This window comes from Nelusetta ayraudi, unplaced genomic scaffold (assembly GCF_046127955.1).
Source record: "Nelusetta ayraudi isolate G7.1 ecotype Tasmania unplaced genomic scaffold, CSIRO-AGI_Nayr_v1 ptg000006l, whole genome shotgun sequence".
NCBI lineage: Eukaryota > Metazoa > Chordata > Actinopteri > Tetraodontiformes > Monacanthidae > Nelusetta > Nelusetta ayraudi.
This window is the reverse complement of record NW_027466056.1, coordinates 7,033,033-7,316,716: the sequence shown is the minus strand read 5'-3', so window position 1 is coordinate 7,316,716 and position 283,684 is coordinate 7,033,033. Positions and strand designations below refer to the sequence as shown.

General features: G+C 44.7%; 17 protein-coding genes and 2 long non-coding RNA genes across 26 annotated transcripts; 7 read left to right on the top strand and 12 right to left on the bottom strand.

Moving 5' to 3' along the window:
• The first annotated feature begins 51,669 nt into the window (after positions 1-51,669).
• runx1 (RUNX family transcription factor 1) lies at positions 51,670-88,612 on the top strand. 2 transcript variants are annotated; one of them, XM_076017540.1, is made up of 8 exons: positions 51,670-51,812; positions 75,214-75,365; positions 75,450-75,560; positions 76,146-76,302; positions 81,095-81,199; positions 83,574-83,807; positions 87,480-87,626; positions 87,703-88,612. In XM_076017540.1, exons 1-8 carry the CDS (start codon positions 51,806-51,808, stop codon positions 88,248-88,250), a joined length of 1,461 nt encoding a protein of 486 aa, XP_075873655.1. In that variant the 5' UTR covers positions 51,670-51,805; the 3' UTR covers positions 88,251-88,612. The 2 variants fall into 2 exon arrangements, with proteins under 2 accessions (XP_075873655.1, XP_075873654.1); XM_076017539.1 differs by lacking the exon at positions 51,670-51,812 and adding an exon at positions 73,064-73,278.
• LOC142879166 (uncharacterized) lies at positions 58,588-59,512 on the top strand. The gene is made up of 2 exons (XR_012925286.1): positions 58,588-58,975; positions 59,019-59,512. It is a non-coding gene; the product is annotated as an uncharacterized LOC142879166 (long non-coding RNA).
• LOC142882845 (uncharacterized) lies at positions 88,265-89,207 on the bottom strand. The gene is made up of 2 exons (XR_012925977.1): positions 89,039-89,207; positions 88,265-88,972 (listed from the first exon to the last, which is right to left on the bottom strand). It is a non-coding gene; the product is annotated as an uncharacterized LOC142882845 (long non-coding RNA).
• Positions 89,208-91,924: 2,717 nt separating this feature from the next.
• Positions 91,925-98,216, top strand: donson (DNA replication fork stabilization factor DONSON). Its single transcript, XM_076017535.1, has 12 exons — positions 91,925-92,511; positions 92,781-92,858; positions 92,947-93,147; positions 93,251-93,429; positions 93,537-93,612; positions 93,698-93,800; positions 93,918-94,029; positions 95,389-95,535; positions 96,080-96,278; positions 96,816-96,885; positions 97,014-97,144; positions 97,625-98,216. The coding sequence occupies exons 1-12, from the start codon at positions 92,059-92,061 to the stop codon at positions 97,763-97,765; spliced, it is 1,890 nt and encodes a 629-aa protein (XP_075873650.1). The 5' UTR covers positions 91,925-92,058; the 3' UTR covers positions 97,766-98,216.
• Positions 98,217-98,318: 102 nt separating this feature from the next.
• On the bottom strand, positions 98,319-103,476 carry hsf2bp (heat shock transcription factor 2 binding protein). Its single transcript, XM_076017538.1, has 10 exons — positions 103,336-103,476; positions 102,615-102,717; positions 102,010-102,145; positions 101,659-101,762; positions 101,419-101,568; positions 100,535-100,679; positions 100,198-100,315; positions 100,017-100,120; positions 98,954-99,159; positions 98,319-98,803 (listed from the first exon to the last, which is right to left on the bottom strand). Exons 2-10 carry the CDS (start codon positions 102,657-102,659, stop codon positions 98,774-98,776), a joined length of 1,038 nt encoding a protein of 345 aa, XP_075873653.1. The 5' UTR covers positions 102,660-102,717; positions 103,336-103,476; the 3' UTR covers positions 98,319-98,773.
• A 36-nt stretch (positions 103,477-103,512) lies between these two features.
• On the top strand, positions 103,513-108,320 carry LOC142882842 (ankyrin repeat domain-containing protein 10-like). The gene is made up of 6 exons (XM_076017536.1): positions 103,513-103,713; positions 104,474-104,626; positions 104,746-104,837; positions 106,048-106,268; positions 106,452-106,529; positions 107,407-108,320. The coding sequence occupies exons 1-6, from the start codon at positions 103,513-103,515 to the stop codon at positions 107,715-107,717; spliced, it is 1,056 nt and encodes a 351-aa protein (XP_075873651.1). The 3' UTR covers positions 107,718-108,320.
• A 679-nt stretch (positions 108,321-108,999) lies between these two features.
• Positions 109,000-183,370, bottom strand: ddx4 (DEAD (Asp-Glu-Ala-Asp) box polypeptide 4). 4 transcript variants are annotated; one of them, XM_076017532.1, is made up of 14 exons: positions 183,367-183,370; positions 122,036-122,070; positions 121,900-121,938; positions 121,619-121,761; positions 121,385-121,537; positions 121,163-121,317; positions 120,292-120,421; positions 119,192-119,358; positions 118,945-119,090; positions 118,543-118,642; positions 117,220-117,490; positions 116,769-116,873; positions 115,891-116,675; positions 114,904-114,965 (listed from the first exon to the last, which is right to left on the bottom strand). In XM_076017532.1, exons 4-13 carry the CDS (start codon positions 121,619-121,621, stop codon positions 116,595-116,597), a joined length of 1,311 nt encoding a protein of 436 aa, XP_075873647.1. In that variant the 5' UTR covers positions 121,622-121,761; positions 121,900-121,938; positions 122,036-122,070; positions 183,367-183,370; the 3' UTR covers positions 114,904-114,965; positions 115,891-116,594. The 4 variants fall into 4 exon arrangements, with proteins under 4 accessions (XP_075873645.1, XP_075873646.1, XP_075873644.1 ...); XM_076017530.1 differs by lacking the exons at positions 116,769-116,873; positions 117,220-117,490; positions 118,543-118,642; ... (7 more) ...; positions 122,036-122,070; positions 183,367-183,370 and adding exons at positions 109,000-109,601; positions 110,254-110,356; positions 110,955-111,098; ... (4 more) ...; positions 113,603-113,675; positions 114,742-114,817 and having other exon boundaries at positions 115,891-116,599; XM_076017531.1 differs by lacking the exons at positions 116,769-116,873; positions 117,220-117,490; positions 118,543-118,642; ... (7 more) ...; positions 122,036-122,070; positions 183,367-183,370 and adding exons at positions 109,000-109,601; positions 110,254-110,356; positions 110,955-111,098; ... (4 more) ...; positions 113,603-113,675; positions 114,742-114,817 and having other exon boundaries at positions 114,904-114,962; positions 115,891-116,599.
• Positions 126,764-134,795, top strand: LOC142882835 (ubiquitin-protein ligase E3A-like). Its single transcript, XM_076017523.1, has 11 exons — positions 126,764-127,077; positions 127,774-127,818; positions 128,665-128,972; positions 129,576-130,831; positions 131,338-131,482; positions 131,575-131,780; positions 131,884-132,048; positions 132,294-132,449; positions 132,575-132,648; positions 132,765-132,908; positions 133,524-134,795. The coding sequence occupies exons 1-11, from the start codon at positions 127,001-127,003 to the stop codon at positions 133,642-133,644; spliced, it is 2,697 nt and encodes an 898-aa protein (XP_075873638.1). The 5' UTR covers positions 126,764-127,000; the 3' UTR covers positions 133,645-134,795.
• Positions 136,340-139,802, bottom strand: LOC142882837 (cyclic nucleotide-gated channel alpha-3-like). The gene is made up of 6 exons (XM_076017524.1): positions 139,668-139,802; positions 139,520-139,576; positions 138,910-139,044; positions 138,569-138,670; positions 138,381-138,487; positions 136,340-138,292 (listed from the first exon to the last, which is right to left on the bottom strand). Exons 1-6 carry the CDS (start codon positions 139,745-139,747, stop codon positions 136,935-136,937), a joined length of 1,839 nt encoding a protein of 612 aa, XP_075873639.1. The 5' UTR covers positions 139,748-139,802; the 3' UTR covers positions 136,340-136,934.
• LOC142882834 (antiviral innate immune response effector IFIT1-like) lies at positions 143,448-145,873 on the bottom strand. The gene is made up of 2 exons (XM_076017522.1): positions 145,729-145,873; positions 143,448-144,936 (listed from the first exon to the last, which is right to left on the bottom strand). Exons 1-2 carry the CDS (start codon positions 145,731-145,733, stop codon positions 143,640-143,642), a joined length of 1,302 nt encoding a protein of 433 aa, XP_075873637.1. The 5' UTR covers positions 145,734-145,873; the 3' UTR covers positions 143,448-143,639.
• Positions 155,755-162,927, bottom strand: LOC142882833 (sodium/potassium-transporting ATPase subunit beta-233-like). Its single transcript, XM_076017521.1, has 6 exons — positions 162,733-162,927; positions 160,237-160,365; positions 158,620-158,775; positions 158,304-158,488; positions 157,536-157,619; positions 155,755-157,401 (listed from the first exon to the last, which is right to left on the bottom strand). The coding sequence occupies exons 1-6, from the start codon at positions 162,824-162,826 to the stop codon at positions 157,144-157,146; spliced, it is 906 nt and encodes a 301-aa protein (XP_075873636.1). The 5' UTR covers positions 162,827-162,927; the 3' UTR covers positions 155,755-157,143.
• Positions 176,049-180,626, top strand: ddrgk1 (DDRGK domain containing 1). 2 transcript variants are annotated; one of them, XM_076017534.1, is made up of 8 exons: positions 176,049-176,244; positions 177,692-177,850; positions 178,282-178,406; positions 178,505-178,606; positions 178,731-178,853; positions 178,987-179,025; positions 179,692-179,797; positions 179,888-180,626. In XM_076017534.1, exons 1-8 carry the CDS (start codon positions 176,157-176,159, stop codon positions 180,046-180,048), a joined length of 903 nt encoding a protein of 300 aa, XP_075873649.1. In that variant the 5' UTR covers positions 176,049-176,156; the 3' UTR covers positions 180,049-180,626. The 2 variants fall into 2 exon arrangements, with proteins under 2 accessions (XP_075873649.1, XP_075873648.1); XM_076017533.1 differs by having other exon boundaries at positions 177,692-177,856.
• Positions 180,442-188,611, bottom strand: cars2 (cysteinyl-tRNA synthetase 2, mitochondrial). Of its 3 annotated transcripts, none has more exons than XM_076017525.1 (15): positions 188,145-188,611; positions 187,579-187,629; positions 186,707-186,824; positions 186,547-186,618; positions 185,875-185,980; positions 185,691-185,771; positions 185,320-185,452; positions 184,074-184,207; positions 183,877-183,944; positions 183,727-183,793; positions 183,234-183,372; positions 182,321-182,444; positions 181,529-181,627; positions 181,196-181,408; positions 180,442-181,100 (listed from the first exon to the last, which is right to left on the bottom strand). In XM_076017525.1, exons 1-15 carry the CDS (start codon positions 188,375-188,377, stop codon positions 181,026-181,028), a joined length of 1,713 nt encoding a protein of 570 aa, XP_075873640.1. In that variant the 5' UTR covers positions 188,378-188,611; the 3' UTR covers positions 180,442-181,025. The 3 variants fall into 3 exon arrangements, with proteins under 3 accessions (XP_075873640.1, XP_075873641.1, XP_075873642.1); XM_076017526.1 differs by having other exon boundaries at positions 181,196-181,405; XM_076017527.1 differs by having other exon boundaries at positions 187,571-187,629; positions 188,145-188,220.
• A 4,978-nt stretch (positions 188,612-193,589) lies between these two features.
• arhgap1 (Rho GTPase activating protein 1) lies at positions 193,590-210,134 on the bottom strand. The gene is made up of 13 exons (XM_076017519.1): positions 209,993-210,134; positions 203,730-203,985; positions 203,441-203,539; positions 202,410-202,497; positions 201,632-201,763; positions 200,729-200,815; positions 199,779-199,877; positions 199,552-199,659; positions 198,882-198,958; positions 198,624-198,701; positions 198,206-198,334; positions 196,534-196,637; positions 193,590-196,434 (listed from the first exon to the last, which is right to left on the bottom strand). The coding sequence occupies exons 2-13, from the start codon at positions 203,851-203,853 to the stop codon at positions 196,267-196,269; spliced, it is 1,293 nt and encodes a 430-aa protein (XP_075873634.1). The 5' UTR covers positions 203,854-203,985; positions 209,993-210,134; the 3' UTR covers positions 193,590-196,266.
• A 1,130-nt stretch (positions 210,135-211,264) lies between these two features.
• Positions 211,265-212,693, top strand: arl6ip6 (ADP-ribosylation factor-like 6 interacting protein 6). The gene is made up of 4 exons (XM_076017520.1): positions 211,265-211,692; positions 211,796-211,849; positions 212,068-212,197; positions 212,501-212,693. The coding sequence occupies exons 1-4, from the start codon at positions 211,446-211,448 to the stop codon at positions 212,592-212,594; spliced, it is 525 nt and encodes a 174-aa protein (XP_075873635.1). The 5' UTR covers positions 211,265-211,445; the 3' UTR covers positions 212,595-212,693.
• A 956-nt stretch (positions 212,694-213,649) lies between these two features.
• On the bottom strand, positions 213,650-222,775 carry slc19a2 (solute carrier family 19 member 2). The gene is made up of 6 exons (XM_076017517.1): positions 222,574-222,775; positions 219,977-220,522; positions 218,589-218,838; positions 217,112-217,304; positions 215,289-215,430; positions 213,650-215,194 (listed from the first exon to the last, which is right to left on the bottom strand). The coding sequence occupies exons 1-6, from the start codon at positions 222,694-222,696 to the stop codon at positions 215,051-215,053; spliced, it is 1,398 nt and encodes a 465-aa protein (XP_075873632.1). The 5' UTR covers positions 222,697-222,775; the 3' UTR covers positions 213,650-215,050.
• Positions 222,776-224,896: 2,121 nt separating this feature from the next.
• atg3 (autophagy related 3) lies at positions 224,897-230,572 on the bottom strand. The gene is made up of 12 exons (XM_076017518.1): positions 230,366-230,572; positions 230,150-230,191; positions 230,013-230,062; positions 229,276-229,346; positions 228,697-228,804; positions 228,263-228,318; positions 228,075-228,159; positions 227,934-227,968; positions 227,669-227,821; positions 226,613-226,740; positions 225,980-226,048; positions 224,897-225,457 (listed from the first exon to the last, which is right to left on the bottom strand). Exons 1-12 carry the CDS (start codon positions 230,435-230,437, stop codon positions 225,376-225,378), a joined length of 951 nt encoding a protein of 316 aa, XP_075873633.1. The 5' UTR covers positions 230,438-230,572; the 3' UTR covers positions 224,897-225,375.
• Positions 230,573-231,360: 788 nt separating this feature from the next.
• gart (phosphoribosylglycinamide formyltransferase) lies at positions 231,361-248,126 on the bottom strand. Its single transcript, XM_076017515.1, has 22 exons — positions 247,866-248,126; positions 246,509-246,658; positions 245,881-245,976; positions 245,615-245,789; positions 244,701-244,812; positions 244,076-244,144; positions 242,324-242,449; positions 242,108-242,195; positions 241,094-241,179; positions 240,376-240,544; positions 239,590-239,821; positions 239,152-239,246; positions 238,828-238,937; positions 237,955-238,153; positions 236,882-237,133; positions 236,034-236,186; positions 235,267-235,470; positions 235,032-235,172; positions 234,145-234,275; positions 233,713-233,854; positions 233,505-233,620; positions 231,361-231,603 (listed from the first exon to the last, which is right to left on the bottom strand). The coding sequence occupies exons 2-22, from the start codon at positions 246,651-246,653 to the stop codon at positions 231,406-231,408; spliced, it is 3,039 nt and encodes a 1,012-aa protein (XP_075873630.1). The 5' UTR covers positions 246,654-246,658; positions 247,866-248,126; the 3' UTR covers positions 231,361-231,405.
• A 1,199-nt stretch (positions 248,127-249,325) lies between these two features.
• Positions 249,326-252,052, bottom strand: LOC142882827 (uncharacterized). Its single transcript, XM_076017514.1, has 5 exons — positions 251,889-252,052; positions 251,270-251,575; positions 250,230-250,496; positions 250,008-250,148; positions 249,326-249,934 (listed from the first exon to the last, which is right to left on the bottom strand). Exons 2-5 carry the CDS (start codon positions 251,565-251,567, stop codon positions 249,774-249,776), a joined length of 867 nt encoding a protein of 288 aa, XP_075873629.1. The 5' UTR covers positions 251,568-251,575; positions 251,889-252,052; the 3' UTR covers positions 249,326-249,773.
• Positions 252,053-283,684: the final 31,632 nt, after the last annotated feature.

Genomic DNA, 283,684 nt, shown 5'->3' with positions numbered 1-283,684 from the left:
CGGTTGAAATACCCGTTCCATCCCAGTCTGTCGATGTGGCCTTGGGCAAGACACTTAACCCTAAATTGCTCCCAATGGGGCTGGCAGCGCCTTGCATGGCAGCAGCCACCCATTGGTGTATGAGTGTGTGAGTGAATGGTGGAATGAGAGGCCTTTGTAAAGCGCTTTGGGGTACCGTGAAGGTGCTGGAAAGCGCTATATAATTGCCGTCCATTTACCAGTTCTCTTCTTTGTTGTATTTTCTACAAACAAACGAAGCAAACTAAACTAATAACAAGCTGTCGCCTCCGCAGAGACGTCTCTATAGGTACCTCTGCTTTATTTCTTTATTTCTTTATTTAAACTTTTGACTGGTAGTGTATCTATGTAAAGGAATACATCTCCCGAGTATTTGTCTGTGTTAATCTAAATGTTAAATGAAAAGAAAGTTCTACAAAAAAGAAAGTGCCTGATCTTTCATGGCGGCAAATGAAACTGAGTAAAAAAACTACACACACGGCATAGTGTCAGATGTAGATCTAGAAACGGTTGTCTTACGAACAAGGCGCATAAAGTTAAAAATGTTGTGCGTTGCAAACTCGACAGTTGAAGGAACAGCAAAGGTGGTGAAAAGCAAATGCAGGCTGGCGTCAGTCATTGTGGCCTGTGACACACTGGTACCAGGTCCAAGGTGGTTGTTGACCGACCCGGCTCGCACTCAAAGCTTGAGCTCCGAGCCCAAATTTAGAAGAGGGGAAGGAGGGGAATTTGGGAAACGTACCAGTGGCTCTGTTGGCTTTTCTCTCACTTTTCTTTCCATTCCTGGACACTGAGCTGGCAGGAGGCAGGTAAAAGGCCAGAGTTCCTTCGGTTCTTTGCTCGGCAGATCACTCTCTCTTTCACTTTGCCTCTGACACACATCATGAGGCATCTTTGAGGTGATCGGATAGAGGAGAAACCCCTTTATGATCGCTAAGTAACACACCAAAAACATCTGCCTGTCCAAAGGCGCGTGTGATTGAAAAAAGAAGGAAAAAAAAGAACGACCTGCAGGGGGCAGGCTTTCACTAAACATTGCCTCAAGGCAGCAGCGCAAGGAGATGCTGTGTCGGCATTGAAGGCTCCAGTGCAAAGATGCTTTGTAATTTAAAACACAATTTTGAATTAAAAAAAAACAAACGAAAAAAACTCCAAAACAATCTAAATTACCTTCTCCTCTTAAATATCCTTTTACATATTTATCATTTTCAAAATGTGCTTTCAGAAAAATTAATTCTTCATAAATATTCAGCTGGTTGCAGATACGCATGGATTTTAATTTAATAGGAGTACTCGTTTCACCCAGTCATTCACAACACAAAAATCACATTCAGTTCTATGAACTTACACGTACAAAAAATAAGTATGCATTGTCTAAATAACACAAAAAATGATGTCAAAGACTGAAAAAGGTCTTGGGTGAGACATAAAGCTGATATTTGCCTGTCCTACATAAAATCGTCAATCAAAATGAGTTGCCCACCAGAAAACGACAACAAAAGTAAACTGAAACCCAGTGAGACTTAAAATCCATATTTTCTTTGACATCACTTGCATTTTTGAGCGATGAAATAAATGCACACATTTTCCTTAAGTTGGCAAAAATCCAACTGTTTTTTTTTTTATTGTATTTTTTTTCAAAGAAGGGTTTTTAATTCTTTCAGTTTTTATTTTATTTAATTTAGGCATGTTTTACAGTCTTTAGATTCTGGATCTCTTAACAAGGCTTTAATGCCGTTGACAATTTAAAAATGTCTTAAACAACCTGAAGTTGCTCTTTTCCTCCAGTTCTCTGTCTGAATGAAACAAGGCTTCTGTTCAGTTTGAGCCAAAAAGTGAAACCATCACACAGGTGTTTTTTTCTTTTTCTTTATCATTTTTTTTTTTCCAGAACATATTGCAACCAAGTTCAACCAATACATTTCACATTAAGTTAATGGCTCGTCAAGAAAATGCATAAATGAAGGAAGAAACAAAACGAAATGAAATGAGTGTCTGTGACTTAAACAATAAAGAGAGTTTTTGAAGGGGAAGCAGTCAGAGCAATTTTGGTTTCTTTTTTGGATGAGACCGGGCCTAGAAGAGACCGATAAAGGAGGGAAAAGGGGAAGAAGGATAGAAATGAAAGGACGGAGGGATGAGTGACGGTGAGGAAGAGGAGAGCCCTCCTGGGAGGGCGAGCGAGAGAGAGAGAGAGAGGAGGAAGGTCAGGGGCGAGGGTGGGGAAGGAAGAGAGAGAGGAGAGGAGAGGAGTGTGTGTAAAGGTGGAGGAGCTGTGTGTGTGTGTGTGTGTGTGTGTGTGTGTGTGTGTGTGTGTGTGTGTGTGTGTTGGCGGGAGAGAAAGTGATTTGTTTTCAGTGAAAGGTGAGGCCACTTAGCCGAGGCGTAGAGCTACAGCGGAATCTATTACCGTGTGTCAAAGGAAACACGAGAAGGGCACGACCTGGCTGTGCGTGCGAGCGTGTTCACGTCTGCATGTGCGTGTGTGTCCAGCGTGCATGTGTGCGTGTGTGTGAGAGTGTGTGAGTCAGTGATGCGGGCAGAGAAGATGAAGCATGGGCTACTTTTGCGTTCACATGGGTGTGTTTGATATCAGATTTTTTTTTTTTTTCCCCACTCCCGCCGCATTGTGCGTGTTTTTCTGCTTCCTGTTGTGTGTGTGTGTGTGTGTGTGTGTGTGTGTGTGTGTGTGTGTGCGTGCGTGCATGTGTGAGAGTGTGCGGGACGCAGAGATGCGACGTGTGTGCTTTGCGTGAGAGGCCTAATGTGACTGAAAGCCGTGTTGCATTGTGTTAGATAAAAGCATTTGGATTGATGGAGAGTTAAGAGAGCCGGTGTGTGTGTGTGTGTGTGTGTGTGTGTGTGTGTGTGTGTGAGAGAGAGAGAGAGAGAGAGAGAGAGAGAGCTAGAGAGACACAGAGTAAATGTTTGGTTGGATCATAACACATTACAGCCTTGATCTCATTCTCTCGACCAAGAGCACAACACTTTTTTTGTTCTGCCACGGTTGGAATTGCTGCTTGCGTGTGTTGATTGCAACATCACACCCGATACACTGGAAGTTATGTGAGTTATTTTTTGGGCTATCTTCATCTTGAAGCTGAGGCTAATTTGGTCACTTGTCATTTATTTTTTTATATATTTTTTTTTGATGGATACACTGGTGACCTGGCTGCACTGATGATGAAGCTGAGCCAAATGGCCCACAAGATGTTCAATGACTCTCTCTTATATAATAATATAATAATGTCCAAAGCACTAATGTCCCTTATTTAAACATAAAAACACTTCTGAATGACCTTTATGATTAATGTTAGAAATGCAGATGATACTGATACTACTGCGACAACTTGTAATAAATCAATGATGATCAACTATTACAATTATGAAGGCTTCATCATTGTGCTACCATCAGAGAAAGGGACCTACAAAAGCCAGGCACCATATTTTGTTTTAGTTTGTTGGTTTCCATTCGTCTCTATTTTTTGTTTTAAAATGATTTTGGTTTTTTGGGTTTTAGCTATAGTGGGGTTTTTTTCTAATTACTCAAACCAAATTAAAATCACTTTCATTTTGACCACTGCCACATTATTCCATATTACACTCCTAATGATAATAATAATAATAATAATAATAATAATAATAATAATAATAATAATAAAATATTATTATTATTATTATTATTATTATTATTATTATTATTATTATTATTATGCTGGAATGAACTTGACTTCGTTAAGCACTTCGTGTGTGTGTGTGTGTGTGTGTGTGTGCGTGTGCGGCAGAGAGGGAGTCTGAGTGAGAGAGCTTGTCACTCTACACCTAATGGATCCTGTGGCTCACCAGAGGCCAGTGTGGTTCACTGGGGGCTGACACACACTGACCACACTGGTGCTCTGTGTGTGTGTGTGTGTGTGTGTGTGTGTGTGTGTGTGTGTGTGTGTGTGTGTGTGTGTGTGTTTCCGCCGCTGTGCCAAAGCCGCAGGCCGCTGCTGAGCGCAGAACTTTATTCTTACAGTCCTGCAGTCAAGTGGAGCCGGAAGTGATCACTCATCATCGTTCACAAACAGACACGCGCACGTGTGCGCGCACACACACACACAAAAAGAGGATAATGTATTGAAAAAAACGTGTTCAGGCTCTTCATTTCAAGGCTTTCACTTAAACTAGTTCACTTTGAAATTCAGCAGTTCATTTGACTTCTGTTAAATGTATGAAATCAGATTTTTTCTTCTTTTTTTTTTCTACCTCTCAATTTGTTTTTTCCTTGTGTTTTTTTGTAGCACAACGGGAAAGAGACCATGTGACCTAGTGGGCCAACCACTTGTCACTTCCTGTGTATAAATGAGATCCTCTTTTCCATCCAATTTCTGATGAACAGCAACTGGGCTGAAGACTTTGCATGCTGGATTGGTTAAATTCAAACAATGTGGATGAAATTCAGATTTTGAAAATCTCCAGTTTATGCGCTAAGCGCTGCCCCCGCGACACCGGACGTTCACTAATGGCGGAGATTTTTTTTTGCACACTAAGGAACGTTGGTTTTTCATGCTGTTCTTGTTGTTGCTGTAAATTATCACCATTATATCTCCATCGCCAAAATCTGTTAAATATTTTGGGGTCTCACGCCACGGAGGTGGTGACATGGATTCGAAAATATTTCACCAAGAGCCAAAACATCCACAAAGTGAGTGAGTGGCATCTGAATCCAAATGTTGTTGTTTTTTTGGTGAACTATTCCTTTTAAAACAGGCATGGGCAAACTGCAGCCTGGGGGCCACATGTGGCCCGTTAAACTCTCTAATCCGGCCCGCTGAACTTGAAGAAATGATCTTGATAGAGAGACAGATAGGTAGATAGATAGATAAATCAATCTATATATACAACAAATAAATCAATAGTAAGTCATAATATAGCAGTATTTTCAACATTTTTCAGTGTTTTAAGTCATTTCAATAAAGAGCTAAATACAAAGACGACGTTCATTTTCAATTGACATTAAAGCAACATGCTTTCTACATATCCCATGATAGATTTTTTTCCTCCTATGAGGTGGCTCAACAAAACACTCCATCCATCTGCTGCTGCTCCGTTACCCCCCCCCCCCCCCTCTGGCACATTTTACAACCCACTGTGGCCCCATCATTCAAAAAGTTTGCCCACCCCTGGTTTAAAACCTTTGGAGATCATTTTGAGTGTGTGTGTGTGTGTGTGTGTGTGTGTGTGTGTGTGGAGAGAAAGCTGCGTCAGCGCCGTGCCAGTCACTGTGCCACTGGCTCTGGCGGAGCAAAAAGCAAGCAAAGGGTGGAGAGCTAAAAAAAATAAATAAACCAGAGGAGAGGAGGAAGAAGAAGAGAGGAGGAAGAGGAGGCGATGGGTAGATGGATGTGAAAACGAGTGAGCGGACTGACAGTCGGGGGGGGGGGCATTGATCCAGCTCCTCCTCCCCTCCTCCGCTCCCCCTCCCCTCGTCCCATCCCCGCTCCTCCATCGGCAGAAGACAGATAGTGTTGAGGTGGCCTGTATTGGATTTATGAGTTAATGGCCTTGCCAGGACGAGACAGATGGAGAAATAAGGAAGAGGCGAACGAGGGAGGCAGAGGGAGGAGGGCGGTCGAGTGGGAGAGAGGGAGAGAGAGAAGGGGAAGGGGGAGATTATCGGCAAAGGGGATGGAAGGCGTGGGGGGGTGGGAGAGAGAGAGAGAGAGAGAGAGAGAGAGAGAGAGAAGAAGGTGGATGTGCGATGAAAAGTTAAAGAGGTCTCTTTACTTTATTCTCCTTTTCTGACAACTTTTACTTTTTACTCCCTACATTTGTACACACGTACCTGTACTGTTTGCAGTTGAAGTGGAGCTATTTGAACTATACTGTACTTCCCGTCTAGTTCAATATAACAGTTGTACATATTTTAGAGGGAGGTTATCTTAGAGTACTCTGGTCAATTCAATGTATTGTTTCATTGATGGCAAAAACAAAAATCATTTTTACTATTTACTTACGTATATTTCAAACCCTGATCTTTCTTACTTTTACTGACGCAAAGGGCTTGAATCCGTACTTTTACTTTTACCAGATTATTGGTTTTTACACATGTATCAGTACTTTTACTTAAGTACACAATACAAATACTTTTTCCACCTCTGGTTGCGGTAAATAGCGGCATTTGGATTTGGAGAGAAGGTAGTTGCCGAGATGTAAAAATGAAGTTTTTGCAGTTTGTAGTTTAGTAAATCTAAGAAAAATAATCGCTAGATTAATCGATAACAAAACAATCAATAAGAAAATAATCGATAGATTAATCGATAACAAAACAATCAATAAGAAAATAATCGATAGATTAATCGATAACAATAACAAACAATAACAGACTAATCAATTTAGTAAACTAACAACGGATTAGTCAAATACAAAAATTAGCATTAGTTGCACTCTAGTGGGCAATGGTCAAAAATCCAATTTTGTGAAAAACCTTATTATTATGTTAATAAATAATTACTGTGATTTACCGCTATGGGAAAATTATAAATCAAAAAAAAAATGAATGTACAATGTTTGCGATAAATCACAGTTATTTTGATGTGATTCGCGTGTGTGACGTGTGTTTGTGATATAACGTGGAAGCAGCAGCAGCACAATTTACGTCAAAGAAAAAAACGTTTTTTTTCTTTTTCTTCGCACTATACAAACAGTGCGGCAGTGTCTCTTCTTAACTCAGGTCACATGGGAATATCTTTTATCACCCTCTCAGAACTCTTTTCCAACTTTAATGTTAAGAGGAGAGAAAAAATAGAGATGAGACACTCATCATAATTACATAATTAATAAATCTGATTTCCTGTCGAAGCGACACAGCCTGTTACCAAGCGAGGCTGCGCTCTATTAGTTGTTTGTTCCAAATTACGGGCCACGGATGTAATCGCTGGGGCGAGAGGCAGTTAGAGCAACTGTTGGTCAGCTGGAAGTTCACACAGTCCCTCTGGCTGTGTTACGGTGTCCATAATTCCAAAATGAAAATTGTCAAGTGTCAAGTGGACAGAAGTTTGAGTTTCGCGACTCGTCTGTAGATTCAAGCGACCTTGAATCCCAAATTGTAGTGATGCCTTGAATTAAAAATTACGTATGCAGCATTCGGCCTTAAATTTACTTTGCCAATTGCGTCGCGATTGCATTTGATAATGTCCGGCAAACTTTACAAATCCAATCTAGAATTTGTTCTGGTATTTCTTTTATTACTAAAGGCCTTTGCACACCTCGGTGCGTTCTTTCGTGTGCTAAATTGGGACACAGTTGAAGAAAAGAAAAATTCCAATTGCATTTTTTCGTACAACTTTTCCGTTGCAAAGAAGGCGGCACATTTTTTTTTTAAAATTTGCTTTGAGTTTGAGTACTTTCCTCGCATTTGCGGCGCTAAAAGCTTTGATGACACAATTTCGAACGGGGGCCCATGTCTGTAGTTTTAATAGAAATTGAATCTTATCTTGAGTCAAAATCTAAAATTGAATCAAAATTTATGTGCAATTTTGTGACGTTTATTCGTGATGCAATCGGTGTGTAACGGCAGCCGGCAAATTGTTTTAATTTGTAAAATTGGGCTGTACAAATAGAATCTGATTGATGGGCATCAAAGTGTGTGCTTTCAACCATATCCATTAAACAGACTTCCTCTTTGAATTCTATTCTGCCTTAACTTTAAGCAACCGGGGCCATAAAACAGGCTTGGAGGTGGGAAACGCAACACTAAAAGAAAGAGCGACGACAACTCGTCCCGACTTCTGCCGTGAGTCCACAGTGTCGTAATCTGTATCTGAGACTGTTCAGTGTTTGTGTTTATCAGTCCAGGACTAGTAGCAGGGATGGGTGGCAGGCGGGGGGGGAATTGGAGTGGCCAGAGACTGTAATGATAAAAAATATGATTATCAATAACATTAAAGTGAGGTATGTTTGGCTCTGGAGAGATGACGCACTGTCGATGGGTGACCTCTGCAGGTCAGCCTGCTGCCATCTGTCTGAGCTACTCTGGTAAAAAGCACTTCGGGCTCCCAGTGACCCACTTCCCCCTAGTGGATTCAACACTAAACTGCAGGTGGTGTGGTGTAGTCTAGTTTAATCTTGTGGCTATACTGCTATACAGCTGCTTTAAAACAACACAAAACATGTACAAAAAATGAACACACATATGTATAAAATAAAGTTTCAGCAATCATATGAAAGAAGGGGTGCAAACACGAATACATTCTTGAAACAGATCTGAACATAAAACATCCTTTTAATCACATTTTCAAACGGTAAAGTGGACGTTGTGGCTAAAACACATAGTCATACGTATCTTTCTGCATTTTGTAGTGGTTATACGACGTGCACCAGCGTATCACGTAGACCAGTGGTTGCCAACCACCGGGCCATTTGGGTCATTTGGTACCGGGCCGGACAGAAAGAATAATTAACTTCTGTTAAATGAATCTGAGTGAACAATTTTATTTGGAAAAATTACTGGATTCTCTCCGTTAGGTCCACCTAACGCTCAACTCTTGACGCATGTCAAGGCGCTTGTCTCGGTCATCTGATACGTGACCGCGAGATTAAACCCACAAGCTAGCAAGCTAGCGAGCAACATGCGTGTCGATCGCCCATCTCCTCCTGAAACTCTGTTTTGTCAATGTTTTAACGGTAATGCTACGCAGGGATAAGCTAACCGTCAGAGCTGGCGCACACAACCTCTCAATCATTAGCTACGGCTGCCAACTGGAATGGTTGATAAGTTAGCCCTAGAATTGCATAAAACCTCAATATCGCAATAAAAAAACTGGTCATGGAAACACCTGAACTTGAAAAAAAACCTCTTAAATATCACTAATAGGTTTTGACGCTCTCATGAGGTGGTTTTTCAGATGTACCGTAATAGAGGTACATCACAAAGGTGTTCATGGAAACACTTTTTTTGCATTTACACGTCACTGGACGTGACGTACGGGGTCACGTGACCAGTTCACTTCAAGTGAAAATACAACAACCATTCTTGACAGCAAACAAACGTAAACAATCAAAAGCAAAGCTTATGCGCTTCACACCATTTAATGGAAACACCTGCAAATCACATTTGTACTTTGTTGAAATTTTTTAGAAATATCGCTTTTATTTTGCAAAAAACTGTCATGGAAATGCCGCTAGTAATACATTTCTTTTATGTATTTTTGTCCTGCGTTAAAGGGACACACACGTTCACCACAAACATTCAGCAAGCAAAGTACGTGGAGGTACCCCGGGGCCGGGCGCCTGCCGTCATCTGTGGCGACCCCTGCTGACCCTGACACATCCATCCTCATCTCCGGCCTGTCCCTTCACTCCTCCATCCCTCCATCCCTCGCTCCCGTCTTTTTGTCATCTGTAGAGGAAAATTAAAAATGGAGATCCGAATGGGGGGGGTCGCGGGGGCTGTAATGTGATCAGGGTGACAGGGGATCAATGAAGACTGTCCCACACACACACACACACACACACACACACACACACACACACACACACACACTGCAGCAGTTCTTTCCTTCATCCTCTTTTTCTTTGTTCTTCCCCTTTTTTGGTCCATCTTCACTCTCCGTTTTTTTGTCTTCCCTTCCTTCCGTCCCCTCTCTTATCGTTCACTTTTCGCGTCCACTTCCTTTTCTTCTCACTTCCTCTTGGTCCTCCTTCCCCTTTTGTTTCTTTTCCCCTCTCTTCCAATTTCTTTCTCAACTTTGTTCATTCCCTTCCCTTTCTTGTCATGTCTTTCTCTATGATTTCTCTCCCTCACTTTTGAAGACACTTGAGCAGATTACAACCATTTAAACTGAAGATGAGATGAAAAAGGGGGGACTGATCATTCTCTCTCACATCTCCTTTCTCACAATTCCATACCTAAATTTAAACGGACGGTTCAATGTTTTAGTGAACTGGCTTATGGCCACAGTCCCTGCAGTAACGAGTGGGTACATGTCGTTGAATCATCAGCACCTGTTGGTTCGAGTTGTTTCAGGTCTCACCAAACACACAATCCAACAACACCAAAACGCTCACAGGGACAAGTTGTGGCTGGCACAATCGCCACGCTTTCCAATGAAATACCAATAATGTATAATTATTTACATCACGACACATGAGGCACTGGCAACAGCATTCTTGAGTAAAGAGCGACAGAGTGACACGTCAGACACTGGCGTAGCTTCTCAAATAAATCAGGCTGTGCGTCTTGGTTTCGGTTTTAATGTGACGTTATAGTTTGACAGTGTGGTGAATGTGCACAATGTGTCCTCGAGAGCGTTTCGCTGTTGTTGGATTGTGTATTTGATGAGTTTTGGGGGAGGGAGACCTGCAACCTTGACCTCCAGTTAGGATCCCCGGATCTCAAAACAACAGGCACTGATAGTTAAAGGGAAACGTACCCTCTCGTGTGACTGGGGGGGGGGATTATGACGATAGGCAAATTGAGATAAAGCAGGGGTCAGCAACCTGCGGCTCTTCTGCGCATCTGCAGTGGTTCCCTTAAGCCTTGAACAGAAACAACAACAACAACCTAATAACATGAAAATACATTTTAGCCATTTTTTACAAGGGGAGGACATTTTTTGGAAACTGAGTGAAAAAGAGATAACACAAAGCCGTCTCCAAAAATATATGCATGTACATGGAAACGCTGGAGAGTACTTATGCCAGGCCTTATGGTGGCGCTGTGGTTTTACTCCCTGAAGGCGGAAGAAGAAGAAGAAGAAGACCTGGAGCCTGGTGTATTCACAGAAGTAGCAGCTCACTAACACAGCCCGGCGAAGACGGCAAAGAACGCACGCAAAAAGATGGTGTGGATAGAAGACAAAGTTGAACCTCTGCCTCGAGGTGAGGTACTTACTTACCATCTACTACTTACTATAAAAAAAAGAAAAACTCCCAGAAAGGCGGCACCCGATGGGTCAGAAGCGCAAACTACGCTCTGGTAACCCTGGCGAGGTTTTGCGACCTACATTGTCAGATATTGGAACGTTGGTGCCAACGTCAATCACCGGACTTTCTCCCCGAACTCACGGCAAGAAACAGACAGTTGCAAAAATCCCCACTGCCCCGGGTCTCTGTCACCCTCTTTAAGGGGCAGTACAATGCCCCCCAGCTCCAGGTGAATGTTATTTGATGGCAGATGGGGCAAGATGGCTCTTTTGGTAGTGAAGGTTGCCGACTATGGGATAAAGGCTCCACAGCTCCTTTAGCCAATTGTGAAAAACTAAAAAGAAAAGTTATTTGGGTTAAAAGTAAGTTTATAAGATTAGCTTAATGTTCTGGCTGTAACGATGACAATACGCAAATTAAACTGAGTCAGAAAGATGAAACCTCACCTCTCTACCTTTACATTTTAAATCTAGAATCACTGAAATTAATTCTGCGTGGATCGGGACTTTCACAAGTGGCGGGTTACCACAACGGGAGCCTCAGTGGTATTAGCCTGCGGTTAGCCCGGTTATGATTTATGGCACCGATCATTTAGATATTGCTGCTGAAGCTGTTTGAGACTTTAAGCTTTGAACTCCAACCCAAAGCAAAAAGAGCACATCCAACAGAGCTCCTGATCGGAATCTAATCGCCCTTCAATCATTAACCGGCGCTCTTATCGCACGCACACACTGCACACCTGACCGTGCAGACGGAGGATAAATGAAATATTGACCCCGAGGATTCATGCATAGTCAACACTTTATGTGAGCGATGTATGAATTAGATTATATGCTAATGGGGGGGCTCACCGACTGCCAATAAGAGATATGATGATGGTGATGCAGGGGAACTTGTTGAGGAGTCGAGCGGCCGTCCCATCAGCCCCTTCACCTCTCCTGGTGAAGGGCTTTGAAGAGAATAAAATGCTCGCTCGCGCTCATGTTCTTGAATGTACTTTTTCTGTAAAAGTCGTCTCATTGTTAACATTAGAGTGAAATGCAGCGCAGTGCTCGCTTTTGTTACATATTCTGTCTTTCTGTCAGTTCTTCAAAGCTAAAAAAAAAAAAAAAACATGTTAGTTTGGGAATTAGTGACTTCCACTGATGAAATTGGGAGAAGGACAGATCCGATGCTGCATCGGTATTGGGGACTAGCTATCGGAAAAGAAGGCTCGAACCGGGCTACCAATCTTTTCCAACATTTATGCTGGTCGCGAACGCACCACACGAGTACAAAGAGTGTGTGCAGCCGGCATCTCAAGGGGTGAAAAGTAACCTTGCATTGTACAAGACATCAAATTCTATAAAGCACCCAAAGTTTAACATGAAAGAACGGCCTGTGTCCCTGCTGCAACGAAATACACGAGGCAGTTGACCTCCCGCACAATACAATACAATACAAACAAGAAGAATGATATAAATGACAAATTCCATCGGATCAGTATTGATACATGTGCATCGGAATTGGATCGGAACTGAACATAACTAATTTATTGTTGACATGCGATGATGATGATGATGATGATGATGAGTGTTTGGAAGAGTTAAAACAAGTAACCGTTGACTAAGCCCTTCCCTCAAACGTCCAAACCTCTGTTAGCTGTCAGTTAGCATTTGCGGCGCAGTGCTACAGCTAAATCCAAACACACGCTGTATGCTGTGCACTGTGAACTATATATGTAGGCAGAATTTTGCTGTGACTGACTTTGCATCAAGGTATCAAGGTAGAGCTAGAATTAAGTTCATTTCCAGTTCCCTCAGTTCCCTCCTTCACTTTATTAGACCCAGTTTTACTAAGTTCCACCTACTTTTACAATAGCAATGCTCAAGTGCTCAGTACCTCGCAAACAAGTAAACAGGTCACGCTGGATCTTGTCAGGAAAATCTAGCAAGTGCTAGCTGCAATGCAAGCATTTCTAAAAAAAAAAAAAGGAAAAAAAAAGGGGAAAAAAAGAAAATTGCACCACAATGTGTTATGTCATTATGTCACGTCATTACAACATTACGATTGTGCGACAAACATATCGTTGTTTGTTGTCTTGCTGTTCCAGTTTCGATGCAGTTGCCCTGGTTTGGACTACAGGTGCCTTCGGTGCCCTTGAACCCTGGAATGACAACTCAGACATGCCTCTGTGTGTGTGTGTGTGTGTGTGTGTGTGTGTGTGTGTGTGTGTGTACGCGTGCGTGCGTCAGCGGCAAATTTTTGCGGGTTTCATAAATCGTCCACTGACTGACCACTGCGGTCAGTTGCAATGGTCAGCCTAAGGACCCCCCCCCAACTACTCCTCATGCCCCACACAAGAAAAAGAAAAAAAAATCCAACAAAAACACACATCTTCATTAACGAAGAAACATTTCTATTGATCTGGTGTACGGCTCGTGTTACGGCAAAAGAAATATGTATGGGGAGGGAGCACTAAATGGGTTATGCGCACGCACACGCACACGCACACACGCACACGCACACGCACGCACACACACTTACTTAGGTTGAGGAGGAAAAACATGTACTCCTTCCTCTCTTTCCTCGCACACACAAACCCACAAACACACACACACACATGAATGATACATGCATGTAGAGTGACTGGTCAGTGCTAAACAGGTTAGGGTTAACGGATTAGTATTGACCAGCTTCTTACGGCATAATCTGCGGCCACAGAACGCCGCTGGTGTCAGAACCGCTAAAATGTGTGCGTGTGTGTGTGTGTGTGTGTGTGTGTGCGAATGTGTGTCTGTGTGTGTGTGTGTGTGTGTGTGAGGGAGAGAGATCCTTTAGCATCATAACTGTCATAGAGCAGCTTCTCCACAGGCCTAATGCAGCGATCACTCATAGGAGGGAGTCTTATCTTGTGCGAGAGTGTGAGTGCGAGTGCGTCCCCCATCTCTCAGAGGTTTCATCGGGGCGGATTAATCTCAGTTTGCCGTTAGCACCGTGACAGACGGCGGCCGCACTCCGGGGTTACGGTTTGACATCAAGGGTGCCCTCTCAAGGACGCTGCAGGAACAGCGGGCTACATTGCTAGCCAAGATCGTCCTCCGAAAGGGAAGCAAAGGATGCACGTGTTTGTACCGAAGTGTTTGCATCGTACGCACGCCTCCTAGTGGTGGCCCGCTAGCCCTGGGGGAAAATGAAGAGAATTAAAAACGCTAGTTTTTGTCGTATAGGCTACACTATACGACACTGGCATGCCTCAAGTTCATTGCCAACAAGCGAACAGGTCATGCTGTATCTACCGAGTGCTAGCAAGCGTTTCAAAAATTGCATTGCACCGCAATGTCAGCAAACTAGGGATGTTAACAATTCATCGATTATCGATGAATTGTCAATTAACAATTTAATCGATTAAATTAAATTAGTCACAATTAAGTGAACATTTTTTTACACGGGTGGTTGATATCATTATAACAGTGTGCTCGCAGGAAAGAGCAGTTCACCTATAGATAATGTGATGGTCATAATATACCTAGAACAAGTTACTTTTAAACACCTATTTAAAAAAAAAAAAAAGTTGAAATGTGTACGTGATGTTGAAGTCAGAGGATAAATGTTAGGCTGTTTTTACTGTTCTCTAATGTGAAAATGGGTCACGTTGCACCCTCGACATTATTTAAGAGCTAAATAATGTGTTCTCAGCGTATGTCTGCTTATCAATTAATCATTAATCGATCGATAAGGTCAATCAACTAGTGATTAATGAATGAATTGATCATTTGCATCCCGACAGCAAACATTGCGATTGCGCGACAATCCTATCATTGTTTGTCGTCTTGCTGTAACAGTTTCAATTTTCAGTTGGTGCATTTGTATAAAACCCCATGCCGACGCGGGGGGAACGCTGCAGACTGCACAGTGGAAGTCATCGGACCAAAGAGGTGAACCCACAACCACAACATTAGAATTTCTTTTCGTTCTGGTGCAGCCGCCGCTGTTGTTGTTGTTAGCTTCAGTTTCGGTGAATCGCTTGAGATGAAGAAATCACCACTGCAATGTAACCATATGGCGATATACGGTGATACAATATTACTGTTGCCATTTTTGAAAAAGCAAAAACAAAAAAAAAAGGGGGGGGGGGGTGCGGGGGGGGCAGCTCATCCTGCGGTTGCAGTCCTCCTCGGTCAAATTAGCGTAATGACTTTGACTGCGAAACGTAACGCGAGACGCGGTTGCATGTCTGTATGACGGATAGACAGCGGTGGAGCTCCGCAGACATCACTCACAGCTGGCACGGCTTCAAAACCTCAAACTGTGACACATGTCAACCGCAATCGCACACTTGCTCGCGCACGCGCACAGACACGCACACGCACACACACACACACGCAGACAGAAGACCGCATGCTGCCCAGTTCCTCCCGTCCCTTTACGTCTGCAGCAATAACACATCAGATCTACCTTCATTGGAGCGGAGCTAAAAATCAAACCCCACCCCCCCCCCCTCCCCGGCGCCCTCCGCCCCCCCACAACCGTCCCGCGGCCAAATCCAATCACGGCTCGATACTCGTCGTGATTGATCGGCTTCCAATCCAATTGAGTTTCTCTCAGACGGGCGACGGGGAGGAGGTCGCGCTGCCTTGCTCAAAGCCATTAGGACGTCGGTGTTGGCAGGGAGGGCTGGCTTGGTGGAGGGCGGCAGGGGTTGGGAGGGGGAGAGAAGTGATTGAGGAAGATTAAGGGGGCGTGCGAGATGTAAGAAGAGAAAGAGAGAGAGAGAGTGTGTGTGTGTGTGTGTGTGTTGTGTGTGTGCGCACGTCAGCAAGCTCCCTACCAACTATTTCAAGTTGACTGCGAAAGGCCGAGCAAGCAAGCGCGTCCGTAGACTCCCTGGCCACTTTATTTGGTACACCTGCTCAACAAAGCAGCCAATCATGTGGCAGGAGCCCCAGCGCGTTTGCGACTTGCTGAGGTTTAAATTGAGCGTCAGAAATTGGGGGAGGAGAGGGAATGGAAGTGATTTTGAGCCACTGGTTGTATGTAGACGTTCCCCAACGCTAAATGGTAGCCACGGCAACAATTTATAGTCTCTTTTTTTTTGTTGACGAAATTAGACAAAATGGAGATTTAAGTTTTTTTTCACGAATTTAGTGCTTCCTTCCGCTTTGACAATCAAGTCATTTTTAGTCTTTTTGCAACCATTTTTGGGCGGTCCCTGCTGGACAAACGACAGAATGCAGCTTTGTTTTGGGTAATTTCTTGTTAGGGTAGGGTTAGGGTTAGGGTTAGGGTTGGGTTAGGATTGGGTTAGGGTTAGGGTAGGGTTAGGGTTAGGGTTAGGGTTAGGGTAGGGTTAGGGTTAGGGTTAACCTTAACCCTAACCCTATTGTTTTGGGAAATTTCTTGTTTGCCTCCTTTGAAAACTAGACCTCTGCCCACCTTAATATTCAGGTCAATGCTAAGAATACACAGTGAGTGTCACTGGCCACTTCATCAGGTACCCGGTGTTGGCTGGCAAAACCGTTGGAAGAAAACTTCAGCAAAGTAAATTCGGCATGACAATACAGTGAAGCAACTGAAACATTGCTGCTCATCAAATACCATCTTGCAATATGTATATACACACGCACCACTATTCAACATTTGGGGTCCCTGACTTGTTTCTGCCTTGAACTCTTTTATAACCAGTTTTAGAGTTCAAGGCAGAAACAAGCCTTGAAACAGTTCTCTTATACATTATATACAAGAATAGACATAGAACACATAATGATCTTGAATGCTCTGTGATCATTATGAGTGCACGGAAATCCGTCAAGTACTTAACAAGTATGGCTACATTTTATTGCTTAAAGGAAAACCATTCCCACAGTCAAATTAAAAGTGATGGAGAGAATTTCAAGTGTGCAAAATTCTGTGTGAACACACTAAAAGCACGTTGTTTGCAAGAGCCTAATTGTGATTACAATACAAAGCTTTGTTTTTTTTTTTTTAGAAATGAAAGAAAGTATTGAACTTCTGTTATGACGGTTGCATTGTGTACACTTGATATTGACATGCTCTAATTTTCAATACATACATATATATATAAATACATCTATGCCATGACAGATGAGGCAAAGAAGTCAAAGTTCAATTCTGTTTATTCAACACATTCCATAACTCACGATGGGAGTGTTTTGGTTTACGTACTTGCCTACTTCTGCTCTATGTAATCACAACGTGTCATGTCATCGGTTGTCGTGAGGTTTACGAAAAACCAAACATTAATGCGTTGAGGTAAAACAAAAAAAAAAAAAAAAAAAAAGGAAGTCTTCTGTACGCCTGATGCAAATGAGTCGAGCGGCAGTCGGGATGAGACAGTAAAGCACACCAATCAGCGGGGGAAGGGAGGGGGCGTTGGGGGTTGTTTTTATTTGTATTTTTTCTTTTCGGCTGATAACGAGGTCGATTTGACGTTCGGCCCTCTCCCCCGTCGCCCGTGTGGTGTTTATTCCTCCGCCTCTTCCTCCCACACTCCCTCCCTCCCTGACCGCAACTCCCTGTGCCCCGGCGATTCCAGGCGGGGGAGACGTAGGCGAGCGGCGGGGGAAGACTGAGAGGTGAAGAAAGAGGGGAGCAGCCCGCAGACCACATAATGGCTGCGGCATCAGTTTATATAGCCGACAAAGGAAGAGACGGCCCGGGCGCTCAGCGGCACCGCCGCTGTTCACCGTCTGTTAGAAAACTTCTCTTTCAGCTCCAGTATGTAAAATATGGCCTGATTTATTATTGTTTTTGTGTTGGTAAAAGCTTAATGTACTGCCCATTAATAAATTGACAAGAGTGTGTAATCGCAGGATAATAAAAGTAATTTGGTTTTCCTACCCTCAGAACGGTTCTCTTATAGATACAAGAATATACACAGAACAATGGTTTTGCTCCCAATTAGCTGCCATCTTGCACCGCCACATTTCTAAGGAAGCCCGGTGTGGACAGTCCGAATCGCCTGAGAGCGCGTTTTGCATTTAAACCAACGTAGAAGAAGGTGGATGAGGTCTCCAGGTTTGGGTGCGCAGGCCACCGTAGCTCACAGGCAAGCTCAAGAGGGGTAGAGAGAGTTGAGGACGCTGCAATCTAAAATGTAACCACTTGATATCGCTGTTTCTTCTTCTAAATCTCCAAATATTACACACTTAACCTTTGAGCCACGTAATACACATCAAATAAAACAGTCAAATATTTGATGTAAACACAGCGAAAATGTGTGATTTTGGTGCTGTATGTCACTGTATAGTTTATTGATGTATGAACTTTAGGTATTTTCTGCGCAATGATATAATTACAATTGTTGTTATTCATTTTTTTGTTAAAGATTTTATTAAAGTAAGCAAGGTAACATGATAATAATTATGGAAGATGTCAAATACTTGTACTTGTACTTATATCTTTGTGTGTGCTCGCGTTCCAAATTAACCAAATTATGCAAAAAAAATGAAAATGTTTTAGCAGTTTAATGTTACGCTTGATTTGTTTCTGACTTCTCAGAGGAGCGGAGCAAATTTTAGTTCCAAAAAAGGTGACTCCAAAGGATTATTTACTTCCGTCTGAGTTTGTTATTTAACTCCATGACATTTTCAGTTGAACCTTTTTTTGGGGAGACTTACAAAAACATCGAAAACTTCCATCAAGGGTTGTCGGCCTCGTTAATATGGTAAGCGCCCCACATACAGTGTTGGTCATTAAAACAATCGCTCAGTCTAATCAGTCTAATTGTTATTGTTGCACACCAAGACCGGCCATTAAGGTCCGTCCTGTCAGGATGAGTCAGCCAACGCTAACAAACGGCTGTAACTGAACAAACCGGTCTCCATATCTTTGGCTTTGACCTGTGCGCGGCTTTCAGATTAGCATTAGCACGGATGGAAAAACAAAATAAGGTCGCCTCGTCAGTGGACTCTTGCGACACCTCCTCACATCTCTTCGCTCCCCCTTCTTATCTCGACGTGGCGTCTCCCTGCCGGCTAATCTTTACGAGCGTCGGCCGCGATCCTCAAAGTCCACAGCGTTGGACTGAAGTCCACGTCCTGCGCCTGGTTAACAGGACGCGGCCGTGGCGTCCACACGGGACATTTCTTCCGCAACGCCTCAATGGCTCCACAAGTTAAAGGTGAGCAACCTACGATGCTGGTAGTTTGCTTGTAGCTTTGCTTTGCTTGTTTTTTTCTTCAGGGCTTCTGTAAAGTAGAAAGATAATATAATGTATTTGTGTGGCCGTTTGGTTGTTCGTCACATTATGAATAGCAACTTTGGAGTCATTGACTGTGTTTTCTTGAGTGAACGACTTTCATTTGTTATGTCCATTTTTTTTTTTTTTTTTTTTTCAAGGTTGACCTTGATTTTGAACCACTGGCTGTATGTAAATGTGGCAAGGCGCAGAGGGCCCGGGCGGGCTTCGAACCCCAGACTCCCGGGTAATTAACCATAACCGCTTAACCATTCGGCCAAAGGGACATCGCCTTGGCCAAGCGGCCAGGGCGCATGATCAATTGGAGGCATAGTGACAGGACCGCCACTGTCACATAAAGACATTACCCAATGCTGAACAGTAGCCACACCAACAATTTAAAGCCCTTTCTTTTAACGAAATTAGACAAAATTAGACAAGATTTAGTGCGTCTTTCCGCTTTGACGATCAAGTCATTTTTAATCTTTTTGCAACCGTTTTGGTGGTCCCTGCTGGTCAAATGACAGAATGCAGCTTTTTTTTGGTCGCTCACGTCTCGTCACCCTGGTATATTTTTCCTGTCGCGGTTTGTTCAAGTCTGTCATGTGCTGAATGTTTTTCTTGACTTTTCTGTTTTATTTTGTACTTTCCTTCTTCCTCTTGTTTCCTACCCCGACTTCCTTCCGCTTCTGTGATTTTCACCTTCTTGAAGCCCCCTGCCAACCCGCTCCTGATTGCTCGGGTGTCATTGCCTTCAATGGTCCGTGCGTGTCTCCCGGGATTTTTCCGCGTCATGCAATTTTCCCGCATGACTTGTATTTCGTCAATTGTGTTTATTCTTGTTCGTTAAAATCAAGTTTTAAGTTAGGAAGAAACGGCTCTCTGTTGTCTTGGTTTGGGATTACAGGGTCTTTCCACTTCCACGGCAGAAACAACCAAATAAACACAAAAAGTCTTAACCTCGCTGTTAATGATGCCATTTAAGCTCACAATTACCGACCAGAACAAAGTCAGAAGCAGAATTTTCGAACCATTTACCGGCTGATTTTTATGATAAAAAAAGAACTAAAAAGAAGACTAAAACACAGAAAAGAACTCTTATGAGCTGCCCTGCTTGTCTGTCGTGGACACACGGTGAACTGTGTTTTCCCATGCCGAGATGTTACTAGGTGTTAATGCAGTCAACTTGATCTTAATCCAATAGCGTCTGGATGCTGCTAAAAGGCCCGACGCTATCACGCGCGTGTGCACACACTTTCGCCGCAGCCTGCCTGCAATTAACAGGCCGCCGTCTGGGCAACTCGATACACATTAAAGTAGCAGAGAGGAGGAAGAGGAAGAAGGGAGGGAAGAAGGATGACTGGTCGCTTTGTTCTCCCCTTCCATTCCCCCCGATACTTCTTAATTTATCCTCAATGTTAGCCGCCACTTCCTTCAAATGTTGAAAATCCATTGTCGCATTTTTGAAGAAATTACAAAGCATGAAGTTGTTCTAAACCCTTTTGTTTTTGACAATGTATCAATTTGGAACACAGGGTCCGTCTCCGAGAGAAATTAGCCTAGCCTAGCCTAGCCTAGCATGAAAGATGTCTTCAAAGTCAGTCTAATTCTGACTTTGAAGACAACTCATTTCAACTACTCCCCGTCTTTTGGCCGTGTGACATTAACCTTGACCTGCAGCAAACTACGGTAAACTACGGTAAAAAAAAAAAAAAAATTTGGTCAGGGAAAGTGTTGAATGGGGAAATATGAGCGAGGTACGCAATATGACAAGTGCTGCCGTTGGTTTTTGTTCACCCACAACACAAAATCCTTTTCTCAAACCCGGATCCCTCTTTCCTCTCTCGTCCTCTTTCCTCCCCTTTCTTCCGTCATTTTTGCCGTCCTCGCATCTCCCGCTCTTAACCCCCTCCCTTCGTGCGCACCTCCACTCTATCCGTCCACCTTCAGGTGTTATCTGTCCACTTTAGGCGGAGGGCAATTAGGCCGTCAGCCTCATTAATAATACATCGTCAGGCTGGTTAATTATTTACTTTAATTGCTGATTTAAGTTTCCCTTCCCTTTGACTCAAACAGCCACCAGGGGACCCGCGCATACGCACACACACACACACACACACACACACACACACACACACACACACACACACACACAGAGGTCACCCACTCTCAAAGGTGACAGTTGGATTGAGTTTCAACTCTTTGATTCTGGTCTGGTCTTTTCGCTCTTCCTCATCCCTGTTTTGTGTGTGTGTGTGTGTGTGTGTGTGTGTGTGTGTGTGTGTGTGTGTGTGTGTGTGTGTGTGTGTGTGTGTGTGCACACAGCCACCTTCCTGCGTTTGACAATATGCATACACGGCAATCCGGAATTCACAGTACCCGGATCAATACGGCTGATTGAGTGTGAATGAAAAGAGTGCAGCAGCAACTAAAACCAAAGCGTCGCCGTGTTTCCGTGTTTCCTTAATGAGGCTGAAGGCAACAGGGAATACAGACGTTTTTTTTTTTTATCAGAGGAGGAGGAAGAAGTCCCGGGCCGACTCATTTGAAAGAAGTCGCGGGCCGATCGTTCGATTGACAGGGCCGATGGCTGACTGGGAATTTGGAATTTAAAAATAAAATCCTGGGGTGAGGAGCTCAGTTTCTCGGGAGGAGTTTGGAGTAGATCCGCTGCTCCTCCGCATTGAGAGGAGCCAGTTGAGGTGGCTCGAGCATCTGTTTCGCTAAAACCCCTAACCTTGACACGGAGGAAGACCCAGGACACGCTGGAAGGGCTACGTCTCTCGGCTGGCCTGGGAACACCTTGGGGTCCCGCCGGATGAGCTAGAGTGGGAGACTGGGGCCAGGGAAGTCTGGACATCTCCGCTGAGACTGTTGCCCCCGTGACCTGAGTCCAGATTCAGCGGTAGAAGATGGGAAAATCCTCATATGGGGCTTTGAACGCATCTGCCATCTGGCTCTGGTTCATCTTGATTCTGTTCAAGAGATAAATGCAATGCTAGGCTAAGCTAAGCTCCAAAAGAGTAGATTTCATGAACCAGGTAGCTACATACACACCGCGCTAACAAACTAACAAAGTCAGCTGTTAGCTGTTGAAACAGCTGAGAGCAGTTTTGAAGACTGAACACGTCAAGGGAGTTCTCGGCAAAGGAGGGGCAATGTGTTTGGGGTCCACTGCGCTCACGTGTGCCAATAAAACTGGGGAACAAACGCGAGCGAGGAGATTATCTCAGTTCTAGATTGCTGCTGACGCTAAAAGAGAAGTCACTGTTTTTCCTTGAGTTTGCCCGCTGACTTATCAGGTTTTCCTCTTTGTTGAGAGGAGCAATCTGCTCCTCTCAACAATCTCCTCACCTTTGTGACTCCGCGCGCGCTTATCTGGTATCTTTGGACCTAACCTCAACACTCGAGGCGAGTCTTTGCGCGTAAAAAAAATAATAATTTAATTCATTTAAATTATTTTTTTTCTCGTTTAGCTCTTTTGCCCGTTGCTCCTCTTTGACTCTGTATCCAAATCCCATTTTTTTCTGGTTGTGTTTCTGCACAGATCCGTGTCTTCCTCCGTGTGTGTTCTTCTGGTTGGAGTGGGACTGAAAGACAGACGGATGGACGGACGGACGGACGAATGGATGGATGGTTCCCGTAAACGATAGTGGCGCGGCGCTGTCAGTAACAAGGATTCATCCTGTTGTGATGCTGGAGGCTGACAGGAAATCTCTGTTACTGTGGGCGAGCTTCACACACATACACACACGCACACACACACACACACACACGCACAGCTACATTAGTTGCCGTTGTGTTTTTGGTGCATTCAGTCTTCAGTGCCGGTTGCGCGATTTGAGTATTGAAAAGCTGCTGTTATTTATTTATTTACTATCAGTGTAGTAAATTGAGAAATAAAAACAATAAACTTCTTGTTTGCAAAGAGGAACTGGTACCATCATGAAATCCTTTGGAAATGTGACCTGTGTTGGAGTTTTACATGTGTGTTCACCAGCAGAAACATTCCTCAAAGCAGCGTTAACTTTAACTTTCACAGTAAACAAAGCTCTACTTCGTCAACGCTGCCTAAGTGTGTCAAGGTGGACGAGTGAGACTTTTTTTCACAAGAGAAGAAAAACAGTGGGTTCAGAATGTTAAGCTCAAGCCATCTTTTCATACGACAGTGTTAAGTTAACACCCCCCCGCCCCCCCCCCAAAAAAAATTGAGCAGTCGTCTGTTAGTGCTGCAGCTTGTGTTTACATTTCCAGTGTGTTTGAGTTCTACAAATGAACGCAGTATTGAATAAATCAACAAAACCCCTCAGAATTTGGGATCCACCGCCGCGCACGCAACACAGCCGAAAATGCCACCCGGCAAAATGGGGAAGGATTTCCTGAATTACTCTTCAGACAAACGGATTCGTTGAATAACTCAAGCCAAACAATAAATTGTCCAAACTTGGAACATACAACGTTCAAGAACTGTGGGCGACGCCTCCTATTTAGCGTCATCACGGTAGCGTCTTTTACAAACCTCAAACCTTTCTTTCTGAAAATGGGGTTTCTGAGATTTTACAGGGAAGGCGGGGGATTTTACAGGGGACAGGGGCTTATTTTGCAAATGCTTATCATCTTAAGCTGCGTTTCCGTTGCAGTTCTTCGCAAAATTAAAGCAATATTTCTAAAACTTCTACAAAGTACAATTGTGATTTGCAAGTATTTCCATTGAATGATGTGAAGCGCATAAGCCTCATGTTTGTAGTTTGCTGAAGTTTGTTTGCTGTCAGTTATGGTTGTTATATTTTTCTCTTTCATTACTTGTGAAAAATATTCCGTCTCCTCCTCCACCGTCCAAACGTAACTCACCATTTTCACTTGAAGTGAACTGGTCATGTGACCCCGTACGTCACGTCCGCTGATGTGTAAATGCGGAAGAAAAAAAAAAAAAAAAAGTTTTGCGATAAACCTCTATATCGATAAGTCTGAAACCACCTCATGAGAGCGTCAAAAGCTTTTGGTGATATTTGAGACATTAGAGATTTAGATGTTTCCATCAACAGTTTTTTTTATTGTGATATTTAGGTTTTGCGCAATTCTAGGGGTCATGGAAACGCAGCCACTGAGGTACGTGTACGGCTGCTTTGGGGAGTTTGGACGCCGGTGCGACTGGCAAAACTTTTTTATCTTTTGATCCGGGGTGCGATGCAAAAGACTGGATGGACTCTAATTAACGTTCAATTACACTGTACGGTCTCCTTTCAGAGTGGGAGGGTGTGTTTTGGTCTGGCGAGACAAAAAAAAATCCACCAATAAGCATGTATGCATGCCCGCGCGGACACACACACACACACACACACACACACACACACACACACACACACACACACACACTACCTCCCTTCTCAGCCCACACTACACTGGTTTCACACGGCTAGTTTGTCGACAGGGCCTTGTGTTTTGTTTGGTGTTTGTATGCCTCCGTGTGTGTGTGTATGTGTGTGTGTGTGTGTGTGTGTGTGTGTGTGTGTGTGTGTGCGCGAGCGCCTTAATTTACCTGCCACACACACACTACTTTAACAACGCGCTCAGGGGCTCAGGGGAACCTGGGCTTCAGCACACACAACACACAAACACACACAACGCACACGCGCGCACGCAAAGACTAAATACTGACAAACATACGCTCTCAATTTAGTTTTCATATAAGAATCTCGTGCGGCTCGCACTCGCCCGTGCACGTACGTACACATGCTTGCAAACGGGCACGGGGCGAGCCCGGCGCCGTGAGACCCCCCGCGAGGCCTCGTGTTAGCGCCCGCTCCGACGTTTGGTCGTGACACGTCGGAGGAAGGAGGCGGCCCAGCGGAACCGACTCCGGGCAAAACACAAACAAATAACGGCAGCCAGATGCCAAAACAGGCGGCGGGAGGTTAAAATAAATAAATAGATGAATAATAAATAAATAAATAAATAAATAAATAAATTGGGTGGAAACGGCGAAGGAGCGAACGCACCTGAGCAACGGACGTTGCAGGTGGAAAAATTCAAAATGAAAGAGTTAAGATGGATAAAGTCATAGAAATGAATTGAGAAATAAAACTATTTGATAATCAGAGGGTGAAATAAATCATAATTCATATGCTAAAATTGTGCAATCCGACACGGCCACTAGGCCGAGGAGACTCTAAGCCAAAGTCTAAGACAGTGCACTTTCAATTGGTCCTTGCGTTAGCCAATCGGATTCCTTTGACTGCACGTTGCTGGTGGCTGCATTTAAAAACCTCAGCAGAAGTGGACTGTAAATTGTGCACACTGTGTAAAATCAGAATCTTTTATTCATGACGCACCCGTCGTCATTGGAACCCGTTTGCCCCGTTTCTGGATGCGTGAGATGAAACGCAAAGATTTAGATGTGGCAGACTGTGTCTGTTACATCACAGCTGCCCCGATCTGGCAAATCTGATATAAAACGTATTTGTGTAGTCCAGGCATGGGAAAACTACGGCCCGGGGGCCACAGGTGGCCTGTTCAGCTCTGTAATTCAGCCCGCCGAACATGAAGAACTGCTATTAATAGTGAGTAAGTCATGAAATAGCTGTATTGCAAAGACACTGATTTAGTTGTAACTTTGCTTTGGTTCATTTTCAATTGACATTAAAGCAACATGTTATCTACATATCCCATGAGATATTTTTTCCTCCTATGAAGTGGCTCACCGAAACACTCCATCCATCTGCTGCTGCTGCTCCGGCTCCCCCCTCTGTCAAATTTTAGAACCCATTGTGGCCCCACCAGTCAAAATGTTCGCCCAACACTGGTGTTTGTAATAATTAGACACACGAGACATTGAAAAAAGTACTGTGTAACATGCGAAAGACTATTTGCTAGTTAAATTCGTATCCGTTTCAAGTTTTCAGGATGGAGCGGTGTCAATTAATTACGGCTGTGAATCTTCTGCTAAATCTAAGTATCTTCGCCCCCGGACGAGCCATCGCACAGTGGGGCTTTGATACTCACCGGGGAGTGGTACTCGCTTGGATAAACGAGCGAACGCAGAGTATGCGTGTCGTCGCAGACCTTCCAGAAATGGGCCGAGAAGTGGCCCTGGAGATCTATGTGGACCCTCTCTGTCTCTTAAAGATTTCTGCTCGTGTTTCCCCCGAGCTGAAAACTGATATGATCATACAACATGCCGCTCCCCGAGGAGCCCTTTCCCTTAAACAACCCCCCAATAACTGTAAACTCACAAGTCGGGGCGGGGGTAAAAAAAAAAAATTATAAGGTACCACTGCCCAACCCGCCCCCCCCCCCCCCCCTCATATGTATATAATAATATACATATTGCAAGGTTTTTGCTCCCAGTTAGCTGCCATCCAAGAACATTTATAAGGAAGCCTGTGTGGACAATCCAGCCCGCGGAAATACATGTTTTTTATTTAGGGTGAACGCTCGCGTCCTCAAATAAACCAGCGAGGAAGAAGTTGGGCGAGGTAGCCAGGTTTGTGTGCGCAGGCCACCGTAGTTCACCGACAAGCTTGGGAGAGGGAGGGTACGAAGTCCCTTAAGAGGAAGAAATTCTTCAAACAAATTCAGTCTCACAGGAAGGTCCGTTTCTGATCGTAGTCCCCTTGGAAACATGATATATATTAACAATTCAGAAGGGGATCCTCCATATTTAGGCTAGGTGCATAAATTTAACTGACGTTAGCATTGTCCGCTTGTTCACGCGGTGGAGGACTGTCGAAAAACGACAAATCTCTGCCATGCCACAGATCTGAAGGCTAGAATTTTCACATTTGTTTTGCATTCTTGCGCACGATCCTGTTATTTGACTTTGGCTTTAACCTTAAGTGTATGCGCTTGTATCGACGGCACTCCTATTACAGTAATGACGCAGAATAAAGAAAAGCAGGGGAGAAAAACACAGAATTTCCACTGCATCAAGAGACAATAATAGACAGTCGGAATAATAGATGGGCGCTTCTCTGGGAATTGTTTTTCAGGAAACTCCATGAGTAATTGGGGGGAAAAGTATAGAAATAGGATTTCCAGTATTCCTTTGATCAAGGCTGACTGTAAGTTCTAATTGTGTAAGAGATATTAGGAGAGTGAATCCCTCTCTCTCTCTCTCTCTCTCTCTCTCTCTCTGTCTTTCTCTCTCACTGTCATTCGTGCCCTGACTGCCCTTCCTTTTTTCATCCCCTCATGCTCGCACAACACACACACACACACACACACACACAAACACACACACATACGAGCGCCCTCCGTCTCGACGGTGACGCTAACTCGAAGCAGCGTCTCCCTGCTCTCCTTGAACCGACTGGACCTTAAAGTGTATTGTTGTGTCACAGGGAGGCGACCGCTCGGATGGAACCCAGCAGTAATCGGAGAGTCTGCGGAGCGCGATAGCACTCGCATGACTTCACGGAACTGGAGCTGATCGCAATCACTTAGCAAGCGAATGATATTTATACAGAATACAGTTGGACGGGGAAAATATGAAGTGCCATTGTGGAGGAAAATTGAAATTGGTATGTAGAGGAAATAGAGGAAATTGGTGAAAGGCATATTTCAAATTTCAGATTGTTTTCAAATTGCTTGGTTTATTTTTTTAGATACTAGCAATTAAACATTCTACATTAGACTCGCTTATAAAACACGTGAATCCATCACTTTGTAGATAAAGTCAAGTTTTTTGTCATCTTTTTTAAGATTCAAGCAAGGGCGTACTTTTACTAGCGCAAGTCGACATCCCTTTGTAAAAAACAAATGACAAATAGTAATAATAAGTAATGACAAATAATATTTGAAAGTGAAATATCCATTTTAATCATAATCCAAGATTAGAGCCACTTTTTTAAAAAAAAATATTATAAAACATTAAAGGATAGAAATTAAAATTTTGAGCAGCATGTGAAACATAAGTCAAGTTCTAAGTTATTCACAAAAAAAAACAGCACATAATCAAATTAACCCCATCAACTTGCCATAAATTGTGCATAACATGAAATCTATTGATCGTACAATCACAAATTCTAAACTCCTTCGCCGAGCGTAATTAGAACCAGTTCTTCCATTTGTCCCCTTCAGGTGAAACCAGACCATGTGATTGGCTCGGTGGGCCGGGTCGATACTTCCTGGCTATCAAATCGCTGTGGCGACCCACTATAATTAGACGCGGCGATCAGAAGAAGACTTTGCACGAGCAGATCTATAAAACCCGACGGTGCAGATTTGTCATTTTAAGGGGGAGGGAATCAGCGGAGACACAACGAGGGTTCACGTCTTCTCTTGTTCAGGATGCTCCACTTATGATTTTCCAAGATTTCCGCCTCAAACTGAACTCATTTCCCCAAAGTGCACCCTTAAAAAAAAATGCTTCATCATCTAATGTTCTTAATCTAATAAAATATTATATATTGTAATTCGAAACATGTTTTTTTTTTTTTTCTTAAATCCCTTTCTTGCTGCAACAGGTAAACAATGAAGTCCCAATGAGCAACATTTAAAGGGATGTTTCAGCAAGAAATTTTAATTTGAATAAAGAAAATGTGTGCATATTAGGTAAAAGCCTCGTCAGCTTAGCACAAATAGTAAGGAATTTTAGTGATGGGCAGAGAAGATTTAGCTAATTGTGCAGCAACTCTTACCCAACCGCTGGTTAGATGACTACACTTGCAGAACTGTTACTTTTACCTGATTTTCAACCCGACTGGACAAAATGGACATTAGAGTCTATTTAAGGAATTTATTTACCGTAAAAGCATGAATTTATTGCTTCTTTCTGTATTAACAACCAGTGAATTTCAGTCTTTTCGCAACCATTTTTGCCGGTCCCTGCTGGCTAAACGATAGAATGCGTTTTTGTTTTTTTTTCGTTGTTGCGCTTCAGCCTTGGCCTCCTTTTTGAAACTGGAAACTGTGCCCATCTTTACATCGAGGCCGTGGTTACAACAAAGGAATAATCTGACAAGCACACGGTCCCTCATGTTTTCTGATTCTTCCAATGGCATTGTTACCAAACTAAATGTAGAAAAACGAAGCTACATGATATGTGTAATTAATTTACATATATATATATATATATATATATATATATATATATATATATATATATATATATTTATATATATATATACATACATATATCTATGTAAATACATAATTCCATGTGTGTTCATACGTAGTTTTGATGCAGTGAGAAATTGCAATGTCAATAGTCATGAATGAATGAAAGAAAAGACATTAAATTCATAGGAATCAAACATGTATCCAAACTTTTGACTGGTGTGTGTGTGCGTGTGTGTATGTGTGTGTGTGTGTGTGTGTGTGTGTGTGTGTGTGTGTGAGCTTTTGTAAATCTCCTTCTCAGCTCAAGTGAGAGTGTATTTGTCTCTACATAAACTGTTCTGAGGAAAATAAATACTGGTTCAACAGTGGAGAAGAAGATTGGGGAGGATTTTCTCTTTTAAAGTGGGAGGGAACACTACACTAAAAGGGAGAGGATGAGCACTGCAGTGCACTGGACTTTAATTACAGCAGAAGAAATGACACTTGATCCATTGAGATCGGATCACATCTGAGAGGGGGGGAGGTGGGGGAGGAGGAGGAGGAGGAAAAGAAGGAGGAGGAGGAGAGGAATGGCAACAGAGGGAGTGAAACAAAGGAGGGGAGTGATGCAAGAGAGGTGACAAAATGACGGATGAGAGAAAGAGGTGGAGGAGAGACCGGGAGGGAGTGGGAAGGAAAAGTGAGAGGCAAAGTAGAGAAGAAGAACAAGAAGACAAAGAAGAAGAAGGGATGATGGGACAAGACGGCCGAGAGGAAGTGAGTCCCAGCCAGAGAGAGGAGAAAGGAGAGGAGGAGAAAAAGTAAGAAAGTGGGAGAGGAAGAAGCTAATTACCCGCAGCTGAGCGCCACTGAAAAGCAGCTCCCATATCACACGCTTGCCAAAGTGAGGCGCTGACAAAAGTTTTGTAATTTCACGTAATTTCGCACCCTTAAAAATACCCACAATGCACTGCAAATTTGAGTGAGCTTTTACCCCCCCGTAAAGGCCTTTTGGTCACTCCCGATGCTGTGCACGATGTGCACGATGTTCCGTTCCGTTCCAAGGGTGCATGCACTCACCAAAACTTGAAAATACAGAAGTCAGTTTCCCCCTGCGAGCGGCTGAGCGGCGGAATCCGATCAAACGGCACAATTGTGCGCGCTTGCGTGCGAGCGCACCAGTGATTGATGCGCCAGCAGAGTGCAGCGCTCAGCACTAAAGCTCAGCCTCCAGGCTTCACACAATGTCGATAGCACGGCTGCCCCACCGTGTCACTCCACCTGCTCCACCTCGTCACGACGGATCCGGTATCGCTGATACCAATACCAGTCCCGATACCTTTTTTTTTTTATCATCTGCATCCCCTGATAATTTTTTACTATCAACTGCATCTTGACTGAAGTTCTCCTCTTGGCCTCAGAGTACCTCAGCATCCTTCTACTGTTTGCATTTCTACGTGGCTGGGTGTCGGCTCTCGCAAAACCCACAGCGACCCTGAGTTGCAGGAGGAGCGGTGATGGGAAATGAACAAGACATTTAAGGATTGTCTTGTCTTGTCTTTTGCGTTTTGTTTCTAAAAACCACTTTGTGAAATCAGTTTGTTTTTGAAATGTGTGGGAAATATTTGGTGGTCTGATAAACGATGGTAGCGATAATGGAGGCAAATTGTTTAAAAGGAACAAGCGGCAGCAGAGTGAGACAAAAAAAAAATGAAAGAGTCTAGTGTGGGTGGCAAAAAGATGCATCGATAAACGTGGTAACCACAATAACCATGATAATCATGATAACCACAATGGCCTTGATATTCATGATAACTGCAAAAACCGTGATAATTGCTAATTAGCCAAGTAGAATCATGAGGTGCCTTCAATGGCGCTGGTGCTGACTGGGCGCGACTTTGACTCTTGAACGAAAATAGCTCCAAAGTTCAACGGCTTCACACCTCCGGAGTCTCAACCCCACGAAACCCCCGGTGAGGCAAAATGTGCACGTGGCAATCTCACTTTGGCAGCAGTGGACAAAATCTCAGCTTCTGTTTCACACCATCCCACCCTCTTTCTTTCTCTCTCTCTCTCTCTCTCTCTCTTATCATCCCTTTCTATCTCTATCGCCCTCCCCCCCCCCCCCCCCCACCCCCCCTCCCTCTGTTTGTGTCCTTTGCCCACTGCGGTGGTCTCTGGTTTCCATAATGGTTCCCAAGATGCGTTGTGGCTTTGTGGGAGCGGCAGGGCGCAAGGGAATGTGTGAGAGCGTGTGATGGGCCGTGTGTGCGCGCATGTGCATTTGTGTGTGTGTGTGTGTGTGTGTGCGTGTGTGCGTGCCCCCTCTCATCCGCGCGTGTGCGAGCAGCGAGAGATGATGCGGTCATTTCGACACATGAGAGGTTTTCCATCAGCAGCTCAAGGCTGAGCGAGCCGATTCAAAGGCACTTACACACACAAACAAAAACACACATGCACGAGCGGGCGCGCGCGCGCTCACACACAAACCACTCAAAGAGAGGAAATTCACACATTATGTACATTAGAGTTGGAAAGTGCTCCACTTGTGATATTACATCTGAGAGCCATCAAAGTAGACTAGCAAACTTGCCCCGCCCCCCCCCATCGGGTCTTTGCAGTTGAAATTTTGTCAATTTTCTGATAGTTTTCACATCAAAAAACTATTAATCATTTGCTAAAAATGTTTGAAAGCTTGCTTTCTTTTACTTCTTAAAATACAAAGAGAAAAAAAAAAATCATGCTTGCCATTTGTCTGAAAATCTTAGTATGACGGACATTTCAAACAAAACAAAGTTTGGTCGTCCACTGCATCCAAAGAAAAGGTGCGCCGCTTCTGCCAAACAGCATTCAATTCCACTTATACGGGAAAATATACCGTGCGTCATGTTTTAATTGAATGCCCCTAATTGGAGAAGAGCAACATGGTTCTGAAACTGAGCAAAAAACGTTTGCAGCAGAAGCCCCGCCCAGTTTGGTTGCACATTAAAATGAAACGAAATTGATCGATGAACAAATATTGACATAGTTTGTGTTTTTTGTGTGTTTTCACGACACTTTTTTTTAAACAAAATCGCAAGAAATATCAACTACAGCAAATAAAAGTTTTTGTAATATATATATATATATATATATATATATATGTGTGTGTGTGTGTGTGTGTGTGTGAGTTGTTTGTTTAACGACCTGCTTAGGCGTATTTTTTAAATCACAATTTCAACTGCTACCAAATTGACGACGCTGACAGAAAACACTTTTGTGTTCGGCATCATCGGAAAGCCGCCATCCCCACCGCTCTGCATTTCTCCCGCGTGTGTGTGCGTGACGCAGCTCAATAAGTTTGCTCAAACTAATTAATGGGAAGTGGGTGGCGGCGGTGATGGATGCGTTTTTAATGATGTGAGCGGAGGTGAATATGCAAAGCGGCAGCGGCTGGCCAATCTCGCAGTGACAACTTGATTACCCCGATTGATTTTTTTATCCGAGGCGGCATCAAGTATGAATAAATATTTTGTGTGTGTGTGTGTGTGTGTGTGTGTTTGTGTGTGTGTGACGTTCAATGGTAGTCCAAGATATGGAAGCACTCGTGAATTCTCCCGTTGTTCTCAACTTGGAAGGACTTGCGAGGACTTGCGAGTTTCCACTTAGCCGAAACTCTTTCAAGTCACTTATTACATTTCGCCGCTTGTCATAATCTCATCACTTCGCATTTGGAGGCATTACATATAATTTCCACGTGACGGGGAGGGAAACTCTTCCGTACAAAGAGAGACAAATTTGTTGCATTATGGAAAGTGTCAGATCGTCATTTTGGGGGCTATATTGGATTTGGACTTTTGGCACCTGATGACATAAATCCAACAAAAAAAGAAAATCAGAGTCTTACAAGGACAGACACTTGCTCGCAGATGTGTGTGTTAAAGGGATTGTTGCACATTTTGGCGTAACATGAGTAGGTACATTCCCTTTAATGATCAGCGGTAGTTGTTTTGAAATCCGGGGGATCCTAAACGGAGGTCAAGGTTGCAGGTCTCCCTCCCTTAAAAATCATCAGATCTTTTTAGACTTGGATTTTTTCCTCATTTGGGAATTTGTCACTTAATGTCAAGTGTTGTCACAAATGACTGATGTCACAAAAGGTGGCGTTTTAATTGTCCACTTGAGCCAATATTGATTTTTATTGTAATTTTTTTGGAAAAGAATTCCCATCAAAATAAAATTAAAAAAAAATCCCCCCCTTGTGTTCCCTTCTCTCTCTATCTCCCTCTCTCTAACTCTTCCACCACCACCACCACCCCACCACCCTTGCCTGGTAATTTGACGCTGAAATATGTATCTAAGGATATTTAATAAATTATGTATCCGTTATTTACTAATGGCCGTATCGACTGCGGAGCCTAGCCGGCTGATAGGGTGACACGGGGACGGGGGAGAGGAAGGAGGGATTGGTGGGGGGTACGGTGACGGGGGGGGGGGGCATTCTGTGACACTGAGCAGCCTGGGAGGCTGCTCAGTGTCACGTTCAAAAGTGTCGGCAAGTGTACGCAAAGACGGGTGTCCGCGTCACCCATTGGCTCGTGAAAAACCGAAGATTAGAGGTTGATTTCATGGTTAGCGCCATCTGAAAAACATGGGAACATTACACATTTGGATGCGTCTGCAGTGCCATAGGTGCGCAATGACTGAGCGGGCACACTACCCACTTCGCTAATTTAAGGTCAGGTGTCTTTCTTCTTCTTTTTCCATACCCGCTTCTTCCCGAGCTCAGGGTCCTGGGGGTCAGCTGGAGAATATCCCAGCTGTCATAGGGCGAAGGCAGGGTGACACCCTGGACAAGTGGCCACTTCATCACAGGGGGAAATTTGGCCTGATTTATGATTTTTAGATCAGTCAAAGATTGACATACTGCCCATAAATATGTCTGTGAAGGCTCTCAGACATCCTGGTCATCTTAGTAGAAAGGATTAAGTTAGGGCTACATTTCTTTTGGCCATAAATGCATGAATAAAAGTGTATACTCACAGTACGTTGGTTTTCCTACCTTATCTGACCTTTAGGTGGCAGAATTTTACACACTTTACCTTTAACTACAGCCACAGCCACTCTTCAGACTCATGGACCTTTTATTTACCTGAAATTTGATGAAACTGGGTAAAACATTTTTTTCCATCCACAAGCTATATAGACCAACAACAACAACAACAAAAAACAGTTTGTAACGGGGTGAATTTGTGGCTCTGTTCCCGCAACCACACTTGGTGGTCCCTGCTGGCCATGAGACGACGCAGGTTTTTACACCCAGCGGTTCAAAAGGCAGGCAGGTTGTGATGCGTTGAGGAAAGTGCCTTTCGATTGCACATGTGGAACAAACACTGACAGGCGGGCACCTTTTGCTCACAAAGACTTACAAGCTGGGAAACATTTCCAAAGACTCTCAAAAAGCAGGGAAGCTCAGACTGTGTGGCAGATGAGGTGACAGTTTGGATAAAAACTCCTGCAATAGAAAAAAAGAGAGAAGAAGAAAAGCCTTCGCAGCCGTTCGCAGCGTGATTTTGATCAGGCTTTGGAGCGTCGCGGAACTCCGATTACGCGAAAATTGCATTTGAAACTATTGATTTCGTGGAAAAAAGAAAAATGAAGAAACTTTATCACTTTATCTCAAATCCAATTATGTGCCTTTGCATGCTTCCATTAGCAGGGACAGCTGGGTGCAATATGGCTGAACATACTGAGTGATAAGCCAGAAGAGAGCTTGCAGAGTGCGCCGAGCTGTTAGCGCTCAGCGCGCTCGTGGCTAAGACGCCGCATTAGCTCAAAACAATTGGAGTTCCTCAGGTTTGTTATTGGGGCCCACTGAAAACTGGAGATTTATTCTACCACGTATTGTTGGAGCGCTCGAGATTGGTCCCGGTCTAAAGACCGCTTTTTAAGGGTCTCGGTCTCGTCTCGGGTTCTGAGGCATTTTCACTCGGTGTGGTCTCACTCTCGGACTGGGCCTACTCAGGATTTTTGATCAAGACCAGTCAAACTCAGCCAACACTGCAATGACAGAGAATAACAGAAAAGAATCCAGCTCCTGCTGTTCCTAGTTAATTTGTTTTTTAATTATATGAAGCAAAGTTGTTGTTTTTTTATAAAAAAAAATAAATAAATAGTTCAAAATAGTCGGCAAAGCAGAAATATGCTGAAGAAAATTATTAAAAGACACCTTGATGAAAATAAATGAAAATAAATGTTGCCATTCAATTTAGAAATAAACTTTTAAAAATTTAAAAAAAGATACTGGTCATATTTTTCAGTTTTGTTGTTATTTTGTGTGTGTGTGTGTGTGTGTACATATATATATATACACACACATTTTTTTTTCTTTCATATTTAAAGTCTTGTTCTTGGTCTCGAACCCCAAATGTCTTGGTCTTGTCTCGGTCTCAATACTCTCGAGTCTTGATAATGTCTTGGTCTCGGTTGGTGCGGTCTTGACGACAACACTAACACCACTCATCCATTGGTAGAATAAAACAGGCTGTGTGTAGAGTTTCCTCTCGCCACAGTAATCAGCAGTTTGCCCTGATCAATATGAAAATGTCTAAATAAATACTACTAGTATTTATCAAAATACTCATGATACCCGTTGTAAGTGACGTTACAACATTTGACTGACTGGCCCTTGAAATGTGCAACAGGCAAATAGAAATAAACAAGAAAAGGCAATCACAGTGCTGACTGGAGACTAAGGGTCTGTCACATGCATTGTGTGTGTGTGTGTGTGTGTGTGTGTGTGTGTGTGTGTGTGTGTGTGTGTGTGAGAGAGAGAGAGAGAGAGAGAGAGAGAGAGAGAGAGAGTGAACCTGTGCATTTGTCAGTGTATCTTATCAGCAACGGATTCGATGCACTGTGGCACCAAACTCGGGATCAATGGGGCCCAGACCGGCAGACGCACTGGTTGTGAGGTTCTGTGTGCATGTGTGTGTGTGTGTGTTGGTGTGTGTGTTTTTTTTTTGCCTCTATCCAAGTGTGTGTTTTGCACGTGCTTTAAAGTGAATGTGCGAGTGTGTGTGAGTGTGTTCTGGAGCCAGTACCTGATCAGATAATGTTGCATATCGGACCTGCTGCCGAGACCAGGGCGCATCTCCAGTGCATGACAGGACGTATTGTTGCTGGCTGTGTGTGTGTGTGCGTGTGTGTTGGTGGTCAATATATTTGATTGTTCCAGTGGCTGTATTAGTGGGGGGGGGGGAAACAAAGATGCAGAATTTATTTGAGGGGAAGAAAACAAGGAGACGTGCTGTCTGTGGCTGCGAGCGCACACACACACACATGCACACACAAACACACATACACACACACACACACACACACACACACACACACACACACACACACCCATCTTTCAAATGCGAAACCTAGCGTCCCGGGCCTTGCTTTGCCTCCTAAAGTGAAGTTTTATTGAAATTTTAAGACATCATTTTTCAGTTTCTCAGTAATATTGGTGAAAAATATCCCACTAAACATGAGCAGAAACTCACTTCCTGCCCTTACGGTTGCATTTCCTGCAGCTGCACTGGAAGGGAGCGGCATCGCCTGCAAACTACCAATACCAAATTACCATCAGGACAGACAAGTGCATCAATTAAACACAGAATGTTTTCTTTTTAATTAATTTTACCATTTTGGAGACGATGGGGAACATTTTCTATTTTCTAAATCAAACAGGGGCAAAGAAAAAGTTGGTTTGTCAATTATATGGGTGAAAAACACGGCATGATGTTAGCAGGGACGTCATTTCCCTGGGGGGAAGTGACGTCGCATGCAAAAAAAACAACAACAACAACAAACAAACACTGAGTTCGTAGCGTTGCAGCTTGCACTGAGGTGATGTCACAAAGTTTGACTGACTGGCCCTTTAAAGAGCCCGGGCCACGGGACGTTCACGGCAGCCACAGCGTTGCTGGCAGCGAGAGATCTCGCTCGCCAGAGGCAAACGGGTGGATAAACCGCACACACAAATTAGAAAATTAGAAGCTTGCTGTTCTTTTGTTTGAAAAAAAAAAATGTTTTTTCTGAATGGATCAAAAGGAAGAAAATCTCTGAAGTGGCACATCAAAAACCTACCCACAGGCATTTTAATTTTTATGTATTTATTTCTATTTATTTATTTGTTCATGTTTTTTGGCCGTCACAGTTCAAGTCATGGGATCCGTTCATCGGATGTTCGGGTGAATAATCAGATGGGAGTGACGTCGCTCACATTGGGGCTAATTTGTTTGTTGTGTGAATAGAATTCCCTGTATTCATCCCACGGATGGAGAAATTATATGAATCAAAAATGAATAAAAAATAAATAAATAAAACAAAAATACAAATTATTGCCACAATTAAATATTCAAAAATAAGTGTTTATAAATGGGTGTTTTGTTTCAGTGAAAGAAAAAATGGATTGTTTTAATTCACTGCAATAGAACACAGTGAACTAAAACAGTAAGTTAGCTTTAGCCCTTAGCCCTTCGGCTTCACCTGGCTGCTACGCCTTCACTCACCTGTAGGAGTCACTGGAAAGCCGAGCGCATGCTTGTCGGAAGCTGAGGCTCTCAGAGGGTTAGGGTTGGGCGACAAGAGGATGTGCGACGATGACGCGCACACACGCGAAAAGGTGAACTGCATGTCGGGTCCATAAACAAAAGGAATTTCACCTGAAGGAAATGAAGGAAATGGGATGAGAAAATTCGCAGATGAGCAGCGGGGCCATAAACTCTCGACTGCTTCGTTAAAATGAGTCGTAACGTTTTTGTTTGCGCGAATGCTGTGTTTACGTGCTAGTGTGTGTGTCTGTGTGTGTGTCTCAGTCGGTGCCCGACGACAATTAGCCAGTAGCGGCTCTCCTTCTATGGAAAGCAGATGTTTGTAAATTGCTAACGACTGGATGTTCCAGTAAGACGCGAGCTCTGTGCCAGGCCCCCGCGGTCACGTCAGGAAATGCAAAACAGCTTCGGCATCCCAACACACCCTGACCGGATTTATCGGGGTGGGGGTCGAGTTGTACACGTAAACAAGGAGTATTTCGCGACACTGGAGAACCGTGTTGAGCTGCTGGACAGCAACCGAGAAACAGTGGGACGAGAAATACGGACGACGGTGTAGTACGTATGCCAGGCATCTCGGTGGCGCTGTAGCACCAGAAAAAAAAACAACAAAGTGACTAAGGGCCCCTACGCACTGAACGCAGCTCGTGGCAGGTGGCGGCAGGAGAGACCAGGCTGCAGCTGGAGCTTTCAGAACCGGCTTCTCTCCTATTGGACTTCAGTGTGTAGGGGCCCTGAGTGCGTCAGTATAGAGCTCTTGCCAAGGAAGAACTTATACGTGTAGGCATGTGTAGGCATGTGTATGTGCATTGTGTGTGAAAATATGCATGAATGTGTATGTCAATGTGAATGTATATGTATATATTTATGGATAATGATGTATGTGTGTGTGTGTGCGTGTGTGTGTGTGTGTGTGTATGTATATATATACACACATATGTATGTATATATATATATGTACTGTATATGTGTATAATTACTCTATAGGTGTGCAATACAGCTTATTTTGACTATAAGTATCTACACAAGTGTCTCGACAGGTTTACAAGGACAAGGACGTTGTTATAAGTTATTGAAGGAGAAGGGGTGCAAGTTTATCAGTATTACTTCTTCTCACTCCTTTTTCGAATATATATTTTATGTTAATGGTTTTGTCTTATTTACTTTTGCATATTCTAAATAAACACAATCAATCAGTCAAAAGAAGTTGATGTTAGCAGCGCCACCATTAGCGAGTCAGTGGGCTCAGAAGGAGCAACGAGAGCATGCTTCAGAAAGAAGATCCGCATGGTTTCATAAACGCACCGAACGTATTCGATCACTCTGCAGTGGTTTCCAATGCAAATGCATCTTCAGAAATTCTGATTTTGTGCGGATGAAAAAATAAACTTAACCGGTAACACAGAACTCGTCTTGGTGTGTACGGCCTCTGAGTGTGTTCAAAATTGCGTACTTCTACTCTCAGTTCCCTTGTATAATACGCCCATATTAAGTACAAGCACGAAGTACTACTTTCACCCTCGGACAAAAAGACTCTTCCCAGTCGCATTCAACGTCACATTGGCGTCAAGGCCAAAGCAGCTTAACACATTAGCACGCTAGCTGTCATTTCACCGTTTTCACCAGCGAGCCCACAAGTTTCAAAGGAACAAAGAAGATTGCTTAATAAAAATGTGCACATTCATTTGTTTGGAAAACCTTGAATCTAAATTTGTCTTGTTGGAAACCTGCTCTTCAGTTTCTGAGAAAAACACAAAACCTTCCGTAGAAATACGACTTCTATTTTTTTTAAATCGGGAAGGCGAGTTGGGTCGTCTTCCTCTTTCAGACACGCTTTCACTTTGTGCTGTCATGAGGGGAAAAGCTCTGCAGATGCATTCTTCAGAAATGTGGCAAATTATTCTCTGGTGAAGAAGCAAACTGATTAGCTCCAAAAAAGGAACCGACATTTTATTATTATTTATTATTCATTTTGCCTAATAATAAAAATGGCTGTTTTAAGTGTTTGACTCAAAGAAAAACTTTTCTCCCCCCTCCCCGACTATTCTGCGGCACCACATTGTTTGTGTGTGTGTGTGTGTGTGTGTGTGTGTGTGTGTGTGTGTCCGGGTCACTCCGACGCTGCGGCGAGCCGAACCACAGACCTCTTGGCAGTCGCATCATACCCTCAAAACCTCTTTCACCACTGTGGTCTGTGCTCCTGTGTGTGTGTGTGTGTGTGTGTGTGTGTGTGTGTGTGCGTGTGTGTGTACATGGTAGCATAGCATTAAAACATCCCAATTCTCTGGGTGTGGAAATAAACAAGGAAGAAAACATGGGGGGGAAATATATACAAATATATATATATTTATTTATGTATATTTATTTATATATTTATTTATGTATATTTATTTATATATATATGTATATATATATATATATATATACATATATATATGTATATATATATATATATATATATATATATATATATATAAAAGTTTGGGAGAGGGAGGTTGAGAGAAAGAGTGCTGCGATGTAAAATCTGACCACTAGATGGCAGAATGTTATACAATGTGCCTTTTAGAGCCCCGCCTCCTCACACTCCGCTTGTCCCCATAGCTTCGCCCCTCCTGGTCTTGACAGCAACATAAAACTTGCTGAGCAAGCGGGGGAAAATGTTTGCTAATTTTTAACACGAATGCGTCATTTTTCTCAAGGATATCGTCAAAGATTTGAACAAGCTAAAACTTTGAGGCGATGAAAACATTCGCTAACAACAAAATAAACCATCAGAGGCCTGCACGCTTGGCCTTAAAACAAACTACGAGATGTTTAACGCCCCCCATTTGCGTCCGCGCGGTGCGTTCAAGTGACGGCTGTTTGACAACACTGCACATCAGCCACCTGCTGTTCCTTCTTTTACCTGTAATTACACACAGTGCAAGTCTTTGTGTCGGCGCCATAATTACAGCGACGGCGTGGCGTGGCGTTCGTAGGTTGCAATTAAGAGCGAGATCGGGAGCGACACACACACACACACACACACACACGTGTCTGCCAGCAACAGACAGATGCAGGAGGCGTGTTTGAGCGCACAGCCACGCCCATTTGCGCGTGTGTTGGCGTTCCCATCTGATTGCTGATTGCCGCCTCTGCAGTTGATTGTTCATTTGTGTGCAAACAATAAAGTTCGTCACCGCTCTCCTCCGGTGACAAAATCTGCCATAACGCCGACACTTCCGGCTTCACATTTTCCCCACATTTTCTTTCTGTTTTTTTGCCACGATTCATTGATTTGCATACATAACCGCAAATAAAGATTCGGAACCATTTGGAGGAATTAATCGAAAAGTTTAAACAGCGGGCAGTCTGGAAGAGTGGTGGGCAACTTTTTGACTGGCGGGGCCACAATGGGTTCTAAAACTTGACAGAGGGGCCGGAGCAGCAGCAGATGGATGGAGTGTTTTGGTGAGCCACCTCGTAGGAGAAAAAAATCTATCATGAGATGTGTAGAAAACCTGTACTTTAATTCATTCATCCATCCATTTATCTTCTATACCCGCTTATTCCTATTCAGGGTCACAGGGGTCTGCTGGAGCCCCTCCCAGCTGTCATAGGGCGAAGGCAGGGGGACACCCTGGACAAGTCGCCAGTTCATCACAGGGCCACATAGAGACAGACAACCATTCACACTCACATGCACACCTACGGACAATTTAGAGTCTTCAATTGACCTCACATGCATGTTTGTGGAGTGTGGGAGGAAGCCGGAGAACCCGGAGAGAACCCACGCAGACACGGGGAGAACATGCAAACTCCACACTGAAAGGTTCCAGGCCTGGGCCCCGGAATCGAACCCACAACCTTCTTGCTGTGAGGCGGCAGCCAAATCAGTGTCTTTGAAGCCCCGCGGTATTTAGCTCTTTATTGAAACAACTCTTAAAACACTGAAAAAATGGATGAAATACAGCAAATACATTTTTATTACTCACTGAATATTAACATAAGCTTTTCTTCAACTGTCAGAAAAGTGAAAGAAAGTACAGAACATTTTTGCATGACATGTCAATTGTTTTATAATTTGAATAGCGCTAATGTCAAATAAGTGAACACCAGTAAAATCACTGATTAAATTAAGAGTCACAAAGTTGTGTGTGTGTGTGTGTGTGTGTGTGTGTGTGTGTGTGTGTGTGTGCGTGCGTGCGCGCGTGTCCATTATCCCGTCAGCGGCGTCGTCCTGCAAGCTTTAAATGAGTCAAACGATGGGCTCATTATACTATTAGCGCGTTTAAGACATCGAGTCGTAATGCGGTGAAAGCTTTCGGGGGTGCGCGGGCACACTCACACACACGCAAACACATTAACAGCACACAGTTTACAGTCGGTGTGCCGTCGTTGCCTCTAAATCGCGTCATAAACGGACATAAAGCGGCTCGTCAAGACGTCGTCCAAGCGCCTCTAAAGTTCGCGCTGTAAAGCTCAAACGGCGGCCGGCCGTTAGGCCCTCGTCACCGGAGGAGGAGCACCACATGTGTCGGCTCCGCCCCCGACCGTATACCCATCAGGCCGCGGGGCTCCTCGGGGAGCTGTTGATTAGGCGGAAGGACACGAAGAGGAAAACCTGTCACTTGTCACAAAGCTGCATTTCCATGACTGTTTTTTTTTTGTTTGTTTTTTTTTGTCTCGCAAAATCAAAGCGATATTTTCTAAAATTCCGACAAAGTACAATTGCGATCTGCAGGTGTTCCCGTTAAATGGTCGCGAAGCGTAAACGGAGGTGCAAAACACTTCACACTTTGGAGCAGCAATTTCAGTTCAGTTGTCACTGCTGCTGTTGCCGCCGTTGTCATCGGGAGACCAAGGCGGCGGGTGACGGTTCAAAGTCCGTGAGAATATCGGTACCGGGGAATTCACAGATGAATTGCAAACGGTGACAGCCGTGAATTCGAAGAAGTGTTTCCATTACACTGTTGTGATATGCCTCTGCTGTATATCGATACATCTGGAAAAGCACCGCCTTTGAAAGGTTCTTTGAAATTCAGGTGGTTCCATCGCCAGTTCTTTATCGCAACGGTTTAGGTTTCGCACAATTCCAGGGGTCGTGGAAACGCAGGTGGTACTGAGGGAGAGCCCACCCACTGCCCCTCTCTCTCTGAGAAAACTATTTGTGCGAAGAGAAAAACGGTGCAGATTTTTAAAAGAACCTCTTCTACATTTTTTTTTTTTTCCGTCGGAATCCAGGGAGGCAGGAAGCGGTGACTCACGGTGACTAAAAAAGAAAACGACAACTACTTAGAAAAATTCCAAGACGGTCGCTTGTGTTTAGAAGAGACGCACACGTTTACACGTGGTGGAGGTTTGCATTTGTCAGCTTGGACTTTATTGTCACCTTCCGACGCGCGAGGATTTTTGCCTTTTCAACACCGCGGGGCTGCAAAGACACTGATTGTGTTGAAACGCCTCGGTTCATTTTCAATTGACACTAAAGCAACACGTTTTCCACATATCCTATTACGTATTTTTTTTTCCTCCTATGAGGTGGCTCACCAAAACACTCCATTCATCTGCTGCTGCTGCTGCTGCTCCGGCTCCCCCCCTCTGTCACATTTTAGAACCCATTGTGGCCCCACCAGTCAAAAAGGTTTGCTCACCCCCTGACTTTTCACACTCGTTGCCCTTGGTGGCAAGAAGAAGAAGAATTTGCCTTCACTCAAGTCTGTGCAAACGTTGTTGTTGTTGTTGTTGTTGTTGTTGTTGTTGTTGTTGTTGTTGTTTTGTTGTCTTGCCGGGGCAAAAAACAAAAACTCTCCTCGCTACAAAAAAAAAATAATATTAATAATTAATTAAATAAATAAATAAATAAATGAAGCCAACAACAAGTAAACAAACAAAAGAAAACCTTCGGCGCAGGACACAAAGACACTCGTGCGCTCGCAGAGAGAGAGAGAGAGAGAGAGAGAGAGAGAGACACTCCTGGGAGCCTCGTGGGACCAATTACCACGTTTACTGCACTCTCTTTGCCAACCCCCGAGCTCCGCGCTGACAGAGGAACGCAGCAAACGGCCAGACAGTCAACGCCTCATTAGCCCGCGATAGCATTATGCTCCAGCGTGTGTCTGTGTGTGTGCGTGTGCGTGTGCGTGTGCGTGTGTGAGTGTGCGTGGCTAAAATGACTGCGTTTCTTAAATTGTACTGCGTCCGTTGGCTTTCTGTTGACTTCTCGGATGTCAAGCTCAAAGCTGCGGCAAAAGTTCTCTTTTGATGCACTTATTCCCCCCCCGCCCCATCTGGGTTTTTTTTGGGGGGGAGGGGGGGTTTTGTTATTCATTTTCACTATAATTGCTTTTTCTCCTCATGCTACACGCACAAAAATGAGCAGTTTTGGACCGTTAAAGTGAAATCTATGGAAATTGTATCTATTAATTTCCCGGAAGCCGTGAAATAAAACAAATTCACTGAAACAATCAACAACAATGAAACCACAGAAACAACAGTAGCGGCTCTGCGGCGACATAAAGTGCTAGCGACTCGATAGCTTGTCGTGTGACCTTTGCATGATGTCACTGTTTTAACGTTCGCCGGACGAAAAACGTATCCCCGAAGAACAAACGGCGGCAAAACATTAAACAGTTTAAAAAGTTTAGAGGTCAAATTAAGTTCACCTAAAAAAGGCACCAATATACTTTACTCACGTTTGAATTTTTGTTATAAAGCTTTTTGTAAGTGGACTTTACAGACCCCTCCACAGGTGGGCCCATAACACTCCCACAACAGTTTCAGGGCTAATTTCATAATTAGCAGGCTCTTCGGCCAGGTTATTATAATTATTATAGGCTCAATTTTCGAGGGGTTCCTACCAGCAGTGAATTTCCCTTTGGGATGAATAAAGTATTTACCTATCTATCTATCGATCAGCAAGATAAGGTGCATGTGGTTGCCAAAACGTATCAACATTGTGAGAGTTTTCCCTCTAAAATGCATCTTATTCTTCCCAGGTGTAATTTACTGGTTCGCTCACCCATGCACCTTTTCTGGAAGCTGGAACCATTGCTCCTTTCCATGACGTAATTTCATAATTTAATGCCCAAACTTGACCTTTGCGCTCCTGCGCCATAACATAAGATCCAAAAGGGGAACAAAAATAAATAAATAATAAAACACATAAACAACACCAGCAACACAGACGGCGCTACTGCCGAGCGACAGCACCAGGTGTGAGTGACTCAGGAGAGTGTGTCTGTGTTTGAACGGGAGGAGGTGCTTTACTGGAAGAATCCCCCCATCCTGCCGCTGACTCACCAAAAGACAGGCGATGGAATCTCCCTCGCATCCATGTGTTACACACACACACACACACACACACACACACACACACATACACACACAGACTCAGGGTGCAGTTGGATGTGTCCCATCAGCGAGACAAAAGGAGTCTTTTTGGGTCCGTGGAGGAGCCGCATCGTTCGGATGATGCCTCATAGCTGACATCTGTTTGACATGCACGGAAACACACACACACACACACACACACACACACACACTTGATGGCTGGGTGATTGGTGATGACATCATCAAAGTTAACCCCCCTGCCTCCTCCCTTCTCTTGCAGCCAGCCAGCCAGCCAGCGGTGCTTGTGTGTCCCTTGGCAGTGGTGCCCCAACGCCGATTCCAGACAGTCCAGTTCACACGTTCCAGACACACTCATCGCGGCGAAACGCTGCCCCTGGGAGATGAGCGTCAGGGGTGGGGGGTGGGGGGGGGGGGGGATTACGGGGAAGAAAGCCTGACGAGCCGTGACCAGGAGCTTCCAGGCTGGTTGAGGGAAGTCCTGCAGCTCCGTCCATCAGGGGAGATTCTCCCTGAAGACTGCAAGGGAAGTTCAGCTTCCCCTAAAATGTCAACAAAAAAAAAAAAAAGGGTTCAAATATATCCTGTTGTGTTGACATTTTATAATGTAAAAATGCGTTAGAATGTGTGCAACTCCGAGACGAGTTCGCTCAGAATCAGAAACTTAGACAGGATTTCTCTCTCTGCGCTTCCGCAGCGTCCCTGTCCATTGAAGCCGATTGCCACTGAGCTTCATTTGCATTACCACAATGACAATGCAGTGAGGCCATTTAGGTGTTTTGCGGCTGCCGCTAATATAGCTGATGCAGCGCCCTCGTGTTTGAGGAAGGGGGAGGTGGTGAGTCACCATCCACTCACTACTTTCTCACACTGACCAGACATTTTTTTTTTCCCTCCCAGCGACTCACTCCACCCCTCCCCATACGTCCTCCAACATTTTTTCCTGCCAAGTCCCCGCTCCCCCCCACCGGCAGTTTTGCATTTTCCCATCATGTCCCCGTCCTCCCGGAACTTTGCTATACACGAGGACTAACGCTGAGTAACAGTTGAGCGAGGAGCCCAGGTTGTGCAACACGGCTAAACAGTGAAGGTTTAGCAAGACAGAGATTCTGTTGGAATGTCAGTTGACTGATGTTTTGATAATGGAAGAATTACTAGCCGTGGTAGTTTTGCAACTGCCCTTTTACTTATCTGCGCTTGAATATTTTCTCCCACTTCTCTGCTCTTAGGTTTAACAGGGTTTGCATTGCTACACATACTCACAAGATTCTTTGCAGTTTTTACATCTGCCATGCATCAAAAGTGTCGGAATGGCGTTAGAGACCAAAACTGCTGTGTGAGCTAGTTAGCTAGCAAATGCAACTGTCGCTAGTGCTGGCTAGCTAGCAAACGAGAGCATCGATGGCTGAAGCGACACATTTCCTTCAGGCATTAACTCGGCGGTGCGTGCATTTGGTGTGTCGGCGATTCATTCTCACCTTCGCCAACAGTTGAAATGCATCGCTGAAAATTAGAGCAGTCAGCGTAGAATAGAAGCGAAGAAATAAAACAGCTTGAAAGTTGAAGCTCAAAGTCATGCTGAACTCAATAAAGCTGCAAAATTGCGTTTAATTGGACTGGTCCAACCAGGAGACTGTGCGACCGGCTGCCCTCTGCCCACCATCATTATCGACGTTCTGTAATTGTCACTCGCAGTCGCAGCTGCTGCGGTCACGGCGTTACATAAGTTAGCTCGTCAGAGTCTCGTCAGAGTCTTCAGACGCCAACGTCGCCTTCCAAACGTTTTCGGCATTTCTGCCGGTTAAACCCATGGAAGTTTTTGCTTCTTTGGAGAGGCCGACGCTCGGGCCGACTGTCGTGTGAGACGTGCGCGAGGACCCGAGGGTCCAGCGCGATGACTCAGAGTCTGCTGATGCTGGTCGCTCAAAGCGCTTTGGTTTCAGCGGCCGGGGGGGGATGCTTGCCGCTGGACGGCGTCCAGACCTCAGAAGGGCTTTCTGTTTGTTGACAAATCCAAAGGCCACTTGGACTGTTGTATTTTACCAGCTGGTAGGAACACACACAGCGACATGCCCACACACAAACACACACAACGAGCCACGTATCCCCACGCGCACACTACGAGCATGATCCAGACATAACGGGGGCTCAAAGTCGTGGGAGCTCTGCAGGGTGTCGAGGGGAAAAAGAAGGTGGGAGAGGACGGAAGGGAACGAGTGGGAAGAAAGGAAGATAAAAAAAAGAACAAATGGAGGGAAGACAGCTGTCCGGGTGATTCAGAATCCTCCTAATGTCCTCGTCGCTTCTGCTGTCACTTGGCGTAAAACTCTGGTGACCTTGACGGGACTCCGGTAAACATTTGTTTCATTTATTTTTGACTCAGCGCGACAAAAAAGAAATCCACCCTAAAATTTTAGATTTTACATGAACTAGGATTGACGCAGAGCACATCATCCGTCTACCTCAGGGGTGGGCAAACTTTTTCACTGGTGGGGCCACAATGGGTTCTAAAATTTGACAGAGGATTCAGCAGATGGATGGAGTGTTTTTTTGTGAGCCACCTCATAGGAGGAAAAAATATATCATGGGATATGTGGTGGAAAACATGTTGCTTTAATGTCAGTTGAAAATGAACCAAAGCAGAGTTACAACAAAATCAGTGTCTTTGCAGCTCCATGGTATTTAGCTCTTTATTGAAACACTCATTGAAAACATGGATGAAATACAGCTTTTTTTTGTGACTGACTGACTATTAAAATAATTCCTTCAAGTTTGCCCATGCCTGGTCTACCTGCTGCCCTGGGCACGCCGTGTCTTTCAGAGGACACCTCCCCCAGGAGTTAGCTTGTGGCACCCTGGAGAGCAAGGAGGGCAAACTGTATGCAGGAATGTACTGACGAAACGACTGACGGCAGCCATAAAAAAAAAAACTCCTCATCTACTTCCCAAATATTGTAGCGTCGCAGTGATAACATTTCATATCATTGAAATGAACTGTCCCTTAGCCGGAAACACAGAGGTTTTCCTATGGCTGTCGTGCCGCGGCTAAATTGCTGTGCCGGGAACTTTACTGACACAATGCTGATTGGCGACTGCGCGGCACAAGGTCTTGTAAAGCTGAAACTCCAATGAAAACTGTGCAAAACTGACTTCAGATCGGAAAGGCTCCTACCCCCCCCACCCCCCACCCCTCCCGCCTCCAAAACAATTTCACATTCTTCTCTTCTTCCACTGCTGATTAAAGCTGCGTCAGTGTCTCACCCCATGTGACCCAGGAAGCTGCAGCTGGGGTCTGTGTTGTGTCTGGGGGAGGGGTCGGGGGTCTGGTGGGGGGGGGGGGTGAGGGGGGGGGCGGCTTCCGACAGAGTTCTCCCAGGACATACAGTAGGAGACGGAGTCATCTGTTTCCCCACTCGCTCTGTCCCGAGGACGCAAGCCCACGCCCACTTTGTTCAGTCAGTTTTTTTTTCTAAAAGAAAAATAAATAGAAATTATATTCAAGCCTTCAGGCCATTCCGACACAAAGGACTCCGCCTCCTCCCTTTCTTCAAGTCTTCGTGGCAGGTTACAAAGCAATGTTCAAGGCGCACGCCCCCACCTACAGTTCCAATGCACGTAGATGCCGTGATGTTAATGTAAACGCACATAAATGGCGTAATGTGGAATGGAGTGAATGAAAAGATTCACTGATGAAGTCGGACGGCAGATGTGGTCTGCTGGAGATGATTCCGTTCTGAACAGAAGACGCCTTATGGAAGCATGCAGGGTCTGGGTCTGGGTTTGGGGTTTGGGTTTGGGGTTCAGTGCCCCCCGTCCCACGACTTCTCAGATTCGGACCAAGCTGTAATAGCAGGTGTGAATGGGGGGATGGGGGGGGGCGTCCTAATGATGGGATTCAGTTTGGGGTCCGAGGGCGGGGCAGCAGATGCCCTCGGCGTCTGTGCTGGGCTGTGAAGGGGTTGGGAGGGGGCGGAGTCAGGGGAGTGGCAGGAGCGTGTCGGTGCAGGGGTGTGTAGTCGGGGGTCAAGTTGCCGCTGGGCGTGCGTGCGCGCTCGCTCGCTCGCTCGCACTGCAACGAGGCTCCGCCGATTAGAGCCACTTGAGCGGAAGGTGTCAGATGCCGGATTGCAACTCTGGCGGCGGCGTTTCATGTCCGTTGAGAACGTGAAGTCTGTCGGAAATGAACGTATGAAATCAATCGGCACCTCGTTGCAAATCTGACAGCTATGAAAAGAATTTAATTTACTTTAAAAAAAAAAAAAAAGGAAAAAAAAAAAGGGAAAGGTTTCCCTGTTGCCCTGAACCCAATTAAGAGAATCTTACCAACTCAACAACTGTTACTTTAAGCCCCTCCTTCCATTGTACTGCCACAGCTTCGTGCCCGTTCAAAGTCAGGACGATTCGATGGTTGTGGGTTGGGATCTTTCTAGCAATACAAGCTAATCAGGGAGCTCCAAATTGAACCGGGTCATCTGGAGTTCTCCTTCTTCCTTCGCCTCATCTGCCTCCTTGCATCCTCCTCTCCTTTTTGGACCCAAGTTGCACTCGAACCCTGCAGGGTAACAGCACTAGTGGAGCTCCTCGTCAAGTTGAACCCGGTCCAATCCGCTAACAAACCATAGTTTTGTGGTTTATGGTCTTAATGAGACCATCATCATCATCATCATCATCATCATCATCTTCTTCTTCTTCACCATCTTCATCATCACCACTCTCATAACGTATTCTACGGCCGCAGGACATCTTGGACAGCTTTCCCAGGTTTTGCAACGGCATCGTCAATGTTCCTTCAAAAGGCTCAGCGTCCTGCAACCTACAAATTTACAAATTTTGCAAATTCGCAAATTTGTACCAGAGATGTGCTACATTTTAGTTCCTCTCTTGTGCCTCTGACAACATTGAAATGGAGCAAATGAAAACATCGCACATAAATAAGGTGTCTTTTGGGTTTTTTTTGCTGGTTGTTGCAAACAGAGGGGTAAATGGGGAGGTTTTCCAAGGATCTGAAAGTTGGCACGAAAGGGGCCTTCGAAAAGCGGGAACAAGCCATTTAATACGCTGATTGAGTGGAGTAAAGGACAGGCCACACACACACACACACACACACACACACACACACACACGCTGGCGGTCACAGTGGTCTAACAGTCTGACCTGTAGTGAGGCTTGGCGAAGGTGACTCACTCACTTGCCCCCAGCCTCCTGCTGCACACAAACCACAAACGCACAATTGTGTGCTCAGTAAGCACACACACACACACACACACACAAATGCGCACGCAAACACACACACACACACACACACACACACACACCACAACAGCCTCTGCCTACGTTTGGCTGACTCTAACCACAGCCACTTCCGCGATGAAAAACTGTTGGCTTGGGTCGGCTGGGGGAGGGCAGGTGGTTAGTTTGATGACGCGCAAACCCAACCAACACACACACACACACACACACACAAGCTGAACAACACAGCCGCAACAGCGGATAACTAAATAACTTGGCAGTTTTTAGGTACCAACGGTAAGACGATCTCCCTTCGGCGAAGCCAAACGCCAGACGGGCGACTCGACCCCCAGAACAATAAGTGAGGTGACTTGTGGGGGAGAATTTGGAGGGCGGCTCTCAAGCGTAAGGTCGAGGAGAGAAAAGGTCTTGGGGACGAGAGAGGAAGAGCGGAAGCAGAAGGAGAAGGCGTGTGTGAAATAAAGCGAAAGAGAAAGAAGCGGGGCAGGACTGACAGCAAGGTACCGGCAGCGAGGAGGTTTCTGTGGCTTACTCTTCTGCACCCAAGTCATCGGGCGGGAAAGCAAAAAAAGCAAAACCACGGAGAGCTTCGCCACGACCGGGGTAAGAAGACCAAAACCACAGCCTTTTTTTTTTCTGGTAAAAAAACAAACAAAAAAAATAACAAACAAAACATTTAATCCGTGCTCCCCGCAAAGCGACCGAGGCGTTTGTTCATTATCTTGCAGTGATGCAGAGCTGCGTCTTAAAACCATGTATGTGGAGGCGGCGAAAGAGGACGTGGAGTTAGTCGGCGTGCGAGAAGAGACTGCAGAGGATGAGATGGAGGCAGGCGATTGGCCGTGGCCAACCCTGAAGGAAACGAGAGGGAAGAATTGTAGGAATCAGTTTGTCAGCCAAGACCAGTCGTCACTTATTTTGCTTCAAAATTTGTTTTTTTTTAAATGCCATATATGCTAAAAACGACAAAGTTGCTTGAGAAGAGTCAACCTGTTTGTCCCGTATGGCAAAATGAAGCTAAAGCTAAGGAGCTAAGCAGCTTTAAAAAAAAAAAAAAAACAGTTTAAAAAAAATGTTGCGGCTAGGATGGCGAGACGCACGGAGAGATTGTAAGAAATAACAGTCAAAAAGTAACGCCTCTGATTTGCCTACGTGTTCCCCGACAGTTGCAAACTTTTGAAATCCAAACATTTTGATCGGTTGCAGATTTGCAGGGTGATGTTTAAATACAAACCAAACTACCGTCCCTTCTCCTCATGGGCACAACGTGCATGCTCCCACCCCGCGCAGAGCTCGATGTGGTTTGTGGTTTAGCTATCGGCTATGATTGTTGATGTTTCGTTTTGCGCCAGGATTTATAATTGACCGCTGTGTGTTTTTCACTGTGTGTGTGTGTGTGTGTGTGTGTGTGTGTGTGTGTGTGTGTGTGTTTTCCTGGTCAGAAGAAGCGGTGGCAAAGATGACCGTTTGATCACACCCTCAAGTCTCTCAGTCGAGGTCTTTCATGCAAGGTCGGTCCATTTTCACTAACCTATTTTTTTAGCTTTTAGCTTTGGTCGTTTAGCTTTTCATTAAAGGCTGAGTAGTAATTTTCAAATGGGCGGTAAAGAGCCGACAGCCAGGTGTTGATGTCAGACTGAGCTCAAGCTTTTCTTTGAAATGTTTATGTGCGTTTGGATTGGATACTTGGTTAAAAAAAAAAAAAAACATAGCGTGGATATGTAACGTCAATATGATACTCTTCACTGTCTTGTTCATTGTTAATGGGGGAATACGCACTTGTCATCACTGTCAGATAGAAGGTAGTGAAAAAAAAAATTGGTTACGTCATGTTGGATAGAGGAACAACGTCGTGTTGCCAGCTTTCATTGAGAAAAATAAAGGAGGCCATGACCGTCACAGGCCAGTGGCTCGCCAGCAGTGGTAAATCGTAACTTAAAATAGGGTTTCAGAAAAGTATATGGTTCACATAGTTTGAACTGCTTTGTTCCCAATAGACATTAGAAATAAGGTGAATGTTTAAAAGGCACTGAAATCTTTTAATTGAATTAACTTATTTTTACACAACAATCCATAAAGTGCAGGATGGATGGCTTGTACAAAGGAAGTGAATGAATAAAGCTCAAAAGAACAAGCGATCCTGATTCATCGCCTACAACACTGCGCAGCCACTATGCAGTTGTTGTGAATGGGTTGCGCAATGGTATTGCCCGCAGCTATGTAGATGACGGTTTTGAATGCAAACTCTACGGAAGCGAACGTGAGATTGTGAGACAAACCTTGTCCTATTGTCAAATACAGGACAATTCTGTATTTCAAGGGACGGTTGGCAACTCTGGAACAACGGCCCCTACGGTGGGCAAACATGCCGCAACTTCAGGGAAAGTCGCATGAAATACGGTAAAAATGAATGCTAACGTTAGCTAAAATCAAGCTAAATCTTCAACCCAAAATCTGGGGGCTACTTTGGTGACCAGAGTTCTGTTACCAGTCGTGTTTCCAAGGGGGACCACTGTCAGTGACAGCCGTGCATCTGACACACAACTCTGTTAAAGTACATAGACAGGTTTTAGTTTTTATTTCACTGAATTTGAAAAGTCTTTTGTACGGGAACTGCACATCTCTTTTGATGGGAGGGTGGGTGAAGAAGTCATCGAGCAAGGCAGAAAGCGCGAGCATTCAACTTCCTGTTGCTTCTTGCAGAGCTGCAGGAACAAAGTGTCGAAGGGCGCATCAGCTAAACACATTCTGAACACATCGATAACTTACACCGCTACCGTCGTGGAAGCGACGTAGGAAAACAAACGACAGTTTTTGGCTCTTCCACAAGGAGGTGGAGGACACGACCAGTCGACTCAGAGTGTGTTGCCGTCTGAATATGCAAAGCCAATGACAAACTGCCGTTTGCATGGCAACCTCTGTGCTGGGAATTTCAGTTGGCTTTTTTTTTTTTATTATTCCTCTGGTAGATGATCTCACTGCCTCAATGAGGAGGTGCAGCACGAAAACTTGACAGGGCATTTGTGATAGAAGCTTCTCCCGGATATAGTCATGGGAAAGAAATTTAAATTTCAAGCGAAAAGGGTGAAATTGAGCGGAAAATTCTGTTAAAAAAAAAAATATACATATATATATATATATATATATATATATATATATATATATATATATATACACACACACATATATATACACATATATATGTGTGTGTGTATATATATATATATATATATATATATATATATATATATACATATATATATATATTCTTTCCGATGACCGGGAGAAGCTTATATGTATACACATACATATATAAACACACACACTTCAAGACTTCTTGTTGTTGTTTCAACTGCTTCCGGAATAACAAACAAGTCAATCTGCCCCAAATAATTGTTAGACAGAAAATAATAATAAAAAAAACAAAACATTTTGCTATCTTTAAAAAATAAATAAATAAATAAATAAATAAATAAATAAATAAATAAATGAAAAGATGCATCTTACAAACCTCAGGGTCAGGCCAATGAAACAAACCTCAAAAAGGGCGTCGCTGGCTTTGTACGTTCACACCGCTTCCATTGCAGAAAATCTACGCCACCGCCACATTATCTCTCCCGCCGACACGTGTGCAAAACCCCATAAGCGCAACAGTACTGACCCAGAACTTGAACGCAGGCAGAAGTCTGGTGAAAAATGTGCCGTGCGTGAAAGCGAGCGCTAACGCTGGAATAAATTCCATAAGAAGTTCGCTGAAATTCACGCTTGATCAAGCCGATCTTTTGGTCGCCGTCTTTCACGTTTTTTCTGCCAGTGAGAAGAAGAAGTCCGAATACGACTTTTGATTTACGTCTTTTTTTTTTTTTTACCGCAAGCAATCAAAGAAGGTGAACAAGCAAGATCTGTCGACGCAATAAGAACTTTCCAGGTCAGGGTGGATTATCAGATTGTGCCATTTCCGTTGACGTCAGTCATCCAGTGGGTCAAGAAAGGTCGACCGGGCGGACGGAATATCGGAGCGCGAATCGGACCCGAGTTCAGGAGACCACTTTTACTCCTTCATTCAACCACAAGAGGGCAGCTCGGCCTCCGCCACAAGTCTGTCGTTCTCCCGTTTTCACGTCGCGTTGACTGTGTGAGATGTTGCAAAACAGGGCCTCTCCCCTCGGAGAAAACAATTCCGTCCTGGGCCCGAACGTTGCCCTCTTCTTATTTACAACTTTTCCCCGACTTTTTCGCCAATCGTCGCTCTTAATTTACGCCTCTGTGACGACGTCGACGCTCTCGGACCGGCTCCTGCCGGCGGCCTGATTGCGGTTATCTGGAAGTCACACCTGCCCGCGCGAACACATGCGTGCGCGCCTCACAAAGACAGACTTGAGGACGTGTTATCAGGAGGGGGCAAAAGCGGAACAGAGGAAACTCCGGCGTGCCTGCTGGAGGCTGATTCTGGGAGCCCCGGGGGGGGGGCCACGTCGTTCCCGGCGAGAACTGATACTTTTCTCACGCCGCAGGTGCGCAAAAACGTTGTTCTCACATCCATAACTTATAAAAATGTCTGAGCGGCACAGAGGAGTAACAAGGGTGGGAGGCTCGAGGTCGCGCCGGGGTCACGCAGAGTCCCCAGCCATTTCTCAGCGGGGTCACGCTGAGAAATGTGGAAAAATGCAAATGAAAAAGTTGTGATCTTACTATTGTTACATTTTATTTTAAAATTATTCTTTCATTTTATTTGATTTTTGGGGGGGAAATAAATAACCTTAATCATTTCTTCTTTTTTTTCATTTTAGTATTCACGACCTCAAATTCTTTATTTAAATTATTTTCTTACTCTCTATGCATTTATTAAATATACATTTCAATATTCATTGAACTTTTTATTAACCGATTTGCTGATGAATGAGAGACTGATTTTTCTCTGAGTTAAATAAAGTGTTTATCTATCTATCTATCTATCCATCTATCTATCTATCCATCTATCCATCTTAAAAAAAAAAAACTTGTGGAATTGGCGGAATTATTTCACAGAGACAATTAAATCTGTGTTTAAGAATTCTCACTTAATTTTTGCTAAAATTCTTTTTCCACTCATTCAACCATTTCTTTATTTCAGCGTCTGATTCTGAGAAAGTCTTTCCAAGAGCTTCCTGTACGACAAAAATACGCACGTAGCTGACGTTCGCAATCATAACTTTTCTTTTGCGACAAATTTGTATTTTTTTTGGGACGTAACGTGCAGCACATGCGAGTGAAGGCAGACGGGCCGCGTTTTAGTCAATCCTGTCGACCCAACAGACGCTGTTTTGCAGTTTCAAAATGTGCGTGTGTGTGTGTGTGTGTGTGTGTGTGTGTGCGTGTGTGTGTGCGTTTGCTGTAACAGACAGCAGAGATAGCGAGGGCAGAAGGAAGCGGGGAGGATGTGTGCGACGGAGCGACCGTTACAAAGACAAGGCCTCGCACTCAGCAGCAACAGAGAAGCTGTGTGCTGTTGTTGCTGTTGTTGCATGGGTGCGTGTGCGTGCGTGTGTGTGTGTGTGTGTGTGTGTGTGTGTGTGTGTTGGGGGGGAGGTGCAGGACGCATGCAAACACAAAGATACACAGACTTTGTTACCGATGGACGGCGCTGTGTGTTTTTTTATGCAAATGTTTGCCTCTGGACAATTTGAATATGGCCATTCAAATAAATGAATGTTAAAAGCAGACAAAGAGAGGGCCAGTGTGTGTGTGTGTGTGTGTGTGTGTGTGTGTGTGTGTGTGTCAGAGAAAGGCAGAGTGAGAGAGAGAGAGATTGGGTGTGCCCTGTGTGGCATCCACTTTTTTGCATTTACTGTGTGTTGGTTAGCCATGCTGGTAAACCACACATACCACCTCTCCCTCTCACATACACACACACACACACTCTTAAACACATAAGCTTACAGAAGCCACAAAGCAGAGCAGAGTTTCACAATAACAAAAAAAAAAAACCCACAAAAGAGGCTTGAGTGGACCTCAGCTCCCCGTTCTCCGTATTGCGTCAGCGTGCGCGAGCGACAACGACGGAAATCGTTATTTTGCCGCGCTCAAGCAACAGGAAGGAGGGGCGATAAACAGAGAGGAGGGGGGCGGAGGCAAGGATGCGTCGGGGGGGGGGAGCAGCAGCAACCGTTTCCTGAAGAGAAGACGCGCTGCACTTTTTTCCCCGTCGGCGTCACATTTTTGTTTTTCTCGGGCCGAACTCGGAGCTTCCGCCTCTTCGATACGAAATTTGATTATTCATCCCCGATGTCTGATGTGAGGTGATTGAAAAAAAAAAAAAGAAGTTGTATGTGAAGCTCTGGCAGCACCACACCGCACGCCGTCGATTTAAGCCGAACAAACTGCATGTGCACGTTAGCATTAATCTAAACGAATGTAAACGAACGCTAACGCTAGCTGAAACTACACCCAGCTGATATAAAGGTCGATTCGGGGAGTCGCCTTCTGTTAGGAACCGTGACTCATGTCTTGTTTCTGGAGGAGAAGTAAGTCTCGTAAAATCAAGTCCCCCGATCATTATTCTAGTTAGCTTGTGTAAACTGGAGCATATTCCAGGAGGAGGTCGTTTGAGAGTACGACGACTTTAGAGTCACTGTTCAGTGAGTTTTCAGTACAAAGAGTGCACTACGTTATCGACAAAGTACATTTCTGACCCTGTACTTTCATACTTTTACTTACGTAAAGGACTTGAATCAGTACTTTTACTTTTAAAAGAATCGTTTTGTTTTTTTTTTACTCACATACTGAATCCATACTTCTTGAGGGGGGGGCGTGGAGGCGTGGAGGCCTTGCGGCGTCACCCTCTGACATGCGCGGAAAAGTTGGGGAATAAATCTGATTTATTGAACGTGGCAACAAACGGCGAATAAGAGGTGGAATTCTTTTTTTTCTTTTTCTTTTTTGTCATCCGCGCTCCAGGAAAAAAGCTTGCTAATAGAATCAGCGGGAAAATGTGTTAGTCACAAACCTTCCTGCGGGGGGAAAAAAAAAAAGACATTTCGCAATGACATAAAAAAAAAAAAGAAAAGTTCTCCCGAGCCAGAACGAGTGCACGTGCGCGGACTCACATGGGTTGGTATGTGTGCGTAGGTGTGTTACCTCCCGCTGTCCAACTATTACACCCGCTCAGGTTTTATACCTCGCTCACACTGAGCAGCTGTCTGCTGCAATCATTATGATGTGTAAGTCAGACACACGCACACACACCCACCCACACACACCCACCCACACACACACACGATGGTTGAGACCAATAAAATCTCTCTTTTGTAATTTTCCATTAGTTCCTTTTTCCCCAAAATTTCTGTGTGCAGTTCGTCATTGAGCCTTTGTTTGCATGTGCACGACAGCGTCACTTGTCCAGCTGTGATACCTGACTTTTATTCTGAAGCCTGGGACCACATATACACATATATATATATGTATATGTGGTCCCAGGTGCAAATTTTCAGCGTCTTTTTTTTTTTTTTTTTTTTAAACAGGGCACCGTCAGCTGCGGCAGGAAGTCGTGTCCCCAATAAAAAAAATTCTCTCACTTCCTCCCCATCGTTTTCATCTCTCCTCTCTCCTTCCCTCGCTCTGCTGTGTTCCTATACTTACTTCCTTCCTTCCGACCGCCCACACAATCGCTCTGGTCTTTCTTTCTTTTTTTGGCGGCGCAATCTGGTCGGCGTATGCAGCAGTTGTCTCGCACGCCGCTGCGTCTCTGGCAGGTGCTACGGATTTCTCTCGGGGAGTTCAGGTTTTTCCTTGATCTTGGCTTCAGCTGCTTTATGACAGACCAGCACAGTGCCCAGAGTACACAGATGAACAAAACTCTGCGACGGGCCTGTGTGCTAACTTTTAAATGTGCTTACGGTGAATAGAACAGGGCTACGACAAAGCTAACACAAAGCCATTATGGTGAAATACAATTCCGGCTACTTAAGCCTGCCCGCCTTTTGGGAACCTGGCTTTTCAGTCTCAATCTCAAACAAAAGCATTGCACGGCGAGATGCAAGTACATGGCAAGATAATTGGCCTTGGAAGCTAGTTTTAGGTGTAAGTCGTTCTAAGGTACCTGGATTTGGAACCTCGCTTTAGGGCTTAGTCGTTCTAAGGTACCTGGATTTGGAACCTCACTTTAGGGCAAAGTCGTTCTAAGGTACCTGGATTTGGAACCTCGCTTTAGGGCTAAGTCGTTCTAAGGTACCTGGATTTGGAACCTCGCTTTAGGGCTTAGTCGTTCTAAGGTACCTAGATTTGGAACCTCGCTTTAGGGCTAAGTCGTTCTAAGGTACCTGGATTTGGAACCTCGCTTTAGGGCTTAGTCGTTCTAAGGTACCTAGATTTGGAACCTCGCTTTAGGGCTAAGTCGTTCTAAGGTACCTAGATTTGGAACCTCGCTTTAGGGCTAAGTCGTTCTAAGGTACCTGGATTTGGAACCTCGCTTTAGGTGTAAGTCGTTCTAAGGTACCTGGATTTGGAACCTCGCTTTAGGGCTTAGTCGTTCTAAGGTACCTAGATTTGGAACCTCGCTTTAGGGCTAAGTCGTTCTAAGGTACCTGGATTTGGAACCTCGCTTTAGGGCTAAGTCGTTCTAAGGTACCTGGATTTGGAACCTCGCTTTAGGGCTAAGTCGTTCTAAGGTACCTGGATTTGGAAAAAAAAGCTTTTGGTTTAAGTCATTGAAGGTAATTAGATTTGGAAAAACTGTTTAGGTTTAAGTCATTGTGAGATACCTAGATTTGGAACCTAGCTTCAGGGGTAAGTCATCGAGCGATCCCAGGTGCAAGTTATCTAGAAATACTGGATTGCAGGCACAAGTCAGCCACACAAGAGCCACACATTCGCTACACACACTAAAGAGACAAATGCATTTATGGAGAGATGGTGCAAATTTCATTTGCGTAGTCTAACTGGCTATCCTTGTGCGGAGGCGGGGTCACAGTCTGGACAAGATACCAGCTCATCACAAGACACCTACTGACACTTCGGAGTTGTGTGCTTTGCCTGATGTTGATGTCTCGAGACGACTACACCACCAGAAACCCTGTAATACTGCCTTCCCGTTGATCATACCTGAACTTTGTACTCCGCCATCCACCCATTGACCTGTCCCCTACAGATGCTGCGAGCATCTCAGCAACCATTGGGTGAATGTGGTGACTTCAACAATCACTCCTACCAGAATAAAAGCCCGATAAGAATTTAAGCTGTCTCACGTGAGCACATCAGTCAGAGGTTTCAAAAAGATTCGGGGGCTGGAAAGCGTGAAACCCGATGATTATGTTGAACGCTCAATGTTTGTCCAATATTGATCCTTTTTTTTCTCATCCTGCGGTTTCCAATGATTTAGTAGGTATTGCGACACATAACAACTATGGTGGGGTGGAGAGAGCAGCGACTGACTGCGGAGCAGGGATGGTTTGAGGGGAACCACTAGGAAGGCCACAGAGCTACGCTATTGGTAAAGATGCAGCTTAACCACAGCGCACTCAATCTAAACTGTCAACAAAGCCAAACCCCTGTTTCTGTGTGTTTGAGCAGCGGTAAGGTAGTGGTTTGGTTTGGTTTAGCAGTCGATTAAAAAAAACAAAAAAAACAAACAGAAAAAGACAGAAATTTTACAGTCACGTCCAAATTTTGGACAGCAATTCAATTGTTACGTTTTGTTGTAATGGTTATGCCGTTAAACTACGACAATTTTGTGCCAAAGCGGCAGGATTTAGAATAGTGACCTCACTCGTTAGTTATTATTTTTAGTCGCCCTCTTTGTTGCGCTACGCTACCCCGCTGACCGTAAACTCTTTGGAAGTTTAGAAAAACCGCCAACAGCGAACAAGCATCTGGCAATCAATGGGCTCTCCGATCTTCCCGGGACTTTTTCGTTGTTCACGACATATTTTTTTTTTTCACAAGAAACCGCAACTGGTTCTCTCTCAGCTTTAATGGGTGAGAGATGGCGGGCGGGTTCCTGTAAAGTCTGGAGGGACAGGTGTCCCGTGTGAGGCAAAGCAGAATCCCATAAGTCCTGCGGTTAACGAAGAAGTCATGCAAAGACCAGACTCGCCCGCTCCTCACCCCTTCTCACCCATTTTCCTCCCATCATCCCCATTTGTCCCCACATTGTGGTTGACAAGTGAATAAAAAGTGTCGTGTGTGCGTGTGTGTGTGTGTGTGTGTGCGCGCGAGAGAGTGAGAGACGGCAGCCCACACCCATTAGCGCCTTTCTATTCTGTATCGTAAATTCCGCCCGACGACTGAACCTGCTGATTTATTTATTGGCTCGTTTGGGACTGTGCGTGTCCCATCCATGTGTGGTTGGGTTCGAGATCTCTGATTGGCTGTTAATGTCGGTTCTTTCCACTTTGATGGTCCATTTGTGTTTTTTTTCAGAATCTTCTGGTCTACTTTGCATGCAAAGGGGGCACACGCACACACACACAGACACACACAAACACACACACACACACCCCATAAAATGCACATAGTAACCAAAGCCTTGGGGGTGTGAATGGCTAATTACTTGATTGGAAGTCTGCTTCTCTAAATGTCAGAAATGATCTAGACCATGTAGAACGGCCATTGATTTTTGTGGCCATCTGTAATGACTGCTGGTGTATGTCGCTGCAGTCAGCCTGTTAATCAACCTTCATCAGCGTCGTCATATGACTGGAGACTCCAAAAGCCCTGGAACATACTGTGCCTTTGAGGCAAGGTTTAGAGCAAATCCGCCACCAAAAATGTGGTTTTGCGTCTTTCTATGTCCAACAATCGGGGACTATAGCCGCCGTTCTGTTCACACCGAATGATTGTTTTGCTCATTCATCCATCCAAGCCATTTACCTCCAAACCGAGACCCAGCAAACCTCTACTGTACCAATGTTTTAAAAAAAAACAACAACAACAACAACAAAAAATTGAATCTCTATACAAAACCACAATTAATTTTGCGACCGGTGCGTGACCCGAAGCAGATGTTGAGTTAGTGTCAAACCTTCTTATCAAAGAGTTGGGAAGAAAAGGCCCTTCCCTCCACTGCGACCATGGCAACATGGCTGGAAAGACATCGGCTGAATTCAGACACAATAATCTTCACTTAGGAATTTCACTTCAAGGAGCAGTTGAAAGAACGTTTTATGGTTTCTTATTCATTTTTATAACTAGTAATTACGTCCTATCAACCTTGCATTTTTGCAACAACAAAGCCACTAACATTAACATGACATTTTTGGCCTTTTATATTTCAATATTTGTTAACCAGAATTTATTATAGCCAAACATAGGCTTGGCTTCAACCTTAAAGTTGATATGGACAACGATTCTATGTTTAACATTCACCTGGTCATATGTATCGCACTCAGTCTTGGGTCATTATTCTATCCTGTTGGTTGCCAGGACCAACGTTACCACAACGCTAGTTAGTGGCTCTTTCTTGACAAGATTCGCCAGTGACAACACTTAACGCCATCAACCGGTGTGTTCAGCCGTTCCGAATAAAATCAAACAAAAGTAAACATTTACTTAACAATTCTAAAAGAAAAATTGCATAACTAAACATGTCAATGGCTAAGCAAGCTAGCTTAGCCATTGCCTAGCTTGTGACATTTGCTGATGCCAAAAAATAACGCTCAGTTGTTTTTAGTTTAGCTTGGGTTTATCTAAGCACTTCACGTAAGGCAAGAATTACCTCGGGCTGTAAAAATGCATTTTTGCGAAGTAGGTGATTTGTTTTGTGAGTTTTCAATTTGTTTCCATCACCCTGTACCCCAAAAAGCCAGCGACAGTGTGGCCGAAATAGAACCTTTTGTGCGCCTCTCCACCGCTACATCGCATTTTGACAAATGACGGTTCAGGTAACTTCAAAAAGGGAGAATTTTATTTATTTTATTTTATTTTATTTTATTTTATTTTATTTTATTTTAAAAAGTGCATCCTCATCCGTGCATCTGAGACTAGTCTCCAGCTGGGTCAAGCAAATTTTATGGCAGCTAAACAACATGTGGAATGTTGTTGGGTTTTTTTGTTTGTTTTTTTTTTTTTGGGGGGGGGGGGGGGGGGGTTTAGCTAAAGGATTTCGTGTGACGAGTTCGGGAGCTTCGCAGCCTTTGGGTCAATCGCAGACGTTCCAGACCCGTGGAGTGGACAGGCTGGACTCACTTCAGAAAAACCTCTCGAAATAGTCGTGACGTCCATGGTTAGCGCGGGCCGACTCTGTGTGTGTGTGTGTGTGTGTGTGTGTGTGTGTGTGTGTGTGTGTGTGTGTGTGTGTGTGTGCGAGTCCTCCCATTAAGTGTGTGTGAGTGTTGCGAGTTTCCGCTCCGACGCACCTGCTCAGCCATTCACACTGCACTAAACGCAGCCCGAGGCGCTTCTATCTCCCTCCCTACGTCCATCCATCCATCCGTCCCTCCCTCCGTCCGTCAGGTCTGCCCGTCTCCCTCCATCCCTTCCCGCCTCCCCGCCAGAGACGCCGTCTCCCGCGTCTCATCCCGTTTCCGTTCCTAAACCCAATGAAACAACACAGTTTTGCCAACTTTGGCCGCGTACACGGTCGTAAAGGTGTGCCTCCTCTTGTCTACCTCTCTCTCTCACACACACACACACACACACACACACACACACACACACACACACACACACACACACACACACATTTCTTCTCGATCTGGCTGTCCTTCATTTCTTGTGTCAGAAAATCAATTTTCAGTTTGGCAAGAATAAACCTATTTTTTTCCTCCCTCATCGCAGCAGCCGGCTGAATTATTCAAACACACACACACACACACACACACACGCACACACACACACACACACACACAGAGAGAGAGAGAGAGAGAGAGAGAGAGAGAGAGAGAAGATGGACAGACACATTAAAACGCTTCTTCCTGGGAAAGGTGATATCGTGCACAGGAATCCCCCCCCCCCCCCCCCCCGATGTAAAACTGTTTAATACAAACAAAATGAGCCAAGAGAAAACCAAAAATGTGTCGCCGTAACATTTTCTTTGTGGCTTTAAACGTCTACAAGTGCTGCGTCTCGCAAGGACTCAACCCTTGCGATTCAGCGGCTCAAATGCAACGTCGGTGCAGCAGCAGGTTAATAATCCTCCTTGTAGCTGCTGCTAAACACATTCAAATCAAACCTGTTTCCGATTATCGCAATGTGTCTCCTACGTTCGTACGAATCTGCTCTCCATCCATCCTCTGTGTGCGAGCGTGTGAGCGCGCGCGCGCGCGCGAGCGCAGGTGCGTGCGCACGTGCACGCGTGCGTGTGCGTCATTTGCTGCTGCTGCTAACTGATATGTCAGAAAATCAATTAATTACTTTTAAGCGGCAGTTAACTGCATCCGCACAATCCGCCCCATGAATTATAGAAGAGGTGTGTGTGCATATACTGTATGCGCGCGCGCGTGTGTGTGTGTGCGTGTCTGCGCTTGCTGTAAGTTTGTGCGCGAGCGTGTGTGTGTGTGTGTATGTGAGAGAGAGAGAGAGAGAGAGAGAGAGAGAGCAGAATTGACTGCTTTGTTAACTAGACACAATTGCCAACTCCTCCGTCGCTGATCAATTGATGAGAGTGCTTCGATACAAATCTACTGAGTGTCTGAACTGACTCATCCCATTCGTTCTGTGCGTGTGTTAGTGTGTATGCGTGTGTAGGTGTGGTGTTCCTTGTGCGATAACAACTACAAATTTCCGTGAACCGGCAATTTAAAGGGTTGGATTTCTTCACCTTGCTTCTTTTTCTTTTTTTTCTTTTTTTTTGGAGCAGCCGCACAAATCGGATTGGTGGATGTAAAAACAGAATTTGTGTTTGAAAAAGTTCCAATTTTCTAATGACTGCGTGAAAAGGGCCATGTTGGCAGCATGAATTCATAGAAAATGATATCAGACATTACACCGGTCCTCTTGTAGGTGGGTGAGGAACTGGCTCAGGGTCTGTTTGGGTTTTTTTTTAACGCCTATTAAACTGCAAACCATTCCCACAACTTTCTGGCCAATATTACTCAAAATTAAACCAAATCAAACAAAAGGGACATTGGAGGCAAATTTATTGCTTTTTCACTAGCAATTTGGATCAACAAAAAACATTTTCAAGCCATTTTGTAATGGTCTGAATTTAGTGCTCCTCTCCGCATTGACAGATGGTCAGTTTTAGTCTTTTTGCAACCATTTATGGCGGTCCCTGCTGGCCAAACGATAGAATGCACGTTTTGGACACTTTCGTGTTTTAGCTTCGTTTTTTTTAAACCGCAAGCTTCGTTCATCTTTGCACATGGTCAATGGGCCATACATACACATTCATTTGCTGTAAGTTTGCGGCTATTTGCATCTTGCAAATAAATTCAACTCGATGGGAACAAATCTTGCAAACCGAGACGCATTTCTCCTGAGTGAAATGTGGAGCTGAAGGTGCTGATGAGAAACCAAGAAAGGACGTCTCCTCCCCCGTCCAAACTCCCTCCGTCCCCTCATCGATCCCTCGCTCAGGGTGCCACCGTGTGTGTGTGTGTGTGTGTGTGTGTGTGTGTGTGTGTGTGTGTGTGTGTGTGTGTGTGCGATTGTTTCCCCGTGTGTGATATTGATCCTCGCCATGCCACCATCATTGGCCTCAGGGTGGCCTCAACTCAGCAGACGACGGGGACAGACAGCCGCTGGCACAGACAGGTGGAGCGGGACAGGGGGAGAGAGAGAGAGAGAGAGAGAGAGAGAGAGAGAGAGAGAGAGAGAGATGGCACAGGGGCATCGGTTCATTTTGGGGGATTTTCGTTTCCTCTAGCCACACAATGCACGTGAATGTCGCTACATTCTCTCCGAAATCGAAATATGGCTAAAAAGCGGAGACATCGAGTTGCCGTTCAGTTTCTTTTAATAGCTGACTAGAGCTTTTACCAAACAATGCTTGTTAGAAAGGGGAAAACAAGTATTTACAAGTTATTTAAAAATTCTAACTTATTATTTAAGTTAGAATTTTTAAATAACTTGTAATTTAAAATTAAGTTTAAATTTTGTACGCGGAAAAAAAGAGGTGCAAAATCTAGAGCCTGTTGTAAAATTGGGTTCTATTCACTTCATCTAAAAGCTACATTTGTATTTGGCTTTATTAAGTTTAGTTTAAAAAGCTAGAGGTTTCATTTAGGCATTAAAATTACACGTGTAATAAATTAGAAAATAAATAAACAAATAAAAAATGTGAGGAGACTCTCCCACCCCCTCACCCCCACACACGCAGAATAAGATGAAATTTCACTAGTCTGGTTTGGGGACACAGACCTCAGACGACCACTGTGGCTCACCATAACCCAGTGACACTCACACACACATCTGAGGTTGCCGTTGAGGGCTGTCACTGCTCTCACAGTCAGAGTCTGTCGACATACACAGATGCGCACTTTCCCTCTCGGAAACACGCAGACACTTTCGTGGTGATGTGACCAACCAAAGGGGCCTCCAGAGCCACTTTGCTGAGTTTCACCGTCCACTGATGTGTGTGTACGAGAGTGTTTGATTGTTCATCTTTAGACGATGTAGCTAAACTAGGAAAACATTACGGAAAGATTACTTAGCTTAGTGTCTCTAAACGATGAATATCCAGTTATTTGTCTCAACACAGGTCCGTGTACTTCATGTCTATCAACTATTTTATTATTTTACTAAGATCCACAAGGAGGCTTCAATAGTTAAAATTTGAAAAGTTTGTGAATTCAGAAAAATGAAGGGTGCTAAACAAGGCAACAAGAAGTCAAAAAGATTTGGGGGCCCTTTGTTGACTTTAAGGACTTTGAGGTTTCTGAAGACATGACTAATTTTTTTTTAATCCCTTGCAACCATGCACTGTATCTAGAGATGATTACCTCCTAAATTCCAAAAGAGAAGCTATGTTCTTGAAAGTCCCTGTTCCATGTGTTCAGGTTATTTTTTTTCCATTATTGCTAAACGTTCCGTCAGGCCAAGACTCGGGTTAAACATTCTTTTATTTACCACATGCAAATGTCCCCTAAACCCAGTGACAAAGCAAAGGGCTATGAAAGACCTCCAACTTCTAACCTGTCACTAAAAACCTAAACAAAAAAAGCACAGCAACTAGAAATCACTCCTAGGAGGAACCGGCACTCCAGAGGGGGAGACCGGGTTCGGGCTCATCAGCTGACAGACGAAGACTCTCTGAGCACAAGACAAGGGAGACGCAGACCATTTAAACACACGAGGTAATGAGACACAGGTGGAGACAGTAGGTAATTGGGTCAGACGCACAGGTGGTACATGAGGAAGGGAACGTGATCTGAAACGAGAGGAAGGTGAGTTGGGCCAAAATAAAACAGGAAGTGACGAGACCAAAACCCCACAACAGGACAAACCTCACCATGGTGTGACACTTTCCATATTAGTTTTCTATATTCATACAAAACATGTGATGCTGAACTGCTTGGTAAGTACGAGTATAATTGAAAATTGTATCACTTTGAAAATAAAACCCAAAAGCAGAAAACTTGTGGTCACGTTAAAACGCCGGTGTTGGTCAAGAATGGAAAGAAACGCATCCAGCAGTCGAATGAATCATCGGAGCGAAGTGACCTTGTTAGGTTTCCAATAGTGTTGTAGTCAAGACCGCACCAACCAAGACCAAGACATGATCAAGACTAAAGAGTATCGAGACAAGACCATGAATTGAATATCAAAGAAAAAAAATATATATATATATACATATATATATATACATATATAAAATAACAAGAAAACAGAAAAGGCAAGGTATCTTTGAATAATTTTCTTTAACATTTTGCTTTTACTGTGCTTCATAAAATTTAAAAAAATTAATTAACTAGGAATAAGGGGCAGTGTGTCACACAAACAAGTACGTAAAAAGGCAACAGCTGGATCCTTTTCTGTTATTGTTTGTTATTGCAGTGTTGGGCTGAGTCTTGATCAAAAACCCTGAGTCCGTCCACACCCTTAAAAAGTGGTCTGGAGACCAAGACCAATCTCGAGTGCGCCAACACTAGTTTCCAAGAGCAAACTTCCGACGGCGGGGAGGGGGCGAGCGAAAGAGATGGAACACGAGCGAGACAAGGAGAGCAGGAGAGCAGCGGGGGGAAAAAAATCATTTTGTGTCGCTAACTGAAATTAGCAGCTTTAAAAAGAGCCCTGAGGCAAAGTGGAGCCCCTGTCCCCCGTGGCTACGCTTTGGAGACGGAGGGGATGAATTCAGCTTGACTGGCTCCTTCCGCCATCACTAACCTCCTCCTCATCCCCACCCCTGCTCTCCCTCGTCTTGTTCTTCGCTAATACGGAGGGCGAGATGTGGGGGGTGGGAGGGATGCTTGGTGGTGAGGATGGTGGGGGGGGTGAATGAAGGGTATAAAAGCAGTTGATGAAGAAGGTGAGGAGTGTCTTTCGACTCTTGAACAAGCTCGTCAGTGTTGGTTTTTTTGGCGGGACGAACAAAAAGATCGATTTCGGGATCGATTTTTAAGGTGCTTTTATTTGTTTTTAAGTGTCTTTAACGGTCTTGGTTCATCTTATTCATCCGAGCTGCTTTTATCATATCAGCCCCTCGCGGATCCTGAGGTCCTCTGGCACCGACCGGCCTTTTGATTCTTCCAAGTGTTTGGACGAGAACCCACGCGGGAGGCTGCATTCAGCCACTGCGGTCCACAGGCTGCCAGAGGGCATCAGGACTGCACAGACTGTTGGTGTTTTTCAAAAGGAGGCTCGAGACTCACCTTTTCAGTTTGGCCTCTGATTTGTTTTATTTTTATTTTCCTTGTCTTGTCTTGTAGCTTTAAAGCCCATTGTCTTTGGGCTATTAGGTCATTTTACAATTTATCTTACTGGTTGTTCTACTTCGTATATGTCTTTTTACTCCACTGTCTTATAGCTTTGAGATTATTAATTCATTTATTATCATTACTTTCTCTCGCTTTATTGTGTAGATGAGTGGGGGGGGGTAACCTGTGTGTGTTTGGGAGGAGGGGGGTGGGTTTTAATTGACTGCAGCACTTCAGTTAAATACTGTTTGTAATCTTTATTTTTAATTTACTTTAAATTTATATCAAGCATCTTGGGTTGCATTTTATGTATGAAAGGTGCTATAACAAATAAACTTTGAATTGATTTGAAAAGTAGTGGAGAAAAATTTTGCATTTATATATATATACACATACTGTATACACTTGTCTTCTGCCAGCCTCTCTGCTTCCTTTTGCTAACACTCCCTTGCTTTCCTACTGCTTTCCGACTGGACGTTGTTGGCCCCTCCCCACAGGGATTTGGAAGGCATGAACCCCGGGGCGTTCTCCAGCTCCGGTCCCCTGTCCTGGGCCATGTACCTGATGCGGAAAGGTCGGACGGGCGGTGGACTCTTTGGTAACTCCACATTTTCTCTGGCTAAGCTAAGCGGGGTCACCATCGCCTCATCACCTCGTCGTCTTTTTCCACTTTTTCATCTAAACTGCTTCTGCTTCTTCACTTCTTATTTCCTCCTCCAAGCACCTTGCACTGCCCCCTCGCCTCCGATTCCCTACTTCCATCCACGCTTGTGTGACTTGGAAACTCCTTCATGCTTCACTTTCCATCAACCCCCCTGCATGATTCCAATTCCAATTCCAATTAAATTCGATTTAGAAACAAACTTAAATTTAAAAAACAGACACTGGTCATTTTTTTTTCATTGTTTTGTTGTTATTTCTCTTTGATATTTAACGTCTTGGTCTCCAATTCCAAATGTCTTGGTCTGGTCTCGATATCGATACTCTCTAGTCTTGATCATGTCTTGGTCTCAGTTGGTGCCGTCTTGACTACAACACTAACACGAGTACAGTCTCTCGAAATGGGCGAGCATCCCAGTTCTCAGAAAGCGCTCCGAAGGCGACCAGATGTTCCCTCGTCGCGAACTCTTTGTTATTCCAAACACGAGGTCGGAGGTCACGCCGGGGTTTTGATCGGGCTTGTCTGAGGTCTCCATTATCCACTTTGCACCCGAAGAAACGGAGACAAATCCCCGCAGACTCCTCGCAATTGCGGCGGTCTTCTTTGACCCCCTTTTAATGCGCGGTGGGTTCAAAGCCGTCCCGCAGACCCGGCAATTAGCTGCCGCTTCAGCTACCTGAACCCAACGCTAAACTTAACCAGGTGTCCCGCCGTCGCCCGAGTCGGCCGTACTGTAATAGCTGCCATGTGGAGGAGTTGCGAAGGGAGCGTCGCGAATTGGGAAGCAATAGGGTTGATCTCCTAAGTGCTTCCAGCAGTTTAGGAAGGATGAGGTGAGAGTTGCGGCCTCGAGGAAATTGAGGATGTTCCCCCGATACTCAACGGTTGTTGGTATTTTTCTTCTGTAAAAGACGCAAATATTTCATTTGGATGTTGTCTTCATACCTGTACGTGTTTCGACGTCAACTTCCATTTGTCTGTCATATTTTGCCTTACGGAAGAACAATGCGAAACAATCTGATCAGATTAGACTAGACTAGATTCAACTTTATTGCCATTGCACGTGTCACAAGTATAGAGCGATAAAATGCAGTTAGCCTTCAACCAGAAGTAACATACACACTCATATATATATATATATGTGTACAGATATTAGTGTTGTCACGATACTGGATTTCAGACTTCGATACGATAATTGGAAAGGTATTTTAATTTTGATACAGTTTTCAATACGGAAGTCTCTTCGCGATGCAATCTCCCTCCACTCATGACTCGCGGGGAGGTAGCGAGGGAGCGCTCGGAGTGTTTGTGTGTGTGTGTGTGTGTCGCCTCGATGTAGTACCGATATATAGATGCAACGGAGAAGTCATATCGTATCGTTTTTTTTCCTTTTCAGTATCGAAAAAAAATTGATATCACGATATTTTTGACAACACTAATAGATATAGATATAGATATAGATATAGATCTATAGATCTATGTGTGTTTACAGTGCAAAATAATAACTTAGCTTTATAAATTAATAACTGTTGCTATAAAGTGCAGGTATGAAATGAATAATATATATTGCCATGGTATGAGTGAATGCATGAATTTAGTAGTATACAATGATTTTGATGTATGTACATGAGTGCAGGGAGGGTTTTTTTTACAGTGATGCAAGGAGGTAGCGAGTAATGAGTCCAGTAAAACTATGTACAGTAGTGCAATTAACTATATCATATATTAATTGAAGACAGAATAAATGCTATTCAGTTACTCAGTGGTGGGAATTCGCTGTGGAATCTCCTTGCCCTCTTCAGTTTGACTGCTCGGACGGATCCCCCGTCGCGCAGTGACAAGGATATATCGATAACTTCGACAGGTGATTTTGACCGGCTATTGATTATGGATCGGCTTACACCGGTTACCGACCCACCGGTGGGATCTGCCAGCCCGAGCGTAATCCGACCACCCCGCCCTCGTCACCCCAAGTTCCCCCGGGATCTGTTTGTGCCTTGATACGTGCGCAAAAAGCAAATCTTTGCACAATTTTTTATTTGTGTCGTGTAATTTCACTCTCATGCCATTTGGCATCGAGATTTAAAAATCAACTCTGCTTTCAGGTGTATCTCTCGGGTTAGCGTGGCGATTTAAAATTGCTTGCACTTGGTTTCCGAGGCCCGAACCCCTCGCAGATACGTCGTTTAAAGCCTCCTTTGGTGTTTGAATTATTTATAAGGGTGTTTCTGTGAGGGATAAATGCCCTGCGTCAGATCTAATGACGGCAAAATTTGATGATGCCACAGACAGGTGGCAGATGTAAGTTCCACAGATAGCACTTTGAGGGGGAAAAAAAGGCATAAACGTCATCATTTGTTATCTCGCATCTGACTTAAAATGCAAAAAATAATAATGAAAAGTTGCTTTAGAGTATAGCGACAACTTTATGCCGTCCAGGCCTTGCTTTTTTTCCACCGTACATTAACAAAGATATACAGGGCCGAGGGAGCCGAGGGGGCCGAAGTGAAAAATAGATATTTCCGAGGGCAAATCACGCACGTCCATCTCAGGTCAGGATGAGAGTGGAGGCATTTACATTTTTCATCATCCCCCCTTTGGCTACGGAGGGCCGTCGGCGCAGGCAGATTGGCGTTTTCCCAAAACTAATCCGACAGCGTGCTGATTTAGGTCGAATCAAATCGACCGTCTCTCAAAACAGACTTTTTTGAAACACCGACTGCCGTTTAAAAGAGCCGGACGCCTGCACTTAGAAAACCACTTCTCTGTCTTTTCCCATGAATCGCCACCCACGCAAATATTATGTGAGTTCTGTGTATTTTCTAGACGCCAGAAGCAGTAAAGGTGAAAAAAAAGTCTTTGCTCGGGTCATTTGGAAATCTTGACTCTGTACTTTGGGAGGGATTTCATTTTTTAAATGACATTTTTTTTTAATTACTTTCACTACACAAAACTAGAGAACGATAACTAATAAATCATATTTCATATTTCTGTAAAGGCGAGTTTAGAAAATTAATGAAAATGTCTGTTGTCAAACAGACAAATTGGACATAATACATAACATATAGTAAATGTGTAACCCATTATTTCATATCCATATTTAAAAGCTGAGCAAAAGCTCGCAAATCTTAAATATTATCTAAATATCATGTCGACTTTGGATTTTTTTTATTTTTTCCCACCGCAAAACTGCACATTATTTTTATTACCGTCAAATTAAATAAATCCCAGCGACTGCAAAATTACAGCGTTACAAAATAAAACATTCAATAATGACACGACTCACAAGCAATTAGGAATGGAAAGAAACTTAATCGTCGTGAGGGTCGTGAGAAATTACACTCAAATTAAATCACGCAATTAAAATGTTGGTCTAAAATATTTCAACGACGGTTCTGGTGACAACAATCATCTTGAACAAATTAAATCGTCTGTTTGTGGCGCAAAAATAAGAAAGTCCCATGTCCAACGCTCGAGTGGATCGGCGTCTCAGCAGAAAACATGAGACTTTAGATCACCTGCTGCCCCCTATTGCCGGGAAACGGTACTGCTAGAGACGGCCTTCTTCAATTGCATGGGAAAACAGACAGCTGGCAACCAGCTGCTGCTGCTGCTGCTGCTGCTGCTGCTGCTGCTGGCTCATTTCCATGCGTTTTATTCATTTATAGAGAAGATTTAATATTTTTTTTTTATCCACATCGTTGATAAACTTCGCCTCGTTGCGTCATTTATTTCTTTTTGCTTTAATTTTTTTTTTTTTTTTTTAAATGTACGTCAACATTTAATGCAAATTTTCTATCCGACAACACTTTGAAGAAGAAGGAGGAGGAGAGGGAAGAAGAAGAAGAAGAAGAAGAAGAAGAAGAAGAAGAAGAAGAAGAAGAAGCGGCGGTTCCATCAAAGGAGGAAGTGGCGCTCGCTCGGCTCGCCTAAGCCCCGCCCCTCTCGGACGGACCGAGGGCTGATTGGTCAAACCCCTGAAGGCGGCGAGCCTGCCCATTGGCCGAGCGACCTCTAAACAGAGGGAGGGTGTGTGTGTGTCTGTGTGTTGGCTTGGGGGGGGGTCTACCGGTAAAAACCAGTGGCACTGACAGCGGAGACCCGCACACGCACACACCACTGGGCCGAGTCGCGCGGGCAGGGGGGGACCGCGTGAGACTCGAGTGCGGGCGCGAGGCGAACGGAGCGCGCGGCGGATTCTCGCGTATACGATTCATTGGCGAGTTTTTTTTTTTGTTTTGTGGGTTTGAAGGAAATCCGGTTGAAAAAGCGGCGAGAGCAACGAGGAGATCTTTAATTTTATTTATTTATTTTTATCATTATTACTATTATTATTTTTTTTTAATTTTATTATTTTTCATGCGCGTGGAAATATTTTTTGTTTTTGGTTTTTTTTTTGGACATCTTCTCGTTCCGGGACAATAACTAAGCGTTTGTCGGTTCGAAGGTGACTCGGGACTTGTTCTTCTTCTTTTCTTCTTCTTTTTTACAAGTGAAGATCGGGAAGTTGCGGCGCACAAATGGTGTTTCTGTGGGACGCAAAATACGGTAAAGAAAAAGTCGTGTCTGTCAATTTGCGGTTGTTGTCGTCGTTATTGTTTTAAATTGCAATGGTCGGTTCACCCGCCGGCGATGGTTTTTGCAGTAATAACAAACATTAGGGCTGATTGCGAAAGGAAAAAAAAGAAAATTACCTCATCGCTTGTATTGCGCATGTGACGACGAGAGCCCTGATATTTATTCCAATGAGCGACTACAAAACGGAGGTCGTGACGCACGGCGTGTAACTCGTCAAGAGATTTAATCCACAATGAAAATGGAAAACGTTCAACATAAAGAAAATAGTTGATGTTAGTCATGCCTGAGTTTAAAGTCATGCCAAACTATACAACTAATACAATGATCTCATGTGAGATTGAAGGTGTGTGATGATCGTCAAGTTGTAGGTTTTTACCAAAACATTTAAAAAATAAATAAATAAATAAATAAAAGGGCGGGTGGGGGGGTTAACATTACCTACATTTAATGTTCTTTTCAAATTATTTCTTGTGTTTTATTTCTTGATTGCTGTCTCCCTGCCTTAACTAACATTAACGCACACACTTGAAGTTAGCTCCACCTAGTTTACAGGAGGGGGTTCTGTTGTTTTGTTTTTTTGCCATATTTTCTTTTTTTTTTTTCTTTTTTTTTTGTCTAATAGAAGCAACACAACCTCATCAAAAAAAAACAAAAAAAAAAAACCTTCCATCCCCTCAGTTCAGTCAGCTGCTCTCGGTGCAGAGCGACGCAGTGGAGCTGCAGCCCCCTCTTGCAGGGCCGCCGCCGCTGCAACCTGGGAGATGAACCCAGACCCGGCCCTGACGCTTCCCTCCGACGGTCCGACGACCAACAGAACCAAAGTGAAATCGATAACGGAGACGTTTCCACCAGAAATTGAAGATGAATAAATTAAAGAAAGTGGGTCACTGCTGTTGATCCTTTTTCTGATCTCTGACCTTTGAGGACCCCGACCACTGAACGCTGTTAGCATCCCGGGACGGCGACAACAACAAAAAATTAGGGGTGTGGGGGTGGGGGGGGGTGAGACCCGCGGTGTGGTGGTAGCAGCGTGGGGGGAGGAGGTCCCCGAAACTGTAAACCGGCATGTGGCTCCAATTGTGTGGGGGTGGAGGAGGCGGGGGGGGTCTAGCTAGCGCCGCCGACGCCACTTCATTTATCAGATTGCCTCTGTCTGGAAGCGTTAACCACCAGAACCACCAGCGACACCCTCCTAATGTGTTCATTCAAAGGAAGAGTGGGTGGGAAAAGAGGAGGGGGAGGGAGGAGGGGGAGTGGGCAGGGGGGTGTGGCGGGGGGGGGGCTGCCATCTTTGGCACTCTGACTCGGCGCTCAGGCATCCCCTGGGTGACGTCGCCGGCTCCGCATGTCACTGCAAACCAAATTGTGTCACCGCTGCAAAGTCGGTTGTGCGTCAATTGTGGTGATTATTTTTGGCTGAATTGAATTGAAATTACTTGCTATATTTACAACAGCAAGTAACTTAGTTCTTGAAAAGCAAGTAATTATAGAACTATATGCGTGCGTGTGTGTGTGTGTGTGTGTGTGTGTCCATATATATGTGTACATGTATATATACAATATTTATATTTTCACATACATATAAACACACGTTTCTAAATGTGTGCCTATTTATATGTGTGTGTGTATATATATATATACACATACACGTATGTATATACAGTATATACATATATATATAAGCTATCTGTGTTTTTGACTATATTTACACACAGTATATATACACACATATATTTACAGAGATGTGCATTTACTAGATTATTTACCAATTACCAAAAATTTGAATAATCACACACATTCTTTTCCTGATTCTGACATATTGAAAATTCTAATTTACAAAACACCCCAACTCATCAACTCCTCCTCCTCCTCTTCTTCTTCTTCTTCCTCCTCCTCCACCTCCAGACCCAGCCCCTGGCCGGCGCTACACCCCGCCCTCCACCACGCTCTCCTCCGGCGGGAAGATGGCCGAGGCCCTGCCGCTGGGCGCCCAGGAGGCCGGAGGCGGCGCCGCCCTGGTGGGCAAGCTGCGCATGGCCGACCGCGGCATGGTGGAGGTAGGGCCACCGCCAAAAAGAAAAAAATGAGCTCTGGAAAGTCATGCTGTTTGTTTGTTTTCATTTCATTTCATAATTTTGCAGGTGATCTCAGATCATCCGGGGGAGCTCGTCAAGACGGACAGCCCCAACTTCCTGTGCTCCGTGCTGCCGACGCACTGGAGGTGCAACAAGACGCTGCCCATCGCTTTTAAGGTGTGCATGACGCTGACGGGCTACTTTGTACTTTTGTGTTATTATTATATGGATAAATAAGACAAACTTTAGAACGCTTGATTTACGTCTCTGACGCACAGCAAATCCTCACACACCAGTGAATCTTATGTTGCTTTGAATTTGTGTTTTTGATTTGTTTTTGACGAAAGGAGGGCGGATGTGGTGCATGAAAAAAACATTTTTTTTTCCCGATGTAAAAGAAAATGAACTTTAAAAAAAAATATATTATTCCTCATCTGTCATGGGCTTCAGCACTGCATTTCCTCATGCTGATGCGTCTGTGCCTGTGTTTCTTTCTGTGTGTGTGTGTGTGTGTGTGTGTGCGTGTGTGTGTGCATTGACGCGCTCACGCACTTGGAGACAAAGTGCACTTGTCCGAGGGGGTAAAAAAAACAGAGCTTTTAGCCGCAGAAAGACGCGAGCGATTGATTTGTTGAGTTTTGTGCATTAGCGCCGAGCGTTAATGCAGCTGCTGTTACGTAGCATCGGCGGCGCAAAATGTTGTAAACTAAAGTATCAAGGAGATGACCAACACCCCCCTCCTCCCGTGTATTGCGCCACCAGGTGGTGGTCCTGGGCGACGTTCCCGACGGCACCCTGGTGACGGTGATGGCGGGGAACGACGAGAACTACTCGGCCGAGCTGCGCAACGCCACCGCCGCCATCAAGAACCAGGTGGCGCGCTTCAACGACCTGCGCTTCGTGGGCCGCAGCGGCAGAGGTGACAGCCGTTTGCTTTCTGGCGCAGCTGACTTGATGAATCGATTCAAAAAAAAAAATCCAAGGATTCGGTTACAATAGTCCTGAATCAGGGATTCCATTCCTTCACTTGCCGCTGTAAATAGTTAAATAGTTAAATAGTCGTCTCTTTGGATCTCGCTTTTTTTTTTTTCCCAACCTCACGGTGAGTCGCTCAAAAGTGGATCTGATTTGATTGAGTCCGATTGATTCGATCGATTCACTCAGGATTTCCCCGAATCAATTCTTCCAAAATTTAAAACTTGGCCAAAGTTGCGGGCCAACATTGAAATTTAATCAAAACAAATAATTGAATTCTTCCTCGAGATATAACGGTGAACCTTTTTATATGGACCCCAACCACCTGAATATGGAACAGGCAAAGCTTAACACTACACAATAAATAACTTAATATTGCACACGTGCAAAATTGAATTTCAATGTTTTAAAAAAAAAAAATCATCAAAATAAATGTAATTATTTCCATTCTTATTTCAACAGTATCCTTTTTCCAACTGTCCTGTCCTGACTGACATGCCAAAATACCAGCAGAGCATTCTGGGATTTGTAGTATTAGTGGTACATGCGCTGTATAATAGCAATGGGCCAGCAGCTCTGGTAGCAAGTTTTGTATTGGCCAAATATAATGACACTACTGGCCAAATTTGAGCCCGTGGGCCAGAGTTTGACAGCTGTTCTCTACATCTTGGCAGTTGTTTCAGTTGCCGTTGAGTTGTTTGTCATTTTTCAGACAGAAAAAAAAAGGATTCATTGTTTAGATTAATAGATAGCTGCGGCTCTAATTTCCAGATTACGACCTCTGTCGAGCAGCCAGAATGAAAAAAAAAAAATGAAAAAAAGCCAACACAACGCAACGCTGGCAGGGATAAATTAGGGGAAGTACGTGTGAATGAAAACAGTGTTTGCCTCACTTCCTCCTCCGCGTGCGAGGCCCAATGCTCTGGCGTTAACGGACGTTGCAGGAGCCGCGGCTGCAGGCAAATGTCCCGACTTATCTATTTAAAACACCAGAGGCGAGCGCTGGGCCGCGCACGTGGCGAGAGCACCCAACACCACCTTTTACCGCCACATCGTTGACCCAACTCTTGCATTGTGCTTTATTTTGAATCACGTCCATGAAGCAAAGCCTCGCTTCAGCCTCGCTTCAGACTCCTTTGGCGCGACGCTAATGTTCACTCTGACACGACCAAAACGTCTGCCGGCGTCTTGACTTCACGCGTCAAATAGCTGCGTTTCCAAGACAGTTTTTCACGAAATAAAAGGGATATTTCTAAAATTTCAAAAAAGTACAATTGTGATTTGCAGGTGTTCCCATTGAACGGTGTGAAGCGCATACGTTTATAAATATAAGTTTATAAATAATTCTTGTAAAGTCTCGTCTCACAAGACCCCACTTTGAGGAGGATGGAGGCACAAAACATTTTGTAATAAATTAGCATTTAAGAACGCTTGTTATATTTCTCACTGATTACCCGTAAAAAATATTCTGTCTCTTCCTCCGTCCAAGCATAACGCGCCATTTTCATTTGAAGTGGACTGGTCACGTGACCCCGCAATTGTTGCGCTACAACTGTATGGATACATCTGAAAAACCACCTCATGAGAGCATCAAAACCTTTTAGCCACATTTGGAAGGTGTGTCCATGTTTAGGTGTTTCAATGACCAGTTTTTTATTGCGATATTTAGGTTTTTTGCAATTAGGGATCATGGAAACGCAGCTTATCATGTGAAAATCAGTAGCCAGCGACTTCAGATCTGGACACACCAATTATCACTGGCTTTGCAGAGGCTAAGATTTACTTTCTTGGACGTCGGAATTTGGCACCGAAAGAGGATGAATTTTTCATCATTCGGCAGGATCGGAGCATTTCGGTCGGCGCCACAAGTGCATGAAAGTTTGGTAAACCTCGAACCCTTGAAACCTCGAAAATGTCATTAACTGGCGCTTGTGGGAAGTGGTTTGGCCGGACGACTTGTGGTTTCTCGGCCCCTCGTGCGCGCTGCGACTGGGGTTTCGCTCATCGTCACTCGGGTTTGAAACACACGAGCGGAGTCGCACGGCGTTAATCCGCCGTCTTTGAAGGAATATAACTGATAGCACATTTTCTGCCATCTGTCTTTATGAAACTTCATTTTTTAAAAAAAACAAAAAACAGAGTGAGCGCAGTTGATTAATGGGCCGTTTTAATCTCCTGGATAGAAAAAAAAAAAACATGATTTCATCCTCGGCGTACATCCACGGTTTTGTTCCACGTTCCTACTATGTCAACGTTTTTTTGTGCTTTTTTTTTTTTTTTTTTTTAGGAGCGGCTCAGCTTCAAACAAAATCAAAAGGCCGACGTTGCAATTGAGTTTTGTTTCCAAGTTTTGTGCGTTAAGGAGCGAACGACAACATTGGACAACATGAAAGCGTCCAGCGCACCTCAGCGAGGAGTTCTGCCTTGCGAGCGCTAAAACTCTCAACACCTCTTTCACTTCCCCATTTTCGTGGACAACAGGCTCGTCTCTTTCACAACACCGGTCTGTGTGAACAAGCGTGAGCGTACTCCCACAAACGCACACACACACACAAAACTGCCATTTTGTATTGAGCAAATTTTCTTCTTTTTGCTTTCTTTGTTACCTTTATTTAAGAAACAAAACACAGACTAACGAACCGGACTGCAGGCCAGCGAGCCTCGACACACACACACACACACACACACACACACACACACACACACACACACACACACACACACACACACACACACACGCCTCGCTTCACGTGTGAAATCCACTCTTATCTGCAGGGAGCAAGAGAGACATGGGGGTGATTACAAAGAACATCCCGGAACACGCTGCTGTCGAGACACACACACACACACACACACACACACACACACACACACACACACACACACACACACACACACACCTCTTTCAACTGTCTGTAATGTCTGTGTGTGTGTGTGTGTGTGTGTGTGTGTGTGTGGGACACAGAGCGAGAGATGCCAGCGGACGGCCGATAGACACAACAGACATAAAGACTTCAGCTGTTCGTTCCCTCCTGCTTGGCTCCGCCCACTTGAGTAAACCGTCCCTCTGTAAACAGTTGACGCGCAACGTCCACGCAATTCCATCCCACAGCTTTCATTTACGTGCATTTTCATTCGACATTTATTTCACTTATATCATATTATACATACTGTTCACATCTAGTTTGTTTATATCTGGCCTCTTTGTACTATATACACTGTTCCTACTGTTTATACCTATACAGACCTGTACATACATACACTTACTTGCATGGATACTTACTTACTTTTTAACAATTTTTTTAGCATGTCATTGTTTTAACATTTTTGTTTATTTAGGCTTACATCGGGCCCTGAGTCCTAATTTCATACCACTAACGTGCAAATGTGAACTGGTCTGAAAATAGATTAGATTAGATTAGATTAGATTAGATCTTTATTGTCCCCGAGGGGAAAATCTTTTCCACGCTGCACAGACTTGACCAAACATACAGAACAAACATCATTACACTTACAAATACACACTTTAAACAGAACATATTGACAAAGACAGAGGCGCCATAGTGCGAGAAAGTTCCTTCAATCCTTAAATCCATCGGAAACAAAAAGGCAGACTGGGAATGTTGGTCTTGGTCTCCGGACCACTTTTTAAGGGTTTCAGTGTTGTCTCGCACTCGGAGGCATTTTAACTCGGTCTTGTCTTGGACTCAGATTGGACGGACTCGGGACTTTTGATCCAGACCAGTCGAGACTCAGCCAACACTGCAATGACACGATAATAACAGAAAAGAATCCAGCTGCTGCCGTTGTTTTTAGAAAATGATTCAAAATAGTTGGCAAAACGAGTGAAAGAAACTTATTCAAAGATAACTTGCTGAAAATAAATGGTGCTCTTTGATTTAGAAATAAAACTTGACTTTAAAAAAAAGATACTGGTCACATTTTTTTTCCGTTTTTGTTATTTTTCTTTGATCTCTAAAATCTTGGGGGCAGATCCTCAAAGGAGGGCGCGCAGCGGTAAAATGTGGCGCAGATTGCGGCGAGATTGCGGCCGCAATCTGCGCCACAGATGCGGGTATCCACAAAGGCTTTTGCGCCGATGACATGCGGGCGCAAACACGCCCACAAATGCGGCACCTGAAAACAGGTGCGAATGTTGGCGGTCTGGCAACCTGAGAGCCGTTTGGGCCAAGGGTTCTTCGTGAGTGCCTGTGTTTGACAGCGAAACTCTGCGAGGACAAACATTACGACGCCTCCTCAGCGTTAGTCACCAACACCTGAGTACCATTTGTATTTTCCATAGCCTATCTAAAATATTGGCATATATACTGCAGTCTATGCCGATCTATATATAAGATTTGGGGAGCCATATATATAGTTCAGGCTTTTCAGAGAGGAAAGTTTCTCTTAGAAGCCAGAAACACTCTGACAGACAGAAGCTGCGCCTGGTTTGGGCTGGCGGTGTCTCCGTCTGTCAAACTGCGACACTTCACGATGCGCTACTGCCAAAGTATTTTGTACGACCCCGACATTTTCCCTCACAAAAACACCCGCAATGCGTAGTTCAGAGCGAAAGAAGTAAGCATCACAACAACTGTGGCGCCACCAGAAACACGCAAACTTCTGCAACAGCTCTGCAGTTCGCAAGAAGAGCGCGAAAGCATGCCGGTCATATCCGTAGGCCACATTTGTTCTAATTCCAAGTTTCCCGCCCGGTCTTTTCCTTCTCTATGCAGGCAAGAGTTTCACACTGACCATCACCGTGTTCACCAACCCTCCCCAGGTGGCCACCTACCAGAGAGCCATCAAAATCACTGTGGACGGTCCAAGAGAGCCACGACGTGAGTGACGCACAAACCAGCGTGCGATTCATACCATTTTGTTCTGGTTGTTCTTTTGCTTGCGCCGTTTACATCCCTGATTTTTCAACCTCAAGTTCATTTACTCAGTTTGCGGCTGTTGTTTCAGCTGCTTCTGCTTTTGAGTCTAATTTCACGTTTTATACTTTTTTTTTGCCGAATGAGAGTTTGAATCTAAGAAAATAAACAATACATTCATCAATTGTTTTATCAACCACACGATGCAGCTTTGGGTATCCGAGTTGCGAGTCCTCCAAGCGCAAAGTCCTCTCACTAAAACGTGGTGCAATTGGCCCTAACCACAACCACAATCTTCCCCTTTTCACTCAATCATTATCTGGTCAAGACCAAGTATTGAAAGAGGGCAAAAATATTTTTTTTTGTTCGCCAAAGTCCTCAGAGCCGTGTCGGACGACAGGGCTGCACAATACAGGGGCAAAGCAATGACGTCATGACACAATCCATGACATATTTGTTCTTCAGTGACTAATTATTGATGGTTCCTATTCTTGAATTGTATTGTTGAATCAACGATACAAATGGAACAGGAGATCTAAAAATAAAAAAATCAATTTGCAGTTAGAATTGTTTAATTCCTTGAAGCCTGGCATTTAGAAGTCAGAATTAATCAGAGTTAATCTCCGGCGAGGGGCCTGCTCGCGGTTCAAACCGACAAACTACAAAACGGGTGACTCAATGTGGAACCGGAATCAACGCCGAGTTCCTCTGCCACGCCGATGTGACGAAACGCAGGGGGATTTCTACATTGCAGGCGAGTGCAGGGGGGCCCGACCGAGAGGCTTTGCGAGCTTTAGAAAAGTTCTCGTACGTGTTAGCGAAGGAGCCATCCGTGCGTTTGGAAACGACGTTCCGTGGCGCCGAGGGGGAAAGCGCGAATCGACGAGGTGAGAGCGAGCGAGCGGGCGAGACTCCCGCACGGGGGGGGGCGGGGCAGGGGGGGCGGGGGGGTCCGCTCAGCTGTGAAGAACCATCACTCGTCTCCTCCGACTTGGCCACACACACACACGCGCGCGGAGTAAAAATACACACATGCAAAACTTCCCCCATCGGGAGGAAGTGTCTGTAACTGGAGCTCGGCCTCAGCGCTTTGAAGTGAGGCCAGCGCCGCAGACGCCGTGACGGAGCGCCGCAACGCACGCCCACACGCACGCCCACACGCACACCCCAATGTGGCGCCCTGTCGGATCCTAGCGCCCCCCCCCCCTGCCAACCCCGCCCCTCCACCCCACCAGCACGAAAGCCAGACAGCGCCGGGGAGACGCTGTCGTACCCCGAGACTGGGCACGATCCCTGGATTATGTAATCGGATTTCAAACGCGAATCAAATCAAGAACAAACAGATGAAAAAACTGTTTCTATATCAACAGCATTAACGGCTCTCAGTGCCACACAACAAAAAAAAAGAATCTCTAACGCAATACGCAGCAAAGGGATCGTGCGATGACAATGACACGAGTGTATGGCTGTTTGTTCGTTGCACTTACGACTGTAGCGTTTGTGTTGCTTACGTCTTCATCGTTGTGGTTTTGAGGTTTCTTTTCGCGCAACGGCGACACACTTTTTACATTTTGTTGCGCATGATACGTGTTACAAACGACAATGAAGTCTATTCTATCCTTGAGACCCGACAGGTTGAGAAAGAATCTGTCAGAAGAAAAACAAAAAACAAAAAAACACACAGACGTCGCCACTGTCGTATCTCTGGACTTCTCAAATTTCAGACACATGGAGTTAATATTTCGACATCTCGCTCCGGAGCAGTGAACTGCACTGTTCAGACCACCCAGAGCAGCAAACTGTGTGAAAACTGTACTGTTGACTCTCAAGACAGCTCCTTATCGTTAGCACACACTAGCAGTCAAAAGTCTGGACACACCTGTTTCTTCTTTATCTTCTTTAGACATCAAATATATGAGCAAGGTATGTGGATTAAAGTGGGAAGTATTTAATGTTATATATATTTTATATGAAGGGTGGCTATTCTAGACTATCTAAAATATAAAACTTTTTTTTTTCACAGTTTTTTATTTGATACATTTTCCATATGTGTTCATTCATAGTTTTGATGCCTTGAGTGACAACCTACAATGTAAATATTCATGAAACTGAAAGAAAAACCGTTAAATCAGAAGTATGTGTCCAAACTATTGACTGGTAGTGTATGTTAGCTTCCCTAGATAACACGTTGAAAACCACTGCAATTATTTTTTTATTAGATTATATGTAATATATTCTAATTTTTAAAGGTTATGTTCAAGTAGGTATGTTTTTCATTTACACATCCTTGTAAATGAAATCCAACCCCCGTCAAAAGACGTCCTTTCCCTCCCTGCAGGTCATCGCCAGAAGATGGACGAGGTCAAACCAGGCACCCTGGCCTTCTCCGAAAGGCTGACGGAGCTGGAGCACCTGCGGCGAAGCTCCATGAGGTTGACGCCGCCGCACCCGCACCACCCGCACCACCACCACCACCACCACCACCACCACCAGACCGCTGCCAACGTGCGACAGTCGGCGACACTCAACTCGACGAGCTTCTCCAGCCCCACGCACAGCCAGATTGCGGCCGGTGAGAACGCCCGTGGAAACCGAACCGCTTAAAAAAACATCGAACTGAGGAAAACAAACATTTCCCTTGATGGATCCGTCATTGCGATAACAGGAAGTTCCCCTCTTAGAAATTAATTTTTCGAGGAAATTTGGATACGCTTCCTCATTCCCGTGTAAAGATTTTTGCCGTCTTATCAGAATCCGACTTCTTTTTGAGAATTTATGTATCTGTGCATGATGATGGAAGTAACTCACGGCTGTGCAAGCAGGTCATTTCACTTCGCGTACGATGTGCTTTTAACAGAGGTGGTCATCGCCACGAGGGCCTAGCCGAGCGCTAGGCGCATGCGGCTCTCGTCGGGGTAAAATCGTAATCGTAATGAGATGGTTTGTGTGAGCGTGACCGCACTTGTGTGCAGGAAAGGAAGGGTTCTTTTTTTTTTTGGTGGAGGGCAACAAACGTGTGTGTGTGTGTGTGTGTGTGTGTGTGTGTGTGTGTGTGTGTGTGTGTGTGTGTGTGTGTGTGTGTGTGTGTGTGTGCTTCACAAACGTGTGTCTTGCGTCAAACCTCATTGTTCCTCTTTGTGGTTTTGGTGCGATCCATTGCGGTCTGCGTGTGACGAGAGCGTCCGTTGCTTTTGGCTCTAAAAAGGCAGTATCTGTTCTCCTTTGCACTCGCTTGAAGTGGCACTCTGTTTGTGTGTGTGGCGCGCATGTCTGGGTGCCTCTTTATTTTATCCCCCACCACCACCACCGACGCCGCCGCCGCCTCCCCAACTTTCTTCTCAGATTTGTAGTGCGAATTTGGGCCGCCGTGCAATCGCTCTCGTCCGTTGTGGAGGGAAGCAGAGCGGCGTCTCGAAGGGGAAATGAGAGTCATCTGGCAGGAAGTTTCCACTGTCAAGCGAGAAAAAGAATTAGCGGCGTACATTAACTTTAAGAATTTGAAAAAGAAATTGGTGAAAACCGAGGCTTTTCCGCTTCACTCGTGCGTTCTGTTCACAAAAACGAGGCCTGGAGAGAATTAAAAGGGGCCCGGTGTGATATCACAAAGGGCGGATGATCAGGACCGACACAACAAGACACGTCATCGTACAATTTTGTATTCGTGAAGTGATTCCCCAATCCAGGGAGAACCCCGCCTTAAAATCCTAAAACCGTTGGCCTTTAGCTTTAAATCGCGTCCAGCCAAGCGCTGCATTAATGGGCCGAGTGAGGCGCAGTTGTTGCTCAGCGCCTCTCGCCGCCTCAGCTGTTGCAATGAAAAGCAGGAACTCGAGAGATGAAACACATGTAGATCAAAAGATCAAATGCGGAGGAGGGGAAAAATAGATAAATAAACGAGACACGAGGCAGCGAGAGTCGGGGGGGCGGGGGGGGGGAGGCTCCGAGCGCTCGGCTTCCTGTGCGTTTTCAATCCTGGCAAAATAAAAATAGAGAAAAAAGAAAGAAACAGGAAGCTGTTACCAGGCCACCGTCTCTCCCTTTTTCCCTTCTGTCCTTCCCTTCATCCATCACCACCTTCCCCGGCCCAGCTTTCATTTCTCACCTTCCCTTTTTGAGGCTCTCAGACCTCCCTGCAGAATATTTCTGCAACCGGTTAATCCGTCGATTGTTTCCTTCATTTAAAAAAAAAAAAATTGACAATGTGAAAAAGACGTACCAGAAAACGGACGAACAGAAAAATATCCATCCTGGCGTCCTGGCGTAACCACTAGTTGAGTTCCGAGATGAAACCGCCAGAGCTGGAACGATGAATCAACTCAAATCGATTATCTTTTTTTTTTCAATCTAAGCTTCATTTAATCGCTTTTGCTGCTGCCAAACATTGCTAACGTTTGACTATTTCCTTGGCCTATTTAAACTATAATTTAATTGAATTGTATCAAAGAGGAAAGTCAACAGATTCGCCGATTACAGAGGCAGACCTTTGTTTCCTTGGTTTGTGTTTTTCCGTAAGCTCCGTGCTCAGGTTGAGCTCCGGTAACGTCCAGATGACTTTTTAAAATCGGCCTTTTCGCGACGCGTTCCGTGTTACTGGGATCCGCGTTTGCCCGAACTGACATTCACAGAACATTAAAAAACGCGGCAGGGCCCGTCGGCCTGTGTGTTCCAGCTCCGCTTCCAAGCAGCCGGTGACACCACACTGCTGCTCGCTGCCAGGCGAAGGAGCCAGGGAAGGAGCCAGGGAAGGAGGGGGCTTGGCAGAGGGGCCTGCGCTCCACACACACACACACACACACACACACACACACACACACACACACACACACACACACACACACACACACATTCAAAAGACTCGAAGACTTCTATTCGTATTCCAATTTTTTCATACGCTCTTTTCAGCGGCGGGCAAACTTTTTGACCGGTGGGCCACAATGGCTTCGAAAAAGTGCCGTAGAAGAATGAAATATATCATGGGACACGTAGAAAACGTGCTTTCATGTCAATTGAAATTGAACAAAAGCATTACAGCAAAATCAGTGTCTTTGAAGCCCCGCGGCATTTAGCTCTTTATCGAAATGACTGTTAAAACACTGAAAGAATGGATGAAATCCAGCTATTTTACGACTTACTTACTATTAACACCATTTCATCGACTTTGCTTAAGCTGAACGGGCCGCATTTTTCGCCCCGGGCCATAGTTTGCCCACGTCTCCCTTCACTCTGCCGCTAATCGCAGTTTCTCCAAATACTCCGAAAAACCGTCCCACTCCAGCTCACCCAACACGACCTCGCACTAAAACTCAAAGGATAAATGCCACGCACAAGAGAAAAAAAGTATTCCGGCCCTCACAATGCCGCATTGAGAAGAACGCAAAGACAGACAGACAGACAGACAGACACGCTACACACACGCAGCAGCAGCGGCAGCAGCAGCAGCAGCAGCAGTGATGCTTGCGAGAGCTCTTGGCTGGACTTGAAAAGCCTTCATTGATGTCTTGGCCGCTGCGTACAATTTGCCTCCTCATCTGTCTGAGCGCACACACATGCAACACACACACACACACACATGCAACACACACATGCAACACACACACACACACACACACACACACACACACACACACACACACACACACACACACACACACACACACACACACAGCGTCGTGTGCGCGAGGCTGTGGGCGATCGGTGCCGGTTTTTACGAGGCCGCAGGAGGAAAAAAACAGCCTGGATTGAAAGAAGGAACGCTCCCCTCGCTGGGCCCACCCACCCACCCCCGCCAAAGTTAATCACTTCCTCTCCGTCACTCGCTCGCTTTCTTCTCTCCCGTCGGCCGTCTGCAGCTCTCGTCGGGTTCCGGCTGAGTTCACTTCCGTCCGCAGCTGTTTTGAAACGGGGACGTCGACTTGTGCAAAGATGAAGGGGAGCTGATTTTCTGTGCCGAAAAATAACTTTATGAACGCTGCTTTGTTCGTCGCATGTGGACCGCGTGATGAACACGCCTTGGATTGATGTCTGTGACACATTTGCACTTAATTATGCACATGAAAAAAAAATAATAATAATTTCACAACGGCTTGTGTTGTATTTGGGCCTCCAGAGGAGAATTTATCTAGAAAAATAGGTTTAAATAGGATAGGTACCATAGAAAATCTCTGAAATATTCTTCAGGTGAACACAAGATCATCAGAATTCTTTAGGAATACTCAACCACTGCTATTCTCCGTCTTTCTCTCAGACTCCAGGCAGATGCAGTCGTCTCCGTCGTGGTCCTATGACCAATCGTATCCCTACCTTGGCCAGATAACCACGCCCACAGTGCACACGGCCAACCCCCTTTCGCCGGGTCGATCTTCGCTCAGTGATCTGTCCTCGCGACTCACAGGTAAGACACACACACACACACACACACACACACACACACACACACACCTGGCTGATCGACCTCTGATCTCTCCTAGGTCCTGACCTCACGGCCTTCAGCGACCCTCGAATGACCCTCGAGCGACCTTTCACCTCCCTGCCGTCCTTGCCCGACAGCCGCTTCCCGGACCCGCGCGTCCACTACCCGCCGACGGCCACCGCCTTCACCTACACGCCCTCTCACAACCCCGTCTCCAACGGCGCGCTGGGCATCACCATGGCGACGGCCATGGCGAGCGCTCCGGCGGCCAGGTACCACACCTACCTGCCGCCGCCGTACCCGGCCAACACCCCCCACCAGGCCCAGAACGGCCCCTTCCAGTCCACCTCCTCGCCATACCACCTGTACTACTCCACCGCCACCGGCTCCTACCAGTTCTCCATGATGGGAGCGGGCGGCGGAGGCGGCGGGGCCGAGTCACGCTCGCCGTCGAGGATCCTGCCGCCGTGCACCAACGCGTCCACGGGCTCCTCCCTCCTGCACCCGACCCTGCCCGGTCAGAGCGAGGGCGTGGAGGTGGAGTCCAGCCACAGCGGCTCCCCGACAAACATGGCCACCGCCGAGGCTGTCTGGAGACCATACTGATCTGAGTTTTTGGGTTTGTTTTTTTTTTGCGGGACGCTTTCGAAATGGCACACCGGGTGGCGGATTCAGGTTCCGGGGCGACGTCGACGAGAACGCAGAGTCCCTCGGCGTACCATGAGAGAGGCGAGGGAGGCGTCAGAGCACGAGTGAGGTGCCGCCACGCCAACGTCTGTCGCTCCACGTCGCCGCTGGTCTCAAAGTTCAAACTGAGCACGTACACGTTTTTAATGTGTTGGCCGATGGAAAAACAGGAAAAGTGACCGAAGGGTGAAACAAGCGCTCCTGCGTTAGGCTACGTTCCATACATGTGCACATATTTTGGTAGAAGTATCGACTCGATGCACCTTTGCATCCAATTCAACCCCCCCCCAAAAAAAAAAAATTGGCCTTTCGATCCAATTAGAGGTGCAACGGATCGACTCCACTCCAGTACACACAAGAAGTTTTAATAGAATCTAAAAAGGTTTAGGAGGCTCGTGCACACTGCAGACGTTTTGCAGTTGCGCGTGTTGCAGAGAGCTCATGAATCTCAACGTAACGGAGCAGAATGACAGAAATGGTTGCGTACAACTTTTGCAATTCTGTAAACACTGTCGTGTATGCCTGCCCTGTCAAGAGATGTATTATTAAATGAGCTTACTTATGCAAGAGATGCATCAAGGTGGGACAGATAGTGACAGAGGTAAAAGGATCCGTGAGCAAAAACTGCAGCGAGATCCAAACTGGGAGTCCTTTGATCCGTTGCACCGATAGTTCAAATGCAAACGGCACCATTAAGGTCCAGAAACTTTTTACCCTGACACTCAACAGCGACTCGTCGCCTGCCCGTTACACTTTATTTGTATTGTCTTTTACTTTCAACTCACAGCTGACTGAGACATGCTGCATGCATGGTAGCTGCCTGTTATCTGGCATATCCCTCGTTTCAACCAACTGGACCGGTACACTTGTTTGAATGTTGCAGAATTATTTTTTGAAAAATGTTCTCATGTCGACGGAATGCAACAGCAAATAAAAATGCTTGCTGAATGTGTACAAAATGTGTACATGTGGACCTAGTCTCACACTCGGGACTCAAGGGAAGAGAATCTGGGATCGTTTTTTGGAATTACACTGACAGGTGCATGCAACAGCACTGGGGTTACATCAGTTGAGCCTCTTTTATGTAAAATATAGATTTTTTTTTTTTTTTTTTTTTTTTTTTAGTCATAGCTGTTTTCAATGCTGTTTTTCCTATTGCAAATATGGTGGATGGTCAATTTTTGTTCACTTTCATCTTCACATTTAATTATTTTATGAGATATAATTTATTTTGACAGAATAACAAAAACAATTTGGATGTGGTCTAGAGTTGTCTGAAATTTAAAAAGTGATTAGCTGGTCCTAATTTTGAGACGTTCAACATGAAATGTAGGTATTCATATTAAATTATATTTAAAACCCATCTGTATTTTCAGACAAAACATGGGCCCTGCATTTCAAAAATGCTAAAATTGCAGTTTTTCAGGCTTTCAAAGTGAAATCGGAACCTGGATCAGGTAACTTTGAGTTTTGAGTATTTGCCTGCATTTGCAACACTGACCCACAACTTCACTATGGATTTATACTGTATATTTGCATGTCTGTAAATAACACTGTTTTAATATTGCATATTGTTCACGTTTGGTTTCAATTCTATAAATCTTATTGTGAAAAATACTCTTGGACGTTTATTAACTCTTTACATACGTTGATAAAACTCACACACTTACAACTGCTGCTCCATGTTTCTGACTAAGCCAATACCAGCATTGGTTTCAGTTATTTCTGTTTTTAAGTTAAAAATAATAATAATAATAATAATAATAATAAAAATTCCACCAGCAGCATTAATAGGCTCTTTTTTGCACACACACAAACAATCAAAAAAGCAATGCAGCTGTAGTTCCACGGTTTTCATTCATGTAGCCGCTCTTTACCTTTGACGCTCAGGTGTCTTCAATGTCCGTCCGTCATACCAGCACCACTACATCATTCATAAATTGATGAGACGTGGGTTCCATTTAACTCGTTTATTTTCCTTCTTGAGTTTGGATTTGAGGCAACAAAGACAATAGGAGGTCAAAAGAATTTTTGGGCTTCCAACCACTCCGGCTTGACCCGCTTTCACTCAAACAAACATTTCGGACATTTTTTTTTTTTTTTTTTTTTCTCGACCTAAAATAGCTGCGGGTCGCCTTTCAAAATAAAATACTTCCTTTCCCGCTTAAAATAATTAAATACAATTAAAGATAAATCATGAAATGGTTCTCTAAAGCAAATTATTCATAAAATTATTTACATGCTGAAATAAAATGTACATTTAGGCACCTACAGCAGCTGTACTCTTGACCTTTTTCCTATGAGGTGACAGCACTAATCACTGTACCACCGTGTCACCCTCAACACAGATCACTCGACAAAAAAACGTATGCATACATATGAGGGCTTAATCAAACACTCAAAGGAAATAGGCATTTGTGGTAAATGCCTGTAGGGGACAGAATAGGGGGAGAAAATACAGCAGAGGCACCAACGAAAGTTGATTCACATACATAACTATTTGAAACTACAGCTCAGTACTCGTCAATTATCTCATTATGAGAGCTCAAAATAATAAATGCTCGGGCACACGTCACGCACACAATATGATAATTTCAAATAATCTCGATCTCACTAAATGACAGCCTGGAGAATAAGAAAAAATATAATCATATTAATAATAATCCATTTAGGTCCATTACACATGTTTCTCAAATGATGACAAAATTCTATTAAAATCACCAATTTCATACGCCTTTCAGTGAAACCGAGCCAAGACAGTCCACTGATCTATTGTTCAGTCAATAGCGACGACTGGCGGCCAAAACACATTATAGCACCGGGACAGAAGTAAACTTGCTTTAAAACTTATCAGTAAGGACTCGAAAATAACTTCATTTCTTTTTGAACTGACCTTAAAAGGTCAACTTGCTGTATTCGACCGGACGAGGTCCAACTGGTGGTGAAAATCGAGGGAGCGTCGCTGTGCCTTTTTTTGTGTGAGACGCCATGTAATGCAAACCTAATTTGACATACACTGAACAAAAAATATTAACGCAACACTTTTGTTTTAGCTCCCATTTTTCATGAGCTGAACTCAAAGATCTAAAACCTTTTCAATATACTCAAAAATACCATTTCTCTCAAATATTGTTCACAAATCTGAGATTATCTGATATAGTCCATCCCACCTCACAGGTGTGGAAATGAAAATAATTAATCGTAAAAGCGTACATTAGGGTTGCCAGCCGTCCCGTTTTTCCCAGAATTGTTCTCTTTTTTTCACCACCTGTCCCGGGAAAAATAAAATCTCTCTCGGGACACAATTTGTCCCGTTTCTTAGGGAAAATGACAAAAACTCATTTGATTTCCGTCTGTGGTCTAGATAGGGTTGCCAACCCTCCCGTAAAATCCGCGATTGTCCCATATTAGGCAACTTTTAAAAAAAAAAAAAAAAAAAAAAAAAAAAAAACTGCCTATTTATTGAAATATATGACCAGACAGCATTTAGTCATTTTCCTTTTAAACGGTGACGTGACCCTTTCGGAAAAAAAAATCTTACAGCGGATACTACGTTTCCCATGATGCAAAGCGCAACACATTGCAGAGTCACGTCCTTATACGTCATCACGTTGACATAACGCGCCAAGTTTTTAAACAGCGGAAGGCGCTACGACAGACGACAACAACCGGTGTTTTTCTCGTTTAAGTTTCTTTTTTTGTTCAACATTTTTTTGGATTCCCAAGTATGTCTGACGAGACGGGCTATTCGCCGAGCTTCAAGAGGCCGGCTGAAATCCTGCGAATGAGGAGGAAAAGAGCGCGCAGCGAGGCCTCCGCGTTCCCCGGCACGGTCGGCTCCGGCAGTCCGGCAAAAAAGGCCTCGTCCCCGGCATGCGTGCGACCCTTCTCCCCGGGGCCGCTCTTCAACATCCAGAGCCGCTCCGGCGGTGGGTTAAAACGCAGAAACCCGTTCGCCAACATTGAGAACACGTTCAGCCCGAAAAAGAAACTGGTGATTTACAACGACGACGGAAGTCACGAAGCGGTCGGCAGCGGGAAGGCGGCGAGAGCGACCCCGAAGGAGGGAGCCGACGGCGGGGAGGACGCGTCAACAAAGACGGGCTGGCACGGAGCTTTGCGGCTGAGCGACAGGCTGGCTGCGGCGGAGAAGCAGGAAAAACACCACAGTTCAAGCAAGGTTGTTTTTTTATTAATAACACATATATATTTGTGCATTTCTTATGAGCCGAATAAAGTTCGTTTCTCGGTCTCTGGAGAATAGAAGAGAGTAGAAGGCCTTCATTAATCCCACAGTGGGGAAACTTGCAGAATTACACATATTTGTAGGGTATAAAAGGAAAAAAACAAGATATTTACATCTTATAGACAGTTTTACAGCATTGTTTGATCATTTTATCACATTGCGTATTGCCATATATTAAAGCTGTCTTCTTGGTCCTGCCATAGAAGTGTCTCTCTTTCTCTGAAGATGACTCCCTGTTTGAGGAAGAGGAGGAGGGGGACGCCAAAGCTTTACTTCTAAAGGTTGAACTTATTTTATTATAATTTTTGTGTATCTGACGTCAACACACAAAGTGCAAAGTTATGTAAACAAACGCGTTTGTGCGTCCAGAGTCCCCAGACCATCTCCCCGGCCTCCATAGCCCCTCCGGTCTGCACCGAGTACCCTGCGGACTGGAGCCTGAAGACCCGGCTCCTCTTCACCTCCCCGCTGAGCCTCTCCTGGGCCGAACACCCCAAAGCCCAGGAGGAGGCGCTGGGCCTCAGCCAACACTGTCGGGCGCAGTTTGCCACCCTGCCGCACAGCCTGCAGGTGGGCCACGAAAAGATGTCGGCGTTCCGAAATGTTCCGCCGCTCTGTCAGAGGCCCTTCCTCACTTCCCACACCCACCTTGCGAATCCCTCCCGCCAAACAGGATCCCAGGTCCTGCTCGGAGCTGCGCAGCGCCTTCCAGCAGAGCCTGACCTACTGGCAGCACCCCTCCCTGCCGTGGATCTCCCTCTTCCCCAGGATCAACGCAGAGAGGAGCTTCGCCGGGAAGAGCAGCCCCTGGGCACATGAGCCCGCCGTGCAGCAGAGTCTCATGGGTGAATGGTGAGTGTTAAAGCGGAGAAACGAAACATGATGCACCTCAATCTGATTTAGAATCATCTCACAACGGTGTTCTCTTTCTCCACTTTTTTTTTTTTTTTTTTTTTAAGGTCCGTCAGTCTGTCATCGCTCTACAGCCTCCTGAAAGCCAAACTCTGCCCTTACTTCTATCTCTGCTCCTACCAGGTCTGCCTTCAATGCAAAATTCACTTTGGACCACGAACCTCAAACTTTTTTCTTCACCATAGTTTTTCTCCATCCATCCCAACAGTTTACGGTGCTGTTTAGAGCGGCGGGTCTCTCCGGCTCGGGCAGCATCTCCGCCTTCATGTCCCCGACCACGCGAGGCCTCAGGGAGGCCATGAAGGCCGAGGGTGAGTTGGCAAGATAAAGATGGTTGCGCTTGGCGTGAATTGCTGACCTCGCCGCCCGCCCCCCCAAGTATCACCGGCGGTTACGAGAGAATCAAATGCATTTTTGTTTTGGCCTAGGCATTGAGTTCAGCCTTCCACTCGTGGAGCAGAGGAGAAGGAGCAGGGAGCAGCCCCACCAGGGGGAGGAGGAGGAGGAGGAGGAGGAGGAGGAGCTGAAGAAAGCACAGGAGTGAGTGTTGCTTCGTGCTTCACCCGTGAACCTGCACTGTAAAATCTTTCATGCCAAACAACAGGGTGCCGACGTCAGCGGGCAATTGAGCAAGTAGAGTAGAGTTCCAGCTATGACTGGTAGATGACTCGGTTTCACAAAGCCTGATAGAAAATAAACTGATCAAGATTAAATGAGGTCCTAAAAGGTTCAACCCTTGTGTTGTCTTGCGGGTCTCAAGGGACCCATTACCATGTTTAGCTGTAGAAAAAATACCGTAAACTATCTTTTTCCAACTTGAAATTGTATGACTTTTCCTAAAGGGACCCCATCGTTAGAAAAAGTGATACTTTGTTTTTATTTATGTTTCTATGTGGGCTGTACACCACTCGGGTCCTGGGATTGTCTTATGGGTCATTTTTGAAAGCATTTAAACACTAGAAAAAAGTTCAAAGGCCACACACAAACTCTCTCTAATACACACACACACACACACACACACACACACACACACACACACACACACACACACACACATCAAAGAAACTGGATTGATGTACGAATTGAACTTGCATTTGACCTGCACGTGCTCTCTTGATTCCACAAGCTCCCAAACGAAACAAGAAACAATCTCAGACATACAAACTAATTCAGTATAGAGGATATAAAGCAGACCTGGGCAAAGTACGGCCCATGGGCCACGTGTCCCTGTCCGGCCCGCGTGAGACACCAGTTTGGGGGTTGATGGGATGAGATTCATATTTAGGGAGAATTACCGGTCGATTGCAAAGATAGTTTAGCTCGATCGCAGGTGTAATGTTCACTGGTGGATCGTCTTTTTGTATTGTGAAAAATACAAAAAAAATACATGATATAAAATGAATTAAATTGATAAATAATGTGTTGTTTCATCATGCAAAATAGATTTTGCATTTAAAATTCAATGGAATTGCTTTATTTTGGGGATTTGGTAGAGCGGGTGATTTTTGACCCGTAGGACAAGGGGAGTAAACAGAATGTTAAGATCGCACAAGGGTTAAGAAAATCGGTTTGGACACACAAAGGTTTGACTGGAGGTTCATATTATTTAGCAGAGCAGCTATGGATTATTTTGGATAATGGATAATTTTCTTTGATTTGAAAAAACAAAAATATCTAGTGAAGTTAAAAAAGACAAACTTTTCCTATACTCACAACCAGCTGAAACAACAACCTCAAAAAGGTGCTGTGTTAAAGTGAAGGGGTATAATAATATCTATTCCCGACAGAACCAGTTTTTAGTGTTGGCAAATGAAGGACAGAAATCGATTGGGGTCGATTAAATGCTTCAACTCGGTGGGTACTTGTGTCACTGTTCTAATTATTTGCTTGGACTGGCAGGTCTTGCGAGACTAAAGAGGAGGGCGACGACCCGGCGGGAGACCACGACTCGCACAGCGACGACGAGGAGGACGACAGCCTCTCATGGCTGAAGGAGATGGGGGTCCAGGACAAAATCAAGAGGCCGGACAGCATCAGCATCCAACTGTATCCTTCCTCCTCCACTCCCTCCCTCCCTCCATCCCTCCGTCAGCTCACTCCTTTCTCGCCTCCGTGAGGTTGAGAGGTCAAGTGTGTCATATTTGGAGAGTTTTGAAGACGAAACAGCGACATCAAGTGGTTATATTTTAGAGTGCAGTTTTCACTCTCCCTCCCCCTCACTGTGAACTACGGTGGCCTGCGCACCCAAAGCTGGATACCTCTGCCACCTTCTTCTTTGTTGGTTTATTTAAAGATGCGAGCGTTCACCCTAGATACAAAACGCGTTGTCAGGCAGGTTGGATTATGTGTGTGTGTGTGTGTGTGTGTATGCATATATATACACATGAGAACCGTTATAAGGGTAGGTAAACCAAATTACACTTATTGGTGCTGCGATTATACACTTTATTTCATGTATTTATGGCCACTATATGAAGCTTTTACCAAAATAAAACTCATAGATCAAGCTAAATGTTACTCGCTGGACTTTTAACAAGACAAAAAAAAAACTATACCTGAAAACGACACGCTCCTTAACGTGCCTCGGCAGTCGCAAGGAGGGCCAGGCGGTGTGCGTGGACCACCGGGCCGAGTCGGTGGTGTGCGTGGAGGGCTCGCACACCTTCGCCCTCGTCAACTTCCTCATCAACTGCAAGAGCTTGGTGGCGGCGGCGGGCTCCCAGGCGGGGCTGCCGCCCACGCTGCTGGCCCCCGTGGCCTTTCGGGGCGCCACCATGCACACGTTAAAGGTGAGGAGAAGGGTTGGGGTGGGCGGGTTTGGGGGAAAGTAGCAAAGATGGGCGGAGTCATCAGGGGCGTCGCCCACCGCTTCGCAAAAAACTACTGTTCGGAAGCCGAGAGATTTATTTCAACCATGGATGTATTATAAGAAGTGGGCACCAGACTGGCAATATGGCGGCGCAACGATTTCTTTCCTGGTGGCCACTCCAGGTACTGCAGCAAAAAAAATCCCATCGGCCCAAAAAAAAAGTTTTTTTCCACATAGGCGGCAATACAAAATTAAACACCTCTGAAACGCTGTTTGTAGCAAATCTTTTAAATTTCAGATTTTTCAGTCATGGTTTATTAGTGTTTCAAAAAAAATGATTTTGTTTTTTCAGTCTTAGCAAACATTCTTGGTGGTCCCTGCTGGCCAAACAACCAACTGCATGTTTTTTGTTCCTCCTTCCTGCCTTTTAACGCCATATCCATCCATCCACCATATTTCATCTTTCTATACAGCCACTAAATGTATTTTATTTTATTGATTTGTTTCCGTGCCGCAGGCCCGCAGTGGGAACGTGAAGAGCCAGGTCGGTTCCACGTACCAGAACATCAGCAGCCTGGAGGTCACAGGTGCGCAAACGCAGGGACATATTGAATAACCGGGGAATCCCTGGGAATTCCCTGGGGAACAGTGAACGTTCAGCACCGAGTTGGACGAATCAGACGGCTAATCGCTCCCCCTCTGCGCTTCCCCTCAGGACCCATCCTCCCCGCCACGCTGCACGCCATCACCACGCTGCTGCGCCCGGCGCAGAAGGGAAACTTTTCGGCCACGCTTTACACACACGCGCCCACCGCCGTCATGAACACACACGGCGCCAAGGATCAGGTACGTTATGGTATCACAAAAAAAAAATCATTGCGATTACACGTATAATAAGCAAAAATAACTTCTGTGATCATGTACAATTGTATAGCTGCGTTTCCATGACCCCTAGAATTGCGCAAAACCTAAATATAGCTAGCAAGATATAACTGGTCATGGAAACACCTAAACTTGGAAAAACCTCTCAAACATCACTAAAAGGTTTTGACGCTCTCATGAGGTGGTTTTTCAGACGGCTCAATACAGAGGTATATCACAATGTGTCATGGACGGGAAGAGAATACGAGAAGTATGGCTGATGCGCTTCACACCATTCAAGGGAAACACCTGCAAATCCCAATAGTATTTTGTCTAAATTTTAGAAATATCAATTTTATTTTGCAAAAAGAAAAAAACTGTCATGGAAACACAGCTCATGACAGTGCATGTCTTAGCTCTTTTTTTTTTTGGAAATTTGAATTCCGTGTGTGTTTGTGTTTGCAGGGCACTGTCGGCTCAGCAGACTTGTCGGCCTGCGGCCTCCATCCTGCCTCCATCAAACAGCTTCAACAGCCTTCGGGCCTGGGAAAGACGGCGCTGACGCACATCAGCATGAACAACTACAGCTACACCTGGAGGAACTGAACGGAATCGCCGCTGGGGTTTTCAACTTGCGCAGCTCTTTTTAATTCTGTTTTTTTTTTTTTTTTTTTGCTTTTCTTTTTATCCCAGCCGTTTTTAAATCTACGCTCTCTGCACGGATCGTTTGAAAATGTTTTCCTTTTTCATTTTTCCAGTTTGTGGCAAGTTTTGTTTTTTTTTAATCGCAAGTGTGCTGTGACGTTTTAAAGACGGCTATTTGTTTATAATTCGCGACCACGTCGTACGTGAGGTACATCGCGGAGATAAATACAATCCACATAGAATTTTCATCAGATTTGTGCAATTCTTGTCGAAATATACAGATTACATTTAATTTTTTTTTTTTTAGGAAATGCAAACTTTTAATGGGACTCAGACCTGATCGCTGGGCTCTAAAAAGATTTCTATTTGCCACCAGAGGCATCAGACAACTACGGTCCATTTCTAACGGAAAGTCGTACTTAACGGAAAAATAAATGAATCTGCTTCCAACGGCAGCGTCGGGTCTCATCATTTCAAACGACGCACGTTCATTAAGTTTTGAAGTTGACGTCTCATGAGCAGCCTGTTGTCCTCCAGTCATTTTGACAAATATATATCGGAGAGAGTTTGGCTTTAATAAGGAGGACAGATGTAGCATTGCCACTGAAGACATGCACAAACATATATATGTCAACGAACATTCAGCAATACAATTTCCAGTCAGGTTTTCAACATTTGCTACTTTCTTTAAAATCTTTGCATTTCAATGAACCGACTGAACTGGCTTTGAATGAAATACAGCAGTTACAAGTAAAGAACATGTGGCCACTTGGGTAAGGGGTGAAAACCTCAACTTTTCAAATTGAACTACGCACACAGACGCAAGCTGCACAAACACCGTGACCAATCAAAACTCAAATGAAATGAAAAATTGAACAATCGACAGCAAAAACTGCTATTAAGAACACAAGCAACATTATGACGCAAACCTGAATGAAAGACACAGGATGGTCCGCATACAGTGGCACGTCAGGGGTTCTTCTCTTTACACCCGCTGACCTGGAAAAAGTCAGAAATCAATACCATCAATAACTCATCTGTCAACACTTGATTTTTTTTTTTTTTTTTTTTTCAGATTGATACATTTGTGTTTCGAGCCCCTAAATCTTTAAATGTTGCCCGATTCAGCAGAAGTTATGGCCCCGGTACCTGTTCCAGGTCCCCTAGGGTCTGATGAGCAGCCAGTCTCAGGCTAGACTGCCCCCTATAGGTGAGCTGGCTCACACGGGCACGCAGCTCCGGGTCCAGCAGGGAGCTGCCGAGCGAGAGACGTCCCTCCTCCGCCCCCTCGTCCTCCACCGCCAGAACCGACTGCAGGAGACGCAGCGTGTGGAGGCACACCTCCCAGTCCTCGTCTGAAAGGAAACTCAGAAGAGGGAGTCAGAGGTCGAGCAAGGTCAGGCCGTCAGGGCACACAATACAGCCTGCGTTGTCGTTTCGTGTATGTGGTAAATCCCAAGATGAGAGTCAGCAGTCAAAATGTAAGACTGCACATCCAACCAGTCTGTTTAAAATCACCCAAGCGATGGCGAAGGAATAAGAACGCACATGAACTCGCTCAGTGTTTGACTGTTGCCTGTATATGAAGATTTAGTCCAAAATCGGACAAATCAGCAATTTAGACCAAGTAAAAAAACTTTTGTAATGTTATGAAGTTTCCGTGTTTAAAGGTCCAGTGTGTAATATTTGCCTTGATGTATGACTTTTATATTGATAAAAACTTAATATACTGGCCATAAATACATTAATAAAAGTGTATAATCGCAGTACAATAAAAACAATTTGGTTTTTCCGCCTTTAATATGGTTCTTATATGTATTCAAGAACATACATAGAGCAATAAGGGTCTTGCTCCTAGTTAGCTGCCATCTTGTGCTGCCATATTTCTAAGGAAGCCTGGTGTGGACAATGCGTCCCGCCTGAGAGTGTGTTTTGTCATTAAAGTGACGGCTCGTGTCCTTAACATAAACCAACAAAGACGAAGGTGGATGAATATCTAGGTTTGGGTGCTCAGGCCACCGTAGTTCACTGGCCAACTCAGGAGGAGGAGAGAGAGTGAAAAACGCTGCAATCTGAAATGTAACCACTTGATGTCGCTGTTTCTTCTTCAAAATCTCCAAATATTACACACTCAACCTTTAAATAAAACCTACATGCTGTAAAAGTGACCCGTTATGAGCAACACCAGTATGTTTCCTACTTGCCAACCTACCATCCAGCAGGGTCCAGATGAGATGCAGGAGTCCAGAGTTTTCGCTGATGTATTTCAGTCCTTGGACGCTGATGCTGACATTATACAGGGCCATCAGCATCAACCTGCAAGGAGACGGCTGTGTCACTACGGAAATGTCCATGACTGGGCAACGTACCCGTCGTGTGTTCCTGACACGTACACTTTCAGTTTAGGGAAAACGCCGGGCTTCATCCCTGGCGGGAGTCTCACCAGGGTGTCCAACAGGGGGTGAGCTGAGCTGGACAGCAAGTCCCGGCCGCAGGTGACTGCTGCTATGTCTGTGGCGTGACATTGGCGCAATTGTCTTAGTTGCAAGCAGGAGGAATCTATGCGCATTGAACTCATCAAATTGTTTCAGAGCTGTTTTCAATTTTGCGTTCAAAACACTGGGGCTTTGTGGGTAAGTCAACGGAATATAAGCCAGGGTAAGTCAACGTGGTATCTCACTGAGGGTACAACATTACATTGGAGCCGCTCTTCGTCTGCACAGAACTTACTGGTGATGGTTCCAGCCAGAGCCAGAATGAACTGATGTTCCAGGGAGTTGTGGTCCTCGGTTTGAGATTTCGCCTCTTCGTCCAGAGAGCCGACAAAGCTCTCCAGCGTCTGTGCACCAACAGCCAGGAAGGGCTGAAGCTTTCCCTGCGCCGACACAATTTAGTCAGTCACGCAGTAGGTCAAGGGAGGATGACGTTTCCATAGCCCATTTGCAGAAACAAATAGTTGCATATTTCAAAAAATGTTTGAAATATCAATTTCACAAAGTTGCCAAAAAAAACAGACTCCCTCCTATCCAATATGTTAGTACTATGCACTATAACAAAGTTTTTCAATTGGTGGGTCATGATCCAAAAGTGGGTCACAGGTGCTGCTTGGATTGGGTCATGGCTTTGTGGTCTATACATATATATATATATATATATATATATATATATATATATATTTATTTATTTTTTTAAATGCATATATACATATATATATATATATATATATATATATATATATATATATATATATATATATATATATATACATATATATATATATGTGGTCAGTTTCCCTTTTTTTTTTAAATATATATACATATATATATATGTATATATGCATTTAAAAAAAATAAATAAATATTATTATACACACACACACATATATATACATATACATATATATATATATCTACAGAAAAAATGCAGGGCAAGCAGGACACACAATTCGATTCAATAATTTCAATAAATGACTTAGTCGACAAGATAAAAATTGGGCTTGTGTTTTAATTTTTGTGGAATAAATGTAAGTGCCGTGCTGTGCACCAGTTGAACCCTATAATCATCGACCTTTCCACCACGTCACAGGCTTAAAAGTTAAAGAAAGGCTTCCTTACATCGGCCACCCAGTGTGTGACAACGTTCTCCCTGGCCGAGCTGCTCCACAGCAGGCCACACGCCGCGGACCCCAGACCGTAGCAGAAGTTCACCTGCTGCTGGAGCTCCACTCCCCTCCGCCAGAGTTGCTCACGCAACAGCAGCTTCTCCTGCACATGAACAGCAATGCTCAGCAATTTTGAGGGCGTCACGAACCTCAAAGTTCTAGCCGAGCGCTACGCTGTCCGCCTGTCCCTCACCTCTCTCTCCTTCTGACACTCGGCCTGAGACGCACAGAGTCGGGACTGCAGGTGCAGATACTCCTGACGCAGGCGCTCGTGCTCCAGCTCGAGTTGCTCCTTCACTAAATGGCCACACGCAAGACATACACACCTAGAAATCTTAACCACCGTCCAGTGACCTTAAATCATGAGCAACTATACATTTGATGAGATAACCAGTCTGACTAATAATAGAATGTAGCACACTAACCACATTTATAAATGAGCAAATTAAACGTGAAAATTCCACAACATGTGTCATCAACAATGAAATTTGTTAGGTGTTTTAACGTGAGACTGTGTAAGGCAACACGCTTCCGGGCGACTCACATGTTTCAGCAGTTAGAGCTCTGCGCAACGTTTCTGTCAGATCTCCGCTGAGAACTCGGGGAAGGAATTCCCGGAGCTGCATGACTTCGGTCGTCAGCCTCTCCAAATCTCTTTTCCTGACTTTTATGAAGCCATCCTGATGGAAGCAAATTGTGATATTCAGTTGGGGGGGGGGGGGGAGAAAGAAAGTCAACCAACCAGTTACATTTTGCAAACAAAGAGGTACATTTCTGGAAACGTAACCTAGGAATAAATTGTGAATTAAGCTACGTTCAAAAGTGGCACCCGGACCAAAATGTCTACATCAGCATGATTGCCTCACGTGGCATTTATAAAATAATACAATAATAATATATTTTTTTTTAAAATCGTACACATTCTAACTTTCAAAAAAAGTTAATAACTTAAGAGACATTAGTGCCATCACTGTCCTTTACATATTTTAACAGATGAGACCGCCAATCAGTATTACACATTAGAGAGAGTCTCAAGATAGAATATAGACAGTCTTTCATTTATTTATTTTTTTCTTTTTGAATAATTTGGGATTGTCATGCTGCAGAGTGTGTTTCTTTATGTCTGTTTGAGGTTCTTAAGGTTCTTACCTGTTTTCTCACCTTGACTCTTGTGTTGTCCATTGGTGCTGACATCCTATGTTTGCTTTTGCAGATACTGGTTGTAATTTACACGCAAAAAGGGTCAAATCAGCTGTAGGGTCAAAAAAAGAAAACTCCATCACACCAAACTTCACAACACAACAGTCACTGCTTCAGACGATTTGGATTAAAAATAAATAAATACATTAAAAAAAAAAAAAAAAAAAAAAAAAACTATATTTACTTGCCTAGAGTAATTTACAGCGTCACCATTGACATAAAAAAAAATTAACTTGTTGCAAACGAATGACGACGTAAGAAAGATAATTGTGCAGCTAGCATGTTAGCGTCAAAGCTACTGAGCCTCGTTCAGCTAATTTGACCTGACCTGACTTCTTTTCTATAAAACTACTTTAAAAAAATACATCGTAACATTCATATTTTGGTCAGAACGTGGAAGGCAAATTCAACGTGTTTTAAAGTTGAGGGAGGGACGGATACGTACGTATAGAAAGTGTATAATGAAGCGCATCCAATAATAATGTATGCAGTCTGTCTACTTATATTTTCGCTCAAACCCGGTTTCAGACATTTATTTGACATTGACTACGTTGGAGCATCGTTTAAAAAAAAAAAAAAAAATCTCTCTCTCACACACACACACACACACACACACACACACACACACACACACACACACACTTGACGCTTCAACCCAACAGACACTTACTGTAAATTCCGCTCCCTGTTATCCAGTCCGGGTCTTGCTGTTTCCCAGTGTGATGCAGGCAGACACGCTCGTCTCCTGTCTTCCTTTTGAACGCACTAATGCTCCGCGGTACTAAGCGAGTAAGTAGAGGGGAGGGAAATCACCTTTTGTCTGCCGCCTCCTCCCTGTACTTTACCCATGTCTTCTGGAGGGGAAGTCAACGACTTTTTCAGCGATGAATCGTTCGTTCACGGCTTCCCGGTCCATCGCGCCTGTCGGGACGGGGATGTCGGAGCTTTGGCGTCACTTTTGCAGCACTTCGCCAACCGGGTCCATTTGAATGTTGAGGACTCGTGTTATGGATGGACTCCGATACACTGGGCGACTCACTTCGGCCAGGTAGCAATACAGTTGCGGGCAATAACAATAATGAAAAGTACGGGTTAGGAATTCAAATTCAATAGGGTAAAACTTCTCCAGAGCAAACGTAGCGGTTCGATGTAAATTGACGTTAGTGGAATCGATAAATCATTTCCTACAGATACGGCTTATATGTTTTATTTTATATGTGTATGCATAATAGTTAACGTTTCTCACTGCAAAGGCGTTTGTGGGGTGTTGTATGCACATGCATAATACTGCACTTTGTGTTAATCCGGATATGAGGCTGTTTTTGTTCAATAAAGTTATTGCTCCAAAAAAAAGGCTGCCGTGCCGGTTTGGAGCGATTTCATTGGTTCTTTTAGAGCCAATGACTTCCCAGGCGCCAATAACGACTTTGGATAATGCGGAAATTCAGGAAACAATTATCATAATAGTAGTTTTGAAATAATGTGACTGGCTGTGGCAGTTACTGTAATACACATTTTATGCGTCATTCAAAATAGACATTATACCAAATATCAATTTAAATCTAGAATAAATATAAATCTTGAAATACCTTGAGCAGCTACAGGTGTCCCACAGGCATAGAGCCTGTATGTGGAAAATTTATTAAACTATTTATGTTAACAGTGCAGATCCAGATCACATTAATAATACATAACATGAATAATGCAACCCTCTCTTTTTTAAGATAATACTTATTTCTTTCCTGACCTACTACTGGTATTCCCAGTCATTTCCTTGATGTCAACCTGATGTCTTCCTGCGCTCGCAGCTGGAGTGCGTAGTGTGTTTGGTGCAGATGGGATGCGAGGTGAACAGAACAACCAGCCGCTTCAAACAAACACCAACGCACATTGCCGCCTTCGCCGGCCACTCTCACTGCGTGGAGTGGTTCACTCTAGCCGGAGCCGACATCAACAAACAGGTAGGACGCACAACATCGTAGAATATTCATTGCAACACTTCTTCGAAAATAACGACTTGCCCTAATGCCAACCAAATCTTGAAATTTCCATTCAGCCGACCTGTTTTGTGTTCTTGAAGGACCTTCTGGGTGAGGCCCCAATTCACAAGGCTGCTCGGTCAGGCAGCTTGGACTGTATGCAGGCGCTCCTGTTAGGGGGCGCTAAACCAAAGTAAGTAGCCGAACTGACCTTAGCGGAGCAACGCGGGGAGGCGTTTGTCGTCACAGAAGCCGCATTTTCACCACTACACATTGTGATCTTGCCTGGTTGAAAGTAGAAGACAGATTAACAGCCTGCAAACAAATATTGCTAGTGTAACGTGGTGGGTGGGGTTATTTGGATGGGTTGAGTGGGGGGCAGAATGGAGTGTGAGTGGAGTGCAATTGTTATGTATTCATGTATGTTAAGGTTCATGTATTATATGATGTATTTATATAATGTAACGTTTTATGTGTATGTACTTTAAATCTTTATGGCCCCCGGGAAGATGAGCTGGCGTTCTGCATCCACGAATGGGCATCCAAAGTAAAATTAAACTAAACTACGCCTGGAAATTGACATCTAAAAAAATGCTAAAATTTTCATCGGGGCAGTCGTTTTCATCTGCTCCTCTACATATTGTCTGCACACAGCGTACACAAGGTCATCATGTTCGCAATAGAGCAGACTTACACATTTTTAAACGCAGCAGAGAAAAAATGCTACTTGTCGAAATAACTAGGAATTTTATCTCGGCAAAAATTCAGCCGTTTCACATCCGTGAAAATTAAGTGAAAACAGGATAAAAGATTTCAAATTCTGACCCGGGGCAACACGGTGGCGCAGTGGTTAGCGCTGTCACCTCACAGCAAGAAGGTCGTGGGTTTGATTCCGGGGCCCGGGCCTGGGACCTTTCTGTGTGGAGTTTGCATGTTCTCCCTGTGTCTGCGTGGGTTCTCTCCGGGTTCTCCGGCTTCCTCCCACACTCCAAAAACATGCATGTGAGGTCAATTGAACATTCTAAATTGTCCGTAGGTGTGCATGTGAGTGTGAATGGTTGTCTGTCTCTATGTGGCCCTGCGATGAACTGGCGACTTGTCCAGGGTGTCACCCTGCCTTCACCCTAAGACAGCTGGGAGAGGCTCCAGCAGACCCCCGTTACCCTTAATAGGAATAAGTGGGTATAGAAGATGAATGAATGAATGAAATTCTGACCCCAGAATTTGAAAACTGACAATTCAGTTTGACGTAGTTCAGTCAAGTCTTCAAGGTCCCATATTATTATTTTATTATTATTATACCATTTTCAGATCTTTTCAGATTTTCGCAATCCAGTGAGAAGACCATGTCACTGTTGTATTTAAAGCAAAGCTTGTGGTCAGCGCAGTCTTGTCTTGACCAGTCTAAGGAACAACAGCGGGCAGACGCCGGCAGACGTGGCCCAGGCTCACGGCTTCGACAACTGCTTCGCTCTCATCGTCTCCAAAAGCCAGCTGCACGGACCTGAGAACGGAGTGGTGAACCGAGTGCACATTGGACACGACCAGCACCAGAACAATGGTCGAAAGAGGCTGCTCAACTCAATGGATGCCGAGGGGATGAAAAAAGCGAGGAGAGTCGAAAGTAAGAAACGTTTAGTCTCTTCCAGTGGAGCAAATTGAGGGAAACCCGCACATGCACTCCTGCGCCTCTACACTCATCTTGTAAATTGATCGTACAATAAATGTGAAACTGTTTCCATTCAATTGTTACGTTTGAACTGCATATAGATCGTTTACATTGGAATTGTGTTATTGCGCCCTGCAGGAGATGTGCCGGAGCAGGTGGTGTTCAGCAGAGATGAGGAAGTGGAGAGCATGTCCTGCGAGTCGACTCAGGACTCAGGTATTATACAGTTTGTGCATAGCTTTGTTTTACAAATGTGTTTATATGTTTACTACGGGCACTACATCACGCGTTTGTGTCATTGACTGTGTATCAAGATGAACGGCGCAGCTTCCCGTTTTAAAAACGAAGCCACCACGGAAGCGTCAATAACCTGCATTCTATCGTTTGTCCAGCAGGGACCGCCAAAGTGGGTTGGTAAAATACTCCAACTGACTGACGGGTATTTGACAGCGTTGCAAACTGGTTTAAATTTTGTCAGTAACGCCCACCCATTCAAATATGGAATCTTCCAGTTTCAAAACGGCCCAGAAAAGATGGCGCCGACCGTGAAAGAAATCTTTAGGCTTCCGAACGAGTGTTTGCAACCCGGTGGGTGACGTCATGATGACACGTTTCTCCACAAAACTACGGTCTGGGGGCCATGTGCAGCCCGTTAAGCTTTTTAATTGAGGAAATTATATGTAAGTTATAAAATAGCTGTCTGTCATCCAGTCATTTCAAGAAAGAGCAAAATATCGTGGGGCTTCAAAGACATTTTGTTGTAAGGCTTTTGTTCATTTTCAGTTGACATTAAACCACGCATCCCATGATATATTTTCTCCTCCTATGAGGTGGCTCACCCAAACACTCCATCCATCTGCTGCTGCTCCGGCCCCTTTGGCACATTTTAAAACCCATTGTGGCCCCACCAGTCAAAAAGTTGGCCCACCCCTGTTCTATACAGTCAAATGGCGTGTACAAACGTATAGAATTGCATACGTACATAAAGCTAATTTCTTTAGTAATTCGTGTAAGGCAGAAATGTAGAATCAATTGTGGGGAAACATGATCGGCGGTTAAAGTACGACACCTTGTATCCCAAAAAAAAAATCAGGTACGGCCAGAGGCATCGCAGACAGCCGCCTTCACCACACGCTGCCTTATGGGGACCAGCTCGCAGGAAGCCCCGCCTTCCCGGCAGCCAATCAGCACGCGACGGCTCCCCCGAGCCCTCGCCGGCCCACCGCCGACACCTGCGGCTCGCTGCACTGGACCGAGAGCCATGGGGGGTTCCACCGGCCGACCAACTGGGAGGCGGAGTGCGCCGACTTCCTGCTGTACGGACACTACCACGGCTTCGGGGACACGGCGGAGGAGCTGAGCTACAAACACACGCAGCACCTCGCCAGCAGCGTGCACCTGTAACCTCGGCTCCTGGTTCCGGCCCGATCACATCGAGGTGTCAGATATAATGAGGGCTCTTTGTCTGTTGAACAGTTTTATCTTCGGCTCACGTCCTGTTACATTTCGAAACTTGAAACCGCGAGAGTCTACAATTTCCCATGTTTTTAAGTCCAAATGTTTTATATTCGCGGAGCTCATCACAACGACCGGCTGGGTTTCTCTGCACTCCGAAAGGTCTGTTAGGTGGCATTTAACGGTGCTTTTGCGCGTACGCTCGTGTGTGTGTCTGTGTGTGTGTGTTCATTTGCTGTAGTTAAGATTTGTACAGGTTGCTGTTCATTAGCCTAGTTGGACACTTGCACTGACGTGTCAAAGGGAAAGAAAAGGGACCCATGTTGTGGTAGATAATTATGTTTGGTTTAAAGCTGTATTATAATATATATCATATAATGCATTATAAAGTTTTTTGGGAACCAATAACACACATGAATGTGCATAAACTGACCAGCGCAAACTCAACTTTTTGCACTTGATGACTAATTTCTTTGTTTTTTTTATACTTGTTTTTAGGTGCTGTCTTGTACTGTGTCTTTTTCACAATAAAACATGTTTTGCAGTTCGTTAGATGGCCTGAAAACTGACTTTTGAGTTACACACAAAGGCAAAGTGAAACATCCAATCATACAGCCTCTCTTTCCACTTCAAGTGACGATGCGCAATTTAAAAAATAAAACAGTCTCGTATGCGAAGCAACAAACTGCACGAGCAAGGAAAACGTCGAACGGTGACCTTAAATTTGTTTAATTTTATGAATGCAAAACCAGTTTAAATTAAATTACACCACTTACATATTTTGGCCAAAGTCTGCGCTGGATGCAGGTCCGTCACTGATACTGTGGTCCCTTTGGAAAACACAAGATCGTAACCTTCCTGACAACAAAAGGCAAATCTCCAGATTTAGGATCGTGCCCAGGATAATTCCAGCCAACGCTCGCTTTCACCTGGAGCGAGTTTCCTGCTGTTTGCATGTGTTTTGTGAGGCTGCGGTGCGATTGCTTCTCACTATTTGTAACCGTTTTAAGGGCAGACGTTCCGATGTGTGGAAGGAGACTGAGATCCACGTGCATGTCGTGGCCAGCCTTTGCAAATAAAAGGGTAGAAAGGGCTCGATAGCGACAGACAGCAGACCGCCAGAGGATGGAACTCCACCAGAGCTTCGCATACCAATTCTTTATGACCCTCCATCTGACTGTTGAAAATTGCGTTTTGCCCCTTTGAAGTCAGAAGCACTTGAGCGATCAAATATTTTTGTTAAAACTTTATTATTATCAAGTGAAAGAAGATGTAACATAATAAACAGTATAGTTTCTTATAGAGAGCTCTGATACATTTTTGCATTAACTTCTATTCTATTAACTATATCAACAAACCAGGAGGTTTTAGATTTAAAATATACAAAAGGAAGCCATAAATAAGTTTAGGTTGAGTTGAGTTAAATTCTGACAGCGCAACCTGCGTTTGTTGCCACTCCATCACTTGGCCAGATCCAGCTGGATGGTCTTCTGCAGGCTGGCGATGCTGGCGTCCAGGGCCGACAGGCCGTCCTTGAAAGCCGCCTCGTCCCTGGTGTTGAAGGTGGAGCTCAGGTCCGACATCACTGACTCCTCCTCCTCCGCTTCTTCGCACCCAAACAGCGTGGAGGTCAAAGGTCGCCAGCTAGACCCCACCGGCCTGTCCCTGCACGGCTCTGATCCCGAGAGTTTACTCGGGTTTTCTCCATCTGTAGGCCGAGCATTGACGGGTTCCAGGGACATCAGGTAGTTTGTCACGCAGTCGGAAGTCTGTCGCTCCACTCCAACTCCGTCTTTCGGAAAGTAGTTGGGCAAGTCACGAGCGTTTCGGAGCCTGGAGAGGGGGACATGACACGATTGGTATCGGTGTGAGCGGGACGAGACGGCTCTCCTTTGGACCAGTAACCCCCTCAGTTCACACCAAAAGCGTCTGCAGCTCGGTCGTGGCTCCGCAGCAGAGCGTGGCCATTAAAGTCAGTGTGCAGGTTCGCACCACCAGGGGGCAGCACGGGCACGTTTCAGAAGCGTGAAACCGCTGAAGCTGCTTCGGAAAAATATGATGCGGCGGTTCTATTTTTCACACGTGACGACCGAATCAATGGCAGCAGGTAGAAACGCTCAAACAGGAAGTCAGTGGTCGGAAAACACGGTGGATTTTCATCATAATGTAAAATGTGCTGAATCTAGTTTTTATATGTGCTGGATTTTACTGTGAAATGTCAACGTGATGTATCGGCTTCAAACGCAGTTCAGTTTGGCTGTCAAACGATAAATGAATAAAATCCATGTATACCTTAAAGACCTGCATTTTGCATGAGACCAGACACACAGCGATGCTTGAGACACAGTTCGGACAGGCAAAAGACTTCTGTTCCACCGCTGTTTTCTTTGAAGACACGCAAAGCTACCTTGGGTTGTCGCACGATCTTGCAACAGACGTTTACAGTGTGAATCAGCACCGTGATGCTGCCGCCACGCCAACCTACCGGTTCAGGCGCTCTCCGTCCTCGAGGCGCCGTTGGGCCAGAGAGGCCAAACGGCTCTTCTCTCTTTCGCTGTTCAGCAACTGGCTCCTCGCGGCCTCCAGTTCTGCACATGCACATAGGGGAGACATGGCGTGCACTTAAAGGGGCTTCCTTGTCAGAGCTGGGAGCACGAACTGACTTAAAGCGGTTGGGGGGAAAAAAAGCAACTGGACTTCGTTCCCTCAATTTGGCTGCCGTTAAACATTGGTTCCGCTCCAAGGTTTTATAACTATTACACTTTGTACAACTGTCTCATCGTACGTACTGACCGGTCTGTCATGCCAGAGCTATTGGTCTCAATTGCTTAAAATTTCAATACCTTTATAGTTTTTTTCGTTTTGAAAATGGAAGATGATTCCATAGTTGGGAATGTGGGTGGTCCAGACAAAGGCCAATGATTGGAACTTTAGTGCAGTGTGTGCACCCAGTTCCTGCCATCCTGCCGGTAAGCCAATTACATGTTGCGACTTCACTGTAGCCAACAAGTTAATGGTCCCTTTTACTCAAAATTAGACCAAATCGAACACCTTTGACTTACACCTCAGCCGATCCACTGCCGTGGCGAGCAAGAGGAAACACAGAGCTGAACCTTCCCACTTAAAGACCACACAATGGGTTAATGGGACAGGACCGGACGGGAGGATATATGGACAGACGTCAACCTGACAGGACGAGAGCGCTCGCTGCTTCTTTGTCCCTCAGCTGGCTCTGCGTCACCTCGAGGGCTCGCCTGACTTCCGCAACTTCGTTCCGGGCTTCCTGCAGCTGCAGCCGAGTGGCGGCGAGCTCCTCCTGGAGGGTTGACACTGTGGGGAGAAGCGGGGGTGATACAGGTGGATTAAACCGATTGACCAGTTTTGTCCAGATTATTTGGGACTGGTGTCTGCCGGGACGAGTCAAGCTTTACCTTCTGTGTTGGAGTGCCTGTCCTGGCGCAGTCTCTCCACCGTCTCCTTCTGCTTCAACTGCTCATCGCCAAGAGGCCTCTCGTGCCTGAGACCACACACACACACACACACACACACAGACATATATACATATACATATACATATATATATACACACACACACATATACAGTATATGTGCGTGCGTGTGTGTGTGTGTGTGTGTGTGTGTGTGTGTGTGTGTGTGTGTGTATAAACATATATGTCAGGTACAGTATATACACATACATACATACATACATAAACAATGTACATACATATTACACACACATTAACAACACATACACATACTGTATATGTGTTGTTAATGTCAATTTGGAAATGGTAGTTACAATTCAGTTGACAGTTAATCAAACACAGAGCTGTATGTTTACTACCTGCTTCACGCACCTACAATGTCATGTACTGTAATGTCATAATAGCACAAAGAACGCAAACCTGAGAAGGCCCACATTTTATTTCACGTTAACCCACACGCATACTGTTGACGATGTCGGTTTTGTGGTCTCACGTAGGCTGCCGGGACGGCCAGGTACAAACGTTACCTTTGGTGCTGTGCGCTCAGAGTCTGCAGAGACGTCCAGTTGGGTTTGGAGGCGGCGCTTCTCCCTGGCGTCAAGGGCAGCAGCATCATCCGCTCCAGCCGTCCGAGCAGGATTTCGGCCACGCTACCTAGAATAGAACAGAGGGGCGGAGATATGGATGAACGTCTACACAAGACAGGAAGAAGCGAAGGCCTGATATCATGGATGTATTATAAGAACTCGATACCGGACTGACATGTGACAATCAGTGGGACTTTAATATGCTAGCGCGCCAATTTTTCCCAGTGGCTACTCGAGGTACTGCAGCAAAAAAATACCGTGGGCCCAAAAAGCATTTTCTGCATTTCTTTTGTGCCTGATCTCAACGGGTTGTTTTCATGTGTCGTCACACGGCTCAGGTGGAGGGCGGCTTGCTGAGGATCTGTCGGATAGAAACTTCCTATCCTCTATCTGGATTTGCACCACGTGAGTGAACCGCAGCTATTTCACTAGGTTACCTTCTCCTGCGATGAGCGACCTGAGTTCCCCCAGCAGAGAGTGCACCGTCGGCACTCTCTCCCCTGCCTCCGGAGGGCGCTGCGCGTCCACGTCTCTCACGGGAGCGTCTCCGTCGCCGTCAAAGGCCCGCCGGACGCTTTGGGGCGGAGGCGCGGGCCGGGACAGAGGGCTGAGGGTGTAGGGCTCGGGCTGAGTCTGTTTCCGAGACAGATGCAGCTTGACGCCCTTGTGCAGCTGGACCGGAGTGACGCATTGTTGCTGTTGCTGCTGCTGCTGCTGCTTCTGCTGCTTTCCTCGAGCTGAGCTGCCTGCTCCGCGTCGGACTGTTGGACAGTTTTGAGAGATAGATTCACATTTTATGGCAAATTTTATTTTATCGCCACAATTAGAGGTGGGTGACGTTCAAACTTTTTTGATGCAATGCCAAGTTCGATACCTCAGTTTCAATTTCAATGTACTTAGGACAGCCGAAGACATCCCTTACAAAGAGACACAAAACACACTGCCCTCCAACGTCCACACTCCACCTCACCCCATCACGTCACAGACTCTCAAAATAATACTTTTACAGACACATATGCACACATGCCAATCATATATGCACACATAGCAATGCAAATATGCATTACAATTAAACATCAGGGGCAACAGAACGCAACTGCGGTTTTAGGAAAATAAAGTCAATGAAATGATGAAAAAAGCAAGACATTATATTAAAAACAAGAACAGCTTGTTCCTACGTGGGAAAATAAATGGGCTCTACAGGCAAAAAAGAGGTGATTAACTTTAAAGTGGATGGTAAATTGTTCCAGTCGGATGGGGCTTTGTACTTGAATCACGTGAACTATTTTGTTATGGATTTTTGGGACTGTGAAAAATAGACAGGCAATATGTCTAAGAGGACATGAAGAGGTATATTGTATGTGTAAAATCCATCCGAAGCCGAACACAGCTGCAAACAAAGGTTGATGCAAACGTACACCCACCGGTCTGCGTTGCTGCCTTCTTGACAGTCTTTCCCGGAGTGTTTCCCAGGTGTTTGACTCCTGGACCCCTGACTGTTGTGCGACCCTTCAATGCTGTGTGAGGGCCTGGGAAGTCTGTGACGCAACACAGTTCCAGGAGACACAAGTTAGTCATTTCTCATTGTTTTTGAAATTAATCTCAGTATTCTCACAAAGCTGCCAAGCACTGAATACCGAGCTTCTGCATCACGATGGCAAGAAATATCATGAGGCGAAAATTACGAAATTCAATTGTGAGTCTTTGAACAAATAACTCTCTGTTGTTTATGGCCGAGATGAAACTGAACAGATCTGACCTGACGTCTCGGACTGAAGGATGTCGTTGATCAAGGCGGCACACCGGTCCAGACCCACGTGAAGAGAAGCAACCTGAGGAGGAGGAGGCGGAAAAAAATCCCTTCTTTTAGCATGAATAGAATAATACTTTATTAATCCTAAGAAGTCGCTTTGTTACAGTAGCAGCAGCACAGACAACAACGCCACAGACTTAAATAGCAGCAAATATGACTGAAAAAAGATTCAAAAAGGATGTTGAGCCATAAATGAGGATTTCTTTTTTCTAATAAGTTGTAAATGGTAATTTGGTGTTTATGTTGGGTTAGTTTTGGTTGTTATATTGCGCTATTATTTTTGTTTTGGGTTTTTTTGCGATCACAGGAAGTAGGTCACCAGGGATTATTTAGTTACCTGTGCACAGGTGTGGAGTGAAGGAGAGAGGGTGAGCGCACGTTCCATAAGTTATTTTATTACTTTAAGAAACCTTAAAACATTTTTTTTTATCTCAGCGAAATTATTTTTGGATTCAGCGTGTCGGACAAGCCGCAAGTCCCGACCCACTTTTTTATTTTTTGGTCCCGAACTCGTCGCCACATTTTACTTGCATAGCATATGAGAACCTTCTATGTACAGTACATACAGGCAGGGGCAAACTACGGCCTTGGGGCCATATGCAGCCTTTTTAATCCGGCCCGCTGAACTTGAAACTAAATGAATAAACCTGATGAATGTTTTAGTTTCCCTGCGTTCTAGCATTTTCATGATGATGACGATGATATCCTTAAGAATAGCATAACTCTAAATTACTTTCAGAGAGCAGTAACTGTTAGTATTAGAAAAAAGATGAATTTCATTTGTTTAATTTTCAGTGTTTAAAAAGTCACTTCAACAAAGAGGACATCAAAGAGATTTTTTTTTTTTGTATTTTTGCTTTTGTTCATTTTCAATTGACATTAAAGAAACATGTTTTCTACATATCCTATGATCTCTTTTTTTTCTGTCAAATTTTAGACACCCAATGTGGCCCCAACAGCCAAAAGGTTGGCCCACACCTGTCCTGTCACGTCCAAAATATCAACTATTTGGGACACAAAGTCGATCCATGTGGCTGAGGATGTCATCAATATACACTTGGGTGTGACAAAGTGCAAATATTTACCTGGTCTTCTGATTCAGTCGAGTACAGAGAGACGGATGGGTCAGGGCAGGGTGAGAGTCCTGGATTTGGAATTTTTCTAAACAAATAAAATAATACAATAAATAAATATTAATTGTGTATTTATATTTTTCTTTTGAAATGTGTTATGGATGGCCCACTCACCGTCTTCGAGCTGACTGAGGAACTTTGCCTTTTCCTGTCAAACTCCCGGAGGTCGCCACCTGCTGGACAACAACCAAAATGTCACCGTTTTTGCGGGTCTCTCAACTCTCACGGACACCAAACTGTAGCGAAAAACACAAGTGCAATGAATAAGGAGCAAACCGTCTGTTGGAGCCATGAATGAGTTCATTCTTGTAAGTTGTAAACAGTCATTTTGTGTTTCTATTTTGTGTTGGTTTTGGTTGTGTTTTGTCATTGTTTTGGTTTATTTTTCGCGATCACAGTAAGTAGGTCAGGGATATGGGCGGTGACACCTGATTAATATAATCACCTGGGCACAGGCGTGGGCTGGCTACGAGGGAGAGAGGGTGACCGCACGGGACGCCGTATTTTTTGATGACCGCTGTGAATTATTTTTTGAGCACGTTCCATAAGTTGTTCTTGTTCTTTAATAAACCCGTAAAAAGCCTATTTTTTCCTTTTTCTTTTCCCCCCAGCGAATTTATTTTTGGTACAGCGTGTCGGACAAGCAGCAAATCCCTACCTTCAGCCTCTCTGCGACTTTTTGACTTTTTCTCTCCTGAACTAGTTGCTGCACCGTCCATTCATTCACCTCTTTAGAATCAATTTCAGCCTTTAACGCAAACATGCTAGAAATCCCGGACTGGCGTTTTAAGAAAGAAACCTTACTACGCACTTGCAAAGTCTTGTCATGTATTACTTTGAATTAATAATTATGATGATGATGATGACGTACAAGTAGGACTGCGGTGGAGTGATTTTGCTTGTGTTTCCGGATACAGCTCTGTGAACCAATCATGTTACTGCACAGTCCCAGCCCACCCGTTTGAATACGAGGTTTGTCAGCGGAAAACTTCACGCCAAACACATCGACCGTGTCACTTTCAAACGAGCCACTAGCAGCTACGACGCTTTGCGCACAACAGGAAGTCAACTTTAGCTTGGCTGCTTCTGAGCCGACCTCACCTTCATTCTCGCCGTCCCTTTCATGCTGCTCGGTTCGGTCGTTCGGAATCAGATTCGTCTCGACCACTCCAGAGCTGTCATCAGCTACTTCCGGTCAAAGCCTCCCCTGCCGGAATTCAAGTTTGACGACGTTAAGCTCGTTGACCAATCAGAGCGGAGCTGAACCGAAGTGGACGGAATTAAGTGTTTTGTGGGAGGACAACGTCAGAATAATTCGTTAATATCTAAACTCTGCGATAATACTTTCCCAAGAGCAAAGGAAATTGCGTTTTAGTTTGAAGTTAGTTTGTGCAAGTAGTTACTGTTAAGTCAGCAATAAAAATATACTTTGTGTGTACTTTTACCCTCAATATTATCAAACTATTAGTAGGTATGTTTTTCTTTACACACAATACATTTAGGTTTTGCTTCAACAAATTTATTTGTTTTGTTAACAGGGTGGTATTTATTTTTAACCTCTTTCTTTACTTTAAATTTTGAAAGCAGTGTTTAAATTAAAAGAAAAATAAACTTCAACACAACACTTCAAAAACACTACAAAACCATTTCAAAAAAAGCAACATTCCCACACAGTCACCTTAAACATGCCAAATCAAGCCACTGTATTAAAACTAAGGTGATAAAATGTCAAACTAAACAAATAAAAAAAAAAAAAAAAATTGAAATAAAGCACAATTGTGTTGTGACTGGTGCTTTTCTCGTCTTCACTCCCAGTTGTCGTCGTCGTCGTCTGCAGCCTGAGAAGCTGGCTGGCTCGGCCCGCAGTTGTCTTGAAGGGAAGAGCCCTGGTGGGGAGGATACGCTGACACATTAAAGACAGAACAACCACGTGTTGGTAACCGACAGTGAAAAATGAAAGTAACTATGTGGGTGGTCACCTTTCTGGGATTTGAAGGAGCAAAACTATTTCTCTGCTGCGCGAAGCCAGAACCGCCACTGCCGAGAGCGGAATCCTCCAACCACGAGGGCACTTCCTGTTGGGCCTGCCGCACACAAACAATGGAGGGTTAAACATCCTCAAAGAAGAACAAGGTGGACGGGGTATGCAGGTATGTGTGTGCAGGCTCCTGTAGCTCCCTGGCAAGCACAGGACGAGGGCAGAGAGTGAAAGACGCTGCAATCTAAAACATAACCACTTGCTATCACTGTTTCTTCTTCAAAACCTCCAAATGTTACACACTCAACCTTGAAGTAAATCTACATGCTGTGGAAGTGACCCGTTTGGAGCAAATATCTGTGTTTTCTATTGGCCAACCTACCATCCCAGCCTTCCTTCAATATCATTTTTAGGAGCAATGAGAAACATCCTGGGACTGATTGACCTCTGACCTTGGCAAGAATGGAGACCAGGGGCTGGGCCAGCTGAGAGTCGGTGTCAGGGTCGAAGAAGGACACGGCCCGGCCCGTGTTGCCACAGCGGCCGGTTCTCCCGATGCGGTGGACGTAATCGTCGATGTTGTTCGGCAGGTCAAAGTTCACCACGTGCTGCACGTCCGGGATGTCCAGGCCCCGCGCCGCCACCGAGGTGGCCACTAGGACGGGGCACTTGCCCGAGCGGAAGTCGGCCAGGGCGTTCTCCCGCTCCCGCTGCTCCCGGTCGCTGCCAGCAGGAGGGGACGGGGACGATAAAAAGCAGTTACTGTCTGGAGCTGCGTTTCCATGACAGTTTTTCACAAAATAAAAGGGATATGTCTAAATTTCGACGAAGTACAATTGCGATTTGCAGGTGTTTCCATTGAATGGTGTGAAACGGATAAGCCGTAATCCTCGTCAATTTATTTTCACTTGAAGTGAACTGGTCACATGACCCCATACGTCACGTCTGCTGACATGGATATGCGAGAAAAAAAAAGTGTTTCCATGACAAAGGCTGTGTCTCAATTCAGGGTCTGCATCCTTCGAACGGAGTGTCCTCCATTTGAAAGAAGCGTTCTCCAAGGACCCAGACGATAAGGACGAACCCAAACCCGCCTCCCCGGGAACCACACGGCAGGTCTTGTCTTCGGCGTATTTCCTGGTTGCGTCATCGCCGTTCCCCTCCTGCTGGCCAACCCCGGAAGTGACGTTTTCATAGCATCAAGCTAACCATTGGTTCGCCATCTAATGATGGCGTTGGATGTTCAAATAACTAAAAACCCTACGTTAAAAACTGGATACTTTATGTGAAATTTACACGCAGTGTCTTTGCCAATACATGCCACTAATTTCAGCTGACTTCCCAGGATCCCACGATGCTTTGCAGCAGCATGCAAAGCATCATGGGATACAGAAGTACGCGAAGGATAGTAGCGGTGTGGCCTTGGATTTGGAGCGTCCTTTGGATTTTCGGGAATTGGGACAAGGCTTCACGCAGTGCTATGACGTAACGTCATTTCAAATGCATGCTTCGAAGGGTGCAGACCCTGAATCGAGACACAGCCAATAGTGCGATACACATCTATAATGGTACATCTGAAAAACCACCTCATGAGAGCGTCAAAACCTTTTAGCCATATTGAGAGGGTTTTCCAAGTTTAGGTGTTTCCATTACTAGTTTTTTACTGCGATGTTTAGGTTTCGCGAAATTCTAGGGGCAACGGAAACGCAGCTTGTGTAAAAATTACTGTACAAAATACATTGGCGCTTTTCTCAACGAATGGACCCAACACTAACCCATGGATGCTCGTTGTGGGGACTTTCTCCTGACACAAGAACGTGGCGATGAAGTCAGCTTGCCGTTTGGTCTCCACGAACACCATGGTGCGCTCAGTCCCTGCAGCCAGACAGAGAAAAATTGATGTTTTTCTTCTTCATTAGCGCTAAAAAGCTAAAAGATGTGACAAAGCTAGAGCAAAGTGAGCTGCGATGGAACAGCAATTGCTTGGTGACTGCATTTATTGAAGGTCCATTGTTAAGCTTTTTCCAATATAAAAACCACAAATAAAGCCAAATTTTACACACTGCACGTTTAAATGGTATTTCCCAAGTGTGCAACACGTTCGAGAAGGATAGAAAACTTCAGTCAGCATCCGGTATCAGTTCTTGTGTTCACACTGGACAAACTGTGATAGTTACCAGTGGACCTGAGGAGATCCAAAAGCTGTTCCCTCTTGGAGAACTTGGTGACTTGCACAAACGTCTGCTCCACGTCGCTGCAGGCTCCGCCCACCACGCCCACGGCCAGGAACAGGTAGTCAGGCCTGAGAAAGTCCAGTGCTAATCTGAAGAGGGGGGAGGGGGGATCCAATGAAAAAACAGCCCATTTCACTTGGTTCCAAGTTATTTTACAGGAACGAATGCTGAGACGGGTGTGGCTGCAGACCGCTGGATGTCATCAGGGTAGGTGGCGCTGAACATCAGTGTCTGCCGATGCTCTTTGGGCGGCATCCCGGGGGAGGCCACGATGCGGCGCATGTCCGGCTCGAAACCCATATCCAGCATGCGGTCGGCCTCGTCCAGCACAAAGTAGCGCACCTTACTCAGCCCCACCTGGAGCAGGAGCAGTGTTTAGCCTTAGATCAGGGGTCGGCAACCATAAGAGCCATTCTGACCCGTTTTCCCCCAGAAAAGAACACACTGGGAGCCATAAAACCCTTTGACTTTTAAAATAAAAACACTGCATATAATATATATTTATTTATTTATTTTGCCTTTATGCTTTATGTATAAACCAGTGGTCGGCAACCCTCATGATCAAAATAGCCATCTTTCCCCATCTGCCATCAAATAACATTCACCTGGAGCTGCAGGGCGTTACTGCCCCTTTAAGAGGGTGACGGAGACCCGAGGTTGTGGGGATTTTAGCAACTGTCTCTTTCTTGGCGGGAGTTCGGGGAGAAAGTCAATGCGCATGTTATTTGTCAGCAACAAAAAAAAAAACCCAAAGCCTTCCGTTGGAAATGAAACGTCCGGTGAATGATGTTTGCACCAACGTTCCAATATCTGATGATCCAAGTCCGGGCTTTTTTTTGGCCCTGCATATCATTCGCGCAAAGACCTTTGTGGATACGACGCAAAGATGGCAGAGATAGTAAGTAACTCAAAGAAGAAGTGCAACTTTGTCGTCTATCCACATCATTCTTTTGAGTGCATTCTTTGCCGTCTTGGCAGGGCTATGTTAGCAAGCTGCTACTTCTGTAAATACACAAGGGTCCAGGTCTTCATCTTCATCTGCCTGCAGGGAGTAAAACCACAGCGCCACCATAAGGCCTGGCGAAAGTACTTTCCAGCTGTCCGTGTACATGCAGATAAGGGCAATAAAAATGGCTAAAATGTATTTCCATGGGATTAGTTGTTATTTTTTCTCCACCCAAACTCTAAAGGGAGCCACTGCCGAGGCACAGAAGAGCTGCGGGTTGCCGACCGCTGCTTTAGATACACACTCAAACTCTTATTGCGGGTGGCGGGGGAGGGGTCACATACCTTTCCTCGTCCAATCATGTCCAGCAGCCTCCCCGGAGAGCCACACAGCACGTTGCAACCCCTCGACAGCTCCCTCATTTGGTAGCCCGTGCTCACGCCGCCGTAAACCACCACCGGGCGCACGCAGGTCCTGCAAAATGTTTGCGGGTGACACCGAGGTTCCCAGCTGGGGCAGTGAGCCGCCAGGTTGAATCCCCCCCCCCGGGTTTCAGACTGTCTGGACTCCTCCTGTTTAACATCTTGGCGGCTACACAACTTCATTTGCGTTTGATATATTACATATTTGGTGAACAATCAAGTGAATTGGGTTTGTTTCCAAAAAACATTTTTTGTTAAAACTTTGCTTTGAATGACCTACTAGCTGATACTTGGGTGCATTTGTGAGGCTGACAGTAGCTCGACACTTGAGACGGTACCAAGCTTGCGCAACTTATTTTACTAAAGATTTTCAAACAGTTCTACTTCAGGTACTTACGCTGCAATGTTTGATTTCTGAGAAACTATTTTTTTTATTTCAAGGATATCATTTGCACACCTACAAATATCTTTATTTTATTTATTTTAAATCAATATAATCTCCATTCTTTTCTACTGCATTGTTGCTGTAACTATGCAAATTTCCCCAATGTGGGATTAACAAAGGCTTCTTTTAGTACGAGTTAAATGTTGATGCTGCTCTTGACTTAATGGGAGAAAAAAGTGCTTTGCTCATGATTTTGTGTCTACATTACGCTCAATAATTGTAATTTCATGTCATTTGATATGGTTTACATCTAATTTTGTGCATCGTGACAGAAATGTTATGATGGATGTTTTGTTGCGCATCATGCAGTCTTAGCAGGAACAGTGAGGGTTCCACAGGCGAGCGTACCCAAACGAGAACTTCCTGGCCTCCAGGTAGATCTGATTGATAAGCTCCCTTGTTGGCGCGACGATGAGGGCTTCGGGCTCCTGCAACTCGCTGAAGGAACTGGCGGCAGCGCCGTCTGCCATCAGCTGCTGCAGGATGGGGAGCAGGAAGGCGGCCTGCGAAAGCGAGAGGCTCGTCAGGGTCAGACGGCAACAGGTTTAGCGGCGGACTGCCCGCTCTCACCGTTTTGCCCGATCCCGTCTGGGCGCAGGCCATGAGGTCTCTGCCGGCCGAGACGATCGGCATGCCGTGTTTCTGCACGGGGGTCGGCTTCACGTAGCCCGACTTGCTGATGGCGTTCCTGAGAGACTCGCACAGTGTCGTCTCCTCAAACGTCTGAGAGGGATGAGAAAGCGTTTTGGCGCTTTTAAAAATGCGCGGCTCAAGAATAATGGAAAATTCTGAAAGCCTCGTTACCATAATGGCCGGCGGTGGGTTGTTCCCTTTGACGTCGACCGTGATGTTGTCGTACTTGTCAAAGTTAATGCCCGAGGCGTAGTGGGCAAAGACCGAGTCTTCGTCGTCAGGGAGTGTCGGTGGGATGTAAGTCACTCTCGGCCCTGCACGGCAAAAACATTACGTGTGTGTGTGTGTGTGTGTGTGTGTGTGTGTGTGTGTGTGTGTGTGTGTGTGTGTGTGTGTGCAGCAAGAGAAGAGGAGCTTGGATTGCAGTGAAGAACAGCAGCTTTTGGACTTACGATCACCATCATTTGTCTCCGTTGTCTCTTTATCATTCCCTGCAGGAGCGAGAAATGGACATGCAAATGCATATATTTTTTATTTTATATGTAAATAGTCACCCAGAATCAAGGTAAATGACAAACTTCTACTGACGTGAAAAGAAATCTTCATCCTTCCCACAGAAGCCTAAAAACAAACCAAGACGTGTCTTTTACAACATGAAACACGACTAAACAGACATGATGAATGATTGCTCCAAATCACCTCCGCGGTGGAAGAGGCGGCCCTCTTCCACCGCGATCACCACCTTCAACACACCATAAAGAGCAAAACATGACATGTGAAAGTTTTTAGTCTGCATTTTATGACAAGATTCTGTCAGTATTTTATTTAGGATAAAGAAATAATCTTAATAATGATCTTTTTCTGAAGCAACCACCTCCTCTTCTGCCGTCCCGACTTCCACCTCTGAACCCTGGTTGTGATTCAGGAGCAAAGAAAGTTTCACTGTCAATTTCAAATTTGTGAGTTGAAAAAAAAAAGAAGCAAAAAGGAGAAAATCCCCACATACCAAATTCACTTTCTCCATTTTCACTTCCTGGAAATCAAAAACATTTGATTGGAGATCAACTCATACAATACGGACATCACTTTGCAACGTACATACATCTACATCTTTTAATTACCATTGGATTTCGACGAGTCTGATCTGCCAAATCCTCTGCTGGATCCTAGAAAAAGCACGCACACACAAAAAACCATGGCAAATGGTGAAAGTGCAGTAGTGTCAGGGCCAAGGGCTACAATGGGATGGAGGCTCCACTTCCTACGGTCACGACAAGGAGAAATATCCCACATTCCCAACTCACCCCTGGCTCCTCGCCCTCTGAAGCCACAATCCTCCATCTCTGGAGAATTCCACGACTCCCCGTCTAAAAGGGCCAAGATGGAAAATTAGTCGATGACAATGCAAATTCTTGAAATGGTCTTTATTATGAGAGCCTACAAAATAAAATGACAAAATGTCAAAATGTATACTTTTGGTTTTAAATGAGCGACGTAAAACGATGTATATTCTGAAATGTATGAATATATAAAAAATGATTACTACATACTAGTGTTGTCAAAAATATCGATTCAATCTGACTTTTCCATAGTATTGATACTCGACCTGCCTCCATGGTTTAGACGTGCGCTGCCGCCTCCCCTCCCTGTAAGGCAGGAGGGGAGGGGCTGACACTTGCTCAGAGCGCTGGGCCTGGGGAGTAAGACAGCATGCAGCAGCCCCTCCCCTCCTGCCTCATAGAGGGAGAGACTCGCTCACACAAACACTGCTGGCTGTATTTCGCTCACAATTGTACGCGTGCGTGTAAGCTGCCTCTAGATCGCATTTGCAGGACCTTCGACACCAGTATTGCTGAATAAACAAAACAGCCGCAGTGCTGTTTTGGAGGTTCTTTGGATTTGAGTGGGATGAACCAGGAAAGCCGAAAGTCGATGTGCATGCTATGATGCGACAGAACTGTGCCGACAAAAGTAGCGAGCACGACAAATTTGTAAAAGCACCTCCAAGACAGACACCCGGACCTGTATAAACAATTCAAAGAGGTTGGTAACAGTACTTGAAGCATGTGTTGCATAGAGTTATAATATATACATATACACACATAACGTTTTGTACTTTTAGCGAGCGGTCGCTAAAGTTAATCAACGGTAGGTTCCATATCTGCTCCACAGAGCAGGATACGGAAATGATTTTCCCTTTCCCTTTCCCTTTATACATCCATGGTGTAGATATGACCAGAGAACTGGCTCTGATATTACATTACCGGATATATAGTTTGAGTAGGCTGGCCTTAGGACGGCTGCATTGGTTAATATCTGAATAGAAACCAAAGATTTTGGTGAAGAGAACAATTTTACTTTGATGAGTATTCCTGAGATATAAGGTTTCATTCTAAGATGACTAATTTAAGATCATAGTTATTTAAAGGACTGATTCAAAGGGAAAAAGAAAATAAAAAGAACGTAAGAAAACACGTTTCTTTCTCTTATATATTTCTCTATTAGCATCAGAGAGAACTTGAAGCTGAGAAGATTGAACCTGCAGTAAAACGTCGACATGACAGCAGTTTTTTTTCACTTGCTTTGAAAGGCCTTTTGTTTTGAATGTCTGACTATCTTAAACCTTTAAATAGGTGCATAAAAATGAGCGGGAAAAAAACTTAACACATACTGTTACTGTGAAAATAATTACTTGAAAAAGTGCTCTACCTCAGGAAAGAAGTTTCTTATTTTTCTTTAAATCAAAAACATTTTTTGCACTAAAATCTCTGGTTGCTAGTATCAAAAATAGTATTGAATATCAATATTTTTCAAAATATCGTATTAAAGTGTGAAATCCAGTATCGTGACAACACTACTACATACATACAAAACTTGATTTAAGGACGTTACCTGACGAGGCCATGGACTTGAATCCTCTTCCTCTGCCCCTCCCTCTGCCACCTGCTGAGGGATTTCAGGACACATAGAACCGGTTACATATACCCAATAACCAATGACTTGCATATATAAATGTGGCAGGGGGGGAAATATCCCAGACTTATAACAGACACCTTCAGGTGGTGAGTAGCTGCTCGGTACATGGGCCTCGGCAGTTGTCCCCTGCAAAAAATAAATCCATTGGAAGCACGTTAAAATCCACAATAACGCAATACGAGGGAGAAATCCGCGACTTACCTCCTCTATCCAATCATCCATGTTATCCAGACCTGGGGGAAGAAAAACATTCGTGACAACACCTTTGAATTAAGTTCCGAGTGAATGTATCTTTGACAGCCGTGTTCTATTAGAGAGCTGTTCTCGACAGCACGGAAAGACGAAGCCGGTCGACATGAAATAGTACTTGACAATTACTATTATTTATTCTACGCCAACATACGACCGTTTACCCAAAGGGGTGCCAGTTTCAAACCAGGTGCGCTCATTTCTTCCAGCGCCATGTGGTCTGGGGCTGGCTGGAGCTAACTTCCGCCCTCGTGTTTGCCTCAGCTAGCAGCGGAGGTTCAAAAATGCGCGAAAACTGCTATTTCAATAAGAAAAAGTTACTCTTGACTCGCATATGGGATTGCAACTTCGTCGAACTTTTATTTAAAAAAAAACAACAACTTTTTATTTTTTTAATTATACCGCAATTCTTAAAACTACGGTAATTTGACGGGGGGGGGGGAACTATTCCGCCAAAGCACACCATTAAACGTTAACGTAACAGTTATGGAGTAGTTATTGTCATTAAATGACAGTGCAAAAAATATATACATATATATTCGAAACGGTGTCAAAGTCCTGAAGGTGAAGGCCAAATCCAAAATGGAGTCACGGCGAACTTTGGGGCGGTGGTTGATTGTAAATGTGGTTCAATACGTGGCGTTTAAAGAAAATATACTGACCGTGGCTGTAAGGAAAAACATATATGTATTCTCAATAAACTTGAAACACTGTTATTTGAACTTACCAGGCACGCGTATTTCAGAGACTTTAGGTATCACGTCCACCACGAACGCTTCGGAGAGATGAAATGACCGTTCGTCCTTGCGGCAACGCCACCTGCTCTACGCGAAGGTTGCCAGTTGCGTTGATTTCCCGACACTACTTTCGCAATTCCAATTGCAGCCCCCCAATTTTTTTTATTTTATTTTTTAATTAAAAATAAATAAATAAATAAATAAATAAAAAATGTATATATACATATTAGTCAAGAAATGTTGACTTAGGTCGACATTCTTAGTTGTCATGTAGCTCTAGTTTGGTATTTGAAAATAAATTTGGGATAGCAGAAGAACTACAAGCGCAATTAAGTAGCGAGTAGATAGTACTTCCCTTTTGGAATGCGGGTCATTTCAATTCATGGTTTTCTTCGAAAATATACATTTTGATTTTTATGCTAGAAATGTTAGAAAGCTTTTGCGGAGGGTAGGGCAAGTCCTGCAAGCAATATTGGATGGGACTTTGCCCTCCACCGCCACTTATTAACCATGTAATAATAATACCGATAAATCATGTTTGTCTCAAATTTTGTGTCTGTGTGTGTAATATGTAATACTGTTTATAATACAACGTGAAAACCACAAATGTCTATAGATGTGGTTGAATGTTCTGTTTGTGGCAGTTCTGTACAGCCCTGCCACCAAATGTCAATGAGAATAAAGTCATAACGATGGCTAGGGGGGGTTAATTTATCAAATTGTTCACCAGTCTTAGACTATCTGCCAAATTTGGTGAGTTTTTGAAGCTTGTTTAGGGGTTCAAAATTTGAGTTTGAAGTCGCTAAATAAAGGGAGCAGCATTAACAACACACGTCATATTGATTCCTCGATTGACCGAGCAAAAATGTTACTAGTAAATGAGCGGCTTCTCTGCAGAGTTGAGTTGACACCTTTAAAAAGCAGAAACAACTATACTTCATTTAAAATGTGCGTTCAATTTTATAACACTTATCCTGCCCATTCTCGATCCTGGCAGCAATAATATCTTCAAACTTCAAATGGGTGCTTTTCCACAAAAGATAAGAAAGATTGTAAATATAAGAATAGTTACAGTGCATGAGTAAAAAAATCACATTCAGAAAAATAAATTGGAAAACACCAAAAATTGTTTTAAAGAACAATATAATCGTTTATTATCAGTCAATAACCGTATTATTCAACTTGTGCATCGTATTATCCTGCCTCCTTTACTATTTCGAAAGTGTTATTAGCCGATTTTGCTGTATTTTATGTCGTCCCGTCTTGCAAACTAAGGCACATTCAAATAAAACACTTCCCCCACCAGCGATGTGAGTCCGGTTCCTATTCAAACCGCGATCCATCCCCAACCGGGTCTTCCTGCGACGATGCAATGCATTGTGGGACGCGGGCTGACGGCGAAGCCAAGATGGAAGTGAACGTCAGGCGGAGGATAGACCCTGCGGTGGGAAGGCCCTGAAGAAGGAAGTTTTGGATACCGAGCGCAACCCCGCAAAGTTCGCCCGCTGTCGTCGCCGTCGAGGTCGTCTTATGGACTTAGCACGCTCGCAAACAGCCACAGGGTGACAAACAGTCGAATATAAAGTCTCGTATGAATTCCGACGAGAAGGAGGACTGTGAGTGTGCGCCACCACAGGCCGAGACGAGCGCCGCTGGAGGAGCATACAGGTAGGGGCGCGACGAGAGGAAAGAGCCGGGGATGCTAGCCTAACCTAGCCTAGCCTAGCTAGTTAGCCCTGCAGTTGCCGCTCTGCTGCTGCCGCTGCCAAGACAGTTTGACAAAATTGGGACATACTACTCGTGTGGCACAAATGTACGAATGTTATCGCAGTGCGCGTCTGCGTTTTTACACTCTCAAACAGTAAAGTTTTGCGGGCGCAAAAAATGTGCTCTGGATTAGCCGGTGCTAGCCATGCTAGCCCAGCGCGCTAAGTCTGCGCAAAGGGTGTCACGTCCCTGTCATGTTTGTTTCCGCTCCGGGTTTGAATATAATAACTTTATTTAAAAAAACGTGAACGGCGGCACCTCGTAGGCGGTTCCCACCGCCCGCGTGCGGTCACTCTGACCCTAAATCGATGTGACGTTATCACGGCTTACTTTCAACGAAAAAGGGAACAAAAATAAAGAGACAGACCGGGCTGCCTTCGAGCTGTAATTGCTATGTCACATCTCCTTCCTTCCTCACACACACACACACACACACACACACACACACACACACACACACACACAGATACACAGATAACCCCGTCTCGCTTGCTATTTTACCTTGATTGTGCCTTCACCATTGCACGTTAAACGCCGTTGTGCTTCACGTGCATATTGTGACCGCTGCGGTTTCTTGCTGTTTTATCTTGTTACCAGAGAATACGAGGAGCTTGAAATAGAAAACCCAGAAGCAAGCCGAATGTAAGTACCCTGTTTAGTTGAACTCGCACAAGGTGGGCTTGACAGCAAAATGCATAATTGAAGAGTGTTGGTGCTGACCACTTTACCCCCGTTGTGTGCTCTTGGCTTGTCACGTTGTGACGCTGTTGTAATGCGTTTTTGAACCTTCGCTGAGGACATGCCCAAAAGTCAAAGGTCATGTTGTTGTAGTGTTTTTTTTTCTTTTTCTTTTTTACCACATTGTCTCTGTTGCCGTTCAGAACCAATGGGAGTGTTAATTGATCATCCTTTAAGCGCTCTTTGCCTTCAAAAACGGAACACTCATTCTGATTTATTTAAATCTAATAACAATAAAAAAAAATCTTCCATCTTTCTTAACAATTTTTTGTCTGTAATACTGTTGCGGCATCTCCTGTGGGATTTCCCACAATTACATTCTCAGTCTCCACTCAAAGAAATTGGAAGGCCATAGAAGGACATGGGATAGATGCTCCCTTTATTGGCCTCCATTTGAACCCAACGGACCCAAATTGCACCGGCGCTCTGCGTGTGTTTATCGTTTTTCCTTTTCCATCTTAAGCCATCTATTGTACTGATACTCTTACATAATTACACTCTCGTGACCTGGCTTAATGAAGCCAATATTTAGCATAAAGCACAGAAACGACACTCATGACCTGCGACTGGACTTTTGCTGCTCGTCAGTGTCGGAAGCTTTTTCCAACTCTTTCACCATCTTTTACTTAAAAATGCACAGTGTTTTGACATTGTAATGCTAAAATGACGATGATGATAATAATAACAACAATCCTGATTCTGGCAGTTCATCTCACCAGTCGTGCTTTTCTGGCTCGCCTCTGAACGCAGGAAGCGAGCAGCCGCCAAACATCTAATAGAGCGCTACTACCACCAGTTGACGGAGGGCTGCGGGAATGAGTCGTGCCCCAACTCGTGGTGCGCCTCCTCGGTCGGCTTCAGCCGCATGGACAACAACGCGGCGGCGGTGAAGGCCCTGGAGCTCTACAAGGTCAATGCTAAGCTATGCGACCCGCACCCCTCGAAAAAAGGCACGGCCTCGGCCTACCTGGAGAGCGCCACGGCCCACGGCAACTCAGCCTGCAGCGACGCCAAGCTCAACCACAAAAACTTCAACCCTGTGAAGGACAATTTCAAAGGTGAGCTCGAAAGGAACGTGAGGCAGTAGTCAGAGCGATAAACTGTACATTTGGGGTAGGGATCGTTTTCAGTTGTTTCTGTGTAAATGGGATTTTTTTTTTTCCTTTTTCTTTTTTTTTTCTTTAAAAAAAAATTATTAAAAAATACGACTTCGTGTAAACGCATTTTTTTCGAGTGCGGTTTCAAAAAAATCCCAAAAGGAGTTGAATTGTTTTATGTTTTTATTGTCACTTTTATCGTTATCGCAATAAATGCCAGAAATTATCGTGATAACATTTTTAGTCCATATTGCCCATCCCTAATTTGGGGTTGTTTCTTTCATTACGAAATGGTGTGTTTAGAATGAAACCGATTAATCAGTTAATTGACTCAAATTGAATTTAAAAAAGAATTTTTAAAAAGAATTTTGCTTCCCGTTTGTTCCTTAAATTTTGTTGCTGTCCAACATTGCTTCGGCTATTGAGACGCTTTAGTGCTTTTGGTTGTTGTTTGACGGTTTAATTTAATCCATAGATTAATCGAGAATGAAAATCAGCTGCTGCAGCTGCAGAGTTCATGACAATGGTCATGCAGCAGATCAATCTGTTCTGTTGTTCACCCAGACATAAATTACCTGACGGAGGAAAAGGTGTACGAGATCTTGGACATCTGCGGCGAGAAGGAGGACTACTCGCCGCTGATCCGGGTGATCGGCCGGGTGTTCTCCAGCGCCGAGGGCCTGGTGCAGAGCTTCCGCAGGTCCAAGCCGCACACCAAGGAGGAGCTCAAGTCCCTCCAAGGTAAGGACGAAGACAAGGACGAGGACGAGAAGGAGACGGCGGCCTGCTCGGCCACGGCCATGGACGAGGACTCGCCCTCCTCGTCCTCCTCGTCCCTGCGGCTCGGCGAGGGCTCGTCGGGGGAGAGCGACGCCCAGAAGCTGGCCGCCGACGAGGTGTCGGTGGACATCGAGGCGGTGCGGCGCGTCTACGAGCGCCTGCTGTCCAACGAGAAGATCGAGGCCGCCTTCCTGAACGCACTGGTCTACCTCTCGCCCAACGTCGAGTGCGACCTCACGTACCACAACGTGTACTCGCGAGACCCCAACTACCTGAACCTGTTTGTCATAGTCATGGAGAACAGTAACCTCCACAGCCCGGAGTACCTGGAGATCGCCCTGCCGCAGTTCTGCAAGGCCATGAGCAAGCTGCCGCTGGCCGCCCAGGCCAAGCTGGCGCACCTGTGGTCGCGCTACAGCGCCAAGCAGATCCGCCGCATGGTGGAGACCTTCCAGCAGCTCATCACGTACAAGGTGATCAGCAACGAGTTCAGCAGCCGCAACCTGGTGAACGACGACGACGCCGTGGTGGCGGCCACCAAGTGCTTGAAGATCGTGTACTATGCAAACGTGCTGGGCGGCGACGTGGACCGGGAGCACAACGAGGAGGAGGACGAGGAGCCCATTCCCGAGTCCAGCGAGCTCACGCTGCAGGAGCTGCTGGGCGAGGAGCGGCGGAACAAGAAGGGCCCGCGCGTGGACCCCCTGGAGACGGAGATGGGCATCCGGACCAACGACTGCCGGCGGCCGCTCGTCCCCTTCGAGGAGTTCGTCAACGAGCCGCTCAACGAGGTGCTGGAGATGGACAAGGACTACACGTTTTTCAAGGTGGAGACGGAGAACAAGTTCTCCTTCATGACCTGCTCGTTCATCCTCAACGCCGTCACCAAGAACCTGGGCCTCTACTACGACAACCGCATCCGCATGTACAGCGAGCGGCGCATCACCGTGCTCTACAGCCTGGTGCAGGGCCAGCAGCTCAACCCGTACCTGAGGCTCAAAGTGCGGCGGGACCACATCATCGACGACGCGCTGGTCCGGGTACGTCCTCCAGCTTCTAACTAGAGCACCTCAGACTGCTCTGAAGTATTTGATCTGCTTATTGAATAATTTACATGTTTTCCCATTAACTCTGAATTAGTGCAATTTACTTTTTACTTTGCTGAAATGTGTGTGTGTGTGTGTGTGTGTGTGTGTGTGTGTGTGTGTGTGTGTGTGTGTGTGTGTGTGTGTGTGTGTGTGTGTGTGTATATATGTGTATATATATATATATATTATCTGATGATGGTACATTTGATGTGTCTAATATATTATCACAGCTATATATTTCTCTGCGTACACGGTATTGTTTTATCTGCTCATTTCATTGTTTCATCTCCTCTTCCTGTAATTTCTTGTAAAGCGCTTTGAACTGCATTTCGTGTATGAAAGCTGCCATATCAATAAAATTTTACTTCCGGGTACTTACATCCGCGCGACGGCGCCCCCTGCTTTAAGCAGCAAAGTGCGGCGCACTCACGCATCTCCTCCCCTCCTATGCCCCCCAGCTGGAGATGATCGCCATGGAGAACCCGGCCGACTTGAAAAAGCAACTGTACGTGGAGTTCGAAGGGGAGCAGGGCGTCGACGAAGGTGGGGTTTCCAAAGAGTTCTTCCAGCTGGTGGTGGAGGAGATCTTCAACCCAGACATCGGTAAGAGCAACGTGCCGGTCGGATCCCTTTCCGAACGTCCGCCAGTCAGCCACCCAGACTGATCCCTGCGACTCGGTCGCTCCCTGCCTCAGGTATGTTCACGTACGACGAGCGCACCAAGCTGTTCTGGTTCAACCCGTCGTCCTTCGAGAACGAGGGCCAGTACACGCTGATCGGCATCGTCCTGGGCCTGGCCATCTACAACAACTGCATCCTGGACGTCCACTTCCCCATGGTGGTCTACCGGAAGCTCATGGGCAAGAAAGGAACGTTCAGGGACTTGGCCGACGCCAATCCGGTAAGAATCCGTCTTCACCGGCGTGGATCTGGTGCTTGTGAGAGGCGGTTGGGTCGATGCTCAGCTGCTAATCCACGTCCTCCTTCTGATCTGTGTCGCGCAGGTTCTGTATCAGAGTTTAAAGGAGCTGCTGGAGTACGAAGGCAGCGTGGAGGAGGACATGATGATCACCTTCCAGATTTCCCAAACGGACCTGTTCGGAAACCCGCTCATGTACGACCTGCGGGAAAACGGCGACAAGATTCCTGTCACGAATGAAAACAGAAAGGTGAGTCGGTGCGTCGTAGCCAAACGGTTTTGAAACGCTATTCCAGACCTGACTGGTACTGCAGTCTCGATATCATTCTTTACATCAAATATCCGAGTCTTTCAGTGAGAAAAATAGAATTTGAAAATCCAACCGTACCATCCACGCCCCCGCCCATTTTAAGTCACACCGCAAACATTTTTGCAAACAAAGCCGTCCGTCAAACGCCACCCGTTGTGCTTTTTTTTTTTTTTTTTTTCGCGCAGGAGTTCGTGGCCCAGTATGCGGATTACATGCTGAACAAGAGCGTGGAGAAGCAGTTCAAAGCCTTCAGGAGAGGCTTCCACATGGTCACCAACGAGTCGCCGCTCAAGTACCTGTTCCGGCCCGAGGAGATCGAGCTGCTCATCTGCGGGAGCCGGGTGAGAACGCCGCGCCGAAAACGTTCAGTCCTCACCTCTCCTCTGTTTTCACCTCAAGCAACTGATTTGCCTGAGATCGCTTTTTTTTTCATTTTTACATTTTTTTTTTGTCTCTCCCGCGGCAGAAACTGGACTTCTTCGCACTCGAAGAAACAACGGAATACGACGGAGGATACAACAGAGATTCTCGAATCATCAGGTGAGAATTTGACAATGGAGTCCCTCAAGCGGACGCGCAAAAGCAGCAGCAGCAGCAGCCGCGGCAGCGGCGAAAAAAGTAACGGCCATTTTTGCCCTGTTCTTTCATATTTGAAGGGAATTCTGGGAAACGCTGCACTCGTTCGGCGAGGAACAAAAGCGCCTCTTTCTTCAATTCACCACCGGCACAGACAGAGCGCCCGTGGGCGGGCTGGGAAAGCTGAAGATGATAATTGCCAAGAATGGGCCCGACACAGACAGGTCAGTTGGATCCTACTACTACTACTACCACCAGTGTTGTAGTCTATGCGATACGCAGGCATACGCTGTATAATCACTTGAAAAGGTTCCGAATTACCGTACAACCACTAAAAAATGTGCAAAGATGTTTTTTTTGACACAACGTTCACATTTATTTATGTTTGCTCCACTTTTTGCATCTGGTTGCTGAAACTTTATTTCTTTCGAATAAGTGTGTGAATTACTCAGTATTTTTTTCTTTATTTTAACAAATTGGTTTTGTGACTGCCATTTGTCGGTTCATTAAAGCCCGGCTGTAAATGACTGCTATATATCTTGTGTTGCTTACAGTGCATTTACATTTAGACAATACATAATCAGTCTTTCATGATCTAACTTATACGTGGATGCTGGATACTTAAAGCATGACTGAGCATGGTGGATCTTGTTTTGCGTCGTATTGATGCAGCTTCCGCCGGACAGATGTGTACGAGTATACCCACTAGAATAAACTAGACTACACCACTTACTACTGCTACTACTGTTAAATAGTAGTTTAGTGGAACGGCATGGAAACCAAAGTTAGTAAAAGACGCTGATTGTCTTTCTGTTTCTTCTTCTCTCATCGCTCGGCAGGTTACCAACGTCTCACACTTGCTTTAACGTGCTGCTGCTGCCCGAGTACGGCAGCAAAGACAAGCTGAGGGAAAGACTGCTGAAAGCCATCACCTACGCCAAAGGTTTTGGCATGCTCTGAGGCGCCGCTCCCGGCAGGCACAAATGAGGAACAAAAAAAAAAAAAAATTAAGAAAGAAAAACCCACCACGCGGCGAACAGACTTCTTCTCGGAAAAGCCCACCAATTACTCCCTCCTCCTCCTCGCCCCCGACCCCTCCCGTTTCCTTTAACAGACATAATCATAACGGTGCAAGAACAGTGTATGCTCGTAAAATCAAGTTTGTTTGTTTTGTTTGTTTTTTTAGTGAGGGAAAAAAAAACCCCGACAAGTCACGAAGTAAAGAAACAAAAAGAAACTGGTTCCGATAGAACACTTTGAGCGGCTCTTCTACCGTGCCTGCGCCATCCTAAGTCAAGTCAGTACCAGCACAGAGACCTCCAGAACAAAGAGAAAAATAAAAAACGGCCCCCACGTCACCCGCGTCATGTGAATGTGCTGCAGCCAATCCATCTCTTTTTTTTCTTTCTTTCTCTTTTTCTATGTACAGAGAGGATCATGTCCTTGTTATTTATTTTTACGGTTAAAATGGGTGATTTTTTTTTTCTCACGACGCTCGTCTATCGTGCTAGCTTCTCCATTTTAGACACAAAAAACAAAATGCGGGAGGGTTCATCATATTTCCCCCCCACCCTCAATATAACCAGTGGATATTGGACACGATTATTATGTTTAGGTAGCCCCTTAACGCTCTCAATCTGAGGTTCTAGTTGGATAAGAGAAAATCTAGTGTTAGATTAGCCATCGCTACGAAATGTTGTCCCCCGAGTGAGGCATTTTTTTCCGCAGGCCATCTCACTTAGCCATCAGTTGTTGTGTTCCACAGGTCCATGTGTTTGGTCAAGGTAAGCTATGGAAAGTTCCCATATATATCTTTTTTTTTGGGTCCAAATTGACACATTTAGAAAACTTTTTTTTTTTGTTTTGTTTTCTTGGTCCTCTTGATTGGGTGGGATTTTGGACTGAAGGGGAGGAGCAGGTTGGACTAAAATCTTGTCAGAGCTGTGTAAGTGCACTTAGACATTCTCAGAATGTTTTTGTTTTGTTTTGTTTTGTTTTTTTTCTCTTGTGGGGGGGATGAGGAGGCACAGGTCGTCATGATTGTCGAAGCATTTTACTTCCATGTCTTCCTGTGTTGGCGATTCTAAATAAAAATGAAAAACTAAACGAAACGCTGGTTGTCTTTCGTCACTCGGGAGGAGGCGAAGATGCAGATCAATCCACTGCATGGGGCACTTGACTTCTCTGAGATTCGTCTCCACAGTGTGACGGTGCCACCTACTGGATGACTGTAAAACTTACCAAAATACCACCTTTTCTAATGGCACGTTCAGACCCCAAATTTTATTTTTTTAATGTTTTTATTTTTTGACAGTGCCAGCTGCTGGACACCTATAAAACTGCAACGACATCAGCGTTGGAACATGTTGCACCTTTAAACCTTAATTGATTATTACAATTTGGTTGGGGTTAGGGTTAAGGGTTGGGGAGGTGGCACTGTTTCCAAGAAAGACAAGATCTACCAATACAGGACCAGAAAAGCGAGTCTGAATCTGCAGTCTGGGTCTGACCCATGCTTCTCCCTTGCACTTTTAAAGCTGACAAATTACAGTCGGGGTATGGCTAAGATTAGAGATAGGGCACTGTGAAAATGGGGTCAAGTCATGCTGGACCAGAAAAGCGGGTCTGTATCTGCCAATTTGGCTGCTAAACATTAATAGTGCATCTTCAACTTGGCCTGATGTCCGAGCCCACTGGTAGAATTCTTCCAAGTCGTGCAAATACTGTGGGACCCGCTGTGGAACATCACGACCATCAAACAAGGTATATGTATGTATATCTACACACACATTCAAAAGTTTTGGGGGAAATGACTAATTTCTGCGTTGAACTCGATTGTAAGCAGCTTCATGATATAATCTATTTGAATGCTCTAAGAACATTATGAGTGCAGGAAAATATGTCTAATTGAATGTGATGTTAGAGAATGAATATCCAGTGTGCAATATGTGGCCATCATGACCGAAGGTGAAGGCTTTAAAATTGCAGGGGAAAAGTAAACATTTCTCAAAAAAACGAAGGTTTGTATTATAATCACACTTAGTTGTGTTGTTCTAAACAAAGCATTACGGTTTATATTTTGGGCTCTTTAAAGCAGCCTACTTTTACTGTGTTCGCACAGAATTTTGCACACTTGAAAATCTCTGTGATTGATTTCCGTGCACTGTTAATGATGGCAAACATACGCACATACATATATTAATTTATACATACTGTATGTATATGTGCATAGATATCATATTATATATTGACTTTAGTGCTTACACTGTCTGCTGTAATTGTACAATTGTAGTATGATTAATCTAACTAATGTTTCAAAATTATAGATTTCAGTTAATTCAAAGTTTAAAAACCTCATTTTGCATTTGAGCAAAAATCGAAATAAATCTGTTTACACTGACGTTAATGCACCGGATATCAGCATGACGACAGTTACATCGGAAAACTTTACATGTGACTTACACTGGGTTTCTCATCCAGGTCCTTCTGCATGCATGACAATTTAATTTTAAACAGCAATTTGTTACTGTGTATAACTTGAAGACAAGCGAATGGGGGAAGTTATTTGATTTTATGGAGCAGCAGCATAAACGATCATCAGGGCGTATTTTCTTTATGTGTCTCGCAAGACAAAAAAAACACACACGCAGTGAAAGTATACATTTACATTTTAATATAAACCTTCAAAATAACTGAAGCAGCCTAATGCTCACGTGAAGCGTTTCAGATCATAAGACCAGCATGTAAAAAAACACTTGTGGCCTTTGCTTTAAAATGACAAATATATTCCTTTAGTCAGCATGTATGTACTTTTTCCAAATTCTTTTTTATTTTATTTTATTGTTTATTCAATAAATCCCTTACACGCTACCATTTTTGATCAACAATAATTGAGCTATGCTTATTCTAATTAATATATTTCATATACACATTTGACACAAGTTTCCCATTTGAAATCAGGCGTGATACACTTAAATAAATAATAAAACGATATTCTTTGATTGCATAACTATAGTCCAGAGTGAATGATACTGAATATCAGAAAATAATTCCATTTAAGGGGAAATGATTGACAACCATTCCCATCAAGCACTTACATACAGAGCATCTGCTGTTTTATACATTTATTTATTTATTTTTATATGCATTTAGTCAAATAGGATAGCTGCTATTTTACAAGTTTTGGAAATTGTAAAATCAATGAGGAGCAGGATGTCCCAAAAGCGCCAGTGCTGTTACCATGTTGGGTCCTACTCTTCCTCTTTGAGGTACTGCACCTCACTCGAGAGGTTGGTGAGACGCTGCTTAATTTTTCGCTGCGAGGACTCGTACTGGGCCAAGAGCTTCTTGAATTTGGCCATCATGACGTCCAGGCTCCTTTCTATCAGATTGACCTTGTTCTCCAAGTCTTTGGCGTCGGTTGCGGCCACCAGCGACTCGTCTATGAGGTTGTCTTTCATCAGGATGGACTTCCCCTTCTCCTCCAGCAGCGTTTTTGCGTCGGGATACTCGACGAGCGCCTCCATCAGGTCGTCCTTGGACAGGGCGAACAGGTCTGAGTAGCCCACGCTCCGGATGTTGGCAGTTCTCCGGTTTCCCGCCTTACTGCCCTTGATGCCGAGGATGCTGATCTCCCCGAAGTACGCCCCGTCGCTCAGGACCACAAATTGGGTGACTCCGTCATCTGCCACGACGGCCAGTTTCCCCGCCTTGATGATGTACATCTCCCTTCCAATGTCCCCCTTCTTACAGATGAAGTCGCCAGGGCTGAACACCTGAGGCTGCAGCTTGAGGACCAACTCGATGAGCAACCCGGCTTCACAGTCTTGGAAAATGCGCACTTTTCTCAGCGTCTCCAAATGCACGTTGATGGCGATTTCAGCTTTCAGCTTGTCGGGCAGGTTCTTCAGCACCTGCTTCTCATCGCAGGTCTTTTCCTCCGTCCACAGGTAGTCAAACCACTTCACCACCCTCGCCTCCAGTTCCTTGCTGACCTTCCGAAACTGCATGTACTGCTTGATGGAGTCGATCTTGGCCTGGAACTCGACACGGGCGGCACCCATGTTGGAGATCATCGCGCCGACGTTGCCGACAATCGTAGCGAAGATCAGAACCCCCGTGAGGAAGTCGGCCACCACGAAAAAGTATTCGACGTCTCGGACCGGCGGCGGAGTTTCGCCAATAGTGGTGAGGGTGAGAGTGGACCAGTAAAAGCAGTAGACATACTGCCTGGCCAGACGGGCAAACTCCCGATTCTTGCTCATGTCTGGGTATACCCAGGTGTCGGAGCCGAAGCCCAGGACCTTCGAGACCGCAAAGTACAGGCAAGCGTTCCAGTGGATGATGATGATAATGTAAAGCACGAGATTGGCAATGCGGAATATATTGGGGAAGTTGGTTCGCGTTTCCGTGCGGTCAAAGAACTCAAAAAGTCTGCCGAGCCTGAGCAGGCGGTTGAACCTCCACTCTGGGTTGTCGAACCCCAGGTAGAAAAAAACAATGTCGGTGGGGAACATCGACATAACGTCTAGTTTGAATTGCCGCGTCTTCGAGTATCTCTCTTTCAGGGCCTTTTCGTCCCTGACGAGAAGCCCTTGCTCCAGAAAACCTGTTGAAACATCGAGAACACGATTTGAACGATGGAATACTCAAGCGTTCCCCTACAACTGTAAAACCGACATTGAGCAGTAACTGACCAGTTCTGGCTCTCACAAAGGTGTCCAAAAGATAGAGGCCATCCGAACTGTAGTCAAACACCATCCACCATGTTCTATTTGTATACTGCAGTTCGTTGAAACAAGACCTACAAGAAGACAAACGTTAATAATAACTATTTGATTCTAAAATAACAACTCCAATATCTTAGCATCATCAGACGTCAGACCTGGCCACCAGGAGTATCAGGTTGTAGAAGACTGGGATTGATATTGTGCACAGCCAGTAATAGTACATATCCGTTGCAGGGTCCATGATCCACACCTCCTTTCTGTGGGAGGAAAAAAACTGGCATCACTGAGAGAGATTTCAACAAAAAAATTTTCACACATGGAAACATTCCAACTAACAGTTTTCAAGCTTCTCTTCTCTATCTGCATAATCCTATCTATCCCATAACATTTAACTCTTTTGAACCATTGTTGCCTGAGTTTGAGGCTCAGTTTGGCTCTCGGAAGTTTCTGAATGTAAAACAAACTCAATGAATCAATTAAGACGTTTTTCACTCACGGCTCTGCTTTTTTGTCGTCCTTCTTGTCATCCTTTTTGGCATCCTTCTTTTCATCTTTCTTGTCGTCCTTCTTCTCATCTTTCTTGTCGTCCTTCTTCTCATCTTTCTTGTCGTCTTTCTTGTCGTCCTTTTTCCTGAGGAGAGCAACAACGTCATGCATGTAAAATCTTCCTATCATGTAGCTGCATTAAACGGCCTGGTGAGGGCGCTGTGACATAGTACATACAGTCAGTTTGTAGCATGGAAAAAATGCAAGCGCTTTCTTACTCGCCTTTGCACTACAACCTTTTAATAATGAAAAAATACAATAAATGTGTGATTGCTCATCTTAGCATTGGCCACATGGTGAATATATATATATATACATATATATATATATATAAATATATGCATAAATATGTATATATATGTGTATATACATATGTATATATGTATGTGTATATATATGTATATATATACATATATACTCACACATATATACACATATATACATATACATATATATGTATGTATGTATGTATGTATATACATATGTACATATACTTTTTGTGAAAATTGATTGCCATCATGTTTTGCTGTGACTCAAGATGTGTAAAAGAAGGCTCTTACCCATCGTTGTTGTTGGAATTGTTCATATTTGACGAGGCCTGGAGAAACTGACCGTCGCTGGATGGGAACAGATGGAGAAGTTGGTGAGAACAGAGTCACTCTTTCAGAGGTTCTCTGAGGCGTAGCACGCCGCGGGTCCATGCCTCACCTTTTCTTTCTCATCATGGTCTCCTGCGTGCACGGCGCAGGCACCGAGGGGCCGACGCTGCTCTTCCCAAAGTGCAACATGTTTGGAAATCTTCAAAACAAGGGGCATCAAGATGACGTCAACGCTGTTAGCGGGTTAAGCTATGATATTCAAGTCATTTTCATGCCGACTGAAAAGGAAAAAGTGGATCAAATTCAAAATTCTGTGAAACAAATTGTTCAACTGCATTGTCACTGTGCATGTCATCTTTCTGACTCTTAAAACCGATAATCAATAATGCGAAAGACAGTCAGGTATCACTCAAACTCAAAAAAGCCTTGAAAAGCTCAGAAGTCTGTCATGCAACTTTGACCAATCAAAAACATAGGGAAAACTAGTCACCTAAATACATAAAAAAAAAAATCCTATCGCGCCGCAGTGAATTGTCAGTCTCTAGTGAACTTGGCAAACAAGAGGAGTTTCACAATATTGTGAAAAATGAACACGCAACACATTTTCGTGCAAGTGATGAGGCCACTGTGAGGCTGTCTTTGCGCCGACAACAGAAAAATTTCTCAGGACAATCGTCGGTCTATAAAGTTCCAGATATGCATATGCTTTTTTGCTCTTATGCTTTATTACTCACAGTACCTATTGCTGCTAAATTTGGCTAAACACACATACCAGCTGAGCAACAAAGCTCCTCCCTCTTTCAATCAGCAAAGACTTACAAACCGGAACTACTCACACTTCCAACTCTTGCATGGAACTTTTAGTGTCTAGTATAACCAGGAACAATCCTAGACTTGGAAAAATGTGGCTAAAATGGGCCATTTTTTTTATACTGAGCATCAGTATTGCAAGAGCTTGCCAAAATATCTCTTCTTTCCCGCAAATTTTGGGAAAGATAGCCCATAAAACAGATGATGTTTAGAACTGTTTAAGTTGTTATCCCGAGGGCCACTCACTCATTTCCGTGATACTGATTTCCATCATATACAGTAAAATCAGAAATGTCTTCTCTCATGAATCACTTTCAATTTCGAAACTTGATTTACACAAGGAAAAATTCAGACTTCTTTCAAAAGAAAATTCTTTGTAACCTGTCCCATCCCTTTGTTGCGCCAAAACAACTCCAGCTTTTGGATACATATGTTTGTTAAGGAGTGTCACAATATTGTAGTCCACAATTTTATCCATGTCTGACTTCTCCTGATCAAGAAAAAAAGTGATGCAGGCCTATAAATGACACAGTGAAAAGCATGAAGCTTGCCTCTTTCCGCTGCAGGACGAAGGCCTATATGTTTTTACATGCACAAGGCCTTTCACAGCAGCATACAGTGCAAATGACTTTGAACACAAATGAATTAAACTAGTGTGTTAGGTTTCATTTCTATGTATGGTGCATTTTCAATTGAAAAGTATATACATTTCTTATCACCTTCTTTGACGAGACAGATGAGTCAATCTTGCTTTGAGTAACATTTGAAGCAGACTTTCAAACACCAGACCTCCACGACCAACTGCACCTGCTCTATGTTAAGTCCGATCGGTGCAGCGTGTTTCCTCTTTAGCACCGTCAACTTAAATCCCCTCTCCAAGATTATTTCAGCTAAATTTAGATTCTTCAGCCCGCTGCGACTCACTCGGAAGCTCAACACTTTAGTACACAAACATAGAAATATCCTTTAAATAAAAAAAAAATAAAAAATCACTGTAAACGATGATGCAAACAAACAAACAAACATAAAAGTCCACACCATTGCGTATTTTGCTCACCTGGAAGAAAATCGATGAAGGATGAGAGAGAGAGTCAGGAGCGGCTCTGAACCGTTCCCATTTCGTGTGTTTTCCTCTGCCTCGAGATGACGCCCGGCAGCCGACGACTCATGTCCCGGCGGTTTCGATCCCGCTGATGTCGCAACAGCAAGTGTCAGGAGCAATCAACAGTCAGGGCTCCCTGTGGGAAAAGATGCCGCTGGGCTGGAGAGGAGCACTCTCCGCTCATCCATCCATTACCTTGCTCCGCCTACCGACAGATAAAGTGTCAGGTGTCAGCTTGCTTAACTCGCCGGTGGGTTAGGCCAGCAATTGTCTCGTCATTTTGTGCAGATAATGTGGCAGTGTGAGTGGTTTATCAGCAAAGTATTTTAATCAAATTGCCAAAACAATCTCTATCATTCCAAGAGGGCAGCTATCTATATATGTATTTCACTATACTGCACTCCCAACTGTACATAGAATAGACCTTTGTTGAAATGGGGACAGTACAGTTAGAGCATCACTTGTGACACATCTACATCTAAAGATTAACATGTTAAAACAACACAATAAATTAACACCACACGACAAAAAACATTATATATGTACATTTACAACTCCAATCTTACCTTGTACCTTTAATTTAAAGTTTGTCATATGCTAAGTGGCACTGAAAAGATAAACAAGACTGATTGGGTTCTGAGCCTCATCCACGTTTGTATCCCTTCCAGTCTCCCTAAATCCTCTTAGCTGAGCGGCTGCGGCTAAAGTCAGCCATCAGACCCCACCTCCAGCTCGAGGAGAGCGACGCGACAATCCTCCCAGCAGCCTCTGCTAATCTCACGTCCTCCTCCGTTTGCTCCTCTCTGTGAAAGGAGCTAATCAGTGGCAGAAGAAAATACATTTAGAGGGGTTTATTTTGTGTCATTTGACAAGCAAACAGTATAAATATAAATACATTAGCACCTTAATCCTGCCATTTCCACAAGATGTCTGAGATCAACCGCCAAAGTATTTTTTTTTAATGCTGATGTATGGATTTTGTTTATTTTTTGTAACTTGAAAAAAAAAAAAGTTTAGTGAGAAAGTCAGAAAAGAAATCCCAAAACATAATAATTGTTGTACTAATCTTGGCTGCTGTCAGAATCAATTAACTCACCTTGTCAATCAAACTATGCTATCTATGACATTGTGCTCTCAAATCCAAAACTGAAAAATAAAATATCAGTTGACACTCACTTGTTTATCAGCACTGTCTGCTTTACAGGTTGATTGGAACAGGTTTTAACTGCGTATTGTTGTAGTTGTTGTTGTTGTTGTTTCTTTGACAGTTTATTTAGATTTCAAACAAAGAACTACTCCTTATAGCGCAAGTCATCGCAGTAGCACGGTTTCCGGTTTCAACGACGCTAAAAGTCAACGCTAAAAAAAGTCTTGCTAGCTAGCGTTGAAAACGCGCAGTGACATGAGTCACTCATAGACTGCCCAGGACTGCATTCTGGAAGATGAGGATTAACAAACACCCACTAAACTACCCTGATAAACAAACCTCCAGCTCGCTGACGAGTTAAACCAGCCAGCAAGTCGTTATTACAGGCTCCACGACTCCGACTACTACTCCAATTAAATTCATTAACGCCTCGGTGCTGCCCTCTCTTGGGAGAGAGACGCAGCTGTGCCGCGATGATCACCTGCCACCACCCACTTTTTGCCCTTTACTGCCTGAGCTGAAGTGGCTCGGGCATCTGTTTGGGATGCCTCCTGCACGCCTCTCTGGGGAGGTGTTCCTGGCATGTCCCACCGGGAGGAGACCTCGAGGAAGACCCAGCACATGCTGGAGGGACCAGGTCTCTTGGAACACCTTGGGGTTCCACTGGATGAGCTGGAGGAGGTGACTGGGGCCAGGGAAGTCTGGGGGTCGCAGCTGAGACGGTTGATCCGACTTCAGGTAAAGCGGGAAGATGGATGGATGTTTCTACTTTTCTGCCAATGCTTCTGAGTTTTGTGTGAAGTCACCAGTGAGGAAAAAGATAAGAAACATCAAGTCCAGTGTTTATTGATCCAGAGCAACAGGTGTGACATGGAGGCAGAAACAAGCAGAGCAGAGCATCTCACAGGTTAAATACTTGATTACAATGAAGCTGTATAAACATGTTTTATGTCATGTTGAATATAAATACGTCAAAGCGTTGTTGCGGACTGATGGTTTCGATCTTCTCCAGCTGTTCTCACTCAGTCACTCAGGTTGCTCAGAAGCTCCTTGATTTCCCCACACAGTCTGTTCATCCCTCGCTCGGTGATCTTCTGCAGAGTGTTGATGCTGTTGTTGCGGTAGAAAGACTTGCAGGGAATCCTTACCGCCTTCATGTGGTATTGAATTGACCCGTTGCGATCGCAACGACTAAAGTTAAGAAATTTGGCGTAGCGGTTGTAGAGCAACTGCTTATCTGCAGGCTCGAGATCAGTCTGCTGCAGCAGCTCCTGGTAGATCTCCTCGGCCTGGTCCAGGTACGTGGGAGACTTGGCCATCACGTCCGCCAGATCAATTCTCTTCCCCAGATCCTGAGAATAGAGATCAATCACCTCCTTATGCAGACTGATGGCTCGCTCCATCAGGCTTTGCTCAGGAAGACCCTCCTTGATAGACGTGATTTTCCATTTGTAGCAGAGAGCGGCACACGTCTTGAGGTACCGCTGGTCCGGGTGCCTTCTCAGGGCCTCATTAGCCAGACTGATGGCCTGGTCGTAGAGGTTGTAGTCCCTGTAAATCCTCAGGACACGTTTCCACCCGCTGTGGCTGCTGATCGGGTTCTCCAGAACCTTGTCAGCCAACTCCCGAACTTCATCCTTCACATTCTCTCCTCTCTTGGACCTGTCACACAGGTACTGGATGGCAAGGTACTGGTTCTCCGGATCCAGTCGGATGGCTTCCCTCAATGTGTCCAAGAGCTCGTCCTCCAGGGGTCTGGTTTTGAAAGCTGTCACCTTCAACAGCATGTAGCTGGTGTTCCACTCCACTATGTCAGGCCGCCTGTGGATGGCGCTCTGGAAACTCTCCTCAGCCTCCTGCTTGCGTGTTTCACCAAACTTCATCAGAGTCCAGGCCTTCTCTGCATTGACCTCTGGGTGGAGCTCGTCCTGGGACGGAGATGGATGCTGTTTCATCAGGGCAGACACCTTGGCCAGGTAAGCCCGGCTCTCCTCTGGCTCCCCCTGGTGGTGGTGCAGCCAGGCCAGGTTGCTGTAGTTGACCAGCAGCCAGGGGTCAGTGAATTGAGGGTCCTCCTTCAGGGCCTCTGCAGCCCTATTGAACAGTGTGCGGGCGTCGTGGGCCGAGCCCAACGCCCACTTGGTGAAGCCCTGCAGGTTGTAACTGTGGCCCAGCCAGGGGGTTCCTTCCTCGGTGCCAATGTCCTCCAGGTGGTTCAGGAGACGACGCAGTCCCGGCCTGCTGTCCTCCAGACTCCAGGTGAAGTGGCACTGCAGCGCCCCCAGCTGGGACTCCAGGCTTGATTGGCTCTGAGCGGCACTGTCAGGGAAATGTAAGTTTTAAGCAGTTAAATATAGGTTTCACAAAAACACAAAGTTAAAAAAAGATTTAAAAAGTGCAAAGTACAGATAAGGGGTTTTGAAGTGTTGTGCAATATAATATAATATAATATAATATATTATAATATATATAATTAGCGCTGCCGCCTCACAGCAAGAAGGTCGTGAGTTTGATTCCGGGCCTGGGGCCTTTCTGTGTGGAGTCTGCATGTTCTCCCTGTGTCTGCGTGGGTTCTCTCCGGGTTCTCCGGCTTCCTCCCACAGTCCAAAAACATGCATGTGAGGTCAACTGAACACTCTAAATTGTCCGTAGGTGTGCATGTGAGTGTGAATGGTTGTTTGTTTCTATGTGGCCCTGCAATGAACTGGCGACTTGTCCAGGGTGTCACCCTGCCTTCACCCTCAGACAGCTGGGATAGGCTCCAGCAGCTCGGGACTAAGCGTGTATGGAAAATGAATGAAGGATGAATGAATATTATAATATAATATAATATAATACAGTCTAATATACTAACTATATATGAATGTTTATATGATTATGATATGAAGATGTTATGATTGCAATCAATAATGTCCGTTCAGTAACTAACCCAAGAATGTCAGAATGAAACGTGTGAATTTGTGAAGCGGTGAAAGGAGAGAAATGAAGGAGGGAGAACTTGTTAATTCTCCAGATGTGCAGATGGGAAGTCGGACAGTGTGAGTGTGTAGCTGTGCATGACAACACCTGGTATTTGACGGTGAAGAGCTGAGACATGAAGAGCAGACTCACCTCATGGTTCCTCTGATGGGTTCAGGCTGTGGGTCAGGCTGTGGGTCTGCTTCTCTGCTGCTGCTGCTGCTTCTCTGCTGCTGCTGCTTCTCTGCTGCTGCTGCTTCTCTGCTGCTGCTTTTATTGCCCGTCCCATCAGTTTCTGTTTTCAACTTACCAGGAAACGAAACTTAAAGTAAATACCTGTATGACGCTGAAGTTGGCACCACATTCGCCGCGGTGCTTCTTAGGTTTGGATTTCACCTTAAACAAAAAATTCGCTATTTGACCACTAGATGGCTGTGCTTATCCAAACACTGTTCAACATATAACATTCAGCGACTCGTTGTATCTAGATTGAGGTAGATTTTTGACTAAATTAGACAGTACAAATTGACATGTGAGGTGTCATTGGAAAGCCTGAGAGCTCTATTATCACAGTCAGCTGAGACATTTCACGGGAAATTATTTTTGGCCCTTTGGGGGGGACTTCAAAGTAGGAAACTTTGTCATTCATTATCATTATTTTATTTCTCATCTTTGACAAGGATTATTTCAAAACTTGTACAGTAAAAGTTGACAGGTGTAAGGTGACTTTTCTTATAACGTATAAGATTCAATGTGTATACAACTTGAATTCTACCAGAAATAACGTGAATTTTGGGAGGGATTTTTTAGAATCTTGCTTTGTGTAAATGAAACTTTCCAATGTTTTAATAGCATAAGGTTGATTGCAAAATACAAACATTTATTGTGACATGTACAACTAATAATATAGTTTGGTGCGACAGTGACTGTATGTCTTTATTTTTGGAATTGTATTTTTTTTTATTTTTTTTTATTTTTTACAAAGTCTCTCCATAATTTAGATAAAATAGAGCGAGTACAAATATATGCAGAATTGTCTCCGACTCAGCAGGAAGTGGAATGTTTTGATTTTGGCACTCCTGTGATTCCATATTATGTGACCGAGGCATTGGCACCGAGGAAGGAACAGCCTGACTGGGCCACAATTACAAATTAAAATACAAATTACCAGAGATAAAACACAAAGAAGCACACAACAAAACACGCAACAATAAAAATACAGTAAGATGCATTAAACAACAGGACTGTATGTAAAGTCAGTGCAATTTCTCAAACAATATATCAGTAAACCAGGAAGTGTTTCGCTATTATGGGGTGGAGAGTTGTGTTTTGATTCTTGACAAACGAAAGCCAAAGTCCCACATCTCCCGTCCTGGTCCTACTTTGTGCTTTCTTAGGTTTCGATTCCACCTTAAAAAAACAAATCCGCTATTTGACCACTAGATGGCTGTGTTTATCCAAACACTGTTCAACATATAAAATTCAGCGAATCGTTGTATCTTGATTGAGGTAGATTTTTGACTAAATTAGACAGTACAAATTGACATGTGAGGTGTCATTGGAAAGCCTGAGAGCTCTATTATCACAGTCAGCTGAGACATTTCACGGGAAATTATTTTTGGCCCTTTGGGGGGGACTTCAAAGTAGGAAACTTTGTCATTCATTATCATTATTTTATTTCTCATCTTTGACAAGGATTATTTCAAAACTTGTACAGTAAAAGTTGACAGGTGTAAGGTGACTTTTCTTATAACGTATAAGATTCAATGTGTATACAACTTGAATTCTACCAGAAATAACGTGAATTTTGGGAGGGATTTTTTAGAATCTTGCTTTGTGTAAATGAAACTTTCCAATGTTTTAATAGCATAAGGTTGATTGCAAAATACAAACATTTATTGTGACATGTACAACTAATAATATAGTTTGGTGCGACAGTGACTGTATGTCTTTATTTTTGGAATTGTATTTTTTTTTATTTTTTTTTATTTTTTACAAAGTCTCTCCATAATTTAGATAAAATAGAGCGAGTACAAATATATGCAGAATTGTCTCCGACTCAGCAGGAAGTGGAATGTTTTGATTTTGGCACTCCTGTGATTCCATATTATGTGACCGAGGCATTGGCACCGAGGAAGGAACAGCCTGACTGGGCCACAATTACAAATTAAAATACAAATTACCAGAGATAAAACACAAAGAAGCACACAACAAAACACGCAACAATAAAAATACAGTAAGATGCATTAAACAACAGGACTGTATGTAAAGTCAGTGCAATTTCTCAAACAATATATCAGTAAACCAGGAAGTGTTTCGCTATTATGGGGTGGAGAGTTGTGTTTTGATTCTTGACAAACGAAAGCCAAAGTCCCACATCTCCCGTCCTGGTCCTACTTTGTGCTTTCTTAGGTTTCGATTCCACCTTAAAAAAACAAATCCGCTATTTGACCACTAGATGGCTGTGTTTATCCAAACACTGTTCAACATATAAAATTCAGCGAATCGTTGTATCTTGATTGAGGTAGATTTTTGACTAAATTAGACAGTACAAATTGACATGTGAGGTGTCATTGGAAAGCCTGAGAGCTCTATTATCACAGTCAGCTGAGACATTTCACGGGAAATTATTTTTGGCCCTTTGGGGGGGACTTCAAAGTAGGAAACTTTGTCATTCATTATCATTATTTTATTTCTCATCTTTGACAAGGATTATTTCAAAACTTGTACAGTAAAAGTTGACAGGTGTAAGGTGACTTTTCTTATAACGTATAAGATTCAATGTGTATACAACTTGAATTCTACCAGAAATAACGTGAATTTTGGGAGGGATTTTTTAGAATCTTGCTTTGTGTAAATGAAACTTTCCAATGTTTTAATAGCATAAGGTTGATTGCAAAATACAAACATTTATTGTGACATGTACAACTAATAATATAGTTTGGTGCGACAGTGACTGTATGTCTTTATTTTTGGAATTGTATTTTTTTTTATTTTTTTTTATTTTTTACAAAGTCTCTCCATAATTTAGATAAAATAGAGCGAGTACAAATATATGCAGAATTGTCTCCGACTCAGCAGGAAGTGGAATGTTTTGATTTTGGCACTCCTGTGATTCCATATTATGTGACCGAGGCATTGGCACCGAGGAAGGAACAGCCTGACTGGGCCACAATTACAAATTAAAATACAAATTACCAGAGATAAAACACAAAGAAGCACACAACAAAACACGCAACAATAAAAATACAGTAAGATGCATTAAACAACAGGACTGTATGTAAAGTCAGTGCAATTTCTCAAACAATATATCAGTAAACCAGGAAGTGTTTCGCTATTATGGGGTGGAGAGTTGTGTTTTGATTCTTGACAAACGAAAGCCAAAGTCCCACATCTCCCGTCCTGGTCCTACTTTGTGCTTTCTTAGGTTTCGATTCCACCTTAAAAAAACAAATCCGCTATTTGACCACTAGATGGCTGTGTTTATCCAAACACTGTTCAACATATAAAATTCAGCGAATCGTTGTATCTTGATTGAGGTAGATTTTTGACTAAATTAGACAGTACAAATTGACATGTGAGGTGTCATTGGAAAGCCTGAGAGCTCTATTATCACAGTCAGCTGAGACATTTCACGGGAAATTATTTTTGGCCCTTTGGGGGGGACTTCAAAGTAGGAAACTTTGTCATTCATTATCATTATTTTATTTCTCATCTTTGACAAGGATTATTTCAAAACTTGTACAGTAAAAGTTGACAGGTGTAAGGTGACTTTTCTTATAACGTATAAGATTCAATGTGTATACAACTTGAATTCTACCAGAAATAACGTGAATTTTGGGAGGGATTTTTTAGAATCTTGCTTTGTGTAAATGAAACTTTCCAATGTTTTAATAGCATAAGGTTGATTGCAAAATACAAACATTTATTGTGTCATGTACAACTAATAATATAGTTTGGTGCGACAGTGACTGTATGTCTTTATTTTTGGAATTGTATTTTTTTTTATTTTTTTTTATTTTTTACAAAGTCTCTCCATAATTTAGATAAAATAGAGCGAGTACAAATATATGCAGAATTGTCTCCGACTCAGCAGGAAGTGGAATGTTTTGATTTTGGCACTCCTGTGATTCCATATTATGTGACCGAGGCATTGGCACCGAGGAAGGAACAGCCTGACTGGGCCACAATTACAAATTAAAATACAAATTACCAGAGATAAAACACAAAGAAGCACACAACAAAACATGCAACAATAAAAATACAGTAAGATGCATTAAACAACAGGACTGTATGTAAAGTCAGTGCAATTTCTCAAACAATATATCAGTAAACCAGGAAGTGTTTCGCTATTATGGGGTGGAGAGTTGTGTTTTGATTCTTGACAAACGAAAGCCAAAGTCCCACATCTCCCGTCCTGGTCCTACTTTGTGCTTTCTTAGGTTTCGATTCCACCTTAAAAAAACAAATCCGCTATTTGACCACTAGATGGCTGTGTTTATCCAAACACTGTTCAACATATAAAATTCAGCGAATCGTTGTATCTTGATTGAGGTAGATTTTTGACTAAATTAGACAGTACAAATTGACATGTGAGGTGTCATTGGAAAGCCTGAGAGCTCTATTATCACAGTCAGCTGAGACATTTCACGGGAAATTATTTTTGGCCCTTTGGGGGGGACTTCAAAGTAGGAAACTTTGTCATTCATTATCATTATTTTATTTCTCATCTTTGACAAGGATTATTTCAAAACTTGTACAGTAAAAGTTGACAGGTGTAAGGTGACTTTTCTTATAACGTATAAGATTCAATGTGTATACAACTTGAATTCTACCAGAAATAACGTGAATTTTGGGAGGGATTTTTTAGAATCTTGCTTTGTGTAAATGAAACTTTCCAATGTTTTAATAGCATAAGGTTGATTGCAAAATACAAACATTTATTGTGACATGTACAACTAATAATATAGTTTGGTGCGACAGTGACTGTATGTCTTTATTTTTGGAATTGTATTTTTTTTTATTTTTTTTTATTTTTTACAAAGTCTCTCCATAATTTAGATAAAATAGAGCGAGTACAAATATATGCAGAATTGTCTCCGACTCAGCAGGAAGTGGAATGTTTTGATTTTGGCACTCCTGTGATTCCATATTATGTGACCGAGGCATTGGCACCGAGGAAGGAACAGCCTGACTGGGCCACAATTACAAATTAAAATACAAATTACCAGAGATAAAACACAAAGAAGCACACAACAAAACACGCAACAATAAAAATACAGTAAGATGCATTAAACAACAGGACTGTATGTAAAGTCAGTGCAATTTCTCAAACAATATATCAGTAAACCAGGAAGTGTTTCGCTATTATGGGGTGGAGAGTTGTGTTTTGATTCTTGACAAACGAAAGCCAAAGTCCCACATCTCCCGTCCTGGTCCTACTTTGTGCTTTCTTAGGTTTCGATTCCACCTTAAAAAAACAAATCCGCTATTTGACCACTAGATGGCTGTGTTTATCCAAACACTGTTCAACATATAAAATTCAGCGAATCGTTGTATCTTGATTGAGGTAGATTTTTGACTAAATTAGACAGTACAAATTGACATGTGAGGTGTCATTGGAAAGCCTGAGAGCTCTATTATCACAGTCAGCTGAGACATTTCACGTTTCACATTTTTGGCCCTTTGAGGGGACTTCAAAGTAGGAAACTTTGTCATTCACATTATTTTATTTCTCATCTTTGACAAGGATTATTTCAAAATTTATACAGTAAAATTTGACACGTGAGATGTCATTGGAAAGCCTGAGAGCGCTACTATCACAATCAGCTGAGACACTTGAAAAATGGAAAATATCATAATGTCAATGACAAAGTTTCCTACTTTGAAGTCCCCCCAAAGGGCCAAAAATGATTTCCCATGAAATGTCTCAGCTGATTGTGATAATAGAGCTCTCAGGCTTTCCAATGATACCAGAAAACTTTTGGCTGTAAATTTACATTAAATTACTGGTTGTCATTTGCATTATGTTTTACAGTAATTTTACTGTAAATGTTTCACAGTAAATAAACTACAACTGTGTCCTGTAATTTCACAGCTTTCATGAAATTGCTGCGATAGCAGCATTGCTGTTATTTACTGTACTAAACTGTAGAAAATTACAGTTGTGCTTGCACTTTTTCTGTGAACGTAATGCAACTCAGTAGCCAGAAACTTACGGTAAATTTACACTTTGAATGAAAGATACATCATGAGATGCTTACTGGGACACATCATCAGTTCCTTTCAACATCATACGTCCTCCCTCAGGTGACCCAGCCTAGGGTTGATCATTCCCTGGCTTGTGTCCCAGTAGCGATGGCCCACAGATCGCTCCTCCTGATCCACAGCCACCTGGAGGCTCTCCCTGCCGCCTCCATGGAGGACTTGATGGCTTTCCGTTTCTCAGCCCCGGTGATGCTAAGTTGTGTGAACACCTTGCACAATGAGCGGCCAGCAAAGCCCCTGCACCCCACCTCAATGGGCTTGCACCGTGCCTTCCACCCTCCTCGTTGGCATTGCTCAACCAGCTCCTGGTACTTTGACCGCTTCCGCTCGTTTGCCTCCTTTATGTGATCCTCCCAGGGAACTGTCAGTTCTAACATAAGCACCTGCCTTGAAGAGATGGACGATAGCACGATGTCTGGCCTAAGGGAAGTTGTTGTGGTCTGGTCCGGAAACTTGAGCTGCTTGCCAAGGTCAACCCGGAGATCCCAGTCCACCGCTGAACCTTGCCATGTGCCTTCTCGTAGCAAGGTTGAGGGAACGCTCCCAGCCCAGCTTGACCCGGGCTGGCAACCAGAGCACGGTGGCTCTGGTTGCCACGGTGCCCACCAGAGCCCTGTGTCTCAGCCGAGACTCAGCTACCTCCAAACCATCTTGGGCCCTCCACTTCCTACCAGTTCTCACACCAGTTTATTGGTCTTTCCATACAGGGCTGCACTGCATAGGCTACGTGGGAAGCCCATCCATCTACGGAGGTATCCGCTGATCTTCCTCTCCAGAGTCTCTACTGTCGACAAGGGCACCTCGTACACCAACAGAGGCCAGAGTACTCGGGGTAAGACGCCATGCTGGTAAATCCACGCCTTAAACTTGCTGGGTAAGCCAGACTTGTCTGCGAAACCTGTCAGCCACTTTTCCCTTCTTCAACACCATCGCCCTGGATTTAGCTGGTTTGAAGCTCATTCTTGCCCAGGATATGAACTTTTCCAGGCCCTGAAGTATCCATCTCCCACCCGGCACAGATGTCGTGGTGACGGTGAGATCGTCCATAAAGGCTCTGATGGGTGGCTGCCGAATGCCAGATCTGGACAGAGGACCTCTGCACTCCCTTTCAGCTGCCTTGACTACCATATTCATGCTTGTGGGGTATGGAGCCGAAGGCATTGGCCAGGTCAAGCCAAAGCACGACGAGATCTCCCTTGCCCTCCCACGCCTCCCTGATCAGCTGAGTGACTACTCCGGTGTGTTCTAGGCATCCTGACACACCGGGGATGCCACCTTTCTGGACAGAGGTGTCGATGTAGGCATTCTTAAGGAGAAAGTCTGTCAACCTTCTGGAAAGGATGCTGAAGAAAATCTTCCCCTCAACGCTAAGAAGCGAAATGGTTCTGAATTGCTCCAGCTTGGTGGACTTCTCTTCCTTGGGTATCCAGACACCCTCCACTGGTCCGCCACAGCTCCTCGGCGCCAAATCACACGCAGGATCTTCCAATAATACCGTTTGAAATCCTGGTAACATTCAACAGTTCTTACTGACCTGTTCTTAACAGACCGCTGTTGAAGGCTGTCTTATTTTTTTTTATTTTCATGATTTATTTATTTTTCTTGCTGCCTTTTTTCTGTTATTTTCGCTCTCCTTTGTTCTTTATGGACAATACTTGAAATATGTCATGTTTGTATCATGTGTTTTCTGTTGTCTCCTAGTTCAGCTAATGCAGTTTCCTCGCATTCAGTTTTGCGAGGTACACGCAGAGATTTCCGGTTGATTCTCCGAAATAAAAGTCAGTTTTGCACGGGAAGTAATTTAACCGTAACTGAACTATTTAAAAACCATTTCAAAATAAAAATATTTAACAAAAATGAAACGAATAATTACAATTATTTTTGATTAAATAATAAAAATGTAAAGAATTCATGACAAATGTGTCAAATAAAGTGGATTTTCATTGATAAAATGTGTCTCGCATTTTTGTCAATAATTTGCTTCTTCTTCAAGTCAACAGTCTCAACACCCCCAACCCCCACCTCCGAGCCAATGTCACGTGTCACATGATAAAAATGACCTCGTCACAGTTCACAGTTGTCGTGGTAAGATGTGTATGTGTGTATACTCTCACACTACTCTGAGATGATCTCATCAGACCATGAAAAAAGACCACAATTTCCAAAAAATGTGGTGCACATTTCCCATGAACAAGTTAAATTACTGCATACAAAATTAAATAAGAACTTACATAGCAAAGAGCAGGCAGCCCTAAAAGTAATTGATGAAAACTTTTGTTTTAAATAAACTCGCACCAACAGCAGAACTGAAGGGGGTTCAGGTTGCCTGCACAAGCTAATGTTTGCTATTCACATTATCAACTACACAAGAACCAGCTGAGCAAAAATGACGTGAACTTGACGTTTGCTTTCTCCATCTGGTCAGATGACTGTTTGACTACTTAAACATCGACTACAACATGGAGATAAAAGTAGAAGTGGGTGTGGCTGCAGCCCATAAAAACCTCTCTATTGCTGAGCAGAGCTCCAACATCCTGGTGACATTACTTTTGTGTTGACTATATCATTGTTAAAAACAATATTTTGCATTGATTACCAGAGGAAAACACAGAAGATGGCCTTTGTAAACAAGGACAGTGTAAATTCAGCAGAAGAGTAACTAAAACAATCAAGATAACATTTTCAATCTGCCACTGAACAAAGCCTCAGCCTGCGAGTCGTGGCGGCTAACAGGTTTTCTACAGGGCTCATGCTAAATGAGACGAGAGCAGCGGTGGGCAAACTATGGCCCGGGGGCCATATGCGGCCTGTTAAGCTTTTTAATCCGCCCAGCTGAACTTGAAGAAATTATATTAATAGCCAGTAAGTCATAAAATAATTGTATTTCATCCATTGTTTCAGTGTTTTAAGAATCATTCCAATAAAGAGCTAAATACCGTGGCGCTTTGTTGCAACGCTTCTGTTCATTTTCAATAGACATTAAAGCAACATGTTTTCTACATATCCCATGGTATATTTCTTTCCTCTTACGAGGTGGGTCACCACCAAAATTCCATCCATCTGCTCCTGCTCTTGCCCCTCAGTCACATTTCAGAACCCATCGTGGCCAGAGTCTGTATTTTCTAGCTGCTTTTTACCTCAATCCAGTTTGTAGCGCTGCGTTCCTGTTGGAATTGCAAGATTTGCCGGAGGCTTCAGGCCAATTGTGACATCTTTCATAACAACCCGTATTTTGGCATTTAAAAAAAAAAAAGTCACATTCCCTTTGTAATCTATAAGACATCAAAATAAAGTTATAATAATAATAATGAAAACCTAATTTGCTATTGTGTTCTTGAAAAGTGTGGAATTTCCTAAGGGTACAATTTACACACTACTTCGGTCACACTCAAAATAAAAAAACAATTGCGCGCCCATCCATCCATCCATCCATACATACATGTATACACACAAACACATACACACACGCACACATATACATAAATATGTATAAATACACACATGTATATGTACATACATGTATGGATACACACACCCGCACACACACAGCTTGAATTGACCATTTAAAGAGTCTGAGGAATGTAAAAGAAACCCCCCCCCCATGTAGAAACAGGGAGAGAAAGCTGAGGCCCCGGTTCACCTTGGAGTTGAACCCACATCACTTCCTTACTTCTTGCCGTGAGGTGAGATACACAGTGTAAAAGAAGAAGAGCAAGGAGGAAATAAAAAAACAAGAAGGATCCAATAGGTTTATGTGGTTTTTTTCTTTATTGGTTTCCATCTTTGACTGGATGACAAGTTGTTCAGGGGATCAAATATTCGGCCGTGTTGAAAATCGAATGTTGCACATCAACATGAGATCCTACGGAATATCAAAGCCAACATCATGAGTCATGGAAAGCCACTCAGCTCTACGAGAACTTGTATCTTATTTATTTTCTTGTATGTTTGAACGGCACATCATTAGGGGAAACTAACCAATCGCCTGTTCGTTTCTTTTATTTATTTATTTATTTTACGTCTAACTAACTACATTCATGAATTAAGATCGCAAAGGCAAGATGTTTATTTTAGCACTTAACACGGTGAGATACTAAAAACCCCCAAGTACTTGCGTTGCCTCTGGTCGACTCTCCTTAACTCATCACTTTGGTATTGCATTGATACATTTTCATACTCTGCAAAGACACTGCATAAATATAAAACTCTTTCACCAGGTTTAATGGTTAAGACATTCAGAGGTACACTACAGTGCTGCGATGAAACCAGCAAGCAAGAGCGAGGGAGAGGGAGAAGGTTAAAAAAAAAAGAAAGGAGAAAAAAAAAATGAAACGGTGTGAGCACCGACGGCGCTCCTGGCACGGCGGGTGTCCGGGGGCGCGCACCTGCGCCACATTTCAAAGACAGAAATCAGCAATGCCATCATAAAACCCATTCTCCACGATAAAGAGGCGATTTGACAAAATGAAAAGCGAAAGCAAAAGGGGGAAAAAAAAATAATAAGGCAAAGTATAAAGAGTCACCCGCGATCACAGGTTAAAAAGACAACAAAACAAAAATGTTCCCTGGAGTGCAGACTTTTCCTTACACGGAACGGAAGAGTGGATCGTATAATCGTTTCGGCAGCCGGAATGCAAGTGTGTGCGATCCTGTGTCCGATGCATGTGCACCGCACACGGAGCATGGCGGGGAAAAAAAAAAAGAAAGAAAGAAAAATCAGGGTTGGCGGAAGACTTAAGAGGAGCAATATGGCTTTGGAAGGACCGGATACTTGTGAGTTATTGCACACATCAAAATGAATAAAATAAGATAAAATAAAAACACATCAACGCAAACCCCGCAATGGCGGTGATGCGTGGAGGGTACAAAAAAAAAAAAAAAAAAAACTCAGCTTGCTACGCGGCAGGTGTGGGAGATTGACGCTTACGCTCAATGGGCGGCGCCCCGTGACTTAAGGGGAAGAAGTCTTGTTTTGCGGCGGGAATAAATATTTCAAAAATCGGGCCTATCGCTACGGTTCCTCTAAATTACGCTCTAACACTAAGACAAGAAGGATGGAAGCTAAAGATGAAAGCAGAGAGAGAGAGAGAGGGAGATTACATGTCGGTCCCCTATCAGTTTCTTTTTTATACGTTTTTTTTTAAGACTAATTGTGATTGACTTAATCGCTACAACCTAAAAGCCCCCCCTTTTTGCTTTAAAATCGCCTCGATGTTAATCGGACGGATGTTATTGAGTCGGGCGGGGGCTGGGGTGGGGTCGGAAACGGGAAAGGCGCTTCAGTGTCCTGGCGGCAGCTCATCAAGAGTTGATCAGGATCTTGAGGTCGAAGCGTCCCTGGTAGCGGTCCTTGTCGCTGTAGTGGATGTTCTCGCCGAACACCCGGCACTCGATGCGCAGCTCGGTGTCCCTGGTCAGGTTGACGAACTGCAGCGCCACCAGGGGCTGCTTGTAGTGCGGGTGCAGCAGCTTGCCGTAGTAGGGGTAGTACTGCAGTGGGAAGCCGCCGCCGATGCCGTAGTACTTGATCTCGCCGATTTTGCCGGCATCCTCTTCTTTCTGGAAGGGCACGGCAACGTTGGTTGGGTTGCACCAAAAAAAAAAAAAAAAAAGGGGGAAGGGGCTAGCAGCTGGCTGCTACTTACTTACTGCTGCGGTCGGAGGGGGAAAAGGAAAACACAGGATGTGCATACCTTGTTGGTGCAGTAGATCGGGATGACGTTGGGCTGCACCTTTGGCTGGGCCTCCTCTGGAATGCTTGTGTTCGATGAAGGAGGCTGAGCAAGAAGACATATTTACTGCTACTTGGATCGTATAGAAACCGACACCGATAGCAGTATTGGGTATCGATACCGACACCGATAGCAGTATTGGGTATCGGTACCGATAGCAGTATTGGGTATCGGTACCAATACCAATACCAGTATCAGTATTGGGAATCGTACCGATACTGAGGTTGAGTACTCTACTCTTACTCCTAAAACATGTGCCGACGCCATGACACCATACCAATTGTATATGTATGTATGTGAGAGTGTTTGGGTAAATTCGTGTTTGTATTTCACTAAAACTTGTTCTTTAACATCATGTTTGTTAAACGCAACATAAAAGTGCTGCTTCATTCAGGTGAAGCGTTGTTTACCCACTGGCACCTTCACTGTGGCCACATTCTGCTCAGTATTCAGCCAATGGCTGGGTATGGGTTTCGGGTATGGATTTTCTGCGGACGGTGCAACAGTTTGACTATGAGGAAATATAACTTCCAAGTCCAAAGTTCACAGACTATTAAGTTGCACTAAAAAGTGAAAAACCCAAGTCAACCCCAAGTTGGTCCAAAAATGGCACTGTGGTTAAATTTTGCTTCAAATAAAAAAAAAAAACTTAAGACTGCAATCATGAGTAGACAGAGGGCAATTTTTTTTTCTACCAACTGAGATGGATGAAAGAAAACCCTCCATTACCCTTGGGCGGAAGTTGACAATCCTGTTGAGCTTCACAATCAGGCAGGGTTTGCCTTCCTTGAAACCAAACTCTGCATCCTCAAGGCCTGAGCAAGGTCCCAGCCAGGACCTGGAGAATCGGCAGGCCCTCCTAGTGCCCATGTCGCTCTCCAAGTCCCCGCGGTTCTTGTACTCTGACGGCTCCTCTGAAGGAGGAAAGGGTTCATTGTGACATACCGGGCACACAAAAAAACATTGGGGCCCCATCTTTTGACGCTTCGTGCTCGCTGCCAACCATTTGTCTTGGGAGTTAAAGGAGCTTCCGCGCAAAGCCTACCTCCACAGTCCTCGAAGGTCATCTGGTCCGCCTGGTGTACGTCGTCATACTTGTCCAGGAACTCCTTCATGGCAGTGGTGTAGGGCAGGATCGTTGACAAGTCTTTGGAATTGAAGGTAATTTCAGATTTCTCTGATCGTGGAGTGTGCGTGAGACCTGGATGGGAGAACACAAGGGTTCCTTGTCATTCAAACCAAGACGGATGCTGCCTTCAGTTCCCTCCTTTGCAGCCTTTATAGCAAGAGGTCTCTCTGTTTGGCCTTCAAAGACCCCACACACCTTCCAGATTGTGTTGTTCTTGTGCTCCCAAGACATCCCTTTGCATTTAGGTTGATCCATTGCAAGTAAATTCTCACCTGTCACAAGTTGCTGACTTTGCTGGTTCATTTTTTCCCATAATTCTGAGCTCTCACTATTTTTTTTTTTATATATTATTTTTATTGCACAAAGTACTACTACTGAGCTCTCACTATTAACGAGCAACAAATAGGTGCGATGTGTCCACCATTGTTCACGCACAGCTTTAGATGTGCTGGCGGAGCTGCTAGTCCAAGGGCCCAGGAAGTGAAGGTGCAAAGCAAAGCAGCTAGCAAACTAGCCAGCAAACAATTTTGCAGTTTTGAACATTTTTCTGATTCATGTTGTCAAAATGATTTGAAATGAATTTGAAGCCATTATGTCTCACTTAACAAGGGGAAACGACAACAAGGGAATTTATGGATGTAGCTAGAAAAATTATCATTTAAAAAAAAGAAAAACTACTTGCTTCTTGTTAATCTTAAAGGGATAGTTCAACATTTTGGCAAATTCACCTCTTGCCATAATCCCTAGAGTCAAACAAGTGCGTACATTCCCGTTTATTATCAGTGCCTGTTTTGACATCTTAAGCAAAAATAGAGGCAAATGGTACAGGTCCCTCTCCCCCGGAGCTCACCGAATACGCAATTCAACAACTCCAAAACGCTCTCATGGACAAGTTGTTCACCGCTGTTACGATAACATCAATAGGGCAAATTTGCTAAAATGTTGAAAACTTCAAACAGCTCACTCCAGACCCAGTTTGAAAACAACTGATTTGAAGAAACCCGTTTTGCGTAGATGATAAATCTGTGGCATGTAAATACAAAACATGGGACGGCTCTTTTTACGTCATAAGCCTCAAAGTGTGAAGGCAGGCTTGACACTTACACGCCGTCATGAAATTTTTTTTTAACGTTCGCATGATTTTACACAAGGTGCAATTGACTGGCCAAATCCATTGTAAAATTTATGCACTAAATTCAGTGCATACTTTAGTAGATAGTAGATTATCCAGTACTCAATTTGACTGCAGCTCAACCCAAAATCTAATTTTTTTTCTCAAAGGTTCATCCACACAATACACAAAAATTAATTTGCAGCCTTTATTTTGGTCCAGCTTTGCCCGGACCAGATTTTCACCCATTTGTTATCACAACAAACAACCTTGTCGAGAGAGCAAAGTGGTCTGTGGTGACAAGACAGGCGTCACCCACCGAGCAGGCTTAGACTAAGAGCCGGTTCTTTCTCTGCATTGTCCAATGACCTTCGGGCCTGGATACGGCTGCGGCACAGGAAGTAGCCAGTAGCGCTGCTTACCAGGGGGCGCCACTCGGTCCTGCCAGGTGGGCTTGTAGTTGCTCAGCGTGAGCATCATAGCCTGGATGGTTCCGATGAAAATCCCGGCCAGGCATCCATAGAAGATGATGTAAAACAAAATGATTTTGACTGCAGGAGAGAACAGAAAAAATATTTATATAAAAAAAAAAAAAAAAAATCAGAGGTGAACTAACTACAAGGTACGAAGCAATGACACGTTTCATTCTGATCAACGGGAAAAATATTAGTCTTAGTCTTTCAGCAATTATTTTTTGTTCCGACAAACAATAAAAGAAGCAATTGACACAGCCAGAGTGTCCGAAAGAAGCCGTTGACATCAAAGTGAAAACAAACGCACAACATTAAAAAGACATTGACGCATTGCCCTCAACCTTTGCTCGGGCCACCGCTGGCAAGAATATAAAGTTGGAGATTGGCCACAGGTAGTTAAACTGTGACGAGGGAATTTTACAGTAGGCAATAAATGAGGTTTGAGAGAGAAAAAAACTTCCAGCCGATCCCAGGAAGCTCGCCTTCTACGATGGCTGCAAGGTTTCGTCAAACGGCAGCAAACCGAAAGCCACTAGAATGAAATCTGAAATCAAACAAACAAGCAAACTAACTGTCGAAGCCTCAATTTGCATTGGGCCTGAGGTCACGTAGGTGAAATCTAGGGAGACGGTTTCAACAAACAGCCGTAAGAATTGCCAGAATGGAGATTTCTCACCCGTGACCTCAGACTACGGCTACGAAAAGCATCGTGACAAAATTGTGCCTCTCGCTGCTTTAACAAGGGACGCCGGGAAAAATCGGGCGTTTCAAGGATTCCAGCAGCAACGCGAAAAAAAAAAAATAATAACACCGACTGTGTGGTTGTCCTCCCATCGACCACAACGGGCTCTCTCTCAATCCCCCACGAACCCTTTTATCAGGCTGCTTAAATTACGAGGACGCACGGCCGATCTGTCGCCCATGCTGAAGTCAGGCAAAACCACAATGCAGGCATTCACTGGAACAACAGAGTCGCTCATTGTGCGGAAATACAGGAAACTCAGTGCCGCAATTGCTTGGGGAACCTTAGCTCGCGTGTTCTGGACATGGTGGTTTGGAATTACGAGGCAGGTCTCCAAACGTACATGGTTCAGGTTCACCTTGTACGGTCACTGTCTTTTTTTTTTTTGCAGGGGGGTGGGGGTGGGTGGGTCGGCGGGGGGGAGGGTGTTGGTAGTTTTTGAAAAGGTCAAAGCAGAAATCAAATCATGCTCAGAGGACACATGAACTTCAGAGTCGTCCCGCATCGTGAGTTGCGCAACTTGGTAGAAGCATCGTCCCCCAAAAAACCCAATAACAAATCTGCAACGTCATCATGTTTTATTTTTTTTTTTTAGCAGAGTAGAAATAAAAGTTGTTCTCTCTGCAACACGTCCCCTAGTTTTCATCACAACGGTGCGGTGCGCACGGCACGGTTTCCCAATCGCATCAGCAGTATTCCTTTTTTAAAGCCATGACCTTAAAAAGGGGGGAGGACAGACAAACAGTCGCATCATTTGTTTCTGCCGCCTCAGCCGCTGCTCAGACGACATGTCACCGAAAAACAATATCACCATCATCATCATCATCATTATTATTATTATTATTATTATTGCCACCCTCTCGGCCAGGTGTTAGGTGTCTAGACTGCTGCTGCTAGAGAAGCAAGTGACATTGAGAGGAGGCGCAGAGGGCATGCGCAGTGGCGCCGCCAGCCGCTGCTCGGGAAGACACAGGGTGCAGAAGTAGGAAAGGTCGAACGCGTTAATCAGTGGCGTTCGCTCGTGAGATTACGCTGACATCTGATCAGAGGGTCGGAACCCGACACTGATCGATAGTCTCCTCGCGCTCCGTTTTTCTGCGCGCGGGCCGCTTTATCACCTTGACTCACCTTGGACCGTGATGCATTTTTAACCCTTCGGACAACCCGCAAATTCCCTCATTCCTGCTCGGCATAAACCGCAAGTTTTATTTTTTCAACCGGCACGAGGAGGGGGGAGACGAAGACGACTTCACGTTCGCGTCCACGCGCCCCCCCCCCCCCCCCCCCTCGCGCCTATCGAACAACACAACTGGCGACGCGTCTCGTTTTCTTCCCCTCACACTTTTGTCAACATTTACGCGTCGAGTTCGACGTGTCGCACCTGTCCTTGTCTAGTTAGTTTGTTTTATTTCGAAGGGGCAAAAAAAAATTTTTTTTTAAATCAAAGCCCCTCAAAACTACCCAGCGGTTGCCGTAGCGCGTGAGGGGACGGCTCGTGGCTGGATGCAGCAAAGTCAAATCAAACAGGTGGCAAAGGTGCACGAGGCGCACACCACCACCACCTCCTCCTCCTCCGCAGCCGCACGCGCTCCCTAGATCCCCGCCAACTACTCACGCGCCCCCTCAATTATTAACCGTCCCCCCCTCCCACAAATAAAAAAAAGGGGGGGGGGGGAATGAGAAAAAGAGCGCCAGGTACTCACACCAGCTGCTGCCGGTTCGACCGAGCAGCTCCCCCTTCTCCGAATTCCACAGGAACTGCTTCCATCCACCGTCGCTGTCTTTATTCGCAGGCATTTTGAATCGCGCCCCTCTCCTTTTCTTCTTCTTCTTCTTCTTTTTTTTCCCTCCCTCCGTCCGGTCAAGCTAACACCCCACAAGTCCCGACGACCCGCCGCAGGAAAGAAAGGCACCCACAGAGCGGAACCCCGGCCGTTCGGGCTCCTCGATATAAACCTTCGCCCTCCGTCCCGCTCCGCCCCAAAAAGTCTCAATAGGTTACCTAGTGGTTGGGCGGAGATGTGACGGCCAATTACCGTGGGCCGTGGTGCCGTGCGTAGCTCTGACGTGTGGGACGACAGGACGACATACCTATGGACGCGGCCGTATGGCTTTTTTACACACAACTTTGATACGTCTTGGAGCAGGCAGTAGTAAGTCATCCCGCACTCACTTAAGAGGAGGTTGGGGAGGTTGGGGGGGGGGTTGATGATGAAAAGTGCACCTGCCGCAAGCCTCGGATATATATGTGAAATTAGAGCATCCCAAGCATGAAACAAGCTGCTCTGTGGATCCCATTTTTTTTTTTTTTTTTGTCCTCTGAGGATGTACAGCTTCATGCCTCCTCCGCACGCAGCAGTTAAGAGAGTTATAGGAAGATGACAGAAAGCGATTCAGAAACCAAAACACGAGCGGGGGAACCTGTTTCAGCTGGATCCGTCCATTGATGCTTGACACACACACACACACACACACACACACACACACACACACACACACACACACACACACACATAGAGAGACACACACATGGAAGCAAGCAAAAAAAAAAAAAAAAAGGCACCACAGCTCTCGTGTGGTTAATATTTATCCAGCTCTGGGCCCCCAGAATCGTTTCAACTCTCCAATTCCCTTCCAATAAACCCACCACACCTCCTCCCCTGTTTGCAGCGAGTGTCCCCTGCCTGAAATGTTCCAAGTCATGCATCATGCATGCATGTACGGTAACAGGCAGTCTCCCAAGTTGTGCCCGAGTCCAAGTCCACTCCGGGGGTGAAAGACAGACAGAAAGAGGAACTTTTGAGTGCGTCCTCTTATCTTGTCAGCACACAAATGTGTGTAAAATGTGTCGTGCGACGCGGTTGGTTACTCAAGCCGCAATCCAAGTTCTTATTTAGTGGCCGGCGAACTGAGCTGAGCACTTGTAATTCAGTGTGACTGACCGTGTTTGACTCAGTGCATTGCCACTGTTTGAGTGCCAGATTATTACAGTGTGCGAAGCCTGCAATTCTGCTGTAAAACACTCATTAGAGCGCAGACAATGCAATCATTTTATCCCCCCTCAACAGGGTGGAATGTACGTAGCCGGGCCCGTCTTGCTTTTTTTTCCTCAAATCTCAGTGGGTGTCCCGAGTTTGTTGTGCTTGGCATCGCGTCAACACGTGAATAAAACTTGCAATGTACCCCCGTGTGCGTCAACAAAACCTTCAGTGTTGAAAGAAGTCGTGCGGTTTCCTAGTCGTACCTTAAAACAAAAACAAAACAGCCAAGGTACCTGGCAGAAAAGTGCACTGTCAGGCTTATTTTTTAAACGTATCACAGCAGCGACGACGTCCAACGATGGCTTACGCACGTTCACCATTTAGCTTCGCATTCTTGTTGATCTGTGCGAGAGAGCGTGAGTTCATGCATGCACGGATGCATGGATGCGTGAGCAAAATAAAAAAAAGCCCAGCAGCGCACTGACGGCCGAGTTCCTTGAGCTGCGTGCGTTTGTTTGAACGTAAACACACGTGTTAAATGCGATTCCTGGGGATAATAGATGCAGGTGGGGGGGGGGGGGGGGTTGAGTTTGACCTTGAGCCGGGCACAGCAATGGCAGAGGAGTCAAAAGGGCCTTTTGTCGGGTTTTAACTCGATTGAATGAAGTTCACTTAATTGAGTTTGCTTGTTCGTGCTGCCAGATTGTCAATAAAATAAAGAAATAAACACGGGAAGCAAGCAATGGCTAAAACAAATCAACAAAAAACACAGCTGAATTAATACTAAACCGTTGAAGATGAAAAAAAAAATAATCCAAAAAAAGTGCAATGATGAGAAACAGAGAATGAATCGATCGAGTCGATAGAGAACCAGAAAAGATCTGGGAGGCCTGTAAATTGCACATATGTTAATGATAAAGCATTTATTTAACTTAGTGGCAGTTTGAGCAACTTACATGGCATATGTCTTATTTTGTTCCTCATTATAAAGCCAATTTAGTTTCCTTTGACTGAAATTTTTCATGAGTTTCAGCTCCGATATTACTTTGAAGTGGCAATCTACCACATCGTCATAGAAAAGTGACGTCATGTAAACCAATGATGACGTGATGATGTGTGTGATGTTTTCAGAGCAGCCAGCTTCCCTTTTTTTCAGAAGACAGAATTCAAATGCCTTGAAGGCGTAATTATGAGCATGATAACGACTGCTTGGAAAACTGAAACAAAACAAAACAAAAACCTGAACCTAAAATCCTCTCTGAACCCACCGTTAAAATTAAATCCTTTCGGCTTGAGTGAACCACTTCATTTGTATTTAGAAACTTCTGGTTCGAAATCATGAAAATAATTACCAAAACTGAATCTTTTCACGGCGCATTCCGAACAATGAAACAAGTTACTGGGAAATAATGTGCACAGCAGTGATGTTCAGCAGAGTCTCGCGAAGAGAGGGAACCACACAAAGCCTGCAATTTTGTTAATGATACAGTCGGGTGTCCGAGGCTCACTGCACCTCGGCCGGCTATTGTCAACTTGTGTGTACAACAAACACGCAGAGTAGAAGAGAGAATGAGGAGGGAGTGGCCCCAAGGTGAAAGTGAGTCCCAACAACATTTACTCCACATCGCCCGCCCCTCAACATTTGCAATTGGGCTCTGCCATTTGCAGTATTTGTCAAAAGCACTGGGTACATGACACACATATCATCAGAAACACTCGTAAGTGTACCAGCAGCAGTTGTGAATGCAGTAATTTGACCAAGGGCACCTCTTCACTGTGAGCCGTTAACTCATTTTTATCCCCTGTTGTTGTCACTGTCGTGAAGTGCATTTGCAAAGATGCTTCACTGTCAAGGTTCATCCAACTTTCGGACCTACAAGTCCAACTTCAGCGTGGCATTTCAGATGGCAAAAAAATAGACTCCCAAATCATAGTGGAATGCAGCGTCATCATTTTTGGGAGATGAGGGGTCTAGTTCATTGGTCGCGAGAGAGCTTGGGGACTGGGGATAACAGACTTGGTGTAGAGTGAGGACCTCCCAAAAATAAATCGAGGAGGGGTTGTGAATAAGAGGGGTCTGGACTGCAATCAGCACCTTGATTAGCCTTCATGTGTATGCTAATGTGTCTCACAGCGACAATGCACACCCGCTGATACTGCAACAGATAAAAGCAGCGAGCGAGTCCTTTAGCCGGCTAGCTGGTGTCCTCTGGGAAGGGTGGCACAGCAGGGGAACATCCGACGAGGCGCAGAACGTGTGAGGATCACAATAGCAATTTAATTCATATGGTTGGACGTGTTCGTGTAGACGTGAGGGCAATGAGAGCCACACCAAAGCTGTGCTTCAGGTGTCAAGGAGGTTAATTGCTTATTAATTTAAGAGCTACGGGGTTATAGTATATCTCCCGTACGTGCAAATTTCAGTTACACAGGAAGAAAGGTACTTCAGGGGAAAAAGAAAAAAAAATTGAATGTCAAGACTTGATCAGGCTCATTCTATGGACATGCTGTACGACCTTGGACATATCTTTCACTACACATCGCGTACCGCGCAAAGTGTTTGTAGGCAAAACACCGAGCGGAACGCCGCGTTACGCTTTGTTTACGGATGTCGATGCTGCCTGGCATTTTCAAACGCGTGGACGGGGCTGCAGGTGACAGGGCTTGATTGAAGGTAGATGCCTTCTTTGTGGCCAACATTTAAAGAAAAAGGACGACGCTATGACGAAATTCCAACAACCAAACTGCCCAAAATCCAACCATGCTAGTCCAGTTCGGCCACATTAAAAACCTTCTTTTCCCAGTTGTGTGCAAGTACGCAGTAAGCAGGTACAAGTTTTAAACAAATCAAGGGTGGGCGATGGGTTCCATCGATGAGAACAATGTTAATAATTATTTCATGTCTTGAAATGACTCAAGATCAACTTTGAATCATGTTTCTTTTATTTTCTAGAGGTTTCTAGATGCCTTGTCGTTTGCACCACCAGGGAACACCACAGAGCCCACCGCCCCCAGGGTCAATAATTGACAGGGATCATTATGGAAAGTTTAAATCCTCTGTTCTTTAAAGCACTGGTTAATGTGTAAGAGTGGAATAAACCGTGGTTATGTCTTAACCTGGCACACAAGGGTCCAGCACCTCTGAATTCACCCATAAAAAGGGAGATTTTTTTTTTTATTATAGATCTTTAAAGTGACATTGTGACGGCTCTTTCAGGTTTCCTCCTGAGGATCACAAATTTGGCCCCAGATTGATTCTCATTCCACATGGGAAGAAAAATCCAATCACAATTTTTCCATTCAGGATCTGGGATTCTCTCAAGTTGTACCTGGAAAAAGGAAAGAATTCCTACAGTCCACTTCCAAGACTCCTGTCGTCTCCAATTATGGCTAAGGCTACTTTGCCTCCCACTTATCTAAAATCACAGATCAGCTCCTTGTTGATGCTTGACCATAGTCACTGACATACAACTGAGGTGCAGGCGCGTTAATAACGGTGCTGTCATTGGCAATCATAGGCCCATCGCTCTGATGCAGTTCGCCCAGGAGTCCCTATTGTGGAATTGGCTTAACTGCGGCGGTTTCATTGTTTGCTCTCCTGCCTCTACTGATGCGTCAAGCGGGCAAACAGAGCCGCGTCTCTATTTTTGAACTTGTTTTGAATCATGCGCACCGAAATTTGTCGAACGTCGGCATTCCACAGACTTGCTGCCAACGTTACCGTGCGAGCTATTTGCAGAAGGCAATTTTCTCTTCAACCGGTCTGCCTGGCTAAAACGGTTTGGTTAATGTTTGTCCCTCCGTGGCTCGCAGTGTTCTGTCACCCCATCCTACCTTGACGGCAGGTTATGATGTCACTAGAAGGTGTGAAGGGAGGAACCCGATACGGGCTGCTTGTATTTCGTCGGCTCCCTTTCCTGACATAAGACGACACGATTGAAAAGGAATTAAAAGGCTCAAGTTAAGGAGGCAGGAAAACGCGTAGAAAGGTGAAAAAGTTTGCTGGGTTTGGTCAAAAGACAAAAAAACACCTTTATTTATTTATTTTTTTTGGCTTAGCTTTTTGCTCTATTTAGTAGATCCTAAACTGGCAAGAGGTAACTAGAATGGTTCTGCCCCACACTTAAAGGTGGCAGCAAATATGAACAGCTGTGGCTGTTGACAGTGTAACAAACACCCGTCTTATTAAATTTTCATTGTTGTCCCGTCTTATCTGCACCGTCCCTGAGCAACATTTTCAGTGGCAGGCACACATCCTGACTAGCCACTCCTGACGCGGTGGCGAAATATATGTTCTTGCGAAACTTTTTCCCTAGTTACAAATTAATCCACCAGTGCAAAGTTTAGTGCTCATTCCTTCCAATAATTCATGTGATGGTTAATATTTGATTGAAGACAGAATAAGATGACGGCTCTTTGAACCAGGAGTGATTTACTGCCTCTTGGTCATTGAATCCCATTTCTATAGACTGGGGGACACTGTTGTTGGTTTATTTCCTTCAGGTAACAGCACTATTATTGCAGTTTTGGTCAGTCGCGTGACTTTTGCTTGGGTTGGGGTTTGTTTGGGGTTCTTTGGACTCAAAGAGTATCCAGAAAAAAATCTTGATTTCATGAAGTTGCTTCATAGTCGTTGTCAATGGTCTTCAGCAATCTATAATTTGTCAGGGAGCACTTTGGCAGAGAAGCAAAAACAAACTAATACTTAATGTTTTGCAGCAGAAAACAATTTTAGCGGAAGCTGCTACTTGTTGCTACTTGTTGCTCGATGTTGTGATAGACAGATGGATAGTTTTGTGAAAAATGTATCACTTTGATAAACGATCCCAAACAATAAACACTTTTTTTTCCAAACTTGTTGAACTGTGGAGTCACGCGGACGTGAGTTTTTCTTCTAATTTGTAGGAAAAGTAAAATTCTCCAGTGTTCCAGTGTTACGGACCCCATGTTGACATGTGACAATTGAAATAATACGCCCCTTTTATACGCTGCACATACACTTAAAATCAATTTGCTCGTCAGCTGACACTCACGCACCCCTCCACGCCTCACAGAGGCGACGGTGAGGCCACTTGGCCAGTGAGACTTGATGAAGATGACGGCGAAAGTCAAAAGCTGTCGGACAACGGAAAGTCGGCACAAAATGGATGACAATTTCTTTGTCGGACGAGATTTTTATTCCTTGTGGCGGACAAAATAATTTCCTTTAAATATTTCCACTGACCTGTGAATGCCACGGTTACAGGAGGTTTTCAGTCATGTAAAGCGAGGATAGCTCGGCAGAATCGTATTTGTCTCAGGTTGTGATGTCCCCTGAGGTAGATTCTATTTTTCAAGGAATTCATGGCTAAATTGCTTTTTTGCCTTTTTTTTTTTCTACAGCAAGAGGAAAAAAAAGGATTTGAAATTATGGTAAGAAATAAAAACAAACCATGGTACCACCAGAGTACGCTGGTACATCCATGTCTGCCCCTCTGTAAACAATGTGGCATCTGAACCCAGGACTCTTGCACGTTAGTCAGAGAGAACGCGAGAATGTAGGCAATGTGGTTTTGCAAGCTAATTTTTTCAGTAATTTTCTTTAAAAAAAAGAAAAAAGAAAAGAAAAGAAAAGCAGAGCAACATTTAGTGGTAATGCAAATTGCAAAACCTCCCAACGCGGAAGAGCAAAAAGATACAACTCTGTTTCAGCGACTGTTTGCATTACGCCAACATTGCCCATTTTGTGAATTGCTGCCTAACTCAAGGCATTAGTTACACAAATTATCCTTTAACTCAAATCACCGGGGCAGTTAAAACTCTGAAGGGTCAAAGAGGCACTGAGTCAATTCTTTCTCTCAAACATAGGAAAAGGCGAGGACAGAAATGAGTACAAAAGCATAAAACATTTCTTTCCTGCCTACTCCCAATGGCACAGAAAACAAACAAAAGAAACAACAGAGACTGTGAGGTCAAAGAAGCCCAAAGGCAAAACTATTAATTTGAGTGGAGTGTCTCATCTTAAATACGTTTCACAATCTTGAGTCTGTAGTGGTGTCTGACCTTAAATGAGCAACTGGTGAAAGCTGGAGAAAGCATTTGGCGAAATAAGGACAATGGGGACACTGTCATGCTAGCTCCAAGCTACATGCTACTGTATGTTGCCCTTGTTGCCCTTGAGGCACAAGGTGAAAGGACCACAACATGTGCTGTCATGGGTGATCCGATCAGCAGCCATATAAAACTCACAACCATTAACAGAGCCGGCGCATTGATAAGGAAATGTGAGCCGTTAATCAGCAGTTAAGTGTTGATTAACCATTACTTTGGTCCTCCGCTTTCAAGTTGTGTGCGACAAAGGCAAATTCAAATGTTTCATTCTGTGATCAAAATCTTTGGGGAGTGATCTCTTCCACTTGGCGAACTCTTTCCCCAGTTTTAAAGCAATCAGGCACAGAGCAAGTATTGTAAATTCTGCACACCCGGTGAGGTTTGATGTGGTCTTCACGTCATCAAGAGGTTTAGCCGAAACCCAATCAGATTCATGGAAACCTGCGCTTTCAAACAAGGAACCACTGCAGAAAAAGGGCGCCTCAAAAAATGTTGCTAGCTGCAGTGAAAGGTTAAATAAAGACGTTTGTGTTGCAGTAATCGGTACAACACATAGTGAGCTAACAGTCGTTCAGGTTAATATTATTAGGAAACAACTTGGGGGTGTATTTCAGCTGGACATATAGTCGATGATCATCTGCAGTTTAACTGAAACACAGATTTGAGCTTCTAGTTAAATTGGATTCTAATGTAGCACGTCACACTTTTTCTCCTCTTTGACGCGGCTATTATTACTTGTTTGCAATCGAGCTGCATGGCCGGCGTTCACGCAATTTGTTGCTGAGTGCAACGCCAAAATTTGGGGGGTAAGAAGTTTGGACCTGTAACTGAACCCTTTCCTATCATGTAGTGCATTCCAATTGAGAACACAGACGCTGGTAACGACTCAAGTATCAGAAACACATTGGACTGCTGGCCTACATCAGACGCAAGGCTGCGGCTCAACAAAGACCAGATTGTGTGCAACAGGAAGTGAGGCGCAGAGACAACACAATGGAGACGCCAAGCAGCTCACAGATATATCTCTGTCGTTATGGCATGCCGCACATACATCAACCAAAGGGGTGAAGCCAAGTTCGGTCCATTCCCACTGTGATGAGAATTGCAAAAACTAAATTATAATGAAAATATGAAACGAAAATAATTAACAGCAACTCTCATTTTAACCAGAGTGCGACAAAATTAGCCAGTCTTTCCTCTACTCTTCTTGATGGGAATCGTGACCTGTGATTGGGTTTTTTGGCTTCAATTCTACATTCTACGTGATGATTTATATGTATCATCATAGATAAACGTTATGCGTAGTAATTATGCGACAAGTTGTGCTCTGAAATCGCAGCCTGTGGGGGGTGCCACAAAGTGGTGCTATGGTTAGCACAGTGGTTGGCTCACGGCGACGAGGTCGTGGGTTAGGTTCCCGGGACGTGGAGCCGCTCTCGATACACGAGCGTTGGGCTAATTAGGCTAATTATCCGCTTCAAATTAAACACAATGATACACCCTCCTGGGTATCTTATAACAAGTCGATATCGGACTTTCAATATGGTAGCGGGCGGGTTTTTTTTCCCAGTGGCCACTTGAGGTACTGCAGCCCAAAATCCCATGCTGCCCAAAACGAGCATTATTGCCATAGACGCCATACATAAATAAACGTCTTAAAAAAATGGATGTATTTTTTAGTCGTAGACTTTTAATCTTTGCCGTTGTCTCGGCTCGCGCTGATTGGCTGGTACGTTTGGATGTGCGTCATGGGGGTTAGAGAGGCGTGACGGGAAGTGACACGGCTACGCCTTCTCTTCCCTTCTATAGGCCAAAGTAAACAGGAAGTTGTATTTTTTTGCCGCATGCGCCAGGTGAGCAACTCAGCTAAAATGACCTCTCCAGGTCTAATAAGACATTTTAAAGGAGGGGTGTGTGTGAGGGGGAGGTGTGTGTCTGTGTGTGTGTGTGTGTGTGTGTGTGGACGGGGGGGGGTGCCTGGAAGATACTGCTATCAAACATCCACGCTTAATATGTTGTGTATTGGAGAGTGGAGGGGACTGATGTTTAGTCATTAGTCATTAAAAATTGCTAGCGTAGCATATCTAAGGTTTCTCTCTACCTCTTTGTTTTCATGGCTTCTTTATTTGCCTGTTCTTCTACTCTCGCTTTTCTTTTCTTTTCTTTTCTTACTTTGATGATTGTGTATTGCCATTGTGCTGTATTGTAATATGACTGTCTTATTACTGTTGCTCTTTACTCTTGTTGTTGACCTCATTTGAAAGGTTCTGTGCCAATAACAACTGGCAGGGGGGGGCCACCAATGTAAACCAGCCCCTGGCTGAAATTGGGTACAATCACATCCCTGCAAAATGGGGTGCTGTACGCTGTACACTGTCCTCTTGAGAAATAAATAATTCATTCATTCATTCATTTTCCATACCCGCTTAGTCCCGAGCTCAGGGTCACGGGGGTCTGCTGGAGCCCCTCCCAGCTGTCATAGGGTGAAGGCAGGGTGACACCCTGGACAAGTCGCCAGTTCATCGCAGGGCCACATCGAGACAGACAACCATTCACACACACATGCACACCTACGGACAATTTAGAGCGTTCAATTGACCTCACATGCATGTTTTTGGAGTGTGGGAGGAAGCCGGAGAACCCGGAGAGAACCCACGCAGACACGGGGAGAACATGCAAACTCCACACAGAAAGGTCCCAGGTCCGGGCCCCGGAAGCGAACCCACGACCTTCTTGCTGTGAGGCTACAGCGCTAACCACTGCGCCACCGTGTCGGCCAGAAATAAATAAATTTAAATAAATTTACAACGTTGATGTTGTGGAAAGACTGCTGCAAAACGGTTTCGGTGCCTTTCATCTGACCTTGCCCACGCCTTGTGTTGCGTTGCCCTGGCCGGTTCAGGAAAAAGAAAAAAAATAATAACCTGGTCCTGACTTTGGGAGAGGCGGCTAATGTGTGTTACAAGCGGTTGTGCTCCTTGCTGACTCATGATAAGTGGGAACTTTGCTCAGGGGTCTCCTGCCTCGCCCGCCCCGCCATCAGATCAGATCAGACCAGGAGAGGAGAGGAGTCACCTTGTCCGTGTGGAAGCTCGCTACCACTTCCTGCCTCTCTACCCCTCCTCCTCCTCCCTTCTACTACTGCTACTGCTACTACTACTACTACTACTACTACTACTACTACGACTGCTACTACTTCCCCTGCGTCTAGCACGTGGCCACATCCCCCTTCTTTGCCATCCAGGCTCCGACGCCATTGGGGCTGAGGCCACAGTGACCTCTGGAGTCTAATCGGTCACATTCCCACAACTTCTCCAGATTCCAGTGAGCGAGTCCTCCCCCGCCGCCATTCAACCCCCCCCCGCCCCCACCCCTCACACACCCCCTCCCACAGCAGCAGTCCCCGCCTCTCTCACCACGTAGATCACCTGAGCGGTGAACCAGGAAATGAGGACTGCGGCAGGAAGAAGTGCGGCATCCGTCCTTCCGCTGGCTCAACCTTCAACTTTAGACCGTCTGCACTCCGCACGTACTGTGAAACGGGGGGAGGCAGGTAACATGAGAAGAGTCGGGATTCAATAAATAAATAAATAACTAAATAAAATTAAATAAAAAAATCCTATTTTGCGGTGAAACGTGACCAGAGGAGGAGGAGGAGCAGCTTCCCCTGTATCGCACTGACTGCTTACGCAGTGAGTCTCGATCTGCACTGTCATTGGAACCGGTGGAGGACACATCCTGCAGAGGCGGCCGTGCATGCTCGCGCACGCACACACACACACACACACACACACACACACACAAGAGCAAATTCTGCAGCCTCGCTTGAAGACTTTACCCTTTAAGTGAAAAGCTACCATCAAGCCGCAACCATGGACACACATTGGGGGGAAAAAAGCACCACAATGTGACTCCTGGAAAGAAAAAAAAAGAAAAAGGTCTGCACTACAGTGTGAGTAGTGCACACACAGACGCACACAAACACACGCATCTTTTCGCCAGCATGACGTGTTATTACTGGCAACAAAACATTTTCATGCACAAGGTGGAACACTGGGAGCGGGTGGTGGTGGTGGTGGTGGTGGGTGTGGGTGTGGGTGGGTGTTAAGAAAAGGGAGGGGGCTGCATATCGGATTGCGGTGGGAGCCGCGTCCTCCAGATGTCACCGGTGACGGAAAACTACTGTCACGACCAACGCCTCCTGTCCACGGCAGAGCGGATTAAATTATTAGCTCGCCTTCGCTCTCCGCTCCGGTCCGCTTGAGGCTCCTTCTGCCTGCCCCGTACATCGTGCTACTGTACGCCTGCTGATTAAAAGTGCTGACTGCACCGTTTTTTTTCTGCCCCTCCCGCCTCCCGCTGCCCGCTGCTGCAGGTGTAATGGGTTCACTGCAATTCATCGTCACACGCGTTCATGGAAGCACACGTTTTGGTGCAAAAATGAGGCGTTGGTGACGTGATTTATCATCACTTACTAAGAAAAAAAACAAACAAAAAACATTCCTCTGATTAACCTCAACGTCCGTAGAAAGCGTTTTTGCGACAGGGATTCGTGGGAAGCTGGTTAGTTCACAGGAGGCCAGGACTGATATCCTGAGCTGCAGCTAGCGATTAATTAGTCGGAGTCGATTAATCTAGCGATCTTTTTCATCGATTCAATTTGCTTAAGCAATAGTTTCAATGAGAAAATTGTAAAAATGGGGGGGGAAGACTCCAGTGGAAGCGGCAGGAACGACAACCTCAAAAAGCATCAAAATGAGAGGTTATGTAAGAGATGAACAAAGCCTTGTTCAGGAAAAGTGTACATTGAATATTTTTCTTTCGACTGATTGGAGTCGATTGATTGAGTAACCGTTTTAGCTCTCCTGATGTCAAAAGGTTTCCGAGGGAGGTTGGCAAGACGGACGAAGCAGGTTTTGGATGTTGAAATCTGAACAATCGCACTTGTACCTGCAGCTGGATCACGCAGCAGTAAGAAGTTAGTCTGTTTTTTCTCGATTATTGGAAACACTTATTAGACAGTCATACAATCGCTGTCTTACAGCTTTGTTTTTCAAAATTTGCTTCACTGACATATGACATATTGGTTGGTTGGGGACGTTGGTTCACCTGAGTGCTGTGATGCCTTCGTTGTCTTGACACTATCAGAGACCAGGGCTCCCACTGTTAAACAATTACAATCACAGCCAACAATGACACAAACTCATTGGGATTTCTGTCAAACGTAACGTTACAAAAGGCTTGGTTTTCACACAACTGAACAATGGTGATCTAAAACCTTTTTAGACTGGGTCTGCTTTCACAAAACCAGAGAGTAAAATCAGAGAGTAAGCGTGAAAACTGACTGCTGTGGAAGTGAGTGCTGCTTTAAGGTGCAATTCATGGACACGGTATGCTGCGCTTTTGACCTCCTTTCTGACTTGATGGATGATGCCAATGTCAGCATGCATTGTGTCCTAGAGACAGCGTGGGGGTCGATGAGCTGCGAGGGGAGGAGGGTATGGTGGAATTTTCCTTTAGTCTATTTCTGCCACCTAGAGGTGGCATAATTCCTGGTAGGTCGTAGTGCTCAGTGTCCTACACATATTAACTTAAAATCAAACGACAAATAGAAAAATTCAGCTTCACATCAAAGAGTCACTTGGAATTTTTGAACTCAGGGTTGGGGAGGGTTTAAATTGTTATATATACATATTTTAATATAACTTGCAAAGTCTCTTCTGGAAATTTCGGAGAAATTGTAAAACTGAGCTGATATTTCAAATACATAAAGGTAGAAGGACATTCACCCTAATTATCCTGATTCCATCTCAAAATTAAACGTTTTTTTTCTCATTAATAATAATAATTTAAAAAAAATTTTTTTTAAAAAAAATCCTCTGGTTACACTCGCACTCTACACCAGGCGGTGGCGGTAGCGCGTCTCAAAGCTATGTTGCGCAGTAGCAGAATAAGAAAAAGCGGTGACGTAAGTACCCGTCATGGTGAACAGCTGGCTGGAGAAACAGACCAGAAGTTGACATTTTTCTGAGTATAGCTGTATTTTAAGCAGCACTATGGACATAGTATTGTATCTGGCAGCAGCCGCTGTCCTCACCGTCCTTATCTTTTTGGCACTGAAGGTGCGTGGGTCAACACAGGAAGGTGAGTAGCTTCTAACGTCGGCGAGGTGGCTAATGCTAAATATTAGCACACAGGCTGCTGTTGTGTCAAATGCTCGCTTTAATGCAATACCCCCCTTTTTGACTTGATTTGATTTGATTAGATTAGTTCGCTGGCTACTAGTGGGAGTAGGCACGTGTAAGGTCACAATATTTACGTTTCAATGTAGACGTCACCAACGGTAATTGGCGCAGCGCAGTTCTTACACGTGTCAGAAGTTGTCAAAAACAAAAACAAATGTACGCAACAAGAAAGGTGCGCAAAAGTTCGAATACCAGTGATAAACAGTGGTTTTGTTTTGTAGTTTGTATTTAGGAAACCATTTTGTTTTGGCTTGTGTATTCAACGTCTTTAGGCTGGTGCGAAACTTAAGATGGTTTTAATTGACTGCTGCACTTCTGTTGAATGATGGTTTTTAAATCGTTACTTTTATTTTAATTTTAGTTTTTTTTTTTTGACAAGCACCTTGGGTTGCATTTGTTTTTTTGTTTTGTTTTGTTTTGTTTTTTAATGTATGAAAGGTGCTATACAAATAAAGTACGATGATTGACTCGGTCTCACATGATCAAAATAGTGTAACATAGTCAGGGTTGCGTTGGAACAGCAATCGATTTATTAATAACTTTTAAATGTAATTTCTAGATTTTTTTTTAATACATATTTTTTTATTGTTATTTTCTATACTACATGCAATCTCAGTAGATTGCATGTAGTATATTGCTAGTAGAGAAAGACTTTTGGCTCCCTCGTGTGGTGGTTTCATATAAGACAGGTGTCAAACAAATGACTGCTAGAGCTGCTGGCCCGCCGCTATTGTACAGCACATGTACTCCTCATACTACGAATCCCGGAATCCTCTGCTCAGTCAGGACAGGACGTTCATTGAAGGATATTATTGTGACTTAATTAGTTTAGTCTGTCTTCGCCCTAAGACAGCTGGGATAGGCTCCAGCAGACCCCTGTGACCCTGACCTGGAAAATGGATGGAATGGATGGATGGATGGATGGATGGGAAAAAGGTTACTGTTGAAATTTAAATCGGAAGGATGTAAAGAAAAAAAAAAGAGGCATACGATTTTTATTTACATTTTATTTATTTTGAGTATTTTTTTTATTTGAAATTTGATTTTGCATGTGCGCAACATTAAGTTTCTTATTCTATGGTATTAAGTTTTTCTTGTTCCATAAACTTCACTCGAGGAAATTTTTTTTTCAATAAATATCAATGTTGGCCTGCGACTTTGTTTACAAGTTTTAAATTTCAGCCCCACTGCGTATTTGACTTTGACACCCCTGGCAATCACCATCGCCTCTTGTTTGAGTAGAAAACCCGCAAAACCCTGAAATATAAATTGTTTAGCCATTTAGCCAATGTTAAGCACTGACACAATGGATGACGCGGTGGTTTCTCCCGCCTCTGATACCCCAGGTGAGCAGGCGCCGCCCAGGGATGGCTCGCGGCCGGCAGCCCCGGTGCAGCAGCCAGCGGCGGCGGAGGAGCGAGGGGCCGGAATGCCTCGCAGGAGGAGGCGGGACATGGCGGCCGGGATGGCCAATAGGAGACAACAGAGAGAAGTGGTGGACCTCGGTGAGCGTGCGCACTAGGGATGCCCCAGTACCACTTTTTGTTTTTACAGTAACCAGTACCAGCACTTGATACTTAATAATGCCATTACACAACATTCCTCAGCATGTTTTCCTACAACAATTTTCACTGCAGTACAAACACAAATTTAACAAAATTGTCATGTACATAGATGTGCAAATAGTCTTGGTGTCGCAGTATCTAGATGTATATTACAAGTATGAGTGGATTACTCAACCCAATACTGGTATCAGTGTATTTCTAATGCACGCTAGATAGTCTCATTTGTATTTTGTCCACTATCTAATTTGATAGAAAATCACGGAAACTGCGTATTAACAGTGCCAAGATGTCGAGGTCGACACTTGCGTGGCGGCAATTGTGCGCTGTTACTATTTCACTGCATTTGGACCGCTAACCACTGTGGATTTCAGAGGAGGAGCGCGAGGACGACGACGAGGAGGTAGAGCAGCCGAGCAGCTCCCAGCCGGCGGCGAAGGTCGGCGCCAAGAAGCAGAAGAAGTTGGAGGAGAAGCAGGCCAGGAAAGCCCAGCGAGAGGTGAGACGTGGAAGCGAGAGCCCCTCCATCACCCCCCGCCCCCGCAGGAGCGCTGGAGAAGCGCCGCACTAACGTATTTCCGAATACTCGCGCCGCAGATGGAGATGGAGGAGCGGGAGGAGAGGAAGCGGATGCAGGAGCAGCGAGAGCAGGAGAGGCGTCAGGAGGACGAGAAGGAACGGCTCCTGGAGCAGAGACAGGTCTGAGGCACGCCTCCTAAAAACCCAATAAAACCCAACAACACACACACACACACACACACACACACACACACACAAACAACGTTGCTCAGCGACTTCCTCTGCTGTGCTGTTGTTTATCCAGGAGGAAGACGAACGCCGCGCCAAAGAGGAGCAGGAGCGACGCGAGGAGGAGGAGTACCAGAAGCTCAAGGCCTCCTTCATCATTGAGGACCAGGGTGAAGAGGAGGAGCTGAGCGAGGACCAGGTCTCACACCAGTCTGAGCGCAACCCCCCCCCACCCCTCTCGCCCCCTTGCCCCCCATCACCGAAACCCCCACTGGTTTGCTCACTTCCTGTTGCTAAATGCTAACGCCCGCTTTCCATCTCTGCGTTGACAGTCGCGGAACCTGCTGCAAGAGTTCATCCAGCACATCGAGGTTGGTGTCCGGTCACGCATGCACACACACACACAATCCAACCTCGATATAATAAACCAGTGTTTTTCAACCTCTTAACCCACGGCACATTTTTTGCATTGAAAAAAAATGGCACATGATCAACCAAAAATATTATAAATCGGCACTTTTTCAAAGCCTAATGATGCCAATATGATTAATGAATTAATTTAATTCATTTATACTCACTCAGTGTGAAACCTGGGCCTGTTAACGTGCACACAAAGCTGACATCCTGGGAGGAAAATAGGTTCACGCTGCTTCACTCGAAAATGGAATTTTATAAAAAACAAAAAAAAAACAAACAAATTTAGACCAATTAAGTGAAATTGAATCATTTCTCATGGCACACCTGACAGTGTCCCACGGTACACCGGCGCGCCGTGGTATAGTGGTGGAAAAGCACTAATAAACAACAGCTATGTGCAAAAATAGTCAGTGTAATTCCAATTTGTTTCCGACAGTCTGAAATAAAACAATTCTGATTAAAGATCCCATTTCAAAAATGGATTTTTTTTTTTTTCCAAATTTAAATCCCATTAAGTCTGCTCCTGATTGGATGACAACATCCCCATTGCGGTGCGGCATATATATATGTACTCATTTGTCGTGGCCACGTTATTAAAGCTCTCCTCTCTGTGCCCGCAGACCTCCAAGGTGGTTCTGCTGGAGGACTTGGCGTCCCACTTCGGGATGAGGACGCAGGACGCCATCAGCAGACTGCAGGACCTCCTGGCGTCGGGCTCCCTCACAGGTCGGCCATCACCACTGCGCTAAGACCCCCCGCCCCGCCCCCAACCCATTCCCCCCCACCTCACGGTTTGTTTGTCCCCCCACCCCTCAGGTGTGATTGACGACAGGGGGAAGTTCATCTCCATCACGCCCCGGGAGCTGGACTCCGTGGCCCAGTTCATCCGGCAGAGGGGCCGCGTGTCCATCACTGAGCTGGCGCAGGCCAGCAACAACCTCATCAACCTGACGCCCGAGAGCCGCAGCGCCGCCTGAATCGGGGGGAGGGAGGAGCCCTAGGAGCGCCCCCTGCAGGCCCTTAACGAGAACTGGACTGGACTTTGGAACGCTCTCCGCTGTAATCACCGGTGGTTTTTTTGAGGGGCTGTTTTACTCGTTCGACAGATGAGATTTTCCTCTTATCGCGGAGCGCTGCAGTAAGGATTCCGTGGCAAAGCCGGCTGTGGAATTACAGTGGGAAAAGTGAAATGATGTTCATCTGTTTTCCATACTTGGAAGATTTGGCTCTTTGTTGTTCTGTCCTCGCAAAGACAAACACAGCGGTGAAATTGCAGCGTGTTTACTTGTGGTCAGAAAAATCGTATGGAAAACAGATAAAATTAAAATTTTGGCAGAAAAAAACTCAAAACAAATGAATTAAAAATGTAATGATTTTTCTTCATTTTTTGTTTTATTGAGCTTTCCGTAAAGGTGACAAAAACTGCTCACTGACGACACACATTTCCCTCGGTTGATATTTTATTCGTCAGTTTCTCGTCCACTCAAATCACGTCAAACGCTGTTTGCATGTAAATATTGACAATAAATAAATATGTGCACCTGCGCTGACATGATTTCTGTTTTTATTTTTTATTTTTTCCCCATGATTAATGTTCCCCGGGGTGCCATTATGTTTTTGTAACGCTGTTCGGAGTCAATCGACCAATAGAATGCGATAAAGGAAGAAGGTGGTACAAAAAAACCCAAAATAAAACAAAACAAAAACATTTATGTAAATTTTATCATTGGAGCTGGCGGTTTTGTAGTTGCGTTGCATCACTAATGAAAAATTGAACTTCTCTCTCTGTTTATAGAACATTTTTATGGAGCAAAGATTTGTTTGTAGAAAAACCTCTGGTGCGCATCAGACCTCTACCCTTCCAGAAGCTTCCGATGGTTTTCTCCCTTTCAGGCGATTCCGACCAGCTGCACTGTGGTCTTTAAGGTGTCGGTGGCCTTTAGGGGGCGCCGTTCTACATGTCTTCCTGCGCCTTTCCAGCCCTCTGTTTGACCTCGCTGATCTCCCACGTCGAGGCGGCCCCTCGATCCTGGAAACCCAAGAGAGACGCAAGAGTGAGTCGTTTAATTGACTTTGCTTTCGAGCCACTGGGGGGCAGCGGTCGTCGCAAGGTCGCCAACGTGCCTTTATGAGCACGCCGAGGGGCGCTAGGTCGTCCCTGAGCGCGTCGCAGGCCTTGAGCAGGGGGACCCTGTCGGGGTGGAGTCCCGGTTTGCCGGAGGAGCCGTCGGCGTGGGCGCGGGCCAGCGCGAACGCCCTCACCTGGCTTCTGAAACGGCTCAGCTGCTCGACGACGCCCTCTAGGCTCGCGAGGTGGCTCGTCGCGGCCGCCCCCTGCTAGAGGACAGAGGCAGCACGGGGAATTTGAAACACGCGGTCGTGTTTTAAATGTTTAATTTTCCTCCTTATGTTTGGTCTGAAGACACGGCGTTCCCCCTAGTGACGGTGACAGCTGACCTTGGCGCCGAGCAGATCCACACCCAACGCATCCAGGACGTCTCTGATGTAGCTGGCCATCGCTGCGTACACCGCGGGGCTCCGAGGTGCTCCGTCGACCTGATCGTGGGCAGGCAGACAAGCAAAAACACAGGCGACAGAAGGATATTTCATCCTCAAAAATATAGTGACTGAGTACGGGACCTCAATGCATTGCAGCGCCTACCGAAATATTCAGAATCTTCTCAAATATCGAAAAGTTTATCATTTCGGTGCCAAATTTGACAAAACTACAAGACACCGAGTCTTAGCTGTGACGAGCCAATCATCATTTGCCATACGTATGCCAAGATGCAACGTCACTGGCAATTGGCTTTCACATTACAGAGGCACGAAACATCACATTTTGGTTATGCAAGAGTCAAAATGAGAAAATCGTGCCAAAGAAGTCAAAATTGTGACTCTACTTCATTGAGGTGGGTCAAATTAAAGCAAAATGCAACATTTGCACCAAAGGAATTGAAATTGGCACTGTATCAAAGAATTCCGAATGGTACCCAGCCCTGCAAACACAAAATGTTAGTTTGTGTACTTCCTATCCAGCATTGGCTACATCAGCAAAGGTCATCTCCCACACCACGCCCCATTAAAACCAAAAGAAACTTGTATTTTTGCTTTTGCCAATGTTACCTCATAAAACATCAAGCTATTGTATAGCAGAAAAGAATTACTTTTGTAAAAATGTTGTTTACAAACACAAGACAAAACTTAGTTTTTTCACACATCAAAATGTTGAGATTTGCTGCAATTTACCTTGGAAACGGGTTGAAGTTGGCAGTTGCCGTGATGGACCAGGTTCATCAAGGCACCGACGGCTCGCGGCGTGTCAAAGTCATCTGCCAGTGCCTCCACCACGCTGCATTTTGTTTCAGCCAACCTAAAACAGCAAAAAAAAATAACATTAAAAACATAAAATCACTGGGATAAAAAAAAAAATGATGAACTTGATGCTCACGCAGTGTCCAAAAACAATATCAAATGTAATCACAAACAACAAAAACAAACACACTGGTCCGTCAGTGTGGAAAGTCACCGACCAAAAGTCCTACAAAGTCTGTAACTGTGGTGGGCAGAGATCTTTATCAATCTTTTCTTGTAAATATTCCTTGTGATCATGATGTAAGCTGGCTAATATTTCAAAAATCAAGCAAACTGCCAAGGCTGCATAGTTGAATCTTTGGAATCAGTGACCTCTGGTGGAAGGACGTAGAAAGTGCATAAAATCTGCATTTGAAAAAACGGTGGGTTTTTCCTGCAACTGCTCATTCCAAACATATTCTCTTTGTCAGGCGTGGACAAACTAAGACCGTATGCCGCCCATTAAGCTTTTCCATGCAGCCCGCTCAACTTGAAGAAATTATATTAACAGCGTAAGTTATAAAACAGCTGTATTTCATCCCTTTTTTCAGTGTTTTTGTTCAGAGTAATTTCAATACAATTACAGTGAAAAATTCCGTTTTTTTTGTTGTGACACTTTTGTTCATTTTCAATAGGCATTAAGTCACATGATTTCTACATGTCCCAAGATATATTTTTTCCTCCTTCCTGCTGCTGCTGCTCCAGCTCCGCCTCTGTCGAATTTTAGAACCCACTGTGGCCCCGCCAGTCAAAGAGACTGCCCACCCCTGGGCCTGGTTGACCTCAATAATAAAGACTTGCCGCTCACCTCTCCCAGAGCACATCCTCTTGTATGGGGGGGCACTGCAGCTGGCCCTTCACGTAGGCCTGAGCGCCGTGAATGAAGGTGGCGACGGTTCCCAGGGACCGGCGGGCCTCCGACATGCTCCCCTCGCTGTAGTCCACGGCTGCGGTGGGAGACCAGCGGGAAAGCCTTGCATCACCTGACGCAGCATCTTGTGGGAAATTTGAAGCGGCAATACGCAATCTTTTTTTCCTGCCACCAGAGGGCGGCAGTGGGCTGCTGGGTGTAACCAAAACAAAAAGGCTTTGCGCCCCCCCCTTCTCGCCCTGTTCCATGCTTTTTGCTTGGGTTTTTAGGGCAGCTGTTCTAATGCGCATTTGTTTTGTTTTGGCCTTTTGCAAACAAAAGGATAGACCTCCCAAATTTGTATTGCCTTACGTCTTGACAATGAAGGAATTTGCGTGTTGCCCCTCTGAACGGTCGCACAAGGAGACAAACGGGACGTTTTCCAACCAACCTGATTTGTATTTTGCCAGCAGGCAAAACATTCGAAACTCGTTGGCGGAGTAAGACTGGAGGAAGTCCTGACGGAAGAGAGCACAGACACAACGATGGGCTTTGACAGACGGCAAAAGGGGCCGACGAACACAACGTCTGTCGGCCGTACCTTGATGGTGACGTAGTTCTTTAAAGATTTCGACATTTTCTCCGCACTGCCTTTCAGGTGCAAGTGGCCTAAAACAGGATAGCAAATGTATTAAATATGACGAGAAAGGTGCTGGAGAGAACACCATCTGTAAAAAAACCATGGGTTTCGAAATGTATTTGACACGCAAACTCAAGAGTTACAGGGAAGCCACCTACCAGAATGGAGAAAATAGTTGGCCCACTGTTGGCACTGGTGGTAGGCTTCGCTCTGAGCGATCTCGTTCTCGTGGTGAGGGAAGGCCAGGTCGATGCCTCCGGAGTGGATATCCAGCTGCCTTCCGAATACCGAGCTAAAACAAAAAAAAAAGAACTTGAGAGTCAGTGGCAGGGGCGTACTGATGGGCGGGCCTTGAAGTGCACAGTTCCACCCAGATTGACAGCTCGTCTAAGGTTAGGAATCCACCACTGTGAATTGGCCTCGTTGCAAATTGTGACATTTTCCGAAGATTTTGAACCTCGAGCATTTTACTCGTGTCTTTCCTGGTTAACACTGACTGTGCTTTCCCCTTAGAAAAGCTACAGGTTAGGCCACGGGTGGGGAAACCTTTTGACTGGTGGGGCCACAATGGGTTCTAAAATTTGACAGAGGGGGCCGGAGCAGCAGCAGATGGATAGAGTGTTTTGGTGAGCCACCTCATAGGAGGAAAAAAATATCTATGGTGGGGTATCTATGAAGCGTTACACGAAAAACAGTGTCTTCGAAGCCCCACACTATTTAGCTCTTTATTGAAGTGACACTTAAAACACTGACAAAATGGATGAAATACAGCCATTTCATGACTTACTTACAATTAATATAATTTCTCAAAGTTCAGCAGGCCGGATTAAAAAAAGCTTAGCGGGCCGCATATGGCTCCCGGGCCGTAGTTTTCCCATAACTGGGTTAGGCTCACGACGAGGCCTGTACATTGCCACCCAAAGCATATTGGGATTTTCAGTGGGAGAAGCCGTTTCGCACGCTCTCCAAGTAGGGAACATTTCCAAGAATGCAGAAACTCCCTGGGTTTCATTTTGGTGGGGCCGTACTTCAAAGTTGCGCGAGAAGCGCTAACCGCTAACCGCGTAGCTCATTCAGTGGCACGGAGCAAGGGCTTCAGTTGCAGCTGCAAAGTGCGTCAACATTTCAAATGTGTTCATCTCAAAACGCATCATCACGCTAGCTGGCAAATCTTCCTCTGGCGTTTTCACATGTGGGAGAAAAAAAAATGCTACCCGGCAACAAGACTAGGAATTTTGCAGGCATTTTACCACCTTTTTTATTTATTTATTTATTTTTACATCTGTGACCACCGTTAGCATTAGACAGAAAATGCCAATACGTTTTAAATGAGCTGCGTTTTTGCCCAGTGAAAACCGAATAATGGATAAGCATTTGTAAGAAAAAAAAAAATTAAAAACCAACCTTGCTATGGTGGAACACTCGATGTGCCAGCCGGGTCTTCCTTGGCCCCATGGTGATTCCCAGTACGGCTCCCGGGGTTTCGATCTCTTCCAAAGTGCAAAATCTCTCGAGTCCCGTTTTGATGATTCGTTGCCTGGAGAACAGTGACATTTGTGTTGGCTGTTACATCTCGTTACTGCCCTTTTCAATCCGGCCTGTCAAAAATTATATTAATAGTAAGTAAATTGTATGTTTTTGTTGTTGTAACACTCTTCTTCATTTTCAACAGACATTAAAAAAAAAACTGTTTTGCGGTTTTAACTTTTGGTTCTTAAACTTGAGCAAAATCAGGGTCAATAAAGCTGATCGGCTAATAGGGGCAGATGTCTCACCTGGTTCTCCGGGAGAATCCGAGCCTTCCCCAAACTTGCCGTACCGGTCGCCAATGGACCCAACATCGAAGTACACGTTGCCTGCACAAAAAAAAAGGGAGCGTTTTCAAAAATTAAACGCCGACCTCCCCACGATGTTTTACTCGAGGGCTGGAAGAACAATCTCAGACGTTCAAACCCGCACCTTCTTTTGTGGCGTAAGCGTGTCCGTTTTCAACGATCCTGTCAATGAACGGGACAATGTGGTGCACGTTCTCGGTGACTCTTAAATACACTGCGGGAGGAATCACCTCGAGAAAAGAGAACGAAACGCAGAGAATTTCAAAGTCAAACACGCAGCGGAGCCAAAATGTAAAACTTGGAATGTAAATGTAAATATAATGTGATGGAAGTATGGAGCAAGCAAAGTTTAATGCTATACGATAAATAACTTCATATCGCACACATGCAAAAGAGAATTTTAAATAAAAAAAAAAAACTCATCAGAACAAATAAAATGTCAATAAAAATCGTATGGCTCTTTTTATTCTCTTTTCATTTGCAGCCTTCCGATTTACATTTCAACAGTAAACCTTTTTCCACGGGCAAATAAAAAAAGAATAAAAAAATGAAATAACAACAATAAACCAGTGAAATCATAATCATATCCATCAAGTCCTGAATGATGCGCCAAAATAGCAGCAGAGCATTCTGGGATTTGTCGTATTAGTATTGGTGTTAATACCAGTGGGCTGGCAGCTCTAGTAGTGATTCTGTATTGGCCTCGCGAGCTAAATACAATCAAACTGCAGGACCAAAATTTGGCCCACGGGCCCGGGTTTGACACCTGAGCGTCGGTGGACCCCCAATCACTCACATTTAACGACAGCATGTCCTTTTTGAATTCCTCTTCATACAGGGCGGATATAACCGACGGGCAAACATTCTCCTGGAGAGGTGAAGGAAATTAAGGGGAGAGTCAAACCAAAACCCCTTTGATAACAATCGGTGCTCTCAGCCCAGCTCGACCTCCCTACCTCCCAACCCCTTCGGATGATTTTATCGTCGATGTCGGTGATCACCATCGCGTGGACGACCGTGATGCCGAAAAACCTGGACAGAATCCTCTGCAGGATGTCGAAGCGGACGTACGAGCTGCAGGAAGACAAAAACAATGGGCATTTATTTTTTCGGGACACAAAATTCAATTCAATAATCTCCATGATTTATTCACTCGACGTGATAGGAAGTGGGCTAGCGTTTTTGTTTGTTTTCGTAGAAGAAATGTGAATGCTTTGGAAAAAATTTTAGATCGCGACTACATGGGGGGGGGGGGGGGGGGGGATGTGGGTCCTGGCAATGAATGTAGAGTATTATAAGAACTGGATACCAGACTGGCAATACGTTGGCGTGACGATTTTCTACCAGTGGCCACTCGAGGTACTGCAGCAAAAAAAATCCCATGCGCTCAAAAAGCATTTTCCCCATAGACCGCAATACGAAAATAAACGCCTCTAAAACGGCTGACAGGTCGACTGTGACCTAAAAAGAGGTTTAGAGCGAAGCTTTGTATTTAAAATGTTACAGTCATGGTCACTTTCGGTCTTTCAAAAAATACAAAAAGAACAGAAAATCAAATAAAACGGCCAGAAAATCAAGAGAAAATAGTTTATTCCCTGCGTGCTGCTGTGTCTCGGCTCGTTCTGATTGGCTGTTGCGTACTGATGTATCGGGGGAGTTGCAGCGGCGTGGCGTGAAGTGCGACACGCTCTATGCTCCCTCTAATGCGGAAGTGAAAAAACGTTTTCGGTGCATGCACTGGGTGAGCAACTACATTGAAATGAATGGGGGGGCCTGGGTTGAGAACCCATGTTGTAGGTGCTGGTGGCGTAGGTGATCACATCATTACCATGCGTGACCCAAGTGGGCGTGGTCGTACACAGTGGGACCGCAGCTGTACCTGAGGAAAGGAAAGGGAGAAAAAACAAAAAACACTGTGATGGTTTTCCATTGCCCTTTGATGTAAAGGGCGTAAATCAGGGGTGTCATATTAAAATACCCAGTGGGGCCAACATTTAAAATTTGGACAAAGTTGCAGGCCAACATTCATTGAAAAAAAAAAAAAAAAATCTTCTTGCACACATGCAAAATCCAGTTTGTAAAGAAAATAGATGAACCAGTTAATTAATCAATTTATCAATGGATCAATCAATAGGTTAACGAGCTAAAAATATAATCCAGTTGATAATACGTTAAAAAAAAATAACACCAATAAACCAATGAAGTCGTAATAATAATATCCTTCAATGAAGATACTCTCCTGATGCACACGCCAAAATAGCAGTATACCAGCAGAGCATTCTGGGACTTGTAGTATTACCGGGTAAAGGTGCGGGCTACCAGATCTAGTAGTGATTTTAGGATTGGCCTCGCGGGCCAAAGTTTGACACCTACAGCGTAAACGGTCCCTCTCACCAGGTTGCAACTCCATCTCTTGCCAGTACGAGGGGCTCTTTCCGCTTGGTCAGACTGTTGTAGGTCTTGAGGCCCGTGTCGAAGCCGCTCGGCGTCGTCCACGACGTACCGGAAGTGGCGGTGCAGGACCCGTGAGACCTGTCACCCGCTTTCCGAGATGTGCGACGACAAAGTCTGCGGAGGATATTTGCCTCCCGAGCAACTAGTGACCTCGCACAGCACAGCTTCAACATACCGCCTCAAGTGCGCATGCGTGCTGCCGCGCAAGCTCAAATCGCCGCTAGTGCTCTTTGCGCGCGTTAAACTACACCTCGCGTCGTTTCTCACGCGCTGATACGAACACGACAGGTGACACACAACGGGCAGCAGCACGGGTGGTCTGGCAAAGCACACCGCACGTGAGCCTCGTGAGACGTATAACTTGACGACGACACAGAACACACTGATACACCACCGTGCGCGTTCGTCACGACAAACAGGAAGTAAACCGGAAGTAAAAGCGTTTTTTTTTAAATTATTATTATTTTTTTAGAAAACAATTTCTACTAGCTTTAAACAAGGTACAGACACAGTCACTTCGATACAAAACGGAATAAATGTTATAATATAAAAATCTAAAATATAATTAACATGTAGAAATAATAGTCGCAACGGTAGTAGCGCACTATGGACCTTTTAGGATATTTAGTTCTTTATTTCGTGTAAGCAGAGACGTTTCCCCCTTTATTTTAACGGTATTAGGAGAGACCCCTTGTGGTTTTTTTTACTATCCAGTCACTATTAGTTGGGGTTGCTAACTCCCACAGTTTGAAATAAGGGAAACCTTTTGGTCGTGCGGCCACCCCACCTACATGAGAAACTGATTATCACTCAATAAGTTTGTTTTCTCAAAATATGCAAAGCAAGAGTCGATCAGCTGTTAATAATAATATTTTTGTTATGAATAAATATTTGTGATTACATCTACTTGCATCATTATATTGTGACCTTGACGTGCTCGTCAACAACCAGATGTTGCTCTGGGTTTAACAGCCAAAACCAGAGACTCCACGTGTCTCTTATTTACTAAAAATAATCCCAAGTCCCACCAACCTGCGCGCACACTTTCCCAAGAACCCGCGTGCCTTCTTGAAGGGACATTAACACAGACACCAATGACGTTGAAACTTGTCCCACCAGGAATCTGCAGAGAAAAAGTGTTGATAACAATCCTGATTGTGCGGAGAGCAATTCTTCATCCCTTGAAAGCTGATTTTCCGTGGGCATTAATAAACAATCTAAAATGACCAGTTAATAACACAAATTTATGTAATAATAAAGTAAAAATGATCTTATGAAATTAATTGCAATATCAAAATACTGTGAAACATTGTGGTTCTAAAAATAATTAACATCAATATTCTCTTTGTCCCTCTTGTCTGTCAGTTTAGTGCAGACAACAACAGAAAACTTTCAAACAATACAACTCATATCCAACACTGCCCTCTTTCACCTGGTATTGCCTGCAGGAATAATTCCCTATAGGAGAGGTTGTAAAGTTCCAATCCCTGTGACCGCTCTGCTGTGATCGCTCTGGTCATTCATTTCATGAGAGTCACAAAGTCAGTTCTTGTTGTTGTCCACTCTCGGGTCACCTTAGGGAAAGGGTCACTGTTTTATGAGGGGTTGGTTACGATGTCCTCCATTAGATCTCACATGACTCTGCACAAAGCTTACACAGTTTGCTATTCATACAATGCCTATCTTTATGCATGGGTCAACTGACTGGTCAAAGGATATTTATATTAGTGATCATATTTTTATGAACAAACATCAAAACTAAACATAATATTAAGCACAAGCATCTAACAAAAACGTAATATGACCTCCAGTCTCCAAAATACCAGAAAAGTCTCCAATAACACCAGGAAAAGTCACTAGCTCTGTTGCTAGTCGCTTTTGACAAAAAAAGTCGCCAAGGGGAGTTGGACAGACGCTCGATTTAACGAGGCCGTGCGCGGTGCATACCCAGTCCGCAAGTGAGCGAGTGACTGATGAGAATAAGAGAGTAATGTCACTTACTCCTGTACTGTAGGTGGCAGCACCTACTAACTGCAGGTTAGTTTTTCTTTTTGAGAAACTGTAGTTTCTCAAAAAACTTGAGGCGATGCCAGTAACCAGTTGGAGGATTACATTCATATTCATATCTACTAAATGTGTTTTATGAAGTATTTATTTAAACTATTCCAATGTTAACCTGTTGATGAAATTAGATGGGTTTTTGTTTTTTTGTTTTTTTCAAATGATGAGTCTCATCAATGGTCTTTCAGGACAAAAGACAATTTAGACATCATGTCATTCAAGTTCTTTATTTGTCTTTTATGCAATGCTCTTTAGCAAGAGCAGGACATGAGCAGAAATAAGATGCTTTGAAAGACAGGTGTTGGAGACAGGCTGGAACGACTGGAGGCTCAGTTGCAGAGGTCGGTAGTGCAACAACTGGCAAACGCACCGGGCGTTTTGATGAAGCCCTGGCACACAGCCATGTTCATACACTGCCGGAACGAACGGCCTGTAAAAGAAACAGGTTGCAAGAAGACATTAAACCCAGTAGCGACTTTGTTTTCTTAAACTGACATTGCATCTAAAGCAGGGGTGAGCAAACCTTTTGACTTGTGCAATGGAGCAATGGGTTCTAAAGTTTGACAGAGGGGGCCTGGAGCAGCAGCAGATGGATGGAATGTTTTTGGTGAGCCACTTCAGAGGTGAACAAAAAAGCTTCTTTTTTTTTTACTATTAATATAATTTCTTCAAGTTCGGCAGGCCAGATAAAATTATATTGTATATGGCCCCTGGGCCATAGTTTGCCCACGCCTGCATTAGACTCTGAACATGAGTGATGAGTGTGTTGAATCGGTGGATCTGCATTTTTGCCTCTTTTACCTTTATTTTTTTCTAGTGTCAACAATTTTAGAAGGTTTGAACAATCGAATAATATGCTTTCCCAAAAGTACTTGGAAGGATCTTTATTTTCTTATAGGACTGTATAAAATGCTAGCCCAGCAGCAGAACAAAATGCAGCTGTCTCGCTGACTAATACATTACTGCACATGATACACAAGGGAAATTCTTACCCTTACACTTACACTTCATCGTATTGCATTTGACCGAAGAAGGCTAGAATAGCGGAGGACTTACTGATCGGGCCTTGGAGTATGACGGCGCCGCACGCGTCTTGCAGCAATGAACATGTCTGCACGGATGTAGGGGTGCAGAGGTCGCTGCTCTTTGACTCGCAGTAGTTGCACCTCAGCCCCTCGGCTGGGAAAAAAACACAAAGAGAAAACATGGGACTTAAAAAATACAGGCACATACAAAAAAGAAGAAATTGCCTCGTCTGCCTGCCTTTCATTTCAAACACAAACATTTAGACTTTAGGCCAGGCATGGGCAAGCTACGGCTCGGGGTCCCTACTCAGGCTGTTTAGCTTTTTAATCTGGCCTGCTGAACTTGAAGCTACATCAACAGACTTTATTAATGTTTCAGTTTCCCTGCGTTCTAGCGTTTTCTGCCACAGTGATGATGATGATATCCTGAAGATTAACATAACTCTAATTTACTGTTAAATAGCTGTAACTGTTTGTATGAGAAAAAAAAAGCTGTATTTCATTCTTTTAATTTTCATTGTTTAAAGATTTTCAATTGACATTAAAGCACATGTTTTCTAAACATCCCATGATATATTTTTTCCTCCAATGAGCTGGGTCCCTCCATCTGCTGCTGCTCCGGCCCCTCTGTCACATTTTACAACCCATTGTGGCCCCACCACTCAAAAAGTTTGCCCTTCTCTGCGTTAGAGGCAATGTGAGTTCAAGAAAACAAAGTTGCCACTAACTTCAAGGCTCAGTAACCTTATTTTAAGTGGTTTTCAATGAATTGTGATTGATTTTTTTCTTGAATTAGATCGGGGTTTTTTTTGTTTATGTTAAAAGATAACTGTGTATCTTGCTCATAATTATTATATTGGCTAATCAGCAAAAAGTCCTGTCATTTCACGACAAAATAGTATTTGACAATTTGTCACTTTTTGACTAAAATATTTGGTTCAGGCAGTAGAAATAATTTGAATAATTAGAAATAGTAGTTGTTATATTCGCCGTTTTAAGAAAAAAAAAGTGTATAGTGTATACATACCTTGATAAATGGTGAGCAACAGAAGGATGGAAAACACAGCAGTTTTCATTTTGGGTCTTGGATCGTATCTGTCACCTGAATGAATACAAACATGAAAATTTAACTTTTGTCCTTTTGTACCATAATTAACGAAAGTTCATTTTCCGTTCCATATCAAGTCTGCTGATTTGTTTGCAACACTAAGTAATGGCCACAACTGTACAGCCGTATCAGTTAATTACAAATTCCTCATTTTACATTACATTTTCTGCAGTGAGAGCAAGTTACATCTCAGCTTTAAGGATTTATTTTTTTATTTTTATTTTTTTTTAATGTCTTCTGGCTGAAAATTCATTCTCGGCACGATGCCGCTGCAAAATTTGAAAAACATAAAAACAAAACTTTTTTTTTTTTTTCTTTAACCTAGTTTTTAAGTTCTCAGACTGCAAAGAGCTGGGTTGAGCTTCAACTCCGAGGACGTCGCTTCTGCCCAAGATCCGCCTCGTCTTCGCTGACAAGCCACGATGACGCTGCATTTATGTGTGTGCCGAGGCTGCTTGCGTCACGGTGGAGTTCACAGCCGCGAGGTGAAACAGGAACCGCTTCGAACAGCTTTAGGAAGTACAACATGTGGACGTTGTTACTGCAACTGGCCAGTTAAGACAAATTAGAACAACATTGCGACATAATCGACTTCACAGCGATGGAGCTAAACAGGAAGGTGTAGAAACAACAGCTGGACCATGACCAAGACGGGAAAGAACAGGGATGGGCAAACTACGGCCCGGGGTCCATATGCAGAAATTATGTTAATGGTGAGTCATAAAATAGAATTAGAATAGAAAAACATGATTTAAAGATTACATTTCATTCATGTTTTCAGAGTCATTTCAATAAAGAACGAATTCAATGGGGCTGCAAAGACACTGATTTTGTTGTAACTCTGCTTTGGTTCATTTTCAACAGGCATTAAAGCACAAGCTTTCTTCTTTTTTTTCTTTTTTTTTTTTTTTTTACATATCCTATGATATATTTTTTCCTCCTACGAGTTGGGTCACCAAAACACTCCATTCATCTGCTGCTGCTCCGTCCCCTCTGTCAAATTCTAGAAGCCACTATGGCCCCACTAGTTAAAAAGTTTGTCCATCCCCCTGGAAAAAAAGATAAAATAAAAACAAAAAAAACAAAAATTGGTCTCACTGTACTAAATGAATGAAGTACAAACCTCGTGACTGGTTTGCTACTGGGATAAAAAAAAAAAAAAAACAACAACAACAAAAAAAAACGACGAAGCAGTTTTACCGTTTTATGTTTATAATGTTCATACACACCGACGTTACAGCTTTTCTTCATTTCACACATGAGACAGTTCAAATCCGTAACATATATATATAAAAAAAAAATAAAGGATGAAAAGCAGTTAAGAAAATAAGACGTCTAGATATCAATACATCAGCACTGAAACACAGAGTTTTTGTTTTTGTTTTTTATTTTCTCCTAACGAGAAACATTTCTCACTGTCACCAATACAACAGCTACAGTACAAACATCTATAGATTAGATGGGGCTGTAACTGATCGGCAGAGCTGAGAGGTGAATCGCGGGAATCTTTACTCCGGAGATTAACGGAGAATGAGAGTTCTCCGTGAAAAAGATTTGGCGCCTTCTCTGGCAGATAAACGCAGCTACAAGAAAAAAAAAAAAAAAACAGGCTGGGCAGGGAGAAACAAACAAACAAACAAATAAACAAACGAAACTTTGGGAGGAAAAAAAGCAAACGTTTTCTTTGGACACGAGCCGTTTATTTAGTGTTTAAGCAGTTTTCCTTTTTGAGCGAGTCGTCCAAGTGCTATAGCTGCTGGTCCAGCTCCACTTCCGAATTCACGTTTTCGGCTTGCAAAAAAGAAAACTAGGGGCACTGCAAAAGCAACATCATTGCAAAAGCCAATACAGCCTCACGATATTTGATTCAAAGCCTTGAAAAGTTCAAGTTGTTTTGTTTTATCGCAAATATTAATTACTCGAGTTGAATTCAGAGAAAAGTTTATCGTTTTTGGCTCTTTTTTGATCGATCCGTTACAGCTGTGATGCATTCCACTGGTTAAAAGTTGGGGAATCACATTTTTTTTTTTTTTTGCTCCGTCGGTAAAAAGGCATCGTCCATCCAAATGTCACAACGGTGGGTTTAATCTATGGCGGTAAGGGCACACTGGCACATAGGTGGCTAATCCAACTGTCACATTTGGAGGGGAACAAAACCAACAAAACAAGATAAGGCACAAGCACGCACAAACCGATCAAGTCAGTGGGGGGGTTCTTCTTTTCTTTTTTTGCTTTTCAAATAAAGTTAAGGGAAAAACACTGTGTTGACCCTAGAATAAAGTGGTTGCGCGAGCATGTCGATTCAAATATTATTCAGTTTATTCATTTTTTTTTCCTATGTCTTAAAGACGGTTTCTACCCGACGACGACGCAAACAAACACAGACTTTACAAGACGGGATTTTGGAGTTTTCTGATTTTTCAACTACATATTAAAGCACAAGATAGAACTGAGTCGGCGTTTACACGCTTACACCACACACACACACACACACACGCACACACACAAGGTACAAACACTCAACAGAATTTGCATTATCAGCATTATAATATAATCAGCAATATCTGTTTTTTTTCCTCTCTGCGTTTTATCTATAATTTGTTTGTTTTTTGCATTCAGCTTCAAACAAACCCTGCAATCTGCAATTTCGTTTTTTGCTTGTCTCGCAACGGGATATGACGAAAAATAGCAAAAAATAATGACGCTTGTATTAAATGGGCTGTGGGTTTAATTGGTCAGCTTGACTCGACGAAGTAGGATCATTTTTGGGAGTCGTACTTCTGTGCAAAAAAAAAAAATAATGAAGGAGGTGAGTGAAGCTTGAGGAATGAAAAAAAAGAAAAATTGACGATGGAAAAGAACACTTTACAGATGTGATGTTGTTTGACCAACAGGAAGTTCAGGTCTGGAAAAGGCAGATGTGAAAGAAATGTTTGGTCGTTTTTGTCAATCTCTCCCCCCGATGCCACCAAGCGCTTCCTCTTTGTGACAGGAAGTTCCGCTTTTACCAACTGCCGCAACCTTTGGAATGCAGCTTTTTGCCTGCTACGTCTCAAACAAAACAAACATTGTTTTGCCCCCAAAATGGTGATGATTAAAATCATGCAGGCGAGCCGTTAGTACCAAATGTCCAACGGAACGAAAACCGGCGCTTCCCTCCTTCTGGATGAGGCAACCAGCGCAAAATGGCCCTGCTAGCGGCTAACGGCTAGCGTCGCGTGGATTGTCAGCGCCCGCTCCACCGAAATTCACCTGAGACTTTCACGCGCAGAGAATGCAAACTCCCGCCACCCCATCTCCTTTTCTTAACGAGCCAATGCTAGCTGCTAGCATCACTTAGCGGCTATCAGCCCTCTCTGTATGACTTTTTTTACTCTTCAAAAAGAGAGCCGACTGTTTGGCACGCCTCAACAGCAACAGTAAATGTACACGTACAAAAACAAAGTAAGGGATATCTAAATCTATATATAGAAGTGTGATGTAGTTTTATTTTTGATTTTTCTTTCCACGCAGATGACCCGTGGTACCTGATCTGAGGAAGGAAGTGATCTGACAACGCATGCAGCCGGGAAATGGAACATTTGCGGGTTTTGGTTTGGTCCATTGCGTGCACAACCCAACACAACCCAGCGGGACGGACTTTGACCTTGGGGGGGAGGGGGGGGTTGTCAGATTAGCCTAGCCTAGCTTGCATGGATGGACACAGGCTTTTGTATCATTATTATTATTATTATTATTATTATTATTTTTGGTCCAATCGTAGGGTTTTTGCACGGAAGGACGTGTTTACTCCACTATCTTTTCAAAAGGTGCCGTCGAGGCTCGAGGGTATGTAGGGGGCGCTGAGGGGAGACGAGGCTCTGGAGTTTTACAGGAAGACCAAATGCTGCTGGTCCAGCAGGTTCCGGGTGAAGTTGTTGATAGGTCCGATGGCGCTGAGGGACATGGCATTGTCCCGCCCCCACAGCAAGTTGGGCCCGAACACCACGGCCAGGTTGCTGTTGGTCATCTTGTTCACTTCGCTACTGGCCGCCACCTGGAGGCAAGACGGACGGGCAGTCGGACAACTGGTTTGGAAAACCATGGCGAGGGAGAGGATTGGGTGGAGGGAGGGGCCCCGTCTCCAAGACGTTACCTGCGCCAGGAAGGCGATGAGGTACCGCAGCGAGGCGTAGTTCTCCTCCGGCAGCGACTCCACGATCGCCTTCATGGCCGCCACCTGGTTGTCGGCGGACACGGCTGCGAAAGAGCCCGAAACAGCAGGTGAAGGTTAGAGGAGGGCTGTCAAACTCAAATACACAACGGGGCTCAGTTTTAAGTTAAGTCGCGGGGGGGCAACGTTGAAATCTATTGAAAAGAATCCTCCTCCAGTTATAGCAGCGAACCCTTTCACATGGGCCCAGACGAGGTTTGCTTCAACCTGATTATGGAGCAATCTAAGCTTAATACTATGCAATCAATAACTTTGTGTTGCACACTTGCAAAATAGAATTTGTAATTTAAAAAAAAAAAATCATCAAAATAAATAATAATCACATGCCTCTTGTTTTAGGTGCAACCTTCTGATTTAAATTTCAACAGCGACCTTTTCCATTGGATTTATAATACATTTAAGAATATAACAGCAACAATATAGCAAAGCATAGCATAGCAGTGGGGCAGGTCTAGTAGGGAGTTAGTGTAGGCCTCGCAGGCCAAATATAATGACACTGCGGGCCAGAGTTTGACACCAGTGGGTTAAGGCAGGGGTCGGGAACCTATGGCTGGCGAGGCAGATGTGGCTCTTCTGATGACGGCATCTGGCTCACAGAAAAATCTTAGCCGACCTTTCTTAACACAAGTAATGAATGATTCGGCTGATTTTCAAGTAAAACATTACAAAAATCACAGTGTTCAAAATAATCTTCCCAAAAAATTCTTGTGTGTTTTATAGGCAACAATATATATTTTTTTTACCGCATTTCTGGACACTGCGCGCACGCCGTGGTTTGGTAATTCGCTCTCGTACTATAAAACAAGACTTTGATGCCAGGACGGTTGCCCCCACGCAGCGCGGACAAAGACAGAGTGGAAAAGGGAGAGGAGAGGAGAGGCGCGGAGGTCAGACGTGGAAACGGCCACAGTGCTTCCTTCAGACTCCAGTTTGGCCAAATCTCTGTATTTAGTTGTATTAAGAGTTGCTCATTAAAAAGAATAAATATTGTGCGGCTCCCACGAAAATAATTATTAAAATATTAGATCTTTTTGGCTCTCTGAGCCAAAAAGGTTGCTGACCCCTGGGTTAAAGGGTTCATTCACTCTGGAGCCAAAACGATTAATTGAGTTAAAATCGATAAAAGAATTAATAAAATAGTTTGATTGCAATTTCTTTCCAAATCAATGCCTCGTTTTCATTTAAAGATTAGTTTGGCCCATCGACGCTTATTGTGACGCACATTTGCTTCCTTTTACTTTAATACTTATTGCTGTTTGTCATTTTTGCCATTTTCATATGTTTGCTATTTTATTTGTCTATTCAGATCATTGTTTAATCGAGGCAAATCAAAAATGAATGAAAATTGATGAACGGGTTCATTAATCAATTAATCAATGGATTAATCTATTGATTCACCCACTAAAAAGAATTAGTATCTGCAGTTTATGTTTAGAAAATTAACACACACACACAAACAAGACTGAAACGATTTCATCGTTCCATTTGACTTCCCATCACAAACCTCTCTTTTCCAACAAAAAAGTGAAAAAAAATAGTACGTCCTTCGTAAACCACAGGAGGCAAAAAAAAAAAAAAAAAAAAAAAAACTTACAGGAGATGTTGATGATGTCGTTGTAGAGCTGGTAGGTGAGCAGAGGTTCAGGCAGCTCCCTAAGGAAGGTCTTGAGGATCACGGCTGCCAGGTGGACGTCCTCCATTTCTCTGAAGTTCACGCTCTCTCCTACACGAGATGCAGAGAGAGAGAAAAAAAACAAATCTCTGAGACAATTGAAAAAGACTTGGATATTTGAAATGGCTTTCGCTTGTATTTTTTTAATTTTCTTTTTTACTGTATGCCGTTTGCAGATCACAACGAAGAAAACAAGGAACGAAACGGCCGCAACAACCTGACCGGATGATGGGAGTTTCTGGATTGTGCCGATTCCCACTTAACAGTGCGCAGAGGAAGTAACAAAGGAGATTTCATTTTTTGCCCCTTCACCGCAAACAGCCTCTATGTGTCGACCAACCTGAGTTGTATTTGAGTTGGACCTCCTTCACCAACGTCACGTTGGCCGAGCGCCGGAAGATGCCCTCGATCTCCAAACCTGACGCAAAACACACAAAGAAAGAGGAGGAGGAGGAGGAGGAGGAGGAGAAAGGAGTTGGTGAAGGAGCTGGAGTTTGCCCAGTTACTCGCCCAGCTGCTGTCGAGTCGTTTTTGGTTGTTGCATTTTATGAGGATGTGGAATTGAGTCGTGCAGCCGTGGCAGAAGACCAAGACTCACCTTGGTCTGAGAGGAAGCTGATGGTGTCTCTCATCACCACGGGAACGCAGTCGCCGTCCGGACTCGTCTGCCGGAGCCTGACACAAAACAGTGAAGGAGGGTTGCAGCCGTCGGCGTAATTTACAATTGTGCACTTTTTCTTGTGTAGTCCGAGGGACGAGATCCCAGATACCCGAATGAGTCGTTGCACTATTTTTTACTCGAAATTTGACCAAAATGGACAGTAGGGCTTATTTAACTATTTACTGGAACTTTATTAATAATAATGATAATAATAGTAATAATAATAATAATAATAATAATAATAATAATAATAATAATAGTAATAAATGTTATTTTTAGGCGCCTTTCAAGACACTAAAGGACACCTTACAGAATCAAAAACTTTGGACCACCAAACAACTTGAACCAGCTCGTACGAATTTAATGCTCCTCCAAATAATAACATGTGAGTTTCTGCCACTTCCGCCTTGGCCTCCTTTTTGAATGCGGAAGCTCCGTCCATCTTATTACACAGCCTTCTGCTGATTGTCTGCTGGCTAAATTTTTTAACCCGGCGCTACTTTTTAGCCTCGGGTTAGTTTGTGAACACGGGCCCCGGTTACAAAAGTGACTCACTCAGACGACCTACTTTGTCCTTACTGGACTAATTTATACAATTGCAACTCACAGCTGGAGCGGGACTCCAAACACCTGGTTGGGCAGCGGAGGGCTGTGGAGAGGAGACGCGGCCGGCTGTGCAGTGGGTTTCACCGAGGCTCTCAGCTTGTTGTCGTACCTGGGGCGACAGCAAAACAGGCGAATCAATGGCAGGAGTCGGGGGGGGGGGGGGGGGGGGGCGGCGTGGAGCGTCGAAGATGAGCATCCTGTGCGTGTGTGTGTGGCGGCGGGCCTCACTCTCGGACGCGCGCCGGGATGATCAGCTGGTCGCACTTGACCACGTTCTCCAGCTCGCTCAGGTAGCTCACGTAGTTGATCTTCCTGCCGAACTTGAAGCTGCAGCGCAAACACAGAAAAGCCCCCCCCCCCACGTTCAGCCATCAGTGCATCTGTCTTCTGGCTGCTCCGGACGTCACGGATGAGCCATCAGTTCGTCGCAGGGGGGCTCACACGGACAGCAAGACGACACTCGGCGTTCGCATTTGTGCCGTATTAAAATTTTTAAATCACGGCCCCAAAAAACTCTCAGCCACTGAAATACTTACACTATATAATACAAAATAATTACTTTTGAAAGGCATTAAGACTAAATGAGTCAGTGTCCGTATTTAAGTCGCACCTGCAGATTTACTTTGATTTGAAATGCTTTACCACCTTTGTAGAAACCTGCATTTTATTGTTTTGCTCATGCGATAATGAGCAATGCATAGCACGGTCCTGCTATTAGTGTTGCATACATTTCTGGGCCCAATTTTGGCATTTTCGTCAATTTGTCAAAGTATTGCAGTTCACCGAGCCGACCACTAGATGGCAGTGCAGGACTATCTTTAAGCTTGCGCCTTCGCAGGCCTACCGTACATTTCTTTTTCAGGATAAAAGCTTGAGGATTGACTCGCATCACAAGTATCGGGTCTTATTCTCATCATTATCAACTTCTACTCAATCAGAGTCCACATTTACGCTTCAGGGACCCTGGACAGCGGCCTGGACGAGGCGACCGATTGTGGTCTACGTCGCTGTTAAAACAAATAAAGCAGCGATACTGCGTTGAAAAAAAGCAAAAATGGCAAAGAGGTTGCTGGCAATGGGATGATGTGGGCGCCACATTCAGACTGTTGTCGCTCCGCAGGCGTCACCGTGTGTATTCGGCAAACGGCGTCAGTCAACACCACTGTTTGAGGACCGACCTGATGAGTGGTTTGAAGAGGATCAGCAGGGTTTTGATGAACATGGTGGGATGGACGATATACAGGGCCTTGATGTTCTTCTTGTACCTGGAAAAAAAAAAGAGGAGGGGCGGGAGAGGTTCCCTTTAGCTGGTCTCTTCAACCTGTCTCTAAAATGTCAGTCGAATCTTAACCACTGTAGCTGTTTAACGGACAGCGAGTCGAGCGGGTTGAACGGCTGACGAGGACACCAGCGGCTCTCTGATAAACGCGGTGCGTTTGCTCACCGTGACCCAGGGTGGCGACGTTCTCTCTGACTGTATGCAAACAGCGGGCTAACACTAAAATACCAGACAAGTTCTCTCTTTTAGAGGAGTCCGCAAGTGAGGGCGTCCCATGTCAAAACTTCACTGTGTGGTATTTTTAGGTTAAAAAAAAAAAATGTTTTTTTTTTTTTTTTTTTTAAACCCAGTTCACATCCAGTCCACCTAATAACTGCTTCTAACTTTGCACACATTGGCATAGTCTCTTCAAAAACAATCCATAATTTCTGACATACGCTATGCTGCGCAACACTGCCCCCCACAGATTTCCGGAGGTACTGCTCCGTTCGGGAAACTAATCTGCGAGCGGTGCCGTCAGTTCGTCTGGGTTCAGCGTTACGTTTTTTTTTTAGTGCCTTTTAGTCCGACATGGGCTGTGTGATGTTATTTACCTTGACAGTTTCTGAGGCAACTTCCTCCTTCAGAAAAGCGGGCTGTCAGTTTGACCTTCTATGAATAAGGAGGAAGTTACCTTACCTGAAACAGTCAAGGTAAATCACATCTCACTCCACCTACTTTATGTCAGACTGAAAGAAACAATAAAAATGTTCATGGGGGTCAAAAGGTTCCTTCTGAAAAGGCCTGAGGTGACGAAGCTTACTTTCTGTCAAACTCCCTGTATGCGTCCCGTAGCCAGCTGAGAGACGGCTTGTTTTCACTGGTCAGCCCGTGATGAAAGTAGATGAGCGTGTAGTCACTTTCCACATACTGATCCAAGGTTCCTTTAAGGTACCTGCAGGCGCACAAAACAGAAGCGGTAGAGAGAGAATCAGTGCACGCTCTCATTTATTTGAGGAACGCATGAAATATTCAGCCCATGTCTGAGCTAAGCTACGCAGATAAAAAGCCAAGCATGGATACGCGCAAGTCGACAGAAAGCCCATAGGCTAAAACCACAGCAGGCATAATGAGCACAAGCTGGGACACCGCAGCGAGACACTGAGATTTCACGGAGGGGGGAGGGGGGGGGGGGTCCTGATGACACAAAATGTTTTACGCTACCGAGACGGATTTAAAAGCATCAAACGTTTGCCATCGTGTGGAGTTGGGATTCTGGACTGGGAAACAATTTTTAATCACCAAAAACATTCTAGAGCTAACGCATTTCAAACATTAATTTGTAAAAAATCATTTGAATACACAATCTAACACACACTTCATAGATGTGCTTAGAAATCAAGTCACAAAAACTGAGACTAACTGCTAAAAAAAAAAACGAACAAAGAAAAAGAAGCTAAAATGCTAAATGCTAATGAAAGCGTTGTTCTTGATTGCTCGGTTGTGTCAGCAGATTCCGACACCTGCTCATTCAATCTGTAGATATTTCAGGATTTCAGCTCTCTCTCTTTGCATTCCTATTGGAAGGTGAACCTCCTCACATGAGAAGCTTGTGGTGGTCCAGCTGGTGCTGTGGAGGCATCCGGCAGGCGTTGAAGACGATCACCTTCCTGCCAAAGTTGTCGTCACCTGCGGCCACACAGAGAGTCGGGGGAGAAAAAACGTGAATTTTTAAAGCATTGAATCCCTGATAGACGCTCCTCTCAAATTCCCCCACGATTACCGAGGGAATTTCTAATTGATCGTACTACTGCATATGCAATAAATACAATGTAAGCAGGCTCCATCATCGCTGTCCAGTGGAAGTTTAATTTCTAACGAGGGATGCCGAGAAAGAAGCGACCGACTGTAACAGCTGAACTGCAAATACACAGACGGGCAGATGCAGAGGTCGTTGGACAGCGACCTGCAGTAACTGGAAGATTATTTGGAACAAATGTCATCAAAACCAAATCTGTTTTTCATGTAGAGCGGCAGCTATCGACTGCTTTTGGTGATCCGAGCGATTGATTCCCTCGAACTCAAAAAGTTTAAAAGTAAAAACATATTCTGAATCTGTCCTGGCTTCTTCTTCAAAATAAAAGCGATGTTTCTAAAGTACAATTGCGATTTGCAGGTTTTTTGCCATTGAATGGTGTGAAGCGCATGAGGCGAGATTTTATCAGAATTACGTTTGCTTTCCTTTGTTCATATTTGTTTGCGGTCAAGAACGGTTGTTATATTTTTCTCTTTGATTACTTGTAAAAAAAATATTCAGTCTCCTCCTCCGTCCAAACATAGCGCAACATTTTCACTGGAAGTGAACTGGTCCGATGACCCTGTATGTCACATCCGCTGACGTGCAATTGCAAATGAAGTGTTTCCATGACCAGTTTTTCACTGCAACATTTAAGTTTTGTGCAACTCTAGGGGGGATGAAACCGCAGTAAATGAGAGTCAGTGTGAAACAACAGGGGAATCCGTGTTTGGGTGCAGTGAAATGTAGGATGAAGGATAATTAATTCATAATTGAATCGATATTTTAATCAAGTCGACGCCGCTGGTTCCAGGTGCAAAGAGGAGACCATCGCACCTGCCACCTCAATGATTTGATGCCTGGCGATGTCATAAAAGGGGTGGTCCCATGGAAGGTGCGGCGAGCTGGCGTCGAACGGCTGGGACAGATCCGTCTCTGAAAACGCAAGCGCACACACACACACACACACACACACACACACACACACACACACACACACACACACACACACACACACACACACACACACACACACACACACACACACACACACACACATCAAAAAAATGCATCTTGCAGATTATTTTTTTTTTGCGTCTGGGAAATCAAACGGGTTCCGTCTCACCTGACTTACTGAGGTGCGACTCGTCGGCCGGCCACTGCTGGTCCTCTATGGTGCTCAGCTTCAGCTGGCCGAGCTGCGCGGTGGCAGCGTCCTCCCCATAGTCGACGAGCAGCTCGGAAGACATTGCGCGCGCACTTAAAAGGGGCGGGAGAGGGGGGAGGTCAGGGGGCGGCAGCGGCGCTAGGAGCACCCGCTCAAGCTCTGCACGGCGACGGCCTTGGTGCTGGACGAGCTCAAAAGGAGTTCAGCCGGAGTCCTGCAACAGAGAAATGACCTTGAGATGGTGCTGGGGATTCTCTTCTCATCTTCAGCCACTGCAAAACTGAATTCCTGACGTGTTTTTCGAGGTAGTTGGGAGGCGTTTGTGTGCGTCAAACCCTTGAAAACCCGAAAGCATCATAGAACATTGCAGAGAGTTCGCGAAGAGTTGACATGTGGGTTTAAAAACAGCTAAAGCGAGTGAGAAAAATATACTCAGATATAGAGAATATATATTGATAGATATACTGCCTATGAAAACATTAATAAAAGAGTGTACTTGCGGTACAATAAAAGTCATTTGGTTTTCCTACTCATACAGCAGTTCTTCTATGTTTATATAGAAGAATATACATCGATCAAGAGCCTTGTTCCCAGTTAGCTGCCATCTGCTGTCATCTATTTCTAAGGAAGCCTGGTGTGGACAATTCAGGTCACCTGAGAGCGCGTTTCATATTTAGTGCGACTGCTCTTGTGCTCAAATGAACCAACGAAGAAGAAGGTGGCCGAGCTATCCAGGTTTGTGTGCGCAGGCCACCGTAGTTCACCGGCAAGTTCGGGAGAGGGAGGGGGAGCGAAAGAGCGCTGCAATATAAAATGTAACCACTTGATGTCGCCGTTTCTTCTCAAAGGCTCCATATATTACACACACTGGACCTTTAAATGTTCCTATAACCTCGACTACCCAAAGAGGACAAACAAGCTGCTCCTTTCTTACAGGAAAACATCTCACTGCATAAGAGCATCAGCTACGTGCCATCCAACAACGGTCTGCAACCTACTAGACCCGGGGTGTCAAACATACGGCCCGCAGGCTGGATCAGGCCCGCAAACTGTTTTTTTCCGGCCCGCGAGATGATTTTGCAAAATATAAAAACTGCAAATTTTCAATGAAAGAAAGTGCTGTTCTAAACGTGTCCACTTGGTGTCGCAATATCGTTTCTGCTTCGCAAACAAACTCATTACCGGGGCTCAGCAAATCGGCACGAGTACATCCACTCACGTCTCCTATTGGCTGCCCTCATTGCTCCTAAATGTCTCTGTTGAAACAGACAAAGCTGATGCAGAGCAGTGTTGCCAACTCGGCGACTTTCTCCCCCAAAAAAAGTCGCTATTCTCCCCATGGCAACTTTTTTTTTTTTGTCAAAAGCGACTAGCGACAAATCTAGCGACTTTTCCTGGTGATCACGTTGCGATCAAGTGCAAATTGTCAATTATGGAAATTTGACGATGACGTCATTTGGTGACTTCTAGCAACTTTCAGGACAGCCAATAGCGACTTTCCTTACTGAGGAGTTGGCAGCACTGATGCAGAGTGCAGAGTGTTCAAAGAACACAAATGAAGTAAAACAAAGAAAACAACTGGAAGTTGTTGTTATTTTGAAGTTATTATCACCATACCATGACGATACTGGTCCGGCCCGCTTGGGAATAGATTTTCCTCTATGTGGCCCGTGAACCAAAATGAGTTTGACACCCCTGTGTACTAGACCCAACCAAGAATGCGCCCCTTTGTTTTTAATCGTATCAGTAGGAGTTGGGGTTTCGAAAGCACTGCATTAAAAACGCTGCCAGGAGCCTGTTAATCTATAAACAATGGCAAAAGCATCATGCGGCAAAAACAAAAGAGACAAAAGACAAAAATCCTCAGAGAGCAAAGGGCATCGGCCCCCCCGAAATGAAGCAACTGTGATGGGAAAACAACAGCAGGAATTAGCAGAAACAAAGGGATTTCTCCCTTTTTTTTTTTTTTTTACCACAATATCGAGGCAGTCATAAATGTGTCTCGCTCCGCACGCAAAAAAAACCAAAAAAAAACAACCACTGGATGCTGATGAATCAATACGGCCACTGCAACCGCGGCAATTGAACCCCGCTAGTGCCTCGGCCGGGTAACTTCAAGGCGAAGGAAAGCGGCGTGCTAAGCAATCCAGTGAATACATCCTCTTCTGGGGTTTTAGGATTCGAAGTGAAACTGTTTGGGGAAAACATTTCTGCAGCCTCTAAATGTCAAGCAAGGTGTCACATGGCCACTTCATTACGTCTTTGCAAGGCTTCTTTAAAACGTCCACTGAATGACACGAGCCTTAAAGAGAGACATGGAAGAGAGGGAAAGTGAATAAAACACACCAGGGAGACGACGAGAAGGTCAAATCTTATTCAAGGGCCTGGTAGGTTTTGTTGATCTTGTCGCATTCACATCGCACGATTGAACAGGACTGCGCACCACTAGTCCATTAGTCGATTCGTCGGAACGTGCACATGCGCAGCTGCTTCTTTCAGCTTCAGGGGCTTTGTGAAAAAAACGTGAAAATTGAAAACAAAAATGGCCCAAAATGTGCGACTGTGTCATCATCACACCTGCAGAGCCTTCCCGCTCATGAACATTTCCTTTCATAAAGCTCAGGAAAAACAGTCACAGCAAGAAAAATGAAGAGACGTGCAGTACAATGCGGTAGAGACTTGGAGGACAATCTGAGTGGCGAGGATGACAAAATAACGCACAACAATGATTGCAAACAATAACAGATCAGGTCAAATTGCTCATGCGTGAGTGTTTTCTGACGGCCCTTTGAAGCTCCAGCACAAGAAAAAAAAAACCAATGCCCCTCCACTGAGTGGACGGAATCAAACTGAGCCGGATGTAAAAACGCATTGTATTTCAGAGGCCATCGAGTCTTAACGCGAGCGTGAGAGTCCTTCCCGACTGCTCGAGACGACCGCTTGACATTCACATCGGCCCTGCGGCGGCGGGCGCAAAAACCCCGGCGAGCCCCGGCGAGCGGATTAATGCGCCGCTGCCTTGCACAATCCAGTGGCGCCTCGTTCTTTCTCTCGCTGGCTCGCTCGTTCCCTCTCATCTCCCAACCCCCTACTTATCATCCCCCGGCACACTGGGCCTCTGTTCTCTCTCTCCCCTGCCCCCCCCCCCCCCATTTTTCGTGTGACGTTATGCCGGCTGACAGCGTGCTGCTTTAAATAAACATCGCCGCCGAAGGAACGGCCGTTGCAGTTGCCGATGCGGCGACGGCGAGGCGCAAAGACGCCAGCGCAAGGACGGCGAGCCGCTGTGGAGAGCCGACAGATGGCGGGAAGAGCGGTGGATGAACTGAATGGCAAATTGCAAACGTGCGCCGTCCACAGAAATCAGAATTTACATTTTTTTTTTATATTTTTAAATCAATAACTGTACGACATCTTCATAACCAGGATACAAATCTGACCCAAGTCTAACATCCCCCAGGGGCATTGCTACCAATTATAGGGTCTACGACTGGAAAGGATCTGTTTGGATCCCCCTCCATACATAATAGCGGTGTCCTCTGGTGGTGCCTAGGGTCACTAAGTGATTATATTTATCCAGTGCAAAGGTGCGATATAAGTTACGATGAGCTAAATTATCAGAAATCCTGGCGCAACTGTAATTCATTTGCAATTATTCCAGATGCCAGATAACCATCTCCAACAACAGCTTGAGAGCTTATGTGACTTTGGCATACTTCTCCTTTCTGCTCATGCTATCCTTGCTGGAGTCCAATGTCACTGAACAGTCTCGAAGGTTAAGTGAAGGCAACTAAACTGGTGAGATTTTGTTTTTGCAGCTACCAAACTCTGCTGCTTTAACTCAACCTTTTACACTAGAATGACCTGGAAGACTGAGAACCTTCACAGGCACTGAACCAATTGGGCTCCAATGGTGAAAGCAGAAGAAGGAAACTATAAGTTGGTACAGCGAAACAAGTAAACCACAGTTGGAGCACTGCTAGCTCATAACCATCGTCGAGCAATCCGAGGAACGAACGTGGTGATGTCAAGTCAGTCTGATTCTTCCTCAACTTCCTGACCAGTTCCAATGGTTTTTCTGCAATGTATTTTTCATCAGCCACCAGGGTAGGTGCGCAGAGATAGAAGAACGCACGGCATAAAATAATCAAATAATGAAAGAAAATTCCCACCGCAGTGAACACTATTGATACACGGCCAGGTGCAAAATACCAAGACCGTCACAATTGCACCGTGGATGCTTAATGTCAAATGTTTCAGCCTGTTCTTAGGTGTTGCCACCCTCGAATAGGAATCTTCGTACCGTGGACATTGCACTCTATACTGCTTGCAGGGGTTTAAGGTAAAGCAAACCTAACTAGCAGCCAAAACCAAATTATTGACAATGGAGGGAATGCATTTGGGTAGACGCAGCCATGGCAAACCCTATGGCAAATTAATCCAACCATACATCATTGCACTGCTTGTTCATTTTTTTTGATGACATTCAAACACCTACTATGCACACTGAATGCTCATTAAAAGAGCAAGACGTCAGTGTTTTTGCAAGGCACGCTGAAGAAAAGAATGAGGGAATCAAGAAGAGAAAACACCAAATGATGTTGATGGACCGTGCCAGTTGGAACTGGTCTCCAGTTCACCATCCCCAGTGCTCTCGTATTTAGACAGATGACTCCCAGATCAACGCCAGATCAACTGATACAATAGACAATGTCAATATTTATTTTGGGGCGGTCCTGAAGTCACCTTGGAGAAATTCCCTCTCAGGTTTCAGGTACACAGGTTAATTATCACTTCTTATTATTTCCATGCCTTTCACCATCACCTGGCCTGTGAAGACTTTGAGAGTTGAAATTAACCTGAGCATAAAACTGTCTTCCGGAAAATGCGCCTGGGAGCAACTTTAGCTCACGTTCAAAGTCTTTCTGTACTTTTATTAGTGCCTAAATGACCTGGAAGCAGCTTTTAAACAAACACAAACCTCAGGCAATAAAATAAGAACGTATGTGTGAACTGTTGTGACAAAAATCCCTCTTCAGTATTTCTAAAATCTTCAACATAATCATTTAATTGTATTTTTTTTTCTTCTTCATTTGGGAACACTGAATCAGTGGCAGTTAAAATAACTGTGATTCATTATCAGGAAAATTGTTTTTTTTTTTTTGTTTTTTTTAATCCTAGTGTTGCTTGGAATTTCTGTTAAATTGTAACTTTCACAAAGGGTGAGAACATTTGCAAAACGTTTTGATCCCCAACATATCAGCAAATTCCTGAAATCCCAACAAGAGGCTTGCATTGGTGCGTGGCAAGAGATTATCTTCATATCTTCAATCTGCTTCTACTGCGATTCTTACTTGGGGAATATTAAAACTATGATTGATGTTCTAGATGTGTGGAACCAACAAAGCCATTACTATTGTAATTGATTGATCGATTGATAACACCTTATCAAACCCCATCCCCGGATAAGGTGGGTGAAAGTATACGGCTGTTGAACAAGTAAAGTTTTATGGTATCTGACCTTATATAGCGGCTAAGAAGAGGGTCAGTGACCAAGACTGTCACTCTTCTTCTATGTTTTCCGTATATTCTGTCACTATTTTCACAATCACGATATTAAAGAAAAAATGTGCGTCAAATGTGGAAAAAAAAAAATGGGGGTGACAAAACAAAAAACTAGGTAAGGTACCAAGTTAGCAATATTGAAAGCAACACGCCGAGGCTATCTGATTTAAAATGTAAAGCAACAAGTGAAACGCTCACGTATATAACTTCCTGTACTTTCACCTCGACGGTCAGTTAGGGGGAAATGTTTCATTGAGCGCTTGCCATACATGGGAGCTAACGTAGGCTAATCTAGCGCCTAGCTGACTAATGTTTCGCCCTTTGAGAAAACCGACAGGGCAAGCTAACAGATAGCGCCTATTGGCCATCATTTCCGCACACCGTACGCAACGGTTTGCGGACGTGCGGCCGCCTATAATGGGCGTAAATCCACACGTCAAGAGAACAACCTGTTCGTTAAAAATAAAAAATTAATAAAAAATAAATATCATGCCACAGCAAAACGTGTAGTATGTAACCACAACAAATTAGCCCCCCGGTGGGCAGCGCGCAACCTATCACACACGGCCAGAACGAAATGAGCCTCGCAAAGTCCTTTTACATCGCCGGATTTAATTTGGCCATTGTTCGAAAAGAAGCGTACAGATCATATTTACCGTAATCGTATGGAAACCGTGCTCCTCACAGACGCGTTATCGCAATGTCTCTTTCTCGCTGTTGGGCTTCTGCCGCAGCGCTGTTGACAGCGACAGTATGCGTTGACACCTTTTCCGGTTAATTGTTTTCAAAATAAACGCATACAAAATATAATGAGGTGAGATCGTGAAAACCTGAAATAGCTACAAAGGAACGACCTCGGCGTCGTTTCGGTGTAATGACATGGATGCAGGTGATTGCATCAGCACATTGCGCAGCAGCCATAGTCGATATGATTTATTTCATCAATCAGTGCTTTTAATTTTTTCGACTGATCGACGCAAAAAAAAAAATCCCCTAGAGTGCGACCTCTCACGGTAATATAGGGCACATACAAAAGAAGTCCCGCGCTGTAAGCCAGAGAACCTGCTGCATCATTGGTTGAACGTCAACAGTGACGTTAAAAAATTAAATATACTATAAATAATATACTTTGTCACTGTCCTTAAGTAGACTTTTAAATTTTACTCTGTACATTTGTACTTTCTATTCCTAACATTGGAAAAACATTCCTGTTACTATTGTGTTTAAAAGGGTTTAAATGATGGAAATTCTGTTAAAAGTAATTCACTTCGCTTTTGGGCCATTGCTCGGTACGTTTTCAATACAGGGAAAATAAAAAAAATAAAAAATAAATAAAAATGTAACAAAACAAAACAACATTTGTTACTGCTATTACAAGTGTAAACATCCCATGATAGTCCACTGGTCAAAGCAGTCACTGATTACAGTGTGGTTGTGCTTCAGTTGAAACAGAAAAAAAGAAAAGAAAAAAAAATTGTATTGAAAGTAGCAAACCATTAAAAAATTATCCAGATGCTCATTCAAGACCTCTTGTCAGTTAAGTCCATCTTTATACTGTCACAATTTGTTCACCTTTGCAAAATTATCAACAAATGCATTGTTTCTTCAATGGCCCAAACCCCCCCAAACATGTTTACTTTTTACTTCAGTACATTTAAGAAGCTGTACTTTCTTAGTTCTGCTTGAGTAAATGAGTTGAATAATTACTTTTACTTTTAACCGGAGTTTAACAGAATGTGAATACTTTTGCCACCTTTGCACAAAGTGCATTTTCAATAGAACGTGACCTTTAAATAGTAGCAGTAGGTAGGTAGGTTGGTGGCATATTGCTCTTTATGTTGCGAGGTGGAGACTTCCTGTATGGTGGGTGGCGGTAGTGCTCCCCCAATGCCCAACGCCATCAAAGAAAAAGAAATCAGACAAGAAAGGTTTGTTTGCGGAAGTGACTGGACCGTCAAGAATGATCCAACCTGCAGCACTTCCTGGTTGTTCGGAATGCGGCCAACGCTGTTCGCAAAAGTTGCTCCGCTTTAACTAAAGCTACAAGTAGTTCCATCTCTTTGGTTGGGACTCTTTTCTTTCTTTTCTTTTTTTTTTTTTTTGTCAAATATGCCGAGGAGCGCCATACGTGCGAGCGTAGGAGGACGCATTGCGGAGCGGTCGTATTCGTCCGACGAGATGGAGGAAGCGGAACGTCCTCCCGCAAACCCCGGCGCGTCCGTGCGGGAGCCGGCGGACCGAGATGGACCCGGGCGGCGGTGCCGCTGGTCCGTGTTGGTGCTGTCAGCCCTGGCCTCCGTGGGCGCCGTGGCCGCCGCCGGATGCGTCTGCGCATTCCTCTACCCCATCCTCAAAGGTGCGCAACCTGGACGCGCACTTGCTTACTGTCAAACCAAAGTAAAGCCTTGATAACTTTGTTTTTGTTTTGTTTTTTTTGTTTTTTTTAATGAAACACCCAGAACTCAGAGTGGAGAGAGTGATAGCGCATGATGGGACTGAGGAGAGGATTTTGGGTAAGTATTGGGGTTTAATTTCCCACGTTATCTGTGTTGAGAGATTTGAATTAAAAAAAAAAAAAAAAATGAAATCAGTTTTTAAAATAAACATAGAGGCACCATTGTCATGACTAATAAACCACTGTTAAATACTGTAAATATCAACAAACTCATTCCACACCAAGATATACATTTGTGTGTGCGTGTGTGTGTGTGTGTATATCTGTGTGGCACAGGTTTCTGGAGTATCCTTGTGTTGTCAGTATTAGCGGGACTGGTGTGCTTTGCCTCCTCGTGGACCCTCACCTACCTGGACTCGTACAAGCCTGGCACGGCCTTCACGTCGTTGACTCACACTCAATCTAGGTGGTTTTGTTCGTACAGTTGTCGCGCTTCTTATAACATATTCGCACATTCAGTTGAATTTTACATCCAAAAGTAATGGTAAAATACAGTAGGAAATATTCAGTAAATACACCATTTTCAGTTGACATACAATTTGCCTTAAACACAGTTTTCTACATCTCATTGTCAACGGATGGCATGGATGTTGCATTTTTGAAAGAAACAAACATCTAAATTCTTTGAACCCTGTTTGACACCATAATGGGACAAAAAGGGACTCTTTGAACACCTAGTCACAGGTTGTGCGTTTTTTTGTCTTTTTAGGGATGTGTCTGATCATGGATTATACTTGGGATATGGGGTCCCCATCCTGAACGGCGTCATGGGCTTTCTAGCGGTCACCTGGAACCTTACTTGACACGCATTCACTAGAAATGCTATTCAAAGCCATCTTGGATTTGATATTGTGAACTGACTCCAGTGTGAAGGCATCTAATTAAAACTTTTGAAAAGACTTTATCACTTGCTGTGAGTGTGTTTTTTTGCAGGTCCATATAGGACAGTTTGTCTTTTCAGTCCATTGTGTCAGAAGAAGATCTAGCTTTGAGTTTAGCATTGAAACCGGAAAACATACTATGTTGTTTTCCAGAGAGTTGCCCGTTTCAAATAATAACAAGCAGACAATGAAAGATTACTCATTAGATGTTTTTTGTACTTTCTCCAGATGATTTTTTTTTTGTTCAATAATTGGTGTTAGAGCCATTATTTATTATTTTTATTTTGTTTTCATGTTTATACGCCAAACCAGTAGAGGGCTGTATTGGCTCAGCCAGACAGACCATTTAACACAGGTGTACCTGGCAGCAGGTGTTTCCGCGGATTAGAAGAAAAAAGTTTTCAACTGTGCCCTGTGTGTTAGGTGGATCATCTTTTTGGTTGTTATTTTTGTTAATGCAACACTATGAGTTATCATTATTGTTGATGCCTGGCATTATGAGTTATTGTTATGGAAATATACACAGGCATAATTATTGGAAAACTTAACTTGCGTCTGCTGATGTTTCTTAGCGCATTGGGCGCACGTCATAACAAATCCGCATCAGCAACCATAGTATTGGCTCAACAAAGGGGCTTTTGCCACTACAATTGGAAGACTGACCACCAATTATATTCAAATAGTGAATTAATCTTTCAACTTTTAACATAAAACTCGAGTTGTTTTTCCTACCGTGTTCATATTTTTCACTAAATCTAAAAGCGACTCTATTGAACACTGACTTTTGATTAATAGAAATATCCCAAAAGGTGTCAAAACAATAGCTGAGTGTGGCTGTAGTTTAAAAACTAAATCACTCCATTTCAACATCGACGTCATCGATTTGGACGCAACTTAGGTGGAGAACTAACAAATCTTTTCGCGAACGTCGATGGTTTGCTCATTCGTTTCACGAAAAGAGACAACAGTAGGACGTCATTTAATTTCTGTGTATTGACAGATTGAGAAAAATGCTATAAAACACAAAAGTACACAGTGATGACTCTATGAAGGCAAAAACACGTCAAAACATTTCACATTCAAGTACCATTGTGCCATACTTTCAAAACTATTTGGCGATTGAGAGCTTTCACATTTCGTGGCAAAGTATGAAAAAAGATGGTCAGAAATTTGACAATAATCTTAAAACGCATTCACACGGCACGTTACACAACACATGGAGTGGCCAAAAAAATTAAACATCACGACAACAGTTGAAGTACACGGGATTGTCAACCAATTGGTAACAGAAAATTCCAATACTGCGACCGCAGAAAATTCCCCTTCACGTTTTATTGGTGAGGGTTCAGACCTGTGAGATTTCTTTCCAAAGTGGTGAAAACAAGGAAACAAAATGTCAGGACAAAACAAAGGGACACAGCAAAAGGCCGTGTTTTATTGCTCTTCATCTCAGCTTCGAGATTCCCGCAAACTCTCATGAGAACACTTCAGGCTAGTTTGGTCTGAGCGTGCTGGGTCGTTTTCTCGCAAAGGGGAAGGAAAAATAAAGACAAAACAGACAAAAAACATTTCAAGTACTTCACAGTTAATCTTGGAATTGTGCGTATCGTACTACACCGTGCAGCTACAGTGAGAATATTGACGACTGATAAGTGCGCCTGTCTTGTGCGTTGATTCCCCGCCAAGCAGTTTTTGCCTTTGCATTTGGTCAGTAGAAAACATATACAGCAGGCATTTCAAAATAGTCATTAGTATTAGTATTAATGGTGTCATTTCTTTTCTCTCGAAAAACTGTCTCTCACTAAGAAGCATTCTGAAAAGAAAATAAGTAAACGTACAGCAGCAAGTAGTGCATTTGTGAGTAGTTGTTCGCGGGGGACCAAAAAAAAAAACAGTTTTGGTCTTAACAGCAGCAAGAATCTCTCTCTCTCTCTCTCTCTCACACACACACACACATATGTGTATGTATCTGTATATATATGTATCTGTATATATACATATATATACACACACATATACATAGATATACTGTAGATAGATATACATAGGCTACAATTCCACCTGAAACACTGAACTTTAAGGCACATGTTCTGTAAGGAAAAATGTTAGCAAGTAGTCAAAGCAGAGCTACAGTACCACTGAGACCACGTGCAGAGGCGACAAACAGTGCTAACAGATCAAATTTCGACCTGACGCACACAAGCGCTTTTCACCGTTGAGGCCTCAGGTCTGTTATTCACTTCATAAGAGAAGGGATAACTCTTTGGCTGGTGTCCAAAATACGAAATAAAACCCACACAGAACTAGCTGTGCCAATGAGCGCTGCCATCCCAACAGTTTCAGATAGCACAACGCTGCGTCGTAGCTACGCAGTGTAGCTACGTGCCATCAGCAGGAGGTGGCGCTGTGGTGCCGTCGGCCGAGGCGTCCGGCTCCGAGCGCTTTCTGTTGGCCAACTTGCACAGCGCGGCCACGAAGAAGACCAGGGAGATGACAGCGAAGTAGCCGCCGTAGATCAAGAACTGCGGGGGAAAAGAAAATAAAAGAAGAATTCTGACTGTCAATCGTGTGTTCGGAACGTCGGGGGGGGGGGGGGCATTGGTCGTTTTTCCTTGCCTGGGTGAAAATGTCGAGGCCGAGGCCCGCCGTGTCCACCACCACCACCGTGAGCACCGTCTGCAGCAGCAGGGCGGCGAAGGTGTTGACGCCAAACACCAGGGCGTAGCGCTGCATGCTGAGACTGGCGGCGATCTGATAGCTGAGGTGGAGGAGGGAGGTGAAGGCAAACATTGCAAAAAAAATCACGGGAAAGCTTTCCACAAAACAGCTGGTGTTGGTGTGTGTGTGTGTGTGTGTGTGTGTGTGTGTGTGTGTGTGTATGTGTGTGTGTGTTGTATGTTATTCACATTCTGTGCTGAAGTAAAAGTACGGATACTTGTTGAGAAAAATACTCTGGTAAAAGTATAAGTACGGATTCAACCCCTTTACTCAAGTAAAAGTAAGAAAGAACAGATTATGAAATGTACATCAGTAAATAGTAAAAATGATTGTCTTTTTGCCGTTAATCAAACAATGATTGTTTGATAGTGTGGTGATCTCAGCTTTTTTTTTTGTAAAACAAGTCTATTTTGGCTAAAGGCTAATGTTACGCAGACTGGCATGCAAGGATCAGTTTGTATCAGTTTAAATTCTTAGTCTTGTCTTCGGGGCAAAATAGCAAACGGACGGCGTGTACTTCCCGGATAAGCTGGGGAGTTTTTAGAGGCGAGATCCAGCAAAGCACAAGTATAAAGCGCTGTCGTACCGAAAGCCCTTGGGTCAGGTATCTCCGCCTCACGGGCATGATGGGAAAGGGGGGGAGGGCGCGCTATCGATCTATCACGACCATTTGTCTGGGCTCATTTTTGTTTCTTCTCGGCTGAAAGGTTCCTACAGTGCGAACGCTGTGGGGAACCTGCAAGAGGATATGTTCCTATTGTGATTATCTTTGGCTCGGCCGAAATTTACAAAGGACAAATTAACTACGATCGAAGATTAAATACACTGAAGGTTGGAAATGTTAGCGTTAAATTAATCGCCAGTGCAGTTCTTCTTCAAACATTTTAACAACTCCATTAGCGAGTTACCTCGCTACAACGTCCACCTTCTAAAACGCTGTTGCGCCTCAACCTGCACGATTCAGTTGTCTTTCCTTCCTCTTTTTTTACTTGCACAAAAATACTCGATGACAAAATCAAGATAGCGTGGAAATTCAAACAGACTTATACTTCAGAACTAACTTTAAAAAACAAAAAAAACACCGCCACAGGATTATATTCAAATATGTACGTGGGTTAGTTTTACTTTCGACTAAGCAAAAGGTCCGAGGTATGGTGGCAGATTCCTGTCCTGCTCCGGAATTCTACTGCCATACATGAGACGTTTTGTTTATCGTTACAGTATTTTTTAGCAGAATTCGGAGTTGGAAGCAGCTCCGTCGTGACAGCGTCCCACTTGGAAACACGTTGGTAGTTGTTTTGTAGTTCTCTGTGCTGCCTTGTGCCATTTGGAGCGCGCCTTTAAGGTGACGCGTGTCATATTTGCAGATTTTGAAGAACAAACAGCGACATCAAGTGGTTACATTTTAGTTTGCAGCGCTTATTCACTCCATCTCCCTCTCCCAAGCTCGCCAGTGAACTACAGTGGCCTTCGCACCCTAGATGTTACCTCCATTTTTTTCTTTGTTGGTTTATTTAAGGACGCAAGCACTCACCCAAAATATGTTAGACGGGCTGGATTGTCCATACCAGGCTTCCTTAGAAATATGGCGGTGCAAGATGGCAACTAACTGGGAGGAAGACCTTTGCTAGATGTATATTCTTATACAGTATGTAGTAGTACATTAAGCGTTTACCAACACAAAAATATCGTAAATCGGGCCAAATTACACGTATACTCACGTGGCGACAGTGATGAGCAGCATGTACATGGTCCTGAAGAGGATGTAGGAGCCGTAGCACAGCCAGATGTTGCCCAGCGTGTCCATGGCGAAGACGCACGCCGACATCAGCAGGGAGAGGACGCACAGCGCCACCTCCCCCCACACGGCCCAGCGCACTGGGATGTGTCCCACGATCAGGGCTGCCATAGCCCCTGTGGGAAAGCCAGACACAGAGCTCAGAGTTTGGGTGAGGGGAGAAGATCCATCCGTCCTCTTCCGCGATAATAAACTCCACTGAGGACAGCGATCCAATTACCTCGCATCAACGTCAGGCAGCCTCTCAAAAGGAACCGAGCAGGTCTGGCTGATCTGTCGGTGTCTTAATCAAATTCAGTACTGCCAAAGCCTTCTAGCAACGCAAAAATACCTTTGGATTAAACTTTTATGGAGGGATAACTGTTTTTTTTTTTTTTTGGCAACGCTAGGTTTCTCAGTTTGGTAATTTATTCCCCCCAAAATTTGAAAATCGAGAAGTTTTTTTACAAACCAACTTTTTCACCAAGTGCAAGTCAAACACCCAGAAGATTGAACTCGGACTTTCCTCTGGGAGAGACCCATTGTTTCAAAAGTTTGGGGTCACCGAGTCATTTCTGCATGGAACTCCATTATAACCAGCTTGATGAAATAATCTAGTGGAATGCTCTAAGAACATTACGAGGGCAGGAAAATCTGTGGATTTGTCAGACATTATGGGATGGCTTTGACAGTGGTTGCCTTGAACGACTAATTGAATGTGATTTTAGAGAATGAATATCAAGTGTGGATCATGGGACCATCATTACAGAAGTTGAATGCTTTAAAATTGTATATATACATACATATATATGTATATGAATATATACATGTACATAGATATTTATATACATATACATACATACACACACACACACACACACACACACACACACACACACACACACACACACATATATATATATATATATATATATATATATATATATATATTTATATATATATACACATACATATATATATATATACATACATATATTTATATATATATATACATATATACATATATATATATATATACATATATATATACATATATACATATATACATATATATATATACATACATATATTTATATATATACACATACATATATACATATATACATACATATATTTATATACACACACACACACACACACACACACACACACACACACACACGTAGGAAAATCAAATTACTTCGATTGTACTGTGAGTATACACTATTATGAATGTATTTTTGAGCAGTATGTTTTGGTATGTTTTACCAATTCAAAAATCATAAATCAACCAAAATTTGACACAATGGACCTTTAAATGTGTATATTTTTTTGAATATATAAACATATAGGTGATGTCAGAAATGTAAAACACGGGTTGTGACAGACGAGCCCGGAACTATTTTAGCGGGACGCCTCACCGAGCAGCGTGGCTATCGTCTCCACGTAGCCGTTGTAGATGTCGTTTTCCTTGGACGGACGGATCGCCTCCCACAGCGCCTGGGCGTAGTTGACGATCTGGAAGTAGCCGCAAGTGGCCAGGGCCCACCAGGCCGACCAGGCCAGCAGGGAGCAGCACCGGTAGCACTGCAGGAAGTCGCGGAGGAGCAGCCGCAGCACACCCCCAAAGCCGCCACCGCCGCGGCTCGCCTCCTCCGAGTGCCCGGCGGCCTGCAGGCGAAGAAATTGGGAGGTTAAAAAAACGCAGTTTCAAGGTCCAGTCGTTAATATTTGGTAAAAGCTAAACATCCATCCATTTTCAATAACCTGCTTGGCTCTGAACTCAGGGTTGCGGGGGTCTGCTGCCGCCTCCCCCAGCTGTCATAGGGGTGAAGGCAGGGTGACACCCAGTTCATCGCAGGGCCGCATACCATTCAAACAACCATTCACACTCACTCACACCTACGGACAATTTAGAGTTTCCAATTCACTTCACGTGCCTGTTTTTGAGAGTGTGGGAGGAAGCTGGAGAACCTGCAGAGAACCCACGCACACGCAGGGAGAACACGCAAACTCCTCACAGGAAGGACCCAGGCCAGGAATCAAACCTGTGGTGGGAGCCATTTGTAATTTTTTTTTGTTGGATCTAATTATTTAGTTTTGTTTGGTTGATTAATATACCTTTTGATCATAACATTTAGCATTGTTTGAGTTAATGTGAATTCTTATGAATTCTTCTATTTTTCAGGTATCTTATAGCTTGGTGATCTATGTACTGTATATGGGTCTCCCGAGCATAGGGGGCAGCAGCGGGAAGGGTTGTGGTTTTCTACCAGGGCAAGAGAGGCGGCAGCAGCCATCGTTTGTTCGTAATAAATGAACCAAAGACTTGTTCGCCTGGACGACGGACTCTGTCGTATCTCTGCGTACATTCACTCCCTCGGTGCCTTGGGGGCCGTTTGATTTGATTAATTTGATGTTGGTTGTCAAGTTTGGATATCAAGGACGCGATCAATTAAAAGGACAAATGGCCCCTACACCTGTGACCTTCTTGCCTTGAGGCGGCAGCGCCAAGCACTGCGCCACCTTGTCGCCCAAAAGCTCAACATACTGCCCATTAATAGATGAATAAAAGTGTACACTCACAGTATGATACAAGTAATTTGCTTTTCCTCCCCTTAGAACAGTTCTCATATATATGAGAATATACATAGAGCTGTTAGCAGCCATTTTGCTAGCCACTTATTCAAGGCAGCCCCTCTTGACAGTGCTCTACATATGAAACATGCTGCCAGTCGGGCCTCAATTCACAAATTGGACCTTTAACCCAAAGCGAGGTGAAGGCCCAAAAACGAGGAGCGGCGCCCACCGAGTTCAGAGGATGGTCGCAGTCCGGTTCCTCAGCCTTCTCCAGCAGCGCGCCGCCGCCGCCTCGCAGCTTCTCCAGAGCGCTGTGCGAGGCCTTGTGGAAGAACAGGCTCCTCCTGGGCATCGGAAGGAACCAAGGGGCCACGAAGGCCACGCCGGCCGCCGCCATCGTCGCCATGACGAGGTGCAGCAGACGGACGCCGGCCTTGGAGAGGAGGAGCTGCCCGATGAGGGACCCGGCGGCCGACCCGAAGAGGGTGACGCTGCGGCAGTAGCCCGTCGCCCTTTGGTAGTGGGCGGGCTCCACCACGCTGTAGATGTAGGAGTAGTAGGCCACGTCCGAGGCGGTGGCCACGCCGAAGGCGAACTCCACCAGCTGCATGGCGAGGAGGCCGCGGCCCACCAGGAGCAGGATGTAGGTGGCCACGAAGCTGGTGGCCTGGAGGATCAGCACGGGTTTGTAGCGGAGGTAGTCCGTCGCCAGGAAGGCGGGGAAGAGCAGCACCAGGTAGGAGTAGGTCCATATCGGGTAGATTTCATTCACCACCTGCGGGGGGGCGGCGATTAGAAGCGCTCGAGGAACTGACGCGACCCCTCTAAAGGTCGCGTTCTCCATAAGGCCTGGCAAGTTTAATGATTCTGCGATAATGCAGCGAGTATCGAGACATTAAGCCCAATTCAAACCCTGCATGTGTTCCAACTGGCACTCTGCTCGACACTGTACTCTTGCAGGAGGAGCAATCAGGTCGAACGTCGAGCTTTGCTCAATGTAAGTCAATGCAACACTCACAAGAGGTCAGCAAAATAACTCCTGCCTTTCAAATCTTTCAGAAAAGAATTGAATTGTACCAACTTGTATCGAAGCGTATCGTTGAATGAGTATCGGGTATCGTATTGAGAGATTAGTGTCTTGCTACAGGCCAAGTTCTCCAGGCGCTTAGCTGCAAAAACATAGACTGTGGTTAGTTTAATTAGTCTCCCTGCAGGTAATTCAGAATGGCGAGAAGTTGGCTGCTCTTGAAAAAGCTCTTGAAAAAGCAGCGCTCCCCCCACTCGTGCTGACGACATCAGTGCGAAGCGTTGGTGGCTATTTCAGCGGCGCAACGCGGCAACAGGGTCGACCTTGCCTGTGCGAGCGCGAGGGTGTCGACCCAGCGGACAGTGCGCGTTTTGGGGAGAGTCTGTATCAGAAGTGAGAACCAACTGTCATCAAATAAGAATTGCAAATCATCATTTTTAAAAAAAAATTTTTTTATCTCCAGTTGACTTGCGTATTGAGTTATTTGTTCATTGTAAATGTCTGCCTCCATTGTCCCTTCTGCTATCCATATTCTTCAACCTCTCAGAGGCATCGCTACTATTTTAATGAATATATTCTGTATATAGTATGTGTGTGTGTGTGTGTGTGTTTTTCATTTAAAAACTACACTTCCAGACAAGTTTAAGTGATAGATTTTGACGCACAGTATTGTATTTAACAGTGCATAAAAGTTTATTTTCACCAAATTAACAAAACAAAGCATAATAAAAAGGGGGCAGTTGTCCAAGCTCAGATATTTTTATTTTATTTTTTTAAAGTAGGGACAAATGTCGCCAGTGCAGTTCTTCTTCAAACATTTGAGCAACTCCATTAGCGAGTTACCTCGTTACAACGTCCACCTTCTAAAACGCTGTTGCACCTCAACCTGCACGATTCAGTTGTCTTTCCTTCCTCTTTTTTTTTTTTACTTGCACAAAAATACTGCAAAACGTCGTGCATTACGATGTCATCGAGGTTGAATTGCCAGACAGCTCACACCGGCGCCTAATGCCAACGTCTGGTGACATTCCTGTGCCATTGTTTTTGTGCAAGGACCTCAAAGAGAGGTGTTGTGCAAAAGAGGTGAAATGCGAAACGGCAGTTAAACCGTGAGGAGAGAAAACGAGGGAGCCTGAGCAATAAGGCAGACTGCGTGGTTTTCACAGGTGATTAATCTGGGATTCATTTGGGGGGGGGGGGGGGGGGTTTATCAGAAATTTCAAGGGGATTTGGAAGTTGGGTTCTGAGAGAGCCCATTGTGCGAACTGTGTCGTGTTTGTTTGTTTGTTTGTTTGTGCAAATCCTGGCAAAAAAAAAAAAAGGGTTTGTTGTGATGCGGCGTCCACTCGACTAAAAGCGTCAGACAGATGCGGAGGAGTGAAGACATCAGGTCGTTGCGTGAGAAACTCGGGTGATGTAACGGCAGTGTCATGTTCGGAGCAGGACAGTTTTCTTATTTGCTACAGCCAACAGAGTTAACACGAATAGAGTCAACATGTTATTATACCAACTCATAATGTCCCTTTGCAACCAATAGTCGCTTTACCTACAAATCTTCCATCCCGAAATAAACTGGTTTTGACTCATTGTATAAGTAAAGTCCTGTTACATTCTTTAAGATAATAATAATAATTAAAAAAAAAATGTCCTTCGGTATAACGTATGACTTGATTTTCAAGTTAAACAGCGACGTTACAGATGAAGGAAATTCAAGTTCGGCGATGACGCAAGAGCTCGTGATGGGTCAGAGGGAGGATGTTAAGCACGGTAGCAGGTGAGCTACGGCGGGGCGAACTCACCTGAGTCTCCGTCAGGTTCTTGTCCGGCCCCATGAGAAAGGCGGTGAGGAAAGGTTCCGACGGCCGCAGATTGGCGAAGAAGCCATAGGCGCAGAGAAGGAGGGTCGGGTAGACCGCCTGCATGCTCAAGTCTCACAGCATGACCTCCAACACCGGGTCCACGCCGCGGAGTACCACCGACTAACCCGGAGCTCCGGCGCGCCGCTTCTTCGGCGGGAGCAGCGTAGGTCGGCTTCGGCGACAGGGTCTCAGCTAGCGCCGCCCGCAGGTTGAAACACGTCAGTGAGGACGTTGGCAGGAAGTTACAAGTTTGTCTTTATAATTCGAGAAAACATCAATTAAGGGTCAGTTAAAGTGTGGATGCTATTAAATCCAGGTTAAAAACGCCGCTTTTCTCCTATGCTAATGGTTGAGTTCTTTTAAAGCATCTTATATCACTGTATTTAATCCTTTTGCAATTTTCTATTTTTCTCCTTTTATTTTTAATTGTTATTGATTATTCATTGTTCTTAAGTTATTTTCCTGCATTTTGTCTTTAAATATTTTTGGTTTAAATGCCTTTGAATGCGGTACTTTTAATCATGCAAAGCACATTGTTACCTAGCGCATGAAATGCACTAAATAAATAAAGCTGTCTTGCCTTGCCGTCAAACATTTATTAGGTTGGGGAGGTGACATTTTAATAACAAATATCCAGTTTTTATTGAAAAAAACAAAACAAAAATACCCTCCAAAATAGCAGCAACAACAAACATTTAAAGCAGTATTTTACTTTTGTTATTCAGCCCCGGTGTGTCAGTGATTGCCAGCAACAGATTTTGATACATAATTTTCCTTTTTGAAGCGTCAAGCTTGGCAGTGCCACAAAATATCACCTTCCTATAAACTGCAGTATATTTGGTAACCCTTACAATTTAATCTTTGTACACTACATTTCAAGGAGTATTTTCCTATAAACATCATAATTTATTATTTCATAAGCATGGCACCCTTAAAGAAAACAGTCATAAAGTGTGAAATTTTTGTGGGCCCAAAATTGGCATTTTCAATTGGAAACCCTTTTGTGTGCGTTTATTCTAAATGAATAGAATGAGAAAGTTATTATTTCTTTTAAATCAATATGTACTGGAAAGTTTTTGCAATATTCCTTTAATTTTTTTTCTTACGTTGGTAGCGCTCCCTGATTCCTCCTGGGATACTTCGAAACTGTTTTGCATATAATTATAGTCATAATAAAATATCATTTTAAATATTTCATTCACTGTCAAAAAGATTATAATGGGCTACACAAGGTGCAATGAAAGAGTTTGATGACAATGGCTGAGTCAAGAAGAGGAGCTGCCTTTAAATACAGCAATAAATTTGATTTATTTTTACTGATTAGTGTACATTTTAAAACAATGACGTGATATTACTCAGCATTTTACACGTGGAGACTGGACCGATATACAGCGAAGAGAGTATTCCAGTATTTCAACAGAGCAAGGAAAAGTAGAGCCGAGTTCACTTATTACTCAAGTGCTGTCATTAACTGTTACAGAGACGACACGGACCAGCGGTTAATTTACTGACGTTTTAAAGACCGGGAGACGTGAGATTTAACATTGCGTTGAGCAAGATGGACTGGAGGGTGTGACTGGAGGTTGTGACGCAAGAAAACTGTCCAAACACACACACAAAAAAAAGAGAAAGAAACAGAAATGGAAAAAAAAAAAAGCTTGCAAAAGAATTACAATGAAGTCCAACGACGACCACGTGTTGACATACACGGCATGGCCACCGACACATTCAGAGAATGATGAGGTATTAAGACAAAGTGGCAGAAAGAGCCGATTTACAATGACGGAGACTGATGGCGACTCCTTGCTGCTGCAGTGAGGAATGTCGAGATGTGGAGGTCTGATCGCGTCGACTCGTCATTCAAAGGTGAAAAAAAAAGGAGGAAGCCGCTTAAAAAAAAGAAAGGAAAAAAAAGCCGTTCAATGCGTACTCGCCGAGACGTCTGCGCAGAGCCGGCGGAGGGAAAGTCTAATGCGTCGACGAATCAATTTACATTCATTTGTTGCGGGATGACGCGTAATTAACTTGGCTGCGTTGTACGCCACGGGCGACTGCTGACACAACAGCTGCTGGCAACGACTCGCGCGACAAAATTTTGGCAACCCTTTAAAAAGTGCTTCTCAAATCAAGCCTCAGTTATTTTCATTCTTTGTGATGATGATGAGGATTTTGCCCCAAAATTTACAGCTTGAGCAAATATAACATCCAAGGCTATAAAGCTGTGGGAAGTACCCAATAGTAGCAGTACGATATATTTTCTTACGTTTTCTATATCTGTATATATTTGGTCGTAATGGCGATAACGTCACACACGTAACAAAAAACATGGGGGAACTTTTCGCAGCTCGTTCAGATCCTCAAAGCCATTTGTATTCTGTAGACGTGCTGGGAAAAAAAACGCAAAGGTTGGAAGTCAAAGCTGCAGTGAGACAAGGCCGCGTCCAATTCTGTGACTGAAACGCAAAAGTAATTCCATTTTGATCTGGATCGCAGGGGCAAAAAGCTGGAGCTGAAATAAAGCAAAAGGGGTTTCCGCCACGTACCTCCGACATTCCTCGCGTGTCCTGCAACAAAGCGGATTGTGCCACGAGCCCGCCGCAGGCAGTCAGGCCCGGCGAGACATGATGTCAAGGCAGAGACAGGACGGCCCGTCTCTGCACGTTTAAAAAAAAAAAAAATCAAACAAACACAAAAAAACAAAACAAAAGAGACATTGCAACGCCACAGGAAAAACCGACAGAGTTACATGGTGAAGTGTCTCGTGTAGTCGTATTCTATTGTGGGGATGACCGCCTGGACGAACTTGAGGAAGATCAGAAGATACCTGAAAGCTGGTTAAAGAAAACACGGCGACAGAGCACATTCACGTACAGCCGTACAGATTATTTTGAACCCGTTCAGAATTCACAACTTCATTCCTTTTGCCTTGCAATTGAAATTTTGAGTTCAGGTCCACTGTGTAATATTTTATTAGCTTTGATTTATCTTTTTTTTTTGTACTGGTAAAACCTTAACATATTCCCATAAACGCATTAATAAAAATTTAGAATTGCAGTGGGATAAAAGTATTTTGGTTTTCTTACCCTGAGAACACTTCTTTTATTATATATATATATATATATATATATATATATATATATATATATATATATACATATACATATATATATATATATATATATACATATACATATATATATATATATATATATACATATACATATATATATATATATATATATACATATATATATATACATATATATATATATATATATATATATATACACCAAACGAGAACGAACAAGCGATGAGACGTCTCAGTCGCCTCTGCAAAAAAGGATACATGTGCACTCCCAGCTCGCCGCCTCCTTCGGCCACAGTTTCAATGATCTTTTTCATCACTTCGGCGTGTCTGCGGAGAGGTTGCAAGGTTCTTAAAACACCATTTCTCATTTCCTCGTCCGTTTAAACTGACACACAATGAAAAGAAAATATTAGTAATACCGCAGAAGACTCTGCCATCAACTTTGTAAAGAGCATTTTGGAACAGAAGCAAGTTAGTTCATTTTAAGTGAAACATTTTTTTTTATCTGTGTGCACTCTATGATTTTACTCGTGCAAATTTAAACCTGTCCACGAGACTTTTAAGTTGTAAAAAGTTTTCAAATAATGGCAGTGTGGGAGCTGAATTCAGGCTGTTGAAAACAGCCTCCTTCTCGTGGGTTCACACAGAATTTTGCACACTTGGAATTTTCTAAATCACTTTGAAGTACACATTGCAAATCCCTCTCATACGCGTTAAGCACGTTCGTGATTTCTGTGCTCACTCATTGCAATCGCAGAGAATTCAAGATCATTATTTCATAGAACCGGTTTTCAGAGAGCTCAATGCAGAAACGAGTCAGTCAACGGTGGTGTGTATTGAACACTGCACAGCACTGAGCTGGTAGTGTCGTCACAATCGACTGCGTCTCACCTGCAGGGGTGGACGGAGCACATGGCGGGTGGCGGCAGGTGCGGGTGGTTCTCGATGGTCACCGTCTTCTTCACGTGGTCCTGGCTGATGTCCTCATACATCTGCTCCACCGTCAGCGGCTGCCTGTCCTGGGTAGAGCCGCAATCAAGCCAGGTGAGTTTGACGGGTGGGCGGATCGTGATTATGGCTGCAACTAACGATTATTTACGTTGTCGGCTTATCTGTCGATTATTTTTTCGATTAGTCAATTGGTCACGATGATCGTCTTTAATTTCAACACCTACTTTGGACCTCCATTTAACCTAACCTGCTTAAATCCTCACACCTGTGTGATACTGTTGTACTCTGACAGCATATATATATATATCAAAATAATGACACACAAAGCATTTATCTGTGACATAGTTGTTAATTTTTTTTAACTTAAAATATCAATCAATGCAATATTTAAAGGTTATATGCAATGTTTATCACAGTTAAATAGCTTAAACAGATTTCTTACAACTTAAATATCGAATGAATACGTCCTAAATAACACAGTTGATAAGTGATAAGTGAAAGAGTGTTAAAATTCAGTATAAACCTTTGTACTGACCGGGGCTGTAATTCACTAATTACTGCCGTAAAGCACACATTTACCTCAGAGAGCTATCGTTGGCTAAGCTGGCTTGTTCAATGATTTTCCGACGTGCGGAAAAACGTATCATGTATTTGCGTCACAGGCCGATGATTAACAAATAAGAATGCCATTTAAAAAATATCTACAAAATATCTATCCCCGATGTTGTTTGTGAACTCCTCCGTGGTGCGTGATGATACAGCAACGGTGTCGCTGTTTAAAGGGTTTGCGTCTCGCATATCGTATATTCCTCAACTTTGGAAACTTTGGGTCGAAGTTCTCGAGCCTATGCAGAGAAGCAACCGTTCATCCTCTCTGGTTTTGCAGGATGTAAACAACTCCGCGCTCAGGAATTTGTCTTGTTGACGTAATTGATTACGTCGACGAATCGTTGCGGCCTGATCGCGATCGATGGGGTTTTGCGCGGCGGTACGTACTTCGTCGTATCCGAAGAGCCAGAGCCTCGGGGTCTGGTAGTATTTGTCGTAGGTGATGTACAGGTCGTACGTCCTGGTCTGCAGGATGGCGTCCTCGCTCCCGGGCTCGGCTTTGGCTTTGGCTTCGACCATCTTGCTGGTGTCCAGGGTGGCCTGCGCACAATTTGAGAACAAGTGTGAGGTCCCACCCGACCCCGCCGCCGCCGGTGGTGGGCGTCGCCAGAGTGAAGCTACGAGGGCGAGAGAGTTCACGTGAGTGTCCGACCTCGTCCGTGTCCAGCAGGCCGCTCTCCTCGTACTCTGCCAAAGACAATGGACGCAAGAAAAAAGAAGAAGAAATGGGCGCGTAAACGGCGTAAACCTTGTACCTGCCACTTCGCTGACAGACACGCACCACCGGGCTAACCTTCCATGTCCACCGCTTCCCCGTCTTCCTCGTCCTCGTCTTCGCCGTCAGCGGCGGACAGACACGTGGCGTTCATGTTCTTGTCCTGGGCCGAGAGACGTGAGATGTTTAGAGCTAGTTTGTCGAAAAGCGCCGCCGCCACCGCCGGCGACTCTGCTCAAAATCAGTCAAGTCGACGTCGCGCGAACCTTGTTGTTGTTGTCCAGTGAAATTTCCCTCACGGCGTCGGTGACACCCAGCACTCCTGTGGAGACACGTCGCACGCAAGCAGTTCAGGCCACCGTGACTGAAGACGCTCCCGGCGACTCCATCTGGTGGGATTATCTGTGTCTGCGCCGCTATCGGTACTTCTTGCAATTGATTAACCGATCGGTTTTCTTTGATTTAGTCATTTATCATTCGGTATTATTAAATTATTTATAAACAATGTCAATGATTACCGTATTTGAAAAAGGCGACAAATAGTAAAAAAAATGCGACAGGACACATCAATTTTTAAAAAAAATCAATTTGAGTTGATATGTCTATAAATATCTATATCCGTCTATATGTATCTATATCTATCTATATAGGCGTCAAAACCAGACGCTGGACAACACGGGCAGAGAGGTGGCGCTCTGACCTGAGTTGTGGTACGTGTCCACCCAGCCGCCGTCGCCGTCGTCCTCCTCTATGATGGCCTCCAGCTCGTCCGAGTACTCCATCTGTTTGCATCGCTTGTAGCAGGGAACTGCACACACGTGCAGAAACACAGCCATGTTGCAGAGGTTTTTATTTTTGAAATTATGATTGATTTTGAAGATGCCAATGTGACATGGCTTCCTAACTGCTGTTAAACAATTCCTTGAGATGACATAATATAGAAATAAAAATTGAAGTAAGTAAAAATTAATAAAACATAGAAGAAAAAAACAAGTGACCTATTTGAAAATGAGTCTTGTTGTTTTTCTATTTATGTATATATATGTATATGCACACACATATATATATATACACATACAATTACATACATACCATCATGATGTCAAAATGAATGCATGATAATCAACAGGTTTTAAAAACAAGAGTTACGAATGAAAAACTACACTTCTAAGAAATTTGGAATTAATCATAACTGAGCCGACGACAACGAAGAACCTACAAAAAAAAAAAAAAAAAAAAAAAAAAAAAAAAAGATCAACAACAGCAGGTGACGACTTACCGTTGCGGGTCAGGAGGAACTGTTTATCTTGGGGCAGGTACGGCTTCACCTTAGCCTCCTCCCCACCAGCCCTGGAGAGGACGACGAGCGCAAGTCACTTTATTGATATCAACAAAAGCTGACGACTGCGAGCGGTCGCGGCGTCAAATTCGGGAAAGTGTCTTCATGCACTTTCATTTCTTATTTTAAGAAAGGAACCGGGGATGTGAAATGAGGTTGGAACCAAAAGGTTTGGGATGATTTAATCCATCTTGTACATAAAGTTACTGTTGAGTGAATATCACATCTTTCTTTTGATTGATTGCTTCATTTATTTATGTATTTATTTTTACCTTAGACCCTGATGAAATAAATAAAGTTTCCTTCAGCCTGGTTACCCCTTGTTTTACAGGCCACTTTACAAGCTGCCTGCCAGAACTGATGCCCTATGCCACCTTTCTGGAAGTGGGTGGAGCACATACTTGGCTGGCTGGGGAGGGTGGGGGCTGACACGAGAGTGGAAGAAGTGTGGGGCCCTTTGTGACGTCACAAATGACTCGTTTCCCCTAAAAGCTGCGTGTTTAACTTAAGATGTCGTTTCCACATAACTGAGCAGGCGAGTGAGGTAATTGACGGGATTTTCCCTGCTGCTTCTTCTTCTTCTAGAAAAGAGGAAAGCTGTAACTGCTCACAGCCCCAGCCAGGACTTGGCTCGCTACGATCGAGGCTTGGGTTGAAAAAAAATTGCGAAAACTCACCATTTCCATGTGGGGCAGTGGTGAACCAGGTGGTCGCCGGCTGCAACAAACTGACACACAAGAAAACACTCGTTACGAACCATTAGTTTGGCGACGTCAAATGCGCGAACGGGCATTCAGAGACTCGTTGAGCTGACCTCCTCCGGAGTGATGACTCCCGTCTCTTTGAATTTTGACTCCTACGGTGAATAAAGAGGCGAGTGTTAGTTGTGCAGTCAACGCAGGGGAAGTTTTTTTTAAATTTTATTTCGGGGGAATAAACACACGGAACACGTGAGCGTCAGCCCACTGGTGGCGTGTTTATGTCGCCACCGCCTTTCAACAAGCTACAGCTAGGTGCGGTTTAAGTTTACCTTCAAGACCGGAGTGAGAAACTCGGCCACTCCGAGAGCCGTCCCCTTCACCGTGTTTATGACGTTCTGCATCTTGAGAAGCTGCTGTCAAGAGAAACCGAGGTCGAGGTTCCGCCTAAAACGCTGTCAGCCCAGTCACAATCACTGCTGTTTTGACATGGCTCCTCTGTCGGCTACTACGAGGTTTGAGGCCAACTTCTTCTACTTCCTGGTCCTACGTCACTTCCGCGACCCACGGCGGCCGAGTGTGGACAAATGTCAGAGCACGGCTAGGCTTAAATTAACCCCGCAAGACATTGTACAGAACTGTGTTGGGCACATAATTCTGTACTCGAAACGAAAAATTGCGAAAGCGAATAGTCGAGTTCGAAATTTGTTTTTGACACATAAGGCCAAACTACCACGGAAGCGCATTGCTGCCACCCTAGGAAAGAAAGAAAGAAACAGGGCTCAGTATCATGTCACAACGGGAAACTATCACAACTTTCTAAGGTGGCAGCAATGCGCTTCCGTACCAAATCTTTCTGAAACTGAATTTCTTTTTTGAAAGCGATAGTTTTGAAGTGAAAAAACAAAACAAACAAAATTTAAACTCTACATATGACATATAAATGTGATAGGTTGTGTTGGCATGGTTAGAACGTGACTCGATTTTCTGTCGCGTTTAATACGACTGTAAAACACGACGCTAAAATGTTACGATTCATGCACAGGACACAAGGGGGCAGTCAAACACTTTACTTTTAGGGATAAAGCGATGACAGAGCAAACGTTTTAAATGAATCCAATCTTCCTAAAACAGGTGATGTACATACTAATAAGAGGTATGTGGTTCAGACTTACAAAACATTAAAATTAACACTGAGCTCTATCTGATGGCGAAATTTTGTGTTGAATGAGTCTTCCGTGCCTCCAAAAGCCAAGTGTGTTTGCTGTTGCAGTGTTCCTCTGTCTTGCCATTTCACTCAGAGATTTAAGTACAGCACTCCACACAGTGTTTTTTATATCTTTAATAGTGTTTAGGTCGCTGGGTCTCTGTCCTATGCTTGAGACTTCAACTTCCAGGTGATGTGTCCATCGTCCTCCAAGCGGACGGCCCCGCTGGCCACCAGCTCCATGGCCGTGGGGAACGCCCGGTGCTCTGCCTCCCTGATCCGCTCCGACAGACTCTCCTCCGTGTCGCCAGCCACCACGGGCACCGCTTCCTGCGTGATGATGGCTCCTGCGTCCACTTCCTCCTGCACGAAAATAAACAAGAACACCCGCCCTGTCAGAATGTCTGACAGTCCCAAATTCAGCCAACTGGACCCAGTCTGCAGCTCACCCACCAGACTCCTGGTGAGCGAGCACAGCTTTTTTATATTTCTATATTGGTAAAAGCTTTATATACTTCCCAGAAATACATTAATAAAGGTGTATATTCGCAGTACAATAAAATAAAAACAGTTCTTATAATGTAAACAAGAATATACATAGAGCAAGGGTCTTGCTCCCAGTTAGCTGCCATCTTGCACCGCCATATTTCTAAGGAAGCCTGTGTGGACAATCCAGCCGCATGACAACTTGTTTCTTATGTCAATACGCCAACAAACAAGAAGGTGGACCGTGCATCTCTGTTCATTGTAGTTCACTGGCAAACTCAGAAGAGGGTGAGTCAGTGACAGAGCGCTGCAATCTAAACTAACCACTTGATGGTCAAAATCTCCAAATGTTACACACCTCACCTTCAACACCTTAGTGAGGTCATCACTAAGGTCACGCTGCAAAGATGCTTGAGATGGCAAGTAGGTGGCCCCAAATCCACTTACTCTGTTCAAGTGCTTTTGGGCGGTCAAATGAGGGTCGCTTGCAAAGAGTGACAGCAGACTCATCTTGCACAGACGTTGGAAAAATATCACCCCTGAAAAAGGCGAAGTGGAATCTGGAGGCCCATCTCGACTTGTCATCTCGAGCAACTCTGCAGCTTGACCTCAATAGCCTTGTAGTCAAGGCGGCACCAACCGAGACCAAGACCTTATCAAGACTAGCGAGTGTCGAGATCGAGAAAAGACCAAGACATTTGGAGGCTGAGATCGAGACGAAACCTAGACTGTACATATCAAAGACAAATGGCAACAAAACAAATAGTATGTTTTTTACTACTAATAATAATCAGTATATTTATTTCATATTTTTGCTGCTCCGCTAGCTGTTTTGAACCATTAAAAAACAACAACAACTTTGCGCTCTAAAATTAAAATACAACTTAACCCTTTAAGCGCCATATTATTTTCAAGAAAACATTAAATTTTGATATCACGATTTCAAATGGCTGTGACTTGAAATTAGAGATAAAGCCACACTGTAATTGAGAAAAATCTACTCCCAATACTCCCAAGCATGTGCTGCTTGGTGACTGTTGTGGCGCATGCTCTCGCTGCCGCTGCGTAAAGACGCACTGGCAGATTCGCTCTCACCGGACGACTGCGAACATTATATGCGAAATATTCCTCTTCTGAATCTGATTCAGACATTACTTGACGAAGTACTTCGTCAACGAACAAACCTCTCGGCGCTGTATTCTCAGTAAAATTCTCTCCGCTCCCACTACAACCACTTCCTCGTCTCCTCGACTGAGGCGGTCTTTCTCTCTATTTATACTCCGAAATCTGAATATAACCCCCCCCACAAATGCTGCTCAGATTGAAGCCACAGGTGTCTGCCATCTCCTGGTGTAAAATAGTAACTGCTTTTAGCACCATATTTGCCGCTATGGCCCGTTTAATTCAGCAATGACGCTTGTCGCAATTTTGCGACCATGGCGCCTAAAGGGTTAACTTGAAATAAGGGGGCAGGGAGTCACTCTGGGTGTCACAAACAGAGGGAAAACAAGGGAGCAGCTGGATTATTTTCTGTTATTATCATGTCATTGTAGTGTTGGCTGAGTTTGACTGGTCTTGATCAAAAATGACACCGAGACCCTTTTAAAGTGGTCTGGAGACTGAGACCGATCTCCAGCACTCCAACACTAGAGCTCAATGACTGACCGAGGGCCTGAAATATGCAGGCAGCCATTCCTCCCCCACAGGCCATGACTGGAGAAGCCTCTGGGGACGAGTGCTCAAGAATCCAACAGCCTTGGAAGCAAACGGTGACTCACCGCCACAAAGTGGACTGTGCAGCCCGCGATCCTCACGCCTGCCTGCAGGGCTTGCTTCTGGGCGTTCACACCCTTGAACGACGGCAGCAGCGACGGGTGGATGTTCAGGAGCCTCCCTGTGGGATGAGATAGAGGCGTCGGCAGCGGGTTTTTAATTTAATTTTTAATTTTTTTTTTTAACATGGGCATTGAAAAAGAACTCTCGTACCGTTCCACTTCTTCACAAAAGTCCCGGTGAGGATCCTCATGAAGCCGGCCAGACACACCAGCTCCACGCCAAACTCCTCCAGCACGCCGTCGATGGTGGCGTCAAACTCTGCCCGACTTCCGTACAGCTTGTGATCCACCACCTGGGTTGCCAGTTAGATACAACTCCGCTCACTGAAGAAAAGTTTCTCATAACTTCTTCCTGTCCTTTTTGAACGTGAGGTTTATTAACAAAGTCATTTCAGGAAGAAGTGTTTTTTTTTATTGTTATTTGCTTTTGTCCTTTTTGCTGATCATGTCATTATGTTTGATCTGCCTCGATTCTATTTTATTGCTTTAAACATGTTCAATAAAATGACGAACTAAACTAAAATAAACTAACTAAAACTAAGTGACGACAGGCGTCGAGCTGATGGTGTCGCTGTGCGTTTACCCTGGTCTGTATGCCGGCTAGCGACGCCCTCTTCAGGCCTTGCACTCCCGGTCTGTTGGAGATGACCACCACTATCTCCGCAGAGCTGGACGGGCGCTTGGCCTGCTCGATGAGTGCCTGCAGGTTGGTGCCTGAACACCAACACAAGAAAAGACATTATTATTAATAAACACAGATTTCCACACTTCTCTCGCCCAGGCTGATTCGAAGTTGTTCCCCAGCGGAGTGTCTAGCAGCGCGGCGGCTCGATGGGTTCACACAAGGATTGCAAGATGGTGCGACAACCCAGGAGGTAGTTTGGCAAAAACAGCGGTGAAACTAAACTCTTTTGCCCGTCCGAACTGTGTCTCAAGTATTGACGTGTGTGATAAAGAAAAAAATTAATAAACAAAATTGCTGGTATCATAAAATGCAGGTACTTAAAGTATACATTGATTTCTGTTCATTATAATTTCAGATTTAAAGTGAACTCTGCTCTATGGTTTGACAGCTGAACTGAACAGTGTTGAAGCCGATACGTCACGTTCATGTTTCAGCACAAATAAAAACAAAGTCCAGTACATTGTACATTATGATGAAAATCAACTGGATCCACCGTGTTTTCTAATCACTGACTTCCTGCTTGAATGATTCTACCTGCTGCCAATGACGCAGTGGCCACGCTTGAAGCATGAAAAATACAACCACCACATACTGTTCCAACGCGTGCGATTTTATGCTTCTGGGACATACCCGCGCTGCCCCCTTGTGGTAGAAACATGTACACCAGACGCTTTCGGTGCGTATTGGGGGTCAATCACTTTTTGCATCCATCTTAAACTTATTACAATTGGACAAAAACAAATAAAATACATGAGACAAATACTTTTTAATTTCAGATATCTCACCTGTACCAGAGATGAGAACAGCCACTCTGGTCTTCTTCTGCTGTGTGTTGCCATTTTGTCTGGCCGCCGGCTCTGCAGCGACGCTGCTTCCTCCATGAAGAAGACTTTGCTTGAGGTTGCGAACAACCACCGGCTCTGCTCCTGTTGCCGACAGTTCAGTGGTCATAAAAATGTGTTCAGAGCATAAAAAGCAAAAAAAAAAGAAGAAGTTATTTATAGTATCTAGTTTCCTGACCAAGTGGCTTGTGAACCAGCGAGCCCACCATCCAGGCCTCCTCCTGCTGCTGAAGCTCCAGCAGGACCCTGGGTGCGTCGACCGGAGAGACAACCAGCACTGCGCCCAGGCCGCAGTTGAAGGTGCGGGCCATCTCCTCCTCGCTCAGCCCGCCCTCCTCATACAGCCAAGTGAACACTGACGGAATCCTCCACTGACGAGCATCTGGGTCACAGCAACACATAATCAGTGGACACGCATTTTGACATCCTTATCGGTGTAAGGAAGTCAAGAGTTAAATGTAACGTCATTATGTAATTTAATGGCAAAATAAAGATAAATGTAATCAGTTACATGAGTGGAAAATTACTTTTGGAATTATCCATGATTACAATTTGAATTACATCTGACCAAGTTTTACAAAAAAGGCTGGGCTTCATGTTTAATTCATCTTATTTTTCTTGCTTTGCACGGTTTTCTCGTGCACTGGATTGGAACCAGCACTGATTGTCCTTTAATGTTGCCCTCCACAGACGAAAGTTTGATTTAAAAAAATGTGCAGAACTTCTGTTATCGTTGGGGTTCATTGAGTGCCGGATTAAATGTTAAATGGTCTGTTCGTCAGGCATAGCTTTGCAAAATGTGGTTGACTTTTGCTGCTCTCAAAGGTTACAGATTCTGCTGCCCATGATTTAGTATCTCAGGGAGATTGCACAGTCAGAAGTAACAAATTACATTTGCAAAGTCATATCGTCCCAACGCTGGTTGTTATGTGTAGTAGGACCCACCTAGGTCAACAGCCAGATCACTGGGAAGCACCCGAGGGATGTTCTCCAAGAGGCCGCCACCTGTGATGTGAGCATAAGCTTTGACTGCGCCGCTGCGGAGGAGTGGCAGCAGCAGGCGACTGTAGATCTTGGTTGGTGTCAGCAAAACATCTCCTGAAAGACAGGAGAATCAGAAAAGAAATTGCAGCCATCAACTGACTGATATATATACAAGTTGTAAAAAATATACTGGATACATGTTAAAGAAAAAAAATAGCCAACTACTAAAATACACTGCTTTTAGGAATAAAGAGGTCTGGAGGAGCCCACTTCTCATATTCTTTCTGCATTGAAAAATACCAAGCCGTTTGCTGGCTGCACCGCGAGAGCACCAGCAGCTGCTCAGGTCACCTGCCGAGTGTCCAACTCATCTGAGATTCTCCATTGTCTCAGACATGAAAAATACTGAGGACTCGTCAGTATTGAGAGAAAAAAACAATAAAAGTAAGGCACTTGCAACCACGGGTCCGGAAGGTCTTAAAAGTCCAGTGTGTAAAATTTGGCTGTACAATAAAAGCACTTTGGTTTTTCTACCCGTAGTTCGGTTCTTATTCATGTATAAGACTATAAATGGAGCAAGGGTCTTGCACCCAGTTAAATAATGAATAAACCACCGAGGAAGAAGGTGGACAAGATATCCAGGTTTGTGTGCGAAGACCTACTGTAGTTCACTGGCAAGCTCAGGAGAGGGAAGGGGCCTGACAGAGCACTGCAATCTAATATGTGACCACTTGATGTCGCCGTTTCTTCTCCAAATCTCCAAATATTAGACACTGGACCTTTAAAAGCCACAGCAGTGCGGTTCTTACCGACGGACTGGCCCAGCTTGCCGAAGGGGGCAGGGGAGCTGTAGCTCAGGTTGGCCCTCTCCTGCACTTTGCGGACCAAACTGAAGCCGTTGCTGTGGACTCCGGAGGACGACACTCCGATCAGCACGTCGCCCGCGACGATGTCTGTCAGTCGGGGCAGCAGCGCGCCGCGCTCCACCGCTCCCACGCAGAACCCGGCCAGGTCGTACTCGCCCGGACCGTACACGCCCGGCATCTCCGCCGTTTCGCCGCCTGCCCCCGAGACACACAGGGAAAAGTGGGCGCGCCATGAAGAACTGCACACGTAATCCAGCATGACATCTGATACATTTTCCAAACAGCTGAAATGATGTACAAAGCAAACAGTGACTTGCTACAAAAAATATGATTTTAGAGAGAAATTAAACTCATGACATTCGGAACGCTTGCACTATACTCATAATAACACTACGAGCCTTTACACAGTCCTGTGGAACTAAAACATTGAATAGATTAAGCAAAGACCTTGCACTATGCACTAGCGAGTCAGTTTAAGAAACACTACAAGTTTACAGTGTTTACAAGGTACAAGGAAGAGCAACTCTGAACCACCAGTGTCTGATAACATGGTGAAGCCTTCCACTGCTCAAGGCATGATGGAACTGCACTGGAACTGAACTAGAAATTCTCATCATTATGCAGAAATGAGTCTGTGAGCCCAAACTTTAGAATGGGACTGCATGTATTAAGTATTGTGTATATATTACTTCCATTTGTTCGTTTTCGATTGTTGGCCTATGTATAGTTGAGCAAAGACATTTAACAATGAAAAAGCTATGAACAACCTGTCAAATCAAATCTATTATGGCCAACTCTAGTATTTTTCATTCTATGACTGGTTAACAGTGCAATACAAATACATGAAGTGAACAAATGCATCAGCAACTGCTGTGATGATGAGCAGGCAGGATCGAATAAACTCTGCTTCTTCCTCCTTTTTTCCCCAACACGTAGGTTGTGAAACTGCAAAGTTGTGACGGACTAACACGTAACCCAACGCTGCGTGTCGGGAACAAACCAACGTGCACGCTCACCCAGCAGAGCGCAGCCCGCCATCTCGCAGGCCCTGGCGATGCCGCCCACAACCGTGGCGGCCACGCCCACGTCCAGGCTGCCGCAGGAGAAGTAGTCGAGGAAGAAGAGCGGCTCGGCGCCCTGCGCCAGCACGTCGTTGACGCACATGGCCACCAGGTCCTGGCCAAGGCCGCCGTGCTGGCCGCACGCCTGAGCGATCTGCAGTCGAATCAGAGCAGCGTCTTGAAGAGGCGGCTGGTTTGAAAGCTCTCGCCTGGAATTAGTTCCCCTTTTCCAATTGACATCATTTAAACCTAATTTATTTCCATCTATTCTGGGGCTGCGACTAATGATTATTTTTGTTGTTCGCTAATGGATTATTTATTCCATTCGTCTATAAGTCACGATAGTCTTCTTCATCTTCACCACCTATTTTGGACTTCTGTTTAACCTAACTTGCTTAAATCTTCACACCTGTATGATACTGTTGCACTCTGACAGCATACGTGTTTAAACAAATGCATCAAAATAACACAAAGCATTTATCTGTGACATAGTTATTATATTTTTCAACGTAAAATATAAGTATATTAATTCAATAATTAAAGGTTATATGCAATGTTTATCACAGCTTAAACAGATTTCTTACAATTTAAATATCAAATGAATACGCCCTAAATAACACAGTGGATCAGTAATAAGTGATGGGGTGTTACAAGTCAGTATAAATGCCAGTATCATCAGTGGCTGTACTTCACTAATTACTGCTGTAAAGTATGCGGCAGTTCACCAATGGATTACGGCGACCAATCGTCGCAGCCCTAATCTATTCTATATATTTTTCCTTGCACCACATATTGGAAGCGAGTCGGGTCGTGACTCGGGTCCCCCACCTTCAGTTTAGTGCCCACGCCGTCGGTCCCCGACACCAGGATGGGGTCAATGAAGCCGGCAGCCTTCAGGTCAAACAGCCCCGCGAAACCGCCGAGTTCTGCGTTACAGCCTGGCAGGAATTGAAAACAACGGCAAGATTTACAGCCGCGTTTCTGATGGAGGGACGGATGAGATGTATAATCTGCTTGTCAGGTTGCATCAGCTGATAAAAACTTATTCAAGCGAGTTATTTTTGCCCAGTTTGATTAATTGTCTTTCTTTCTTTCCTGAGAATTAATTTTCCTGCCGACTCTGAATTTGGTGATTTATTTAACAGTGTTTACCGGGGCGTGACGTGGCCTTGGCCAGGGGCTTGATCATGTCCACCAGTCTGTTGCCAGCGGCGATGTCAACTCCGCTGTCTTTATAGGTCAGACCTCTATCAGGGACACAGTTAGAAACCCGTCATTCAAATTCAAGGGGAACAGTTTCAAGGGGTGTGATTACAGTTAATTACACTGAAAAGGAGATCATTTGTGAAGGTGGGAATACACCTTGGGAAGAGAAAGAAAAAAAAATGATATTTTGCTTGTAAGAGGGCGTCTGGCCAGAGGGCAGCAGCTCCTGTCGGGTCTATCTATGAATTATTCCAAAAAATAAGGAATAAAAAACTGAAACTCGCCCCAAAAAAACCAAAAGCAGAAAGCATTTAATCTTTATTTCAGTTCAGAAACAGCATACAAACAATAACAAAATGAAAGCGTTTCATCTCTCACACACACCTGCTCTGCTTCAGGTGCGAGATGGCTCGGTGGCCGATGTCACGGCGGTACACGGCGCCGGGGAAGCCGATGGCGGCCACGCCCTGATTGGCGGCGTGCAGGGCGCCCTCCAGGGACGGCCTGACGGCGGTGACGGTCAGCACGCGGCCGCCACTGGAGACCACGCCCCCATCCGCCAGGGCGGTGCCGGCGTGGAAGACCTGCAGACCCGAGTCCTGGACCTGGGTCAGACCTGAGGGGATGAGACTTTCGCACTGAGTATTGAAACGCATTTTAAATAAATCATTTTGTTGACCTCCTCTCGTAAGATGTGCTAAAAAACATATCAACCTACTGAGATAATGTCACAGTGATCACTGCTACTATCACTGGAATTTTACCCATTACGCTCCTAGGTGCCTTAAAATGGGTTGAGCACATCAGAGACAATGAAACCAAGATGAACCATCGTCCTTAAAAGCACCACAAGTGACCTCAGTGATGGTCAACCAACACTGGCAGAGTTATCCGGTTCATGCAAGTCTTGCCCACAAGGGGGAGCCAGCAACAGATATGGATACCATATCCATCTCATATTCTCTCTCTCTCTCTCTCTCTCTCTTTTACTACCTTGCACTAATCAGACTGTCAAGCTTCTCACCTGACCAATGATGACCTGGTCTGTATCATTAACACACTGTACCATGGTTGTTGCTAAAAAAAAAAACATTATTCACTATTCAAATAAAGCTCTTTTCGGGCTGCCAAAGCCACTTAGTGACGGCCCTTTTATTGCCTCTCGCACACCTGTGATGTCGACTCCCTTCTTATAGGAGCCGGGGTAGCCGGCGCTGGCCATCACCACCGTGACTGCAGAGCTGTCCTGGTGCCACACGGGGGCGCTGTTGGCCAGCTTTCCGTCCATGGTGTCCAGGATCACCTGGTGCAGGTCGCTCTTCAGCAGCGGCAGCAGCACCTGCGGTGGAGGAGAGGCGCCGTCAGTAGCGTAAGCCCCTCCCCCCAGCTACTGCAGCCAATGTCAATGTTTAAAGCAATGATACGCGGTTAAAAAGGACGACTATGCTGGTGCATTATAAATGGAAGCGCTGAAAGGTCGACTCCGCCCCTTTGGTTCCCTATGGTTAAATTTCTTGGTGAGCCGAACAATTTGTTTGCAACGCTCATATTTCAAGTTAAAACTCACTGACAGATCTTTATTTTCACTCCCTCATATATACGACCATCTGTCCCATTCTGTTAAAAGTCTTTGAAAATAACACAGCTGACTTTTTAGTATTTTGTTCAATTTTGTTTAAAAAAAACACTGTGTCAAAAAAATTACTGTATAACGTTTGAAAGCAAACACTGTATTTTATTGCCACGTGTAGGAAAAGATTGCACCTGATCTATTATGAACATGGAGACTTAAAACAACAACGTTTAAACAGATATTTATCAAACAAAGTTTCCCCCCTTTGTCTCTCACGGAGCTGCTGAGAGAGTCGGGGGGGTCGTGGGAGGTCACCTGACACTCCGGGTCCCCGAAACGACAGTTGAACTCCAGGACTTTCGGCCCCTGTTTGGTCAACATCAGCCCCGCGTACAGCACGCCTGCAACACAGGGTCAGGGGTCAAAATACAAATACTTTGTTGCAGTGCTTGGGTAGATTTTTTCAGGTACATGCACTTTGAGTATTTCCTTTTCCTGAATATTTCTACTTTTACTGCATAGATTTGTCTGAAAACACTCCTTTCCACCGCTTACATTATAAAGACATGCTATTTTGCGACGTGATGGGACTTGACCAGAGCGTTGGACTAGAGAGGTAAAGTGGAAGGAGGAGGAGGAGGAGGGGGACAGTAAACTGCAGAAAGGTGTTGAGAGAGTTGAGAGGGAGAGATTTGCACATTGCCGCAAATCAAGTCAACAACCTGCAAGTTTTAAACCCCAACGTGTTTAAAAGTTACCAATTCTGTTAAAAGTGACTTAACACCGACGTATTAATAACACAGTTACTGCTGTTTTAAGTGGAGCTGTTTGAACTGTGCGGTTGTGTAGTTAAATATAAAACTGGCTCATATTTTATTACTACAGAGCGCCTCAGCTTTTGGGCCACTGCTTTGTATTCAGTTTTCAGCACAGAGAAAAAGTAAAATGTGGAAAATAACATTGGTTATTGCTGCGGACAAAATGTAGGAATCCAATAATGGCTCACTGGTCATACGTGAGAGCATCAAAGACAATCATAATGTTCATCACCTGGTCTGTTGAGTCTAAACTGCTCTGTCAGAGCAATGCTATCAGTGAATGCATCGCTCCAATACGACAATATACAGTACATATATTTTAACTTAACTCGAGTAGATTTCAGACCCTGGACCTGCTTTGCTTTTACTCGAAAAACTAATTAAATCAATACTTTTACTTTCAGTGTGTGTGTCTGTGTATATGTATATATATATATATATTTTTTTTTTCTTTTCCCAGAGGCATCAGTTCTTTTACTTAATTACAGAATGCAAATGACTTTGCACTTGCCGACATAAGGCGTCCCCTCCTCCTTCATGCCGTCCACCGTCTTCTGCAGCACTGAGTCTCTGATCTGCTGCAGCAGCTCCAGGCTCACCTGCACAAGCGGAGCAGCAACAGCAGCAGCAGCAGAAGCAGAAGCAGCGGCGGTGGTCACTCTCAGGGGCCAGGGGAGAAGAAGAAGGAAGAGTAGCAGCAGCAGTAGTTTGGAGTGCGAGCGCTCACCTGAGGCGTGGGGCAGTACGCCCCCATGCCGCCCGTGTTTGGACCCTGGTCTCCGTCCTTCAGCCGCTTGTGGTCCTGCGCCGGTGGCATCGGCGCCACCGAGTGGCCGTCGCTGAAGCAGAGGCACTGCAGTGGGAGGGAGGAGGGGGAGGGATGGATGGATGATGTGCCATCACAAACTCTTGCCCTCTCAATCACTGACAAACACAGTCTACATGGACGGCAGCTCAACCAGCCCACAACTTCTCATTTAAGCCTATTTAAATTTGAAAATACAGTAATTTGATGTATGGGACAACAACATTTATCTATATACATCTACATGTCTATATCGATAAGTCTCATATACTGATGTGACTTTCTATATTTCTATATTTGAATTATTTAATTATGTATATATGTACATCTGTAATGTGAGAGTTTTCTTGTTAACTCTGCAGCTCACTGTGTCCTGTCTGCCACTCTGGCTACTTCTATTTCTGTCTCTAGCTGCGTTTCCTTCACCTCTAGAATTGCGCGCAACCTGAATATCGCATATAAAAAAAAATACCTGCGCATGCAAACACAGAAACCTGGAAAAACCTCTCAAATATGGCTAAAGGTTTTTATCCATGTAGAAATACATTGCAAAAGAGTCATGGAAACATCTTCTTCGCATTTACACGTCCACGGATGTCACGTACGGGGTCACATGACCAGGGACAAACGTAACAACAATTCTTGACGGCAAAAAAATGTAAACGAACGAAAGCAAACGTAATTCTCGTAAAAACCTGCGCTTCACACCATTCAATGGAAACGCCTGCAAATCACAATTGCACTTTGTCGAAATTTTTTAGAAATATCGATTTTATTTTGCGAAAAACTGTCATAGAAACGCAGCTTCTATCTCTCTCTCTCTTTACGTGTTTTGCATTTCCTTTCACCCCCAACTGGTCAAAGCAGATGACCTTTGACCCTCTAGAGTCTGGATCTGTGCTAGGGCCGTGTCTCATTTCAGGGTCTGCATCCTTCGAAGCCTGCATTTGAAGGCCAGTTGCGTTTGTTGTCCCAATTCACTAAAATTCGAAGGATGCTCCAAATGCGCCCTTGAAATGCGCCCTACTTTCAGCCGATTCGAAGGATGCTATGATCCTTTGCGTCCTTCTCTATCCCATGATGCTTTGCGTGCTGCTGCAAAGCATCATGGGAAGTCAGCTGAAATGGCGGCATCTACTGGCAAAGACACAACATAAATTTAAGTATTCAAATTTCACATAAAATATTAAGATTTTACGAAAGGGTTTTCACTTATGTGTACACCACACGCCATGGTTGGATGGCGAACCAATGGTTAGCTTGATGCTATAAAAACGTCACTTCCGGGGTTGGCCAGCAGGAGGGACCGGCGGTGCCGCAACCAGGAAATACGGCAAAGGCGAGACCGTCCCGTGTGGTTACCGGGGAGGCGGGTTTGGGTTCGTCCTCTGCCGGCCGATGGGAGGACCCAGCGGACGGAGGCTGCAGACCCTGAATTGAGACACAGCCCAGGTTTCTTCCCACAGGGGAGTTTTTCCCAGGCCACTGTCGCCCCCTGCTGCTCTGTTGGGCCCAGTTGTTTTTTTCCACCGACTGTGCAAAAGCTCTTTGAGACGCCTTTGGCTTTGATTTAGCGCTGTACAAATAAAATTTGATTGATTGATGGAGCTACCCGTCATCCTTCTGCTGATTCGCTGAGCAAGGTCGAGCCGCGTGCAAGCCAGAGCCACTCACCGAGACCTCCTCGCCCTCCAGGAGCTCCTCCACCACCACCGTCTCGCCGGCCGCTCCAAAGGCTCGGTCCTGTCGCCGCCGGGGAAGACGAGCAGCGGGTTGGAAACACAGAAAATTCAAGGTTGGCGTTAAGAGGCTTGATCGCTCCGAAGAACCGCTTTCAAAGAATTTGGGCTTCATCCCGTTTCTCATGGGTTGCATAAAAAAATACTGGATATTCTGCTTCAACATTTGTGCAAATATATTGTACATATGTGCACTAAAGGATATACAAATACATACATTTAAACATTCTGCACAGTAATTTATGATTTATTTATTCATTTTACCCATCACTGTCATAGTTAAACTTCCTCTTCAATTGATTTGTTTACAAGCTCTAAACAGATTAATGTTTGTACTTTTATAGTATCTCAATTTCCAAGTTGATTGCAGAAACCGTTCACCGTAGTTCAAGCGTTCTAGATTTAAAAATTTTAGGTTTCCCCTTTGACGATGACCTCCTGTCCTTACTGTAAACCTTTTCGGAATATATATTTCTTGCCCTGTACATTACTGGATCTCCATAAAGTCCGTAAATCTCAACACGTCTGATTTTGTTAACAGCGGGTTTGGAGACGCCCACCTGCATGATGTCCATGACGGCCTGGCACGCCTCGTCCTGGTTCGCTGCCACTATGACGCCCTTCCCTGCCGCCAGCCCGCTCGCTTTCACCACCAGCGCTGGGAAGTCCGCCCTGAGGGCACACGCACGCGCGCACACACACACACACAAGAAATGTGGAAAATCTATATTATTTTACAAGGAGCACACAACGAGCACAAGGGTTGCGGCGTCCTTTACGACCTGTATGAAAGGGCTCATCATTAAGATCAGACTCGGATGCGATTCAGACAGATGGCGGCTGTCAAGGCGTGACAGTGTTGCTGATCCTCATGCTTTTTATTCCGTTAGTTTTAATTATGTGCAGTCAGTTGTGACTTCTTCGAGGGCTCCGATATGAAAGACTTCCCACTGTCCCGATCGTTAAGTCAAGAAACCATCTGAAAGCTGGATTAACGATGCAACTTCCGTGCGTTTGAAACGGAAGCTTTACATTTGCATCCGTACAATCATTATTAGACACACCAGCAGTCAAAAGTCTGGATACACTGGTTTCTTCTTTATCTTTACTACTTTCTACACTGTAGATACTTCCTGAAGACATCAAATATATGAGCAAGATATGTGGATTAATGTGGCAAAAGAAAAAAAATCACCTAAATATGTTCTATATATTTTAAATGAAGGGTGGTTATTCTAGACCATCTAAAATATTTGTTATATTATTATATTATAACTCAAAACTTGTTTGAGTTATTTCACACTTTTTCGCTGAATACATATTCCAGATGTGTTCCTTCATAGTTTTGATGCCTTGAGTGACAATCTACAATGTAAACAGTCATGAAAATGAAAGAAAAACCATCAAATCAGAAGCGTGTGTCCAAACTTTGACTGGCAGTGCACAGAAAGTGGCGCGTGCGGGCTGCACTGACGTGCGGATGTAGTGGCAGGCCTCCTGGGAGTCGGTGAAGGAGCCGTAGCGGGCCGTCGGGATGCCGTGGCGCTCCATGAAGGCTTTGGAGAAGCTTTTGCTCGCCTCCAACTGGGCAGCTTTGGCGGAGGGGCCGAAGCAGAGCACGCCGGCCGCCGTCAGGTCGTCGACGACGCCTGCAGAGGGAACGACCCGGGTGAGGCGGGTTTCAAAAAACAAACGAATGAATGACTGAATGAATAAGCAAGCACGATAACGTTCACGCACCTGCTGCCAAGGGAACCTCAGGTCCGACCACCACCAGCCCCACCTGGTGATCTTTGCAGAACTGAGCCAGGATGCTGTGGTTACTGATAGAAACCTCTGAACAAGGAGAGAAATGTGTCACCTATCAGAACCATGTGCAACACATACATTAAATACATACAGCGCCAGTCGAAAGTTTGGCCACACCCTCTCAGTTCATGGTTCTTCTTTCATTATGTTGACTATTGACATTGTAGATTCTCGATGAATCTATGAATGAAGACATTTGGGATTATGTAAAAGTGAATTAACTGATACACGTTTCATATTGTAGACTTTTGCAAAATATCCACCCTCTGTATCACCCTCCTTAAAACATATTTAGTCATTTAAAAATATTTTCTTTGCAGCATAGTTCCACACATGTCGCTAATATGTTTGATGTCTTCAGTATCTCTACAATGTAGAAAGTAGTAAAGAAAAAGCAAAAAAAAAAAAAACATTCCAAACTTTTGACTGGTAGTGTACATGCATACGTGTGTACAGATGCACATAAAAAGAGGCATTTACACAAAGAAGCTTTAACTTAATTTTTAGTTTGACTTATTTCGAAGGCCTCTCGCGCTTTAAAGACGTGTTTCGTCATCACCAGAGTTGCTGATCTTCCCGCTGTTGGCTGTGCCAGCGTTGCCGGGGGCGACGAGGACTTGCTGAATCCGCGGCGACTGCGCCAGCTTCCAGGCGAGCGCGTGCTCCCGCCCTCCGCTGCCAATCACCAGCACTCTGTCTGCCATCGCACCTGATGAGGACAGCGGGGCTGGGTGGTTAGGGGGCACATCCACGCTGCGGATTTTAATTCCCCTTTGCCTATCAGGCTTCTGTCTAATTGCATGTAAATATTGACCTTTAGTGAGCAATGACCTTTTCAGTGGGCCCGGGGTCTTAGATTATCTTGTAGCAGCACACACACACTATGCCACGGATCAAACCAAGCAGAAATGCGAAACACAAGTCAACAATTGGGGGGGGGGGGGGGGGGGGGAGCGAGTGCAAAGCATTTGCATTTAATAACAAAATCCGATATATACAGTGAAGGGTCCAAGATCAACCGCAGAGTGGGACTGCAGCTTTTGCAACACATTAATCTTGTTGGGTCGCTGCAATAAAACGAACAGCTATAATTGAAAACGAGTTTGCAACATTGAGAGGCCGATGAAACCTCTTTTCATGCGCAAATCACTGATTTACATTTTCTGACGTAAACACATTAATGGAAATAATGCAGTTAAAGTTGACAGGAGAACGAAAAACAAAAATGTACCCGACCTTCTTTTTGCAAAATCCCCCCCAAAAGAACAAAATACAAACAAGTAGGAAAAAAAGTTTCAAATCAAACACACACAGGTCAGAGTTCAACCCTCGCTGAGCTGAAATGACCTGAAACCTGATGAGTCGATCTCTGAGGGGGTTGTGCAACGAGGCGTGCGTGCAGATAACAAAAAAGAAAAAAGAAAAAGAAATGCTCCAACAGAGAAACGGGCCTAGCTGTTTGCTGATGAGAGACAAACAGGCGGCGGAAGAGATCCCCCAATAATAAGTCGAATCACTCACTGGCTTCCATTGAAATCACTCCGCTCATGTGACACACGTGAAACGCATGAGCTGTAATTGAATTAGTTAAACAAAAAAAGAAAAGAAAAAGAAAAGAAGAGGCTAAAGACGAAAGTTCTAAGTTTGTTTTTTGCGGTAAATTCCACACCACTTATTGTGAAAACAAGTCGACTCTGTTGAAGATAGTAGTGTTAGAGCGAACTACAGTCTTTGAAGGATGCACGACGTCCCAAAGGAGGAGGGGGGGCGTATAACTACGTCACAATTCCAGTATGTTCATTCACGGTCAAAACTTAACTGAAACGCAAACGAGATAGAGACGCACTGTGCAGCAAAACAAACAACTTTTCGCGCATTCCCCCCCCCGCCCCCCCCAAGTGTTTGCTGCCGCTTACCTGCGAGGTTGTTTCAAGTGTCCGGATATGGAAGCAGCCCGAATCGGGGACGATCCTCTCCGCTCTTCCGTCCGCGTGCCGACTGTGGCTGTGGATGGGATGGAATCAAAACGCGATGCACGCGCGTCTCGTGAATACGAATTTACGCCCCCCCCCTTCCTCCCCACGTGCACCCAATAAAGCAGTTTTCATAAAAGCCGAGCTAGCCGCGAGCACATGCACGACGATGGATAAAACGTCACATTTACGCGTCTATTTCCTTGTTTTGTCAAAAAGGCCCCTTTACCTGTTGGCCCGGCTCGTCTTCTCAGTTTAGGGGGACGAGTTTAGGCAAGACCGAACTTCCTCGGGATGTAGAAGCGCAATGCATTGTGGGACCTGTAGTCGGACACCGATCATTTGTTCCTCACTTGCATTCTTTTTGCAGACCGTCCCGACCAATGGATTGACACAAAGTGGTTTTACAGTTAACTTGAAAAGATGAATTTAACTCTATCTTAACGCTCTTATTACCCTAACAATACATTGGCCGCCTAGACATGTTTTCATTTTATGGCTGTAGAATTGTCAAAAAATGTGCAGTGAGTAGTAGTGAATCAGTATCTGGTAGTTATTGAGCTGTGTTTATCGAGTTTATAATGTAATAGGAACTCTGAAATGACATTAACAAGGAAATTCCACATATGCACAAAAAATGTGGAAGTCATTGACTCCCTGTTTAACTTGTCTAACATTAATCATTTAACTTGTCCAACATTAATACTAATGTCTAACATTTTTCATGCGTTTTTTCACCTCATTGTCAATTAAAAGCAGTAGAGAGACCATCAATCAAGAGATGATTTAAAATTAACAATCCCAGAAGCACCTTGGCTTCAAAAGTCACCAATTACACAAGTTGTCAGCTACAGTTAGTGAAATGAAAAACAACTGTATATGTCTTCAGAAAAAAACAAAATTAATTTAAAGTTTCTTGCCATTATGCCATACCATTGAACACACATTGCCATACAGACACACATTGTACGCAGCCCATTTTACTTTTAATTCTGCTGTGCAACGACTACAGAGGAACCAGTGGAGGCCTGTTCCTCTTGGCGACAGCAGATGGATACTTTGCTTAAAAGCCTGCAGCAGGCGGTGGCAACAGCGGCTGATTAATGTGGCCCGTGGAGCAAACGGAAGGGTTCAGGGGCTGCTGATCTAAGCTTTGGAGCAGCAGGGCTGCTCGCTCGTTTACAAGCTGGAGCTCTGCCGTTAACTGCTTTGCGAGGAATCAATATGCTCAGAAAGTCAATCCGCAAGTAAACAGAGAGACAAAGGGATGCAGTCCGTCACGTGGGGGCGAGGGAGGGGGGTGGGACAAAGGGACCCGCCTTCTCAAATGTTTTTTTATCCCAAAACATGCGAAATCCAAAACAAACCATAATAATGACAAGACAGATGGAAGGGAATACAAGTTTTTTTGTTGTTGAAAAACAGAATTTATTGACATAATTCACGACAAAAACAAAATAATCAACATGCCTCTGTAGCGAAGCAGAATTGTGACGATTGAGTGGCTGTGAGGGTGAATGAAAGTGCAAGTTTAGTATTTTCCAGTTGCCGTAACCGCTTTGTTTCAACTTTTGTGCTTTCTACACACATTTTTTTTAAGTTATTTAAAAAAGTTTTAAATATTCATCCACACAATTGTGTGTGTGTGTGTGTATATATGTATATATATATACACACACACACACACACACTTATATTTATTTCAAATAGTTGATGCATCCCTTCCAAGAAGAATTGAGGTAAAAAAAACATGGGTTCAACATCACCAGACCTCTGCAGATTAGAGGTCAATAATTCTATTTCTTACCACCGAATAAAAAAGTATCGAATAGGTTGGGGCCACCACCTCCCTCACAGCAGGGGGAGCCCTGGGACCTCGAGCAGCTCCCGACCCAACTCTGACTCTCGGAGGGCAAAGAGCGTGATGCCCGAGCTGTAGGTCGCAGGTATTGTGACGTGCGTCGCCTTGTGCCTTCCCGCTTCCTCTTCTGCGCGCATCCTCCGAACTTGGCCTGAAGAAGGGAGGGGGTTTAGATGTCTGTAAAGAGAAACAACAACAATGTGCATCTGATTCGCATCCTTTACCTTCCACATCCAGGGCTTCCCACCGTGGGTCGGGAAAGGCAGGTAGGCCGAAGTCTGGCGTCAGCCGCTGCAGGACGTCCTCTCGTCGAATCAGCAGCACCGACTCACTGCAGAGCCTCTGGTGCAGCTCCCCCTCGCTCACTGAAACGGGAGTCCGACGGTAATTAGGCGGCGAGGGCGTAGCCGTCCCTCTCCCCCCGTCCCCCGGTCACCGCCACTCACCCACATCCAAGGGGTTGGTCATGAACACGGCGTTGCGCGCCACGCCGAAGATCAGCTGATGGTGCCAGGCGTCAGGCACCTCCTCCCCGTCTGGCACGGCCGCCTGCATGTTCATGGTCGCCACGGGGACGGCGCCCTTGCGGATCCAGCGGGCCAGCCAGGGCACCAGCCTGAGCAGCCGCGGCGGGTGCAGGTGGAAGAAGCGTCCCGTCACCTTCCCCCGACTGGCCTCTAGCGCCCCCTGGATGAGCTGGGCGTGGGTCGCACCTGAGAGGAGGAGGACGTGAGCACAAGCACAGAAGCACTGCTTTTTGCAGCGGTGAAGCAGGGGTTTGGTTTATTTATTAGGATCCCCAGTTGCTGCAGCAGAGCTGCAACTACTTTCCCTGGGGTCGACAAATATTTTACATATGCAATAAACATGAATCAAAATTGCATTCAATAGTATATAAAAAGCAAACAAAAAGGATGAAAGACATAATAAAGCAAAGGAAAACACCATCAATGTGACTTTCATCTCAGCCACCTCAACCCCAAACAATTAATCATTGAACCTGAGTAAGTCTGCACACATATGAAAAATAGGCTATATGTGTAAAGTGAAATTACTAAAGATTAAAGATGACAGTGTTTTTAATGGTCACCAACATCAACCAACTCTTACTGTGTAAATTATTTTTTGTTTTTAGTGCTGCAACAGCGCAGGTTCCCTATTTCTATCTATCTCTCTACCTATCTGGTCAACCACAGGCCTGTTCTAAAAATAGCACAACTCGGTGAGCTGCGTCCATAATTTAATTTTATCTCACCTTGTTAAGTCATGGTTGATAATTATTGTGAGAACTCATTCACGTGTCTGTCAGTGTCTTCACATAGAAGAATATCATTAATAATCGTAATACATAACTAAAGGCTAACTTAGAAAACGTGTTATTTCAGAAGAATGTAGTAAACTGGTTGCATTTTGTATGACTCTGTCCCCATAAAAATAGCTCTCAGGTTCAAAGCAACTGGGTTTCCATCGTATCAGGGACACAGACCTGCTTCGCTCCGGGACAGCAGGTAGTCCGGCAGTGGCGACTCGTTCCTCCTCAGGCGCGTCTGCACGCAGCGGTCCGCTTCCTCGGGGGCAACGTCCACGGCGAGGGCCTTGAGCACATCCACCACGGCCGTGGCCCCGCAGGCCGAGGCCCCAATCTGCAGGGTCTGCTTCTCCAGCGCCTCCCTCAGGGACCACAGCATTGCTTCCTCATCATGTGCTGCTTCCATCTCCTCCTCCTCAGCAGCAGCAGCAGCAGCAGCAGCACTGTCACAGGCCCGTGCACACTCTTCCTCCATCTGACAGCCTGGGGGACAAGAGTCAGGATTCATTTAATCCACGGCGCCACCAGTCAAAAGTTTGGACCTTCTCCTGCAATTTCTTTCTTTTATTTATTTATTTATTATGATTGTTATTAGTATTATTATTTTTTTTTAAATCCCTACAACTTTTTACACGGCAGATAGATAATGAAGACATCAAATATATGAGCAAGATATATGTAATTATGCATCTGTCTATTTATCTATCTATCTATCTATCTATCTATCTATCTATCTATCTATCTATCTATCTATCTATAGTCCTGTTGTTCTTACTAAAACAATCCATTCACTCACCAGTAGTGGGGTGTAACTTCAGGTCATGTCCCACTATTTTCTCATACACTTCAAGACTGAAGACGGACAGGGACAACAAACGCACTGAGCATGCGCACCGGCAGAACGCAAGGCGGCTCCTTCCGGCACGTTCAGGTTCGCTCGGAAATCTCAGCACCGCGATGATGAACGATCACTTCCGAGTCTAAGCCGCAGGTAGCGGTGAGCGCCGCGGGCGGCGCGCGACACTGTGGGAACGGCGTTCAAAAAGACGGCGGCAACAGATCACCTGGCTAATACAATAAAAATTAAAAAAAAAAATGCACCGACTATTCCAGTCGGCGGTAACCAGACCATGGACGGTCTAATTTCCGCCATTTGTCCGACCGGAAATTGCAACATAAGAGGCTTTTGCGTTGGCGCAGGAGGCCTTGAACGAGGGGAGAGTCCAGATTTTCCGGTATAATTGAACGCAGCACGCGTTCTGCGCCTTCTTCACCGGCAGGAAGCCGAGGGCAAATTAGAAACAGCGCCCCTGCTGACCGTATTTGGCACTACAGACCAAAGACGTTCATTCATACAGCATGGGCGACCAAGCTATTATCATTATTTTTTTAAACTATTTTTTGTTGTTGGTAATTCTACATTATTTGAGTTTGTGCATGTATTCCCATGTCTACGTAAGATGTGTTGTCGCAGCCTTTGAAGAAACCACTGCTTACTATCATTGTGCATACATTGCCCAATCGTTCGACCTACACAATCTTTTAAAAGGCGACAATACATTAACTTCACATCGCATACTCCAGTTTTCCATTATCAGATCAACAATGGTGCATAAATGCATTTTGTTTACTAACCTTTCAGAGGGGACGCCTAACTTTTCCCCTTTCTTGGCATTTACAGTATGCGTCTATGAAAATGTAAAATAAATACATACATAAATAAATCATAATAATGAATCAAATAATGAGTTTTCTTTTTCTCAAAGATGAGCTGTGGCTGTGTTTTTTTTTGTGTGTGATCGTAGGAACGGAGATATGAATAATTCAAACGTGGAGCCACACCGAGTTCACGCTGCGACGACAATGAAATGGAAATTTCCTCTGAAGCGCGACTCATCAAAATGATTTATCTACACAAACATCGTGTTTTTATCCCAATTATCTCTGCTGATGTTCACGACACTGTGCAGCCTTTACACAACTCTACCCACCGTCCTGCTTGCCCGTCACTACAGATGCAGCGTCACTATGTTTTATTGTATTTGTATAAAATACATACATTTATGGAAGATTCTTTTATGAGTAGTGAAGTGTTAGACGGTGATTCATGCTACATGTCTATGCCGAAGAAAGCCTGTTTCAGATGCCGGGGAGTCGACAACAAGTAAAAATGACGAAGTGTTGTCTCCAGAGCTTGTCAAAGGCAGTCGCTTGATTTATCTTTACTACAGCCAGGACAACATCGTCGCTGAGAAAAGTGCAGGTCGTTGGGCGCGACATCGCCGCCTGTAAATGCTGAGCTGCATTTGACTCCTTTTTATAGTTTGGGTGATTTGATCTGGGGGAATAATTCACGTTTTTTTTTTTATTTTTTAAGAAGTTGACCATATTCGCAACTTCTGAAATAAGTCCAGTTTATCTTTAAACGCGCAAGTGCACTTGAAACGGCGCAAGATTTGCCTTATCGATCTGTTTCTCTATCCTGTCAATAAACGCCCCACAATTGAGGACCCACAGAATCCGATGACTATGGTTCTCTCATGCGGCCAGCAGATGTCAGTGTTGATGCGCACAGCACAGGCTGCTTGTGTGGTTGATGCTGTGATTAACAGCCTGAGGCTGATGTCTGCTGCCGATGGCCTCCTTCATCTTCCTGTCGTTGTCAGGTGTCACATGACCAAGATGAGGCGTACTTACCTACCTACATACGGACAGACAGACAGGCAGACAGCAGCAATAGGCCCACCAAAAAAAACCTTTACGTTTTCTGTTGTGACAGCGGTCGTTCAAAAATAAAGTTCGTGCAAGACAATATGCTAGAGTGATTATTGTGGTTGAGGTTTAGTGCGATACGGATTTAACACACTAACATGAAAGGTCCAAATCAGCCCAGTTGGACTCCTGCAGCTTTTCCTCGGGTTCATTTTTCTTAATCATAACTTGGTTTCTTCAGGGAAGAACGCCAGCAGCCTACGTGATTATAGATTTATCAGTGCCATCTTGGTGGTGGACGGGGATATAGCCTTCGAAAAATTATGAACATGCAGAGCGTAGCGACGTTTTTCACTGCTCTAAATCTGTGTCAACTTCAATGAGATTTTAGCATGGATGACGACGCAAGTCAAAGCACAACTGGGCTAAAAAAAAAAATTCACAGCACAACTCGGCAAATGTCACTACGACTCTGAATTGATCTCGCAAAACATCGCAAACGATCATGCGGTCGAGACGGGTTTTGATTGCTGAAAAGTGTGGGCTGCTTCCGAATGAGCAATGGTAGACTTTATCAACCCAGAAGGAGGAGGCTGAAAGAAAAAAAAAAGAAAAGAAAAAGGATCTAATCCGATTAAAGAAACTGTACTTCAAATGGGTCAAAACAACAAAGCCATGAAACATGCATGAGCAAACAACACGGAGAGAAACACGGGCGCGTCTTGACAGCTCGAAGCGCAAAGAGCAAAAAAGAGGTTCCAAAGATGTGAATTCATCACTCATGAGAGAAAACAGGAAAAATGTGCTCATTCAAATTGATGCCATCTTCTGTCATGTGACAAAGAGGTCGAGCTCCTCAACAAGCTTTTCAAGGTTTTCTTTGAGACCCCCGGGAATCGACCTTCAGATTAACACCGGGCCTCCACTGCGACGACCTCCACCTCCTCTTCTGCCTCCTCTTCTTCCTCCACCTCCTCTCGCTGCCTGCCAGCCTGCCAGTCTCATGACATCAGGCCTGTGTAATCACAAACACTCCACTCAACCCCCCCCGCCCAAACCCGTCCTGGTTGATATTCGCTTCACCTCTCTCCACGTTCGTCCCGCTTTCCCACAGCAGCTGGAAGCGCCACGAGCGGGAGAGTGATTAAACCTGACTGGGCTCTCCGAACGTGACTCGGCAGCCGATATGAAGCACGTCAACAAAGAGACGAGTCAGGGGGAGGCGGGAGGAGGGAGCCAGGGCAGAGTCTGGGATGAAAGATAGGAAAACAGAAACGGGCTGTCTCAGTTTCTCAAAGGCTGCCTTCACCTCAACATCACCTCCTGTCTTTCACAGACGTAAAGGAGCGAGGAGACGATTTCGCCGATGGAGTCATCACAGCAGGCCGGCTCCCCATCCGTCATCTGTGATTGTCAACATAACGTGCAGATCAATACGTATACAAATAGGATTGGGCCTTGAACATCGATTGCTACCGGGACCAACGCTCCGATTGTTCTCCGGGAATTGTTCAAATGTTCAAATTTCGATTCCTAATTTCGATGTCGAGTCCGACTACGAAGAAGAAGCCGTTGCCGATCACCAATGAAGAAGAAACCGCAGAGCAGTGAGTGCGTAGCCATGGAAAGTGAGCGGCGGCGCAATGATAAATTAGACTCGCAACATACTGGCAATGTTATTGCCTGCTGCGATGTAGATTGCGGTTTCGGACACATTTATCATTCATCTTCTATACCCACTTATTCCTATTCAGGGTCACGGGGGTCTGCTGGAGCCTATCTCAGCTGTCTTAGGGCGAGGGCAGCGGTTTCGGACACTATGGAAACAAACATGAGTTTGCATCGAAAATAAATGTACATTTAAGACAACTCAGACAATTTCATTGTCAAATACGGGACAATTCTGTATTTTAAGGGATAGCTGGCAACTCTACTGCTTGAAGTAGCTCTCAGCAATCGTGGAAGAGAGAGCGAGCGCGTTTTCATGCAAAAGCTGCCTTCCAGACCACTCATTTCAGTGTTCGGGACACAAAAGGTCTGAACAACATGTCAGAAAGTGCCACTGTGGTATTTACGGGACAAAACAACGCTACCATTAGCGCTCGCCACTCTTGATAATTGCGAAACGGCAGTGCGCATTCCTGTTGAGAGCTAGCATGCCGCACAATAGGTGTTTCACTGCCACGGGGACCTAATGGAGGGACGGGAACTGGAAGACGGCCATTGTCCGGTAGCAAAAGCGAATTTCTGTCAAAAGCAAACTACGGGGTATTCATTCAGCTCTTATTCAAAGGCTGTCATTAACACCCCGTGTCTCAATGCTGTGGTAATTGTGCTCAATCATCGGTGAGGCTAGCTGAGCAGCAGCTTTGGGGATTAGCATCCCGCTGTTCTAACAGTGGCCGCAAACAGACGGGAATTTTTAAAGTTTTCAGCCCACACCTTTCTCCAGTAGCAAATGTATTTGTTGGGTGCAAAAAAAACAAACAAGACAACAAAAAAAACAACCTTCAGCTGCCACGCTAGCTAGCTAGCTCCTCAGGCTCACTCAGAGATAATCAGACAGTCATGATACTTGAATACCACTGACTCTGCAGCAGCAGCGGGCAAAAAAACCCCCGTTTGACCCACAGGTGTGGATGTGTTGGCCGCAGTTTAATGGCAAAATGGATCCACGAATTGCAGTTTCACTCGCGACTCTCCTCATTTCAGGCAGCTCGTTTCCCCCATAGAACAAAACCCAGTGGTGACAACAGTTTGTCAACGGCGATTTCCACATCATTACACTAATGTCGAATGATGCATTTCATTTGCCCCCCCCCCCTTTTTTTCCAAAGTTATTTCTTCTCTGTCTTCAATGAAACTACTGAAGGGGCACCATAGCTGTGCCTCTGCCGCTTAAACATGAATAACATCTCGCGGAATAAAAAAAGGTTCGGCTGGCACGGAGGCGACAAATGAGATGCAAATATGCTTCCTTCCAAATGTTTGCCAGCGACAAAAAGTCCAAAAACATCTTCAAACGGGGAACCGCCCGTGTGAGTTGCCGCCGGGGGGACTCGCTTTGCAACGTAAATAAGGCCGACGAGCCGCCGGACAAATAGCTGGGCCGTGATGTTCTTGCGAGACCGCCAACGAAAATAACCCTCTACATTATCCTGCCACTGTTCCCTGCATGTACGCAGTTCCCATGGACACCTTCCACTCTTCATGTCCATTTATGGGAGTGGCTTGAGGCCCATTGAGATTGTTTTCGTTGTTTTTTTCTCTCGCCCCCTCCCTTGTAGCAGACACTCTTTATTTCACCTCGCTCCACTTGAGAACATGTTCCAAGAGTGCTGCCCCCTCCAGGTCCTCCCAGGCTTGCTGAGGCCTTCGGGGGTGGGGTGGGGGTGTGTGTGTGGGGGGGGTGGGGGAATGAAGAAAGAAGCGGGAGAAGGCCTTGCGATGCGAAGGCGTCTCGGCTAATCCTCTGATCTTTGCCTTCCCTCCATTTGCTTGATGTGCTGAGGGGGATGGGGGGGATCTATGGGGGGATAAACAGCCGAGTGTACGAACGTGCGGAATAGCAATGAAGTGAGCGCAAGTCTATTGCAGAGCTATCTCCGTGACCTCTCGTTGCGCGGCGGCTGCGCGGAGGGATCGGCGGGATTAGTCGTCGCCTCTCAGGTAAGCCGATTCATACTAAACAGCGGCAATAGCTTTGGAATACCCACAGCGGCGCATTAGCATTGAAATGAGGTGGCAATCTTGTAAATAGGCACCGCGCCGGGTCACGGAGACAAGCATTCGAATAGGGCCGACGGGGACGTCCCGCCTTGTTTTTTTGCATCCTGGCAAAGGGGGGACAAATTCCGCTACAGAACCGGAGGGGCTTCCCGCTCGACAGGCGGCACTCCGCACGGCTGCCACACGCCGCCAAGTGCCACCACGTGCCGCCAAGCGCTCTCACCGGTCCCTTCAGGGCACGAGAGATCACACCCGTCTACATTTGGGGCAGGCGGAGCCGAACTGGTCGCTCGGCATGTCATCCTAACCTAACTGCTTAGGGTTTCCAAAAAACAAAAACAAAACCCTTGATGGATAATGGGCATGGAAATACAAAGGCCTTGTCAAACGTATCATTTTGCACTCCAGGAAATATGAAAGCGGCGACTCGGGTGGGTGGCGCTCACCAGTCCAAGTCACGCAAAAAGGCAGCTAAACTGATTATAATTATAATTAGACTGGGAAGCGTAGCTGGATAGGGGACCAAAAAATCCTGTGGCAGCCAAGCACTGCTGTCAAAGAAACTATGATTGTTTTTATTTTTTTTGGGGCATTCAAAGATGCTTCACTGCTCTGTTTCCTTACACGGCAGTGGCACAGATTGCTCTTTTAGCGGCAAATAAAATAAGGATTCCTTTCTCTTTTTGTTCTTTTATCCAGGGGGCGGAGTGTGACACGGCGCACCTACAGTTGTCCGCCACTTTTCTTTTCACTTCTTTTAACTGTGCCGAAGAACAAAGCTTGAACGTTGAAACGTCGTGCTTGCGTATTGAGTTTTCTTGCAAACCCAAATCGCCAGTGAAATAAATTCCAAGGAGCCATGATCCTGTCCTTCCTTTGGACTTGGCAACCCCGTACTGGGGCACTGCTGTACAGTGTGCCACTTGTTAAAGGTTAAACATCCCAAAGGATGTGAAACTTGTCCTGTTCATTTGACCCGAGGGAGTGGTGAAAGGAATCATTAGGGGTGTTAGTCCAACCCTAAATAGTGAATACCAAGCAGGCAGGCAATGGGTACCATTTTTATAGTTTTTGGCATGACCCGGCTGGGGATCAAACCCGCAACTTCCCAGTCGTAGGGTGGACACGGGACCAATCGACCAAAGTGCTGTTTTTTTTTTAAATAAGGTATTTCACGTTGCTCTGCCAGCAGGGGTCAGTGCAGCTTTACCGAGTGAATTAATTAAAACACAATTCATGCGGGTCAGTTTTTGGAGGGCATCTCTTCCTCCCTGGTTGTTTCCGGAGATGACTGCTGTGTGCGTTGGTGCTGTATCAGGGGCTAGCTGGATGCACGCACAGAGGATTTTATGTAGGCGCTACTTAAAACTTACAGTTCTGCCACTCTTCGCTTGGCTCGAAGCCACTGAATATTCATACGCAGATTGTTAAAGTGCCGTCTGGAGGCGAGGCAAGGCGAGGGGCGAACACGAGCAGGAGTCGAAACAGCTTGACAGGAAACCCGTGACAGCTGCACGGCCCGGACGCGAATATAAATCAAGTCTTACACTGCTTTCAATTACCTCTACAAGAGATACTGGGCCACATTTTAGAACGCTGTCAAACACTGGGCTACGCGTGACAGGGATGAAAGCGCCACTAAGTCACACAAATGAACGGCTGATGACGCCGATAAAGAGCCGCCGGCCGGGAGTTTGGCGTGCGATCCCGGGGAAAAAAAGAAAATATATATATTTATTTCCACCTTATCGTGCCTGATCAGGATTCAGTTCCCACTCGGCCCCGAGCTTGCTGCGGAAATGCCATACATCATCGGCTAAGTGCAAAAACAAACTGTCCTTGGCAGATAATGTTCCATAAGGTTGTTGGTGCTGGCTGATTTTCCGCTCTGGGAGACATTTGTCAGGTTTCTCCCGACGCTGGCCACAATTTCGGCTGCTTGCTCGTGGATGACGTCGTCGTCGAGGCGACGAGTTTCCTTTTTTCTTTTGGAGGGAGGCCTGAAAGTTGTAGTTCTGACATTCCAGATCACACGTGTGACATTCACAAGCGAGAATGCGGGGGAGAAAAGAAAACTTTACCCTCTTCCTCAGAGCGACTCGTTGATGTGAGGCCCTGACTCGATATGACAGCCGTGACTGAAAGGTGCTCTTTAGGTCCGGACACCTTCATCAGGTGGCCTGGCATTCGCTCGTGATGTCCACTGTGGAAGCTGCCACTGCAGCTGAAGGTCTCCGAAGACAGAAATGCCATATTTCTCCCCCCCCCGTTCCATTTCTCCTGATGCTCAGCTCAGCAGTTAAGCCATCAAACCCTGATATTTATCGGCTCCCTACAAAGCCCAGGGGTTCCCAGAAACACCTAGTGGGCATCAGGTGGGGAGTGGTAACGTTTCCAGGGAGGGCTTCAAGGATGATTTATGTGGGATGGCGGACCAGATGACGGTTTCTACATGCTTTGGCTGAGCAGCTTTGGCGAAGCAGGAGAACCGGCGAGCGTTCGGGGATGGAGTTGACGGGTTCGGGGGACGGATCTGCAAGAAGTCGGCCAGAGAAGCCGTGGGGGACTGAGGGGTATGAAACAAAAAAGAGGGGAATAACAATATGCAAATTTCATCTATCTTAAAAATCGCAATTGGCCAATGGGCAATCCTCTCTCGCCTGCTACTCAGCGCCTTTTTGGTAAACATGAAGGGCAGCCTCAGATCTGTTCCTCATCATGTCGCAGCATCCGAGAGAAGCGCAGCACGCCTCAAAGTGATTGGGTCTTAAAGGAACAGTCTCCCTTTATAACTCTGTTTATTTGTGTGTGTGTGTGTGTGACACAGGCAGATAGTGAGGAAGAAAGAGGGAGAGAAAAAGAGAGAGAGCCCCCCCTCACCCTCCCACCACCTCCTCTGTGGGCCCATCTCCCAATACAGATCCAATTTCTATGCAAATGCTTATGGGCCGATTTGGAAGGAGCTGCCCAGCGTTGTTGGGCTTCGCAGAGGGGGAGAAGGCACAGTCGGCTTAAGATGTTGTAACAGGCACGCGGACGCCTCGCTTTTTGAGACTGGAAGTGCAGAGGTGTGCCAGCCAAGAAGAAAGGGCGGGGAAAACTAATTAAAGGGGAAAACGGGGTCCGACCTAGGGTTCTAATGCTTCGGGACCACTCGGACCCTGCCAGAGGCCTCAAATTCCAGTGACACCGCCGTCCGTTTGAGGGCGAAGGAGAAGGAGAGGAGCTTACACGGACAACTTCACAGCGGCCACCAATGACCCCCCCCCTTACGTTCCTGCGCGAGTTCTCTTCGTCCAGGCCTTCAATCAAACGCTCCTTATCACCGCGCAAACAGGCGGGCGGGGAAAAGTTTGTACTCGTGCCATCAGGGTTCGCTGACAGGTGCGACCACAGATCAGTTGCACTGGCAGTCCTACTTGCAGTCCGTGACCGACTTCTGAATGGCCCTTGATCGATTTCCAGCATTGGGTGTACGCCGTCCCCGGCTGAGGGACCACCTCTATGCTCACGCGGATAAAAGGATCCGCAATTAATGTTTCATAACTTGCGCGCGCCTTGATTAGCCGCCCTGAAAACGGCTAAAAAGAGGCAATTTTCAAGCCAGCGTCTGCTCCTTTGTGACTTTGACAAATGTCGGTTTCGCTGCGTGATTTCGCTGATTGATGTAACAGATTTTTTTTGCTGCTCTGCGAAAGAAGATTCTTAGGATAGAAATAGTCTTTGGTAACACTAAGAGGAAAGCGTAAGACCGCAACACAGCAATTATTAACGGCAATAGAGAAAAACCATCTTGATCAAACAACAGGCAGCAACATTGGATCATTATTTTGGGAGAATAAGCCCGACTGACCTCAACTGCCCACAGGGAAAACATCCTTTGAGAGTGCTGTCAGTTTAAATGTCACAACCAACAGCACTCTGAATTCCGATGTCGATACGTGTGTCGTGCACACATGCGAGTCACCAAATTAAAACCTGTCATTCACGCCTCACAAAGAGTGAGGGAAAAAAAGATGGAAAAAAAAATATCACGGGACTTCGCTGCAAAGCTGGTCGAGCAGATTCCCTCTTAGCGTCACGAACTGAGAGCCACGGACAAAAATAACTGAAACAGCACGAGAGCGTAACAATTAGCATGTTCTGAAAGGAGTTTTCAAAATAGAGGCACGGAAGATGACTTCAGACTAAAAATATATGAAAAATGTCATCATTGAGACTCTCTTTCTTTCAGCATACTGTAACTAATTCAGCCCTGCACTGCTCGCTAATGCGTTTTGGTCTCCATCGCTTCAATGCGTCTGTCAGGTATCAAGTCACTTGCGAAGGTGACGACAACGCTCCCGACTGTGGCTGCAGGGCTCTGATTGCCCAGTTGGTCCTCCAACTTTTTTTCAAAACCTTCGAAGGTGTGTTGCCCACTGGCTAAGATAAGGAGATGCTTTTTCTTCCTGACCTTCTAAATTCAGACAAAAAAAAACAAATTCCCAAACACTATAAGTTATTAATTTAATTGCCTTTTGAGGGGTTTGAGTGCTTTATATACATTATATATTTTTAACACAATTTTCAACCGAAATGTGTATAGAACGAGGAAATATGCGTTACTTTATGTACGCACCCTTCTACATGTGTTGTTATTGTTGGGAAATGATTGCTGATGCTGTTTCAAAAAGGCTGTGATAAAACAATTAACACCTCCATGTGTCTGCAATTAGATCAATGGGTTTAAAAGCATGCACGCAGAGGTGTAAAAAACCCAAAAACTGCTAACAATGGTAGCATTGGCACTATTGAAGAACGTGATGAATGGAGCAATTAGACAAGATCAGAGGTCAGGATCTACTGGCAAATGATGATGACCGGCTCCTGAACCAATTCAGGGTGCCCATGGCAGTTTTTTCAGAACTGTGCGCCGACAACAAGAAACCATTCATTGCCTGTGCCTATTGGTGATGACCACGATGGGGTTCCTAACAACAGGGACCTTCCAAATGAGAGCTGGCACATCGATCGGTGCTGTGCCAGTCGACCCTGCAGCCAAACCACTCCAGCCGTGTTGGATGGAATCATCCGCCTGTCAGCCAGGTCTGTCAGAATCCCGCACATTGCAGCCGATTAGGACAAGATTAAAGCACAATTTGCAGTGAAAGGCGGATTTCCAAATGTCATATTATTCCATTGCTAGCGCCACCACCACTTCCACCACCATCACGATGAGCATTTTTACACCAACTGGAAGTATTTTCACTCAATCAACGTGCAGATCATCCTATCAACTTGCGAGTGATTTAGCACTGTACAAATAAAAAATGAAAAAACGTTGAAAGTTGATTCATGTTGTGGCGAGACAGCCTCGTTCAACGCAATTCGTTCATCCAGACCAAAAGTGTAGTGGGAAACCGGCCACAAACTGGCATGGCAGGCAATGGTTGACTCATTGGTTAGAAAAAAGTTAATCAATTGTCCTAATATACCCTGCCTTTGCCCTGTGACAGCTGGGATAGGCTCCGGCAGACCCCCGTGACCCTGAGCTCAGGAAGAAGGGAGTTTTGAAAATGGATGGATAGATTGTCCTCATAGCAATCCCTTGATGCACACTGACAACATGCAGCTCTTGTCGTCAAGCCGTCATTACTTGTCTGCAGTTTCGAATGCTGATGTTCTTGGTGGGTTGAACTCCATTTTCAGATCTTCCCAACAAGACTGACCTACATTGGCAGGTCAATAAAAGTGTGAATGTTTAGTGTGTGTCATGTTCAGTGACAAGATTTTACACGGCCTACCTTTGCATTAATGGCACTATCCATGTTGGTGTAGCGTGAAATTACTCATTGGAAACCAAAAAATACCAACAGGTTACAGCTAAATACACATCAGGTGACCGTGGCTACCCTCTTAAGACGTGGCTAATGACACCGCAGACCCACCGAGAGTGGATATCGAGGAGATCTTGACATATTTTTCTGAGCTCCTACTTTCTAGCATTTCTAGCTCACAGTCAGTGAAGTTTTCCCTTTTCAAGCTGAGCTCGATCATGGAATGGAAGAAATTCCAACCTGCAAAGTTCTATTAAACCTGCTATTTATATAGATCTGCATATACATACGGGGGTGTGAAATTAAGTGGACTGAATTGGGATTAGGACGTACAGAGGAAACGTGATCAGATTGGTGAATATTTCCCTTCGCCACCCTTTGCTAATCATGCTTGTAGGAATCTCAGAAACCAAAGTGGACCCATTTTCCTGCGCATCAAAAAATGAAAAATCGCACCGCTCCGCTGATGGCTGCTTCTGAACCACTCGCTGCCGTTAACCTCAATCCATTCTCAGGATCAGGCATCAGAGGAGTGAAACCTCTCAGGGTGCCGCTAAGATCTTTGGCTCAGACAAAGTTTGCTCAGCGTTCGCTTCGTCGACTCCTTATTCTCCCCGCCGGGTGTCTCATTACCTATGATCATTTCAAAACTCCCCTGCTTTAGATCTAAAGCCTTGTTATAATAAATTTTATTGGCCTCTAGACTAGCTTTAGTCATTGCATCACCAGACCTCTAAGTGGCACAGGAACAGAAGAGACTGGAAGATTCCAATGAGACCGGCTGCAATGTGCTATCTTTGCACCACTTTACTTTTGAAGTAAAAGGAATTTCACTTTCTTCAGCTACGAATGAACCTTTTTAGTAGCCTTTGGTTAAAACAATGAAAAAAAAAAAATTCAAAAGGATTACCCATCGTGCATTTATTCTGCCAGGTTCACTGTTCGATCATTAGCTTTAAGCAATGAGTTCACAAAGAGGCAGCACATAAATAAACAGCTGATAAATAAAGTAATTCATCTCTGGCACAGGGAAAAAGGGGAAACTCAAGTCCGAAGTGAGCAATGAAAAATTGCCAAAATGAATTTCGGAATGAGGGCTACTACACACCCACAACCAACACCACGCTGCTGACGCAGCAGAGGTGGTGCGGCGGCGTTATCGTGCTGGCTCACGTCAGCATTTGGATCAGCAAGAACTTGGATGTGAAGTCTTCGCAGTCCGCTGGTCAAGCGCAGTTAAAACCCCCGCTACACTGACACAGCCCCAAACTGTGTTGTGTCGTAGAAAAAAAGTTGCTGCCTGAAGTTTTTCCTGGACGACGCTGCTCTGTTCCACTGAAGCCAAAGAGCCTGTGCGACCAGACACACCTCCTTCAAATAAATTGGACAGCCTTCTCGAATGCCGAGCGCACAGCTATGCCACTTGGATGACACTCGACAGGCTCTAGAAAAAGAGAGGAGGGGGAAAAATGCTAATTAGCGGCCAAAAAAAAAAAAATCTGACTTCTGACGGCACTGTTAATAAATTTGCGTTTCTAAAAGTGTTCAGACGCGGCGCAGGCGTTGTGTTTATACGGAAGCAGTGCCGCACTTGAGAAACACAAGTGCATGAAACGGGCCCTTCATTAACGTTGAGTGAGCACTCGGAATTAGTTTGCGTGCTGCTTGTGGCAATCATCCGTCCCCCTCATCGGCCGTGGACAGTCTCGGCATTCCCCTCCCACCCACTGAGCTCTTAGCGCCGAGGACTTGCGCCTGAGACACGGGGCGCCCAAGTCCGATTCTTGCGTCTGTCTGCAGCGCCCCCATCTGGCGACCTTGGTTCGCGTCTGAGATAAAAAATAGAAAAAGAAAAGACAAGAAATGAGGCGCCCGGGCGGCCCGGTTGGGTACAGAGACCTACTTTTTGATCTGAAAGGTCACAGATTCCATCCTGGCAGACGGCCAGCGTGGCACCAATGGAAGGCGTTTAACCTCTCGGAATGTCCTTCGGCAAGACAGCGGACTCCTGCCGGCCCTCTCCGACGGAAGGCTACTAATCTCGCAGCTTTGAACAAAGAAAATACGTCCACCAAGGCGTTTTTCATTGGCGGACGGTAAGAAAACCGTTTCGTCAATTCCACTCTGCTGTCATTTGGCCAACGGCAGTTGCGACTCGGGGAGAAAAATGAGTACCATCCTGCCGTCTTACGTATTGCAAACACTTTTAATTATCCGCACTCATCGTGGCCTGAAAACGTCAGCAACTACCGATGCACACAAACACACACGGCACCAGAGTCCATTCCCATCGACTCTGTTCATTGAGGTATTCATCAAATGTCACCGTCTCTTCACAGAGCCGTGTCATGTCTGGAATGTGAATAATGCAGAAGGACAAATTTTCAATAACTCTCCCACAGCTATTGGGGAACGCTGGTTTCCAATGACCCATTTCTTTTTTTCTTTTTTTAACCGCAGATTAATAGACTGCCGGGACAAACTTTAGAGGGCAAAAAACCTCAGAGAGATTTAACGCGCAATAACATTTAATAATCGTGCATTTACTTTGCGTCAACAGATATGGAAATGGGAGATAAATGTGCGGCCTTATCGTGACATCACTGTGAGCAATGTGACACCCTGCAGCCACAGGTCAAAAAAAGTGCAGCTTGATCAGTAATTACTTTTTTCCCCCAGCTCTACTGCCCTGACTGTACTAATAGTCGGGGATGTGGTGTACCGCAAGAGGCAGGCAGGGGGAGAGCTGCGCATAGGGGGATGAAAGCTGTTGATGTTCCACATTGTACAAGGTCACGTTTTTTATTAGCCCGCAGCCCGGGGGAGAGGAGGGAGGGATTTGAGTCGAGGTCCCAAGTTGCGCGCAAATTGTTTTATTTGGAGTCTTGCAAAGTACATGCTCTTTCCATCATTGGATTTCTTTGCCCAATTGTTGACATTCTATAAAAGGACGCCGCACCAGAGGACCCGGGCCTCGGCCTTCTCAGCGTGTGCGCCTGAGACCCGAACGCACCGCCGCACAAAAGAGCAGCGGGGAGCCGCGCTGGACACGAGCCATGCCTCAGATTAAACACAATAATTATTAAGCCTGAAGCCTCTAATAGAAAAGAATAATGTGCCTGTTGCCAGGAGAGTGCTCGCTGCTTTTATATGTGAAGTGACTTCCCGAGACAGAGAAGAATGGGGCTTATTTGCAAAGAGCACCGAAGTGAGGAAATACACGGGTTGGGTATTGGGGGCATATTTTTTAAGAAACAAAAGCCCTCAGAGTGCGATTATTCTGGACATAAAATAAGAAACCTTGTCCTTTATAGTCTAAGTTAATGGTGCTTTGTGGTCAAGTACTTAGGGACTGCCAAAAAAGAGCTAAAAAGCTGGAGCGAGTTAGATTAATGAGTGGATACGAACTAGAGTGTGAGCTCTACAACAGCAGACTGGAGGAACTCGTCATGGAATACTCCACACACACACACACACACACACACACACACACACACACACACGCAGATACAGATAGTTTGAACAATCAGTTAAGGGTTTTGGGGAACATGGCTGAAGAAGGTACATTACAGATACCACAGTAGTATATTTCTAGTGAGCTACCTGGTTAGCAGGCTAACGAAGAACTAGTTCAATTCTGTCGGGTAGAAAGTCTCAATAATGTGGAATAATGTGTTCCTTGTAATACCAAAAGAATACAAATGTTGATTAAAAAAACCTGCCATAAAAGTTAGTTTGCTAAAACCGAGTTTAACCATTATAAATCAAACAAAAACTGTACTAAAATGTGCCTTTAACAGCAAGCCAATAACATTTTTTTCCCCTTGTGCTTTACTATTTTTGGAAATTGTTTTGGGGACAGCTTGTCATGATAGGATTGCTGCGACAGCTACAGCTAATGATCCAAGAGACAAACTGCTAACTTGACTCTCTCTGGGGTACACCACAATGAATACATCATGTCAAAACTGTGGAATTTATCAGATGGTTTTGAAAGCGATGCCAATCATTGGAAGATCTACACAGTTCCTGCTGCCTCAAAAAGGCACCCGTCACACCCTGGACACACTGTGTGTGAGCTGCCGCCGCCATGTAGACGATGCAGAGCATCAAAAAACATGGATAACCAGATTTAAGAACAGTTTCTACCTAAAAGTAATCACCACACTTAACACAGAGAAACACATTTGATGTGCAATATGTTTTATAAAGGATCAGTCCAATGAGAGAAAGCACGCCTAAGTGTGAGTGATGGATTTCTGCTTGAATGTATAGTAGTAAGTAAGTAAGTAAGTATAATGTACAGTTGATGGCACTTTCACATTTTGTCACATTGACAAATGATATTCTATTCTTCTTTTCCATTTCATTCTAAAACGCATTTAGCCCGAACAACTAAAGAGCAGGCGACAGTAGATGTACGTTCACCCTGCAGGTATATGCGTGGTATCATTGTTCTTATTTAACTTCAATCAAAAAGGCAAATTACACTTTAATTTTAATCACCAGTGTTAAAATCAGGCCTACTCTAGTTAAAAATGATGACTACTCCCCCATTAAATCTAATTTTCATGCAGGGATTTAATCTCGATTTAGAACTGCCTTCTTGCAATGATTGTCTCATTATTCTCTGTGAAATGATTATACAGGCTTGCGTCCCGACTGCAGGAGGAAAAAAAAGTTCTGAGAGGAAAATGAGGATAGAGGAAGATTTTTTTTTTTCTATTTATTGGCCACGTGTGCAAATCCAGATTTTAACAATTTCAATGAAAGATGAAAAAAACAGATAAATAAATCCCAGAGTTTAATGAAAGGCAGATTAAGGTCCAATTTGTGGGGCTATAATATTGAAAACCATCCAAATTAAAGACATAAAAAGGGTAATAATAATAATTCTCCCTTTTTGTTAATCTATCTTGATGCGCTAAAATTCTGTCAACAAGTAAACCACACCCACCTCTCAAACAGATGTGAAAAAAAACCCAAGGACATGACCATCAAACCATCTGAGACAAATACAGCTGGCACCAAGCGAAACCAGTCAGCAAAGCACTTAACACACGGAACAACATACTCTTGGCAGCAAGAGACAACATCCGTATTGTGTGAATGAGGGGTTGGAGGGTTGGGTGGCTGGAGGGGGCGGAGGGGGATTGTTTGTATTGCTTTAATATAACGAGAATTCCTAGCGGAGGAAATTGTGGCTGGCTCGCTCGTTAAACACAGTCTAATGGGATTAAATCTGCATTTCTCCGTGAAATATCAGCCCTTTAAAGCCACCATTAGTAGGCAGCGCAGATGCTGCGGTAATGACGGGGATTTCAGATCAAAAAACACCAAGTGAAGGAGCTGTCAAAATGAAGGGAGGTCCGTTTGCTACTGGGGCTTTTCAGAAATACCCCGACGCGCCCATCAGCCTCCGTGCGAATCAAGGCCCCCGGGGGTTTTTTGGCGAGAGCGTGGTTTGATGAGTGCACGGGAGCATTTTGGTGTTTTTGATCACCGCTGAACAACAGCCCAGAACAACAGTTCCCTCTTTTCAATCAGGCTCGTTGGGCGTCGCCTGTGCCGACACTCCCTCCAATCAGCTCGGCACAGCAGAGGGACGGGATGATTTGAGGTTTCGGTTGATGTGAAGAAGCCTTGTGATCAGGTGAAAGCCCCCTTGCTGACACTGAGCACAAAAACACCTCCTGGAACTCGTCTGGACTCTCGAAAAACAGGCTGTGTTTGCAACACGGGTGAAAACTCCAGCGAGCTCCCGAGTGCTGGAGAAGTGGTACAAGAAAGGGGAAGAATGAATGGAAGGTTGCGTGATGAACACTTGGAAGCAACTCTGTTTCATCAAGACTCAAAATTATTATATTTTTTTCACAATGACTGCCAAATAATTAGTGCTCTTTAAGAAATGAATAGCCCAACAAAGTCTTTGAAAGCAGAATGTATGGACGCCTTCTCTTTCCCAACAAATTGGGCGAAGAAATTCAAGAATCTGCTGACTCGACTCTGGGTGCACCGTGCGGCCCAATTAGAATCACAGATGAAAGTCCGTGCCCGCTGCACAATGTTTCCACGTCTCCATCGTGCCATCGCCCCGAGTTATTCATCCCTCGCAGAATCTGCGAAAAGGTTGTTGACTGTTGTCGACCTGACCAGGGGGGGCAACCAACGCTGCACCGTGGCAGCCCGGGAAGGGTGGGGGAGTGGGGGTGGGTGGGGGAGTCTCCGCTGTGCCAATGGAGAGCGCGGAACGAGCGCAGGGAAGGTACTCACAGTTTCATTGTTGACCTCCTGACTCCCACCCAGGGACTGTACGGAAACACTCGGCTAAAGAGATTGGCTGGGAGACAAAGTTGCCCCGTTGGGAGCGGGCCGATAGCGAACTCTATTAAAGCGAGTGCAGATTGAAATGGAAGAGAAAGGCGCCGGCTTTGCGACGAGGATGAGAGGCTCGGCGTGATAGGGCGCATCGTGGAAGTGATACGGCGTCCGCACCAGAGTGTGAAGTGCCTGGAGGGAGGGAAGCAGGGAGCGAGGGGGCGGCGGGTCAGCTAGCGCACACATACAACGCAAGCGAGGCCCCCAGAGAGGTGAGCGGCAGCGGTGGTCTTAATCACCGCTGTTGGCGAGCGAGGAATCGGCCGCAGCCGCCCGCCTCCATTGGCCGAGGTCCGACTGACTTCTAACCACCTTGCCCAACTTGAGTTTTTCATCAAGCGATCCTTGTCACGGAAATGAGCTTTTCTGACGCTCGATAAGGGCTGACGCACACCCCCCCCCCTCCCCCCCCCCTTTTTAGAGCAGATACGCTGAGTGAGGGGGTCATATTTGCAGGTCTTGGAATTAGCGAGCAATCCCTCAGCCCCCGTCGGCGAGTTGAGAAATAGCGCAGGTGTAATCCGCGGACGCCCGCTTTTGACTTTGAGCCATACTTGCGTAGCTGAAAGAGATTATTGTCCCGGCTTGCAACAAAACGCCTCGTGCACACGCACACTCGTTGAAGGTGCATTTTGGCCAAAGTCAACATTGGCATGTGCTGCATGATTTGCCGCATAAAAGCCTCTTCAGCCTCTGATACGTCCTTTACTGTTGATTACAGACACTTGCAAGGTGTTTCAAGCACTCTGCGAAGCGTTTACCGAGAGCGCGGAAGTGTGTGTTTTTTTCTTTTCATAGCAGGGCAAGATGTGGCAGGATGAGGGAAAGTCAGACCAATGGCACTAATTGAAAACAGTTGGGTATTTCATTTCAAGACTGTCGGGAGAAAACAAACAAAGTCTTGCGTTATTTCTCTCACGATTAATCACGATCTGCTCTGACACAACACCTATTCATTCAAAACGTGGAAAAATAAAATCAAGCGCCAGTGTGCTGGGAGAGCGTAATGAAATGTGTCTGAGATGTTTTTAAAGACGCCGTAAATGCGTCTCGGCGGAAGTCCCTGGCAGTCCGTCAAGACTTTCCCAGCATGGCGACGGGCCTGGAGGCAAACGCGCGCACACAACAAAGGCGGTGGAAATAAAAAAATATATAAAAATTACGTATGGCCATTAAGTAGATGAAAATAAAAAGTAAAGCGCTCGTTCTGCAAAACAAATAAATGCCAAGGACTAAAAACGATCGGGGAGGCCGGCGGGATTGTGTAAATGGATGCGTGTGCGCGGGCAGCAATCTAATTTTCAGTCATTAAACAAGCCGAAAGAAAAGAGCCCGTATAAACATAATTCAATGGGCCGCTGCGGTCAGAGGATGTTGGAGGTGCAGACACAGAGGGGTCAGAACATTGCCCATTATTAATTTTCCCGGGCGCACGCCAAACTTATCGTATTAATCTCTATTAACCGCCGACCAAAAGCGGCTGTGTAATTACTCTGCCGCGCTGCCAACAACGACAGAGACAGAGCGTTAAAAGTCGCCGCCATTGTGCGTGGACACAAAGGCCTCGCGCGCAGCGCCGAGGATTGTTTTTGGGAAGACAATTTCAAGATTTGCATCACTGTGAAAAAAAAGCCCTCTGAAAAGCGAGGAAGACGGAGGCGGAATGTCAAATCTGGCTTGACGCGGCACTTGGGGCTCAACCAGCAGAGGCCGCTAAACAAACAGCAGTGAAAACAACATCAGCCGCGGCCCCTTCGCGTCTTTTTACAGCCCGATGTGTTTTAATTTAGCCCCAGAGTTTTTCACAGGCAGCCAGTGGATGTTGCAAATGCATTAATCCACTCCTGAGTGAACGGGGCTTGAAAGCCTTTTATTAACTCCCATGGATGCAGCCCATTGTCCAAAAAAGATATATATATCTATCTTTTTTTTTTTACGAAAGGCATTTCTGAGATGCTAGTCATTAACCAGAAACATTTAAATAAGTGTGGCACCTGACTGGACCACTCTGAAAGGCTTCGGCAAAACTTTTCATCAGCGGAAAACACAATTAGAGGAGCGGAAGCCGCCTCTTAAGTAAGTTTGAGAATCGCTCCTTTTCATCACTGTTTGCACTGTTTGCCTGGCGGGGGTTTGTACAGGACGTGCTCATTATTTCCAATTTCCATTATTTTGCTAATTGGCAAATTTCGCGGGCCCACTCGTTCAATATTTAATCATGGAATTTGTTTAGCTTACAGAAAACTAGAGCGTTGCCGAATAACAAAGTCGCGTTTACATTGGAAGTCATCAGCGGCAACCCATCCCATTTCTTGTGAGTCGCGAGCCGTCGCGGTTGAAAGGTACCCCGACGGAAAATGTGGCCATAAATCCACGACAAGTCAACACATTGAGGATGCCGCAGTCTGCATTTGCGTGATACTCTGCGACAAAAAGATAGCTATGACTCCAAGGACAACTTTGTATTATTCATCCTTGTTAACAACCGCTGTGTTTATTAATACTCCCATCCATCATTTACCAACTCCCCAAAACATGAATATGTACTCCTGAATAATGGCAATTATTTACTGTCTCTTTCAGCAAAAGTGTAAATTACGTAACTCAATCATCAGCCACCAGCGCAACTGAAGGTAATTAAGATTAATGATTTAATAAAGTCTTTGCCGCTGACGAGCTCCCTCTCAATCTGAAGAGACTATATTTGTAATGAAAGTTAATCGGCTGAAATGATTGGGAGTGAAATGAAAAATCTGGCTATGATGTGACGAGATGAGAAGATATAGGGAGTTGTTTGCCCTACATTTCCTGTTGTGAGAATCCTAATCAAAGCAGATGCTGAAGTCGATGCAGTCTCATATCCAAGGATCCCAAAATCCAGAAATCCAGATCTGATAAAAGTGCCCACGCCGCTGCATCTTTGCTGTGGTTGCAATTGTTTGCAGGCTATAAGCGGTTTTGTGTATTTTTCTTATTTTTGTTGCCAAAGAACAACTCTGGTTGGATTCAGATTGGAGTTTGTCAAATAGATCGGAGAGAGTTCAGATTTCAAATCCCAGCAGTTCAGCTGGCTTGCAAAGTTAAAACTTATATCAAAAATATCTACAGCAAAACACAAATGAACCCCCTCAAAAATCACAGCAGAAGCTGGCGGGGCACGTCGGAGCCACGTCGGAGCCACGTCGGAGCCACGTCGGAGCCACGTCGGAGCCACCTGTTGATGAGGGTGAACGCTGTGGCAGCGGTTTGATTGCACCACACAGTCACGACCATCAGAAATGCTGCGGGGGAGCAAAATGCCAGCTTTAATCTTAAATGAAAGGAAAATGTACTAACGTCCTAAAATAGCCCTGGATATCTTAAAACGTTGCAATCACTCCAGTCCTGTTAGTTTAATAAATCAGAGTGAAATGTATATTTGAATATTTATATTTGTTGTCCAGAGTAGACAAAAAAAAACCAAACTAGTTGCCCCAGAATCCAACACTTAACAACAGTCACACACACGCGAAAGTACAAGTACTTCTAAATTTCGGAAAATAAGAAAAGAAAAGAAAAAACATCTGCAAATAGCTGACACACAATACAATCAAAACCACTGGAGGCTTCCATTGCTTGTGATTACCAATTTTAACTGATTACAATTGCAGGTAGTATGACCCGTTCTACGCCATACAGTCAAGGCTCGGTAAAATATATCTAAACAGAAACAGCGACATCCAGTGGTTACATTTTAGATTGCAACATCTTTCACTCTCCCCCGAGTCTCTCGCCAGTGAGCTACAGTGGTCTGTGTACCTAATCCTGGATACCTCGTCCACCTTCTTCTTCAATAGTTTAATTGAAGATTACAGCGTTCACCTAAATGCGAAATGTGTTTTGTCAGGCGGGCGGGCTGGATTGTCCATTAACCAGCTTCCCTCAAAATAGTCTGCTTTGCGATCAGCTGATGTTCCAAAGGAGTAAACAAACTGCTCCCCATCGCTTTTCTTCAGATCACCGATACAGCCGATGTAGAATCGACTCCGAACGTGATTTGTCAGGGTTTTTATTTCCCCCTCCTCTTCGTCCTGATTCCGGTGCACCAGCCGGGCCTCCGTAACATCAACCCCTCCAGGCCCCCCGACCCCTCGACACCTCATTTTGTTTGGAAATGAAAGTCTTCATTATTGATTTTGGCTCGGACTGTACATCTGTCTCCAATTTGTTCTCCATCGCTCCCTGTCTCAAGCACACTATATTAAGCCAACTATCAATCTTTGTTCACCGTCCGTGCATGTGAGTGAAGACACAAGGATGGGTGTATTTTTTCTTCCCTACACCATGTTTCTTAGCCTTATTGTTCACACTTGGTATCTCTTTAATAAGTCTTTCAATTTACCAATCAATGGTATCGCTATTGTCAAGCGGCTGTGGGCACATGCGGGTCGATGGGGGCAAAACTCACTCTGGTCATTTCAGAAAAATGGTGCAGAAGATCGCAAAGTTGCAAACGTTTTAATTTTCCATCGTCCCCACGCTTGAATCTTTGAAGACCGCCTTGCTGAAATAAATATGGGAGAGTTCAACAGTTCAAAACCCTTGCTGGTCCCCCTCTCAAACCACACCATTCATTGTTAACGCGGCCTTGCGGCATCTCCGGCGGTCACGGCTGAAGACTAGTATCAGAAAGCAGCAGGGGGACGGTCATCGCACAAAACGCAGCCGTGTCAAGAATATATATATATTTTTTTACTTCCGCTGCAGTGAACCAACAGAATTCTCAGAGAGAGAGAAAAAAAAAAAAAAACAGTGACTTAATCATTGATGCCGGCCTTGGGTTTGGAATCTTGATGCAGTCTTGGCTCTGCACCCTGTGATAAACAGGAGAGAAGCGACGCTGTCGGGGATTTAACAGCTTGGTATGAGCCTTCCGCGTTTGTTTTTTTCAATGCAGCCACGACTGGGTCGATGAAGCATGTCGTGCCAAATGCAGGTGCGGCGCAACCAAGATGCTGCTTTAATTTGAAGAAGCCTGTTGAGTCACTGCCAGCACCAATTTTGCCCTGTTGTTTTTCCTGCCCAAGCAGTAGGTTTGTTCTCTCCAAACTGTTGAAGGTCCAGTGTGTAATATTTGGCTTGATTTATAATTTTTATATTGGTAGAAACTTAATATAATGTGAATATCTTGTTGCCAATATGATGTGAATCTCTTTTGTTCCTTCTTAGTCTATAAATATTACATTTTATTTCTTTGTTTCTCTTTAATTAATATAATCTGTATTCTTTTCTACTGTGTTGTTACTGTTATTATGCACATTTCTCCAATGTGGGGTTAATAGAGGCTTCTTCTTAATATACTGCCCACAAATACATGAATAATTATTAGTTATTTGGTTTTCCTGGTCACAGAACAGTTCTTATTAATATAAGAATATGCACATAGCAAGGGCCTTGCTTCCAGCTAGCTGCCATCTGGCGCTGCCAAGGTGTGGACATTGCAGCCCGCCTGACAGCGTGTTTTGTGAGGTGACTGCTCACGTCCTCAAATAAACCAACAAAGAAGAAGGTGGATGAAGTATCCAGGTTTTGGAGTGCGCAGGCCGCCGTAGGTCACTGGCAGGCTCAGGAGGAGGAGGAGGAGGCAGAGTGAAAGACGCTGCAATCGAAACCATTTGATGTCGCTTTTTCTTCTTAAAATTCTTCAAATATTACACACATAACCTTAGCAGGTAGCATTAGCTACCCTGTAACTTCCTTCATTCAAACAGATGAGGATGGGCATTTTTTTTTGTAGTTGTCTAAGCCATAAAATTATAGTTTTGATGGTCATGCACTGACGTGCATGAAAAAGAAACAGCACCTTCTGTGTTGACACAGTGCCACCAGTGGCCTGAAGTTGGGAGTGGGAGAACATTATATGGGACATTACTTGGCCCTGGAAAGGTCATCAGGGGGCACTGTGAAAATGGCTGGGATCGCATTGCCCCTCGACAGAGCAGTAGAAAGTCTTTAAGATGTTCATGAAACTACGGTTTCAAAAACTGCAGAACTCTGCTTTTGCATACGTGATTCAAGACAGTAAAACAAAGGATTTTTTTAAATTTTTTTTTGCCTGTTCTAAATATCCTTTGCGCCCACCTGCACTGTGGTGTCTGCCTACACCGCTGCGGGAAAAGCCATTTGTCACTCCGCAACCACGCGCCAAGAGCCGCTAATGAATGTATTTGCAGATGTCTGCAGGTAGATGAGACAATTTGCTCCGTCGTTTTCGGAGCCTTTCAATTTGAAACCGCCGCAGTGTTTCTCAGAGGAGGTGTGACTGGCTACCTGCACTGCTGTGTGACTTCGTACTTGCGCCACATCAGACGCTCACTTTTTGCTTTCCGGCACACCTCAAGGGCTGCGGGCCCGCAGCGGACTATTTCGCCATGCCTGACATCGCTGACACTTGAGTTTTTCATCGCCCGCGAGAACAACAACAGAACGCCAATCACTCAAGGATCACGGCCCTTTCTCGGAATTAAATCTGTTCGACTAATCTACTTTGGATTCATCAATCTCGGCTCGCGGGACTCGCTGGCACATGTCAAAAATAATGATTCTTATTTACGTGAGATTATGAGCTAATGGAGGCATAATTGCGAATATTGCCTTCTACTTCTGCGGCGTGGCGCCGATTGGAACCTGCAAACAGCAACTTTACTGTGTCAACCTTACAGAGAAACCCACACCCATTGAAAATGAAATAATTATTTGGGGACCAAATGCAGCAGACAGGTTTTCCTTTTTTCCTCTTATGTTTGAAAGGTTACAAAGTGGAACCCAGCAGCGCAACTACAGCATTTTAATGAAGCTTTATGATCTTTTACCTGCAAAAAGTACTCTGTATAATTAGCTTGATAAGTGAAGAGAAGCGCAACCCCCCCACCCCCTCATGGGCAACAGATCAGTCGGAGGTTGGCCCTGCGCACAAAGCCTGACGGTGCATCGTCAGTAGGACTTGGGTGCAGTTTGGTCATTAGCAGTTGGCTTGTTCAAACAACTTCACTCCGTTTACTTATCATTAGACCAACTGTGATGAATAAACTCCCATGTGGTTGGCGCTTCACACGTCACACTGCTTACTCTTCAAACCCGCCTTCTGAGGCGCTGGCTGACCCCTCCCCTCCCCCAACCCCGTTAAAGTTCCGCCCTGAACGACGGAGGCGCCTCGCCTCGTTTGCTGATGACGCCTTTTTCTTTTTTTGACTCTTCATTTTTAAGCCGCGGGAGGTAACGGAATTGTTGCGGCGGTGATGTATGGGGGGATGTTGGAGCGGACAGATGGGTAAATGTAATTACCGATGTCTCAGGGCTTCGGGCCGGGGGGAGAGGAGGGAGGAGGAAGGTTGTCACAAAGGAGAGTTCAAGAAACGACGACAGCGCCATTCGTCATGAGAGACAATAGTCGGAAAAAATTAAATCAAGGGTTTTATTTATTTATCTTTTTACATAAAGCGGTTTCCCTTTGAATTGTGTTTCCTCCGTGTTTCTTTCATTATCATGGAATAAGTTACGTAACGCTTTTTTGTGAGCGAGTGTGTGTGTGTGTGTGTGTGTGTGTGTGTGTGTGTGTGTGTGTGTGTGTGTGTTGCAATGCTTGGCCAGGTTTTATGTCCCTGTCGGCTTTTGTCCATAAAATAAACCAAGCTTTTTAAAGAGGCTGAATTGGAAGGTTCTCGACGCGGTTATTGTGTCGGCGAGGGGACATTATTGACGGCTTGACGAAGCTTCTGAGACTAATAACAATAAATTTAATTCCTGTGAGTTGGCGCTAGCGGCTTAATTTAGTCCCTAATGAGAAATGCATCATCAAAAATAAAGGTTGTCATGCTCAAACGCAAAAGAGTCTAATTTGTCTGTTTGTTTGTTTTTTTAAACACACTTATGCTAATGTAACATCTTGCATAGGCCAATATTTAGCCCTCTGTTTGAAGCCTGCTAAACCTGATGCTTTCTTGGACTTCTCAAGTATATTGTGCAGAGCGCTATCAGCCGCATCCAGTGATATGCAGATTTCATATTGATTCAATCCAAAATAAACAGGGCTCGGGCAAAATCTAGGCATTTTAGGTAAATAGAAAATACTTGTCCACACCATTCAATGCCCCTCTCGCCTTTAAAGCAGAAGTCTTTATGAAGAGTTGCTTGTTTGACCTCCAGTCAATTCACGGGGGTTAAAAAAAAAACGCATTTACATCAAAATAAACATTTTATTCAAACTCAATGGGCAACCCTGCAGCAGTTTAAACATAGCAATCAGTAATCAAATCCAATATGTAGATACAAATCTAAACTATTAATCTGATTACTCTAATTTTGAGTACTTCCAAAACCAACACTTAAATGTGGCGCATGATTTCACACGTTAGCCGCAGCGCTAGCATAAAAATAGCCGGCTGTGGATGAGCAACAGATATTTTTCCGATGGGTTTTCCGTGTCAAAGAAACAACAATGTGCAGCGACCGACATGACGGGGGGGCCTAAATGGTCGGCTGGGTAGGATGACAAGAGCCGGGCTGTGACACAAGACGGCCCCCGCAGGGCCACTGAGCGCCTCGAGACGAAGCCAGCGAGAGAAAGAAGAAGGAGAAACAGATAAACGTGGCCTCACCTCCACCTCTTCTTGTCCAGACACTCCATCATCTGTCCTGCTGTCTCCTTTTAACCTCGGCCCGGACAGGTCCGGCGGCGGTGACGCCGCACGGCTGCCAGGTCCGCAGGAACGGGTCACTGGCGCGTGGGAGGTCGTTTGGAGGGCGCATTGGCAGGCACACGTACCTTTTTTTTCTCTTTATACCTTGTGTCAGGAACCAAGAAAGCAGCAGCAGCGATCGCCATCGATGCCGGACTTAATACTCAACAGCTGCTGCTTTCGTTCCCGGCTAATGTCAACTAATTAGCCTGTCGATTTTGGAGCTGGAGTACACGCGCAGGCTCCTGAAACACGGGCAATCTCCGGCCACCCGCTTTGAAATGGCGTCAGCACAAAAAAACATAAAAACACCCCTTAGTGATGTCACTAAACTTGGAATAAGGTGTTTTCTGGGGATTTTCTGACGTTAAAGATTAAGCGTCCATGACTTAAAAATATACAGTTGAAAGATTTCTTATTAACCATGATTTTGGTCTGAGGCGTCCTGTCAACCGTTTTACAGGTGGTTTTTTTTTTGTTTTTTTCCCCACATCTATGGGAAAAATGTTTTTTTGGCTGCAGTACCTCAGGTGGCCAATAGTAGGAGAAAAAAAAGCACCACCGGATATTTGAAGCCCAATGTCCAGTTCCTATAATACATACATATTCCAAACATGCAGAAGGTACACCACGGCATCACTTTTCGTGAGAGGCTGTAAACAAAGGGCTAAACATGCTGTTTTCTATTTTTGTTGTGGGGGGCGGGAGGCTTTAATATTGCAGGGCTGCAGCTCTTCAGGGAAAAAGTGCCGGTCAAAAGCGACCCCAAAGGCTGCGTTGACGTCTGGTCTGTACATTTGCCTCTATGTTTAGATGATTGTGTCACACCACATCAAATATGTTGACGCTGCCTTCATATACCAATGCCTTGTTTATATTCATGTCCCCTTGTGTCATGCCACGCTGAGTTATGGACATCAAAGAGCTGCGCGGGCAAAACAATTTGTTCGCCATACATTCCTTCATTATTAGCTTGGTTCTCTTAACTGCTCCTACACGTGCAGGCGCGAGAAAATTACCAAAGACGAACGAGGGAATAAAGGCCCGGTGGTTAAGCCACTCACAGCAAATAAGACATTTCATTCGTTTTACAGGAATCACAAGAGGGGTTGGGAACAAATTTGTTCTAATCCGTTGCTGAAAATAGTCCCACAACAAAAGAGCCTATTTACTCCAGTTTCCGGGACAACTGCTAAAACCATCTTAGCCTTATGTGTCGCGGGTTATTTTTGAACGTCTAAGCTCTCCAGCGAGAATAGGCTTAGCGGCGCTTGCGCACGCACACACACACACGCACGTACGCACGCCGAGAAGGAGCAACAGCAAACTTGTCGTCTAAGTGAAATAAATGCACAAAATGAGCTTAGCGCTGGGGACAAAAACACTTTTGGGTTTGGTTGGCGTCGAGTGCGTTTGCATATTTATTTTTGTTCAAGCCTGAAATCTGTCAGTCGAGGGTTTGCGCGCAGTTCAGCGAGAGCCAAACATGGCACGTTACACGGGATTTTGTATCCGATTTTTGTGTCCGTGAGCGTAGCGAATTCAGGGAGACAGCGGGCATTTTTGCATTTCTTGGCTGAACAGCAGAAGAGAAAACAATCACAATGGCTGTCCTGTTCCTACAGTTACTTTTATTTTTAAGATTACCATATAAATATTATTGTATTGTATTGTATTATTGATTCTAAAATTGTGGAATTTGTTATGCTAAGCAATCTCTATATGGTCTAACCATAAATATCCAGCCTTTGATAATGAGTAATGCCAAAGCTAAATGTGTTGCCCCTTAGGAAAAGCCCACCACTGCCTTTTTCTTGCTCTTTCAATGTGGAAATACCCGCTAGGTCTGATAAAACAGGACGGGCCAGGGCTCTATTGCAGCGCCTGGACGATTTTTGCCCGTCTCGGACAGAAAACGACCATCGTGGTCTTTGTCTTTGGTCGTGGCTTATAAACGGTGGTCTTACGTTGCACCGTGAGACATTTTTAAATATGGCCGTCGTCGCAGTCTCGCAAGTGGAGACAGCTCACAATGAAATCAACGCAAACGGTGTAAATGCTAATTGCTAGTAGAAGCGAATAACTATGTACCTGCAACTCACAAAATAGACGTGCCAAGTTTGCGTCTTTTTGCTCAGCCAGTCCAAAATCTCCTTCTCTTCTTTTCATAAATGCAACCATAAACTGTTTCCAACCTGAGTGTTCATATTTGTTATCGTGGTGTAGAGTGACAGATCTAGTGCGTGCTGAAGACGTCTCGTATTGGCGTACGTCGCTGGCTGCGATTCAGTAAGCGGACACCAAAGTCGATGAGGATCCATGTCACACAGTGTGGCATGCAGTGATTGTGTAAGACGGTTGAAATCGTGCAGTCCGTGGGAGCCGTTTTCTTAAGGAACGAGGAGCCATGGTTTTCCGCTCTTGCACCGCCTCTTTTAACGCAAAAGAGAAAACCGACAGACTGCGAACAAGACAGCAGATTTCGTCAAGACTGGGAACATGAAACTTTATGGCCGTTTCCAGCTGTCGGTGTAGGTGAGTGGGATTTAGCTGCCACACGGGGGAAGGCAAAGTATGAAGATGTGGTATACCATAAACAGAAACACACACACTGTAAAATACTAGAGACACGGTAGTGCAGCACAGGCTGAGATTATTAGACTGCTCGAGTATTCTCACCATTGCTCCGTTCCTTTTGTTCGCCACAACCGAGCGGCGAAAATCAATTTGAGCCTGTGCATATTTAAGCCAACGGCCCGCTGAAACAAATGCGAGTCCGGGAATATTCAATTGCTTTCGCACGAAAATGCTGCACTGACTCCCCGTGAATAGAGACAGTCCATTTGAGAGGCTGCATTGCCGCTACTCCCCCAGTCCTCCCCTCACCAATTAGATGCCGCATAAAGATGAATGGCAAATGATAAAGGCTCCTGAATTCGTTCCGCTACCTGCGCCCCTTTGTCCGAGCGGCAGCACCTTTGCCAGTCAAGTATTGGACTTCGGGCTGGACTCTATATTTCACAGAGCATGAATAAAAAAAGGGGGAAACAATGAGTCTCTTCATGCAGATGGCTCATCGGGCTCGGCCGGAGTAATGGAGCATGCCGAGCTGGCGCGGCGGGAGACGCCCGCCAAAGACGGATGGACAACAGAAGCGCTCGCTGTCATTTCAAGTCCATCATTCTCAGCAGCCGGTCACTCTGCACGGGCGACTAGTGGTTCGTGACTGCACCGCCCACGTGGCTCTGAACCGCGGAACAAAGCCGAGCGGCACTGAAGAATCTGAAAGCCAGTGAACTTTGAGGGTGGTGGGGGGTGGGAGTATGAAGCACTGCTCGGGGTTCATTCCGGCAGCGCTGGGAGGGGATGCATTACAGCGGAGATAAAACAAGTCTGCTCATTGGGCTGTGTTCGTATCTGATCTCCCCTTAAGACGGCCGGCGATCCCGTGGAGCGCGAGTGGGGCGCCTTCAGACGAGTCTGTGATTTGTAACTCACCTTAAAGCCACTGAAAGGGAATGTGAAATTGTAAATTCTGCCCAGCAGCGCCAAAAAAAAAAAAGGCAGGGGAAGAAGAAGAAGAAGAAGAAGAAGGGGGAGAAGGAGGCGGAGGACGGAGCCGCCTCGCTGTCTGTGAGCCAAGACAAGTCTCATTGGTATTCCGGGCATTAGCATGGGACGTGGCCCTGTCATGCTGCATATATTTATGAATAGCGCTTCTTCTGAGGTGAGGAGAAAGACATTGAAGTATCGGCGAGAACAGGCCACACTCGACTCCACAGACGCTCGTTCCCTTTGAATGCGCCGGCCGGCTACGCCGCGGTCGATGCGATGCAGCTAAACGACCCTCCGTGCCGACACTTAGCTAATTGCCAAAGTTCACACGAGCAGGAGGCCCCCCCAAACCCTCCCACCGCTCCCCTGGGCAGTTTCCCGGTTGCCACTGGACTGCGGCTGCTTGGCCATGCGGCTCTGCCGCGGTCTCCTTGCTCAGCAGAGGAGGCAGAATGGAGCATTAATTCTTGAACCCAGCGGGAGGAGCGGCGGAGAGCGGCGAGGCGGATGCCCCGGCGAAATCCATCTCTGCCTCGGTCCCCCTCCCCCACCCCCACCCCCACCCCCCCGAGAGCTGAAAGGTCACTCAGCTGTCAGGAAGTAAAATTCAATACCACAACCTTTCCGAGCATGTCTCTATCCTCCGCGTGTCCCCGTCAGGGCCACACAATCCCTTCCTGATGCATCTCTGACAGAGCTGCCGGCTGCCGCCTCAGCCGCCGCGTCGGGCGATTCATGTTTTGCCCGTCCGCGTCCTCGCTGACACTGACAGGCGCCACTGACAGCCCGGCTGACACCGGCGGATCTGTGACGAGTAATGAGCTGCTTTGCGGCAGCCGAGGACCTGCTGAAGTGCCGGGCGACATAAAGGCATCGACTCGTACCTGCGGACCTGCGCCAACGCTCTGCTTCCAATGAAATGGAAACCAAGCGTGGTGGTGGTGGTGGTGGTGGGCGGCGCGGTGTCAGAAGAGACAATTTTAGCCACAATACTAAAACGCTTCCACATTTAAAAGACATTTTACGATTCTTTAAACTTGGGTAAAGGTTGCCTGACATGGGGAACAATGGGGAGCATGACCTGCATTTTTTCAATATCCTTTCACTTTTATTCTTCTTGCGGTTGTTGTTTAGGCGGGTTCTGGAACAGAGTGCAAGGAACTGCACTTAACATTTTTACAGTTTCATTTTGCATGTGATAATAATCGTTGAATCAAAGAAAATAATCGATAGATGAATCGATTACTAAAACAATCGATTGGCTGCAGCTCCACTTCAAACTCCTGTCTCTCTGCATGTGTGTGCCATGTTAGTCATTACACACTTTGTGTCCCCTGTCCAAAGTCTTGGAGTGTGAAGGAGATGGCTAATTGCTTTGGGATGCAGCAAACCAAACACACACTGGCTCAATGTGCAGCACAACCCGCTTAATCCCAGGCTGAAGAATTCCCAAACGGTCTTGAGATGTTGTTTACACCTTGTAATAAGCTGAAATCTATACTGCATTTGCTAAGCTGGGAGCATTAGCGCACGGCCCCAAAGACTGGTTTAAGAAAAGGGGATAAATTACGCCTTTTCAAATCAATACGGGATCTCGGGGCTTCTGGAGACTTGGCTTAGGCCGGATTAACCGTGCGGGAGACATTTTACATTCTTTAATTTTTAATTGTTGCTTGTTGCAT

Excerpts from the sequence above, each read along its gene's own strand:
- arhgap1 (XM_076017519.1), bottom strand. The coding sequence starts at position 203,853 with ATGTCTTCCGAGCTGCTCGTCGACTATGGGGAGGACGCTGCCACCGCG. Across the intron at positions 199,878-200,728 it reads CTCTTCAAACCACTCATCAG|CTTCAAGTTCGGCAGGAAGA; the intron begins GTCGGTCCTCAA and ends TTTGCGCTGCAG. Across the intron at positions 198,335-198,623 it reads CCAACTCAAATACAACTCAG|GAGAGAGCGTGAACTTCAGA; the intron begins GTTGGTCGACAC and ends CATCTCGTGTAG.
- LOC142882842 (XM_076017536.1), top strand. The coding sequence starts at position 103,513 with ATGTCTTCTGGAGGGGAAGTCAACGACTTTTTCAGCGATGAATCGTTC. Across the intron at positions 103,714-104,473 it reads GGGCGACTCACTTCGGCCAG|CTGGAGTGCGTAGTGTGTTT; the intron begins GTAGCAATACAG and ends CTGCGCTCGCAG. Across the intron at positions 104,627-104,745 it reads GAGCCGACATCAACAAACAG|GACCTTCTGGGTGAGGCCCC; the intron begins GTAGGACGCACA and ends GTGTTCTTGAAG.
- donson (XM_076017535.1), top strand. The coding sequence starts at position 92,059 with ATGTCTGACGAGACGGGCTATTCGCCGAGCTTCAAGAGGCCGGCTGAA. Across the intron at positions 93,430-93,536 it reads CAGAGTCTCATGGGTGAATG|GTCCGTCAGTCTGTCATCGC; the intron begins GTGAGTGTTAAA and ends TTTTTTTTTAAG. Across the intron at positions 96,279-96,815 it reads CCACCATGCACACGTTAAAG|GCCCGCAGTGGGAACGTGAA; the intron begins GTGAGGAGAAGG and ends TCCGTGCCGCAG.
- ddrgk1 (XM_076017533.1), top strand. The coding sequence starts at position 176,157 with ATGGACATAGTATTGTATCTGGCAGCAGCCGCTGTCCTCACCGTCCTT. Across the intron at positions 177,857-178,281 it reads AGTGGTGGACCTCGGTGAGC|AGGAGGAGCGCGAGGACGAC; the intron begins GTGCGCACTAGG and ends TGTGGATTTCAG. Across the intron at positions 178,607-178,730 it reads GGCTCCTGGAGCAGAGACAG|GAGGAAGACGAACGCCGCGC; the intron begins GTCTGAGGCACG and ends TTGTTTATCCAG.
- ddx4 (XM_076017529.1), bottom strand. The coding sequence starts at position 115,552 with ATGTTTGCGTTAAAGGCTGAAATTGATTCTAAAGAGGTGAATGAATGG. Across the intron at positions 114,966-115,447 it reads AAGTCGCAGAGAGGCTGAAG|CAGGTGGCGACCTCCGGGAG; the intron begins GTAGGGATTTGC and ends GTTGTTGTCCAG. Across the intron at positions 111,286-111,783 it reads CTGAGCGCACAGCACCAAAG|GCACGAGAGGCCTCTTGGCG; the intron begins GTAACGTTTGTA and ends GTGTGGTCTCAG.
- hsf2bp (XM_076017538.1), bottom strand. The coding sequence starts at position 102,659 with ATGTCAGCACCAATGGACAACACAAGAGTCAAGGTGAGAAAACAG. Across the intron at positions 100,316-100,534 it reads TCTGGCTGGAACCATCACCA|ACATAGCAGCAGTCACCTGC; the intron begins GTAAGTTCTGTG and ends GTCACGCCACAG. Across the intron at positions 99,160-100,016 it reads CATCTGGACCCTGCTGGATG|ACGAGGACTGGGAGGTGTGC; the intron begins GTAGGTTGGCAA and ends GTTTCCTTTCAG.
- LOC142882833 (XM_076017521.1), bottom strand. The coding sequence starts at position 162,826 with ATGCCTGCGAATAAAGACAGCGACGGTGGATGGAAGCAGTTCCTGTGG. Across the intron at positions 157,620-158,303 it reads TTGTCAACTTCCGCCCAAGG|CCTCCTTCATCGAACACAAG; the intron begins GTAATGGAGGGT and ends CTTCTTGCTCAG. Across the intron at positions 157,402-157,535 it reads CGATCTACTGCACCAACAAG|AAAGAAGAGGATGCCGGCAA; the intron begins GTATGCACATCC and ends GTGCCCTTCCAG.
- LOC142882837 (XM_076017524.1), bottom strand. The coding sequence starts at position 139,747 with ATGTTGCACTTTGGGAAGAGCAGCGTCGGCCCCTCGGTGCCTGCGCCG. Across the intron at positions 139,577-139,667 it reads ACCATGATGAGAAAGAAAAG|CGACGGTCAGTTTCTCCAGG; the intron begins GTGAGGCATGGA and ends GTTCCCATCCAG. Across the intron at positions 138,488-138,568 it reads CTGATACTCCTGGTGGCCAG|GTCTTGTTTCAACGAACTGC; the intron begins GTCTGACGTCTG and ends GTCTTCTTGTAG.
- runx1 (XM_076017539.1), top strand. The coding sequence starts at position 73,251 with ATGGTGTTTCTGTGGGACGCAAAATACG. Across the intron at positions 75,366-75,449 it reads CCGACCGCGGCATGGTGGAG|GTGATCTCAGATCATCCGGG; the intron begins GTAGGGCCACCG and ends ATAATTTTGCAG. Across the intron at positions 76,303-81,094 it reads CGTGGGCCGCAGCGGCAGAG|GCAAGAGTTTCACACTGACC; the intron begins GTGACAGCCGTT and ends TTCTCTATGCAG.
- LOC142882827 (XM_076017514.1), bottom strand. The coding sequence starts at position 251,567 with ATGGAGGAAGAGTGTGCACGGGCCTGTGACAGTGCTGCTGCTGCTGCT. Across the intron at positions 250,497-251,269 it reads GCTGTCCCGGAGCGAAGCAG|GTGCGACCCACGCCCAGCTC; the intron begins GTCTGTGTCCCT and ends TCCTCCTCTCAG. Across the intron at positions 250,149-250,229 it reads GACCAACCCCTTGGATGTGG|TGAGCGAGGGGGAGCTGCAC; the intron begins GTGAGTGGCGGT and ends CTCCCGTTTCAG.
- slc19a2 (XM_076017517.1), bottom strand. The coding sequence starts at position 222,696 with ATGCAGGCGGTCTACCCGACCCTCCTTCTCTGCGCCTATGGCTTCTTC. Across the intron at positions 217,305-218,588 it reads GACGATAGCCACGCTGCTCG|GGGCTATGGCAGCCCTGATC; the intron begins GTGAGGCGTCCC and ends GCTTTCCCACAG. Across the intron at positions 215,195-215,288 it reads GCCTCGACATTTTCACCCAG|TTCTTGATCTACGGCGGCTA; the intron begins GCAAGGAAAAAC and ends TTTCCCCCGCAG.
- LOC142882835 (XM_076017523.1), top strand. The coding sequence starts at position 127,001 with ATGAATTCCGACGAGAAGGAGGACTGTGAGTGTGCGCCACCACAGGCC. Across the intron at positions 128,973-129,575 it reads TGTGAAGGACAATTTCAAAG|ACATAAATTACCTGACGGAG; the intron begins GTGAGCTCGAAA and ends TTGTTCACCCAG. Across the intron at positions 132,649-132,764 it reads AGAGATTCTCGAATCATCAG|GGAATTCTGGGAAACGCTGC; the intron begins GTGAGAATTTGA and ends TCATATTTGAAG.
- gart (XM_076017515.1), bottom strand. The coding sequence starts at position 246,653 with ATGGCAGACAGAGTGCTGGTGATTGGCAGCGGAGGGCGGGAGCACGCG. Across the intron at positions 242,450-244,075 it reads TGGAGGGCGAGGAGGTCTCG|TGCCTCTGCTTCAGCGACGG; the intron begins GTGAGTGGCTCT and ends CTCCCACTGCAG. Across the intron at positions 235,173-235,266 it reads GCTGGTTCACAAGCCACTTG|GAGCAGAGCCGGTGGTTGTT; the intron begins GTCAGGAAACTA and ends TGTCGGCAACAG.
- cars2 (XM_076017525.1), bottom strand. The coding sequence starts at position 188,377 with ATGTTGAAGCTGTGCTGTGCGAGGTCACTAGTTGCTCGGGAGGCAAAT. Across the intron at positions 185,453-185,690 it reads GGATTCTCCCGGAGAACCAG|GCAACGAATCATCAAAACGG; the intron begins GTGAGACATCTG and ends ACTGTTCTCCAG. Across the intron at positions 181,628-182,320 it reads AACTTCAACCCGTTTCCAAG|GTCGACGGAGCACCTCGGAG; the intron begins GTAAATTGCAGC and ends GCCCACGATCAG.
- arl6ip6 (XM_076017520.1), top strand. The coding sequence starts at position 211,446 with ATGCCGAGGAGCGCCATACGTGCGAGCGTAGGAGGACGCATTGCGGAG. Across the intron at positions 211,693-211,795 it reads CCTCTACCCCATCCTCAAAG|AACTCAGAGTGGAGAGAGTG; the intron begins GTGCGCAACCTG and ends TGAAACACCCAG. Across the intron at positions 211,850-212,067 it reads GACTGAGGAGAGGATTTTGG|GTTTCTGGAGTATCCTTGTG; the intron begins GTAAGTATTGGG and ends TGTGTGGCACAG.
- atg3 (XM_076017518.1), bottom strand. The coding sequence starts at position 230,437 with ATGCAGAACGTCATAAACACGGTGAAGGGGACGGCTCTCGGAGTGGCC. Across the intron at positions 230,192-230,365 it reads TTCTCACTCCGGTCTTGAAG|GAGTCAAAATTCAAAGAGAC; the intron begins GTAAACTTAAAC and ends TATTCACCGTAG. Across the intron at positions 230,063-230,149 it reads GAGTCATCACTCCGGAGGAG|TTTGTTGCAGCCGGCGACCA; the intron begins GTCAGCTCAACG and ends CTTGTGTGTCAG.